At 39.9% G+C, this 288,358-nt stretch overlaps 1 protein-coding gene and 1 long non-coding RNA gene across 3 annotated transcripts; one reads left to right on the top strand and one right to left on the bottom strand.

Moving 5' to 3' along the window:
* Positions 1-51,898: 51,898 nt before the first annotated feature.
* On the bottom strand, positions 51,899-55,433 carry LOC130859095 (uncharacterized). The gene is made up of 3 exons (XR_009055167.1): positions 55,224-55,433; positions 55,003-55,077; positions 51,899-53,549 (listed from the first exon to the last, which is right to left on the bottom strand). It is a non-coding gene; the product is annotated as an uncharacterized LOC130859095 (long non-coding RNA).
* Positions 55,434-62,513: 7,080 nt separating this feature from the next.
* On the top strand, positions 62,514-186,659 carry ACVR1 (activin A receptor type 1). Of its 2 annotated transcripts, XM_057746048.1 has the most exons (11): positions 62,514-62,702; positions 113,650-113,832; positions 134,430-134,503; positions 152,404-152,667; positions 154,824-155,035; positions 157,974-158,073; positions 162,892-163,038; positions 169,593-169,868; positions 173,745-173,942; positions 184,590-184,720; positions 185,439-186,659. In XM_057746048.1, exons 3-11 carry the CDS (start codon positions 134,437-134,439, stop codon positions 185,571-185,573), a joined length of 1,530 nt encoding a protein of 509 aa, XP_057602031.1. In that variant the 5' UTR covers positions 62,514-62,702; positions 113,650-113,832; positions 134,430-134,436; the 3' UTR covers positions 185,574-186,659. The 2 variants fall into 2 exon arrangements, with proteins under 2 accessions (XP_057602031.1, XP_057602032.1); XM_057746049.1 differs by lacking the exons at positions 62,514-62,702; positions 113,650-113,832 and adding an exon at positions 136,821-136,919 and having other exon boundaries at positions 134,459-134,503.
* The last annotated feature ends 101,699 nt before the right edge of the window (positions 186,660-288,358 follow it).

Below are 288,358 nucleotides of genomic sequence, written 5' to 3'. Positions count from 1 at the left end.
CGAGAGAAGCCACCACAATGAGAAACCCACACACCGCAATGAAGAGTAGCCCTCCCACTCCCCACAACTAGAGAAAGCCAGCATGCAACAACGAAGACCCAGTGCAGCCAAAAATAAATAAATAAATAAATAATCTTTTTAAAAAATAAAATAAAAAACAAAGTTACAGGATTTGAAAGAGCATAGCATGTGGTTATGTTAAGCAGTAGTGATGAGAGCCTGCCTCGTAGATTGTACCCTAGTCATACCAGCTTCACTGAAGCTCTAGTAATACCTCTAGTGCAAAACAGTGCCCAAATGTACATAATGTAAGGCAGACTATTGCCATTATTTTTTTAATATTGTATGTTGGTATTGATACCGTCTAGCTCTATAAAGGACAACAGCAACAAAAAGATAAGAGATGTAAGATTTCAAAGAAGAAAAAAAATCAGTCATTTTTGTAGGTGATGTGATCATCTGCTTAATACACACATACACACACACACACACACACACACTCACAACAGAGAATCAACAAACTATCAGAACTAATAAGGAATTTTGATAAGGTTGACACATGACTGTACTAAAAATTGATTGTGTTTACTCTTAATACCAAATAAAAAATATTTTTAAAATAATGTTCTTTTTTTGCAAGAAAAGAATCCTAAAAGAAATTAAGATATTTTGTTAAAATTAGTCAGTTGACCAAGAATATATAAGACATCATGGAAGAAATTTTAAAATCTTAATAAAGGGCATAGGTATGACTTTAATACTTTATGAAAAGACTTCATGCTCTCAAACTTTATATTTTAAAGATACATTGTCTCCCCAAATTAATCAATAGATTTAATGCAGCTCATCAAAATTCTAGTTGAATTATGTGAGTAAATTTATACTCTAAAGTTTATATGGAAAAGTAATATCCTCAGATACCTATATTATCTTTTAAAAACAGAATAAAACTTCATAACATTAAAACATTTGAAACAATACTAATAAAGAACAGGATGATATTTACATGAATGAGGAATTGAAAAGAAATGCAGAACCTCTGGTAGTGGTATAAAACAATGATTTATCATAGCATTAGACTCCATGCAATTATGGGAGCTGGTTGAAGACTCTGTACAGCTGTTGCATCTGCATCTAGTATTGAGTCTGAAGTCTTTGTAGGTCAGACAGACCAGCAGTTGAAAAGGAAAGCTAGATGTGGATGAGAGCACAGACAAACTGGAACCAGTGAGGAAAAACTGAGACCCACAGGGCAAAGGAGAACCAACATCTGTCTCTCATCACCTTCAATCTCAGTGCTGTGAGTGATCAGCAAGAGAAGGCAGCACATTTGACCGTGGAGTTGCCCATGCACTTGGGGCAGAACTTGGAGAAGATGTGACAGGAGATGGAGGAGCTGAATGTCTGGGTTGATGTAACAAGATGAGCTAGCAGATGAGTGACAGCATGTGCAAGAGGTCACTGTACCATTGACCTTCAGAGCAGTAAAAAGAAACAAAGAAAAAAGAAAAGCTCCCCTTTCATTTTTTACTTTTCAAATATCACACAAAATGTCTCTCATGGCCAGCACTAACTCAGAACCATACAGAAAAGAGAATTATAGGAAAGGTGCTTCCAGCATAGCTAATGTGACTCAGTACAAAGCCACCACAGTAATGGTGGTTTGGTTCAAGAACAGAGACAAAAAGGAACAGAAGTGAGTGCCAGGGACATATTTATGCGGGAACTTAATAGACACTAAAGAACAACTGGTAGTAGGCACACAAATAAAACTGGATCTTTACATAACACAACATCGAGATGGAGTCTGGGTAGATTTAAGAATAAATATGAAAGATAGAACTATAAATTAATAGAGTAAAATGTAAGAGAGCATTTTTGTGGCTTACACGTGAGGACGGATTGCTTATATAAAATTTCAGAAGCACAAATCATAAAGCAAAAACAAAAAGGGAAATGAATTTGATTAAATTAATACCTACTATATTTAGTAGATAAAGATCAACTATAAATCAAAATGAAAATGCAGTAAGCTCAGGGGAAAACAGGACAATGCATATCATCATAGCGTGGGTTTCCCTCAAAATAGAGAGAGTCTGAGGCCAAGGTTTATGTGCTACTATGCTATTAAGGAGTTCGATCCCACAGAACAGGAATGAGGGAAGGCTAAGTAAAGAAAAAATAGAGCAAGAGAAAGAGAGACTCTTTATTTGCTTATTTATACATATGTAGAGTCGTCGTTTTCTGTTGTATTCAGTGGGTTAGAGTCCTTTGCACCCATTGATTGTTCTCCTGCTCAGATTTTTCCTAACTAAGCCAGTGAACACCCCTTCAGACTGGCTTTTGTGTCCCCCCCTCCCCTTTTAATTTTTGGTCTGCTCTTTTATTTTTTTATACAAGTTTGAAAGGTTACTTTCCATTTACAGTTATTCCAAAATATTGGCTGCACTCCCGTGTTGTTCAAGACATCCTTGAGCCTGTCTTACAACGAGTACTTTGTAGCCCCCACTCCTCCACCCCTACATTGCCTCTCCCCCCTCGTGACCACTAGTTCATTTTCTATATCTGTGTCTGCTTTTTTTGTTATATTCACTAATTTCTTGTATTTTTTAGATTCCACGTGTAAGTGATATCATACAACATGTCTTTCTGTCTGACTTATTTCACTTAGCATAATATATATAAAAAACATCTTCTTTATCCATTCATCTGCTGATGGACACTTAGGTTGTTTCCACATCTTGGCAGTTGTAAGTAATGCTACTATGAACATCGGTTTGCATGTATCTTTTCAAATTAGTGGGGGTTTTTTGGATATATATACCCAGGAGTGGAATTGCTAAGTCATATGGTAGTTCTATCGTTAGCGTATTGAGAAACCTCCTTTTGATATGTCTTTATCATTCTTTGAGCATAGTCGGAAGATAATCTTCCGTGGGTCTCTCATATTTCTGTACGTCTTGTGAGCAGAAAGTCCGACTGTGTTTTTGTTCTGGATCATCTTTTCAAGGATGTTCGTATAGCAAAAAGCTTGGAAGGTAGATAGAGTCACTTCCTCCAGAGCAGAGGTCAGCTTGCTTACCATCTATTGTTATCAAAATAATGTCTCCCTCCAGTACAAAGGTCAGGCAGGTTGCTTACTGCCCATTATAAAAGTTCAGTTTCCCTAAGCTCAGGGTTCGTCAGCTGTGACCCAGACTCACTGCCTGTGCAGTATCCCCCTCTGTGTCAGGCCCCACAGGGGTTGGAAGGTCAGGCGCACAGGCACAAGTGTGAAGCTGCTGCTGCTTGCCGTGCTGTAACTCATAAAGTTCTTTACCTAACCTAGGAGTTTCACGTCCTCTGTGAGCATTGGTGAAACCATGGCAGGCTTACTTGTTAGTTTGCAATTAGGGTCAACTCTCTGACCTATCACAATTCTTAACATACACATGCTTTCTAGAACAACAAGATGCTTTATGATCATCCTGTATTTTTCCTGCTCCAGCTCTGGAATCAGCCACTGCTTCATTGAACCCTAGTTATTTTTGAGTGGAAATGGTATTTAAAATCCATATCTGAGTGCTAAATGCACTCCTTACTGTTAGCATGCTACTGTTCCCAGTCCTTTTCAGTGGACACACAGAATTGCATCTATTTTTTATTTCTGTCTGTATCTAAATGTATTAAAAACCAAGAGTTCACACCAGTGCCTCCAGTAACCCAAGATCAAGAGTTTATTCTAATTTTCTCTTTTTCTGTGTTTATACTTGTCTTCTCCAACAGGGAAAAAACTGGCTTCCCCTATCTTTGAAATATTTACTTGTTTGATTAATTTTCCTGTATAGTAAGTATCTCAACACTGCTGTTATTCTCTCTTCCACATATATGGCTTCCTCACCCTGATAAGCTCTTATTCTCCGTTCCACACTGGATGGATACCCTCCGCACATCTTCAGAGTGGGAGGGTTAAGGGTAGTATTATAGATATTATAGTTTGAGTACTCCGGAAGCACCCTTTGAGATAGAGTTTAATGTGAATTAAACTCTAAGTTAATTAGCTATTAGAAATTAATTAGCCAATAATTAGTTACTTGAAATCAACATTCATGGAAAGAAGGGGAAAGAAGTATCACTGGTAGAGGGAGAAGTTGAACTACAATGTGATTCTGGCAAAATCTTAACCCCACTGGGAGCTTTGGAATATAGCCAATCAGAATTGTCCCACAGTACCCCCAAATGGCTAGGCCTCTATACCCCACGTGACAAATCACTGGCTATGGGCCACCCTGAACGTGATGTGTTCTTGGGCAAGGCCGTTGGCTGCAGCTGGGATTAACTCTGAAGCACCCGACAGGGCAGCAAGCCTTTCCTTGAAGAGGGATCATTGCAGCTCATGTCGATGTCCATCCTGTGTGCCCCTTAGACCCGTTTCTCCAGGTATAAACATGCAGATTTGGAGAGCTCTTCTTCCAGCATTCTTCTATACCTCTCTTCCCAAAAGCAACTTAGAAGGGAAAGGTCAGTGGGACAAGTTACAGCCCCTACCACGAGAGCTGGTCTCAGGACCGTAACTAACACGCATCGTCTTTCTCCTCCAGTACCCATTCTAGATTACTCCTGCCTCCGCACTGCTTCTGCTGGTTGTGGTGCCTGATCTGATAGAGTCACCCAGACCCTCATACCTGAGGGGTATGAGCCCCTGGACACCATGCTTTCTTGAGGTCAGGGTTGCTGACTTGTCCCTTTATCATCTCAGCTGAGCAAAGGGATAGAAAAAAGCACTCAAGTGTACTATCTGGATGTCATACATACTTATCCCTGCCCCCACTGTGTAAGAGCACCCCTTCTGCCTCCAGGTCCAGAGTCCTGGCAGGGTCCCTGCCGAGATGGTAACTCCTCTCCTTGTCTGCCAGTTCCTAGAACACAAGGACCTGAAGTACCTAGGTGGTGGTTGTAGTCTATATTTCAATGGGACACTTGCTGGGCCGCCCAGCGAAAGTGTGCCCCCTTTGGAAACCAGAAACTCTAACCCTATAGAGTCTAGAATTGGGACAGAAAGGACAAAGTCCCCAGTGGGTCACTGGGAGAGATGACAATTGGGATCATTCCTGCTTCTATTCCTTGATTCCTGGACCTATGTATTAATCTTACTTGGGGATACAGGGTTGTATAAATTTTTCGATTCAGTCTTCTGGAAGGTGAAGTGTGTGAAGTGTTGCCTCTAAGCTAGCATTTTAACTCTGTCCTCAGCAGGTCATTTCAATGCTCCATCAGACGGGTAGTTTCTGGGCAGTATGGTATGTGATACGCCCAGTGGATCCAGTCGTCATAGGCCCCCTCCCATACCTCTGCATTAAAGTTGGCTCCTCTCTCTGAAACAATGTTATGTAGGATTCTTCTGCAGAGAAAAAATATTCTAAAAGTTCTTGGATGGTTATGGTGGCTGAAGACTTGTAGGAAGGAAAAACAAACCCATTCCCAGACTATGTGTTTATTCTTGTTAGAGCAAGCTTCTGGCCTTTCCAGGATAGAAGAGACTCAATGTAGATAACTTGACACCAGTGGCCTTCTTGAGGAATAGCATTATATCAGGGACTCAGCATTGGTGTCTGCTGCTGGCATGGTGGGCATTTGATGGCAGCTGCAATTAAACCAGCCTTGCTAAGTAGGAGCCCATGCTATTGGACCCGCGTACCACGATCCTCTCTCCTATCATGACCGTGATATTCAGGTGTGCACTGAGCCAGCACTGAAGTAGCTGATGACAGGGCCTGGTGGAATAATCTTGTCTGCTTAGCTGTTTAGATTTTCCGCCATAGTTGATGCTCTCTGATGCTCTCTCATGGGCTTTAACATACAATACAAAGATTTTCACACTTTGTTCCCTCTCCCATATGTTCATCCACCTCCTTGTTCCATTCTTTCAGTCTTACTCTTTCATGGGCGCCTGCCCATGAATCTGAATATATTGTAACCTCAGGCCACCTCTTTCACATAAAGTGGATAAACAGGAGCATTACCCCAAACTCTGCCCATTAGGAGAATTTTCCCTCACTACTGTCTTTCAAAGCCACTTCAGGATGAGGCTGCGGTGCAGCTGCTCCCATTTTCGAGCACCCACATACTAAGCTGTTCTAGTTGTAAACCAGGCTTGGAGTTTTTGCTCTCCCATCAGCTGGTGATAAGAGACTCCTGATGTGATTGTAGTGAAGTGAGGGAGAGGTGCTGGTGCACAGTTGTGAAGGTCGTGGGAGTCTGGGCTACGTGCTTATGCAGCTTGTTTTTGCTCTCTCGTCCTTCTTATGCTTGGGGTTCACGCTCATGTTCCAACAAACTGCTACAGGGCTCAAGTCGTTTGACTTATGGACTCTTATGTGAACCTGGCTATGACTTGAGGGCTCTAGGTCAACCCAGCTCTTAATGGGCAGTTTTGGAGGCATAGCCATTCGGTTGTCTCCTGATCAGGCATCCCATCTGTCCTAACGGCTAATAGCATGCAAAAGTTGGGATTTTTTTGAAGTATATAATTCTCCTTGCACCAGAATCTCAGGAGTCTGCACTGTTATTTTTTTACTGGGGCTTGGCATAAGCCCTACTGCCACATTGCATCTTTTCCTGCCACTGTTATCTCTCATACTATAGGACCTGCAGGGTTTTGTGGCCCAAGCAGAAGGGCTGCTTGCACTACTGCTTGGATTTGCTGCAGAACTCTTTTTTGACTGGAACCTACTCAAAGCTGGCAGTGTTTCTTGTCACCTGGTATGTGGGCTGGAGAATTATTCTCTGGTGTGGAATATGCTCTCCCTAGAACTGAGATCAACCTATCAGGCATAGGAGTTCTTTCTTTGTATGGGAAGTGCAAGATACAATGATTTTTCTTTTACTTTGGAAGGTATGCCCTGGCACATCCCTGACTATAAAACTGCAAAATTTTACTCATGCGTCAGGGATACAATTCTTTATAGGGTTTATCTTACATAGAGCATGTATGTCTTACTAAGTCCTCTAGGACCCCGTCTTCTTCCTTAGCCCCACTTAGCTTAATATTGATGTAATGGATCAATGTGAAGTTCTATAGGGTGTCCAGATGGTCCAGATCTCTTTGGACTATATTCTTATAAGAAAGCAGAGAATTAACATAGCTTTGGGAATAAAGTGTAAATATGTATTATTATCCACTCTATGTAAATGCAAACTATTCCTGATGCTATTTTTTGATCACAGTGTAAAAGAATGCATTTACCAAGCCAATGGCCATGTATTTTGTACCCGAAACCGTGTTAATCTGCTCTAGTAAAAGATGTTAATCATATTTAGTACTGTGGCTGCAATTTGGGGGACAATTTGTTTAAATTTATAGTGAACTATCATTTTCCAAGACCCATCTGGTTTCTTCTGGGAGCCAGATTGGCAAATTGAATGGAGATATGATAGAGCCCACCCTGCACTTTTTTTTTTATATCCTTAAAGATAGCACTAATTTTTGCTGTCTCCCTACCCTGGGGTTTTGATATTGGTTTTGGTCCTTGGATGTGGTCGGGGGGATGATGGAGTATTTTCAGAGGCTTCTACTTGGACTTCCCTACTATGAGCGTCCTTATCCCCAAAAGGCCAAGAACGCAAAGCTGGAGATCTACCAACTACTATATAGGTCAATGCCAAATGTACATTTGGGGGTCATGAAAATGACTGCTGGGTGGATCAACAGATCCTGTAGATTCACTGTAAGCAGGACCTCGGTCAAGACTCTATAAGCCTCAATTCTAACAGGGAGACCGTGATGATACTTTGGGTCTCTGAATATTAATATCAGTTTAGTCCTTTGTTTCCCACAGTAGCCAAAATGATTGTGAAACCTAACTCTAAGTGATTACTCAGTCAATGGATTTTGTACCTAAAAAGTAACTCAAGTGCAGGAGCTGAGCAAGCTGAACATTTAATTGTCCTCAATCTAGTGGTCATCCTTCTTTGATTTCTTCTGCCAGTACAAGCTGAGTTGTACGCTTGTTGGGTACCCATCTATTTTGCCCCAAGGTATACTGTGTTCTCTTAACCATCTCCATTACTCTCTGCAGGTCAGCCCCCATTGGCTACCCTGTGACTCTGCCACTTATTAAGAAAATTACATCCACGTTGCTTCTGGCAGTTAAGTGCCACTACTTACTCTCTATTGTTTTAGAGTCCCATTGGTATCATTGAGCCTAATTCTGTAATGGTCTCTCCTGTTGTTAACCCTGTCATAAATGTTTGAGTGACGCTGGTACTCCTCTCACCAGTGTATTACCTATGGCCTTGGCAGGGATGAATCCGATAGCCCTGTCCATGGTACATACGTGGTGTCTCTTCCAGCCTTGCAGGGATATCCTCTTCAGCATGCCCGTTTCCTTTTGATCCCTTTCTCCACTGTCTACCATAGTAATTCTGGCACTTTAGTGTCATTTAGCATGAGCATCATTTTTTCTGTGCTTCTAAGATCTGTCTCAGTGGTGACTTTACACAGTCTCCTCAGAGTCTTGACAGGGCGCTAAATCTTATATTTTGAGAGAGTGTCCACGAATCAGTAAACTCTCCCCTCTCCAGTATAGTGTTCCAGCCTGCTTGGTGGAGCAGCCTTGGAATCCAGTCCCAGCTCCTCCAAATACATTCTAGGTAGGTCGTGCAACTCCTTTGGGTAGAGTCCCTTTCCTTCCTTAGCGGGCCCAGCGTGTCCCCAGCTGTGTTATATTGGAACTTAGCCCTAGTTATAGGCCTAATGGCCAGGAAGGGGAATGGGGGCAGATCATAAGGAAGGTGCATCATGTCTTGCAGGGAAAGATCTCAGCATGGTTTTCAAACAAGGAAGGAGTGCTAGCTCTTAATGGGAGGGAGGGTCACCTCTGCACGCCAAAAGGATTCAGAGAGGTCTGGGGTTCAAAATCTTAAATAACATCCCCAGCTCGAGTGCAGTTTCCTATTTTTCCTAACCATGGCCCTGATCTTAGCATAACAGAGTTGCTTTGATTCAGCATTTACCCTTTTCCCGTTATTGTCATCAATTTAAAACAAAAAGCCTCTGTGTCTATACATATATAAGGAGACACACAGGCATGCACATGCCAGTGGACTTCGTGAGCATTTAAAGAAATATCTGGAAGGAAATATCAAACTGTTCATCGTGGTTAAACGTATGGAAGGGAGTAAAATGGGGAGATATGGAGAGAGGAACTTGAACTATTTACTATGTATTCTTTCATGTTGTTTGAATTTTTTTACAGACATTTGTATTAGAAAAAGTTAAATGATCATTGCCTTAGGGAGAGAGAACTGAAAGAAGGAAGACTTTAGCAATGTTCTTGATTCCCCCCCCACCCCCGAAAGTTTTGACCTCACTTGACCCCATCCCAAGGGGAGGGAAGGGATGGGTGAAGGCCACTGCATAATGAACCAGTCTCCTGCTCCCGAAGAAGGTCGAAAGGAGGGGGAAAGGCTTATTATCTGCGATCAGCCGCACTCTTACAGTCCCCCTCCGGAAGGGGCCTGAGGGCTTTCAGATGGCAACTCAGATCCAGGGGCATGGAAACTGCATCAGAAGCAGATCAACCTGGGTGCCTGTTACAGAGGGGTGACTCATTGGGGGTGGGGGGGGGGGAATCTGTGTGATACCAAAGGAGCAGTTGAATCTGTGCATTAAAAACTCTTCTTGGCTTTTTGGCAAGTTAGCAGGATAGAAAGGGCCAAAAAAATAAAAAATAAATCTGTATAAACAGAATGAAGTTTCTGTTTCTTACAGCTTTTGGTTAGACAGATTTTCAATACATTTGACAAATGTATTTAGGGTGGTGTATTAGTTTCCTGCAGCTGCTGTAACAAATTACCACAAACTTGGTGGCTTCAAACAACAGAAATTTATTCTCTCACAGTTCTGCAGGCCAGACATCAAAAGGCAGTTTCACTAAGCGGAAATCAAGGCATTGGCAGGGCCATGCTCCCTCTGGAGGCTCTGGGGAGAATCCTTTCCTTGGCTTTTCTGGTTTCAGGTGGCTGTCAGTATTTCTCAGCTCGTGGCTGCATCACGCTGATCCTCCTCTGTCTTTACATTGCCATCTCCTCTGTGTGTGGGTGTAATTGCTCTCTGCTTTTCTCTTGTGAGGACACATGCGGCATTTGGGGCCCACCCAGGATAATCTCCTCATCTCAACATCTTTCACTTAATCACATCTGCAAAAGCCCGGTTTCCTTCCAAGGATTAGGATCTAACATCTGTGGGGGGTATTATTCAGCCTACTACAGATAGACTGACTTCAAATACATAATACATAAGAAATCAACTTTGGGGGCTCTGGCTTTTCAAAGAACAATCTGCTTCTAGAGCTCCAAATTGAGAAACAATGTGAGTTTCATGTATCTGCCAATCAGAAGGGATTAAGACATCGTGGATAGAGAAAATAATGAGTGGTTTCAAACTTGAGCTCTAGACACCCCCTCCCCACCCCTGACCTATTGAATCAGAATCCCCCCATCTGATTCTCACCCTCACGAAAAGCATAAGAGTAGACACTGGTGTACAGGCTCCAGTTCACAGTCAAACTGGGTCTCACACGGGCAGCTCCATTTAGCTGACTTCTGTATAATTAGCAGAGATTAATTTGTTTACCACGTAGGATTCACCAAATAAGGAGTCAAATTGAAGTAAAAAAAAAATGTAATTAACATTTATTGAGCATTTGTTATATCCCTAGTACCAAGCAAATTACCTCACATGTATCTTTCTTAATTCTCAAAGCTGACTTGAGAAGTAGATGGATTTTGCTAAGGCTCTTGGGTTGTATCCTACATAAACTAAGAAAACAGATTTATCGGAAGCACCCTGGACTGGCTCGCAGACCAGAAGAGCTGCACCGGCAGGGTGAGGAAAGACAGAAGTGACAACAGCTCTGAGGAACTCAGTCTCAGCTCTTAGTTCTTTCCTCAGTCTGTGGCGCTGTCATCAGATGACTGTCTAAACTGCCTTCCTCTTCTGTGGGTTTTCACTCGCAATTCAAATTCCAAATGAAGTTAATCTGACCTTGCTGGGACAAAGGCACTATCATTGGCCCCTGTCTGGGACAAAGCCCACCCTGGGCCAGGAAATCAGTTTCAGTTATGAAAAAAGAGCAAAGTGGAGGAATGGAGCAGACCAAAGTAATAATTTCTTCATAAATAATGTTACCTTCATTTTACAGATGGGAAAAAACCATGCCTCAGAGACTTTAAATTTAGCAGCAAGTAGTAAAGCTGTAATCTGAACCCAGTTCTGCCCAATCCAGAGTCTGGTTTCTTAACCACTATTCTCATCCCCAAACCACTGTAGCCCAGGAATCAAAACAGATAGATTCTGAAGCAGTTTTCATGTGAAGTTACTGGAAAGAGTTGTGGTATTTTAGTGAATGTTGAGACCCAGAAAAGTATTTGTACAGTGAGATCTCTCTCTGTTCATTCATTTGGTGAGTATTTTGTGAGCACACATTGATTGCTAAGCACTGGGGATGCAGTGTTGAACAAGGTGGGCACGTTTTATAGCCTAAGTCTGGTTGCAAAAAGTAAAAACTCAAACAAGATTAATCCAAACAGTATGTATTGACTCAAGGGAATGGGCTAAGAGAGGAACAGGCTTCAGCAAAGCTCGATGCAGTGCCATCGGGGCTTCTCTCTCGCTTTCCATCTTCAGGTTCTGTTCCCCTCTGTGCTGGCTTCGTTCCCTCATAGGCTCCCTGCATGGGCAAAGGCGCCCGTCAGCATCACAGGCCTGCCTCGTCCTAACAGTCAGCACCAGCAAGGAAAAGAAACCTCTTTTCTCCCAGCGTTTATGGCAGTTCTGAAAGAAAATCTAACTGGCCCTTCGTGGATCATGTGCTGAACAACAATTTAGATTCCAATCTCTGTGACCAGAGAAGTGGCGGACACTTTCTGACCTGCTCTTCTGACTCCTGTGTCCCTTCCTACAGTGGAATTTGTGAGACCACATGATTGACAGACCCACCAGGATCACGCATAGTGGGCTTAAAGCACTCCCCCAAAATAAAGGAGAGGTGCTGTTGTAGAAAAAGGGGGAAGGGATGGCAGGCACAAAAAAATATCACATTATATACAAACCATGGTTTCCTGCTCTCATGACCTAGAGATTCCATCTTCTCAAAGCATTTTTTGTCTACACCCGTCATAATCGTAGGCACTGGAAGTACAAGCTCATCTTCCCTCTGGAGGAGAAAGAGAAAAGTATATGGAATCCTTTCTGCAGATCAGCTAGTTAGAAAGGCTGAAAAGCAGATCTATACCAGCGCATTCAAAGTGGAATATACCAACCAGTGGCAACACCATCACCTGAGAGCTTGTTTGAACTGCAGATCCTTCATCCCCACCTCACCACGTCAATCAGAATATTTCCATATGCTTCTTACTCATGCTAATATCTGGTCTCCACTAGAGTCTGCAAAATGAAAGGAATTCCAGAAAGGACACTGAGGAAAAATAAGATCACGTGGGAGAGAGGTGAATCAAAACTAGGATGAAGCACACATAATAAAAGTATGAGTTAAAGGGGAGAAAGGGAGAGAAAGCAAAGGCATCCACAGTAGCAGAAGGAGCGTTTGGGTGGACAAGGCGTGTTCTGAGGAGTCAGACGTAGCTTTCAAGCTACTGAAAGCCTACGGGCAACTTCACCCTCAGGTATCAGGGTTTTGTGTAGCAGTGATGACTCAGCAGCATGAGGGTGGAAAGAGCACAGGCTTAGGAGGCAGAAAGGCTTGGGTGTGAATTCTCATTTTGCCACTGATCAGCCTTATGAATTTAGGCAGATTACTCATCCTCTCTGATATTCTTCTCTGTAAATTGGACATAATATCTCCCTCACAGTATCCTCCTGAAGCTTGATAGAGAAAAATGTATGCAAAATACCTAGCAAAATGGTTGTTTATTTTGTCATTTGCCTCCTATTTCTTTTAACCCTTTCTGCAGAACTAAGACTAAGAGGTAGAAAGAATTTGGAAAGAGATGGTTTGGGGCTTAATGTGAAAAAGATTTCATATGTTGAAACCCCAACACCCAATGTGACTGCATTTGCAGATATGGCCTTTGTGGAGGTAATTAAGGTGAAATGAGGTTATAAAGGTGGAACCCTGATCCAATAGGATTAGTGTCCTTATAAGAACAGATGCCAGAGAGCTTGTTCTCTCTCCACCATGTGAAGACGCAGCAAAGAGAGCTCTCACCAGGAACTGATTCTTGCTGGAACCGTGATCTTGGATGTTCCAGTTTCCACAGCTGAGAAAATAAATTGCTGTTGTTTAAGCCACTCAGCCTATGGTATCTTATTATTGCAACTGAAGCAAACTAAGATACTCCCTTCACTGGATTCATTAAACAGACTGACAGTCACTTCTCAGAGATAGAGAGGAACTTTCTGCAGGAGGACAGTGCATGAGAGCAAAGGATCCCTAAAAGCCTATCGCAGGGCTTCTCAGCCATTGCTGCACATTAGAATCACCTGGGGAACTTTCAAAACATACTGATGCCCAAGCTCTCCCTCCCAGGCCAATTAAATCAGGATTTCTGGGTGTGTGCATTTTTAAATAGTGTCCCAGGTGGTTTTACTATTCAGCCAAGGCAAGGTTGAGAATTACTCCCTTAAGATATCTGAGACCATTTCCAGCTCTGTTATTATTAATTTATGGAGATTTACATCTGGTGATACAAGAAAGGAATGTGTCATGAACTTCATTTTACAGGTATGGGAGAGGGAAGAGATAGAATTGTGAAGGTAAACCCCTCATGTCATAAGTGAGCTGATAGGAAGTTATAATATCATATCTTTCTGTCTGTGACCTTTGGAATCCTCTAATAAGATGCAAACTACCTTTAGCTGTATAGTAGAAGTCTATTGTTTTTGCTAGGCCAGCATCCCTACCCTTATTTTGGAAGAAGCTTGTCTTTTGTAGGGACTATAACTTCTCAATTCTATGGAATCTTCCTAGGACTGTTAATCACAGGGCCCCACCATGTAACCCAAACTAAGCCAATCAGACTCTTTCTTCATGGAGAATGACAGTGGGCATCTGGGTTGGTGGATTGGATTGTTCCCATGGCATGACCTAAAGAAACAGTATATACTCCTTACTAGAATCATGTTGCTTCCTGCTTTCCTTTCTTCCCAAGTCCTGGCTCTCAGCAGTTCCTTTAATTTTGTGAACTATAGAGTCTGCTTCCAATAAATTCCATTTTCCACATAGTGAGTCAAACCTTTCAGTTGCTTGCAGAACTGGCTCAGAAATTGGTACCTGAAAGTGGACACTTCAGGAACAGGCTTTTAGCTGTGGAAATAGCAGAAGTAGGTTAGGTGCAAGGTGGTATGAATTGCCCAGTTCAGTTGAGAAAGTTGAAGCCAGTATTTTTCTTGAAACTCCCAGTTTTCACATGCACCAATAAATTTGCTCAGTCTAATCCCGATTAATATAAACTACTTATTCAAGATGCAAGGATTTACTCTAGCAAGGTGTTCTTTGTGGTTATCTGGGGAATTGGCAGGCTGGGGCTGCCACTGGGTATGCCTGGTAGTACTTTTTTTTCTTTTAACTCATTAGGGTAGCCTCTATGCGCATCAAACCAAGCCCTGGCCCAAACCAAGCCTTTTGCTTTTACAGCCCTCAAACCAATAAATGAGAACTAGAAATGTAGGCACAGAGAGAAGTACCCAATCAAACTCCCCATCTTTCTAAGATGACTAGAAAGAGCCTATGGAAAGCAAAGAAGGCAGAGCCTATGGAAAGCCTACAGAAAGCAAAAGAGGTGAGCATTGTAATAATAATGATGGCCACCATTGGTTACGTCCTTCCCATGTGCTAGACACTGGCTGTTATGCCAGTTAATCCTAGAAGACCAATACTGTTGTGTTGTGTTGTGTTGTGTTGTGTTGTGTTTCTAAGGTTGAGCTGCAGATACCCAGAACTGAATTGATTCCAGCAGTCACTCTTCCATTACTGGCGTGCTATAATCATCTGTCTAGACATGGCCCCTCTTTCTTCTTATCTCCTTTATCCCTCATCCCTGAGTGTATCTAATGTGTGTCCTTCCAATCTATTTTCCATAGACTTACAGATCCACAAAAATATGTAGTATAGTGTCTGCTTTTAAAATGTATATAAATGGATCATACTGCACGTCTCACTCTCCAATTTGCTTTTTTTATACAGTGTTAAGTTTCTGAAACCCATCCGTGTTGATATATATAGATAGAGCTAGTTCATCCATTTAAACTGCTCCATTGTATACTATCGTGATGATATACTATACCTTATCTATGAATTTTGTTCCTGATGGCTATCTAGACTGTTAATTCCTGTTCCTTGAATGAATAATCTTGTACACATCTCTCAATGCATTGTGCAAAAGTCTCTCTAGGATTTACCTAGAAGTGGAATTGCTGTACCTTAGGCTTCAGGTATTTTCAATTTTAGTAAATCCTGCCAGATTACTTTACAAAATAGCTTTACTAATTTACACTCCCACCAACATTATATGAAAGTTCTTGGAATAAATACTATTATTATCTCCATTTTGCAGATGAGGAAACATACAAAATGTCCAAAGTTAATCACGGTATCTTTCTGAACCACGTCTATCTAGTTTCAGAACTACATTATACAATATACACTACTAAATAACGGTTGGAAACACAAGTGACAGAACCCCCTAACAGTGCTTTAAGAAATATGGGCATTTATTATCTCACTTAACAAAGACATTAGAGGGAAGTGTTTCTAGAGCAGCTCAGCAGCTCAGCTGTATCATTAGCAACATGGACACTTTTTAATTTCACCATCCTTAGCTGCTGAATTTTCACCCTTATTCTATCTCCTCTCAGCCCTAGGATGGCTGACATTGCTCTGACGTTACGGCTCAGTTCAGAGCAGGAAAAAAGAGGGAAAAAAATGGCACTATGAAGCTCTTCTCTTGTTCTTATCCTTTTTATAGGAAAGAAATATGCCTTCCTTGAATCCCCACTCACCCCAACCTACTTCCTTTTTTGTCTCATTGATAGAGAAGCTACTATTCTAGCCAATAGAAGCTATTGGACCAATCTTCAGGCAAAATGGAATGAGATTATTGTGTCTAGTTTAGATCAACCATGACTCAGCCACTGAGGCTACAGGGAGGGTTTACCTTCCTGGATTTCAAAGCATCTCCATGTCTAAAATCTGTTCTGTCATCAAGAAAGAAAGGCAGTGACTGATAGAGAGTAACTGGGTTTTTCTTCCATCTCTCTGGCCTTTATTTTTTTGTTATTATTATTTTTCAGATTTATTTGCAGGCTTCTCCTCATCATTCAGATGTTAAATACTTGCTTTGTCTTGGACGTTTTCTCTTCCCAGCATACTTACGAGAAGACCAACAGATGGCTGAAAGGCTAGATTTAAGTTTGTGATCCCTGCTGTATACTCCCTCCCTATGCTGACAGCATCCATTTTCCTGGCTTCAGTTACCACTTACGTATTGATAACTCCTAAATTTGTATCTTGAGCTTCCTCCTCATTCCTAAACTTCAGATCCATATGTACCATAGCCTACTTAGATATTCCTAAGACACATCAAACTCAACATGTCCAAACTGAGCTTGTCACCTCCCACCCAAAGTTGCTCTTTCCTCTGGTGCATCCTGTCTCTGTGAATACCACCCCCTCCCACCAAGTTGCCCAAGTCAGAGCCTTTTGAGACTTCCCACACGAGCACTCTCAAATTTGTCAGCTTTTCTTCATCTCCATTGCAAACACCTTGATCTAAAACTCTGTTACTAAAGTGTTTGTTGTGTGGACCAGAAGCATGGGCACCTGCATTGTGTATGCAGATCTCAAGCCCTATGCTAGACCTCCTGAATCAGAATCTGCTTTTTATCAAGATCCCCAGGGAATTCATTCAAATCCGAGAACTTCTCATCTTGACTTCTGACAAAACTTAATATCTGGTCTCCCTGTGAGGCAGGAGATAGATGGGCCCCCAGGGCAAATGGTTGGAGTTTTTCCCTGTAGACCTAGCAGGACAATTGAGAGAGGAGGCTAGGCCCTGCCCAAATCAAAGGTGAGACCACATATTTCTCATTCTCGAAGTCAGGAGACCTCCCCGACTACACAGGCACAGAAAGGCCCCTTCAAAAGGGGAGTGATGCTGAGTGATGCTAACTACCCGTAAGCCTCTTCGGGGGAAGACGTCTTGGCTAAGAGATGCACATGCATGTGAGAAGATCCTGAGATACTCCAAATGCGGACTTTGAACCAGTCAAGTCAAAATGATTGGCCAAAGGAAACCCGGAAGAAATGCCCCATATAAGTGATTTAAACTGCCACAAGGGTGCGACCCTCTCTCTGAACCTGCCTGTGTATCTGTCCACACGTACTGTATTTTTTTCTCCTAATAAATAGTTTACTTGTTTCACTGCTTTCTGTCTTTGTGGGAATTCTTTTTCTGCAAAACCGAGGAGCCAAGGCCTTGTCACTGACCACTGGTCTAGTAGCTAGGATTTGGTGCTCTCACCGCTGTGACCTGACCTCAGTCACTGGCTGGGAACTGAAACCCTGCTGCAAGCCGCTGCAGGCCAAAGCCACTCAAGATCACCTACATCAATCTCTTGCCCCCTAAAACTCTTTCTCTATACTACAAACTGCATCAGTCACTTCCCTCATTAAATTCCGTAACTAGCTCCCCATTGCTTTTGCAGACAGAAGGCAAAAGCCTACAGAATACAAAGCCCTGTGGAAGTTCCCCTCATGCCTAGTTCCCAGCCCCATTCAGGCTTGGCTTGCCCTCTGGGCTCCAGCCACATTTGTATTCTTCCAATTCCTGTGCCAGGCCATATCTTCCCCCAGTCAGGGACTTTTTGCCTGCTGCTTCCCTATACCAGCATGCTTTCAACTTCCCTAGTGCATAGTTAACTCCTACCCCTTCAGCTCCTCAAAGAAGCCCCCTCTCTTACAACCCCTGTGAGGTGAGCCGCTCTCTTGCTAAGCTCTCTTTGCACACTGCACACTTAAATAATGGAGTGTGTATGTGTGTTTCATTGTTTAACAGCAGTCTGCCCCCACTGAATTGAAGGGCTCAGGCGACTGTATTGTTACATCCTTGCAGCGCCTAGCACAGTGCTTGATACATGTTACACATCAATGAGTGGCTGTTGACTTGATGAATATGAATGAGTAATCATCCCCAGGGAGCTGTCCTGGCTCAGGGTGGCCCTGCTTTCTTAGTTCAATGGGAATCAAGAATCTGAAAATGACTGAGGAGGGCCAAGGAAGTATAATTTGGCCACCAGTAAGCAAATCAGGATGAAAATGTCCAATTCTGACAGATGTACCCCGTGCACGTGTTGAAAGGAAAACAGAAGCAGCCCGCCTCAGAGTGATGGTAAACATTTTGTTCCCTGGCCAGTGCCTTCCTCCTCAATACACTCCCAAGCTGACCTTTAGAAGGACTTTTGTATAGTGGGAGGTCTCTTTTAACCTCCAGTGAATAAGGGTGTGAAGTGGTGTTTGCTTTTTTCCCTTTGTTCTCTGGCTGAGAAAAGTCTGGAGGCGGTTGAGTGAGGCTTAGTAATACAATTGCCTTCCCTTTCAAATGCTAAAAAGGGTTTTTGCTCCTGGTTTAGTATAATCTGAGCCTTGTAGAGGTCTGGAAGGGATCCACTCCCCTTCCTTTTGGCATCTTATTTCCTGCAGGCTAGGGACAGCTTCACAATTAGTAGAAAAACCAAAGCTAAACTATAGTCACTGTTGCCCTTCAAGCATCTCTATGTGGTGAGCCAGCATAGGAGAGTTAATCACTAAATTGACAGGAAAGTCCCCCAGGAGAGATGCAGGATGTGTGCAGTCCCACTGTCCTGGATCTGGCCAGAGAGCCTGGCATCGTGGCATTCTCCTCTTCCAGAGAGAGCTGGAGTCAGTTTGACTTACTCAAGTTGGCTGTTATCACAGCCTTTTGACTCCCATGCTGGTGTGGATCCGGGACTTGGAGGAGCACTGTGTTTGTACAATTTGGAGGGCTGTCTTTAAGAAAGAGAACACAAATCTATGAGTATAGTCAGATTTGAGGTTTTGAAAAGAACAGCTGGGGGTCATCGTTGGCTTCATGATACTGTTACCCCAAAACAGGGTTGGCCTCTTGCTGGGTGTTGAGTCAAAAGACATAACCAAGCCAAAGATAGGAACAGGATTTATTTCTTGCAGCAAGTAAGGAGAACACGGGGGACCTTCCCCAAAGCAGTGTCTCCCTGAACTGCAAAATCAGGGAAGTTTTAAGCTAAGGGTATGTGCATATCCATGAAGGGGGCTTGGGTGGTATATGCATATTAATAAAGGGGCTTGAGCAGAGGGGAATTCAGCATAGAATTGGGGCAAAGGTCGACAGAGTCCAGGCTTTAGTTGATTGAAGACACAAGGGTCAGAAAAGGTCAGCATCGTCATATCTTAGGGTCTGACTAGTCTGGGGTCTCAGCATGTAGTTACCCTCCTCTACCTAGGTGGGAGCCTTGGTTCCTGCAGAACTCAAAAATATGTACCAGATTGTGATGTATATCACTTGAAAAGGAGCTAGGACTCTTTTTCATTGCTGAACTATTGTTTCTTGACTGCTTTTCCTTTGTTCCTGTATTCCCTCACTTTCCTTACAATCATTAATTGCTGAGACCTGTTCAAAGGCAAGCATTGCGGTCAGGCTTGGATCACAAAATGGCTTAGGCCAAAAATGGCTTCTCTTATGTCAAGAAGACTGCCTGGTTCTCTTTCTCCGGGGACTTTCTACGCTATCTGCTTGCAGTATCTCTGCCTCTGCCCCCTAGCAGAGTGTACTAAAAAACCTGAGGCTTGGAAGCTGTTGGACAAGTTATTTCCTCCCTAGAGCCTTAATTGGGTAATCTGTAGAATGGGACCCTCTATCTACAAAATTGATGTGTGGAAAAGAGAAAGAAAGTATGCCTAGTGTTTGATAGGAGGCACTTAATTACAATGCCATTTTGGAGACCTCGTCTCTGGAAAGTTACGGATCCATTCTGGGCTAGTTTCTCCTCTTCTGTGTCTCCTTTAGCTTTATTGAAGTTTTTTCAGGTATTATTGTAATCCATCTGGAATATATATTATTAGTTTGAGACTTAGCAGAAGTTCCCAAACGGGTAGCTGAAGTCAATACATTTTCTTGGAGATCGCAAGGATTTCTAACAAGTTTAATTTGTTTTACTTTTTAAAGAGCCAGTCTAAGGTAGTTGTTGCTGTTGTTTTCTTCTGGGGCTTAATTTGATGTGTTAATTTTTTTGCCACTGTGCAAAAGGTAATCCAAGGGTCAGTCTGGTGTGTGGTGGTGTGTGTGTGTGTGTGTGTGTGTGTGTGTGTGTGCGCGCGCGCGCGCGCGCGCGCGCGCACGTGCAGGCTGAGAATCATATTGTGTACCATCCCTAATGTCTGCCATCCCTCACCAGCTCCACGTTTACAATCCTGAAGGCATCTGAGTTTATCATAATTCAAAATCAGCTAGTAAACCTGCAGAGAAATGGAAAAGGAAGAAGGAAAATGAAAGGATGATGATGTGACATCATAGGTCACAAGTAGGTCAGTAGCGCTGGGGTTACTGGGGAAGTTCCTGGCCTTCTACTACCTTGTCCAACCCCAGCCTTGCCACTTGCCAGTTTTTAGCCTATAGCTGTGTTCACTTGGGATTTTAAAGTCTTGCTTTGCTCACCTATAGAACTGGGATATTTATAGGACTTTCCTTAGAGGGTCACTGTGAGGATTAAATGAGAAAATCCTCTGCGTGTGCAAAGAATAGTAGCTGAATAGAGTAAACCCTCAATAAACGGTAGTTATTAACAGCACGTCCTGCACAGCCTGCGTGTGCATCACATACGTCACCTCATGTTCTCAAGGTTAAATAACCTGCCCAGGATGGGCAAATGCAGTCTAGATAAGAATCTAGTTTTAATGAGTCTCCATTCACTGCTCTTCACCAAATCAAAGACCCATGGGTTTGTAAGATGAATGCCTATTTCCAAGTACTAAAATATAGGGGAAAATATGTTTCTCAGAAATGAAATATAGTAGTGCTTTTTCCACTACACTACATCTTGCATCTCTCCCCCAAATTTCTCTTCATCAGAACTGTTAAAAGGTAAACTGAGACCCATTAAAAATTTGAAGAGTTTATTTGAGCAAAAATTGATTTGGATCTGGAAGCATCCAAGCTAGCAGATAGAGAAGAGCTCTGAGGAACTCTTCCCAATGGAAAAGACTTTTATAGGCAGAAAGAGCGGGCCTTTTTATTAGGCAAAAAAAGTGGGTTGGTTGTTGCAAAGTTAACTTTCTTTAGAGGATGGCAAGGATCAATCAAGCAGATTACCTAACTAGTGATGATCAGGAGATTCCTGATTGACTGGTTTAAGATTCCATTTCTGGTACAGTGGAAGCTGTAATTAAGTCTCAGTTTGGTGACATGGGGCTTAGCCTAAGTGGCTCCATTTTGGGCCATTCGTCTTGTTCTTGTTTCTGATAGCACGTTGTTCAATCAGAGATGTGCCCATTTCCGGCATATTTATCAGCTGGATTACATACATAGACATCAGTGTTACGTATAGGGACATCAGTGTGGGGTCCTGTGGAGTTCTCATTGTCATCACTTTCAAGATGTGATCCAGATACATGGCAGATCAAGCTGGCAAGGCCACATTTTTCCCATCTCAAAAAAACTGCTAGGCAACTGTGTGGTGATGTTCAAAAGTGTATCCTAATCATAGCTGGAAACTGGTAAACTCTGTAGGACACTTTGGCTGAAGCTGGGGAGATTTGGATGTGGAAATCCCACTGTGGGAAACTCGCGATGTAGGAAATAAACATGTTGTTTGGGATGCAGGACCCAAACCCACTTGCAAATTCTTCAGCACAGTAGCTTTGAGATTTTAGATGAATGACTGTCTATAAAATGACACCAATAATCCCACCCTGCCTACTTCTGAACATCAGAGTGAGGATTCAGGGGATAATGCATGTGAAATATATTGTGTGTGGATGTTCTATACAGATGTAACCTTTACTAATGTAACTGTTCATTGCTATAGCTTGTTATTTTTAGGGGAAATGAGATGGTGGAGGTTAGACAAGTTACATTTAGAAAAGGTTAGTGTGTATATTCTGAAAAGCCTAGAAGGGTAAACGTCAAATTGTTTATTATGGTGGGGTTTTCTTTTCTTTTTCTTTCTTTCTTCTTCTTTTTTTATTTTGGCCATATAGCTTGTGGGATCTTAGTTACCCCACCCGGAACTGAAGTTGGGCCCTTGGCAGTGAAAGTACAGAGTCCTAACCCTTGGACTGCAAGGGAATTCCCCTGGTGGGTTTTCATATTTACTTCTATGTTTGTGGATTGTTTGAATTATTTTTACAACAAACATGTATTTTTATAATGTTTTTATTTCAATAAATTCCTCAAAAGCAACAAAGAACCCCTGTGCTAAACAAAAGTTCTTTCAAAAACTGTGATTTGGACAAATTCAATCCATTTTTAACACATTCTAGACTGCCACCTCACCCCCAATATGTTATCAGATCATGTGAAAACCAGCTACTCACCCATTTCTCTTTAAATTCTACAGCCTAATATTTGGTTGTTGTTGCTTTTAGTTAGACACGCTCATTTAAGATTGGAATACTAATTTTCATACCACTGAGTATCAAAATTTATAATCAAAAGGGATCCAGTCTGAGCAGAGAATCAGCAATTTCCTCAAATCAGAAGCACAACATCTCAGAAATTAAAAGGTTCCCATAGAGTTCCCTGGTGGTCTAGTGGTTGGGATTCGGCGCTTTCACTGCTGTGTTCTGGGTTCAGTCCCTGATCGGGAAACTAAGATCCCCACAAGCCGTTCGGCTCAGTCAAAAAAAAAAAAAAAAAAAGTTTCCCATAAAAGGTTACAGACAAAAAAAAATGTACCTTTTAGGAAAACTGAGATATGTAATTTCAGCTCAGTGGCCAGTCTTTGTCTGGCTCTTTTGCTAGTTGAACTTCTTCCTCTCATTTTAGGAATTGGTAACGTTTCTAGCTCTGTCTTCATACCAGCCTCCTCTCTAACAGACTTTTCTCTGGAGATCTCCATTCCTCAATTCCCCATGCATCTAGGACTATCTCTTTGTGTATAAATTCCAAATATTTTTCTCTAGCCTAACCACCCTTTTTATTTCTGTAAGACTTTTAAATTATCAGTTCAATTTGGGTTCATTGCTGGTATCTCAACCCAAACAAACTCAAAGCCAAATTAATCCTTTTTTTTTTTTTCCACATCATAATTCTCCCCAGTCAACCAGAGCTGGCCAAGATTGTCATTTTATTTTTAACTTCTCCCTTCTCTGTGCCCCTCTTCCCTCCCCCACCCCAATGCTTTGCTTAGATTTTTATGGCATCCTTTGCTTCTTGCCATGTCTACTCCCACCTCCGGGTTCAGGCTCTTGCTTTCACAAAAAGCAACTTGAGTGAAGAGAGACAAGCACTGGGAGGTCAGGAAGCCTTCACAATGGGACTAGCATGTGACTCAGAACTTGAAAGATATTTCTCCTTAAGTGGAAAAAGTTATTCCAGAATAATGGAACAGCATCAATAGAGGCACCCCAGGCATAGCAATGCCTGGCGTCATTAAAGAAAGGCAAGGAAGATGGTGGGGCTTTCAGGTTGGGTATGTATAGATATTCTCAGGGATCAGGCTGGCCAGGTATGTTCATTCCTGGAAGACTTTGAATTTCAACCTGTAAGTAGTGGAAAAATACAGACTTATGTGGCAAGAAAACCTGTTATAAAATTGTGTGATAGTTAAGGGAACAAATCATGCAAACATCGATTATGGCAATACAAACTGATACACAATATATTGAACTCTTAGAATCAAATGTTTGAATGACTAGTTGCTCATGGGAGCGGAAAGGCTGGGAGATGAAGGTGCCAGAGATGACTGAGTTTAGTAGCCTGGGTTTTTAAAAGCATGGCTTACCTTGAGGAGAAATGCAAATTAAGCTTTGTGCTTGTGAATGACAGTCGAGCTCAGTTTTAGGCATGTAGAGTGTGATGTGTCAGTGGGATATACAGGTGGAGGTGTCCAAAACACACTGTTACCTCTGTGAGCATGATCGCCTAGGAAATCTATTCCTAGCTCCCTGTTGGATATATGGCTTTTATTTTTATGTTCCACCAACACAAAGACAACCTGTCTAGCGCTGAACCCATCATGATTCCCTTGCCACAAGCCACTTTCACCTCCCCACTGCCCCATGTTGGTTAATGATATTTTCATTTCCCAGACTCCCTTGTCTACTACCTGTGGGTTGTTTTCAATTCCTCTCTCCTTTGATGCTCGTTTTTATTTAGGCACCAAATTGTATTGATTTTTCCTTTACAGTGTCTTTCATGTCCATATGTCTTCTGCCTCTTCTTATTCTTTAAATTGTCTAATTGCCTGGTCCTTATTTTTTATAGCGTAGTAACCACCTTTTGATGAGACCCTTGCCTCCAGAATGTCTCCTAACAACCCATTCTGTCTACCACAATAAAGTTACTCTTCCGAAAACCCTAAATTGATCTTGTCACTCCCTTTCTTACAAACTGTGATTGACTTTCTGTCATCAATAAGAGAAAGTTCAAATTCCTTAATATTATAAAATTCATAATATATCTACTCTAGCATTCTCTCCAGCCAAACTGATCTGTTTACCATCTGGGAACTTATTTTTCTCTCTCCCAGCCTTGCTTTATTGCTTGCAGTTTTATTGCAGTACAGAGAGAGTGAAAGATAAATTTATAGAAATACCTTGAAATGTAAGAAGAGAGGGGCTTGGTATTCTGGCAGAGTCTCAGATGGGACTCCATTGAATATACCCAGCTACCCTGGCATGCTGGTGGGCTCCAATCACAGACCTAAAGTCTAGGGAGGGGAAGGAAAAGGGAAAAGAAAAGGAAATGAGAAAAGAAGGGAAGGAAGAGGAGATACAGGAAAGAGGTGTAGGAGTTAGCCAGGAATGATGCAAATATCAGAGTACTAAATAACAATCTTCATAAACTTGAAAGTGCTTATCCTTTTGTCTCTGAGCTTCTCAAGGCAGAAACCAGGTCTGATTTTCTTTGTCTCCCAGCACCCAGCACAAAGACTTGACACATAATGGTGCTCCGTCAAGAATTCTTACAGGAATTGTCAGCAATCCTTGTCTCCTCCATTGAAAAGGTCTTAGTTCCTTCACTATCCCCTCAGGTTGTATTTTGCAATCATAAAGATTTCTTTTGCTTTCCACATACCTTTTCCGGGATGTCCAGAACAATATCGAGGGAAGAAAAAGACAGCATTTGAAAAAAGTTTTTAAAAATATGGCACATAATGGGAAAAATGATTTACCCCAACCTAGTCTTATTTTTGCATACATTTCCAGAATCATACTCGACTTTCTGTCTCCTTTCCAGCAGCTTGTGAGCAACTTTAACCATTAACTCTTTCCAGCAACAATCATTCGTTGTTAGTCGCTGCCCTTGTTATGCTGGTGTATGCCGTTTTCCCTCTTAATAAACATATTACTCTGTGCTAGTTGCTAATGAAGTTCATTCTCTCTGCCTCCACCTCTTCTCCATCTTGCCAGACCATTTGGAATTCTAATCCTGTCCTGGATGCCCGCCTTCCTAACTGACGATGGGTGTCATCTGCTAACAGCATGTATCATCTGTCAGCTCTAGGAGCTTATTTTCTCTTCTATCCGTGTAAATCATTGATGAAATATTAAAGAATCAGTCCCAGAACAGAGTCCTGTGGGACGTGACTTCTGGTTTCTCTTAGTTTGACACGAGTGCCATTGATAATGGACTTGTAAGACTACCTACCACAGAGCCACACTTCCCCCAACGTGTTGAGTGAATGCAGTCTTGAAGGAGATAATTAAGTCTTTCTGGGGCCAAAGAGCTATGGAGAAGTTTAGGGAGGAACTTACCATACTGACTGCCCACTTTTCTGCTAGGTACTTTACGTATATTAATTTAATCAATCCTTTCACAACTGTGTAAGGCAGTATAGGGTAGTGGTTAACACCATGGATTCTAAGGTTGAACTGCCTGATGTTGAATTTTCACTGCATCACTTTCTAGCTCTCTGACTTGGCAAGATATTGAAATGTTCTGTGCTTTGGTTTATCCTCTGAAAAATAAGAATAGAATTCACCTCAGAGGATTGTTTTGAGGATCCCATTGCACATCAAGCACTTAAACAGTGCCTGACACGTAGAGAATCCTCTACAAATCTTAGCTGTTATTATCCCAAATTAAAACTGAAGAAACGGAGTTGGTATGTAGCAGAGCCAAAATTTGAGGCTCTAGGGTGTCTGACTCCAATTCTTAAGCGTTTTCTCCTCTAATGTGCCGACTTTTAATTTATATCCCACATATTTCCAAAAGAGGGTTCAGATGAAAATGGTCACAGCAATCAGAAATGCATTAAGTTTTGTACCAAAACCTCATAATTAAAGCCGATATTTTTTGGTAGGGGGGTGTTTATATTTGATTAAAATCTTTTTAAAAGACAAGTTATTTTATAAGAAAAAAAAAACCTACGTTTAAAATTAAAATTATAAAATATTAGGTTTAAAAAACTATAGGGATCATCTGTTTCAAGCTACTAGCTAATAAGAGACTCTTTGGGAGTTTTTTTCTTTTTACTTTGTTCCCTAATAGCATAAGTGGTAAATGCTTGAGGCAGAAAACTTGGAAAACCCTGAGAAGCCTGGCGGAGGAAAATCACCCATGATTCAAACATTCATGGTAATCACTATTAATGTTTTCTTGTATGCACTCTGTAGAGTTATTTTTCTGTACATAAATTTTCTTTACAAAATGGTAACACAATATATACGCTATTTTAGTAGCCTTTTTTTCACTTAGTAATAGATTATAAGTATTTCTAGTATCATTATTTTATTGATCTGTAAAAAATAAATCATATGAGAGTACCATAAATAATCTAACTAATCCCCTATTGTTGGACATGTAGGTTGATCCTATTTTCTTTTCTACTATTATAAATAAAACTGTCATGAAGAATCTTGTATTATGTTGTTGCATAATGCTCTCATTATGCACAAATCCTTTTTATCCTTAACAGATGGTTAGCCAGCCTCTGTTTGATCACTTCCAGTAACAGGGAGCTCACTTCTTTGCCAGACAGCTCATTCCATTTATGGACAACTCTAATTGTTAGAAAGTTCTTTATTTTTAACCAAAATCTGTTCTCCTTAACTTACACTCATTGATTCTAGTTTTGTGGTCCGGAATTACCCAAAGCAATCTTTCCTTTTTGTACTTGGCAGCCCATCAAATACACGAAGAAGACCATAATGAAACTCCCTAAGTATTCTCTTCCTGAAGATAAATATCCATGCTTATGAGTCTTATGATAAAAAAGGATAAGGAATTGGTAGCAGTAGGGGGTTCCTCGTATAGGATATAAATTTGGTAACATCATATTTCCCTTTTTGCTGTGGCCTCCTGGAAGCTCAGAGCCTCACTGGTTGTCCCATCTTTGTAACAGTATAACTTTATCACTTCCATGTATATGCACTCTTTTCCCTTAGGTCTAATTATCCTATTTTGCCTGTATCTTTCCTGGCTATTATTTTTCCTTAATTTTTCTTTTTCTTTCTTTTTTTTTTTTTTTACTGAAGTATATCTCTGTAAGCTCTGCACCTCTATGGTACAAGGTGTATCATAATCAAATAAGTTTCTCTATTTCCTTTAGCCATTCTTTGTATGGAATTAGGTGATCATTTGTGTTCCCTCTCACCATTTTAGTATACATTCAAGTCTTTTACTCCCAAAAGCTACCAGGATAGTGGAATAATTTTAATTCCCTGCCCCTTTTCTCTGGTGGAGAAGCTTACTGGAATGGGAAGATAGAAAACATAATCTCAATCCTACTGAATCATTAATAGCTTCTATCAAATTGACAATATCACCTCTGTCATCCAGCAGCACCATTTTCTGCTCTTGAAAGAAATTAGAGTGCATATCTCACAGCCTTCAGATCAGTGATTAACATGCATGCTGCACAGCAGGGTTGACAAACCTTTCCATGCCCACGAGAGGCTGGATAATCCTCACCGCAGCACCTCTGAGAGGAGGTGGTATTGTGCCCATTTTCCCCTAAGGGGACAGAGGTTCCCAGAGGTGAGACTTGAACCCAGGTCCTCTAACTCTGAATCTGAGACCCCGTTCCCACCGCTGAAGCCCACTGAGCTCAGAGGAGCTCTGGCCTGGCCCAGGCCACAAGGATTCCACTACTGTTGGACGGCAGGCAGGCGACTCTGCGTGTTCCTCCTTTCTTTCGGAATCCAGCTCTGATTATCCTCTTCCCACAGAGAGAAGCGCGGTGGCTGCCAGTTGCATATGGCTTGACGAAGATAGGAGAGGACATAAAGGCAGCCCCCTCCTCCCTGTCTCCCGGATGAGAATCAAGCAGATTGTTTCCTATTTGGAGGAAGTGGATGTGAGAAACCTAAGGCAGCAGGCAAACCTCAAATGAGTGAGAATAAAAAAAAACTCCCTGACCCCCTTGCAAGGTTTTGCCTGGAGGAGCCAGGTATGAAGGCACCAGGGCTGTCTGAGGGCCAGAGAGCGAGAATGTTTCTGCCCCAGGAGCTTCCTTCCTGAATATCCCCTCCTGAAGAGAGGCTGTGATTGCCTTCGGCCTCCCTGGAAGACCTCCGCGCTGGCAGGCTGGCCTGGTGTAACAGCTCAGAGTTGAAACCCTCTTAAAAATAGCTGTTCCCTTCTGGGTTTAGCAACTCACACTTGAAAAGCTCTTTATTCTTTATAATGAATAGAGAGCAGGGACTCTTCATTGAAAAAGAAGAGCTATAGCACAAAATAAAGGCAGGCTGAGGGTAGTTATTCTTTTGAAGCGGTGGACAGAGAGGACCTTAGCACTCAGCTTTCACAGGTATCAACCCTTTCCTTGGATTATTCCTGGAATAGAGGCGTGGAGAGGCTTTTGAGCAGCTCTTGCTGTCAAAAGCGCATGTGTGGTGGGCAGTATTTCAGGTGACAGCACTAGCTAGAGACCAGCCAAGCAGCCTGAAGTTGAAATTTCGATCTAATTAATTGACTGAAGAAGCAAAAGACCTGAAAGAAAGGTTTAACTCTTTGCTATCCAAGCTTTTAAGGCTCGTGTCCATACCCTGGAAGGACTCAGAAGGGCTGAAAATAAAAGGATGGGAATGGGAGTTCAGGAAGCTGATGTCTACCTTGGTGGGAAGAATGACTGTTAGGTGTGTGATGGGGAATCTTGTCGGCCAGAGAGGCCAGATTCCTCAATTATGTCTTTTCCAGAAAGAAAAAGGAGTTCAGATGGAGCAATGAGGTAAAACCCTTAGTCTACAATGTCAAGCCTTGTTTCTAAGTAATGTATTTTCTTTAAGTCAAATGAAGTGCCGCTTTCAGGGTCCCATTGAGCCGGTGAGAAATTCAGTCTCAGCTATTATTTGTGTCTCCTCCTCTACTTCAGTTATAAGCATCTGGGAGGCATGTGTTGCATGAGAAAAAGAGGTAAGACATCTGAATCAGGCAGTGTAATTAAAACTGGTCATTAGGCAGACTTCAAATCACAGTGTCTTAAGATAAGAAGTTCATCTCTTACCCAGTCTAACGTGGCTGTTCCTCAGTCAGGAGGCCATCCTGGGCAGCTCTCCTTAGGCAGTAACTCAGGGATCTAGGCTCCTTCCATCATGGGCTCTTGCAGTCATTGTCTAGGCTTTGCAACCCTTCACTCTCTGCCACTCGGACCAGAAAGGCATTGGGGGTGGCAATGGAGATTTCATAAGGACATCTTTAAGGGCCAGGCCTAAAAGCAGTGTATGTTACTTCAGCCCACATTCCATCAGCTGGACTCAGTCACTTGGCTCCGATTAGATGCGAGGGGGCTGGCAGAGAAGTAGAGTTGACCCGTGTGCCTGGGAGGGAGAGGCGAAATAAATACTGATGAACCTTAGCAATCTCTACCAAAATGTCTAATTTTCAGGCCACATGGTTCTTTCTGTTGTTCTCTCTGTTTATCCCACATGGTCCGTAGAAGCCTGGTGTTCTCTGTTGCAGTAGGATTTTTTTTTTTTTTAATTTGCTACTTTTCCCATATAATTTTTTTAAGTTGATATGCTGTATTTTCATTTTTATTCAGTTCAAGAAATTTTGTTTTTTTTTTCTTTTTTGGCCACACAGCATACAGGATTTTAGTTCCCCGACCAGGGATCGAACCCACGCACCCTGCAGTGGAAGGATGGAGTCGTAACCACTGGAACACCAGGGAAGTCCCAGCAGTGGGATTTAGTGAGGCTGGAAGCCATACCTTTTGAGGTCTCGCCACTTCTCCTGGTAAGGGGCATCAGGGACCCATCAAATTCTAACCCTTCTCTCTCTAAGGAAAATCTTTCTCTTTCTCTCTGATCTTCCTATAGAACTTCTAGTACCACTTCTTCAACATGCTTAGCCTTTCACAGAAGATAAGAAGCAAAAGTATCCTGAAACAGCTTTAGGTTCAGCCAACCAAGAACCAGTAACCCAACCACCTTCTTGGAACCAAGGGAGGAGAAAAATACAGAGCGCACAACACAAATCTGTGTTTCTGTAAATCATCATGCCACAAAGTGCGTGAGCCCTTGGCATTCATGAGGCATCTGACAAGACCTTCACAACTTCCATGTTCAAGAATGTCATCTTTTTTTTTCTTTTAGCCTTTTTCACTTCGATCACACCAATAGATGATAGCTTCTTGTTCAGCATCATTTTCATAAAGATGGAGGAGTTATAATCATTGTGATGGGATAAAGAGTAAGAACACCGAACACACAGTTGAGGGGGATGTGGGGCAGTTAACGAGACTGTCACTAGCTAGGCACGCTGACGCCACTTACCATTATGAGAGTGGGCCAGAGCCAAGTGCCTCAGCAGAGTCACAGATTGTTCCCAACCGTGGATCTCTGACTCTCTCATCAAGAGTTGAAAATGTGGATTGATAATTGCCATAGTTTGTTTTAATTTTCCTAAGAGACAAGACTTGGTAGGAGGTCATCTGGCGATTTTTATGAGTTCAAGTCTCAGTCTCCTTGGGAATTCCATTCCATGGGACTGAAGGAAATTCAAGTGCTATTTCACAGCCACAGAAATCTCAGAGGAATTGTTGTGCTTCATGGGAGTGGCTTTAAAAGCCAAGGTCTGGGAAAAGTTTTCTGATTTTTCAGAAAGGGGAAAAAATGGGAATCATGGAAACTACAAATGTGTAACGTGGACGCTGATTTGTTTTAATACTCATTTATTTATTTATCTATTTTTAATATTGATTTACTTATTTATTATTTATTTTATTTTATGGCTGCTTTGGGTCTTTGTTGCTGCACATGGGCTTTCTCTAGTTGCGGAGAGCGGGGGCTACTCTTCGTTGTGGTGTGCAGGCTTCTCATTGTGGTGGCTTCTCTTGTTGTGGAGCACAGGCTCTAGGCGTATGGGCTTCAGTAGTTGCGGCACATGGTTTCAGTAGTTATGGCTCCTGGGCTCTAGAGCGCAGGCTCAGTAGTTGTGACCAGTGGTCTTAGTTGTTCCGTGGCACGTGGGATCTTCCCAGACCAGAGGTTGAACCCGTGTGCCATGCGTTAGCAGGCAGATTCTTAACCACTGTGCAGCCAGGGAAGTCACTTTAATACTCATTTAGATTTCACTAATCAACATATGATTTATAACTTTTTAGAAGAACGTATTAATTGCTATATACTGAATGTGTCCCCATGCCCCCAAATTCATATGTTGAAACCCTAATCTCCAGTGAGATAGTATTTGGAGATGGAACCTTTGGGTGGTAATTAGGTCATGCCAGTGCAGCCATCATGATGGGATTAATACCCTTGTAAGAAGAGACATCAGAGAGGTTCCTCTCTCTCTCTTCCCCACCGCCCCCAGTCCTACTCCCCCTTACCCCCACCACGTGAAGTCATAAAGAGGAGATAGCAAACCAGGAGGAGAGCTCTCACCAGAACCTGACCATGCTGTAATCTTAGACTTCCCAGCCTCTAGAACTGTGAGGAATAAATTTCTGTTGTTTAAGCCACCGAGTCTATGGTAATTTGTTATAGCAGTCCTAACTAGGAAAGTAATCATTTAAAATTATGATGAGTTTACTCAGAATAAGTCATACCACATTCATTCCCTTTCCCTTTTGATTTGGACTATTAAATTGTCAGATTAGGGGAATATCATAGACCTGCTTTAATCCTGATTAGGTTGAAGGCCTCAATAGCTATATATTTTGATGGATTTGAATCCATTGAGCAAGCACACATAGAGTGTTAAGATTGAGCTTTGGAAATAGTTTATTAATAATAAATTACTCTTACCTGTATAAATTCTGAAGCAACAGATAAATAAACAGAGATTTCAACCTGATAGAGAAAAAAAACCCTCAGCTTTGTTTTTGGTAAAACTGATGGGAGAATATGGTCATGTGCCCACAATCTGTCCCCTAATCATTCTTAATATTCCAGTGCTCCCACAGTTAGATTTCCCCGGTCCAGTCGTGGGCTTAGCTGGACCACTGCGGGCTTCCCCTAGGGGGCAGCTCAGGGCTTGGTGGAGGAGGAGATTTTATACGTCCTGAGCAGAGAGACTGAGAGACTTCAAAGAACTCAGAGAGGACTTGGGCAGGCATTTTCAGTGCCTTCTCCAAAATGCACCAAACATGGTTGGAGGTAGATGGCGTGGACTAGAAGTGGTAGACATTATGATCCTGACATTTCTGGAAGGGCAGAGATTCTTATTATACTAGCCAAGTTAGGAATGCAGGGAAAGAAATAGAGTGGTTACTTCTGGCAGACAGTGAGGAACCTCGAGTCGGTCCTCTCTTCTTGCTGCTGTTTCAGTCCACGTTTTGCTGTTTGATTCATATGAAGATGCAGAAGGAATGCATACCTCTTTTGAAGTTGTTACCAAAATAGGAAGAATAGCTGATACGACAAATGCTGGGACCCCCAATTAAAAATGATCTCAACTGAGTGCAACCCAGGCTGGACTCTCCTAGAAACATTTGATAGCAATAAATATCAAGGCTTTTATTTAGGTGAATAATTTTTCAAAAACAAAAAAACCAAAAAACAAAACTCCATATACAATGCAACTGCTCAGATACAAAATAGAGACAGACAGCTTTGACATAAATTTATATAAAAATGTTCTAGGGGTTTTATTGCATCTGAACTTAATATGACAACTATTATGTGTCTGCTAAAAATGTTAATGCTGTCTCCAGCTGCATATGTTCAGTAAATGATTGCTTAGAGTGTATTCTGTGGCAGGTACCATGCTGAGTCCTAGGAGCTGATGGTAGCACAGTGTCTGGAGTAATCTGTCCAGTGAAGGGCACATACTTTAAGAGCAGCATTAATGAATTAAAGTGGAGCATTTGTAGGTAGAGACTTAATTCTATTTCTTCAGGTTTTCATGAGGCAACTTCTAACCCATGGGAATAATATTTGAGTATTTTATTGTTAGGAAATATTTTACCTGGAAATGCCAGAAACACTGACATAATTAACTTAAACAATAAGGAAATTTAGTGTCTTTCACAATAATAATAATAAATTCAAATGTAGCACAAACATGTTATAATTGGAGCCAGGATTCTATATCTCTTCTCTCCTTTGAACTCTTCTAGCCTCTGGGTAAAGGATTTTTTTTCAGACTGTCTCCTCTTGTGGTTAGAAGATGGCTACCATCAGTCCTGGGACAAAATGCTTCCTCATTAGAAAATCTCTCTTCCAACCCGTGAATAAAAGTTCTCACCTTCAGTCTAATTAAGCTAGTTTGTATCATACACCCATCCCTGGTCCAATAGCAGGCTCTAGGATAATGCCTTGAACTGATTGGCTTAAGCTTGCATTCTGGAACCAATCACTTGCAGGGGGATTAGAGTTACTCTGACTGGCTTGAGTTGAGAATAGGATAAGCTTCCTGAGACATTTAGGCAACAGGAAAGAGAGGGGCTTTTGTAAATAACACTGGGGGCTTTTTGAAAGGAGGAAAATAGTGGAGATGAATGCTAAATAGCTGCTACATCTGATCAGAGGAGAAGGAAGGTCTTATTGGATGGGTGGGTTTGGGAGAAGAGAAGCTAGGTAGCTTTCCTTTCTTTCCGGAAAATCTGTCCTCTTCTAATAATGGTAGCTTTCTTTATCTGGTAATAGCTATAACTCTTACCCTTAAAGCCCTGCACAGTAGTGTAGAGTCTATCTTCCTGCTTCTCTGTATCTGGCTGTGTCAGATGAATTCAGTTAGGTGGGGCTTAGTAGGAAGGCTGATTATGGTCAAGGTCCAGGTTCTACTCTCCACTGTATATTTACTGGAAATAAAGCTGACCATTTGACCTTCATCTGTTGGATTCCTCTTGTCTGTTTGTAATTAATTCATGACCAGTGGGAGGTATGATAATCACCCCTAAAAACTTCAACAACTGTGCCCTCAGGAGCAAGCCAGACTCTAGAGGATTCTGAGATCTCTGTCACATAGAGGAAATGTAGAGTTCAATACTGAGACATTCAGCTGCCATCAGATATCTAGACATATCTAGATATATCGGATATTCAGAAAGTTCAAAGGGTGTGAATTTTCACAGGCATAGCTGTGGAGAAGGCTGTTCTGCTAGTAATGAGAACCCTGTCATTGGGAGTATTCACGCACAGGCTGGATGGCAATCTTTCAAGTGTGCTTTAAAATGGAATTGTGCACATTTGGGAAGTTGAGCACAGTTGTTTCTATAATAGAATCAAACTTTTAATTCTGTGTGATTCTCTATTGCGATATCTTAGACCTGTGCGTTTCAAAGTGTGGTCCCTGCAGCAGCAGCAGCATCACCTGGGAAGCTGTTAAAAATGCGTACGATCAGGTTTCACCCTAGACTCCCCGTTACGGGTTGAATTACGTCCCTCCAAAAAGATATGTTGAAGTCTTAACCCCCTAGTACATCAGAATGTAAAATAGGGTCGTTGCAGATGTAATTAGCTAAGTTAAGATGAGGTCATACTGGAGTAGGATGGGCTCTTAATGCAGTATGACTGGTGTCCTTAGAAGAAGAAACAGACACAGAGGAGAATGCCACATGATGATGGAGGTGGGGATTGGAGTTATGCAGCTTCAAGCCAAGAATCACCAAAGATGGCCAGCACACCACTGGAAGCTAGAAACAGGCAAGAAGGGATTCTATCCTATCCAAGGAAGGTTTCAGAGGAAGCATAGCCCTGCCAACACCGATTTCAAGCTTCTAGCCTCCAGAACTGAGAAAGAGAATACATTTCTCTTGTTTTAAACCATCTGATTTATAGTAATTTATTATGGCCGCTCTAGGAAACTAAGACACCAACTGAATCAGAAACTCTCATACTGATGTCCAGCAGTCTGTGTTTAATCAGCCCTCCAGGTGATTCTGATGCACACTAAAATGCGAGAACCCCTGATTTCTATTCTAGTTGTAGACCAATGCCTTGTACTCTAATATGCACGTAACTGAATTGGGGATTTTGTCTAAATGCAAATTCTGATGCAGTGAACCTAGGTTAAGGCCTGAGATTCTGCATTTCCAATAAGCTTCCAGGCAATACCATACTGCTGGTCAGAGGACCACACTGTGAGGAGCAAGGATCTTGATCAGTATTGTCTAGTAGAACTTTCTGTGATGATGGAAATGATCTATATCTGGCCTACCCAATAAGAAAGTCACTGGCCACAAATAGCTACTAGACCCTTGAAATGGGGCTATTCTGAGAACTGAATTTGCACGTTTGATTTAAATTTAACTTGAATTCCTATAGCCACATGTATTTAACAGGACAGGTCACCATCTCCTTGTTCCTAGACTTAACTGCCATGCTTTGCAGAGCTTACAGAGCTCCTGACTTTTGTTTATCTGCATCATCCCTAGTTTAGTATCAGGACTGGTGGTGGAGTGCACAGTGCAAGACTGTGTGTGCTCCGTAGTATATTAGGAGCCACTGGAGAACATAAAATAAAGAGATTACAGGGTCTTTGCCCTTAAGGAACTTCCTGTTTACGACTGACTCTCATTGTATGTCTACCAGTTTCTGCCAAGCCTGGAAGTGTTAGTTCAATGTTAAAGGGGGGTGGGGGTGGGGGTGGGGGTGGAATTAAGCAATAATTAGAAGAGATGATGCTTGGCAGGGGCTTTTTTATCTCAAGGCTACCAGATTTTGTTCATGGAATTTGAGAACATGAGTGATTTGCATATGTTGCATAAATTTGCATCTTGTATTCAAGCGACCTGACTCCAAGTCTATGAAGTACAATTTAATTAATTAGTGGAACCTACTAGTGTTGTATTCAGAACAGAATTCAGGACATAACACACATGAAATAGCTAGCTATTGACAACAATTCAGGAGATTCCAGACCAGGTCAGGAGACATAGAGAAGAAGCAGAAGTTGTTCACAAAGGAAGGGGAAAGAGAGGTACCAGGAGCTTTGTTATCGTCCCTGCACCCCTGCCTTCTCTGCACCTCAAGCGTTTGTGTCGTGAGTGATTTATTTTCCACGCACTGCACTAGGTCAAGTGAAGTTCCACAAATGAATGGAGTTAGGATTTTGTGCCGACCAGTGTCCATTTCCTTGCCTTTGGCATCTTCCACCACCCTTGCCTTGCTTCTTTGCCTTCAACTGAATTCTGCATGGGTGTTAGGAGACAGTTTTAAAGAGGAAAGATAGAGTAAAAGAGAGGATGCTAGGCCCTGGGGATAGAAAGTTAAATAACACAGCATCCTTGTCACAAAGGAGCTCAGCTCTACAGCGGGGATGCTGGACCTATGAGCAGTAAGTACCATGCTGTGTGAAAAGAAAAATGAAGGCACGTCTTAGGAGGAGCAGGGCCGGGGAGACAGAGAAACTCTGCTCATGGGGAGGGGTGGGAGGAAAGTTTTCACACAGGAGGAGCTTAAAGAAAGAGAAGGATTGTGGGTGGGGTAGTGGATTCCAGGCAGAGAGAACAGCATGCGCAGAAACAGCATGGTGTGTTTAGCAAACTGTAAGTATCACTAAATGGGAAGGAGAGAAGGGAGGTCAGGGTGAGGTGCAAAATCCAGATCAGCCTGTAAATGCTTTATTAACTTGCTTTCAAGAGCAAGGAGAATGGAACTAAAATAGGCACTTTAGTCCACCTCACCTAGGAATGAAAACATGCTAGAAATCCAAATAGAAATGCAAAGACATCTTCCCCAGTGACAGTCATCCCCTCCTAGCGCCTCCTGACCTATGTTTGCTGTAAATTTGCCCTTAACATTCCCTATACGTGCCTGTTGCGAGAAGAACCGGAGTTCTTTTATGACCCAAGATGTCTAAAAACAAGCACCTAAACAATATGAGCTCTGTTTGCTGCCAGTAACCAAATACTCCCCCCAGCCTGCTGGGTGGCCTGTAGCAGTTCGTTAGATAGAGCTAGAGCTAAAGGGTAATCCAGAAATGATCATACTAACCACCTGAAAGATTCCCCTCAGATCGTCCCACCTCTTTGTGGTGTTCTTTCTTTCTTTCTTTGGAAACCTCAGAATCAAATGTGGCACCTGCATGCAGCCCCAGAGATACTGCAGATTCATTTGGTCCACCCAGTCACCAAACCTGAGAGCCACAGATCTCTCCATCACTGCCAAGTGAGCAGGATGGCACAAGGATAGAGACTAAGTGTAGTGCCTCCCCCTGCCTTACCCATGTAACTGTACTATATGGGAGTACTGGCTTCCACATCTCATTGATTCACTAACTATTTCAGAAAAACCTAAAGTATAGAGTATAAAATTACTAACACTCACATACCTGCTCCAGAAATAAACATTCAAGATCAGTCGAAGCCTTTGTGTATCCCTCCCTAATCACATTTCCTGCCTCTCAAGAAGTATTCATTACCCTGGATGTTGTATTTATAGCACCAAATACTTGTCTTTATATGGTTACTATGGTATATGGGGTTTTAAATATTTATAAGAATGTTATCCAGTGGTATCTTGGTAAATATTTAATAGCCTTAACTAGGGAGGCTCTCCAAGGAAGAAAAAAAAAGACCTGATTTAAAGCATCTGCCAGTTTCCGTGGTGTAAACATTCCCACGATGGCCAACTTCAAGCTACTGCATGAGGAACTGGGAGGAGATGAGCTCACTAAGGGTGAGTTTCAGCACCCCACTGATTTGTTATCCTTCTCTATGTGTCCTTCGGTAACTTGACTTTTTTAAACGGGAGAAATCAAACACGTGTAATAACATGTATACATGGGAAGGACCCAGGAAAACTGAGTAAGTTGCCAAAATGGTTGAAGCCCTCACCTTAAATACCATCTTTCATTAACGACTGTAATATCTGGCAAGAGATTTTTCATTGGCCTCATTTCGATCACAGGCCACTCCCATGTTCCATCATTCCAGCTAGAAGGATGAGCTACTGTAGCAGCCAAGTCTGGGGCCTAAGCCCTCATCTGTAGCCAGAGATTTGCTCCAGAGGAGGTTTGCATTGTGTTATAATCACACAGTGGTATTGTGACTGGCAAACCCGCTAAAGCCACATGGAGGGTGGATGATCAAATCCACTTAAGAAGGGATCTTGATAAATACAGACAATAGAATCTCCCATGAAGCCACCTCTACTTCTCTAGCCCTCCTCACTCCTCTCCACTTTTGAACTGATAGTATACCTAGAGTATCTATCACTACTTCTCAAGTAGCTTATGTTTCTTGCTAAATTATATTCTTCTGAAAGTTAATGATTGTCTTCACTTTCTGTATATCCCCTGTTAGCCCCAACAAAGAACTGAGCTGATAGGAGGCATCTGATAAATACTGATTCTTAGAACCTGTGGCCTGCTGTTTCTAATGGGAGCAGATCTTTTCAATCCAGTCCTGTCGACTTCAACCATAGTTTTAACTCAGATTAGAACTTTGACATGATAATGAGATTCTGGAGACGATAACACTACCAAAAATGCGTATAGTGCATTGCAATTTAGGAAATACTCTCACATTCTTTGATCCTTACAGCTGGATAGAAGGCAGGTGCTATCCCCGCTTTATAGATGAAGAAACTGGGGCTCAGTGTGGTTAAACGTCTTGCCCGAAGTAGACTGGCTGTGAAGTGGCAGCAACAGATTAGCCGTATTCTAACTAGGCTTTGGGAGCAAAGTTTTCTATCACATTTCCTAGAGAGAGCTGCGTGTTGTGGGAGGTGTGATGAGGCACTCTTCTGGAAACAGCAGTCTTGGGGGGCTGCCCTGGAGGAGCTTCGATCGCTTCTCCATCACGTGATGGGTCCATGAATGGATCAGCCTCTGGAAACTCTACCTACATTTGGGCATTCGCCGCCTGGAACATGTGTTTGAAGCCTGGAACTAAAGCATCTTTGTGGCCCCGGACGTTACTGAGGAGAGATTCAGCCCACGTTTAAATGCCAGATGATAGAAGCAAGTGGCCAAGCCGTGCAGGCATTTTTGCCAAGTTGGAATGGGAGCAAGTGTGACTAAGCCAATGGGACTAGAGGTGGCAAACAATTCGTGTCTGGTTGGAACCAAGCACCGTGTTGGCGATAACACTTCCAGAACAAGCAAGGGTGACCATAAACCCGTGTTCCAAGGAGCCCTGTAATGGAATGAGCTGCACACCCTTCTGTTATTTAACAGAAATTCACCAGGGGGTCCATCTTTTAACCTCAGCAAGAACAGAGATGTCGGCAATGTCATCCTCAGGCCTTCCGTGCCTGCTGCGAGCCCGGCAGAAGCTTGTAAAGGCAGAACTTTGGGGCCCAGACGTCTTGTTTCTGTTGCTTTTGCCAGAGAGTTGCTCCAGAGGAGGTTTGCATTGTGTTATAATCACATGGTTTGCAAAATGATAGTTAAGAGTCTGTTAGCATTTCCACCCCAAACCTCATATTTTCAGCTGCTCACAGGGACTCAAATATAAGCATTCTCTTTAGGCTGAAATTTGGCACACAGGGTCTCAGGCCCAGCTGGGGAGCAATTTCAACCTTTTTTGGGACCGGATTTCAATAACATCCATTTGGCTGTTTTTGAATAACAGCAGAAGCACAACAGAAGAGAAGTTAGCATTTTTATAGCAAAATGTTGCCATTATATGACTCAAAAACTGGTATTGGGGGTAAGGGGGACCCCACCCCAGCAACTCTCAATACCCCCTGGCAGGTGATTAGCCTTTGAGGGGACGAGGCATGTATACTATTTTCTTAAACCTATATTAAAAAACCCAAAGACTAGTCTGCTGTTCAGAACAGAAGAAAGATTTTGTTTAATAACATATTGTGTTTTTGAAAAGCAAAGTTGACTCAGGAACAATGACACATACCAGTGGATATTGAATTTCTGCTACACCCACTCCTTGGTGCAACTGGGGCAGTGGCAAATTGTAGGATGCAACTGAATTCCCAAACATAAAGGGAAAAAAATTGCAAGGGAGCAGGGTACAGGGGAGAGGGAGGCAGCACCATGACTACAGAGCCATGAGGCACATCGCTGTTGATCTAAGATCAGGGACCCAAGATCTGGTCCTTTCTTCTGGCAGAAGAGAGATATCAGAACTCGAGTCCTCTTCTCCGCCACTCTGCTTACTAATGGCAACTCATCAAGTTACAAATGATAAATTCCAGACAAGCAACATAACACCAAACTGATGCTTGTTAATTAAATATTTCAGAAAAAAATAAAAGAAGGCATAGAGAATAATATAACACACACTCACGTCCCCACTACTCAGTATATGAGATAAAACATTGTAAATATGATTGAGTCTTCTCTGTGTATTTATCAGCTTTTGTGTTGACTTCCTTGTCTCTTAATACAAAGGTTCATTATTGTTCTTTATATAGGATGCTATCCCTCCAGTTTGTATTTCATAGAAGTAATTATCTATGATTCCTCTTCCTCCTACATTATTATTTTTTAAATTTCTCCCCCTCTTTGCACACATTTCTTTTTTTTTTTTTTTTATAAATTTACTTATTTATTTTTGGCTGCTTTGGGTCTTTGTTGCTGTGCGTGGGCTTTCTCTAGTTGCAGTGAGTGGGGGCTACTCTTCGTTGCACCGCTCGGGCTCCTCATTGCGATGGCTTCTCTTGGCTCTGGGCACGCGGGCTTCAGTAGTTGTGGCTTGTGGGCTCTGTAGTTGTGGCTTGCGGGTGTTAGAGCGCAGGCTCAGTAGTTGTGGTGCATGGGCTTAGCTGCTCCGTGGCGTGTGGGATCTTCCCAGGCCAGGTATCGAACCCGTGTCCCCTGCATTGGCAGGCGGATTCTTAACCACTGTGCCACCAGGGAAGTCCCCCTCCTATATTATTACAGTTTATCTAAATTCCATTAAAAAAATTCCGTTTAAATTTATGCTTTTTTTCCCCAGAAGTTCGTAGGTTCCACCCCTGAATAGTAGTCACCTAAATCAAGGTTGGGAACTTGAGATTGAAAAACACCTTTCTTGGTTAAAGACGAATGGAGACAATTTTCCTCAATCTTTGCCAAAATGATGCCCCAACATACTTTAAGAACTTTTTGACTGTTCCATCATAGGGACTTATACCCAGAGCCTCTAAATTCCAGCCTTTGTATGCTTCCTGCCGTATCAAACTTTTGTTTTTTTAGGAAAACTGCCTGTTGACATGGCCATCAGCCCCATCCCTTCTGTGTTGGGCAATGCTTTTGCAAATAGAAACCTTGACTTACAGGCACCTTGATTCTGTGTAAGCTACCCCAGATTCTCTCCTAATCTCCTAACCATGACCTCTAGGAGAGCGTATAACCAATAAATAATTGGATAATAATTAGAACATCAATTTTAAGACCTGGAGATACATTTGTCCCAAGAAATCGCAATGCAGCAGGCTGTAGAAGTCATGGTAGTTCCCTCTCTATAAGCATCCACCACCTGCTTCTGGTTCATAGAACCCTGATTTTATTTGGGTATCAGGCAACCATATGCATCAGGGAGGCTGGACCCCTCCAGCCCCAGGACAAGAAGCAGTACTACACACTGGCTAAGAATCTAGGCTCATGATTCCTCCATTGGCAATTGTGTGGCTCTAGGTAATGACTAAAAGTTGTGTGTCTCAGTTCTTTTCCTCTCGTCAGAGATTGTTGTAGCTGACATGCTGGGTATAGCAGAGTTTAAAAAAACCAAAAAAACAAAAACCCTGGTAACTTGTTAATGTTGAGTGCCTGAATTAACCAACCACAGGGATTTTTGTTTGCTGTATTCACTCAGACATCTCCAGTACATAAAGCAGTACTGGCACACAGTAGATGCTCAATAAATATTGGTCGAGTTGACTTGAATCTCAGACTCACCAAATTTCAGACAAGTCGTTTTATTATGTGAGATAATAAATTTTCTCTTACTTCTAGCTGAAAGCATCTTGATATACAGATATCATTTATCTAGACAATACCATCCTTTTCTAGGACTGTCCCTCATACCTAAACAAACATTGTTATGATGACAGCTAAGTTAATATAATGTGACTCCCTGGGCACAGTTAATTCATTCAGGGGTGGATACTTAACTCAAAATGGGCCAGTCATAGTTCTTCCGCAGTAGTTTGGAATTAGACTAAGAGATTCAAGCTCAGTCTTGCTGCTTTTTGAAATGAAGAGAAAGGTGAACTTGTGGCCTGTTGGTAATTGTATTTCCTGCATAAACTCGTGAGCACCATCAAGAGGTTAGCAGGCAGCAAGAGGATGGGGTGAAGCAGATCGAGAGAGAGGCAAAGACAAAAGATGGAGGATGCTCATGGCGTTTGTGTAGTTCCAGTTGTTTCTGAGATCCACCTACATTTCAGTTCTAGGGACCTGGGAAAAACATGAATTTTCTCTTAATTAAGTCTCCCTTTTCCTTGCGCTGTTGTGAGTCGGGTTCCTGCTAATTGCAGAGAAGAGACCCCTGAGAGTGTTTTGTTTAAGTATAGCCCTGAATTCTGAGGAAACAGCACCTTACTTCCTATAACTTATATGTACCCAAGAAAAGTAAAAATTTTACATAAAGTAGAAACACTGAAGGACAAACATAACCCAAAATATAACTGCAAACTTTGGGAAACTTACACCAAGAACAAACTGTATGAGGCTAATTGTTGCAATACTACCTTTAAGCCATCTTTTATAATGCTCTCATTCCAGCTCTCTGTCTTTGTCTATAGAGACATGGTGACCAGTCTGAGATTCTTCAAGGTTCACTTACAATGCTGGGATCCACTACCATGCCCTGTTTTTCCCACGTAGCACACACTGTAACTGGAACCCTTTCTTTTCTAGCTGTTCAGTACTTAACTCCTGCAGTTCTCCTTTTCTTGGGTTAGCTTGAAGTAACTTCATGGTTTTCCTTTTATTTTTCTTTGAGGATTCAGTGTACAATTTCAAGGCTACCTATCTCTATCAACCTGAACCTGTTGCTGGGTTCCATGTCGATAATTTTTCACTAGACCACAGGGACCATCTGGTCTAAGGCCATGACTCTGTTTGCCATTTGTGCAGCTGCCTGCACATCTGTATGTTCTGATGCATCCTTTTATTATTTTCTGCTTTCCATTGCATGTTGTCAAAGGCCTGGGGACTACATTTGGTTGAATTTTGTCTGTAGGGTCCTGAGCATTGAGCAGTGTGTGGCTTGGAAAACAGAAAACATTACCTTCAGCAAACTGGATTCATGGAGTCGTGATGAATGGAAATGATGAGAGAGATTTGAATCCAGTACTGGGACTGGATTCTATGTTCATCTCCTAGCTAAGAAAGATTATTTTATTTCTTCCTATTTTTTAATTAGTTAATCTTTTTGGCTGCATTGGGTCTTTGTTGCTGCGCATGTGGGCTTTCTCTAGTTGCAGTGAGCAGGGGCTGCTCTTCGTTGCGGTGCGCAGGCTTCTCTTTGCAGTGGTTTCTCTTGCTGTGGAGCACAGGCTCTAGACACGCGGGCTTCAGTAGTTGTGGCACGTGGGTTTCGTTGCTCTGCGGCATGTGGGATCTTCCCAGACTAGGGCTCAAACCCATGTCCCCTGCATTGGCAGGTGGATTCCTAACCACTGTGCCACCACGGAAGTCCCAAGATTATTTTAAATGTTCCCACATGGAACTGCCATTTCAATGCTTTGAGCTGAGACCTACTCACACAGTGGTTATTTCCTTGTAAGTACTTGTTATTTAGTTTAGTTGGCTGTTTAAATATTAAGAGTTTTATATTGGCTTTTTAGAATTGCTCATGATACATTCTTACTCTTTTACATGTATTCCCCTACTCTCTCTCTCTCTCCTTCACACACACACACACACACACACACACACACACACACACACACACAGGTGTTCATTTGAAAAATCAGGCCTTAAGGCTGGATCTATACTTGGCCAACATCTTCAAGGTCACTGATTTTACTTCTTGTCTCTGCAGTGCAGGAGCCAAAGAGAGTGAGTCATCAGGGTGAATAATGCCTCTGTAATACTACCAGATTGTGTTTGTCTCCACTTCAAAGCTCTTAGTTTTAACAGAATAGTATTTCTCCATCCCGCCCACCTAAACAGCAGTCTGGATGGCTGAGAGGCAACAGTTAGATGAACAGTAGCATCATTTCCATAGGATGGACTATGTCCTACCCCACCCACGCCCCCCAAAAAAATCTAGCAGCACCCCTTACAGGTTCTCAGGCCAAATTCTAGTCAGGTTTTGGCTGACTAGTGATTGTATCTCATCACTGCCTTTTCTCTTCTCTTTCTCTCTTCCTTCTCTTTCTCCCTTCCTTCCTTCCTTCCTTCCTTCCTTCCTTCCTTCCTTCCTTCCTTCTTTTCTTCCTTCCCCTCTTTCTTTCTTTTCTTCTTTCTCTCTTTCTCCCTAATTCACCCAGGATTATAAATATGCCTTTCTTGTTCAGTCTTCTGTCACTACTCATCCCTTTATCCCTTTACTTTCTTTCCATCTAAAAAAAAGTTTGTGACTTTGAATTTGTCCGAAAGAAAGGAAGGAAGTGAGGGAAGAAAGAAAACAAAAGAACGAAAGATGGAGGAAGAGAGGAAGTTTTCATATCCTAGAATCTATTCCCATTTCCACAGCACCCTCATGACTCCTCTTGCAAGGAAGGACTTGTTACTTTAAAAGTCATGTCTCTTTGGTGGAATTGCAGTGCGAATTGTCCATGATGGAAAGAATAGTGGCAGAACTACCATTATTGAGCACCTAATCATGGTGCCAGGTGCTTTATACACGTCTTTCATGAAATCCTCACAACTGAAGTAGCCTTATTATCTTCCATACACATGATTAAAGTGAAGTTCAGAGATATGGAATGATTTGCCCATGGTCACAGCCAGTAAGCAGAAAGGCAGATAATGTCTAACTCTATATGGTGCCAAGATCTGTTCTTTTTTGGCTCAGTTGCTTCAGTGAGAGGGGAGATATTAACCAGTCTAGAATCCTAGCTTTTCCAAACCTTTCTTTTCTTGATGCTAATTTATAGAATAACTTGAAAGAAAACAATTTTCTTTGATCATTCTTATGTCACTTCAGCCCAAAGCACCTCCTCATTTTTGCTGATGGTGTTTAGGTGTATCTTTCTTACTGGTGAATAACGTCTTAGATATTTTGCCAGTCCTCTCGTGTGTCCTACACGTGCTACGCAAAGTTCCTCTAGACCTAAGGTAATAATATAATGAATCGCTGAAACTGGGACACTTTTAAAAATGAAAAGAAGTGCTTTAGTAACTGTGCTGGGCACCCCGGGGCTGCCACAGGCAACCTGGGGTGTATGGCCACCCTCGTACAGCAAACTGTAACCAAGCGAGTGTCTCCTGTGGACACAGTATCCATGGTCCAGCCCTAACTCAACCCTGTGCCAAACAAGAGAATGGAGGTACAGGGAAGAGAAGCTAGAACGACCAGACCCAGAGCTCTGTCTCCCAAGCAGTTGCTGCATTTCTGGGCCTGGCTGTGTGTGGCAGGAGAGGGAGGGCAGCAGGAAATGACTCAACATTAGAGCGATCAGTGTCCCTGTTCCTTTAGGAAGTGGTCCTCCAGCTTCAGTGTGCTTAAGGATCACCATCATTTTTATGTACAGTTAGGATCCCTGAACTCCATAACTTAGAGATGTTGAAACGGTAATCTGAGGTGGGCCCAGGAAACTGCATTTTAACCCCCCTCCCCCCCCCCCCCCCCACACACACACATAGGGATCTTGATCTAGGTAATTTATGACCTACCCTGAGAAGGAAAACAGTGTTCTGTGAAATAAAGTCTTTGCATACTAACTCTACAAAGATGGGCACAGCGGCAGAGGAAGTCCCCGCAGGACTTAATGACAGGCAGTTACAACATGATGATTTGTTCACAGATAACATATGTTTTACCTGAATCACCATTTGAATCAAGTAATTTAAACTGTGTTAACCTTATAATTACTTTCAACATAGATTCTCAGGGATTCTTAGCCATATATATATATATCCATATATATATATTCTCACTATCTTTATATTGAATTCAAAGGAAAGAGAGAACATGTTCCATGCTCTCTGATAATTACTGTAATAACAGTTGCCATTTATTGAGCAACCCTCTCGTGCCAGGCATTTATATACATTACCTCGGATACAAACACCCTCAGAAATAAGTCATATTAGCTGTTTCATACATGATGGACCCCAGGCTCAGAGAAGGTGACTTGCCTGAGGTGTCACAGCTAGAACCTGGCAGACCTGCCAACTGAAACCAGATCAGCTGCCTCGCCCTTGAAATATTTAGTGAACTCATAAGCACCGTCTGAGCACTGAAAAATGCTTGTTGGAAGGCCACATCATGCATGTGAGCTAGCGTGGTCTTTCTGGAAGAAGAATTCCTAGACAGAGTGAAGACCTGAGTGGTGACTTTGAAAAATGCTGAGGCATCGCTTTGATATAAAAAGGCAGGATAAAGCCAATTCTCAGTTAACATTTGGGAAACTTGGGGGTACAGCTCACTGTTTTCCAGGCTGGCCTCTGGATTTATTTCTCCTTTGTTGGCTGTGCTGCTATGCTCTTTATTCATATTTTCAAGGAAACACAAGTAAAGCGACTGTTCTTTCATTGCGCTCCCTTCCTGTAGTCAGCCTGCTCCTCCGGGTACCACGGGCTGGTTCCATACGCAGCGTGTCGTGTGGAAGGGCTGGTGGCAGCTGCAAGTTGGTGTGTGACACATTGAGTAGTCATATTTCTCTTCTCTGTGGCCCTCCAAAGCCCTTTCCAACATAACTTTTCCCCATCTGTTCTCGTTTGCACTGCATAATAGGGGACAGGTTTTGGAACTTGGGATTCAAAAAACATTAAGAGAAAATAAAAATGAGATGGAATTTGAGTAGAAAGAAACTCACTGGCTCCTCCCTCCCCCTCCTCAGTTACTGGGATCATTACCAGAGTATTAAACTGATCAAGGTTTTCCTCTAGTTGATTCTCTTTATGTGGTAGTGGGGAAATGTGAGAGCATTTAAAAATCCCTTTAAACTGTCTGCATAGCAGTGGGATAGACAGCATGGCCGAGTCATTAGCAGCTACAGCATCGCCGGGAACCTGACTTAAAGTTTTCCCCCATTTGCTTAGAATCTCTAATAAGTTACGTTAATTGCCTCGTGCCTTGGGTTCCTGCCCTATAAAATGGAATGCATGATGTGAATTTTAGAATACTTAGAGACAGGGTTTTCTAAAGTGCCATAAGCCCACCTCTGTGCATGCAATAAATGATTTTGGAAATGATACAAACATCTTTAAATTTTAAAAGTAATAAATTTCTTCTAACATACACTAGGAAAAGAACTGCAAATGGCACAACATACCCATGATTTCACAGATAGTTTTGCACAGGATGAGGTTAGACTAGGCGTTTAAAAAGTGAACAAAGTTAAAGAAGAATATTCAGCAAATAATAAAAGTGAATATGGCAAAACAGAAGCAAAAGTACAAGCTTAGAGGCTTAGGAAGCAACTGTAGCAGAGCAGTGTTCTTTTATTCTTTATGTTTAATTTAGGAAAATCTTTATTGTGTGGGCCTCAGGTTCCCAGTGTTGGATGAATCACACTATCGTCATCAGTCTAGCAGGGGCTTCTAATCCTTTGAGATCAGTCCTCTTTGAGACTCTGATTAAAGTTATGGATTTCCCCTGAAAATGAATGTTACCATATACAGACACACGTCTGCATATAATTTCTGGGTTTTCAGAACCACTTGGAGTCCATCTGCGGACCCTTGGAGATTTGGGGCATATGAATTCAAGGTTGTGTCCACTGCTTTCTTCAGATCATAGTTCAGTTGAGCCTTTAAGCCACACCTTGTATATTTCTGCAAGGAACACCATTTTCCTTCACTGCCTGCCCACGGCAAAGCTACTTAGCCTGCTGCCTACAATCATGTAGGTAGTATGGAAAACAGCCTCTCTCTTTCTTCTCTCCCACTTTTAAAAGATCAAAAATAGTACAAAAAGCTTCATAGTGGAGACCTGTTGTTGTTTGCCCCAAGCCAGACCAATCATTGTCTTTCCATTTTCCATCAGAACCTGGAAAGAGAGGTGCATGATATGAAACTCAGGAACGGGTGCTTATTTGTTAATTCTGCAGAGAAGAGTGCCGGGCGCAGAGAGGTGATCTATAAATGCTTCTGATGATATTGATTCCTTCAGCACATTCCTTTGGCGCTGAAAATGCTCTGTTTTAGTAAATTACTTCCATAACCCATTTTCTGCCCTCTTCCCCAAATACCCAGTTATTTGTGAGAAAGCCAGTGGTACTATTACTGAGAAGAGTAATGGTGACCACCTGCACTTAATGAACGTCTCCCAGGCACTGTACCTGCTGCACTGCAGGTTATATGTTTCCCTCATTTACTATCCTCAGCTCCCTTGTGAGGCAGGTAGTAGCATCTTCTCCACTTCACAGATAAGGAAACTGAGATTATAGAGGCAGAAAGTGCTAGACCCAGTAATCAGAACCTGGACTGCCTCACTCCAGACCTAGCCATTTTTTCTTCTAAACTCTGAGCTTTTTCAAAGTAGGGAAACATCTTACCCTATCCTTGTCTTTCTGTTGTTTCCATCCTCCCCCATCCTGCCATGTCCAAGAATTTTTATCCAGTTATACTGGCCAATACAGATGTATATCCCCTCTTCTTTTTAAACTCAAATGGTAGCATATTATCCAATTTCCTGAACTTTGCTTTCTTTCCTCCCAATTACCACTGTATTGAGGAGCTCAGTTCATAGCAATACATTAAGAACTTCCGTATCATCTTTAAAGCGTCATAGTGGCTCATTCTAAGGATGTATCATAATTTAGGGATTCACTATCATATCGAAAGATATTTAGCTTGTTTTCAACCTTTCATTTTTACATATAGCACTGCATGAAAACCTTGCACATACATCACTTCACAGTTGGGTAAGGATATGTGTGAGACATAGTCCTAGAATGGAATTGCAGGGTCAGAGGGTGTGTGCATTTGTAATTTTGCAATATAATGTCAAATTGCCCTCCACAGACCTTGTAACAACTTACAGTTTGATCATAATGCATGAGGGTAACTAGTAGTGTTCTTGATAATTTCAAGTTCTTTTTTCTACTCCCACATTATGTAAGTTTCATCTTCTCTAAAATGTCTCAAATTGTTTGAGTATAAAGAAAAACATAAGGCTTACACTCAGTTTCTACTCCCTGGTTACATACACAGAATTTTTCCTGTTTTATGTTTTCACCTACTTTGCTTAGAGCTCCCGTAACTTCCACAGGAAGTTCAGAGGATAAACAGTTTAAGGACTGACTCTCAGCAAATTAGTCCTGATGGAACCACCCAACCAGCGGATGGTTGATCTCCAGGCCACTTACCACTAAGCCTTGGGTTCCCAGGAGTTTCCAGTAACATCTTCTTCCTCCCTATCCCCAACCATCCCTCCCCTCAGTCCGCTATCAGGCATGCCCACCACAAAGCCCCCTGACTCCAGCCTTCCTAATGGTTTGCACCAGTTCCATCCTTGCTGCCGTGCCACTCTATTTCTTCTTTACATTTCTTTGGGAGGTTAATGGCTTGTGGAAATCTAACAGCCCCTCTTCAGGAAGTGGTAAAAGTCTCTTGGAATAATAGAAACCAGTCTTGAAAGAGCTCTTGAATTCATCAGCATTTTCAATTAATTAAAAACCCCAAAGAAGTAATGATATGCATAAAAATTCAAGATGGTAGAATGAGTACTGACCAAAACCTGGTAAATTAATATGGATACTGTAACCTTTATGTATGCGCAATAAAAAAAATATCTAAAGGACAAACAGAAGCAGGCTCCTTCCATCTCTCTTCTTCACAAATTCACATCCCTTCTCCTCCTTTAAATTATTTTTAGGTATCAATTATGTAGCAAAGAAGAACCAGAAGCAGAAGAGCCAGAACTGCTCCTCTTCGTGGTAATAAGGCTTTGTCTTCACAGGAACTCAAGTTCAGTTGAGAAACTTTCCAGTGTAGTTTTAAAGGCTTTTGTGAGTCAACTGTTAGTGAACCACACAAAAGGGGCCTTTATTAATAAGCATATTCTGTTCATTATAAAGAAATGAAAGCCTCAGAATAATTCGCCAAATGTTTAAAGAGAAAACAAAAAACAATGTGGTAAACATATCAGGACTTGATGAGCTGTCTAGGTAATTGGTTGTTTCTGTGCACCTGGTTCCAAAGACAATATTTAATGTGTAATCTGTTTCATTTTGCTTGGGGAAGTACGTGTAACTCTACCCCCTGGATCACATCTGCATTAAAATTAGGGGAGGCAGTCTTGTTTCAGTGAGTGGAAATTTATGCACATGAGTTGTCTTTTACATGGAGACAGCAATTATACCCCTAGAAACGCAGTCTGTGGGAGAAAATGACATATTCAGTGCTGGGGAACAAAAGCCTAACGTGAAGGGGACATTAACAAGGTTGGGAACCCCTTCCCAACAATTAACATGATCATTTACAAAATCTGCAATCTATAAAATTATTTTAAAAACATGTTTTTCAAAACAATGTGTTTTTTTCTCTTTCCTTCTCAAAAAAAAAAAAAAAGAAAAAGAAAGAAAAACAGATTCAACAGCAACCATGCAAAATCTATTCCACTGTAACAAATATTTTTAAATCCCTTCAGATATATTTTAGGATTGAAATAAACAAACTCCAGAGAGTGGTAGGTGACCCCTGGTGTAACAGCCTCATAAGGACTGAGGGGAAAATGTGGCCAAGAATTTTTCGTTTTTATGTGAGGAAGTTGTGGGGTTTGAAAGTAACAATTTCTAATCAGAGTTCTTGAACGCAGGAAGATTGCATACAGCATATGCAAATAAAAGTCCTTATTAGCTAAAACTAGTTTTAAAAAAATGATTTGTTGGTTGCCTTGTTAAAAAGGACCAAGCTGGAGACGTTAAAATGGATTTACGTTTTTGTTTCTTCTCTCCATCTTCTCTGGAGACTGTAAGAAAGGGATGAGGGAAGATGTGTTTTTGGCCCTCATTTTCCCAGTGTCCTCTCTACCTTCATGCTTCCTGGGAACATATAAACTACTAATGATCACATTTTATTTCATGTACTAACTGTACCACCAGTAGAAAAATATAAGCCTTGCTTAACTAAAATAGTTTTCTGTAAATCAATTTGTTTTTTTCTAAGTTTTTAATGACATCTTAATTTTTGGTGCACTTTTGTTTGAATAGTTTTGTTTCAAATTCAAAGCACTAGTACTTTTTATTAATCTGCTACAAGTTTTTATTTTATTTTGATTTTTGAATACTTAAGTCTTTCAATTAGTTCTGGTGTATTTTCAGAAAGTAGCATTTATAGAGTAACTTCAAAGGGCCAGGCACTGGGGAAACACAAGCTGCAAATTCTAAATACTGACTAACTTTTGGAAAATAGTAGGAATTTTAAATATAAATAAACATAGAAGAAATAAAGTTTAAAATGTTATTTAAATTTTCTGAACCACTAGAACATTAAAATCATAAATATAGTAAAACAGCATGACAACATGATATATGCACGGGAAAGGGCATGATAGGATGGAGTTAGGAGCTCTGAATTCTACTCTGTATTGATTAACTACCTCTTTGGGGGAAATTCATTCAAGTTCTTAAAGCCTCTACTTCTTCTACAGTTAAAAAAGTAAAAGGACGTGGAGCCCAGTGACCCTGTTTCATCAACAAATCAATGCCATCAACATCACCACCACCACCACCAGCAATAACAAAAATGGGTGGGGGTGGGGTAGGGAGGGAGGACTAAATGATCTCAAAATTAAAAGAGACTTAATAAAAGGCCAAACAGTTAAATGATATAAGCAGGTATTGTCTGGATTGTGATTTGATGAAAGACCTTTCTGAGAAAATCTAGGCAATTAGAATCTGAACTCGGGATGTACCAGGTAATCATTCATTTTGTTAGGAATCATTAATTTTGTTAGGTATAATAGTGGCATTATGGTTGGGTAAGAAAATGTCCGTATGTTTTAGAGATGCTTGCTGAAATATGTAGGAATGGAATGATATGACGGCTGAAGTTTACTTCTAAATAATACCCCACCCCCTCCACCCCCTAAAAAGGAGATGTGAAAGGGGACATGGGAAATAGATGAATCAGCTCTGGCGTAATCTTGATCATTGTTCAACCTGGTGATAGGTATATGGGGTTCATTATTCTATTTTTTTCTCTTTTATGTTTATATTTGAAAGTTTTCATTAAAAAGAAACCATAACATCATGAAATCCTCAAAAAAAAAAAAAAAAAGGAAAAAGAACAAGAAAAGTGGAGGCTGTACTAAATTTTTCTAAATTCTTTTCAAAATAGAAAACCCCATCATTCTATTTCAAAGACTGAACAATGATCACTGTAGAAATATAAAGCAATTTTTGTTTTGATTTTCAAAATCAAATAGTATCTTTTAAGGCTGTGTCCTGATTATTAAATTTTACTGGTACCTAACATATAACTAACTGAAGATCAAGTAGAAGCAGCAATTCACAGTAGAAGAACTTCTGATGAACATTTGATTTGTCAACAAATCTTTGCTTGATTTGTCAACAGGGAACTCCGACCTTTAGCAGCAATAGAGTAAGCTTTTCTAAATTGAAGGCTCATCGCATCTCTTTGAGAGGTTGCATGGAAGGGCCTTTGCTGTGTGTTCACTCAGATCAATACATTGCCTTTTTCCTCTCTTTTCACCAAATGGGTTATGTGGCTGTTTTCTATCCAGGAATAATCGCTGTCATCAATACTTTTTCCTTGCTGCTTGTGTATTTCTTTTCCCTTCCAAGATCCTGAAGAGATTCAAATGTTTTCACATCTCACATGGGGAAGCTCCAGTTTCTTAGCTGTGATCAGTATAACATCTTTAGCTGCTAAAGAGTGATAGGGTTGCTTTCTTCTTTCCACATTGGATCCCTGTGGTAGAAACTGGAGGATTTGGTAACCTTCTGTACTCTGCGGTGAAGCACTAGGGGGAACTGAGTCATAGTTAAACTTCAGACTGTTAATTAACACAACATTGTGAATCAACTATACCTCAATAAAAAAAAGTTAATATCACACACACAAAATCAGACTGTTCATTGGCTTAAAAACTCATGTTTGTCAAAAAGAAAAATGGAGTGAGACTTGGGTGCATTTTATATACCCTAGTATATTTGACCCAGTGTTGACGTTACCTTTCACAGGAGTGGGTGAACCTGGCTGAACACAACTTACCTGGCTACTTAAGAAAATCAAAGCTTATCAGAACAGTTTTTATATTATTGGTAGTAAATACAGTATTATTTTTGGAATGAAATTGGTGAACTATTTTATCAAACTGCAAGGAACTTCACAGATGGCCCCTCATCCTTAGCAATTTCTTTACCAAAATAGAAATGAAAAGAGTCCCCTTAAAGAAAGGCAGCCAGTCCCACTGCAAAAATGTGGGAAATAATAAGTGGAAACCAAGTTAATCTTTAAATGTAGTTTATAGATTGGAATTTCTACCTGGTCAGTGCTCAGCAGGAAAGAAAAACAGAAAGCTCTTTATACTCTTATCAATAAAAATAACACTAACATTCCAATGGAATAATATGTAAAGAGCACTAACTGAAAAAAAATTAGAAAAATATAAACAGTTGATATGTTTATGAGCAAGGTACAAGCTCATTAGCAATCAAAAGGATGCAAATTAAAACGTAGAAGTTTTAAAATTTCCAAATTGGCAAGGGTAATAGAGGATGCGGTGACAAAGACAGACAGAGTGTGGTGAGATGGACAAGCTACTGGAAGCAGTTCAGATTACTTAGCAATTGGAAATATGATCTAGATTCCTACTTTGAAGAGCCTATTCTAAGGAAATAATGAGATGCTGTAAAAACTTGTGGTATATCCACAGGCTTAAATCAGTAAAACAAAAAATTCATACTCTCAGAGAATATCTAATGACCTGGGAAAATGCTCATAATATAACTAAAATGATTAAGAGAAAACTATGTTTATTTCCTTGTAATATATAAATATGCACAGAAAAGACCAAGAGAAAATTATCCAAAATATTATGTTTATATCAGAAATAGTAAAATTGATTTTATCTTCTTTGAAATACTTTTCTCTGTTTCCTCTGTATATTTTCGTAGTGATATTGCATTCTTTTAATTTCATTTCTAATATATTTTTATTTTTATTATAACTACCAATTACTGCAAAATTTTTAGGAAATACAACATAAGAATAAAAAGTGTAAAAATGGTGAGCTAATGTGCACAGGATATCTTTGGGAGGTAATGAAAATGCTTTAAAATTGTAGTGATGGCTGTAAAAACTCCATGAATATACTGAAAACCACTGAATTGTACACTCACATGGGTTAAATGGGTTAACTGTATGGTATGTGACATACCCCAATAAACTTGTTATAAAAACCAAAACAAGCATAAAGATCACCTGAATTGCCAAGATTACCACTGACGGCATCTTACTGCATAGCCTTCCAAACTCATTTCTGTGCATCAGACATATCTGTTTAAGGATTAAACATCAGATCATACTATGCATATCATTTAAAAAGCATTTTTAATTACAACATGTATAACTTTATAATCAGAAAGTATAAAGGGACCTAAAGGCGATTAGGACAACCGAGTTCTGTATCCAGCCTTACTTACCTTAAGGAGTTGTGAGACCTTGAGGAATCACATGACTTTTCAGCAATAAACTTTTTCCTTGTAAAAGGCAGAGCTGGGACTAGATGAGATTTTGGTCCCTTTCAGTCTTGGACTTCTGTGAGTCTATGCTTACTTGAAGAGGGGAACAATAATAGTAGTAAAACTTGTTGTAATTACTTCATTGTAATACCAAAGACTATGTATCAATAGGGACTGGTATTATTGGTATGGTGATAAAGAAAGCAAAGGACGGAAGAGTGCATAGCATGCTATGATCTGTGTTAAAGCAAAAGAGAACACCTATATAGTTTCACATGTCTGCAGCATGTCTACAACGTTTCTGTAAGGACAGGTAGAAGCTGGGCATTAAGGGGGTGGGTGGCTGGGAAACTGGTGATTCTGAAATTTACTTTTTCTTACACAATATATCCTTTTGTACTTGCATACTTTGTATCTTTTTTTAAAAAACAAAATAATTATTAAGGGAAAAATCTTGTTAACAAAGATATAACATCGTGTCATAGATGTCTTGGGTGTAATGATAAATGACAAATGACGTTACGCAAACTTGTCACTCACTCCCTTGCTTAAACCCCTTTAATCACTTCCCTGGCCTGGTTCTTATGAGACCTGCATGAGTGGGCTGGGCCATCTCAGTCCTCTAAGGTCACTTCACCCTGTGCATCTTTCACTCCAATCCCAGTGACCTTCTGTCAGTTCCTAGAGAACCTTAAGCTCTTCATCTCCCAAAATGTCAAACAGCATCAGCAACTTCAGATAATAAACTTTAGTAATTCTAACTCGAGTTGTGGAATTTTGAAACTGAGAGACCTCCAAAATGCAACTCACCCCTCACTTTACACCGGAGGAGAAGCTAGGCTGAAGCTAGGCTCTGCAATCTGCCATTACCTGCCTAAGGTCACACAGCTAGTCCTCTGCTGTATGTAATTAACCTTAGCAGCTGATCTCTGGAGTTTCATTAAACAAAAGTAGGTTAATAAAAAGGAAGCCTTTGGATTTTAGATATTGGTAGAGTGGGGCTATACTAGGACTTGGAAAATTAATTTGATTTCTTATCCATGAAAATGTCTTCATGATGGCAATGTTTGGAGGGACCAGTCAGGCAAAGGAATGTTCCTTAAAAACGAAGAGCCACTGTAATGCTGGATTCTACCAAGAACTACACACTTATATTCAAAATATATTTGTTTAATTTGAGGCAGAAATTAATTTGGTTGTCCTGAGGGCATTCATCCATGGGAGTAGCTTTTAAAAATCCACATCTCCACAATGTAGCTAAATTAACCGTAGTTAAGCGATTTAGAAACTCAAGTTGCTTCAGAATGTGAGCAAGACCCAGGACAGGACTGATGGGCATCTAGCCCTCAAGGTTGAAAGGAAATGAGTCACAAAGAGACTGAGATGCAAGCAAAGAATGAGATAAGGTGCTGAGGCCTCTGGGAAATATTCTTTAAAAAATGGACCTACCAGCAGAGCACAAAAATGCCTAATTTGAATTCTATTCTCTAATTCCTAACTCCCACTTCACACATATAAGTCCATATACATTCCTCACCAGTTAGGTTTGTTCCATGATTGTCAGACCCTTTAAAAATATATGCATTTCTGTTTATGGTTATTTCTCTTTATGAAAGTAATATAGAAAAGTTAGAACACACAGACATGCATAAAGAATAAGTCACTCCTGTCCATGATTCAGAGATAATTACTATGTATCTGAAGTAATTTTCTTCCTGTCTCTCATCTGTGTATATGTGAGTGTGAGAGATTCATGCATTTATAAGGGTCATGGAATTGGAATACTATCTTTGTATCCTAATTTTTTCAACTTATGCTTTACTGTTGGCGTTTCCAGAATTATTAGATAATGATCATTCTCATATAAATCTTTCTGTGATTGATGATTATTTTCATAGAATAAATTCCTGAAGTGGGATGAAAGTATTAGGGTATAAATATTGTAAGGTGTTTGATACATATCACTTATCTTCAAGAAACTGTTTTCCAGTTTACACTCTCCACAGCAACTGAATGTCCTTTATAAAGTCAATCTTACCAAGAGAATATGTTCAATTGCTAACAAATTGTGTAAAACATTTTATCTCAGTTTGGTTTGCATTACCATTTCAGTTTTTAAACTTTTCTCCTAATGTTCAGATGTAAAATTTTATTTTTCCTTGTCTATTATGACATCTACTCAGCTTTCTAGTAAAAGGTACATTTTGTTGATTTATAAGAGTTTTTTTTAATATATTAAAAATTTTAACCCTTTTGAGTATATGTTGTAAGTAGCTTCACTATTTGGCTTCCCCTTCCCTTTTTTTTTTTTTTTTTTTTTTTTAATTATATCTTTTATTTATTTACTTATTTGGCTGGGCTGGGTCTTAGTTGCGGCATGTGAACTCTTGGTTGCAGCATGTGGTATCTAGTTCCCTGACCAGGGATTGAACCCTGGGCCCCTGCACTCGGAGTGCAGAGTCTTAGCCACTGGACCACCAAAGTCGTGCCCCCTGCCCCCGCTGCCTTTTGTTTGGTTGTTCCCTAAGACATTCTAAGGAAAAAAAATTTACAGTCAAGCCAACCAATCTTTTTTATTTCTTTCATAGCTTTTATTTAGAAAGCCCTTTCTGGAAATTCGCTGGTGGTCCAGTGGTTAAGACTTGGCACTTTCACTGCTGTGGGCCTGGGTTCGATCCCTGGCTGGGGATCCTGCAAGACCTGTGGCATGGCCCCTCCCCCCCCCCAAAAAAAATAAAGGCCTTTCCCCATCCCAAGATATTTACCAATATTTGCTTTGAGTTAGTTTATAATTAAAAAATATGTTTAACTCTTTATTCCTTCTGGAAATATTTTAAGGAATGGTGTGAGAGGACACAATAACAGGATTTTGTCCAAGTGCCTCAACATTGTTTAATGAATAAGCTTTCCTTTCTGCAGTGGTTTTGTAATGCCTCTTTTATCACATGGTTGGCTCATAGCCACACACTGGTTTGCATGTAACCTGCTGTGCCAGGAGTGACTGGGTGAACTTTCCCAAGTGGGAAGTGTCTGTAGCTCCGACAGTTCTTTGAATATGGTGGACGGCCAATAAAGTCTTGTATGAAATGAACAATTAATGAGTCATTCATACACCTGGGAAAGTTTAACTGGAAGATAAACAAGTGTCTGTCCTGACTGGTTAAATGTTTACCTTTTGAGGAAAAGGGTGCCAATCATGATAGAATTTTTAGTGACTCTTTCAGACTATGATTTCCCTTCCACCCTTCATTATTCTGATCCAGTCATTTCAATCTTTGGAACATAATATTGGTTTCTTATAGACCTCAGTATCAGGACTAAATTCCAGATCTCAGGGTCTTTTAATCCATCATTCTCCAGGAATAGTTATGATGCAGCTCGGTTAGCATTTCTCACACTTGAGTCATGTATGGACACCTTTAACAGGAAAAAAATTCCACGGACCTTCAGTGATGCCTTAAATAATTTTTATAAAATTTCATTTAAATAAACTGCATGTTCTTATAGGTACATAGCAATAAAGGGTAGTGGAATCATGGCTGCATGTAGACATTCATGTGATCCAGAATATGCATCATATTACTTTAATATGATATTTTCTTTTAAAAGTATTGTAACTGAAGCAAAAGAACAAATTTCATAGAGAACTTGGAGATCCCCGAGGAGTACGTGTCCTAGTTCCAGTCTAATGAAATAGAAATGGGAGAATTGCTTTACCATAAACCACATCCATCCCTCAAACTTTGCCCTTTTTCTAAGCAGTCTGGATGCCTACTCAGCCTTCAACACTCAACTTACATGTGAACAACCACTAAACTAGACGTAAACTAACCTCCATATGCTTGTAACCATTACACAACTGGAAAACCAAAACTAAATATGAACAAAACTATAAAACCAATGCTTCAAGTAACTTTATTTAGTGAGACAGATGATACTGTCTTGCTGAACAAAAATGTCTGCTCACATTGTAAACACGGTACTATTGCCTGTTGGGAGCAGGGATTTTTTTTTCGTTCTACATGCCCAAACCAAATGAACAGACTTATCAGGATTTGTTTGTTCATTCCTTCAACCATTAATCTTTATTTTTCTTCCAGAAACCTCTAGAAATTGAATGCAGCACATCAATCATCATGATTCTCATCAACACCAGCTCTCAAACATTCCACCGATATTCTTCTAAAGAATTTGCTTCTGAAAGCTGATATATAACTAAGCTGATTTTTGCTCTATAGGTTTTAATAAGCCATGTTACTTTATATCATTATGAAAGGAAAACGCTCTCGAAGCCAAAAAGAAAAGGCTTCAAGATGAGAGAAAATCAGTCAATGTAGTTACTTAGATATTTTAAAAGAAATCATTTCTAAAAATTACAATTTATATTCTGTATCACAATCTGCAAAATTTTATGGAATAAATTCCCCCACTTTTGTAGGAAAATATTGTACAGGACTCTTAGGTTGCTCAAGACTCTGTTTCCTAATAGTTTTTGAAAGCTGTTGACTTTTAGAAATGAACATGTTGATCTGGGCGTAAAGGAGGAGGATATGCAGAAAACAGAAGAGTTGCCAATTCACAATGCGACAGGCAATTAATTAACAAGAGTCGTGCTCCTTGAAACATATGATGGAGGAGATCTGGGAATCTTAGAATAACAGAAGATGTATTTCCTCCAAGTTACTTTACTGGTATGATTTTCCACCAGCGTTAAATCAATGGATTAGATGTTGGGGTAAACCGTGGTTCTCAACGGGCAGTGATTTTGCCTCCACCTACCCTCCCTAGATATTTGGCAATGTCTGGAGACATTTTTGGTTGTCATGACTGTGGAGGGAGTCCTATTTACATCTAATGGATAGAGGTCAAGGATGCTGCAAAACCTCTTACCCTGTATAGGACAGCACCCCACAATACTTATCCAGCCAAAGATGTCTATAGCACCAAGGTTGAGGAACCCCTGTGGGTGGGGCTTGGGTAAGGCTGTATCCTTGTGTATCCTCCTGTTTTATACACACACACACACACACACACAATCAGTTTTTCTATATTACAGGGCCACAAGAACTACCCAGAATCCTCCCAGAGAGTCTCCAGGAATTTAATTTAGTTGACATGAGGGTTGAGTTAGAGGGTTCTGCATCGAGCCAGCCACACAATAAGATGACCATGAGGGAAGAGATAAAAGGAACAGTTAAAAGCGTAACAGAATTTATTCGTTCCTTTATTGACTTATTCAGCAAACCTGTATTGAGTACTCACATGTGCCACCCCACTAGGGATGATGATACATGGGTGGACACAACCAAACCTGGTCCCTGCCTTCACAGAGCTCACAGCCTAGAGGATGCTATAAAGAAGGTAACCAAGAAGAGGTCAGTAATGTGAGGACTCCGCAAATGGACCCGACTGAGAAATATTTACACAGCAGCTTGAGAAGCTCCCACATTTGTGTAATCTCATTTGAACTGCACAACAAACCTCAAGAGCCAGGCTATATTCTCTTCTTAAAGGGTAAAAATGTGCCCAAGGTCACACAGTTTGTAGGTGGCAGGGCTGACGCTTCAGCCAAGTGACACTGAGGTCCCTGCCACATTGTTCTACAGAGCAAGGATACATACAGGCACTCTTGCTTGATTGACTTGGAATCTCCTCTCCTGATTCCCACCAATCATAAGAGGTAAAAAGCCCTTGCCCTTATGGAAGAATGCCCCCAGCCTTCTGCAGCTTCTTGCTTATAATAACACCTGGGGATTCTTTTCTAGGGGTTTCATGTATATTTGCCTTGTGTTTCTAATTAGATTGTAAACTCCTGACCTGCTGGGACCAGATCTTCCATGTTCTTTGCAACCTTTCGCAGTACTGCAGTAAATGCCTGCTGCATGAATGAACCTGTAGAGATAAAAATACTTTACGGTATTCCCATTTATTGGTTTCACGGTTTTATTTGGCTTTGTGATAGGACTGTATATTCTAAACTTCTAGAAGGCAGAGAAAATGGCTTGGTGCTTTCCTTACACTCAGCAGGCACCATGCAAAATTTGATCCTCACATGCCTTTTTGATGCTTTGGATAATATTAGCACACTGGAGTGTTTTGTGTATCTAAGGACCGAGGTTGTCAGCCTCTCTGAGGCGAGGAATGTTCCTTCCTTTCCACTGTAAGCTCCCATGGCGCCTAGGTCAGGGCTAGATTACCGCAGAACAGCCCCCTCCTCCCCCCGCCCCAAATGCATATTTTTATTACTAAGGAGGCGGACTGCGAAAATGGCAAGCTCTTGCACAACCCCAGACCTTGCGAGGAAATGAGCAGAGTGGAAGGGGATCTGCAGGCAGGTCAGAAATGGCCTGGATGCGAAGGTCGAGGCAGCAGGACTCCAGCGGCGCGCCGCCCGCAGTCCCGGGCCCGGGAGGCAACCCGCCCGCCTGCCGGCCCGCCCGCCCAGCGCGCCCTCGGGAGCCGTCCCAGACGGCCCCGCCCGCGCCTACCTGGGCACTCACCCCGCCGCGGGGCCTCTCCGCCTCCCACCCCGGCCGCGGGAGCCCGGCTCCGGCCCGCCCCGCCGCCGCCGCCGCCGCCGCCGCCCCGCCTCCGAGGAACCCCGCGGGCGGCGCGCTCGCAGCCTCCGCCCGGCCCGCCAGACAGCGCGGGGCTCGCCGGGGGCGGCGCGGCGGGGCTCGGCGGGCTCGCCCCCGGCCGGGCGCCTGCAGGGGGCGCGGGGACGGCCCCGCCCCGCCGCCTTCCCTCTCCCTCCCGGCTCCCTGGATCCGCGCCGGGAGGAAATGATGTGTTGCTGCCTGGTTAATCACAGCTCCAGACACTCATTGGCCGAGCGCTCCGCAGCCACTTCCTCCTCCTCCCGCTCCTCCCGCTCCTCCCGCTCCGGCTCCGGCGCTCCGCAGCCGCCGCCGCCGCCGCAGCCTCCCCCCTCGGCTCTGGGGGAACTTTTCTACTCTCAGTGACCGCCCCCTCCCCCCGCCCCCGCCGGGCCCACCCCCGCCCGGCCCGCGCGCCCCGCCCGCGGCCGTCCTCCCAGCCCGTGCCGCGGCGCCTCGGGAAGTTTATTCCGCCCGCCCTCCTCCCCTTCCTTCTCCTCCGCCTCCTCTTCACCCCGCCTCCCCTCCCTCCCCCCGGCTCTTTCCCCGGGGTGGCTGCCGCCGCCGCCGCCGCCGCCGCTGCCAGGCTGCTCCTCGGCCAGCCGCGCCGGCCCCAGGGCTGGAAAGCCGCCGGCGCCCCGCACCGGCCCGCCGCCGCCGCCGCTCGCCGCCGCTCGGGGCCGGCCGCCGGTCCTCGGTCCCGCGGAGTTCCGGGCTCCCTCGCCGGCCGCGCCGCCCCGCCCCGCCCCGCGCCGCGCCGACCTGCAGCGCCCGGCAGGCTCGCACTCCGCCTCCCCCGGCTCAGCCTCCCGCCGCTGCCGCCGCCGCCGCCGCGGGACCGGAGGTGAGGACAGGTCGCCGGCCGCGCCTGCCGGAGCCGGGAGGACCGAGGGAGGAAGGCGCCTAGCGGCAGAAGGGGCAGGCATTGGGGGTGGCAGGGTGGGCGTCTGCGGTGCCTCCCCCTCGCTTTCATGCCTTTCTCCCCCAAGCCGATCCACTCTCGGAGGGGGAAGCAGCCGCGGAACAGAACTGTCCTGCCGTGGGCCTGAACTGCTGGTGGGATACGGGAGAGGGCAGAGGCGTGGAGTGGGGTGGTCTCTGGTTTGCAGTGTGTGTGTGTGTGTGTGTGTGTGTGCGCGCGTGTGTGCGCGCGTGCATGTAGTGAACTCCTTCAGGGTGTGCGCCTCTGACTTGTAAATCGATCTGGCCGCTTGGCCATGGGGCTCACCTTCCTAGCTGAGCTTGGTAGAGAGTGAAGGGATGGGCGACTCACCCCCACCCTCAAAATATCTGTCTCTTCCAAGAGGAATTTGCTGCTGGAAAGATAGCCAATAAACTCTGCTCAACGCCCTCCCTCCCTCCGTCCTTCCTAGCTGCAGTTTCAAAAAGCTTCAAAGCCAGGAATGTGGGATTCATCTTCCGATCCCCAGAAGGCAAATGTGGTTACAGATGTTGCACAGTGCTTTGCCAAGTTTAAAACCCTTCCTTCAACACTGTAACCAAAACCGTGAGGCTAGAACCTGGGGTGCGCTGGGGAGAGGTGTGGGGCCTCTGGGGCTGCTGGACTCACTACCTTCCGTTGGGTTCTAGACTGTCTCAGCTGTGTCCAGTTTGTGCCAGATAGGTCTCTCACTCTCCCCCGACTCCCATTCTTCCCCCCTGGAGTTTTGAACGCTCCTGCATGGGAGAGAAGCTATAGAAGAAGCTACTCAGGGAAGAAAACATTCCAACTTAGTAGCAGAAGAAGAGTCTTGGTTAAAAAGTTGTGCTTAATGTGGTTTTGGGAGAGAGGTAGCAAAGTACTACAGTGGGTTTGTTGATTTTATTGGGCTTTTTTTCTTTTTTGAAGTGTGGGTGATGGCAGTTAGGTGATGAGAAAAGGGGCTGATCTCACACGTATTTTGTATATTTTTGAAAAGAGGTTCTCGCATTTAGACACAGACTGACCCAGTGGTTTTTAAAGAATCCTGTCCCAGGGATGCAGACTGCTCTGACAGCCCAGGGAAAGGCGGTGGCAAAAAATAGACACCACCTCCCTTTCCCCCCAAAAAACTTCTTCCTGGAAAGGTGGTGGTAAGAAATTTCAAGAGATGGGCTGATCCAAGTGGCGGGCCTTAAATGGAAACACTATAGTATGTCCTGGCACTTGTCTCTGGAGGTGGGTGGCTGGCGACGGGCCCGGACTTGGGCAGCCAGCAGACACCAGACTTGTGCTGACCTCAGACACTGGCCTCGCCATCCAGTTTTACAGTATGCTTGAGTGTGAAATTCGGATCTTTCCCATTTCACTGATGGGGACACAGAGGTGGGGAGGTTATTGTAGGCCTAGACAGGATTTGGATCACCTGGCGTCTAAGACCAAATCACTTTTTTTGTGATTCACTTGTTTCTGTTTTCTGTCCTGGTATTAAAAAAAACAGAAGTCTTTTGAGGCTGAGATGTGTAGGCCTTAGATTGATGGAATTGTGTGTTGGATAATCGCATTGCTACCGTCACCTCTTGTGAAAATACTCAGAGGTGGTGAATGATGTTGCAGTAGATTCTGGATAGATGGCAAAAAAATCAAGGGCCGGGACAGGTTCGTTCCCTCCTTTTCTAGCAGTGTGGGTGAGTTTTACTTGAAATGGAGAGAGTGGCTTTAAATAAAACTTGACAAAGGTAGTAGTTTTACAACTTCTGTACCTTGGAAGAGAGTGATCATTTGAATCCGAATAAGTTTCTTGTTACCTCTAAGTAATTTAAAAGGAACTAAGGATGAAGAGTGAAGATGGAGGTGGATGCCACATTCAGGAATATGACAAATTAATTTCAGAAGTGAGGAACTTAATTCCATTAATAGTATTGTAATGGTTTTTTTTTCAGAGTGGTGATTTACCAAATTTTGTGCATCTGTCCACAGAACAGATAACAGTGATTGAACCAGTAAGTAGAGACTATGCCTCTATCTTACCCTAGATTGCACAGAACTAGTCCTGTGATGATTGCAATAGGCTTCTAGGTGAGGTTGGATCAAGTAGTCCAACCTTCTAGGGGAGGGAGGGACGGGGCAGAAATGGATTTGAAAAATGATCCTGCTGTTCAAGGTCATGAGGTGAAGATGGAATCAATGCGTGTGTACTGTACTTTAGGCAAACAGGAGCTGGGACTGGGAATTGTCCTCTATGCTTGTTCTGCTGTTGGATTGCTGCCCCTTGATTTATTTTCACGTGATAGAAATTAGGGCGAAGTAAACTATGGATGGTGGCAAAATCCTTCGATGTTTTGAGTGAATTTAATGACAGATTTGATGATTTGGGGAGGAGGGGGACTGGGTACGTGCTGGACACTGTGCTCAGCTCTTTACACACACTTTTTCATTATATTTTCACAGCAACCATATGTTTTATTATTATTTCATTCCTTTACAATAAGAAATTGAGGCTTGGCAAAATTGAGTTGCCCTAAGCTGTAGAGCTTGTCAATGGTGGAGTGGGGATTTGAACCAGGAGTTTGTGGGACACTGGAACCCATGTTCTAGGCCATTCTTGCCAGTGTGTGCCAAATTTCATTCATTTGTACACTGTCTTTGCGAGTTTACCATAGCTAAGTCTGTCTCACTTAGTCTATTAATTAGTTAATATTTGTCTTTAAAGCAATGATTCACCTTAAAAAAACAAAACACCTTAAAGACATCATCTTTTAAGAAGAAACAATATTCACTGCCATTCTTGGAAAGCCAACTCACCTGTTATGATTAGGAGATAATCCTAAAGATGTATTCATACTTAGAGTGAAACCCAAATTCAGAATAATGAATTCCTGGGTGGGTGGGTGGGTGGGTGTGTGTGTGAGTGAGTGTGTGTGTTGCAGGGACCTGGGGGTATGGGTGGAGTGGAGGAGGAGGTAGTTGATAATTGGTTGATATTCTGGTTTTTGGATTGAGTGATGGGTTCATGGGTGCCGATTTTATTTTTAGACTTTATAACCTACATACACGATGCATACTTTTTATAAAAAGATAAAGAAAATTAAACACATAACCATTAACATAATGATTACTTGGGGAATATTTCACTGCACTATATAGACTTAGCTTGGTGCCTGTGTGAAGTAGGCACGCAAGAACTGTTGGCTGATTGACAAGACCCCAGGTGATAATTTTAAAGCAAGCTGATTATTGTCATACCTGAATAAGACTGAAGTATGTCCCCCCTGCCTGCCTCCCGTTTTCTCCTGCTTCTCCTCTCATTTTCAATATTGTGACTAAAATAATAGCACGGACTGCTGTGTGGTTTCTCCTGACTGCGGTTATGGGAGACACGGGCTAGGCTGAAGCTGGCACTTCTCAGCATCACCTTGTCTTTTACATCTAGTGCTCAGGATGGGGCAAAGAATGCTGTCATGAAGTGTTAAAACTCTTTTTTACCCCGTGGTAAGTGTGACCGTTCAGACTGGGAAGCTGATATTTAAGTTAAAGAAAGCAGTGCCTGGCTAAAATGTTCACAACCTTAAACTGGTGAGCCTGGGAAATAAAGGCATCAGAGATTTTAATTGGAGTCCACACAGTCTCCTGTTTAATTTTCCCAAGCAACTATTGGGCACTGTGGCTTTATTCCTGGAAATGAGGATTTGAATTGGGTTTCCTGGTACAAAATGCCTTCTTTGATCTCTTGGAGTGAAAACTTTGTGTTTCTTTCTGTGGCCAACTCCAGCTCTTAGGAGAACCAAGTGGAAGATTTACCTCTTCTTTTTTCGTACTTGGCCATAGACTGCTCTTGCTTGCCATGCTAGCCTAAGAATCAGGAGCTGCAAACTAGGATTTGTCTGTTGGGCAGGGCCTTCAAATTAAAGACCCTTATGAAAGAGCTTCATCAGCTGTGGTTGGCACATCACGGCCTTTGGTTCAGATAGAAGGTAGTTTTACTTGAACCTGTGTTCCCAAAATTAACTAATAAGAGACCCAGCAGCTTCCTTTTTGAAGCTGAAACAAATAGATCCCCCTACCCCCAATATTCAGACCTGCTGCACAGTCGAATAATATTCTTGTGCTCTTATATGTATTTCTGGAAATCTGAGCTTGTTGACATGCCTGAAGACTCTTCTGTGATCCATGAGAGCTTTGTTTTCCACAGTCACTGCTACTCAGTTGTTTGATTTTTGGGTTTCAGTCTCTGACCAACATTCCACTTTGCCCATTGGAGTTGCTTCATTGTTTGCTCTGGGTATTTGACCTTTATTTCTGTGACTGGGAAAGTGACATTAAATTTTAGGCTTTCCAAATTTTGGGGCAATTCATGCAGCAGGTGAAGTTTGTTTTTGGTGGATGGGCTAGGTCAGAGAGTCCTATTTAGCACAGGTGTCCCAATGGGTTTGTAGGAGTTCAGCTGTCTCATCATAAGGCTAAGCCTTGGCTACTCTGCCGCTCTTTCCCCCATTTTTGGGGAGAGCCAAATCCTTCAGGGCCCAGAGTGGTCTTATCGGAAGCAGGAATTCTTCCTGGATTTTGCCTTTTGACATTCTTCTAGTGTTTTGTCTTCTTCACTACTCGTTCTGGGACCTGATTAATCTCTTTGAGGGCAAGGTCTTCAAATTATTCATTGCTCCATTTTTAAAATTGTGCACAATTACTTTGCCTTCATCAATTTAAAACTTTTCAAATTCTCTCACTGGGCTCCTTGAGGGCAAGGACGGTGTCTTATTCATCTTTTGGGTATCTCTTGCGCCTAATATAATACCTGGCCCAGACCACACAGTCAATAAGTCGTTCTTTAATTGCTGAGAGAATGAATGGATGGTTGCACGTGGGAAGAGCAAAGGAACCCAGTACTCCAGACAATCAGGGAGGTGGTATCAAGAGAAGATGATGACAGACACAGGTCCTTAAGTGTTGAGTTTGGGAACCAGGGACAAAAGACACTGTAGGTAGAAGGAACTGCTTTTGTTATCCCTTTATTATGCTTGGTATTTTAACACGTACTTAGTGAACTCAGCAAACACCTATTGTATTCTTTTCTGTATATGTTTCCATTTACGATTGTTTTTGGATTTCAGGATGACACCTTTTTTTGGGGGAAGATTATCTCAACTAATTTTTCCTATCCTGCAGAGCCAGGACTCCTGCTGTACCATGTGTATGGCTGGGACTCAAACTCTTGGTGAATTGACTCCTCGACATTGACTTTCTCCTGTTGCATATGTTCTCAAACAGTTGACAGCGAAAATAGTGTGGTAGACAGTGCTCATGTGAGAGGCAAAAGGTGGTTGACCTCTTGGGAAAATGGATGGAGTCCAAAGTAAACTCCTCTTTCGGTAGGTTTTTAAGGGCTGATTTGAGTGGGTATCCCACGTAGACCTTTTCCCCCTGAATGTTTGACGGCTGGGTGCCTTGCTCATCTGTGAAAGCCGGATGGGCCTTTGTGGCCACCATGCAGCATGGATGGCATTGAAAATAAGATTGCTCAAGGTTTTGTTTCTTTTTCTTTTTCAAGCAATTGTGGAAGAGTTTTGACTTAACTAAAAAATAACCTTGAGTTTGATGAGAAATGTGCAGAGGGGATCAAGGAAGGTATGGGTGATCTTGGACAAAGCTAGATGTTAGATGTGGGATGATACTTGGAGTTTGGAGAGCAGGTACTGAAAAAAATGTGCTGTAAAAAGAACCTGAGAAAAAGTATTTCTGCTTTAGAGGGGATAGGTTGAGCTATTTTAAACCGAGTTCTGAATCTTCATTATTGCAGTGATTGGTGAGTGGTATTACACTCTGGGTGAAAATCCAGTGTGCTTGTTCACTCTCCTTAGGTGATAGTTTAATGCTTATAAGCAAATACCACCAAGAGAGCCAGAGCTTTTGGACTTACAACTTGATGTCAGGGACTTACATGAGAGAGAAATATATGGAGGGATAACTGCTAGGAAGAAAAGTGTAGGTGGTTTTCTAGAGTGACCCTTACCTTCCTTTCTGGGAATAGGAAAATGGTAAGGGAAGAGTGTGCCAAATGATATATTTTTATATGCTTTTTTGAACTTGAAGAACTGAACTATTGTGCACAACAGGTGGCAAGAACAAACATTCTCTTATGAGTGTGACCTAGTGAAAAAAATGGAAAGTCTTAGTCCCCAGAGATTATATAAACACAAACGTTCTATTTCAGTGTTTTAAAAACATTTTTGACTCTTGGCAGTTCATTTTACATCATGACTGAGTACACACACACACACATACATGCATCTTAAAGATAAAGCCGAATTACACATTTTACCAAACGGTATTGCAGTACTTTCTAATTTCTATTCAGTTTTTGTTACCAAAAAATTCTGGCCTCTGTCTACTAAATTGATTTTGCGGCTTGCTGATGGGTTCTAACCAGCAGTTTAAAAAAAAACCTATTCTAGATATTGTGAAAATCAGCCTTAATTTGTTTATTGAATATGTGCTAACCTGGGTGAGAATTTTGTTTTTCTACTTGTATGAGTCTCAGTTATTCCACAGATGGCTCATACCCCACTCTGCACCCCTACCATCCACTCCCCCCGCCCTCCGTTGTTCTCTTCTCTATGTAGGGGGTCTTTGCTTGTTTCTCCAAATCAGATTGAAGTGACTAATATATGTTTTGGACCAGCTTCAAGAGTGCATCATCATCTTGATCCCAGTCAGCGTCGAAGGTGGGGCTCATTAATTTCAACTGGTGGCAGGAGCCACTCAGCTCCCTGTTTATTTACATTATATTTGAATGGGAGGGTGACTTTTCAGTAATACGGGGACAGCGGGAGTGCCTGTGCAGGTCATGTGCCCCAAAAGGACGAGAGAGAGGTGGGGACGATGACCCTGTACATTTATTGTTCAGAAATGCAACACGTGCTTAGTGGGGGACAGCTCTTTGCATTCAAAGATGTAAGAACATAATCCCGTGGCAGCCACCATCGCGGCTGTCATTGTCCTTCTCATTATCATGTCCCAGGTTTGCTGCTGCTGCTGCTTCATCTTTTCCCCTCTTCTTTGTCCTTCGTTTATAAGCATATATCACGTTCAGTAAAACCAGGTTGATCTTCAGGTGCACTTGAGTAAGGGTTTGGAGAATTGCACTTGTAACTATAAAGGACGGAACTCCGAGTATCTCGGTCACAAGATACAGAGGGATAAGGATCAGCTGACACCTTTGAGGAAGCAGCTGTTTGGCTGGCCTTGGAAGGAGGTACCGTTTTGATATTATCATTTGGAGAGGTATCTGTTTGTGTGTAGGTTGTGGACTAGGTCACATTCCAAAACCAGGGAATGGGACAGGTAAATATGAGGTAGTTGGCTTTTGTGTAAGAGCCAAGTTGTGAAAATCAGAGTTGTACGTACTTTTAATCACTAGAATCAGACTCAGTGCCTTGAGGTGTAGCTTCTTTCTTTCTCTTTGTTTTTTTTGCCAAGCATATGTGGTAACTCCTGGAAGTTAAAAAAGTTAAAAGCTCTTTGTGATGTGACTGGAATACCTTAAGGTGAGTGATTTAGAAGAAAACTTAGGGACATTTAGAGCCAAATTATGGTTTGCTTTGAATGCCAGGCTAGAGGTTTTAGACTTAGTTTTTAGATAGTAGCAATAAAATAATAATACCTGTGAAGGAGCCCCTGATCAGGCCCCTTACTTGCATTCTCTCATTTAAGGCTCACACCACTCCCTGAGGTACTTTGTCTTATCATCCCCATTCTACAGAAGGAGAAACTGAGACTCAGGTGGTGGAACATGTCTAAGGTCCCACATCTGAGCTTTAACACATGCTATACATCCCCAAGTCACCATGCTCTTATAGCAGAGGTTGAAAACTGATGGCCCCTGGGCTGAATATACCTCAGAGTTGTTTCCTGTTTGACATTGCATTCAAAATATTTTTTTTTAATGGTTGCCAACATTTAAATATGGGGAAATTTCCCACGGAAAGCCCAAATTTCCACCTACTCCTGCAAAATTAAAGTCGGGCAGTACTAGGCCCATATTGCTGCAGGAAACCTGTGATTGTGATTGTGTCTGTCTGAGGGCACGCTTGTACTGTGTGCACCACAGCCCTGGCTTATCCTGTTTTCGCCCAGGTACTGAGGCTCAGCATGAGTTGCTATGTATTCTTTAGACTCCTAGCCTGCCTCACTGCCAGATGCTAACTGCGTTGTCCATATAGGCTTATGAGTGTGAGACCCCTGCTATACAGCCTTCTGTTGGCCATTGATGATTAGTCTAGTGGTGAGGGTAGATGGCCAGCACCGAAGAGGAAGTGCGAGTAGGTAGGATTAGGGTTTTGCCTTGGGCTGGAGAAGCTGTAGAGTGAATAAATCATTTTTTTTTTTTTTTTTTTTTTTTTGTGAAGAGAGGGATGGATGGGTGGTGGGCAAACACATCTGACTTTTGGAACCTGGATGACGAGGAGAACGGTGTTGATCTTAAAAGAAAGCAGAAGGTTAGTAAGAGGAGCTGGTTTGAGATAGGGCATGGTATTGGCATTGAAGTTCTGGTGGGACACGGACATAAAAGAGGGCTTACTTGAGTCTAGCAAGGAGTTGGAAATATGGTACACGAACCCTGGCTTGAAGCTGTGGGAGAGGATGGAAATGCCTTTTGGAAGTGGGAAGAAGTGGGCTAAGGTCTGAATGATAAAGTGAACCAGCTACAAACAGTTCAAAGTCTCTTATTGACTTTCTTGGGTCAAGTGCCCTGTCTTGTAAATAAACCAAATGTTTATCCTAACAGAGGAGTACAATAACAATCTTCAACTTTTGAACATGGGAACTGGTGAACATCTGCTCATAGAATCTAAGACAGAGATGCTTTTTGATGAGTGACACCTGTAACTTATGTTTATGCCTCTTTTGCTAAGCCTTATTTAGGTGAAAAAGATTCAAGCAATAAATTTTGTGTGTGTGTGTGTCACAGGTGATGGAAAACAATGCTGTAGTCCTCAGATGGGGGGAAAAATGTCAGAGGAGAATGGTTAGTTTGGGATTTATTCTTGCCTTTATCCAGTTTAGGGTGGAATGTCCTTTTCAAATTCAGTTGCGGTTTTTTGTTTTTTTTTTTTTTTCCTTATCTTGGCGTGTTTAGGATTCCCTCCAACTCATTGTTGCTTAATCAGCTAGGTCCGCCTCAGCTACTCTCCTTCTCCCCTGGTTCCCTTTTGATCCCTGAAGGTATTATTGTTTTAGGACATTCTAAGCACAGGTGGAGTGAATCTTTTTCAGATGTGGATATTGAACGTGGAAATCTTCCAGGAGGCCATATCTTTTGTTCTTATAAAGACTTTGGTCTTGGACAATTCAGTCTCCTTTTTGGGCCATCCTACTCTTTAAAATTTTTTTTTCAAATTGGTGTTTTAATTTCTAATACACACGTAGCTTTATTTCATTACATGTACATGTTAATATGGGTTCTTATAATTTTTTCTTAAAAATCATATTTTTATTCATTACAGTGTTTTATGTTTTAGACACAAAATTTTTGTTATGTTACATGTGCTCAAGGCAAGCCTTGAAGTTTAGGAAGGGTATATAGTGAAAGGTAACTTTTGTCCTCCAGTCTTCTACTTTCCATTCCTGGAAAAAACCTAGAGTCTGTCATACAGAGTGAAGTAAATTAGAAAGAGAAAAACAAATACCATATGCTAACGCATATATATGGAATCTAGAAAAATGGTACTGATGAACCCAGTGGCAGGGTAGGAATAGAGATGCAGACGTAGAGAATGGACTTGAGGACATCGGTGTGGGCGGGGAGGGGAAGCTGGGATGTAGTGAAAGAGTAGCATTGACATATACACACTACCAAATGTACAGTAGATGGCTAGTGGGAAGCTACTGCAGAGCACAGGGAGATCAGCTTGATGCTTTGTGAAATCTAAAGGGATGGGATAGGGAGAGTGGGAGGGAGGCTTAAGAGGGAGGGGATATGGCGGTATATGTATACTTATAGCTGATTCACTGTGTGGTACAGCAGAAACTAACACAATACTGTAGAGCAATTATACTCCAATAAAGATTAAAAAGAAAAAAACTAATTGTGTTTCCTTCCAGTGATAGTCTTTACATTTACAAACATATTTAATGTGTTTTTCTTATGTCATATGTGTATGATATTATGCACATTTCAATTCTATACCTGACTTCTTTCATTTATCTTGGAAATGTTTTGCTGTCAGTATCACAGAGTTTCCTCATTCTTTCAGAAGGCATTTCATTGTGTGGATGTATCATAATGCATTCAGCCAGGCTTTCACTTGTTATTTTAGGCGACATGATAAGTTACAATGTTGCAGTGACTGTCTTTACATTTACTACTATATGTACATATCGATTTATATATAGATGTGTCTGTAGGTCCATCTCTCTTTCTGTCTCCTGTGTATCGGGGTGGGGGGGGTAAATATCTGGGATTGGAATTGCTGAATTAAAGGGTATTTACATTTGAAATTACAGTATAGGTTGTACCTTGAATTGGATTTTGGGTTGTGTCAGTGAAGCAAAACGGTAAGATGGAAATGAGAAAGTAACCCATAAGGCTCAAGCACGAGGCTGTTCTCTGGTGTAAACCAATTCTGTGGCCCAAGAAAGTCACTTTATCAGCCTTTTTCTTTGTGGTACTTTTCTTTTCTCATCTGTGAAGAAGGGCATAGCCTCAGCTATTTCTGAAGTTTGATAATTTGCTGCTTCTCTTGCAGTCTTCCTCCGTTTTGGTCCTTCCAGTCAGCAGGGCTTGATGATTCTGCGCCCCCCCACCCAGGATAAGTTTGAGTCTGTAAGGAACCCTGGGCTTTGGGAGCCTTACTCACCACAGCTTTACTTTGCTTGTTGTAAAGCACTGAGTCTGGTTTGTGCTTTATGTTAAGAGCAGAGCTTATGTGGTTGGTTGTCTTTCTTTCTCACTGTCTCTCTTTCTGTCTTTTTTTTTTTAAATACGGTGAATGGTAAGTAGGCATTTAGTGACCAAGAAACTCGTATAGTCAGCTTTCTGTTATTGATCAAGAATAGAGGCAATGGATTTTTAGACTTAGGGAAAAATGTTTTATTTTGGTAATAGCTTTTTTAAAAAAGCAGTGGGCCTATGATAGACAGTCTTTAAGAAACAGCAAAATTTTATTTATGACTTTGGAACAGACCAGAGCAGACTGCCTTGCTCTTTTGTATTTTACGAAAGAAGGTGAAATAGGGGATTATTTAAAATTTTGAGGTATTTAGCTGGTATAGTTTAATAAGATGGTTGGATTTCCTGGTGGTGCCCAAATTAGACATATTTAAGAATTCAAAACCAAGTAAATAAAATGTAATATAAAATTCATCTTTATTCTCTATACTGCATTTTTTTCTTTAGAATTGGCTCCCCTAAAATTAAGCAACATGTTTGGATTTTTTTCATTTGAAAGACTTGGAAATTTTGGGCTGCTAATATAAATGTAATTTTTCTGGAAAAGATTTTGAGCCCTTGGTTACTCATCAAAAAAAAAAATTACTTACTAAAGCTCTTTAAGTATACAAATTTATTCAAGTCTCTGTAGAATAGCAAAAAATAAAAAGAAAAGAAAGAAAAAATGGAAATAAATGTTCTACAATAATCTATAAAGGTTAGCTATATATACACAGACTGTATATATATGTGTGTGTGTATGTATGTATATATGTGTGTGTATATATATACACACATGTATATATAAATAATATGGCAATTTTGTAATCATGAAATACTCTTAAAAGCTACCTTCTGAAAGAGGCTTTTCTTGGCTGTTCCGTGTAGTTAGATCTTTCTTTTCTGTATCTTGCATATACTACCATACACACACACGTATACTATCAGTATATCTGTGGGATAGATACCAAGAACAGGGACTACGTCTGTCTGTTACTCCCTGTGTGTGTGTGTATCCTGTCCCTAGCGTACTGCCTCATCTGTTGTAGGCACAAATAAAATTTCGGAATGAATAGAATGACCATGGAGGTTATACAAAACAACACTAAGTAGAAAAAGGACACTGAAACAGTATAATTCCATACACATAAATTATGTACAATTCCATAAACATAAAAAGCATAGTATGATTCAGGTTTGTGGTTATATACTCTGTGGATATAGAGAAAAAAAAGACTAGTAGGAAATAAGCCGGAATGTGAACACTTATTATCTCTGGGCTGCGTGGGTCATGCATAATTTTGAAGAGAAACTCTTTAAATACAAACGGCTGAAGTAAATATTGGAAGATTCTGTCACTTCGATAATGTATTTTACTCTTTCAGCATTAAACGTGGTCACCTTACCTAAAATGATATATTACAATACTGTGGCCTTTTCTCCTCTTGAGTAAAATTTACTCTGTCTCAGTAGTGTGACAGGTTTTATGTCTACTTTAGAATTAAATTACGATCTGAGAGTTGCACTTTTAAGAAACTGGTTTTAATTTCACATCAGTTGAAGTTAAAGGGTCGTGAAAGTGTATTAGATCTGGTACAAGTGTCTAATTATAATTATTGACACATTTTCAAAGGCTCTCTTAAGTGTGATACATTGCCCGTGATTTTGACAGCTGTGACTACATTAAACCTGCTGGAGTACTCTTTTCACAAAGGTTTGTTTAAATCTAGAATTGTCAGAGGGATTCTCCGTAAAGTAGATGAACGCAGATTTAGAGGTCAGTGGTGCTTTATTTCCCACTGTGCCTGGTGATTTTAGTCTGTTAAATGTTAATCAGAAGATTATCTGGATTTCGTTTTCATTTCAAGAAAATTGGGAATTTTATTGTTTTGTGTCCTATAAAAAATAGGTGATGATAGTCCTTTGTGACTTGACTCTCTGCAATGATAGCATAAGTTCTGCTTGTTTCTCTTGCTGAAGATCTTCAACCACAAAACTCGAAGCCGAAAATTTGATTCTGCGTAGCAACCTCATTTTCTAAAAGTCTTCCCTGGACCAAGTTCGTGCATCTCTTTTGTGTAGCCACTCCTTCCTTCTGTATAGATTCGTTGACTAGCTAAGTGTGTGCCAGGCACTGGGCATATAAAGACAGAAAGGCTGTCAGAGAGCTCAGCTTGGGAGAGAGAAAAAAATAGTCAAGCCACAGCACAGTGAAGCCCCAGAATGGAGCTATAAACATAAAGTTGGAGTGTGTTCTATTTGAGAGGGCAACAAGGTCATCTTCTCAGGACAATGATCTTCTCAAGCATCTTGAAGCATGCGTAGGAAGGTGTCAGGTGGGAAAAGGGCCTTTCAAGGCACAGAGTCTCATAGGAAAGACAGCATCCTTTAGAATTGAGTGTGACGAGAGCCCTGACTTAACTGGTCCTTGGATCAGCACTAATGGCATCATTTGGGGGTTAGCATCACTAGAAATGCAGAGTCCCAGGCCCACCCCAGTACTACTGAATGAGTCAGCATTGCAACACTATCTCCAGGTGATGTGAATGCTTCCAAAAATTTGAAAAACATTAGAACACAGGAAGGAATAAAAGATTGGAGAGCTGGGAAAGTAGACCACTGCCAAGGAGTTTGGCCCTTTTTTTTCTTCTTCTTTTTTTTTTAAAAAAGCATGAGCTTGATAAGAAGTGACATTACTATATTTACTTTTTCTCAAAATTGCCTGGAAGTACAAGTAAGGCAACATTTAACAAAAAGTTTCTTGAAACCTCGATCATACTGTGCTCCACAAAAAAAGGTCCCCATGTGAGCCTGAGAAATACAGAATATGTCCTTCTCTCAGACACTGTAAACGACCAGAGTACATTGGAAGTGCCGAGAAGCTTTCATTGCGGAAAACCATTAATTTAATCGTCTATCCTGGGATATCCCTGGGGTCTTTTAAGTTTATTCCACAGTGGAACCCTTCATAGCCACACAGCTGTTCACACCCCAGGGAGAGTGGATGGTATTTAGCTGAACACATTTTGGGAAATGCTAGCACTCGTTCCCAAACTTCAGACAACTGTCTCATCTGAATATGGTGACCAACTGTCCTGATCTTGCCTGGGACGGAGAACTATCCCAGGATTTTCAGTGCTAGAGTCCTGGGCAAACCAGGGTGCCCTTGGGCACCCTTCCTATCTGTTTACCGTACCTTTGACTAATTACTTCTTCTTCTTTTTTTTTTTTAATGGGCTCAGCCTTTCCCCTTAAGTACCTGCTTCAGGCTCGTTCTAATGGAGTTGTCCCCAAATTCGTCTGCACTTTGGAAGCACCTGGGAATTTCCAAACCTGATGCCCATCCCTCTCCCCAGGGTTGAGAATTAATTGGTCTGGGATGTACCCAGAATTTTTAAAGGTCCCCAGGTTATTCTGATATGCTGAAAGTTTGTTCAAAGCAACTATACTTGTGGAAATGTGGTCTCGATGTGCACCTTAAGAATTTATTTTAATATGCAACAGGAAAAACATTAACCGTTGGAAAGAAAAAAAAGAACCACCGAGCATCACTTTGGGGGATCACAGGCAGAACGTGTCCCACACTTTGGGGAACACTCGTGTGCAGGCAGGGGGACAGCACTCTGGTCGAGAAACAGTGACACATGTGGCTGGAGAGGACGGTGGAGATTTCAGGGCTGTTTAGGGGGTTGAGCTGACTGATCTGATCCTTGTGGTGAGAAGGAGGAGAATCTCAGGTCAAATGGGGGGAGAGGGCGATCACAGAACAGAATAGGGAGGCGCGGGGAATGCGGTAAGGGGACAGGCTCAAGTTGACAAGTCCCGCTTGTGGGGCTCTGGGACATCCAGGGGGAGCTGTCAGAAGAAAAGCGGTGACAGCTCTGGAGAAAGGGCTGGGCTGGAAACCAAGGAGAGCCTCTCCAGGTTCGGGCAAGAAGTTCAAAGTGGGAATCAACCTACCTGAGGAGAAGGGCTGAGACGGTGATGTGCCCCAAGGGTCCATGGGGTGAGTTCCGGGAGAAGGACCCTGAGTCTGGGAATTGGGGGAGTGGGAGGGACACCAAGGAGGGTGTCTTCTTCACCCACCTGGAGGAAGGGAAGGCTCTCCCACATAGTCGTGTGACCCAAACAGATAAGGGTTCTACAGGGCAGTTTGTTTTGGTAATTTAGGATGGCATTAGTTGTGTTTGTGTAAGTTTAGCATGAGGGAGGAAATGAGATTAGAGTGGGTTGAAAGGGAGGAGACTTTCTAGGGCAAATGACTCCAGAAGTTCTAACTGCAGAAAAAACCTGGCATAGTATGGGGCCTTAGGGAATAAATCTGGGTTTGTTTGGGGAGTAGTCATCTTTGTGGTTAGTCATGGAAGTTATTTCGACAAGGAATAACGATTACAAAGAATATTCAGATATTCACAGAAAAATTGCTAGAGCTCTCTGGGGCCCCATAAAACCGCTTTACTTTCAAGTCATAGCCACACACCTCTTCTCCCCTTCTCTTATTATTCCCTGGATGCAGCAATGTCAAGTTCTGAATTTATATGTTTATAAATGTCATTAACTTTTTTTTATGGTGATGATAAGGCAGCATGTGATTAAGTATTCAACCTTTGTTCCTATGTAGCTCACTTTTGCGGAGGGCTTTGCAGTTTACCGAAACACCACTGCATCTTTGCACAGAAGGCAGGGCCGAAATTAGTTAGCATTATTCCATTTTACAGGGAAAAAAAAAAAAAACTTTGAAGTTTAAATATATTGAAGAGGATTTGCCCAAGATTAAAGACTTAGTGGTAGATCAGTCAGTGATGGTTGCAAGGGTGGAATCCTGGTCTCCTGGTGCAATATTTCTTGCATTGTATTTGGGGAGGGATACGAATGGAGAGTGTGTCCATTTTTTTTTTTTTTTTAATTAGTTTGTAAATTCCTTGAGGGCAGAGACCTTGAGTCTCTGTTGTTTACCGACTCCTCCACTCACTTTAGGAAGTGGTGGTGGACAGGTGCAACCGTTGGTCTAAGTGTCCACTCTCAAGGGCCTTCACATTGGTCTTGACATTACTTTTGAATGATAGAGCCCCAGAAATATACCAACAGGGTTAAAAGGAGGCATCCTGGATCATGTAACTTTGAACTCGTATTTCATGACTGGACCATGTAATTATCTTGAGACAAGCCCAGTAATATTGCCTGGCATGTTTTGTAAAAACATACACAATTTTGTCACTCTGTTTTGGCATTTCTTTATGTAATACCAGAAGTCATTACACTTTAAGAGGCCCAAACCTCTCTGGACTTCAGAGGGGCCCTCCTTTGTGTATAAGATACTCGGATGAGCTGAGTGGAGGGAGGTAGGGATGAATTAGCCCCTCTTGCAAAGCTTTACTGAAAACTGATCCTGTTTTATAGCTCCTACAGGGCACACAGTGGGCACTCAATAAATACTTGTTATTTTGAATCAAGGGAGATGTTATTTTGTGCTACGCATTCTCTATTTTGTCACAATGGACCACTGTCAATTTTTTTTTTTTAATGATCTTTCCCATGAGTCATTAAAGATCCGGTGTTAGGATCTGGGGAAGGGGAATGATGAAAGAGAGTAAAGAAATGGAATCAGCAAGTTTAGGACAAGAGAGGAGAGGTTTTGAGTGGTGAAAAGTTGAAAGCAGGAAGCTCTCAGGGGAAAGTGCAGAGTTGTGGAGGTACTTTTAAACAGGCGCACCGAGGGGAGATGAGGATGAGAAAGGAGAATCTGATGATGTCTTAGAGGGGAAAACCGAAGGCCTTTTTCTCAACCTTAATTATAGGCACAGGACAAAAGCATGTTAGAGCACTTTTTTTTCCTCCCTCTACTAAGGGCTAACAGTGGATAATCTCTTTTGTAGAGTCATGTCTAAAAATCTGCTTTTCAGATTACATCAAAATTATTTTTTAGGGTGTTGTGAGTTGAGGAAGAAGCATACAAATTTGACTCCTTTTCTTGTATTTATACTAAAATTTCAAGCTACTGGTTTATTATGAAGCGAGGAACTTTTTAGTCACTGAGGAGGTTTCAGCGGATGAGTTAATGTTTGGTCACCAGCAAATGTATCATTATAGCTTATTTCTCTTGAGAGGAGAAAAAGGAGAAATGTGAGTCAGACAGCATCAAGTCATTTCCCTCCACTGAATGCAGCCACCCTCCTGCTGAAGGACCATCACCCCACAAGGGTAATTCAGACGGTAACAACTGCTGCGCTGGCGTTTGTAGTGGACTTCACAGTTTATAAAGCCTTTTCCCCAAGACCACCCACAGTTTTGCTCTGACTCCTGTATATAAAGTAGGCATTTCTGTTGAGGGAGGCTCAGGTGAGTTGTTCTTCTAGGGAAGATGCTTTAATCAATGTATAACCTAAAAGTGCCATCTGTAAGTCTGAATGAGACATTTTGGTAAGGGGTCCACCAGTTGTTCATTGGCATTTATGAAAAATGTTAAAAGGTAGTAAACTAACCCATGCCATTGGGAGGGTGTGAAGTTTGTTTTACAGATAAACACTGCTGTGTGTCTTGTGTTTAACAGTTTTATTCATTCCCCTCCTCTCTCTTTGCTCTTGACCCTGTAGTGGTTTCTATGTTATGTTCCATTTTGCTGGTGACTGAGATAATCACCAAAACTTTGTGCAAATTTCTAAGTAACTAGAAATATGTCTGTGGGAGATGGGTTTGAAGTGTTGGGAATAAAAAAATGCTTTCATTTTCTTTTTTCAAACTCTTTTATGGTCTATTTGATTCATGCTTTTATCTGTTCAATTTTTTGTTTTTTTTTTTTTTTGGAATACCAACTGTGTGTGAGGCCTTGTGCTGATATGTGTTGGTGACACAGAAACCAAAGGTGCTATTCCCAGCCTCAGGAGAATTCACAGCTTAGTAACGGAGACACATGAATCAGCGGTTCAAGTACAGCTTGGCAAGTGCTGTCTGTCACAGAGTTGGGCAGAAGATGCAGCAGTGAGTCCAGGGGAGGAGCACCTAACCTGCTTCGAGGGGAAGGGTGTAGGGAAGGATCTGACTCAAAGAGGTTATGAAGTACACACTTTAAGTGGAACTAAGCCTGGCAGTGTAGGGGCAGAATATTCTAGTGTACGGAGCATTCAGTCTAAAGGTGGAAGGCATAAGGAGGGCATGGTGCATGCTGGGAGTGGCACGTAGTTTAGTTTATACCTCAGGGTACATGTGGGAGTTGATGTGACATAAAGCTGGAGAGGTCATTGAAGGCTGCATTGTGAGGACTCCTTATTCTGTGCTGAACGATTCAGATCTTACTCCCAAACTATGCTGGCTATTAGGGAGTTTCAGGTAGGAAAGGCTCTGATTAGATCTGGATTTTGGAGCAATCACTGGCAGTACTTTTGAGGATGATCTTTAAAAATGTTATCTTGTCTGTGCTATGGACTGAATTGTGTGTGTTTGCCCCAGATTCATATGTCAAAGCTCTAACTCTCAGTGTGATGGTTTCTGAAGATGGAGTCTTTGGGAGATAATTAGGGTTAGATCAGATTATGAGGGTGGGGCCTTCCTGATGGATTAGTGCCCTTATAAGAAGCCACACCAGAGAGCTTGCTGTCTCTTTGCCACATGAGGACACAGCAAGAAGGCAACCATCTGCAAGCCAGAAAGTCCTCCTCAGGAACTGAATTGGCGAGCAGCTTGCTCTTGGATTTCCCAGCCTCCAAATTGTGAGAAGTTAAGTTTCTGGTGTCTAAACCACCCAGCATATGGTATTTTGTTATGACATTCTGAGCAGACTAATACAATCTATTTTATGTACTTGGGTAATTGTGAAACTAGGAACAGGAAGGATATTATATTAATTCAAGTAAGTAACAATCATTCGGCTTAGTCTGTTTTGAAAAATATTTGAGCGTGAAACTATTCATGTTAACTTAAAAAATCTAGTTTTAAGTTATTGTTAAAACATTACTTCTGTGATAAGTCTTATGGGAGAACTTTCGCAAACCTCTCAACATGCTATCTTTTATTAAAGTAATCCACTCATGCCTTGAGTTTTTTAAAGTTTTCTTTTATTTTGCATATTGGTACAGCCCCAATTATCAGTACCCAATGCCTGAGGGTTACATCTGTTGGGCAGTGCTCCCCTGCTTCATCTCATTTGGATACTATGACATTTAGAATATTTTAAAGGAATCTTGATGTTTGTATGGTTTTAGGAATTCCACACAAGCGATATTTACTGGGAATTAATATCATGTAGAAGATCATGGAATTATGGCAGACTGTGATATTTGTTGTAAAATTGGTACCTATCTTGGGTGTGTTTGCATAACTATTTAAAAGAGAATAATTTTAAATACTTTTGTTTGTACATGTGAAGATGTGTCTTAAACATGTTATCCAGCACTTAACTCCGTGTCAGATATTTTCAGGTTGAGTCTAGTCTCCTTTCCCAAGGTCTTGCTCTTTATTTTTCTCTCTGCCCTTTTCCCCCAGACTCCTCCAATTTATCCTCTTTGTTGGCTTTTTCCCTTGAGCTTAGAAATAGGCTTGCGTCTTTCCTGTCATTAAACAAAATGTTTTGACCCTTATGACTTTCATAAGCCCTTTCCTGAGGAAGCATTTCAAAAAACGAGTCTACATTCATTGCTGCTGCTCTTTCTTCAGCCCCTGGACATCTTCTCCGAAACATAATGTTCTACCTGTCTCTCCCTGTATTCTTCTGAAGTTGCTCCCATTTGTTAAATGTCTCTGAAGTGATGTGAGTGTCTCAGGAGTGTTCATCACTTCCTCAGTGGCCTCTTCTTAGTGGTAGAGTCACAGGGTTGGGAGGAGTTATTTAGTCCAACCATCCAGGGTCCGCAGTGGTCTGCATTGTACTCTCTGAGTGAACCGCCAGGCTTCGCTGAAATTCTGCAGAGCTGAGGGATGCAGTTTCTACTCTGAGCTCACTCTACCTTTGGACAGTGCTGATTGCCAGAAGGTTGGGTTTTTTTTGTCTGTAATAAGTGCCGTGTCTGTTTATCCTTTGGTCATAGTTCTTCTTTTTTTAGCTATTAGGAATAGAGTACAATACTCTGTTTACATGATTAGACCTATCATATTCATTTTTATCTGAGCAGAATCTCTCCAGAGCTTTCCTGTGGTCACCGCCATCCTGCCCACCTTGTTGCTTATGCTTCTGTTTGATTGAAAGTCTTTAAAAATTGGTATTTAGACTGGTTGCAGTATTCTCGAGTGGATTTTCTCCCCTCTAATTTTTTTTGACTTCCATGATTGTACTCATGGAAGCTGCTGTATTTCAGAGAGCCACGTTGACCTACTTACCGAGTTGACTACTCACAGAAATCTCAGTTTCTCATATCTAACTCATATCGTAGATGCTGATGCCAGGGCCTGTTTTCCTCGAGTTCTCCTTGTCTTCTTGTGGCCTTGTCTTTTATTTCCTTTACTACATGTGGGACCTTAAATTTGCCTTGATTCATTTCCAGTTTGTCAGGTCTCGCCCACAGCACTAGCCTGTTGAGTATGTTGGATTCCATTTCTGTCACTTGGGGAAGAGATGAGTTCCCCCACTGCTGCCTCTGAATGCAGTAACTCATGGATGCATCGGCTTATCTTTTTGTCCATCTTGACCACAGATATTTCATCAGAGGCTTTGTTAGATGCCTTGCTAAAATTTGTGTTTCCTTGCACTTCTACTTTTGGAATCTTATTGGAAAAGGAAGTTAGGTTCAGCTTGTGTGACTTGCTCTTAGTATTGAGATCCCCAGGGATGATCTCTTGCTAAGTGTTGGAAATCCATTCTCACATTTGCCTGGGACTTTGGTCTGTGTCTTTGACATTTTCCCCTCATTTTTATTTTTCCCAAATATCTATTGATCACTTAATCCTTCCTGACTTGGTTTTTGCTGACTTCCTTTCCTTTCCCCCTCAAGTTTTGGAATTTTCTGAGATAGCTTGTTTCTCTCTTTTCCAATTTCAATCCTCTCAGATTCTTAATACTTGCATTGTCCAGGAAGCAGCCACTAGCCACAATCTACGCAGAGATTTTATTGGCTGTAAGGAAACTACTGACTTCACGTTTAAAGCCAGAGCAGGAAACGCTGACACATGGAGTAGAAGGTTAAGGCTGACTATTCTGGGACTCAAGAGAAGAGCACGACAGAGAGAAGTGGTCACGATTTAACCAGTTGAACTTGTGTCTTACTATTGCCAGGTTATACATGTATGGTATGTTTGTGGCCCGACTGCTGCAAACAGTGAGTCATTTTACAAATAAACATTAATAAACTTGTGCGTGTTTTAAAAATAAAACCCTATGTGTAGTGTGCCAAGAGATAATAAGTTTTGGAAACAAAATAAGTCCTTAAATTGGCTATTTTGACATGTGAGTCTGCGTAGTGCTGCGAACCTTGCTACGTTATTCAAATACTGTACAGTAATGTTTGCTGTCATTAGCCAGTGTCTGAATGTTTTCTGTATACTTCAGTTTTTGTAAATACTACTAAACATTCTTAATTATTAAACAATTTTTAAGAGATACCCACAATAGTAAAGAGTGAAGAATGTTGGTAATATTTTAAAAATGATTTGTGATTTCAAGAATTCTCAGGAATTCTATCTTTTCATTCCCACACCCCAAAGATTGATGTCTGCAGAGAATTTGGAAATACAAGCCCATAGTGCTTATCCCAAGAAGAATTTCTATCTGATCTGTTATATGATAGGGACAGAAATTGGGCTTATGTGTTTAGAAACTGTTAGCGCGCTTTGACATTGCCATGATTTAACGTGTGATCAGTGGACCCAACTCACTGGACAGGGTGTTTTACAGATTTATTCATTGATTATGGATGGTAAATTTAGTTGGATCATCACTGGTCTAGGTGAGAGATAGTGATGGCTTGGACCAGGCTTGGAATTATGAGAAGAAGTTGGTTGGAATCAGGATATATTTTGAAGATAGAGCCAATGGATTTTGCTACCGGATTAGATGTCAGATTATTCTAGATGATCTTCACCTCTCAAGCACTTCCTTTGTAAAATGGGGACCATTATGAAATCTACACTTAAGATTATTGTATTTATGTCAGTTGTTTCTCTGAGCTTGCTAGAATTCCACCCTGTGCGCTGCTGCTGATATAACTTCCTAATCCCTTGACCTTCAGCCCATCAGCTGCTCACGATGGTATACGGAAGAAATTTTAAACTGTTTAGATTGACTTTAAGATATGTGGCATCCTGCTTCAGACTCTTTACGGTGGTTATCTTCGACCAGATCCTCTTATACTCTTGACTGTGCTGTTCCAGTCTATCTATTGCAGCACGGTAAACCACCTCAGATGCAGTGGCATAAAACAAAAGCCATTTTACTCTGCTCACAGTTTAGTGAAGCAGGGATTTGGAAAGTGCACGGCAAGGACAGCTTGTCTCTGTTCCACAGTGTTTGGGGCCTCAGCTGGGACTGCTTGAAGGTTGGGGGCTGGAATCGTCTGGAGGCTCATTCAGTCACATGTCTGGCTTGTGCTGCTGGCTGTAGGCTGAAACACCTACATGTGGTCTCTATACGGGCTATTTTGAGCTTCCTTAGAGCATGGCGGCTGAGTTCCAAGAGCAAGTGTTGCAGGAGGCAGGAAATGGAAGCTGCTAGTTTCTTAAGGCTTGGTCCTGGAAGTTGGTGCGGTGCCACTTCTACTGTAGTCTGTTGGTCAAGCAGTCACAGAGCCCAAATTCAAGGGCAGGGTGAGGGAGAGACAGATCCCACCTCTTTTTTTTTTTTTTTTTTTTAATTGAAGTATAGTTGATTTACATTGTTGTTTTAGTGTCAGGTGTCCAGGAAAGTGATACAGTTGTGTACATACACATATATATGTATGTGTGTGTGTGTATGTATTTTCTCTTTCAGATTCTTTTCCATTATAGCTTATTACAAGGTATTGAAGATAGTTCCCTGTGCTATATAGTAGGTCCTTGTTGTTTATTTTATATATAGTAGTGTGTATCTGTTAATCCCAAACTTCTAATTTATCCTTCCTTCACTTTCCCCTTTGGTAATCATAAGTTTGTTTTCTATGTCTGTGCGTCTGTTTCTGTTTTGTAAATAAGCTGATTTGTAACATCTTTCAGATTCCACATATAAGTGATATCATACAATATTTGTTTTTCTCTGACTTACTTTACTTAGTATGATAATCTCTAGGTCCATCCACATTGCTACAAATGGCATTATTTCATTCTTTTTTTTATAGCTGAGTAATATTCCATTGTATACATACCACATCTTCTTTATCCATTTATCTGTCGATGGACATTTAGGTTGCTTCCATGTCTTGGCTATTCTAAATAATGCAGCTATGAACATTGGGGTGCGTGTATCTTTTTGAATTAGACTTTTCATCTTTTCTGGATATATGCCCAGGAGCAGGATTGCTGGATCATATGGTAACTATTTTGAGTTTTTTAAGGAACCTTCATACTGTTCTCCACAGTGGCTGTATCAGTTTGCATTCCTACCCACAGTGTAGGAGGGTTTCCTTTTCTCCATACCCTCTCCAGCATTTATTATTGTAGACTTTTTGATGATGGCCATTCTGACCCGTGTGAAGTGATGCCTCATTGTAGTTCTGATTTGCATTTCTCTAATGATTAGCATAAATTCCACCTCTTGATGGCAAGAGAGCCAGAGAATTTGAGGGCCATGTTTTGAATCTGCTGCAGCCAACATTTATTTGCCAGCTTCCTCTGTACACTTTTTGTGTATAAGTGCCTCTGTATGTCAGCTGCTTTCCTCCTCTACTCTCTACCACCTCCCCTCCCCAATTCAAATGCCATTCCTTTCTCCATACAGCCTTTGTCAGATCTCATCTGGCTAAAAGCAGTTTCTCCTTCCTCAGTGTTCCCACAACATTACTGTTTGTAATAGTTCTGTATTTTTCACTTTTTGCTTTATTGGTAGATTATAAACTCTCTGAAGGTAAGGATTACATCTTGTTTACCTTTCCATATCTCATAATATATAGGTTCCTTGAATTGAAAATTCAATATCGAATTGAGTCTCAAAATTGGGACCCTGATGGGCTGGGGCTTGGCAGTGATTAAGAAGAAAATTTTAATGAGAATGTTAAAAACTTTCCTTTTAATACAGATTGTTTTGTTTTTTAAAGCTGATCTCCCTTTTTCTTTACCTGGATCATCTCTATTTATTTGGCCACACTGCACAGCTCATGGGATCTCAGTTCCCTGATCAGGAATTGAACCTGGGTCACAGCAGTGAAAGCGCTGAATCCTAACCACTGGACCACCAGGGAACTCCCAGATTGTTTCCGTTTAATAAAAATTATTTAAAAGCTTTTTTTTTTTTAATTGGCTCTCTATTGTAAAGTAAAACTTTTAAACTTTCCTCCCCTGTAGCCATAAAATTAGAGGAGAGTTGCCTTTTGATATTATCATTTTCTTCCTGTCCAATTCAACCCCTGCTACGCAGGCCGTATTGTTTTTGCAAACTGGGTTGCAGTCTATTACTGGATCAATTTAGTGAGTCAGACTCAGCATTAGAAATAAAAGTTTTAAATAGAAACTTGTGCAATGGTAAGAAGTACTTCATGAAATTTTTGTTTCAGTTTTATATATGTATGCGTGCAGTAAGTTAAATTGTAATGTATTATTTATTACCGTTGAGGGTCAAAAATTTTTGGAAGGCACTCCTATGTAAATTCTTTCTAAATGTTTGGTATTTCTAGTTCATTTCTTTTGTTTCTATATTTTTAGTTTATTCCTTTTGATGTCCTTTCTAAGGGCTGATCTGTAGATCCCCTCTGGGGACCATATATACACATTCTTTTCTGCTCAACCCTTTCTTCACCCATCCAGCCTCTTTTTAAAATAAACCTCAGTGGTCCTGTGTGACAAATGTTGCTTTCCGTCTTCTAATTTGAGGACTTTAAGCTTCCTCTCCTGCCCTCAAGAGGAGAAGAAGTGGAATCAGCTCATTCTTTTTTTTTTTCCTCCTTTGTGTTGTTATTGAGGTATAGCACCCATACAGTAAAATACACAAATCCTAAACCCACAACTCAATGCATTTTTTCATCTGTATTCATCTATATCAGTATCACACTGATGAAGCTAGCATTTTCATCACCCCAGAAGGAACCAGCTTATTCTTAAATTCCTTCTGGAACAAGATGGGCAGGTTAGTAAATTACTGGATTCTCTCCTGCTCGCTTGTTGGGCATATATACTAGTAATAATGTGGACCTTTGAAGTACACAGAAGATGAAAGCAACTCAGGAAGTGTTAAAACAGAGGATGCCGAATGTGAACTTTGGAAGAATAAAATAGGACCAGCTTTGGGTGAGCCAAGGGGAGAAGCAAGAGAGAATAATTTTGGCAAGAGTTCAGGGGAAAAAAGTTTATCTGCATTTCAGAGGAGGAAACATGCAGCTTAGTTTGCTGTTGCCACTGTGGCAAGTCATGACGCACTTTTAATATCTTGAAATGACGTGAATTTATCCTCTTACAGTTCTGGAGGTGCTGAGAGGAGAGTCCATTTCCCTTGGCTTGTAGCTCCTTCCTCCAAATTCAAAGCACATCCCTTCAATCTGTTTCCCTTGTCACGCTGTCTTCTTTCTGCAGCAAAGCTCCCTTTGCCTTCTTCTTCAAAGGACCCTTGTGGTTACCCCCCCCCCCACCATGATCCGGGATAATCTCCCCATTTCAAGACCTTTAATGTAGTCACACCTGCGGAAGTTCCTTTGTCATGTAGCATTCATAGATTCTGAGGACTAGAATGCGGATACTTGGTTTCTGTTCTTCAGGAATTTTTCTTCCCAAGGGGAAAGTCTGCTGGATGTTTGTTTCTAGTTCACTCTCCTTTTTTAATGTTAGATTAATTTTCCTAAAACACCACATTGTACGTTTTATTCCCTTGCTTAGACGTCTTTGGTGACTCCCCTGTTAGCTAGTAAAATTAATATGACCTAGATAGGCATTCAAGTTGCTATTTCACCCAAGTACGTTTCAGGCTTCTCTCTCTCCCTCTCTCTGTCATCCTTTAATGCAGCAGCCTGCATTTCCTCACTATTTCTCCACCTCCAGCGTGTCTCTCTTTCCTGGTATGGTCTCTTCCTTCTGCCTACCTGCCTGTACGTACTTGCCCCCTGCCCTTGAAGGCCTTCCCAGCAGCCGCCTTCTCACCATCTGTATTAGATTCCTAGGGCTTCCATAACAAATTAACAGAAACTTGGTGGCTTAAACCCGTAGAGATGGATTCTGTCGTGGTTGTGAAGACCAGAGTCTGAAATCAAGATGTCGGGCCCGGCGGGGCCTTCTCAGAGCGCTCTGGGGGAGGACCCTGCCTCACCCTTTCCAGCTTCTGCTGGGTGCAGGCATTTCTTGGTTTGAGGCTGCATTACTTCAATTTCTGCCTCCATCTTTACATAGTCTTTCCTTCTTCTCTCTGTGATTCCTTCATGTGTCTCTTATAAGGACACTTGTCATATTTAGGGGCCACTCGGATAATCTAGGACAGTCTCATCTGGAGATCCGTAATTTAATTCTCTCTGCAAAGACCCTTTTCCCAAATAAAGTCACATTCGCAGGTTAAGATGTGGGTGTATCTCTTGGGAGGCGGGGAGGGGGCTGCCATTCAACCCACGGCAACACCTCAGCCGGCAATCATGGTTTATTTCTTTGACCTCTTGACATCACTGGCATAATTACATGATTTGGAACCTCTCATCTCTGTCCTGTTATTTTGCATGGCCAGACTAAAAGTTCTTGAGGGCAAGAAGGCCCTTTTGCTGTGCAACCCTTAGGTACTGTCAGGGTGCTTAAGAAACTGATACATTTTTTTCTTTTTTTCTTTTTTTAAATGAAACAAAAAGTGGCATGTGAAAATTTTAGCACAGTGATGATCAGGATGCTGTTTTGAAAGTGATTGTTCTTACCTCAAGTTTGTTTCTTAATTTCTGGTAATTTTTTGCGGGGAGCTTTTTATTTCTCGGGAACCTTAAGTGAGTAGCTGGGAGAGAGCAGAGCTGATAGTGGAATTGCAGAGCTGAAGCAGAACAGAAACATGCAAGGGCAAACCTAGCGGGGACAGTGGGTTTGGAGGTCGGCCAGGGAAAGCTTTGAGGCTGATTGGCAGATCTGTCTCTGTTGGTTGGGTCCGCCTGTTCTCTTGGAAGTGTTGATCTCCGCTGAAATCCTTTCCAGTGGATTTTATAAACCTAGAGACAGTTCTTGTAGGCACCTGAACTTGATCTCCCTCAGCACAATGGAGGGCCGTGCCAAGGGCAATCCCCAACCTCGCTTTCCCTGAGGAGGAGGTGGCTTCACAGGGTCATCTTCCCTACAGGCTTATTTCTCCTTGGCCTTGTCCTGTAAGCACAGCTGCTTTTTAAAGCTTAGCAGTGAGCACAGGTCTTGGGCTGTTTTTCCAATTATTTTCTTCATTTGGCTTAATTTCAGGGTTATCTGATAATGATCTTTTTTTCTTTAGTCTCAGTCTTACTTTGAATGGATGCTGACAGTCCAACCGTATTAAAGTTTAAGCGGCCCTCTGATGTTTTTTGTACTAAACATTTGAAGGTGACTGATTTTCAGCCTTTTTGGTATTTTCAAGCGGGTGATACCTTCATTTGGAGTTTTATTGTATCCTTGAATCCTAGTATAACTGCTTGAGTCTGTGAACTGCAACTATTGCTTACAGTGACAGCATTCTGCAGCAGGATTGCTCCATAAGGTGCGTGTTAATCCTCTCCCGTGGTATCCTGGCTAGAAAGGAAGGCGGAAACGCTCACGTAATGGGTAAGAATGGCTGATGGTGTCAGGAGAGCGTGGGTTTCAATTTCATTCTGCCACATTTCCAGCTTTGTGACGTTAGGGGAGTTAGTCAACCTCTCTGAGCTTCAGTTTTATCAACTGCAAGATGGAGATGGTGACTGCTGTTGTGCTGTCCTGCATGCCGGGAGGGTTGAGTGTGGCCTGCGTGTCTCTAGCTGAGCGGTCTCTGGTACCTGGGAGGGTTCAGAAAACTGTGGCTGTTGTTATTATCTACTTTGCAGGGAAAATCGGGACCCTAGTGGTACTGAGGAGTGTTCTCAGGTTACCCACATGCAGATTCTAACTCGCAGGATTTAGTGCAGTCCATGTGTGTGTGTGTGTGTGTGTGTGTGTGTGTGTGTGTGTGTGTGTGTGTGTGTGTGTGTGTGTGTGTGTGTGTGTGTGTGTGTGTGTGTGTGTGTGTGTGTGTGTGTGTGTGTGTGTGTGTGTGTGTGTGTGTGGCGGGGTAGTGCAGTGTTGAATATGTCCGTCACTGCAATCTGTATGGTATTTATTTGGCTGGTTTTGCAGAAAGAAAAATGACAGGGATAAGAACACACTTAGTAACTATGATCCTGAGCTGACCCTTTTGTCACGCTAGCTCTGGAAAGCCTCACTTCTCCTGAGTTCAAGGCCCCTACCTCTTAACTCAGTGGGAGGCTAGAGTTTGGAGTATGGTTTGATTAGTATTAAATTTGTATTTTTAGCAATAATTTTGTGACTGTTAAGGTCTGAGTGGTTTATTCTGTATCACTTGGCTTTTATCATAGAGATGTGATGAAATACATTGTTCTTTGTACCAGGAAACCTTGAATTCATCTGCTGCCTTGCCGGTTTCCAGACTGAAGAAAAGAAATCATAGTAGATGAGCCTTAGAACAGTTTCCTGTCCAGAGGCAATATTTTGGATTAAAATTCCTTTCTCTAAGCCCCTCTGTGTATCAGATAATTTCGAGGCTGGGGGAAAGATGGGGCACAGAGTGCTAGAAATTGAATAAATTGTGCCGTCATCTGACATTGAGTATTGCTTTTGTGACTGGATGTTGAAAACTTGCCAGAGTTAATTCGCTCATGAGTTAAAGTATTCCTTATGTAGGGGCATGTGTTCTTATAACGAAGGGAATCTTCTTGCATTTAGGGATTTATAGCAGAGACACGTGGTTAGCTGCGTGAAAAAAATTCCACGTGGAGTTTTCTGCCTGAAGGTAAACTGCACGAAGGTAGGAACTTGGTCACATTTGCTGTCATACCTCCAGTGCCTAAAAACATGCCTGGCTCTGTACATATTGGTCAAGTGCATGAGTAGCTACGGGGAGGAGAGGCAGTGAACTTGGTAGGGTTCAGAATATCCTCTGTACTCTGTGTAGTTTATTCCAGAATTGGCCTTTCCTAGGAGTCAAGAAGTTGTTTGGGGGTACTTCCATGGCGGTCCACTGGTTAGGACTCTGCGCTTCCAGTGCAGGGGGTGCAGGTTTGATCCCTGGTCGGGGAACTAGGATCCCAAGTGCCACTTGGCAAAAAAAAAAAAAGAAAAGAAAAAAAGTTGTTTGGAAGAGAGATCCCTCCATGCTGGGGGCAGTTACATTTTGGGACATCAGCTGTGTGTCAGTGCTGTGCCAGGAGCCGGGGAGGAAGTGATTCAAAAGACCTTCTCTGGGGTCTTCTTCAGTATTTGGGTCACTATGGTTTCTGTTTTTCAACAGTGGATGTAACAAGAGATATTTCCCTAGAACGACTCCTCCTAAAGCACTCGGGTGATATCTGGGTTCAGGAGATTGGATGGATCTTTAACCGTTAAGCCTAAGTCAGTCCTGAGAATTTTGGTCCTTTTTATTGTCCCTGAGAAGCAGCTGGGTAAATGTGGTCATTTATTTATTTATATGATTTCCTTGTCTTAGTGGCCTTCTTGTGCTTCTTTCTGCTCCTCCCCGCCCCAGGTGAGGACTCAGAGCAAGTTCACCCCTCACCCCTATCCTGCCCCCTTAGATCCTCAGATAAAAAAAATGAGTATAAGGGTCTGGAATTCCTTAATGAGTGCACGATGAAAGGGGTTGAGAGTAAGTTGGTCTTCTCATGCCCTTCCTCCTTCCATCACAATTTTAAACCTGTGTGTTCTGCCGTTTTTTCTAAGCACCAAACTGAGATCTTACATGATTTTCAACTTTAAAGTCTCCTTTATTTGATCTTGGGGGATCAGAAGCCAAGTATGGACAAGAGTGGGGTGAGAAACAAGGCTTAATAGGGTGTTGAGTAAGCTCCTAGGCACGTTTCATCATTTTTGCCGTACCTGGTTGGTTGTGCTGAATTTCTTGCGGGAAAAGACCTGCAGTTCTTTTACCAACAAGGGAGCAGGAATTGTGGTTGCTGTCTGGCGGGCAGCCAGGAGGATATTTATAGTCATAGTGAGTGGATGTGGGCCCACCATGGTTCTGGATATGCCTCCTGCCTTAAAGTTCCCAGTGTGCGTGAAGCGAACCCTGCCCTTGTTGGCCAGACAGTGGTTCATGATGAAACAGATGGCTGCAGGATGTGGCGCGCATGATGGCCTGGGCGGCTCACAGCCTGCAGGTGCTGGTGCTTTGGCCGACCGGAACCCTCAGCAGCAGAGCGGGTGACCCCTCCCCCTCCCGTTCAGGGCTGTGATGGTTTCCCAGCCTTTCCCTGAGTTGGCTTCATTGACATGATGCTGATGCGACCGCTCACCAACCAGAGTCCACTCTCTCTGTGCCGCTCGGGCCAGGTGGTGTGAAGATTTACGACACCAAAAGAAATTGTGGATCGTGATTTTAGCTTCCTCATCTGTCCTTGAATTCAGGTCAGATATTTAGACGTGCCTTGCAGAGGAGACCAAAGTCAGGTGGTGCTTTGCCTGTGTTTAGCTCACATTGGGGTATGAGAACTAGAAGGGAAACGTGAAAGAGTAAGTTCTCGTAGGAAAGGACCCCAAAATGCAAAAATTTTCCTTGTTTACGTGGTGAGGTATAGCATGAGCTTTTGTGTTCACCTGTGGGTGTTGTTAGGATGGAATGATGGTTCATCTGTTAGTTTGCATTTGCAAGTGGCAGAAAACACAACCCAGGTTAGCCTTAGTAAGATGAGACTCTCACAGTGACCATACCGGGGAGTCTAGGGTAGGGCAGGTTTTAGATCTGGGTTGACCCTGGACTCCAGCAGTATCCCTGGGACAGTGTTATTTTCCCCCTAATTCTTCTTCCTTTGTCAACTCCATTCTCAGGCAGGCTCTCCCTTCCTGGTAGCAAAGTGACTGTGGCATATTCTCCGAGGTTCAAGTATAATGGGAAAATCAAACTTTCTTTTCCAGCAGTTCCTGTAAAATCCCAGGAGTCACTCTGATTGGACCAGTGTAAGCCACATCCCACACCTCGGTAGAAGGCAGTGTGTTGATTGGTCTGGTCCCCTACCCTACCATCCTCTCAAAATAGGAGGAGCTATGTCCCCACTCCACAGTCAGGGGTTGTTGCTGGAAGGTGGGAGGTATGGACAGAAACTGGGGAGGCAAATGATGCCTACAAGATGGTTCTGTACATCACGTGTTGGGGACCTTTGTTATCACGGAAGAGTATTGTTTTCCCATCTCCTGATAGTGGCTTGATGGTTACTACCTTCTAAGTTCTGGGTGTGTTTTCTAGGTAGAAGTCTGCTATCTCCTAGAAGCACTGGGCCAGTGATTGCGCTGATGCCCCAGGGATGCTCGCTGCAGGGTATCAGATTACAGTAGGTCTTCACGGATGCCACATTAGGTAGCTCTGTGGTGTGACATGAACACAATTAGCTTTCACTGTATGCCATTACACCAAAGATTGTAGCTCGACAGCCAGTCTTGACATATGTTTTGTTTGTCCCTGAAAGCACGTGTCCTGTTTCTCTCCGGCCATTCAGATTCATTTTGGGTGCCGGTCATGTCAGCTGGGGGCTGGGGAGAAGAGAGGAGAGGCTGCGTTTTGGCAGGGCTTCCAGCCCGGAGCAGCATCCTGCAGCCAGCACCATAAGCTGGGTAATTTGTCCACAGAGGCCTATGCATTATAGAAATGAAAATTCCTTCTCTGACAGCACTCACTGCTTAGCACGCAGCAATTTGGCTGTCAGAAACAGCTGGCCCTGCAGGGTGGGACAATAGAAAGGCAAGACCAGAGAGAGGCCAGTGCTTACTCAAGTCTCCCACTGCGAGAGGATCAGGTTACTGAGACTGTCATTAACAGCAGACTGCGAGGGGCTCTAAGGCAAAGCTTCCAGGGAGCGGGAGCCTGTGGCTCAGACAGTGAGTGGTTTCCTCCTCTTTTTGCTGAATGGCACAAAAAGATAAATTAAAAATAAACTATTAACCTTTGCTGACACTCACATTTTGGTTTTCCTTAAATGTTCTATTCTGATGGTGTCTTCTCCTTGGTGATAAGCATGTCTGGGGAAGTAGATCCCTTCTAACCTAAGTATAGTTGTTCTTGGTGCATTCTAGAAAACTCAGAAAGGAGTAGGGGTGAGGCGCATGACGGGTTGCTAGGCATCTGCATATTTAGGTGTGTAACTTACAGGTTCTGCTTATGCAGAAGCAGTGCTGAAAGGACCAACATTGGAGATTCCACAAGGCATGTTCGAGTGTGAAGTAGAAAGCTTATGTGCATTTTTCCCAGATGCATGTGCCCGGGACAGAAAAGGGACAGAAGAGCTGTAGGGCTTGAAGCTGCTCAGCTGTGTGAATCTGCAGTGTGGCTGGCTCTGTGCATTTTCCTGTATCGATTCTATAACTCACGGAGCGTGATCTAAGCAAAAAGCGCACTTAAAGGACAGAGGAGACCACTGTCTGTTACAGAAGGACATGTTTTCTGGGTTTAATGGCGCCAGTTTTTTCCTGTTAATTTGTACACTAGAGATGTACTCACTAGTAATGTCTCATAAAGGGTCTTTTTTTTTCCTTTTTGAAAAAAAATTCATTCTTTAAAAAATTATCTTCTAAATATTCTTTTATTTCACAGGTGAACTTCCCATTTAGGAAAGCAGCAACAAAATTTTCTTTTTCCTTTTTTTTTTTTTTTTTCCCTTTCTTAAAGTTACATGTTGGGAATTCCCTGCCGGTCCAGTGGTTAGGACTCGGCGCTTTCATTGCCTTGGGCCGGGTTCAACCCCTGGTCAGGGACCTAAGATCCTGCAAACCGCGAGGTGCAGTCAAAAAAAAAATTTAAAAAGCTACATGTCAAAATGGGATTTTTTCCATATAGTGAAGGTCTAGAGAAGATTTAGAGCAGTGTGGTGGAAAGTCCCTCGCCTTTTGAAGTAAACAGTGTTTCATTGACACTAGGTGTCTCCAGATAAGTTTGGCTGTTGGAACTTGGTTGTTGTTCATTGTGGCTGGAACTGTATTTTCCCCCCTTTCCCTCTAAATCTGTTTCCCGTTTACATGATAGAGGCTGAAGTTCCCAGATGTTGTTTGGATTAAAGAGTGTGTGTGGGGAAGGGAAAAAAAAAAAAGCTTTCTTAATGATAATAACAGAGTCAGACTGGCTGGTTCTGTACTGACAGGAAAATGGAGAGATAAAAACTCCATTAATGGCGTGTGCACTGCCTAAGTAGCCAATAAAACAATGCTGTCCTCACTGGAAGCCGGTCCCAGACTGGCAGCGCTTCGTGCCAACTGTGGGAGACAACAGCTGCAGAGAGGGGCAGAAGTGTTCAGTCGAGAGTCTGCGTTACACGGCTGGCTTGGGGGACGGTTCTTTTGTTCTGTTCCTCCTCCTCCTCCTCCTCCTTTTTCTCCACCCCGCTTCCCCTCCTCCTCTTCTTCCCTCTGTTGCCCACTTTCCATGAGGAGCCCTTCTTAATGCTCGCTGTTCCAGAAGTTGAACCACATCTGATTAAAACTTAATAGTTACTCACAGAATGAAGTTGGCTGGAGGTTTCCAGGCCTGTTTGTCTGGGCTAGTCTGGGTTTGTGACAATAGAAACTTGTTCATTTCTATAAAATGCATCTAAGTGTTAGGATCCTTCAAGTTTGAGAGTTCTGCTTAAGAACCAGGAGAAGTCATTGGTCACAGATGTAATGCTCTAGCTTCCCCCCAAGCCTTTGAATTTCCATGCTCAAACATAGCAAAAAAATAAAATAAAAAAAATCTCATTTTGGAGAGTGGCAAAGGCTTGGTGTAGTTACATTCGTTCTCTGTATGCTTTCTGAGACCATTCTCTGAGTCAAGCCTTCAGCTTGGACCCCGGGCCAGGCAAGGCTGCGAGCAGGAGACCTGACATTGGGCACTTACTGTCCCACAGCCACGTAAGCCCTGGGGTCTCCAGAGAAGGGAAGGAAAGAAGTGCTGTTTGAGTGGTGTAGAAAGCAGCTCTGAAAATTCAGAACAGAGGTTCCACGATGGCCTAGTCTGTCTCTGTTTCCTGTAAGTTTGAAATCTGTTACTTTGACTTTTTTTTTTTTTTTTTTAATTGGCTGTGTTGGGTCTTTTTTTGCTGTGCGTGGGCTTTCTTTTTAGTTGAGGTGAGTGGGGGCTACTCTTTGTTGCGGTGCGCGGGCCCCTCATTGCCGTGGCTTCTCTTGTTGCGGAGCACGGGCTCTAGGCGCGTGGGCTTCAGTAGTTGCAGCACGTGGGCTCAGTATTTGTGGCTCATGGGCTCTAAAGCACAGGTTCAATAGTTGTGGCGCACGGGCTTAGTTGCTCTGCGGCATGTGGGATCTTCCTGGAGCAGGGATCGAACCCGTGTTCCCTGCATTGGCAGGCGGATTCTCAACCACTGCGACACCTAGGAAGCCCTATTTTGACTTTTTAATGTACAGTATATGATGAGGAGGGAACAGATATTTGGATATTTGCTTTTGTGCCAAGTCTTAGCTGCAGACTTCAAATATATTAGGAACTTGGTATCTCTAGCCTCATTTTGCAGGTGGAAGAAACATAAAGCTTGAGGAATTAACTTCCTGTAAGGCTGTTCCTATTCTTGTTGCAGCTGGAATGAAACAAATTGTAAAGAACCAACGATTTGGTATTTATTGTATATGGCAGTGGGCATCCAGAAGAGGAGGTGGGGTGTTCTTTATCTAGACCTGTCAGAATGGGGGAGGGGAGGGGTATACACAGCTTTTACATCCAGGAAAGCTCCATGGAGGAGGAGAGACAGTCAGTTATTTTTTTAGCACGCTTCCCTGACTGTGTGCCCTGTGTCCAGCACCATGCCAGGGCCTGGGGACTCAGAACTGAAGAAGACAGAGTCCTGCTGGCAGAGGGTGGTCACTTCCTGGTGGGCAGAGCCAGGGCAAGGCATGTGTGTGCAGGCACCCTGGGGGAAGTGAATCTTGACAAAAGTACCTGGCGATGGCTTGGCTGGGAGTGAAGTTTGCTCAGGTTACCTTCCTGAAATGGAGGGCTTTGACTTCAGAGTGAAGATGTTGGATAAAATGGGTAGGGGAGAGCAGTACGTCATGATTTTCGGTGCCACCTGTGTTCCCATTTTGGAAACTCCATGTGGGTTGTGAGGGGTCTCAAGGTTCCTGGCCATAGACCTCTCTCTCCCAAGCCACTTCCAGGCCACACCAAATGGCGGTGGCCATCGTATCTCACGTATGGTTTCTTCTCTTGTAACTAAGGATAGCAAAGTAGAATCCACGGGCAGACTATATTCTTTTAGGTAAGCCATCATGTTAGGCATTTTTTTAAAAAGTAATGTGGTCTTTCCTAGTATAGTTTTTACTTAGCTGGCAAACTAGAGAGACCATTCCGAGGAAACATGATTCCTCAGTGATCGATGCTAGATACTGAATGGGCTTTATTTAACATGTCGTGCTTGCACTACTGTGTCAGCTTGTCTTTTTCTACATGCTGGGGCGTCACTGTGTTAATTTTATATGTTTGAAGGACTTGGGGAGTTCCAGATGTGACGCTTTGGTTTTTTCATTTTTAGATTTTATAGTATCAATGGCTCCATAGTGTTCTTGGTAGATGCTCACATAAACATCCCTACTGATAAGGAGTAGTACGTGTATTAAATTAAAGATGTCAGTTGGCCGGTTGGTTGGTGGTGACTTGCTCTCAGTGTTCTCCTCACTAGATAACCTTTCGGGGATAGAATCCGCATACTTGCTATCAGTGTGAAGGTTTCCCTTTAGTCTGCCAGTAAACTGCTGGGTGAGGGATCCTTGGACTTACCTTTGGTTTTCAGTCCTGCCTTGCGGCAGAGCTAGATTGCAGTTCACTGTGAGTACTTCAGGTCGTTGCTTATAGGTTATTGAGGGCAAGAGATTCTGATGTCCCTTAGAGCCTCTTCAGCACCACCCTCTCCTCTGCGATCTATGCCGTCTTCCAGGGTGAGAGGAGAAGGGAATTCAAAGACAAGTCAGAGTAACTCTATTTTTTAGTCCTTAAAAGGTAAGAACTGTTAAGAAAAGCAGGAAAGTGAAACTCACAAAAGTCAAGATTCTGTTTCTAATAATAACAACAGCATCAATAACAGTAATGGCTTACCCCTTCATGGTGCTCATATATCAGGTTCTGCTCTGAGTGCTTTGCGTATATTCACTCATTTAGCCCTTATGATTATTACTCTGTGAGGCAGATCCAATTCTTTTTATCTTAATTTTGAGATGAAGGAAATGAGTTATGTGCCTAAGGCGCTAAACATAGCACATGGCAGGCCTGAATTCTAACTCAGGCAGGGCGGCCTTCCTTCTGGGTTTTAACCACAGTGCAGGAGAGGAAAAACGAAAATGTTGGAGGACACCTGGGGATGGTGTAGGGTGTGAAGTGCTGGTAATTTCTTTAAAAAAAAAAAAACAAAACAAAACGTAATTAGAGCCTTCACTAAAGGTTGTAGTTGCATTTTTATTATATATGGATTGACTGTATATTCATATAATATGTATTACATGTGGAGATATATACATATCTGTGAATTCCTAGTTATTTGAGAAATGACAGTAAATGTGTATGAGATGCTTGTGATACTTGATGTACAGTAAACCTCAGAGTTGGGAACCACTTATCTCTCTTTAGAGAAACAATATATTCACATACAGAAGCTATGGAAGCTTTTCCCAACCTGATATGCCCCCATTTCCATGGAATATTTATATTTATTTGCCTTTTTCCCCCTAAATTACCTTACATATTGGATCTTGTCTTTGCCAAAGGCACGAGGAGTTGATTGCAGCTCTGAAGTAGAAGTTAAAGCATTTTGTGTGTGTGTGTGTGTATGTGTGTGTAGGAAAGTTCACCGTACAAAGTTATGTTTGAAATACAGTAGCTTCTAGACATGTATCTGACCCACTCTTCATATGTCCAATGTGAAAAACCTTGGAAGGACACCTTCCAGTTGTGTTGAGCCAGTCTAAATTTGGCTATAAGTCTAGGAGACTCAGTTGAATTTATGCTAGAATGTGTTGTCTTAAAATAAACCTGACTGTGCAGCAGTGCTGGTAGAACCAACAAAAATGCACCTGAGACAACTAAGATGTTAAAAAAAAAAAAAGGTTATTATCTGAGATGTCCCTCCCCTAATACTTAACACTTTCAAAATTAGAACTAACAGAAGCTGGCCATTCCTTCCTGCCAATTTTAGAAACTAAGCCTTTCTGACACTTATAGAACATTATCATTTCCCTCTGGGATTTAAAAAGTAAAAAAGCAAAATCAGGAGACAAATATTTATGAAATGGACAAGGGTTTAGTGACCTGAAACTCAGTGGAATGTTTCTCAGAATTGTTGACAGTGTGAATGGTAAACAGAGACAATTGCTAATGCTTTTTTTTTTCATACTAATCTCCTGGCACTTTACAGTGCTGCTGAGGAAGACTAGTTTGTTAACCCGTTGGTCTCCTGAACAATTTGGAGTGAGAGAATTTAGTTGGCTGTGGTGTAGCCTCTACTTGCGGGGAGGATGAGACAACTTGCTCTATTGTTTTACCTCTTCTGTGATTGCTTCTCGAAGGTGGAAATGTGTGGCATAAAGTTTATATGTTTTAAAAACTTTATATATAGATATATGATTTATTTTTTTTTCTTTTAATTGTTGCTTGGCAAATAGTGCACATTTTAGATGAGAATGATGTCATTAAAACCACTATAAAGACTTTCCCATTAGAAATTCTGGCCCAGTTGGGAATTTGGGTTATTGATGGTAAATATAGATTGTTTGTATTAATTGTCAGGTAAGTTGCTTCTTAAGAGTTGCAATATCACAAATGATGGAAGAGCTGAAGTTTCAGCTTGTGCTGATGTAAATTAATCACAGGTGTGGAATCTTGAGGCTTGTGATGAAAAGACTGTTAATACAGTCAACTTCAGGCATATTTTATTGTATAGCTTTGATGTATAAAAAATGAATCCTGGTGCAAAACTGTGTGTTTTAATTAATAGCAACCTGAATCAAGAGGCTGTAATTCCATTAGTGTACTGAATACTTAATGGCATTTGAGGAGATTAAAAGTATAGAAAATGTCTCTGGTTTGTGGTTACTTGTATAAAATTACTTGAGTAAGAATCCAGAGATTTAAGTATCCTTAGATAAAGTAGTCTTGATAATAGCGCTTGCTCTGGGAACAGCCCTATCCCTACCCTCCCACTTCACATCACCACCACCCCAAAGCATCATGGAACCAAAAAGGATTCCAGAGGGGTTCGTCCTAATTCTAGGCGGGCTGGCTTTAGTCCTGACTCTGCATTTGCCACATCTTTCCTGCTTTTGAGTCTACCCTTTTGTCTCCTCTCCGCTGACATTCCATTTTAGTTTTCTGCGGGTTACCATCAGTCTGAGCTTGGTGGTGATTTGCAGATTCACAGTCTCCTCATCTGATAGGTAGGTAGTGTCTGCTTGTTTTATAGTTGGGGACTGGGGCTCAGACAGTACTGTGCTCAAGATCCAGGAGCCTGGAAAGTGATAGACCTAGGTTCAGTTCCCAAACTGTGTGATTCCAATGTTTTGGCTCTTTCTGCAGAATGAATCGGGAGACAGTATGCCCACGCAGTTAGCAGGCACAGCACAGCATACACTCAAGTTCTAAGTTATATAGGAAAAGGCGTAAGAGCTTTAAGACTAATTTTTAAAAATAACAGTTTTATTGACTTAGTTCATATTACCAAAACATTCACTCTTTTGTGGTGTACAATTTAGTGGCTTTTAGTAAATCCACAGAGTTGTGCAACTGTCAACACCGTCTAATATTAGAACATACTCATCATCCGCAAGAGAAACCATCAGCATGTGAGATTGATTCTGAAGCTAAGATCATTGAAGTAGAAGTTGACGTTAGGGTTCCCAATCATCCTGTGAACTAAGTGAGAGTAGAAGCCAAGTTCCTGGACCAGCTGCCCGGTTGACACCTGTTTTTGTTGACAGAAGCCTCCAGAACAGTAAATTCTCAATCTTTTCTTTTTTAAACCTATGCTCAATTTTGATAAACTGAGAAATCTCACATTCTTCTGCCCATTTGTAATGAGAAAGCAATAGGATTTAAAAAATTTTTCTTTTTTTAAATTCAATTTTTTAAATTGAACTGTAGTTGATTTACTGTGTTGTGCCAATCTCTGCTATAGAGCAAAGTGACTCAATTATACACATGTATACATTCTTTTTTATATTCTTTTCCGTTATGGTTTAGCACAGGGTATTGAATATAATTCCCTGTGCTATACATTAAGACCTTGTTGTTTATCCATCCTGATTGTAATAGTTTGCATCTACCAGCCCCAAATTCCCAGTCCATCCTTCTCCCTCCCCCACTGCCTTGGCAACCACAAGTCTGTTCTCTATGTCTGTGAGTCTGTTTCTGTTTTGTAGATAGGTTCATTTGTGCCATATTTCAGATTCCACATAGAAGTGATATCACATGGTATTTGTCTTTCTCTGACTTACTTCACTTAGTATGATCATCTCTAGCTGCATCCATGTGGTTGCAAATGGCATTATTTCATTCTTTTCTATGTAAAAATTTTCTGAACATTTATTTATGGTTTTGATTTTTCAAGATATGTCTGCCACCCCCCCTTATGTGGATTGGAGAATCATCTGCATCTCAAGACTTCTAGGTCTCCTTCATCTCAGTTTTGCTTGAACACATTAAATGAATCAATACAGTCATAATTTGAAATGACTCATGCATTAAGCAATTTTGTGTGTAAACTTAAAGTGATCCCAGGCAGCCAGTGCTGGTAACAACAGGCAAGCTTATTCCTTGGATCTTCCTTCTCTTTTCCTTAACTTTCAACTTTGGCCGTGGTCTCCTTCCTCTTACCTTCTTTGTGCTTATTAAGTTCAGTTACATTACAAAGCACTTTATGTGTTTATTCTTTTCTTCCCACTATGTGGTATAAAAAGGTTTAGGTTGGGAAAATGGGTTGGGTGGGGGAACCATTAAGAAGGTAGCATTGTCATGGTAAGAAGGACTCATCTTTTCTCCCACTCTGGTCCCCAGCACCTTGACTGAAGACATCTGGAGGGAAGCCAGTGAGTGAGAGCACAGCCTTGGGAATTGTGTGGAGGCCTGGCTCCTTATGATGAGCTCAGAATAATTTTCTCGAAAAAAAAATAGCATTATTCTTATAAGATGAAGCGTTTCCCTTCTTCTGTTTCATTGACATCTTAATCTCCAGTAATATTACAGCGTTAGCATGGTAGCTGAGTGTTGCTCTCAAGCTATTTTTCTGTATATATGCAATTTAGAAAAAGATTGTGTTCTAGAGTAGGGAATGCTTCTTTGTTTTCATATGTAAGTCAGTAGGAAGCTATGGTTTAGTGTATACGTTTAGTTTACATACTGTTTTTAATATGAAATAAACACTTTAGTTTTCTCTTAGTCTCTTTAACCTAGGACCTGGGGGAGTTTTTTTGCTTTGAATGAAAAGCCATGACAACCCTAAACATGTATTCTGATGGGCCTACCTCCTTTTTTCCATTAGCAAAATTATTTCTCAATTTTTACCATTCATAGTTCCCTTAGAGGGTTCCTCTTCTGCTTTGAATCCGTTATCAGGGTTACCCATTAATCCATCAACATTTTTTAAGGACCTGTTGTTTATGAGACTATCCCTGATGTTTCAGAAATGAAAAATACTACTTTGAGAAATTCACAGACTCAGTAGGCAATGAAATAAAAAAAAAATTGAAATGCCCTACCTAAAAGATGCCGTGATAACAACAAATGAGGGTGCATGTATCTTAGACAGGGTGTGGGCATGGGGGCTTCAGGGAAGATTTCCATCAGGAGATGATTCTTGAGCTGATCCTGAAGCTTAGGCATTGACAGATGGAAGAAACCTTTCAGGCGGACAAGTACAAAGGCAGAAGGCAAACAAGATGGAGGTGCCCTCAGGGAGCTGTAAGGTGCAGTTAGGGTCAGAGTGCCTGGGGGGTGATAACTGGATGAGGTTGGAGAGGTCCTGGGCCAGGTCCTAGGAATTAGGAATCTTCACATCCTCAGGAGAGCCATTGTAGGCGCTGTTGGCAGGTGCTGATACTTAGAGGAAATCGCGGAGGAAGAGTTGGAGTGCTGCTGGTGGGAGACAGTAAGGGCTGGGTGGTTCTGTTGCATGAGATAGGACATGAAGGAAGATGCGCGGTGTGGGGTGGTGAGTAAGGTGGACATGCTGAGTTCAGTTTTGTTAATCCAGATTCCTTGTCTTGGGAACTGGACACATTTTCACTCCCCTTGAGAGACTGGTCGTGATAGGCAAACTCCTGCCCCCAGCTGTTATTCTACTCTCTTTCATGCATTTTCTTATTCAATTATCCTTCAGTTGGCAAACAAATTATTGGTAGGCAAATTAAATTAAAAGCAAACCTCTGTGAGTTAAGAACTAAATTGCTAAATTAAATGAAAAATGTTATTATTTTTTAATGAGTAGGTTGGTTGGCATTTCAGTACAGTTGATTGGAAAACCATCTTTAATTAAAGAGGTAGTCTTTCCTGTTAGCATAATTCTTGAGGAATCCTGCTAGCAATTGTAAAAGAAATATCTACACAGAAAATCTTTGAGATAGGAGGAAACTCAGCAACTTGGGCGACCACTCTCAATTTCTAGATAAGAAAACTGGATGCCAGAGAGCACAGGTGACTTCCCAGTGTTACACAGCTATGGTGCAGGGCTGTGTCTGGCTCATTCGTGCAGCGTTTTCTCCACTGTGCCTGATGACCCCCTGCAATACTATCGAGATGATAGAGCAGGGTTTGAAGAAACCTAATGTTCAAGGCTGCTCAGTCAGTGGTAGACCCAGAATCCCCTGGATTCTTGACTTTCATCTTATTTTTAAATTAATCTCATTGTTCATCAGTCAGCAAGTATTCGTTGACTATCTAGTATGGAAGGGATGGTACCCAATTATAAAGCTAAACAATAAATAAGAAGCTGTTTTGCTCTTCAAGAAGCTTGCCCATTTGTTTTTCAGATAACTCATTACAGGTCTGGCGACTGCTTGTAAAATGCATAGCTTGTGTGACATAATTATGGACATGTAGTACACACGCAGCACACAACAGGGAAGCACAGCCATACATGATATTGTTCACTCTTAATTCTTTCTAACTTTACTGGATCTTTTTTTGTTTGTTACCTTGTTCTGTGTGCACAGGGGGCAAGCAGCTTCCTGCCCTGCCTATGGGTAAATAGAAATTAAACCAAACAATTAGAAAAAGAATGTTGATTGCCTTTTATTCAGTTTATTCTCATTGAACCTTAATTAGGGAGAATGATCTGGTGAAAATTTTATTTAGGTTGGTAACTGATGTAAATATTTGCAAGAGGGCATTGGAAGAATGATTTTTAAAACCATTTGTTCTCTGTTCATTTATTTTGGTATCCCTCTTCTGTAATAGCCCCCTTCAGTGTTTCTGGAAATTGCTGTAGGTACGGTTCTGAAAAACTTAACCTTAATGTGGTGTAGTTGTTTGGTGAATAAATGTGCTAGGAAAACTTAGTGCCATTCTAAAATGAAGACTGCTTTTATGAAATGGTAATTTTTCTATAATTCTTTATATGCTTCATTATGTTTCTTATGTTAACTTATTCCTATTAAATAGGAGTTTGGTATATTTTGTGTTGCTTTGAATTTAGGTCCAGGGTAGAAACTTAGCCATTTAGTGATTGAGACATTTTATTTACCAAGTTTATGAGCTTGAAATTGTGAATACTTCTTGCTTTTCTGTAATTTTAAGCTTTGTTCATTCCACAAATATTTAAGTCTGGTGTGATGCTGAACCTGGCATTGGAGATAGAGCAGGACATTGGATATACAGAATGCCTACTTTCAAGGAGCTCCCTGTTGAAGCTTTGCTAATGTCTGTCTAGTAAACTTGCATAGACCCAGGAACCCCAGAGTGAAGCTTTGGAAAAACAAATACCCCATTAGAAAACTAGAAAATCTGGTTCTGGCCCAAGTGGGCGGCATCCTGCAAACTCTTGTAAGAAGTGCTTTGAGATCATCCACTGATGAAAGCCTGCGTGGTATTACATGTGAGGGTAATCATCAAGGATTCCCACATCACTGCCAGACAGCAGGTAAAACACACATGGAAGTAGGAAGTGCGGACGTTCTGCAAAAATGGGATTTATATACATGAAAGTGGGACCCAGCAGAGAAAGATGATCTGATTACCAGTGAAGTCTGATTCTCTTTAGAGAGTAGTGCATTGGAGGGATGGAAGAAATAACAAGTTCCTTCTTTCTTACCTCTGCCCATTCTTAATCCTTGTCTACTCAAGGTGCTCTGATTCCTCGCTCAGAACCTTTTGGAGACTTAGATACAGCTGGAATAGAGCTACCTAGGATTGGGCTAGTTGGGTGTCTTGAAACTCAGATTTCATCCAGGAATTGACATGATTCTGTGAAATAACCACAGACACATTAATTGAGTGAAGACTAACAAGATTTGAAAAAGCTAATAACTATGGTATGAAGAAAAGATAGAAAAATAGGGGGAAAATGTGATGTATCCCTTGGACTTCTTTATTGAGCTACCAGCTGCTCTGCAAGGCCTGCAGGAAGGCTTGACATGCAGCTGGTAACATCAGCTGACCAGCTGCGTTTCCTTCGCAAAATGGTTAACAGAAGTCACCTTGGGGCCTTGTGTGGGAAAAGAAAGAAGGCAAGAAAAGGAGAGGGCACGAATGGAGAAGGAAGAGAGAACGAGTGAGTCACGTGGGCTATGTGTGAGTGAGGGTGTGTGTGTTTCTGTCTTTCTGTCTGTCTCTGCTGAATCTTCTCTTCCCTGAAGTCACACATCCAATCTGGTGAGGAGTTGATGAAGGTGTTTTCTATTTTAGTCTGTAGCCTTCCCATCTGGTGTCTGGATTTCTTCTAAGCTGCCACCGCTGGGGGAATGAGTGTGGGGTATTAGTTCTTCCATGTTCTCTCCATTCAGGCTTCTTTTATAATATTTATTTTAAAATTACTAGTTTTATGAGTCAAAGTGGTCAAATTTTGGCAGTTTCATATGATTCAACCTATTAATTCTAGCCTTGTGATTCTGTGTCTTCCTCACTGTTTCATCTTCTTACACCTGCTCCTTAAATATTAAATTTTTAATAATAGCTATCATCTACTACCACCCACCGGATGCTGTGTACCTCACATATGGCTACTCTGCAAGGGTGTCCTGATGCCCATTTTGCCTGGAAGAGACTGCAGCTCAGACAGTTGGCCCAAGACGACCTGTGTAGTGATTGGCGGGGCTGGGATTCAACCCAGGACTCTTTGGTTCAGGTCTGGAACCTGCTTGCTGCTACTATATTCCACTGCTCTTGTTTCCTTGAGTTTTATCATGGTCCTCATGCTGTATATTTCTGGCACAAATAAATGAGCCTTTACAAGACTGGTTAGAGAAATGGGATTTTGATAGGCCACCAAACCACTTCAGAGGAGGATGTTTGAAGTTATAAGTTGCAAGCAGGTTATCTCAGGAATCTAGTCTGGTACTTAATTGCACTCACTCCTGTCATGGTCCCCAGTAGATGCCTCTAATCTCAGCCAAATTATAGTTTAAATTCTGGAGGAGAAAGGTTCTCTGATGTTTGGACCTTAAATCCATCCCAGGGGCCAAGCATTAGGAATTCTTGCCTTCTTCCTGTCTCCACTTTGGTTGGTCTTCTTGCTAGGCTTTGAGACAGACTTTAATCTTTTCCTTAAAACATCCTGGAGACGTAGTTCATCCTCATGCCTGCCTCCTCTCCCCAACCCTTTTTCTAGTGAGTTGGGTTTCTACTCACTATCTAAATATACACCTGAAGACGATAGTGCTTTCATAGTAGAATTCCTTCCCAGGATTTCTTGGGAAATTTATATTTTTACAAATCCCCAGAAAAATCAGTTAAGAAAAAAGGTAAATGGGAAAAAGTGTTGAAATTCTCCTGTGAGAATTAAAACAGTTGACATAGAGACGTAACTACATCAAAGGAGTCCACTGATGTCAAGTTGAAAGCTAACCTACGGAATTGAAGCATGATTGACATTTCCCAGCACCAGGTTGGGATGGGAGTGCAGAGGAGAGAGTTGGTCACGATTGCTTGTAGCTGGTGCTGTGTTATAAACGTGTGTTCGTGGCCCTGTCTGCTGCTACTGGTGAGTCATCCTTGCAAATAAAATAAATATAAATTTATATGCATAGCATGTTGTATACAAATCCTGTGAGTGGTGTTCCAAGAAAGACGTTTCCAAGGCAAAATAAGCCTTTAAGATGGCAGTTTCAACACGTGATTCTGCGTAGTGCTGTTACCCTTCCTCATAGATCCACATCCAGGTTATTTCAGGGATCAACAAACCTTTTCTCTAAAGGGCCAAATAGTAAATATTTTAGGCTTTGCAAGCCATATGGACTCTGTCACAACTCTCAACTCTGCTGTTTTGTGTGAAAGCAGCCACAGACTATACGTAAAATGAACAAGTGGGGCTGCGTTCCAATAAAACTTTTATTTACCGAAACAGACTGTGGGCTGGGTTTGGCTTGCTATTGGACTGCTCCCCGATAATGCTCACTGACATTCTCCAGCATCTGAACATTTGTCGTAGGCTACAGTTCTTTGTAAGTACTAATAAGTTTATTTCTTATTTACTATTTCTTTTAGATATCCATAATAATGAGTAAGGGGGTGTTTGGAAGGGTCTTTTTTTTTTTTTTTAAGTAAATTATTTATTTTTGGCTGTGTTGGGTCTTTGTTGCTGCTCATGGGCTTCCTCTGGTTCCCTCTAGTGGGGGCTACTCTTTGTTGTGGTGCTTGGGCTTCTCATTGTGGTGGTTTCTCTTGTTACGGAGCGCAGGCTCTAAGTGTGCAGGCTTCAGTACTTGTGGCACGTGGGCTCATTAGTTGTGGCTCACGGGCTCTAGAGCGCAGGCTCAGTAGTTGTGACCAATGGGCTTAGTTGCTCCGTGGCATGTGGGATCTTCCCGGGCCAGGGGCTGAACCCGTGTCCCCTGCAGTGGCAGGTGGATTCTTAACCAGAGAGCCACCAGGGAAGTCCCTGGAAGTGTTTTTTGAATAACTTATAATTTGGGGAATTCTGGGGAACTTTCTGGAAATTCTCATTTGGAAATTCCTGGAGAAGGGGATTTGTTGTATCCTTTGGCTCCTCTATACTTCCTGATTCAGTCAACATTTCTCTTTCTTCAATTTAATGTGGCTTTCCTTGTTCTTTGGGCTCTGTGGTGTCCCCCAAGCTTGTCAGGTGTCTAGGGCGTGTGACCTATTTTTTTTCCCACTGGGAGACTGGGCATCTTGGAAACTGGTTGATATCTCTGTTGCCTTTCTTCAGAATTGCTAGTAGATAATACCTGTCTTGCCCATGTATTCAAGTGTCTGGAGTAGATTATTCCTCAAGGATCCTTGACATTTATGTGCCTGGTTGTAGCAATGTTATTTTAGAGCCAGAACATGAGGACATTTGTAGTATCATGTGGGTGATTTGTGCTATTGTTTGGGATTGGTATACTTTATGCTTTTCTGCCATGCTGCTTTAGCCCTTCTATTATTTTAAGAGGTAGAAAACAGGAGAGGGAACTAAGAATATCTACTAAAGAGTTCACTTCAATTCTTACAAATAGTCAAGATACAGATTAACTTATTGGTAATTAAGAACACAGATATTGGACTCAGCAAAACTTGAGTTAATTTGTTTTGCCACATATTTCAAAAGTGTGGTCTTTTACTTAATCTCTCTTACCTCTTCCATTGTTTTCTTATCTTTCAAATGAGAATACTAGTATCTTCCACTTCATTTCTGTGTTGTTAGGATTAAATCAGATAACGCAAGTGTGTGGTTAGCACAGTTCTGGAACTAAATGATAGCTGGAATTATTACTGACTCTTAAAGATGGGAGCTATTAAATTAACCCTGTTTTGTGCCAGAGGAAACTGAAACAAACGGGTTAAATGATTTGTGTAAGATCACATTTAGCAGGTTGGAAAACTGGATTTGGCTCTTTCCTAAGTCCGTGTTCTTGCTACCATATGCTGCTTAAAGTAATTTCAGTTAACAGTATTTCTGTAGCAGGATACACCATGGTTTATTTGGGTTATGAGGCTAGGTGGATAGATGGGGAAGGTATGGGATGATGTCTTCTGTCTTATTTTTTTAAACTGAAGTATAATTGACATATAACCTTATATTAGTTTCAGGTATACATTACAGTGTTTCCCTACTTGTGTATATCGCAAATTGATCACCACAATAAGTCTAATTAACATCCGTCACCATACAAGAGATGGTGTCTTGAAAGGGCAAGGATTTGTAGTATTTGAAAGCCACAGTTTCTAGAAGCCAAGGATATAGTTATAATTTAAAAGTTGAGAAAACTTGCCCTGATTTCTTTTCCCTGTTGCTTAGCTGCTGTATTGACTGCCAAGAACATGTTAGATTTTAAATACCTTTTATGCTTGCCTGTTACTCAGTCCCATCATATTACAACGACTTTTAAGAAACTACGCATGTTCTCTTAAATTGGATTAAAGAAAAATGTACTAGTATGTTGTCTGCAATTGGAGTTAGAATTTTTTTGTATCTTTCCTTTCCCCCTTCCTCACACTCACCCTCCACCACTTCACAGGATCGTGCCTCTAACCTTTATGGGTCAGATTTCCACGTGGCGTGATTAGTTGCCAATAATTAATCTCCATAGCTAAACAAATAAATTGGCCAAGGTTTTGGAAAAAACTCAGCTCTATGAAAGTTTGTGACGAGTTGCTGCAGTTTGCTAGATGCACATGGTCTCTGACTTACAATGGTTTGACTTAACGATTTTTCGGTGTTAAGATGGTGTGAAAGTGATATGCATTCAGTGGAAAGTATACTTTGAATTGTGAATTTTGACTTTTTTTCCCCCGAGCCAATGACATGCGGTACGATCCTCTCTCATGAGGCTGGGGAGCGGCAGCTCCTAGTCAGCCATGTGATCGTGAGGGTAAATAACTGATACACTTAGAGGCGCCGTGTTCTTCATTTTCTGTACTGTGTCCAATAAAGTACATGAGATATTAACACTTTATTATAAAATAGGCTTTGTGTTAGGTGAATTTTTCCAACTGTAGGCTGATGTAGGTGTTCTGAGTAGATTTAAGGTAGGCTGGGCTCAGCTATGATGTTTGGTAGGTAAGAAACAATGAATGCAGTTTCAGCTTAGGACATATTCAACTGAGGACATTTTCAACTTATGATGGGTTTATTGGGATGAAACCGCATCGTAAGTCAAAGGATATCTGTATAGATACTTATTTTATCTCACTGATTTTAATTGGTGCATATGCCTCTTTTTGTTTTTCATTTTTTAAATCTCTCTTGGGGTTTTGAACAAAACTACTTTCAACTACCTTTTAGGATCTATCACTCTTGCCTATTGGCATGGAGTGTATTTGTGCAGAGATGGGTCCTGAGTAGAACATTTGAAGAGTTAGGTATTTGGAATTTGCTTTCCACCTTTGCTCGCATTTTACTGACTTATTCTTCCTTGTAGTACACCACAGTTTTGACTTCAATCCATGGGTTGAGAGACTGATAATTTTAAGACAAATATTAAACTATGCTTAATCTGAAGACTTGATTTTTACCCAGTAACTCTTGAGCACCAACTCTATGCTAGTTGAAGAAGAATAATATGTGATCCTCATCTAGTTTTGTTTTCTGAGACAAACCCAGTTCAAGGCAGAGGATTAAGTGCCAGGTCATATGGAATTGAGTCCTATAGAATATTAATACCAGAGGAATTAGGGTGGAAAGATCTGGAAAATGTGGGAATCATTAGGGAAGGCTGAACAAGGCAGGAGAACCTAAGCACAGTTTTGAAGGAATTCCTTGTAGGAAGGTGATAGGGCTGGGAAGTTGGTAGGGAAATTAGAAGTACCTCTGTAATTAAAAAAAAAAAAAAAAGATTTCTGATTTTTTAAAAAGAATCAGAAAAATATGCACCAGTATTTCCTTATTTTCTTGCTTATCCAAAGCTCCTCCCCAAATAGTACCTATAACTTGAAGACATGGCTGGTCCTAAGCAGGGCAGTTGCACTGGCCCCTTCGCACTGGCCTCCTTCTAAAATGCGGTTAGTCTTTGGCAGACAGGAAAGCAACTTCGGTGTGAATCTGCCAAATTTCCCTGGCCCCAGCATCTCGGAAAATACCAGGATTTTAACAGTTTGTTCTGAAACTCAAGGTTTGTGGATGCTGCTTAGCCGAAGAGTTTGTTTTTAAGGATGTCCACTCCAGAAATGGATTTTTACTTTTATTTATTTTTTAAAAAAGATTTATTATTTAGTTTTAAACTTTGGCTGCGTTGCGTCTTCGTTGCTGCACACGGGCTTTCTCCAGTTGTGGCGAGTGGGGGGCTACTCTTTGTTGTGGTGCGTGGGCTTCTCATTGTGGTTTCTCTTCTTGCGGAACGTGGGCTCTAGGCGTGTGGGCTTCAGTAGTTGCAGCATGTCGGCTCAGTAGTTGTGGCTCACGGGCTTAGTTGTTCCGCGGCATGTACGATCTTCCTGGCCCAGGGATTGAACCCATGTACCCTGCACTGGCAGGCGGATTCTTAACCACTGTGCCACTAGGGAAGCCCCTGGGTTTTTACTCTTTAACTTCACTAAGTGATTGCGGAAAATGTCAGGTTTCTGGTTGACCTTTCTATGGGCGGATATTTTTGTGTGTCTTATTTTTAGTGTCTTATTTTTTGTGTCTTATTTTTACATTCTCGATTCTCTTTTCACACTGATTGTGAGCCTCAATTTCAACTGAAGCGAGACATGTTGATATTATTTGTACAGCATTTCCCTTGAATTTCAGGGTTGATGTGATTTTTTTTTTAATCATGTGATTTTACTTCCAGATAATTATTGAGGAATGCTGTATTTTGGATTTGCTTTGTGCTTAGATTTATTTACATGAAAGTTTTCTTGGCAAAGTGTGCCTTGAGGTTAAAAAAAAAAAAAGGTGCTGTTTTCGGAAAGGAGTAAGTTTTTCGATGTTTTGTGTTACTCAGCTATTTGAATGGGAAAGTTTGGTTCTAATAAAAATTTCCTCTTCCTTTGGCAAATGTTGATGTTTTTAAAGTCCTCCTAAAGGAAAAGGGAGCTTGGGGAGCTTTTTGTTTTTTGATAGTTATCTAAACCCCCTTTCCTTCTGCTGTATGCTCCTAACCCTGCCATTGTTTTATGAGTCTTTGAACTAGATCTCTCTACAGCTGAGAATGGTGGTTGAAAATGGACCCCAACCAGGTTATTTCTGGGTGGATACGTGAGAAACTGGTTACTGTGGTGCACGGGGTGTCTTTAGGAGCAGCCGGCAGTCGGGGGAGAGACTTTCATCCCGTACTTGTGGATGGCTTGAATTTTGTTTTTCCTGGTACATATTATAATTCATATATGCAAAGCCATTGTTTTTTTTGTTTGTTTTTGTAAGTGGCTAGAGTACGTGGTCTATGGACTTCTCAGGAACTTGATTTTGAAGTTTACCAACTGCAGATCCCACTGGGTTTTGTGTCATTTAGAAAAATATTTAAAATTGGTGCGGACCTATGACCTCAACCCTTTCCATCCTTGTTGCAGTTGTAAATCGGCCTTGGTTTTGTGGTCCCAGTTGAAAGGCTTGTCAAGCGTGCACTTCCTTTGGCCCTCACATGCACAGCCGCAGGTTTTCCTTCTGCTTAGCTGGTTTTCTTTCTTCTTCCCCTCCGCAGCCCTGAGCCGCTGTGAGCGTCACACTGCCAGCACGAGAGCGACTGGAGAATTCTCATTATTCCCGGAGACTCCGGGAGCACCTCTCCCACCTCCAAGGCTCCAGGAGTGAGTGACAGGCGCTCTGGGGAAGAGCCCACTGCTGGAAGGACTGCGGGAGGAGATGCCCGGGAGCCAGCTCTAAGGTAGCCCAAGCCAGCTTCTGTCCAGGAGCTCTCAGTGGCCTCGCCAGGGCCGGCAGTAGAGCCATTTCAACAAATCACCTCTTTTAATGCTCTTTGGCAGAGATCCGATTGGCACGGTAAATTCTTAGCCACGATGATCATTTTGTTGGATTGTATGAATCCAACATAAGAAGGTTAGGACCAAGCCCAGTGGTTCTTTATTCTTGCATTACCTTGAAGGTGGGCTTTTTTTTGTGGAGCTACTCAGTTATCTTTTAACTCTGGCCAAGTTGTTCACATACCACCACCATTTCCCTACGTATAAAATGTTTCTGCCATTCTTTTCACCTTACGGGACCGCTATTTTTCTTTTTTCCCTTCTAAATAGACTATGTGTTAGAGCAGTTTTAGGTTCATTGCAAAATTGAGCAGAAAGTACAGAGCGTTCTCATAGATGCCCTTGTCCCCCCCACACACGCCTGACCTCTCCCAGACTCTCAGTCACGCCAGCAGAGTGATCCGTTTATTATAATAGTGGACCGTCCACGGACACACCATCATCACCCAAAGCCCATAGTTTACATTGGGATTTGCTCTTGTTGTACATTCTGTGGGTTTGGACACATATAATAACATGGATCCCCCATTATAGCAGCCTGCAGAAGTTTCACTGCCCTAAAAATCCTCTGTGCTCCGCCTATTAATCCCTGCCCCCACCCACTCCCTGGCAACCACTGATCTTTTTATTGTCTCCATACTTTTACCTTTCCCAGAACTACATTTTCTTATTATGCTTCCGTGGAGTACTTTGAAATCTATGTAAAGAAGTCTCTCTCTCAGGATGAAGTGCTATCAAGGCTGGGCTAAGCTACAGGGGTAACACAAATACCAACTTTTGACTAGAGTCTGTACGATGTTTCCGTGAGGGGAGGCCTGAAGTGCTAAATGTAGGTGGGTGTGTCTCCGAGTTAAAAGTCGGGATTGCCCGGATATGGTTTGAAACTTGTACATAGAGACAGAAGCACGAGGTCTCTGTAGCCTCCTTAGGTTCAAAACTCTGGCAGAAGTTCTCTAGTAGCTGTCAAGCGCTTTCTTTTTTAAAGGAAAGTTTAATTTGTTATTTTCAAAAACTTTATTCTTTTACGTGAAAGTTTATTTTTGATTATTTAATTTCAAGTAGTACCAAACAGTATAAAGTTTTCCTCCCTTCCTTTTTTCTTTTACCTATAGCTAATAATTTGGAACACACAGTTTTTCACATACAAACATTTCATAGACACACAGATTATGTGTAGTAATTATGTTTAAAAATTGATGGAACGTGGCTACACATTTGGTTTTACAACTTGCTTTTTCCTTTCACTTGATGTGCTGCGTACATTTTTCCTTTTAAGCAGCATTTTCCCTTTTAAGCAGCATCTCAATGAAGTAATGACTTCTTAGTGTTCCTTATATGGCTGTAACATAATAACAACCAGTCCTCAAGTGAGGGCTTAGCCTATAATTTAAAGGGGGCTGAGGAGGGGAGACCTTTCACATTAGGGAAAAAACAAAAGCTGTGACTGTTGACATTGGACTCTTAGTCACTAAGGATGTGAGTTTTCATTTTCCAAGGCAGATGATGCACAGCTCTGGGCTGTTGCCGAGGTGTCAGTTACATTAAATTTTCATCTTCTGGGTGCCTGGAAGGAACTTCGTTGGCACTAAGCTGTGTTAATATATTAGCATAGTTAGTTCTGGCTACCATCCTTGGAGCATTTTGAAATATTTTCGTGCCCATTTAAGGTGGCATGGGGTTGAATGAGTTTTAAGAGGAAGTAATGAACAACAGGGATGGAACTAAGAGACTGACTTTATTTTGCATATGTATTTATTTGGGAGAGGAGGAGGAGATGATGGTGTTAGTTAATTGCTAATCCCGTGATTCTTAATTGTGAGACAGGGTTAAAATTGTTCAGCTCAATAGCTTCCTAGAGTGGTTGACAGCGAGAATCACCAGACACGTTTTTAGATATCTGGGGCCAGGAATGGATATTTGTATTGTTATTATTTTATAAAATATTTATTTTTAGGAAAGTAATAATATAATCAATGTTTATAAGGTTTAAAAGGTACAAGAGTGAAAAATAAGTCTCCCTCCTCCCTCTGTCTCCCAGTTACCCTTCCTAGAAGAGACAACCATTGTTAACTAATTTCTTACGTTTCTTTCAGAGATTTCAGGCATATATAATATACCAGCAGTAATCTAAAGATTATTGCAGTCTCTTTTTTTTCCCCAAGTGGTGACAACATATAGTGTTCTGTACTTTTTTCATTGAAATAATATCTCTTGGAAGTTCTTCATATTAATATGGCATTCTTTTCTAATGGGTGCCTCTCATTCCAGTGAGAGATGGACTGTAATTTGTTTAACCAGTACTGTATTGATGACCGTATAGATCATTTCCAGTTTTACTATCATGAACAAAGCTGTGGGAATAATCTTGTACATATATCATTTTAAACATTTGTAAATGTAGTGGAATTGCTGGGTCAAAGGATATGCACATTTTAATTTTGGTAGAAATATTGCCAAATTGCTCTGTTCATAGAGCTTGCAAAGTTTTCGATTCCACGAGCAGTGGATGAGAACCCTGCTTCCTCATACCCCTGCCAATCGCAGTATGATTGTCGAACTGGTAATTTCTTCTTTGCCAGATCAATAGGTGAAAAATGACAGTTTAATGGCGCTTTAATTTGCATTTTTTCTTATTTTGATTGACATGGAGCATCTTTTCACAAGCTTAAAGTCCATTTGTATTTCCTGTTCTGCTCCTTCTCTGTTAGTGTCCTTTGTCTATTTTGCTATTGGGATATTGATCTTTTTATTATCAGTTCACAGGCGCGCCCATGCATTAACAAATTAGCACCCCATCTTCTCTCCTTGTGAGATGTGATATTTATATTTGGTCATTTGGGTAAAAATAATTATTTTGCTGTGTACATTATTTAAAATTTTGTGTACTTAAATTTACCAGGTCATTCAACAAATATTTATTGAATGCTTCTTATGCATTAAGCACTTGTTCTAGGCAGTAGGTTATACAATAGTGAAGAAAATAGATCCTAATTCTTGCCCCATGGAGCTTACAGCCTAGTGGAAGAGACAGTCTATAAAAGATGTTTAAAAATGTTATTGATAGAGGGAATTCACTGGTGGTCCAGTGATTAGAATTCGGTGCTTTCACTGCTGGGGCCCGGGTTCTATCCCTGGTCAGGGAACTAAGATCCTGCAAACCACCTGGCATGGCACCCCCCCCCGCCCCCCAAAATGTTTATAGAGATAAATGTATAATCAACCTTTTTGTGGCTTCAGGATTTTGTATTACAGTTAAAAGACCTTTTACATTCTTAGTGTTAAAAACTTATCTTGGACACGAATCAAGATGGCAGAGTAGGAAGACGTTAACTCACTCCCTCTTGCAAGAGCACCGGAATTACAACTAACTGCTGAACAATTATTGACAGAAAGACATTGGAACTCACCAAAAAAGACACCCCACATCCGGAGACAAAGGAGAAGTTTCAGTGAGATGGTAGGAGGGGCGCAGTCGTGTTAAAATCAAATCCCATAAATGCTGAGTGGATCACTCACAAACTGGAGAACAGTTATACCGCAGAAGTCCACCCACTAAAGTGAGGGTTCTGAGCCCCACGTCAGGCTTCCCAACCTGGGGGTCCAGCAACGGGTATTCCCAGAGAATCAGACTTTGAAAGCCAGCGGGATTTGATTGCAGGACCTCCACAGGACTGGGGGAAACAGAGACTCCACTCTTGGAGGGCACACAAAAAAGGGTGCTCACCAGGACCCATGGGGAAGGAGCAGTGACCCCATAGGAGACTGAACCAGACCTACCTGCTGGTGTTGGAGGGTTGTGTGCAGAGGTGGGGGTAGCTGTGGCTCACCGAGGAGACGGTCACTGGCGGCAGGGGTTCTGGGAAGTGCTCATTGGCTTGAGCCTTCCCAGAGTCTGCCATTAGCCCCACCAAAGAGCCTGTAAGCTCCAGTGCTAGGTAGCCTCAGGCCAAACAACCAGCAAGATGGGAACACAGCCCCACCCATTGGCAGACAAGCAGATTAAAGTCTTACTGAGCTCCATCCACTCAGCCCAACCCACCATCAGTCCCTCCCATCAGGAAGCACCCAGGAGCCTCCTAGATAGCTTCCTCCTCCAGAGGGCAGACAGCAGTATCAAGCAGTATCAGCAGTATTTCTTTTTGTGGAACTGAAAACCACAGCCACGGAAAGATAGAGAAAATGAAAAAGCAGTGGACTTTGTACCAGATGAAGGGACAAGCTAAAACCCCAGAAAAACAACTAAATGAAGAGGAGATAGGCACCCTTCCAGAAAAAGAATTCAGAATAATGATGGTGAAGATGATCCAGGACTTTGAAAAAAGACTGGATGCAAAGATCGAAAAGTTGCAAGAAAAGTTTACCAAAGACCTAGAAGAATTAAAGAACAAACAAACAGAGATATGCAACACAATAACTGAAGTGAAAAATACACTAGAAGGAACCAATAGCAGATTAACTGAGGCAGAAGGGTGAATAAGTGACCTGGAAGACAGAATGGCAATAATCACTGATGTGGAAAAAAATAGAGGAAAAAGAATGAAAAGAACTGAAGACAGCCTAAGAGACCTCTGGGACAATGTTAAACACACCAACATTCGCATTATGGGGTCCCAGAAGGAGAAGAGAGAGAGAAAGGACCCGAGAAAATATTGGAAGAGATTATAGTTGAAAACTTCCCTAACATGGGAAAGGAAATAGCTACGCAAGTCCAGGAAGCGCAGAGAATCCCAGGCAGGATAAACCCAAGGAGAAACATGCCAGGACATATAGTAGTCAAATTGGCAAAAATGAAAGACAGAGAAAAGTTATTAAAAGCAACAAGGGAAAAACGACAAATAACATACAAGGGAACTCCCATAAGGTTAACAGCTGATTTCTCAGCAGAAACTCTACAAGCCAGAAGGGAGTGGCATGATATATTTCAAGTGATGAAAGGAAAGAACCCACAACCAAGAATACTCTACCCAGCAAGGATCTCATTCAGATTCGCCGGAGAAATCAAAAGCTTTACAGACAAGCAACAGCTAAGAGAAATATAGAAAAATGGTACAAATCAACCAGTTTGCAAGGCAGAAATAGAGACACAGATGTAGAGAACAAACATATGGACACCAAGTGGGGAAAGCAGGGAGGGTTGAGGGGGAATGAATTGGGAGATTGGGATACCAAACTGTACACTCTAAATTTATGCAGTTTATTGTATGTTAACTGTATCTCAATAAAAGTTCTTAAAAAAAAAAAACTTATCTCAAGGTTCCTTATAGTGTCATGTGGTTCTTTTTTCAGACTTAAATCTTTGATCCATCTGGAATGTTAGGTATTAATCCAACTTAATTTTTCTCTAGGTGCTCTATTAATTAGGGTAAGGCTGAGTTGCTGTAACTAAGGAATTGAAATATGCTGTGGTTCAAAGAGTAGAGAAGTTGATTTTTTCCCTCACTTAACAGTTCCAGTGTGAGCAAAGCAAGTCAGCGGAACCGCCCTTATCCACTGGTTATTGAGAGTCAGGTTCCTTCTGTCCTGTGGCTCCAGGAATTGTCACTGTAGTTATATCTGCATGGTCATGGCTGGGTTCCCTCCACGTGAAGGATAAAGAGGAAAGTTCAGGGCAAGTGATCACATGTCACTTCCTACTTCCGTTGGTGAGAACGTAGTCCTGTGGGCACATCTAGCTGAGAGGAAGAGGGGTGAATGCAGTCCATGCTGGTCAGCATGTGCTCAAGAAGAAGCGAGGAAGGAATTTTAGTGGAAAATAAGCAGTCTCCGTCGCATTGGCTAGTCATTCCAATTTTACTGAATAGTCCCAAATTTTCTCTTTTGATTTCTTTTGTATTATAAATTCCCATATACATTGTAGTCTATTTCTGGGGTATCCATTTAGTTTCATTGATCTCTCTGCCTATGAGTGTAGCAGGATCACACTGTTTTTCTTAAACTCTTGGAGCTTAATATGTTTTTTTCTCTTTTGCAGGGGTAGTTCCATTTTACAGAACTTTCAAGTTTTATTTTATAGCATTTTCATATTTATTTTTGTGTGTATGGTTCTTAAAAAGTATATGAACTTTAAGATAACCATATCTAGTCACCAGTCCTTCTCCCCTAAGAAGAAACCTGTTAGTATGATTATTGGGATTGTGTTAAATGTCTAGGTAAGTTTTGTGAGGGAGGATTCGCATCTTTCTGGTGTTCATTTTTCTTATTTGGTGATAATGGTGCACAGTGTTTGGGAATCATTGATCTGGACTCTACATTCTTTCTATATCCTTGACCCAAGAAACTTATGTAATTAAAGTAGAAGAGAGGAAAGACCAATTTATCATAAGATGTTGTGTTACTTTTATTTTTATTACTTGATTTCTGATGATGACTAGGTAAGTGAAGCCTATTTCTCTATTAAAAATGAATAAACTTGGAACTTGAAAAAACAGTTTTCCTGTCTGAAGGTAAAAAATAGTTGACATTTCGGAAGGTTATTATATAAACTTATTTGTAATACAAACCTGGGCAAATGTTTTGTATATACATGAGATATGCAGTGCTATTACTTCCTCTCAGTGTGTGTGTGTGTTAGTCTGCACCTTTTTTGAACAACACGCATTCCTCTTTTGTCTTCTCCTCTTTACCTATTTATTATAAAGTAAAATAAAGTATACATAGCTTCGTTAATTTTTATAAGGTAAGTATTTTTTGTGACCACCGCGTAGGTCAGGAGAACATCAGTGGCCTCCCTAGAGCCCCTTGGTGTCCCGTGCCTGTCACGGTCCCTCTGTTTCTCCAGAGGTAACTACTTTACTGACTTCTGTAATAATTGCTTCATTGCCTTTCTTTATGGTCTTACCACCTGCCTGTGCTTATCTAACCACTGTCGTTTAGTCTTGCGCATCTTTGAAGTCGCCTAAAGCTCAGGTTCCCTTTCCAGCCCTTTCCTTTCCTACAGTTTACTTGTTGAAGAACCCAGCCATTCAACCTCTAATTTCCCACTGGCTGGATTTGGTGATTGCGTCCTCAGGGTTCAATTCAACTTATTCTTTTTCGTTTAGTGGGAAATGGTAGTTTAACTCCGCAGTCTGGGCATCTGGAATGCTCACTGCTACTGGGTTGGTCATTGTTTCTAGGCTTTTTTAGTGGACAGAGGAGGGGGGCGGATATACATATATATATCACTCGAGTTCATACTGATGCCTCCAATTCAAGTTCAGTTTATATGGCTTTTAGTTAACCTCTTCTGAATTACATCTGTAACTCCTCTACTCCACACAGAAAATTTAGCTTCTCCGGAACAGCAGGGAACTGGCCATAGTTATGCATTTGCTGTCTGCCACGTGATACGCACAGTATTCCCAACACTGCGGCAATCCGAACACCGCACCACTAGCACTGATAACTGACAGACAGTAAAAACAATTCCTTTTTGGTGTGCTATCCCCATTTTCCTCGACATTTTCAGGGGGAAGAGCGGGGATGTTTATAATTGTTGAAAACTGGGTACATTTAAACACTGATTAGATTTTAGGTTTTAGATAATATTTGGAGGAGGAATACTTTTTAAAAAACATTAATTTTTTATTTATTGGCTGTGTTGTGTCTTCGTTGCCGTGTGCAGGCTTTCTGTAGTTGTGGAGCGTGGGGGCTACTCTTCATTGTGGTGTGCGGGCTTCTTATTGGGGTAGCTTCTCTTGTGGCGGAGCATGGGCACTAGGTGCGTAGGCTTCAGTAGTTGCAGCACGTGGGCACCATAGTTGTGGCGCACGGGCTTAGTAGCTCCGCGGCATGTAGGATCTTCGTGGACCAGGGCTCAAACCCATGTCCCCTGCATTGGCAGGCGGATTCTCAACCACTGAGCTATCAGGGAAGCCCTGAGGAGGAATACTTTTAATTTTGTTAAATGAGATGTTGGTTTTATAGTTGTGTTTAGAAAAAGTCCTTATCTGTTAGAGAATTTGTGGGTGAAATGATGTGAGTTCTGGGATTCTCATGAAAATATATCAGGAAGAAAATGGGCAGAATAGAGGAAATAAGATTGTTTATTTTTGGAACTGGGTGGTAGGATGTGGCTTATTTTTGAAACTGGGAGGTCAGAAATAGAGTTTATTATCCTTTTTCTCTATGTAACTTGAAATGCCTGTTATAAAAAATTTTTTTAAATTAATTTTATAAACAGTGAAAAGACAAGGACATATGATAGGGAAAGAAGGTGATAAGGAAGGAATAGTCAGGGAAGGGGAAAAATGAGTAAAGAACCCTGACCTAGTAGTTTGGTTTGGTTTAATGGCCTTGAAGCTGGGCAACATCTTGAATGAGGAGAAGGGAGGGTTGAGATGTGGGGCCTCAAGGGAAACCAGTGTTTAAGAGATGAGTGGCAGAAGAGGAAAATCCCATGAAGGAAAGTGAGCAGATCCAAACCATAAAAGTAAAGATAGCGGAGAGATGGAGCCTCTGAATCCCAGCCAGGGAAGAACCTCGGGGAATGGAGCAGTTGATGCCACCGTCAGCATTCTCAGCCTCACCCAAATCACTGGAGGCCTGGCGGCTCCCTAGGCCTCATCTCAGGTCAATCAAATACAAATCTTGGTGGGTGAGGCTTCAGAGTCTGAGTTTTGAGGAAGCTCCCCTATGAATCTGAAAGATAAGGTAAGGTATACAAAGAGTTCGAACCTTATCCCAGAGGCATTTTGGTGATGGACTGGATGCAGGAGAGGGAGGCTGTGGAAGGAGCTTTGTAGGGTGCTCTTTCTAGAAGGTTTTCTGCGAGGGGATGAAGAGGGCAGATATGGGAGGACTTGGGGCCGAGGGAGGTGGTAGCTGCTGAAATAGTTGTTGCTTATAACAATGTAAGAGAGGTTTGCCTGTAGATGTGGAAGATGTGAATGGTTCCTTATGCAGGATGATGACTGAGTTTTGCTGGTTTTGGAAAAGCTTGGAGATGATCATCGTGAATTAGATATTCTTTCTTGTTAATTAATATTTTGAATTACACATTAAAAGAGGAGAGGTATTCAAGTCTTTGCAGAGGTACTTCTGCTTCTCAAATTCTGACTGGGCCTTTGGGCCCATCCCTGAGGAAGAAGGAAGGAGTGGGGTTTTTATGGCTGATGTTGGCGCTTTTTTCTTATTCAGCATTCCTCCTGTTCTTCACGCTCTGTTTTCTCTTCTTTGCTTTCCTTTTCTTTGTGTTCATATGACACTCTCATATGTGTAGAACCTCTGAGAGGGGTTGCCTGGTACAGGGTGGTGTTTTCCAGTTATTTGCTTTGGGGCCGATTATTGGAGGAATTCCTACGTTTTCTGGATTTCCTAACGTCTGTCCTTGAAGGCTGTGGGGAGAGGACTGAGGCGAGTACCCTGTTCCTCCTGATTTTCTCTGCCTCAGGGTCTTTGTTCTTTATAATAGGTTGGCTTTCTCATTTCTCCCTCTGTGTACTTGGGACCATCCTCTGTTTCCTAGATTTCGTTTCTTTCTCCCCACTTAGTAGAACGCATTTATTTTTACTTTTAACTTGCCATTTCTAATTTAGGTCAATTGAGCGTTTTGGGTTGGGTGGGTGGGTGTTTGGTTATGCCAGTTTTCTGGCCTCTTTCTATGTTGTATCAGAGCCTCTCCCTGTCTCCTTTTCCCTCCTCCTTGTTTTCTGTTGTGGTTACTTCGATGCTAACTTGTTCAACTTGTACACTGACCCTGTGTACACGGCTCATTTTCTTTCTCATGATCGTATTTATACTTTTGATGGATATATTTAAATGAACAGCTGTGCGTTTGTTGAGTCATACCACAATTATCTGATTCTGCTTTAGCTGCTCGACTGGCAAAAGCATATTTCAGGCTAAGTTGTGAGAGAATTCCATTAATCACATTCTGGCTGGGGGCGGGGAGAGGAGAAAGACCACTAAGAAAAGTCTTTTTAAAGATTCATGTTAATTAGTTGTTCCATTATTTTAGGATGGATTGATTTGGTTGCTATTTAAGGTGTCACCTGAAGAAACTTTATAACGATGTAAATAACTATAAAGGTTTAATGATAGCAGCCAGGCTAAATTCTCTGGAATTGTTGATGTGGGGATAAAGTTAGTAGCTGGTTTATTTAAATAGATAAGGAGTCTTTAAAAGAGTTTTCTTTCTGGAAAGACTGGTGTTCTTGACTCAGCATTCCTTGAATTCATTGGCTAAATATTTTGTTTTAAGCCTCCTGAACAGATAACATATGATACAGAAGATGTTACAAGTTTCTTTTTTCTTCAGATGTATTAATTGCTAATTGTAACCTCTGATTGAGTCTTTGGCTTCCATCAGGCAGATCTGTTTTTCTCTTGACACTTCCTCAGGGTTCTTTCTGAAGGTTATTAATAGGCATGGAAGCATGGCTTTCCAAATAGCGTCAATAACTGTTAGAAGACTGGCGGGGGCAGAGCGGGGAGGGGAGATAATATGTCAATTTCTGACTTGTAGGAGATGTATTTTCAAGCTACAGAGCTGTCTCAGAGGTCACTGGGGATGGCTCTGGGCAGATCAGCTGGTGTCTGCAAACTAGAGATCCAAGCAGCCCTGTCCAAATGGGATATTGTCCACCAGGGAGTTGTCTGATATACCCAGAGTCTGCCAGCCGTCTTTTTGTTTGGCTGCTTCTCTTGGATGACACTGTCGAAAACTGAAATCCAGGTTACAAATGATATCTTTTCATTTATCTCCAATACCTGGTTGCAGCTATGTTACCTTGTGGGTGAGAAGCAGCCCCTCCCCCAGTCGTTTCCTTGTCAGCCTGTAAAAAATTCCCAAAACCTCACTTTCCTCTCCCCACCCAAACCAAACTGTCACAGAGACTAAGATGTTAGAATTAATGTGTTTTAATTTATATTGAGTGCCTAGTATGTGCCAGGCATAGGATGTAGCCATGAGCCAGACAGAGTTCTTACTGTCCTGCTGCTTAAATTTTGGTGTGTGGAGTAAGAAGGGATGGGAGAGGCAGAGTCAAAATAAGAACCAATAAACTAATACATAAATGACAAATATCACACAGCGGTAAGTGCTGTGAAGAAGGTGGCAGGGCACTGTAGGGGTGAGGGTGGGGAGGTCTGAGGCAGGAACAGACTTGAGTGTGTGTGTGGGGTGGGTCGTGTGGATGAGAAGGGTTCTGGTCAGGCTGGTGTGTAAAGGGTGGTTTTTCTCACCTACACGGAAATATGCTCTAGTGCCTCCCATTTTGAAAAAAAGAGAGAGAGGGATTTCCCCGGTGGTCCAGTGGTAAAGAATCCACCTTCCAATGCAGGGGACGCAGGTTCGATCCCTGATCGGGGAACTAAGATCCCACATGCTGTGGGGCAACTAAGCCCATGCACCACAACTCCTGAGCCTGCGTGCCTCAACTAGAGAGCCTGCATGCTGCAAGCTACAGATCCTGCATGCCACAGTTAAGACCTGACACAGCCCAAAAAAGAAAAAAAAAAAAAAAAAACCAGAAATATACCTTCCTTGTGCTGATGTCTTGGTTATTTAACTCCCCCCCCCCCGCCCTTTCAAATTATTACAGGTTAGTCATATTAGCCTTAGACTTGGGACAGCTGTGTCAGATGGCAGTGCCTGAGACACCATTTGTGTGGTAGCTAGAGGGATAGGAAGGTCTGCACTCTGAGGCTGAAGTGGAAACTGTAGGCAGTTAGAAATGCGGCAGAGGGCTGAGAAGACATCTAACTGAGGGCTTTGGGAGGAGGTAGGATTTTAGATGGACTTCACAGTTAACTCATCTAAGAGTTTCCCTGGTGGAGTTGGGGGTGAGGGTGGGGGGAATAACAGGATCTTTTCTAGAAGGTAAAAATAAAAGAACAAAAAAAAAAGTCCCAGTTTGTAGACTGGAGGGAGAGGAGCCCTGAGCTGCCTAAGGGAATAGAACAAAATAGTGGGAGATGATGGGTCCTATCAGTTGAAACAAAGCAGGAGAGCGGTGGCTATTTGATACAGAGGGAATGAAGTGGAAAACGAGGGACAGTTTCCATGTAGTCAAGCGCGTGTCGAAATAAAACTGAGTCTTGAGATACCAGTAAGGCATGCGGTGGGTGATCAAAACATTGGAATCTCAGAAGTTTAGCTTACTTATTATCTGTATATCCGGTAGGGGTGTAGCAAAGTCAGTTTCGTCCTGTGTACAATTAAAATAGATCTACTGGGGATTCTTTGGTTCTTACGTGGTGGGTTAACTTAAACCTTTTACTTATTTTCATTCAATCAAGCCTCACTTCCCTGCCCCTCACCTTTATTTTGTTTTATTTTTTAACAGATTATCTTCTTTTCCCGTCCTTTCCAAACCATATCTTGGGTCCATCTGTCACAGCTGGAATGTTTGTAGTGTAACTCTCAGTCAAAACCCTTTCTTTCCTGAAATAATCTGTAATTATTTCCTCTAACCACAGGATGAACTGATCCAGGGGCTGGGTTTCAGTTCTATAGGACTTGTCCAAGAAACTATTTGTATTCATCTATCTTGAAAGATCAAACTACATGCTAATATTCTGAAAGTAATACCCCGCTAGAAACCCTCCCGCAGCAGTGAAGTCTATATAAAAACCAAGCCCTGGCAACTTGCACATTGCCAGTTCAGACAGAATGTGGTGTTAAAAATATTTCACAGGTCATTTGTGAACTGGAGAAAAGACCCTGACTTAACTTATATGGTATGATGGCTTTGGTTTAGCCTTTCTTTGCAGCTATAACTGACAGCTCATGTCTCTCTCCACCCTTTCCAAAAGCCCAGGTAGTTTGGAGCAAGCTGCCCTTGGGTTCTCTCTGCTTGTTGAGCATAGAAGAGACATAACTGTTATCGCATAATGACTGATTTTTGTGCCACTTGGAGGTGGTTGTTGTAAGTATACCTTCCCTTGAAGTTATATGTTGAGAATCTGTCTTGCTGGATCTAACTTTGCCCCCAAATATGTCTGACAACACTAATTCCTGTTTTTATTTTGAGGTGTGTCACAAGAGAACTGAAGAATGGGGATGGGAGGTGGGAGGTAGAAACCACTTGTGTACTAGCAAGGTGGCTTATTTTTCCTTTCACATCAAGATCCTTTTTTTTTCAGGGGTGGAGGAGGTAATCTGAGGTTACCGGGTATATGAAATTAATTCTCAGATTAGAGAAATGGAAAGAGGGCATGATTGAAAGGTGGCCCAAATAACCATGAGTAAAGATGTTTTCTGAGAGGAACATCATGATGGTTAAAGTGCACAGCGTGTTGAAGCTTGGGTAAAATGTTAAGGAAGACAGATTGCTAAACTATGGCTGGCTGGTTTAATGAAGGTTGTAAGCGTTGGTTGAATAGGACCTGAACTCTGGTCATATGGCTTTGGGTTTGACTTTGTGTCCTTGAGCATGTTACTTCTACCTACCCATTTTCTTATGTGTAAAATAGGATTAATGTGAGTATTTATTTTAGAGTGTTTTGGGGAGAGGTTGAACGAGATATAATACAGGAATGTGTCAAAGATTATCCGCACTCTGGCTGTAGAACTGATGGTTTTAATATAACCATGTGAGGGTGATTTTTGACTCACCCTCTTGCATATGATCCCTAAGCACAGTGCCTGGCTGCTTAGTTAGTGGCACTGCTGTTTCTGTAATCATGATCTGATGTTGAAAAGCAGAATCACTCCTAATTCTTTTCTGCTTTGCCTCTACCTTTTATATTGAAGAGAATGATTTTTTTTTTTCTTATAGAAGGCATAGCGTAGGCCATATAAAAGAGGTATAAAGAAAAAGACTGTCACGGGACAATTGTGATAGCCCTCACCAGTGGTGAGTGAGTAACTTCATGTGGATGGTGAAAGTCACTCAAGATAGGGATGGGTGGATGTACAACCTATCTTTCAAGGTTCTTTCTAACTTGGAGATTGTTAGAAGTTGAATTGAGAAGAGTATCAAGAAAGTCCCTATTAAGTGAGTAGGTGCTCAGTAAATTATGTGTTGAACAAATGGACAAAGCAAATGAGTCTAGGCCACCAGGCCAGACAAATGAACATTTTGTAGAATTTTCTGGTGGGAAAGAGTCTCAGGGTTCATCTTACAGCTTCCCTTTCATCCTCGACATACAGATGACAAGTTGTATGTTGTTCGTACATGTTTTATTGAGAAATATGTTTTATTCTTATAGTAGATTATCAACTAGATTGCTTAATATGAATTCTGAAGGTTGAATATAGAAGTGTATTATACTCTTGGTTATTCTGTGATTGACATCAAAATGCTTTGTGATTTTGGGGGAATATATTGCAGTAGATCTGTGGCTTTATCCAGCTGTAAAGTTGTGATGCGCAAAAGAAGTGCCAAACTTGGTCTCAAGCCCACACATGTTAAAAATTGAGCTAAATGCTAGCTCCTTAACTGGATATCAGTCTGATCTATAAATGGAGTTTGAAAAGTACCATGGGATTTGGAAAGCAGCTCCATTTTGCCCTGGTGGTATGCCTGTTTTTAGTAGAATATCGTGGGACTGTTCAGTCTCCCAAGGGAGTAGTCCTGAGACATGGTAAGAGGTGGTACTGATTTAAAGAGGGTAACGGTTGAGAAAGGAGGCCCCTAACTTTTTTCTGAATAGCTCTTTGCCTTGTGTCTGAAATATTAAGATCAGTTGCCAGGGATAGAGGGCCATATCCAAGAACAGAAAGGAGGTGGTATGTACTGGAGGCAAAAATTTGTGCTCTGAACCCTTCAGATAATATTTTGTAATCCCCAGTAGCCTATGAGTTTTTTCAATTAGGGATTTTGGCCTTAGAATTGCAAAAGGATTTGGTTGTACCTAAAGGAGATGGACACTGGACTACCTACCTTCTGATCACAGTTTTATGTCTCATTTAAAAAATACTTAGTTGTGTACATAAAATATTATTCCTACATGAAGCAGATATCTGATCCCTTTTCCCTTGACCGCTAGACTTATTGTTGACTTCCTTGACATTAAAGAGATTTCTAAACTTGTGCAACAATAACATTTTTGTCAGGTGGCAAGCACATTCTCAGCTTAAAATATCTGGTACTACCTGGTTGCCTGGTATAGTAGAAGGACTGTTTGTGTATGAGTAAGGCCGGGATTCTCACAGCATGGTCCAGGGTCCTCTGGAGTTTCCAGGACTTTCTCAGGGGTTCCACAAGTTCCTCCTCCTTCCGTTCACATATACGTCTTCATGTGTGAAGCTGGACTCTCTATACCTCAGTCGCTGCAACGTCATAACAGATTGAATGCAGAGTCATATATGAGAATCCAGTTGCTATCTACTAAGCCAAACATTATAGAGATTTGTAAAAATGCAAAATAATGGCACTTTCCTCACTACACTTTTTTTGCGGGGACGGGCGTGGGGGGGATACAGTTCTTTTTTTAATTTAGAAGAAAATAGGGTAATATGTTTATTGTTATTTTAAAACAAATGCAGTATTTAAAACATTCTCCATTTTAATTTCTAATAGAGTAAATATTGATAGAAATAGCTCACATAGACAAGTTCCTTAGAGTCCTCAGTAATTTTCATGAGTACAAAGAGATTCTTGAGACAAAATTTTTAAAAACCACTGGAATAAAACATCTCTGAACTATTGAATTATTGCCACTCTCTTTTCCCACTACCAGTTCCTCTTTTGGGCCAGCCCACGTCTGAAACTCCTTAGCCAAAAATACTTGAGTGCAAGGGAGTTGAAGATTACTTTTAAAAACAATGTTTTCTTTTTAGTATATTTTAAAATTAGAAATAGATCTTTGGGGCTTCAAGTTGGGACTTTAGCACATTGATTTTTTTCATGAGTAAAATGTGATCAGGGAATTTATTCCAGAACATTCTCTTTTCTACATTTCTTTTCCCTTTCCTTTTGAAAGTACCGTTTTTAATAGCTGAGTTAACTGGTCATCAGAGACACTTCAGACACTGAACAAAATGGCAACCAGTAAATGATGCTGACATTTTTCCCCAAAGATTTTTGGCAGATTTTGAGCTGTCTATAAACAGCAGATTAGTTTGAAAGCCTGCATTTATAACTCCTTTTCTTCCCCTGGTTTCTATTTAGGAACCTAAATTATTGTTTTAATTTTGCTTGCACAATAATAATCAGTTAAAAGGTGTTTAGGGGCATGGGCTTCTGTTGGTTTTGTGACAGGAAAAATCGCCAATGGTGATTGTCTTCTAGAATTATTTTTTAAATAGTGAAAGAATTCTTGGTTTTGAAGCTTGAAACTTGTTAACTGCTGACTTTTATTATTGCTTGAACTAAATTCTAGAGCTTAAAGTTAACAAAGTTGATAAATGTTTTGATCGTGCTATTCCTTTGCAGGTGTATATGTGCTTGTGTGTTGGGGTGGGGGAGAGGGGGGATTGCTGATTCTTTGGAAATTAAAATTAAATTGAGCTGGGCTTCCTCGGTGGTGCAGTGGTTGAGAATCCGCCTGCCAGTGCAGGGGTCACGGGTTTGATCCCTGCTCCAGGAAGATCCCACATGCTGTGGAGCAACTAAGCCCGTGCCCCACAACTGTTGGGCCTGTGCTTTAGAGCCCATGAGCCACAACTATTGAGCCCACATGCTGCAACTACTGAAGCCCACGCGCCTAGAGCCCGTGCTCCACAACAAGAGAAGCCACGGCAATGAGGAGCCCGCGCATCACAACGAAGGGTAGCCTCCACTCACTGCAACTAAAAAGAAAGCCCGCGCACAGCAAAAAAGACCCAACACAGCCAATAAAATAAATAAATAAATTTATTAAAAAAATATTGAGCTGATTAGTTCAGGGAACATTTGAATTCAACAAGTGTTAAATGTGCACCTACTTGGCTCCAGTAGCGATGAACAAAAATAGACTATAGATTTTGCTACCATGAAGTTTACAGTCTAATGAGGAAGACAAGACAGATGTTCAAAAGCACAGACACAAATATGAGTATATAATTATTAATTACGATAAGTGCTGTGAAAGAAAATTAACAAAGTGCTGTATGAGAGTGTAATGAGGGCATAATGAAGGTTTAGGCAAGTTTCTAGAAGGAAGTGACATTTAAGTTGAGACCTGAAGGATGAGTAGGAATGTGTCAGGTTGGGTCCTGAAGGAAGGGCTCCATCACTGGGAGCAGAGGTCCAGAGACAGGCAGGAAGCTGGCTGGTTGGCGTGCCTGGGAGAATGGGATGGAGGGGGGCCGTGACAGCAGTGAACGCAGGGAGGTGAGTAGGGGGCTTACTAGGGCTTGCCATGTTTTACCCAGGTTCTGGAAGGGGGCTACCTCTCCAGTCTTCTTGGGTTTTCTCTCCTTATAACTCTTCTCTCTAGGCTCTCTGTGTCCTAGCCTGGTGTTTTTTTCACATGTGAAATATGTCTTAAGTCGTCAGGATATACTATGCTTCCCCTGGCCACAGGGCCTGTGTAGAAGCTGAGAAGCTGTGCCTTTTTCCTTCAGTGCCCTCCTGTCTCTACCACAGAGGGCTCCCCACCCCAATTCAAACACGCTCACATACACGCACACGCGTGCACACACACACTAGCTCACGTCTCTTATCCTTTTTGTAGTACCTCCTACTCATTTTTCTGGTTCCTGTTTAGATATAATCTACCCAGGGAAGCTCCTCCACCCTCCAGAAGAACTCAGGTTGCGTTGTTAGCAGTCTTATTTAACCGTGTTTCTTCCTAACAATTCGGTTTGTAATTGTGCAGTCTTTTGGATGATCATTTGATTACCACCACAGAGAGATTGTGTAATTTCCATAATAGTAAGAACCATGTTTGTATATCTTTATCATTTGAAGTTTCTAATTTCTAGTACATAGCAGGCTCTCAATAGTTGTGGAAGAAAGAGGGGAAGGAAGGGGAGAAGGAAAGATGGACTGGGAATTCAGAGATAAGACTGAAATAGTTCAGTAGTTTCCAAAGGCTTTTAATGATATATGCCATCAGTTAAAAAGTTTTTTGAGTGTGCACCATTAATATGTATGTTGCTTATAAGTTTTATGTAAAGTAAAACTCATATAACATACATAAAGTAAAACCTTTAAAAAGATTTAAGATGAAATATTTAAGGTATTGCTAATGGTAATGACATTGTATTATTGACAAAAATCTCAAGTCACTCGGGATAATGTTTATTGTTTATGATACTGGATGCAAATCAGTTTTTAATGTATTTTTTAATTTTGAATTTGCGGAGCCTGCTTCATGTCACATTGAGCTGAATGTTAATTGCTTTCCTCTAGTAAACTGGTTAACAAAGAACCGCTAGGAAGAGCCACATCAGCTCCACCGTTTTCTTACACTTCTCTGGTACGTTCATTAACAACATATTCAGTCTGTGGTATCTTTAGAACCACTTGCAATTTGGAGAAGACTCACTTTATTATATCTAGCCATTATAACCTGTAATTCTGCTTAAATAAACCCTCAAGAGTATAGCACGTGGCTGTGTTCTATAAGCTAACAATGTCCACTCTTTCACATTGTGTAACTCCCGCTTCTTCTGCAAGTTACCTTTTGTAGACTGTCATAAGGAACTGAGAGAGAGACCAAATAAAGGATCAAGTTATTTATCACTCTGTTAGATGTGAGATATAAGTTTTAGTATTTCCATCCCATAATTTAATGCATTGTCTTGTGCGGCCCTTGGATGCTCGTACCCCTTTTGGGGGCAAGTAGGCTAGTGCTGAAGATTGACACAGACAAACGATTGCTTCTCCGTGGTGGTAGACCAGTGCTGGGGGGTTGAAATCACTGCTGATGGAGAGATGTTGCACCAAGCACTTGCCTTTTGAGCTGGATCATGAATAATAGGAGCAGGGAGTTGGGTAGGAGAGAGGCGAAGCGGGAGGCTCAGGGCATCTGGGGTGGAGGGAACCAACAGTGTGTTTCTGTTCAAAGGCACAGACATGAGATGGTGATGGAGGGGTCAATATCTGCTTATAAGAGTCCCAGGGTGAAGCGAGGCATTTGTATGTATGTATGTATGTATGTATTTCCTGTGGATTTTTTAAGGACTTTTATTGAGATATAATTGACATACAATAAACTGGATATATTTAAAGTGTACAATTTGATAGCTTTAGTCTTATTAGTAATGTACATATGGCAATCCCAGTCTCCCAGCTCATCCCCCCTCAACCCCAGAGGCATTTGTATTTATATCAAATAAGGGCTTGCTCTAGAAAAGATCTATAGGAACATAGTAATAGTAACAGCAACAGTAGAATGGGGGTCACTCAAGTTCCATGTGCTTTTTAAAATACAATAAGAAGGTCCATTAAACTCTCTACCCTCATCCCTCACCTTGCTGTTAGAGAAGGGTTAGTCTGAAATATAATCGTGGACAAGTTGAAGTGAGGGATGGTAAGATAGAATAGAGGTGCGGGGAATGAACAATCAGACTACTAACCCAAAAATTTGATTTTAAGAAGATGAGTCAGAAGGTGTCCATTCCAAACAGCTTAGGTAGCAACGGGCTTTTGCTCTTTGCTCTAAAGCCATGAGAGTAAGATAGCACACGAAGAACTTTACCCATTTTCTTTTTATTTTACCATCCAGAAAATTGCAACTAGGTCAAGGTTTAATTTTTGAAAATTATTCTTTGTAATAGAGTTAGTATAACCAAACTCATCATATTTCCAGAATTTTACAGGAGTTATTCAAATGGAAAACTTTTTTGTTGTAGTCCTTTGACTCAGAACATTGAGCTTCTGCCAGTGTAGTTTTAGGGCAATATCAACTTAAAATGTATATCAGGTATCCTATTTTCTCTCCGTTATAGTTTCATATATTAAAATGTATATGATTTTTTACGGGGATATGTGTATAAAAACAGATGATTGAACCTGGTGTACCCCCCCAAAAAAAAATAAAATAAAATGTATATGATTTCTTCCTGTCTTGATTGTGTCTATGCTTTGTTAAATTTGAGGTTAATGTAAGAATATGTTGCTTTGCCATAGATGAGGGGTATGTTATAGTTTTGTGTTTTGTTTTATTATTATTTTTTTTTTCTTTTTTGGGGCTATATGATGATGTAGGTTGCTTCACCTCTAATCCTTTTTAAAGAAAAAGTAGGTTCAAACATAGTAATTTGGCTTGGATTATTCAGTCACATAATCTTTAGCATCACGTTGGAGCAGTCTATTCATGCTTCTCAGAGTTTTTAACTTGGTGCCAAATTTTGTGTTCAATGGGATAAAATAAAATTCAAACCTAAATAAAGCCCTTCAGGAATGCTTGGCCTTATAACTGAGAATTCTTCATGTCCTTTTTGAGTTCTTCGTAAGAGGGTAGCCTCAGAGAAAGTTGCCTCAGAGTGGCCACCAGTAGGAGGTAAATCTGATTAACTCTTTAAGATGATTTGTTTAGATCCGTGTAAAGGGTATGTGTTTAAATGTGCTAAGAGATAAGGCAGCATATGTGAGAGGGATTTGTAAGAAGGGCCTTGAATGGCAGTGCGAAGATGGTAAGCTTAATTTGTCACCCTGCAGTTACTTTTTTGTGTTTTATTGATATGTCTTTTTTCCCTCCACAGTTGTACAATGGCAGATGGAGTGATGATTCTTCCTGTGCTAATGATGATTGCTTTCCCTTCCCCTAGTATGGAAGGTAAGTGGCTCACAGTTGGGGTCGGATAAGTATGCTGTGTCTTGTTTGGTTTACTGTAAACTAGTTTGTTCTTAATCCTATAGGATTTAGCAATCCTCTCCTCCCCCCATTTTTAAGACTTCGTTTTTTTAAAGCTGTTCTTTTAGGTTCACAGCAAAATTGAGAGGAAGGTACAGAGATTTCTCATATACCCCCTGTACCCACACATGTATGGCCTCCCCCATTACTAGCATCCCCCCAACCAAAGCGGTACATTTGTTATAATTGATGAACCTACGTTGACACAGCATAATCACCCCAGTCCATAGTTCATATTAGGGTTCATTCTTGGTTGTATGTTCTGTGGGTTTGGACGAATGTACTATAATGACATATAGCCATCATTATAGTATCATACAGAGTATTTCACTGCCCTAAAAATCCTCTGAGCTCCACCTATTCATCCCTCTCCACCTTTGCAACCCCTGCCAACCACTGATTCTTTTACTGCCTCCATAGTTTTGCTTCTTCCAGAATGTCATGTAGTTGGATTCATACAGCATATAGCCTTTTCATATTGGCTTCTTTCACTTAGTATTATTTAAGGTTCCTCCATGTATCTTCATGGCTTAATACTTCATTTCTTTTTAGTGCTGAGTAATGTTTCATTGTCTGGATGGACCACAGTTTATCTATCCGTTCACCTACAGAAGGCCATCTTGATTGCTTCCAAGTTTTGGCCGTTATGAATAAAGCTGCTATAAACATCCATGTGCAGGTTTTTGGGGGGATATAAGTTTTCAGCTCCTTTGGGTAAACACCAAGGATGTTTTGCACTCCCACCAGCAGTATATGAGAGTTCCCATAGTTCCACATCCTCACCAGCTTGTGGTGTTATCAGTGTTCTGGATTTTGGCCATTCTTATAAGGTGTGTGGTGGCACCTCTTTGTTTTAATTTGCATTTTCATGATGACATATGATGTGAAGCATCTTTTTGTGTGCTTCTTTGTTATCTGTATGTCTTTATTGAAGTGTCTTTAAGGTCTTTGGCCCATTTTTTTATTTGGGTTGTTTTTTTTCTTGTTGTTGAGTTTTCAGAGTTCTTTGTATATTTTGGATAACAGTCCTTTATCACATGTGTCTTTTGCATATATTTTCTCCCAGTCTGTGGTTTGTCTTGTCATTCTTTTGACATTATCTCTCACAGAGCAGAAGTTTTTAATTTTAATGGAGTCCAGCTGATTAATTAATTCTTTCATGGATCATGCCTCTAAAATGTTACTGCCACACTCAGTGAGATCATCTAGGGTTTCTCCTGTGTTATCTGATAGGAGTTTTGTAGTGTTGTGTTTTGCATTTAGGTCTGTGATCTATTAATTAAATAATTTTTATGAAGGGTATGTCTTTGTCTAGGTTTCTTTTCTTTTTTTCATGTGAGCATCTTTTTATAGTATATAATTGATCATGTCCCTTGATTTTCTTGAAGTGTTATTCTTATGCACACCAGACTTTTCTTATAAACATAAAATTTAAAAATTCAATATAATTCCCTATCTGAAATAGAGAAAATTCTCTTAAAATAATATGTAATTGAATATGTCATATAATTAAAATGGTATGTATAGACAAGTGTAATATAATCTAGTGTCGTTTGGACATGAGTACACTAGAAGATGTAATGAAGTAACACATGTATGTATAAAAATATATGCGTATGTAATAGTCTTTGATGTCTTGGAAACCAGAAAGCGTATTAATGCTAGTGTATTGTATCGGTGACTTAATTATCACAAATGATCCTGCCTGCAGTGATTGAATTTTCTGAATTGGTGAACAAATTTGGGTAGAATCCCAACAAAACAGAGAACTATTTGTCCCTGATTTACACAATAATACACAATAGTTATATTTTGAGAAAATTTCATATACATTAAGACAGTGTAAGACATACTTTATAGGTATTAGGTTCAATTACTTATGAAAGGCTTTTCATATAAATGAATGCTTAGTGGGCAGGGCAGTGAGAGCCTGAAGGGGTACCGGGTAACTCTTAGCCGTGTGGGATCACACACAGGCATTTCAGGGCCTTTGGCATCTCTGGTTCTTACTCATTCTCACTATCCTCCCTTCTCCCAATTTGCAAAAAGCTACTTAGGGTTGGTACTGCCCTTGTGGAGTCCACAAAAGAGATAATCAAGAGAAAAAGAAAATAAAAGTTGCCTATAATTCCCTGCACTTAGATGTAATTGCTTTTAGCATGTTGGTATAAATCTTTCTAGATATATAAACAAACTCTATTTTATTGTGCATTGAGCAGTTCTCACTTTATTTTATAAGGGTTGCTCCGTGAAGAGTGGTGCTTATGGAATGAATCTCAGCCTTGTTGTGATCAGATGGGCCAGTAAGACGAATGCCCCTCTTACAGGCTCCTGGCGGGTATGGTGATCAGCTTTATACACTTGATAAGTTTCCAAGGAGGCATATAATGTGACAAGTTAGTGTAGCCAACACTGTGAAAAAGTCAGTGCTTGGGTGTACTAGAAATCTATTTTGTTATGTGTTAGGTTTATCATGTTTGATCTGTTCCTTCTTCCTTCCCATGTTCATTGACACGTATTATAGGTCTGCATCGTCCCCTCTGGGAGCCATTAAGTCACATGTAGCTATTGAGCACTCAAAGTGCAGCTAATACAGGTTGAGATATGCTATACGTGTAAAGTACACACTGGGTTTTGAAGACAATAAAAAAATGTGAATTTTATCTGTTCCTTTTTACTACTCTGAAAATCTACAGTTACATAAAGCAGCTCACATTAAGTTTCTGTTGGAAAGTGCTATCATCAACCAATATAGGTATCGATAGTTTGTTGTTTGATACAGTCCAATAATATTGCAGTGATTTTAATTAGTGCCAAAAGATATGAAACAAGGATCTCAAGTGACAAGTTTAAAGGAGTGGGAGGGGTTTTAACCAGAAGAGGGGTTTAGGTCCTAGGGTGAAGGAATTAATAAGAAGAAATGGGCTGGGAAGGTTTGATGGGTTAACAGTAGTCTAAGCTGAGGGGTTAATTTTATCCCCCAAGGGACACTTGACAGTGTCTGGAGATATAATAGGCAAGTTGCTAGGATTTTTCCTCTTTTTAATTGCTACACAATATCATCATTATAAAAAAGAAATCTAAAGACCATTGTGAAATGAAATCCCTCCAAATTCCAAATGTGCTTCCCTATTTACAGTAGCAGTTCTGAATGGTAGGACAGTCCTTCAGGTTTCATGTGCTCTCCTGGTGGACTCATAGAAAATAGAAAAAAAAGAGAGTGGAAGAGAAATTGAGGTGGAAATGTAGTATGAATAGAGAAGGGGAAGTGGAGAGAGGATGGGAAAGGAGGAGGTGAAAAGGGCATTTATGGAACAACATTAGCAACCCAGCCATTGGTTGTTTTTTCCTGCTTTAAGCTCTTAAGCTGCCCAGAGAATCCAGCAAATGACCTCTTAATGCCACAGTGAAGATCTGTAATGAAACGAGTCAGTCTGGCTGAAATGGAAATGGATGCCACTAAGGTTTTGCTGTTGAGTGTAACACCACCACTAGGATGTTTACAAGTATGGAAAAGAACACATCATCTTTTAGTCGCAATAGTTTTTTGTTTTGTTTTATTTTGTTTAAACAGAATATCCAGCTACAAACTAGAGTGTTTTAATCATAATAGTAGTGGCCTTAGTCTTGTCTTCCCTCAATGACTCAACTCCTAGTTAACTATCTGTAGCATGTTCTGTGAAAAGACTTTTTTTTGCATCCTTAATAGAAATTAAAAAAAAATCACGGAGAACCCTTAATTGTAATGCACTAATATACTCAAAATTAGTCATAAAGCAAATGTTAAGTATAAAATGTTAACCAAAAGAGGTAAATAATAGGGCAGAGAACTAAAAGCTTTATATTAGCCTCATAGATTGTCTAGCACAGGGTCTTAGATGACCAGGTTTAAAAGGAAACAGACCCATGTTTGATGTTTGTAGAGCAGCTACGGCACCTTATTAATTGGGCTTCAATGGAGCTAGATGGCATTCTTGGTGCATAAATAAGAAAATCGTAGAGATTTTGTTCTAATATATTTTGCAGGGTATTGTACTCCTCTTAGTCTATTAAAAACAAACAAACAAACAAAAAAACAAAGCTTCTTTCCCTTTGTCTCCCAAATTGCTCCCAAATGTCTCTTAAATATTGATGAGATATAATGCTAACACTTCAAATAATAGGTCCCAAACAGTGATTTTGGCAGAGTTTGACTAGTGTGAGTGTACTTTAGAACATTTCTCAATTTCTATGGAATCCTATACGCTCTGGGGCCAAAAAAGACCTGATAAGTTTGGAAAATACTGCTTACTGTAACTACATCTTTGATGATTTATAGGTAATATTTATTGAGTGGTTAATATGTGCCAAATGTTGGGCTGTTTTATATTCATTGTTTCCCATAATCCTCATCATTACCCTAATGAGATAGGGTAGTGGGCATATGCTTTTTAATTGGTTAAAGCTCTTGCTTAAGGTTATACAGCCAACAAAAGGTGGGATATACTTTGGGGAATGGTGTTAGAGTTTCAGTCATTAGCAGTGTTGTTCAGAATTTTGCATTTTTTGGTGCCCTAAATTAGCTACATCCACATTCATATTGCATCTGGTACATGCTAGAATCCAGCTCAATCTAGTCTATTTGACAGGCTGTGGTGAGAGCTTATAATAGTAAATGATGAGTCCCTTTTCCTTGGGTTTGTGTTTTTTATTTCTCTGTCTCTCATACCAGTATTCATTTTTCATGTTCATTATATATACAACTCTAGCTGCAGGAAGAGTTTTATTTGCTCTCACAGAGAAGAGCACTTGAGCCCTAATTACCCGTATATCCTTCCTTTTCCTTCCCATTAATAAGACTAATCATGCTCTAATACTGCTATTATGCCACCCGGGAGAAGTCCATTTTTGTTCCAGAACCTCCTTGTTTGGTTTTACTTATGTCCCTGTGAGCATTTGCAGGGACAGCCATGACACAAATTACTTAAAGTGGAATATTGCTTCTTCAAAAATATTGCAAAGCTAAGATGACCCACATTTTATTAAATTTGCAAGCCATAGTTAGATTTCATTGCAGCAAGGAAGGCTGGACTTTTGTAGCGTTTTGTTGCAAGAGATTTTGGCCTGTCCTAGAGAAGATTGCTAAGTACTAAATTATTTTCTGGGTTGACTTGATTTTAGTATTTCCAAAGTCATCACTACTCAGACTTTCCAGCTCCATTACCCAGTGAGGGTAGGAAGGAGATCACTTCAATAGACTTTTTGTTAGGGTCCACAACGGTGCCCCTCTTTGCCACTGGGGGTGAAGAACAGAATAAGCCTTTCTTTGAATTTCTCATTATTGAGAATTCAGGAAGTTCCTGAAGGGGTGAATGAATCTAAGAGAAATGTCCCAGTATTAAATTTGTTGCTCTCATTTCTCAGTACTATAATTTATCCCTTTTGTTCAGACTAAAATCTTTTTCATTGACACATCATCATATGAGAGATTTGTTGGGGAGAGAGATGAGATGTACTGAGCTGTTGGCCACTATGAGGACATTTTCTCACCTAACAGAATGAGTATATTATTGATGCAAGGTGAGCTGTGACAAAGCTTCCTTTCAGCTTTTCCTTCCTGGGAAATGTTTGTTTCAGCTGTGGGTAGTTAAACTAAAGCCACATCCAATTTTTTTTCCCAGTGAACATTATAAAATGTTCATATTCAGTGCATTTATATGAGAGGAGTTTAGTGGTAGGGTGTGAAGAGGACTCTAAAAATTCAATCAGAGTCAAATATTGAACAAATGGGAAAACAAATCCAAGGCCCTAGCTCATTAAATGGTTTCCTTGTGGTCCACAGTGAGTGGGCAGTGCAATAGCTTCTAAGCCTTTCTTTTATAAAGGTCGGTCTCAAGGGGGAGAGGATGGATGCCATCTCCTCTTCATGGAAAAGCTGGTGAAGCACGAGATTTGTAGGGATGGCACGCGTGCTACTTTTGCTCTTGAAAAGTAAACACCAAGGAAAACAAAACATTTAAAAATCAGTTTGTAAAAAAAAAAAAATCAGTTTGTAGACTCAACACATAGAAAACAAACATGGTTACCAGAGGGGAAAGGGGGTGAGGGAGGGATGAATTAGCAGTTTGGGATTAACGGATACAAATTACTATGTATAAAATAGATAAACCACAAGGTCCTGCTGTATAGCACAGGGAAATATATTCGATATCCTGTAATAAACAATAATACAAAAGGATATGAAAAAGAATATGTATGTATGTATAACTGAATCACTTTGCTGGATACCAGAAACTAACACAATGTTGTAAATCAACTATACTTTAATAAAAAATAAAAAAATAAAAAAATTAATTTTTGACTTCCAAACATTACCAGCTGTGCTCTGAACGTCCCTCTGCAGCCCAGCGTGACCTCAGGCAGGCTTCCATAGATAATGGTTATATGAAGTAGTCATAATTACTCAGAACTCATGTCAATTCCAAGATAGTGTAAGACACAGGGCGGGGCAGCCTTCAGAGTTTTCACTGTGACTCACAGTAAGAAACATTTTAGAGTTGGACCCAGAGCATCCACACTTAGAAACATCTTGGAGTATGACCCGCAAGCATCTAAAAAGACAAGTTCGTGAAAGAGTGATTACTCTTACTATGTTCAATATACTCCTGTTTCTTCTCTTTTTTTATTCTATTCAGTTTTATTTCATTTAGAAAGAAAGAAAGAAACCTTGTCTTGAACCACTAAATCGATGTCACTGCTCACAAATAGGTCATAACCCACAGTTTAAGAAAGACACCTCCCGTCTGCTCCCAAGAGCTCACAGCCCAGAAGTCCTTGCTGCCCTCAGGTGAAGGCTCTGACAGCTAACCCAGATAGTCTCCAACAAAGCTGGCCCACACCTTTCATTTTATTTTTTTTACAACTTCACGTAGCCTGACCATCCTCTCTCTGCAAGCCATTGATTTGACAGGAAGAGGGAAGTTTACATTTGTGCCTTCTCAGCCGTGGTCATAACACTGAAACAGCTGCTGCCTGATTCTAATCAGCTGAATCTGAGCTCTGCAGAGCTGGGTGTTTCCTAGATCCACGGTAATGTGCATCTAATTCTTTGTTATGGGTTAGAGTGGAGCATGGACTTTCTGAGGATAGGTATATTGGGGGATGTGGGAAGGAGAGAAGGAGTAGGAGACAGAACGAGAAATTTTTTTGGAAAGGGCTGGTGAAATTCACCTTAAAGCAAAAACAAAAACCTCTGCCTATATTTTTTATCCAAACGGCGATTTGAAGCCCAAGTAGCCTCTTTTATTTATTATTTGCTGCATTTGTTTACCTTCTGAATTCTGGTACTTACACCAAGCCAGTCTGAACAACAACAACAAAATAAGACCCATTCAGGAAAGTTGTACAGAATAGATAGGAAAAAAAAAAACAAAAAACCCAACAGTCCAGTTTACACTTTGACTCCTGTGATGTATATAATGCTGCAGAATACTGTGTGGAGTTAGACAGTCATGTCCTAGTTCATATGCTTCATGCTGTCAGTTTTGCCAAGGGTTAGGGTAATTTTTGATAATTAAATAGTGTTGCTAGTCAGAGTGTCTTCGGAAAGGAAGGGTCTTGGCCGTGCATAGGAATCAAGCCTTTCTTAGGAGAGAGACAGAGTCAAACATGTCGTGAGCCATCTTCTTCCTTTTGACTGTGTTTCTGTATGTGGGTTACCTCACCTCTCAAGAGCCATTACTCCAGCTGGACCGTAACAGGGTGGTGGTGAGGAGTCACCCACGCAAAGTGAGAGAGGTCAGGACTTGGTGGCGGTCTTTGTTTTCTCTCTAGTGGCTAAGACAGTGCCTGGCATGTAGTTGGTGCCCAATGTATTTTTAACAAATGAATGAATAAATAATTATCGTGATACAAAAAAGATAGAGACCGAGGACCTGATCTGGGCTGGGGACAGGGTAAGAAAGCACATCCTTTCAAAGAATTTATTCCAAGTTTGGGAAAAGAAAATCAGTGATAGGGCAATCTTACATCTTTTCAGTTGATAAATTAGCATGAGCACACCGGTAGGCACTGGTGATGTCAGCCTGCCCAGAAGGGGATTTTGCTGTCAAAGAGTCACTGTCTAGTTGGAGGAGGCAAAGGTTACAGCAAGGCACTGGGGATGTCGGCAGGAAGGGCCTTCGTGGCGCACCGTGCTGGCGTTGGGAATAGTGGTCCAGGGAGGCTGAGTTTGGAAGGATGAACAGGCATTGACTAGTAAAGGAAGGACTGAGAAGGACCTTCTAGGCAAGGGAAGGACCAAGCTCAGAGAAGTGAGGGAATGGAGGGCATTGCCTGCGTGGTGCAGCCTGGGCAGAGCAGCCTCCAGAAGGCATTCGGGTTGAGATTTGAGGCCCTACTAGCCTGGCAGGGCCTTGTGCGTGAGGTGTTTGTCTTGGGTCCTGAGGGCAGTGAGAACTATTGAAAGATTAATTAGACGCAATTTGTGCGCTTTGAGAGAATTGTGTGGTAGAAGTGGATCACAGGCTACAGCAAGATTAGAGGTGCAGGGACAGGAAAAACTAGTCCTCTTGCAGGGTCGGGGCAGACAGGCCCACATGCTGCCTTTTCAAAGGCATCCCAAAACTATAGCAACTTGATGGTGGCCAACAAAACAAAAATAAAACAAAAACAAAACCCTTAGTTCCAAGAGAAGACCTTTGTTGCAGGTAGTTCACAAATAATAACAGCAGCAAACAACAGTAATCTAATAATAATTCCTTTTATTATGAAAACAGAAGGCTGGGCTGACTTTCCTAGCAACTTTTGCAAGACCTTTAAATCCCTCTAGCTGGTCCTTTGTTCCTGTGTTGCCATGGAGTGTCAATAAGCGCAGCTCAGAATAACCCGGGCAGTGACATGAGAGGTGCAGCTTGCTTGCTGGCATGGTGGCTGGCCAGGTTACACTGTTTTCATTGCTCCCGTCTTGGGAGGAGGACTGGCCAGCTGGTTGCCCTGGCAGCTGTGAAAGGTGTATGTCTCTTGGCTGCCCAGAGTTTGAAAGGCGACCAAGACTTGCCTGCCTCCTGAGTATGTGCAGCTCGCGACTGAGCTGACAGCAACTGAAAATAGCCCACTGCGCACCTGCCCCTTCCTTACACACCAGCCCCTGGCGGACCGCCATTTAGAACAGTGTGGGCTCCCTTGGTGGATAGGTGAGGGGCTGAGCGGATCTCGGGGGTTTTTAGGAAGATCTTGGGAACCGTGGCCCTGGCTTGAAAGGAAACAAAAAAGCAGTAGGCTCTTCTGAGCAGTTCAGCTGGGCACTTTTGTGGTTAGTGGGTGGCCACAGGGGCTGCATATGTACAGTATGTGCCGAAGACACCATATAGTTCTCCTCGCTCAGCCAAACTGGGGTCCAACAAACAGACTGAGAGGTATGTGTTTTCTCTTGGACGGAAAGGCTAGCCTAAAAAACAACTGGGTGGTAGCCATCACGGTGTACTCTGCCTCCGTTTTAGAAAGGGGAGGCATTGAGTTAAACTACTTTGTTTGGCTTTCTACCTGTTCTTTAATCCCCAGTGATTGTCAGTAGACCACTTCTACAAGGTGTCTCTTTGCTAGATTATTCTTTCTCAGCAGCCCAAATGTGGGCACGGAATAGAACCAGCGTGTTAGGAGCTGTCTGTTTCCCTTTGGGACTCTTTCCATTTCCTTCTGGGCTTTCATCTCTGCTGCGGGCTTGCCATCATTGGGCAGGCTTGGCACACTGATGTGGATGGAAGCAGGCTCTGGAAGGAAATACTTCTGAAATGACTGGTGGTGCGAAAGCTACTATTTAAAAGTGACCCTTCTTAGAGTCTTGGGTTATCTTTAGGCCGTCAGTGCTCTGCAGCCACAGGAGTCAAAGGGAGTCTGCGGAAACTCTGGCCTGTTGCTCTCGCCTTGGTTTGTGTTTAGATATTCTTGCTCCCCAGCCAGTGGCCTCGTGACACATCTCAGATTTAGCTGCCTTTCTTCTGCCAAGGTCCAAGATCACTGTGGAAGCCGGCCATGGTGTGCAGTGCCACAGAGATGGGGGCGCGTGGGGGAGGGGGAGGGAGTGTGTGTTTGAAAAGCCAGTTCTGGTTCATCGTACTTTGAAGACGGCTTTCTGTTTCTACCTTGAGTGTAGGCACCTGGAACTCAGGGGTAAATGAGAATAAGTTCAAAATGACCCATGCTCAACTGTCTCATGGTGACTGTAGAGGCTTTAGTCTATTATGAGGAAGCCAGTCTTCTTAAGTGCATTGAATTTGGGAGTTAATGAATTCTGGTGGCCCATGTTAATTAGACTGATGGGGTAAAGACGTAGGCAAAGCAAAGATCAAGTTATAAAGACTGGAATACAGATGCCCAAAGCATGTATTCATGGGACTGAAGACATGGGACTCCTACTTTCTTTGACCTTTCATGGAGTTTTGGACCTGGTAGGGCCTTGGGATATGATTGGGAAGTTGGGAGGGAAGGAAGCAGAAATTTCAGAGGCTTGGGCCCTGCCCTAGTTTTTCACCCCTGGATATCTTGATCTCTTTGGCTTCATTTGGGCTGGAGAGAAAAGTCTGGGAATGGCCTTGTTCCCTCTGTGCTTTCGTCTGGGATGGGGTGGGGTGGGGAGCTAGAGAGAAGGAATTTAGCTGAATTTGACTAATTCTAGACGTTTTCGCCTTTAGCTCTGGGTGCCATGATGTCTAGAGGCTGGTATTGTAAGACTGCTGTTAACAAATTGGAGCCCTGCCCATCTTTTGAAGGGTTTACCTCTGTGGTTTGAAAGCTTCCGGAAAGGGTGTGGGGGTGTGGTGGCAGCTGGCTGATGGTAAGCAGAGCAAAGATTGGCAACCTTGGAGGCTCTGTCCCCAATTCCCAGGGAAAAAGGTTGAGGGGGGCAGTGGAGGGGAAATGGAAGTGGCAGCTGGGCGCGCCTGCTCTGCTGTCCCGTCCCGTGTGCAGCCCTGTTTAAGGTTTCCCGTAAAACCAGAATTTTCAACATAGAGCCTGGGTAGGAAACCCTCACTGGAGCGGCCAGGCACTCCCCAGATACCCTAGGGAGAAGGCGGAGACAACCCAAAAGAGCCAGGAACACCTCTTCCCACACTGTGACCAGAGCTTCTAGCCTGAGACATGCTATACCGCGTCACTGGCTGTCCTGATCTGAACAAGGAGTGACTTCTCTGAAATGTGTATAATTCCCCGGCTTCTTCCCCCTCCTTGCATCTGTGGTCGTCTCTGTTACTCTCCCAACAAGTGGGGCTTCGCTCAGACGCAAGAATTGTCAGTAGTCTGTGGGGCTGGGGTGGGGTGGGGCCGTATTGTGGTCTCTGGAAGAATTCCTTAATTAGGTACTTTTCATCAGGCCTCGTAATCATTTGTTTCTCTGAAGCGATGATTCAAAAAGTTTGAAGACAGAATGAAGAGAGGGGTCATTATTTCCTCCCACATGAAGGAGCTGCTTCACAGACATGGCCCATGTGTTGACGCTAAGTCTTTGCTACGTTCAGGGAATCATAAAAAGCATGGAAGAGACAGACCAGTATTGTCTTAGGTCAGTACCCCACGATGCTCTTTAACTTGTTAGTCACTTCAGCACAGACCGAGTTTTCGGGCTTTGAAATAGAAGGTGTGGCTGCTGCAATAGGCTTAATTTACAGGGATTATTTCAGAGACAGGGAGTCAGCCCAGACACAGAATAAACATACGGAACTCCCCCCCCACCGCCAGCTTCGCAGTTCAAATGCAGGGTGACTTAGGAATCCTTATCACCTTCAGCAAAGCAAGAAGAGGAAAATGATGTAATTCACTCTTCCTCACTCCCTGCTGAAAATGCCATTATTTTCACTGATAAGAGAAACCCGGCAGCAGAGACCAGGGGCGTCTTTTCCCCTGCTGAGCGGGCGAGTCCCGCGTGAGCTCCCTGAACGGGCTGGGGCCGCGGAGCTCGCTGTGTGCTGACCACCCGGATCCCACCCTGATCACCGTAGCATCACAGCAGCTGGAAGTCCTCCAGTCAGTCATCCGGGGAAGGACCTCCCATAAACGCCCTGCAGTTTTCTTGATGTATTAAATAACTCTTTGTCTTCAGAACTCTTACATTTTACCTCTTTCTTGCAACACACAAACAAGTAAACACAAAACCTACCACCCCACAAAAAGTACTCATTTTCCACACCCGTAAGCCCAGGTAGCTGAGCAGGTGTGACGCTGTGGTGCGCTCCTGTAGGGAGAAGGGGTGTGCACAGACATGTTGGCCCAGTGACTAAGCCCTGCCTGACGAGCTCTCATTTAAAGACTTTATAGGCTCAGTCTGCTTTGAAAACCAGCATCATGTCTCTTCCCACCTCTAAATCCTGTCTGCGAGGAGAAAATTCATTCTGAAGCAGCGTTCATCAGGCTTGCCCTCCTGCCACGTGGTGAGGCCGTGGCAGAGGGTATCGCGGTGGGCAGAGCAGGCTCCGCGCCTCCCCTCACGGGGCTCACAGTCTGCAGGGAAGACGTGACGGTCCGCAGACCTGCAGACCCACGTGTGTGAGTGCAGACCGGTGGCTCCTGCTTTACACTTGGGTTTGTGAACGAAGGCTTCTCTGAGGAGATAACAGCTGAGGTGAGATCTGAAGGCGGGTGGGGGTGTCGGCAGGGAGGCAGCTGAGCAGAGGCAGAAAGCAGGTGAACCAGGACTCTTGTAGGCCAGGATGACCATTGTGGTCCCCCCCCCTTTTTGGGGGGGGGGTGCGGGGAGGGAAGCTTGTGGGATCGTAGTTCCCTGACCAGGGATCGAACCTGGGCCACGGCCGTGAAAGCACCTAGTCCTAACCACAGGACCGCCAGGGAATTCCCTGTGTATCTCCCTTTTTAGGGTCATGGAATCAGGCTTTGTAGATCTGAATGGCGGCGCCATTAGCTCAGTGAGGGAACACTGGAGGAAGAACACATTCCGAGTGGAGGCATCATTAGCTCACAGTCGTGGAAACCCTACAGTCATTTTTGTTCCTGTTATTCTCCTTTATATGTGATCCCATTCAAATGCCTTTATGCTCTTTCTTAACTCCTGGAACATATTTTCTTCTTGGCTTTTACAACTTTACCAAGTATCAATTTCTCTGATCGGGAAAAAAAATGATTTAGTTTCCCTAAGTGAATGTTTTATAATGAGAGCATTTAGGCACTTGGATGTCTTTTATTTCTGAGCAAAGAGCCTGCCTTCTTGCCAGACCATCAGATGCCCTTCACTAGGCATTCCGGACAGACCTTCGTGTTTCTGTCTTAGGAGCAGGCTTGCTGGCAGTGATACCTGGCGTTGCAAAATCCTTCCGTAAGCCTTTGTTTAATGCCAGAGATCTCAGATGCTTTCAGATTCTGGAGAGGTGCCACACTGCACTCTCGGATTAGGAGCTGATGGAAGGACTCCCATATCCATGAGCCTAATATAAGCTGTCATTTCAAATGAATGAATCGTTTATACTGTTGGAAAGAGTCCAGGGATGTTTGGGGTTCCTTTTTTAGCCTATATAGTTCTGAGCTATTGGACTTTTATGACAGTAGTCTAATAACTGCATTGTTATTTGTGCTGCTTCGAGGTGAGCCTATGAGAAATTCAGCCTGTTCCTTTTGTTGACTCCTGGGATCGTAGCTACAGGCTGGTCGACTTGGAGCATTTTCTCATTTGTCTTTTGTGTCAGGGACTTTAGTGGGAAATGTGGGGTTTTGTGCACCATGTAGAATGATAATCCGTTGAAATGCTGTAGAGCATCCTGGAGTGCATGGCTGGGCAGGTGGGTGGCAGAACGTGGAGACCCACTTGCAGTTGTGCCCAGATTGCTCAAGTCCCACTTTAGACTTAAATGTGGGCACTCTCACTACGAGGCACGCGATCATCCCACACCGTGGACGGTCTTAAAGAGTCCTCGATGCTCTTTGCTGTGCCTCTGCCCCTGCTAGTCTAGGATTAGGCTGTGAGAGGAGGTGTGACCAGATGGTGAGCCTGAGTATTGACCAGAACAAGAAAAACCAAAAGATCTGGCCGCAGTGAACCCCTGGGATTCCAAGCCTGTGCCTGGCCTTTCAGAGCCAGCCCCGGATCCTTCCAGGTGGTGCCGAGGACTCCCTGCTGCTCCCAGCCAGACGTGGGCTGCAAGTGTGTTCACACGGGCCTGGTTCTGGGGCTGCAGAGGGCACAGGGTGCCAGCCACAACACTGAGTAATGCCGGGAGGTGCCTTTAGAACAAACAATGTGGGTGAGCTCCACACAGAGGGAATACCTCCAGCTTGATGTTTCAATTACTGAATTATTTAAATGAGTGTCAATTAGGTGGAGTAGACTGGCTGCCTTCTGCCAGGGTACTTCCTAGTTATTTGCACAGGCAAGTGTAAAATGCTTCATATCAGATGTGGTGCTTCCTGGCTGGACTGTTGAAAATCAGTCACAGAGGGTGATTACCCTTCCGTGGTGTTCCCTGATGTGTAGTGTATTTATATCCTGGTCTGAGAGATTAGAGGTCCGCAGACCCTTACTTGTGGCCCTAAAAAAGGCTTTGTGATAATTCTTACACCTCCCTGTCCCGCCAGCCTACCCCAAATAAGATATCACAGGCCCACACATGTTATGGTTATTCCTAAATTTTAACAGGACGGAAACAGTGAATCATAAGCATTTGGGGGCCTGCTGTGTTCCTTAGAATTGTGGATATGAAGATCTGAAAATGCTCCTACCTTGATTCTAACCTGCTTTGTTGAATTAGGAATCCTAGCTCAGAAACTCCTTTTGGCATCTCTTCGACTAATCCACTCTGTTGGATGAAATTGCCAAAGTGGCGTTTAAGTAATGTGTGTGCGTACGTGCAGACGTGTGCGTGGCTACATAGGGTCATCCTTATATTCTTGTGAATTTAGGGTCTTGGTTTTTATTTGGCTGTATATAAAAAAATTGATTCACAAAGGGCTCTGTTAGTTATATGGGAATGTGCAAATTAAATTAAGAAGGTTAAATGTTGCTGAGAAGCAAAATAGGAAGCAAAGTTGGTGAAGGTTTTGTACTTTCCCATTTGCTGAATGCTGAACTGAGCTCATGGTCCCTTCATATCAGAGATTGAGTTAATTATTACATATAATTAAGAGCTGTCTTCTTCTTTTTTGCTTTTTCCTGATTGTGGTGGGGAAGATATGAAAACCCTGGTTTTTTAGTTTGTGACCCCATAGGATAAGATCTGATTAAGCCTCCTTACGCCTGGATGCGCTGCAGAGTTGGGTGCAGTGCGTTGAATCTTACTAAAGATGGTATTTACTTGAGGCTGCTCAATTCTGGCAAAGTTCTCTAGGTTATAGTTTAAACATCTGTCAGACCATCCCCACATCCTTTCAGAAGCTAGAGACTTTGGAAAAGCAGTAGGCATCTTGTACCTGTGCATCTAGACGTTAGTTTGGGCTGGAACTTTAAGAGCAGAGTTCACTCTGAGGGCATATTAGAGAAATTATTATTGTTGTTGTTATCATTTTTTTAATTGACAATTTTTTATTGGAACCGCAGAGTGTCATTAGTTCTTTGATACCCTGGACCATCCATTTCCATAGGATCCGTGATGCGTGAGCCATCTATGGTGTAGAGTTGTGGTTTGCTCCTGTTCCTGGGGGACCGTAGGTGCAGTGCGCGAGTGATTCCTCAGTTCATTGTCAGTCCATGAGCAACTCCTCTCCTATATTACTTTCATTTTACCCCTTCATCCCAACACTGACCCCTCCTCCCCAACCCAGCATCAACAGATACAGCCTCTTTAATGTGTAAGTATGTATTTTTGGATATCAGTGACCTTTAAAAATTATTTAGTGTTCTAAAATACATGTCTGTGTTTCATATTTACATAAATTGCAGTATTGCACAGTTTTTAAACAGTCTTTTTAATTCTCTGCTGTGATCACAAATCAATACGACATCACTAACTCTGCCCCTCACCCCACCCATCCATTTTCCTCCAAAGAATCATCACCTGTTGGGCAGCAGAGTTGGCAGCCGTCAGTCCAGCTTTGTGCCATCTGAGAGTGGCAAGCGTGTCTAGACTCCCTAGAAATATTATCTTTCAACTTGCTTTTGGCAAGTATAAACTTTTTGCTGGATTATGTCAACAGATATATACATTTCTCGTCCTCATAGACTGGTGCTGGAATTTCTCTTGGATTTCTCTAGGCAGGGAAAAATAAAGACCATCCCCTGGCTCATTAAAGTTATTGCTCATTAAAAATGTCTGCGGGCTCTTGGTCCTCGGGGGTGAGTCTAGTGACATACATACACTGTCAGCGGCTATTTTGGATTTTCTGCTTTCAGGCATGTCTTTGCTCTTGGATGAGCCCCTTGTGGTTTTCAAAAGACCTAGCAAGTCAATTATAAATAGAAGGCTTGTGTCTGTGTGTCTGCATGCCCTTACTCTGTGGGACGAGGCACCCACATTACAGTGGGCAGTGAACTATTTTTCACTCATTTGAAGAGGGAAGAAGAAAGACGAAGGGTGCTTTTTCTCTTTTTGAGATAACCCACACCTCTACACACACCCACACAAATCTGTGTAAATGAACTTGACATTTTCAAAGACCTTACCTTAAGGTCTCCTCTCGAAAGCACAGCCATCCGACCTGTTATTTTAAGAAAGAAGCAGTTGTCTCACAGAGCTGTTACAGAGGGTTCAGGAATTAGAAGGCAGCCTCTCTGTGCTGTAGACCTTCGGAGGGAGTTTTAAAAGCTGATTCTCCTTATATGAACAGTGCTTTTGTGAAAGTGGCCTCATCAAACTAATCAGTGGCCTCCAGGACTTGGCTGTTTACATTCTGTCATCACTTTCCTTCCCCACTAGTGGAAATTGTTGGGAGCAGCAAGTCTGAACTAATTATTCTAACGAAGGAGGGGAAAAGAAAGAGTGATTTGAAAGATGAAACTGCAAATGAGTGTTTTCAGAAAGAGACAATTAGGAGGTCTGGTTAGGTGTGCTTCACTGATGATTCATTGTGCATCTTGGACCCACCTGTGTGGGCTCTTCCTTTGGTCCCGCTTGCTACCTTACTGTCCAAACATTGTTCTATTCCCTTGTCTTTTTGTACCCTCATCCTCAATAGTTGGTGCCAATTTTTTTTTTTTTTGCCTGTTGAAAATGTTTAAGCCGTGATGAATTCTTGCAGTAATTAATTTAAAAACTTCCGTGTCCTACTACTGAAAAATTAATCAAGATATTTAGCTGAAAATATTGAGAATATGGATTTGTAGTTATAGATTGTACATCCTTGTGAACTCTTACTATACTGGCGCATTTCTGAAGCAGACAGGTGATGGCAGGAACGTCAGCAGTCTTTGTGTTAGTAGTTGATGGAGATTCGTAGGGTGCCAGCAGGAGCTAGTATTAACAGATGCCATATATTTAGGGGCGTTTTTTCAATGACATAAAGTAAAGGTGATGAGTATTATGTTGTGGTAAAATATTTTATTTTGATTTAAGAATCGGGTTATGAGAGCCCATCAGACCAAAGATACCCTGAAAACCACAGTGGGAGAAGTTCATTTTCAGAAAGAAGCCTGTGGACAGATGATCACCATTCTTTGGCCTAGTATAGGACCTAAAAGAGTACCCCGCTCATATAAACACATTGATGTCTTAAGAGGCGATTATCAGGTCAGGTGAGAGATCCAAGAGAACAGAATATGGACATCATGGCCCGTGGTGTTGCTTCACCTGACTTTCTGTTCGGTTAATGTGTTTGTGGTCTTGGAGAGACTCTATCACACCCCCAATGGGGTTAAAACCCATGCAGTGATTTTTGTTGTTGTTGTTTTCCTCCCTCTCTCCCCTTTGCAGATGAGAAGCCCAAGGCAAACCCCAAACTTTACATGTGTGTCTGTGAAGGCCTCTCCTGTGGAAATGAGGACCACTGTGAAGGCCAGCAGTGCTTTTCCTCGCTGAGCATAAACGATGGCTTTCATGTCTACCAGAAAGGCTGCTTCCAGGTCTATGAGCAGGGGAAGATGACCTGTAAGACCCCGCCGTCACCTGGCCAAGCTGTGGAGTGCTGCCAAGGGGACTGGTGTAACAGGAACATCACGGCCCAGCTGCCCACTAAAGGTTCCCATGGACTTTTCTATTTCTAGATCAAGGGTTTTTGTTAGTATTGTCCTGATTCTGTGTGGGTTAAAGATGTAAGTAGCCACAAGGCTTTCCTCCTTACTCTTTGAACAGTGGGTGGCGAGGAGGAGAGAGGCACGGCCTTTTGGAATCTACAAGGAGGATGGATGTTTTCAGGAAAGTAAGCAAGGCGATGTCTACCTTGGGGACAGCTTGGCTGACCAGATCTCTCTTGGCGGTCATGAGCAGATGAACAGCTCCTGACATCCTTTTTCTGAAAGGAGCTATGATGTCATAATTTCTAAAACAGTTCTGCTTAGTAAATACTCATCTCTATGTTGAGGGTGTAGGGAGGAAAATGGAACATAAGACTCTGGCGTCTGAGTGGAATACCTTTCCTTCTTTATGAGGAAGGAGACGAGCTGTATCTGATGCCCAGCGATCTGTCACTGAAACTTGAAGCTGAGTAAGATTTCACATCAACCTTGTAGCTTATGTGGAATCTTCTCCGTATTATAGTCAACATGGATTTCAGTCCTCCCTTGAAACTGTTTCCCCATAAAATGAGCCCTGAATTGCTATCTCAGAGTCCCTACAAATATTAATGTACCTTGGTCTTTGTAGACTCAGTCCAAGCCAAGTTCATTCACTTAATATATAGTACATTTTTAATAGACATACTTAATCAATTTTGCACTCAGAAAAGAAGAAACAAACTGTCAGAGAGGCTACTAAGAGCATCCATGGCCAGAAATGTCAGCCAGCAAGGGAGGAGACAGAAAAATGGGGGGGAAAAATGGATACAAGATCATATTACATAATTCATAATTTTTGAAGTTATGGTCAGGACCTTAAGGCGTACAGAAAAGGTTAAAGTCTGATAAGCAAATAGCGTTGAATAATAAAAGAGATTTTTAAGAGCAAGATCTGGTATTTAATGGTTAAAACTAAAAGGGTACTTGGTGGAATAAACTTTTAAACCTTGTGAGTTAAATTGTTATTAATAGAGTGAATGGACCATGAAGAAATGTCTGCATTCAGGTAAAATCATATCTGCAGTGTGAGAAGTTTCTACCCTACAGAATGATCTGCCAGATTAGAGTTGTAATACAAAATTTATTTTCTTTACTTAAGGAGTTTCTAATTTAATTAGGGAGGCACAATATTTATAATTTAATGTTGTACATACTTAGTTTTACACTTTATCATACAAGTGACATGTACCGTGGAGTATTAAGTGCCAAGTAGATTAATTTGGATTTGGAAAGTTAAAAGAAATTTATAAAGGAAGTTTGGCTTGAGATTGGATGTCTGAAGGGGCCAGGGGCATGGAAAAAGTAAGACATACAAGGGGAAGAACAGGTCTTGGTGACATAATGTCAGGAAAGGGTCGGAAATTCAGAGGTGATTATTGCTTTGGGGTCTTTTAATTATGGGCCTTCACTATCCAACTGAGAAACTTTGATTTAACTCACTGGGCAAAGTGAATATTTGCTCGAGTGACATGTGAGTGTTCGAGTGAATGCACAAATGTTTGAATGGGTAATAATGTCTGAGCCAGAGAGTGAAATGAGTGATTAGGTGAATGGGTGAATCAATGATAGAATGTTTTGAGTGAGTGAATGCATGTTGAATAAGTGAGTTAACGAACACATACATGAATAGGTTCCTAGGCAGAGATCATGATGTACAAATAGCAATGAGAATTCAGCGACACACATCCAAGATACATTGAAGAGAGAGACCACAGATTGGGTAATTTGGTCTGAACTGAGATAGCACTTTCTCATAGGAATATTACAGCATGGTGCCTTGTCTGTAAGGGCTTGATGATAAAACATCCTTACAGATCAAACCCAAGTTAATAAGGATAGTATCAGAGATTTGTGTAGTACTTTATATTTTAAAAACACTTTGCACATAGATGCATTAATAAGTTGGTTCTCAGTGGAATTTTTTCAAACTCCTATTGTCTAAATGAATAACGGTTAAATGACTGGGCCGCTGGCCAGGTGTATTAGGAAGTCTTTTAGTTTTAACACTGTGGCTCGTGAGACTGCGTGATCAGGATCAGGAGCTGCTTGTTGGTTATGCTGTTAAATGACAAGTAAGCAATGATCCTTACAGCCGCTTACCATTCTCTCTCCCATCTCCAGGGAAATCCTTTCCTGGAACACAGAATTTCCACTTGGAGGTTGGCCTCATCATTCTGTCTGTAGTGTTCGCCGTATGCCTTCTAGCCTGCCTGCTGGGAGTTGCTTTTCGAAAATTTAAAAGGCGCAACCAAGAACGCCTCAATCCCAGAGATGTGGAGTACGGCACCATCGAGGGCCTCATCACCACCAATGTTGGAGACAGCACATTAGCAGTGAGTTTGTGGCCCCAGGGGACCCCACGTGTAACAAAGATGGCTGAAGATGCTTTCCTATGTCAGGACTGACATGCTAACCGGTAGCTAGTGACTGGACAGTGCACTCATGCTGCTGGTCACTTATGTCCTAAGCAAGTATATGCTGGCGCCCCCTATGTGACTTTAGTCTCCCCTATGTGAGAACATTTGTTTTAGACAGACATTGACAGTAAATGAGGGAGTGGATTTATTGGAGTCGATTCCTGGTATTTTTCTTCGGGGAGTAAGGGGACAGGGATAGACAGTGGTTGCCTATAATGTTGATGGTGGAGGGGCTTGGAGTTTATGGTACTCCCTCAATTTGTAGCAATAATAGTGCTTTCAACAAAAGCACCTTTTGCTTAATATTAAAAATCACTTTCCCTCCTAGATGACTTCAACACTCTAATTTAAGACGTTTAAAACCTGACATCCAAAAAAGCAGCTATTAAATTTTTCTGCTCCTGTGCTGCCCCCTTGTGGAGTGCACGCATTTGGTTAAACCAGTGCTGTCCAATGGAAATATGTGTGGCACGTATGTAATTTAAAATTTCTATAGCCATCTTTAAAAAAAAAAAAAAAACCTACAGGTGATATTAATTTGGGGAATATATTTAACCTAACATATAATTATTGTCATTTCAACATATAATCAAAGAATTATTATTTTTATTATTTTTTACCACCTAAAGAATTATTAGTGAGATCTTTTGCATCCTTTTTTTTAAAACTAAATTTTCAAAATCTGTTGTGTATTTTACATGTACAGCACGTATCGGTTCGGATCAGCCGTATTGCACTGTTTCAGTGTTCAAATATTTGATGGTAGCTGACACGGGCTGGGACATATCCCATCCTGCTGCCTTCCCCATCACTGGACCACAGTCAAGTGTACTTTTTTGTATGGAGAAAAAGGGAAGGAACCTTGTTTAGCTTCCTTTTACCCACCTATTTAATTGTGCGACAGTGAAGCTGGGAAAAGAGGAGATAAGGACATTTGATTCAAAAAGTTGAGAAATAAGTTTTTCTTTAGAAGTGTGCTTAGAAGTTTATTTCCAGTTTTAAGGCAAATTGAGTTCATTAAGGAAGATACAAGGCTGAATCTTGACAAAACTTTAGCAAAGCAAGATTCTGAGATAGAATAGTCAGAACTTTCTTCCTCAGAACATAATCACATTAGTGATTAGTTAACGTAACTAATCACATGGGGCACTGATAGGAATTGCTAGTATCAATTATTATTTAAATGGCTTCTATAATTTTGGAAGCAGAATGCTTTCAAATATGCTAAATTAGTCTTCTCAACTCAACCACTTTAGATGACAGTATATCATGATATAATGACACAGTAAACAACACTGTTTAAAACAAGTTGTCATTCTTGGTCTATATACTTGCTTATTTAAGTGATATCCTCATGTATATGACTCAGCAGTGCCTCTCTTACCAAACAGCTCCGCTACACTGAAGAAGAAGCCTTGGGATCCAAGAGTTGAAGTAGATGTTTGTTAGTCTTTGATTGATTTTTTTTCCCCCCCGCCCTGAAGTCTGTGAACTAGGTTTAGAACCAGGATTGTACGTTATGAAAAAGCAACACATTAGTTTTATTTTCAGTATTATTCTCTCAAAGAATTGAATGAATAAAGAGAAAAATGAACAGCAAAAGAGATAGCTAGGGAGATGCGAAACTCTACTTCTTACATTCAATTTCTTGTTGATTATCCATTTTGCAGCTCTTAAGGATTCTAAATTTCTTCCTTTAGATGTTCAGATTTTGGTAATTTTGCTGATCAACAGTACTTCACAGTGGTGCTCAGAGTAGTAAAAGACGGTGAAACTCAAACAGAGCACTGTATTACTTTAACAGGCCAGCTAAAATGTTTGGGAAAGGATGAGCTTTGGGGAGTGATAGCTCAACATTACTGCAACCTTCCCACAGTCACCATGGGCAAAGTATTGTTTCTTATAGATAATCCGTTCCTGATTCAAAAAGGCTTCTGCTTCTTAGCTTGTACTGAGAATAAGAAGGGAAGATTTATGAATGAATTAATTGGGAACCTTTTTTGTAGTGTGTTCATTTTTAGAAGTAGATTTGGGGCATGGTTTTCTGTTTTAATGAAAGTTATATTTTTTCTCCCCTCTGCTTTGTGGATAACTGACATCAAGAATGACATAGAGTATATGAAATCATGTGTGAGAAACTTCTGGAAATTGTAAAGCACTGTAGAATTTAAAGAATCTTTCATTCAATAAAAAAATTTTTTTTTAAAAAAGTGGACAGCTATTAACAAAAAGAAAGAAAGAAAGAAAGAAAGAAATGACATAGAGGTATTAATTTTGTGACTTGGTCCTCACCTACCTAAAAGGTAACCTCCATCCAGGTAGCCCTCTCTGCTTGAGTGTACCAGTTTGAGGACCCAGATGGCCACTGGAGTCTTTACAAGACAAACAACATTTGAGTCATTTGTTCATTATTCCTAATTCGTTTGTTCCTTATTAGAGTTCCTTAGTTGGTATGTCAACCAAAGCATCCTTTAATAGATATTCTGAGCAAGGCAGACTATGGTCAGTTTTGTTCAGCTCTTGCACTTGAAGGCCTTTGATTTTTTTTCTCCACTTGCTCTGCTATCTACTGCCTGCCCTTGGGCTCAGTTCTGCATCTTGGACTTTTTATTTACATCTTTGACTTTGTCCACTCAGCTTCTTTCCTTATATATTTTATTCTAAAACTCTGGATACGAGAAAGAACTACTCATCCCTCAGGAAAACCTGTCCCATATTAGGGAGAGTGCTAGCTTCTGGATTTCCTACGAAATAAAAGCAATCCTTCCTCTAGTGGGGCTTTCCATGCACGCTCATACTCAAACCTGGGAGCAGTTCCTCAATACTTTCTCTTTCTCCTTGTTTTGAACCACAGGACCTATTGGATCATTCTTGTACGTCGGGAAGTGGCTCTGGTCTTCCTTTTCTGGTACAAAGAACGGTGGCCCGTCAGATCACACTGCTGGAGTGTGTCGGTAATTCTTTTTTTCCCTTCCTTGGCGGGTTGTGTGCAATGATCGCTGTGGTTCTAGAAGTAGAGTGGACCTTGGAAAATCTGCTTTGTTTTGCCTCTTACTTGTTAAACATCAGGAGATGTGAGGTAGCCGTGTGGTATAGGTATGCCTCTAATCTGTGACTTGTGTTGGAGCACGTGAACTTGGTAAAGTTCTGTCAAAGGAGTCTGCCACTAGGTAGGATACAGAATGCCCAGCCAGAAGCTTTTAGTTTTAAGTAGACCCTTCAGGATGATGGGGATGCTTGAAAATGAACTAATATGGTTGCTTCTGACCATAAGCATTGGAGAATCTGATGTAAGTTGGCCTTTGGACAATAAACTTGATTGTTGCAATTTTCTACTTCCTCACTCTTCCCCTGCCTTAAAAAAAAAAATGAAATAAATGTATCAAAGCTACCCTTTATAACTGCTTTATTTAAACAAGAGCTATGCACCTTTCTCTGCGGCCTCTAACATTTTTTCCCATATTGGAATGTATTGAGATATAATCACAGTGTGTATATAATTTGTGGACCTGTTTTCGGTTTTAAGCTCACACACATTGTCATGTACACATCACAGGTATTTTAAAGATTGTGTAATTGCCTATTGAGTGATAACTGTAACAATACTACTTGAAAAATGTCTTGCACACATTGCTTCTTTTGAATGCACAGAACAAAATTCCAGAAATTGGGGTTCCTGGGTCAAAATCTGTGACTTTTTATGTCTTATGTATTGCTGGATTGCCCTCCAGGAAGATGGTGCAAAATGCCTGTTTTTTTTTTTTTAATAGAAGCCCTGATTTTTATTCGTTTTAGTTTTATGAGGTAGGCATTTGCAAATCACATGACAGTTTTCATTAATTTCTCCTTTAGATGGCGTGCAGGGGTGGCCACAGTAGCAGTAATGCGTTGGAAATGTCTCCACACTCTCCTCCTAGTTCTTCCCGTTTTGGGGGGGCTGGCTTTGCAGGTCTTGCCATCCATTGTTTTGCTTTTGGGAGGTGACAGGCCATCACAGGCTGCCTTTACCACTTGGCTGCTATCCTGTGACTTTTATTCCTGTTCTCATGGAAACCAGAACACCCCCAAATGCGGTAGTGGAAGCGGGGTGGGCAGAGGTAGGAAAAGCAGCAGCTGCCACCTGCAGGCACACAGGCGGCTGGGCAGGAGCCTCTTGCCTTTCCTCTAGGTCTGTAGCTACTGAGACTGCTTCTGAACTCCCACTTCATGCTTCTCCTCCACAGTGGACTGTGAGTAGAGAAAATAAAAATGGAAACGCTCCCAGTGTGCTCACTGCTTACAACCAGAGGTGTCCTCTTAGCAGCTAATATCCCATTTGATTATGAACAAGGGTAACTGGGTGGGGGAAGAAGGCAGTGAAGGGGGACTCCCGTCCCATGGCCACTCACCATTCACAGAGCAGCAGTGCTCAGAGATGGACCCCAGAGTCCAAGGTGCAAAATAATACTGCACCTTTAAAAATGCATAGTTTCTGGTTGTTATAGATTTTCTTGAGCATTTTTTGAAATAGTTTAAGTTCAGTTTTAGCATTTTATTGGTTCAGTGCTAAAGAGCCATGCCTTTCAGTAGCTTCTAGTTAGTGTTCATGTAGTACACCCTTGAATAAAAATGTATGTAATGGACTATTTGGATAGTATGTTATCATTTTTGGTTCAAAAACATGGGAAGTTGGACTAGATCAGTTGTTACAGATGGTGATCAGTGAACCTCCAGATTTCACCTGCTTTAGGGACTCCCTTTTGGGTCTCCAAGGCTGGGAACTTTTGGGCAGTTCTGCTTCTGTTTTCAGGGACTTCTGCATAAGGTTGTATTTGCAAAAAGCTTTTGACAACTTAAAAGCCTTTGAAAACCATTGAAGTAGGTTTCTGTTTCAATTCTGTCTGTTTACGCTGGCATTAATCTCTGTTTCCTTTAAAAAAAAAGGATTTAAGGCAACTGTACAGTAATGTCCACAATGCTCTGGGATATTTTTCTCTCCTTCCTAATGAGAATATAAGGACAAAGGGCAAATAAAGATACAGAATGCAACCAAAGGCAGGAAAGATCAGAGTTCCATTTTGTAGCTGCGGATTTTGTAGATCTTAGTACTAGCCTTCCTCTTAAACTATAGATGCCAGGCAATTGCTGTGACTTTATTCAGATTAATCGTGTGCTAAATAATATTTTTGTGGCTTGACAATGGCCCACAAAGACCACTCACTGGCTTCATTTAATGCTCTTTTGAATTAGTCATTGGTATTGGGCTGGCCAAAAAGTGCCTTCGGTTTTTAAGTAAAAATAAAAGACATTTTTCATTTTCACCAGGAACGTTATTGAACAGCGTATTCACCCTTTTGTTCCACTACCTTCTGCCGTTTTTCAGGCAACTTTGTAATTCCATCTTCCCAAAACTTTTTATCTTTTTGAGCAAAGAATTGTTCCAGCTACTTTTTACAGTCTTCCAGGGCATTGAAATTTTTTCCATTAAGAGAATTCTGTAAAGACCAAAATAAATGGAAATCTGAAGGTAACAATGTCTGGTGAATACGGCCGATGAATCAGAACTTCCCAGCCAAGCTATAACAGTTTTTACCTGGTCATCAAAGAAACATGAGGTCTTGCGTTATCCTGATGGAAGATTATGCGTTTTCTGTTGACTAATTCGGATGCTTTTTGTCGAGTGGTGCTTTCAGTTGGTCTAATTGGGAGCAGTTACTTGTTGGAATTAATCATTTGATTTTCTGGAAGGAGCTCATAGTAGAGGACTCCCTTCCAATCCCACCGTATACACAACATCACCTTCACCTTCTTTGGATGAAGAACCAGCTGGGTGCTGGTTCATTTCGTTTGCCCCACGATCTCTTCCATTTCACATTATTGAACAGTATCCACTTTTCATCGCCTGTCATAATTTGTTTTAAAAACGGAACGTTTCCATTACGTTTAAGTGGAGAATCACATATGGAAATATGGTCAAGAAGGTTTTTTTTGCTTAACTTATGTGGAACCCAAACATCAAAGCAATTAACATAACCAAACTGGTGCAAATGATTTTCAGTGTTTGATTTGGATATTTGGATATTTTGAGTATGTTGACTATTTCCCACATGGTATAATGTTGATTGTTCTCAGTGAATGTCTCAATTTGATTGCTATCAACTTCAGCTGGTCTACCTGACTGTGGAGCATCGTCCAGAGAAAAATCTCCAGCATGAAACCTCACAAACCACTTTTGACATGTTCGATCAGTCACAGAACCTTCTCCATACACTGCACAAATCTTTGTGTACATTTCAGTTACGTTTTGAAATAATAAATCATAATATGCTGAAAATGTTCATTTTTTTCATCTTCAGTATTAAAATAGCTACACAAAAGTTCACCAATTTTGATGTCTTTTTTTAAATGCACACTGATATGACAGCTGTCATATACAATCTAACAGAATTGTTTTGAATGAAGTTAAACACAACTAAATGCTACTAGAGCCATCTTAAAGAAAAAGAGAACGAATGAACCTTTCGGCCAACCCAGTATTTAGTAGGGACATTGCTTCCTGTAAGGGAATCTAGATTGAGCAGTTTTGGTTATGTTTCAGGACATAATCTGGACAGACATGCTTTCTCCCTCCATGTTTGGGTTCTCACCGGCTTAGTTTTCCAGCAGAGCGCTGTATTCCTGTATATGCAGGTGGTGCTGCAGCTGCTTATTACCAGCCGAGGTCCCCGGCAGCCACTTGCCTTGGTGGAAAGCCCCGCTGCCCTGCAACTCATATCTCCTGCCGCATCATTTTCTAGGTGCCGCATCTGTCTCTACCCTTGATTACACCCTGTGTTGATCGCCATAGTCTCGTGGTAATTCCCGCCTCCTCCCAACCTCCCCGATCACCTGCCTGTCATTAAGGAGACGAGTGGAAGCAGGAGCATGTCGTTGACAAGCTGACAGTTGTGCCGGGGCTGCAGGAGGGGGCACGCACTCGGTGGATCAGATCACAACTAGTCACCGTGTTTTGAAAATGTCTTCTCCAAGTGGCCTTTTCAGTGTCACCCATTTGTGGCATCACAGGGACGATCTCACAAGCAAACACCCATGACTAATGTCAGAAATCGGGACTGTTCTGGGATTATGTGTTTAAGACTTTGCAAATCCTCTTTTGAAATACATCCTCTGCCAAGAAATCCTTTACGGATGGCAGTAGCTGCCTGTCGATCTCCTGCACAGCATTGTGTGTGTGTGTGTGTGTGTGTGTGCGTGCGCGCGCGTGTGTATGTTAATCCTTCAGAACACATACCTCAAACTTAATAGTCTCCTTTGTGAAAAATATAAGTGCATATGTAAATTCACAAATTTGGACTCCTGGGAAATGTCTATGTTGATCCTTTATGAAGGGAAGGAATCAAGTAAGCTATTCAGTTTAGCCACATACACACTTTTTGGCTTTCATCAACATCAAAATCTAATAATCTGTACCATTTTCTAAGTGTTACTAACTTTCATGTGCTTTTACAAACCATACGTGTTTCATACCTTTTAACAGAGGAATGTAAATGTAAACTTTGTAATTATCAGCTCATTGTAGAAATGCAGACTCGGAGAGTGTTTCATTTGATACTACAACGAGGTGGCTGGGAGAGCCACCTTATTTTTGGATGTCTTTACAAGCAAAAGGTTGTGGTATTTGTGTCCCTAAGTTGTGTTTTTCCATGGGAGGGGTTAAGAGTTCCTGGCACAAAGTTTATTGTCTACCTGTCCTGTCCTGCTGTCCAATGTCACCTCTGTGTTACTTTCCACAGGGAAAGGCAGGTATGGTGAGGTATGGAGGGGCAGTTGGCAAGGGGAGAATGTCGCTGTGAAGATCTTCTCCTCCCGGGATGAGAAGTCATGGTTCAGGGAAACAGAATTGTACAACACTGTGATGCTGAGGCATGAAAATATTTTAGGTAAGTACAAAAATAATCCCCTCATTAATTTTTTAATGCCATTGCCCTCTCTGATTTTGTGTGTGTGAATTCTCAAGTCTTTTCTGAACGGTGACACAGGGACCATTAGCATTTATACAGTGTTTAATTTTCTTTTCACATGAATTTCTTGTTTAGATCTGCAGAGAAGCTAAGTTTGAAGATTCTCTGGATGATGAAAAGGAAATTGTTACTGCTAAGTCTTCCTCTGCAGGTTGTTATTTAAATAACAAAAATTTGCCCCATATTGTTCACTTCAAGGCTTCCTCCGTAGTTCTGCCTGCCCCACCCTTTTTGAAAATTTATTACTTGAATCAAAGTAAGAAAGATCTTTGGATGATTTCCTAGAGATTCATAGCTCCCAGGGACATCATAATTAAATGCACATTCCTTCAAACAAGGCATCGTTTTTTTTTAAAGCCCAAATTTAGAGAGGGATTTAGCATACATTTTAATTTGGAAACTAAATCTTGGAAACATTTGTGAAATATGTGAAGAGCCCATTGAAATACTGCTGTAGGAGTATAAAGGGTTAGGATATTCTTTTAGCTTGTTGACTTCTTTGTTTTTGAAAAGCTTCTCTAAATGAGTTTATACTAATACATATATAATAAATGCTGCCTGGAGTGCTGCTTTAACAGTGGATATAAAGTTTCGGTAGAATTGGAGTCTTCATAGACACTTCAGTGTGATCGTGTTGGCCACGTCATGGTATTGGATTAGGTTTGGCGTACAGGAAGGCCATTGCCAGAATTTATTTCTATCCCAGTACTGCCAGTTTAGTATTAAGCCTAAATAAGTGAATTTGTCTGCAAATCATGGTTTGACAGTTGTTCAAAGCTTTGCTTTGACAGTTCGGTGGTATGTTCCATCTCTGACTTGTCTCAGTTTCTGTTGTCATTTTCTCCCCTTCCCTTCCCCCTTGGGCCCTCAGCATCACCTAGTCCTCCTCAATTATATCATTGCTCTCGGTCTTCCCTTTCTGGTCCATTTTGCTACACTGAGTTATCTTCCACTGGGGAGCTGAGACGCTTCTGCTCAGAGTATCTTTGATGATTCCCACATTGCTTGCAACATTTGTGACTTCTGGGCCTGGCACTCCAGACTCCCTGTTTTGGGGTCCCCAGGGGTCTCTGCTACTTCCTCTACAAATATGCCCACGTGCAGCCACTTCCGTAACTGGTCATCCCTCGGGATTGCCGTGAACCGTCAGCTGTCTGTGCCTTTGTCCGTGTTGCCCTTGATCACCCACTGTCCCCACCCCACCCTCCAGCCACCCCTTCCTCCATCAGAACTTCTCAGTTCCCTTCCAGACTCTGAAAAGGGATTTACTTGTGCTTTTCTGCACTCCTGCACTTTGTACCTCTGCTGTGTAACTCTTACCACGCACTGCCGTGTGCTGCAGTTAGATGCGTGTGTGTAACAGCAATAATGACCAGTTACTATGCAGTGAGCACCGCTTTGTGTCATGTGCATTTTCTCATTTAATCTTCTCCGTGACCATAAGAGGGTAGATACTCTTATTTTCCCTGTTGTCACGGATAAGGTAACCAAGGTACAGAGAGGTTAGCGTCACCCAGCAGGTTAAACAATGGAGCTGAGTATCACACCAGATGGTCTAACTCTTAACCACGTGGTAGTTAGCTCATGGAATTGCTTCTTAAAGATTCTAGAGTCAGAGTGTGAGGTGAAAATTCATCTACAGTCAAAATTACCTTTAAATGTCCCAATTTTTCCTCCGACATTGGCACAGACTGAGGTTGGGTAACAGGTAAAGCCCTGGTTGTGCTAAAACCCGTAATGTACAAGAAATACTTATCTTTAAACAGGAGAGTTACTCTTAATGGGCAGGTGCATGTCCTCTGAGAAGCACGTGGGGTCTGAGACTCACTGAAGGAAGGGCATGTCCAGACATCCCCTCTTCTTGGGCTCACAGGCTCGTTGAGCAAATGCTCTGGATGTCGCCGTGCTATGCAAACAGTCACTTTATCCATGCTCTTGAGTTACATGACCTGTAATACCACTCCGAATTATTTCCATTGTTTTTGCTTTCACACCCAGTCCTGAGGACAGTTCCCTGCACGTGGTAGGGGCTCGGTAAATATTGATTAAATTGGATTTAATCATGCAGGAATTTTGAAAGTCACCTTTGCAATATGTTTCATGTGAGAGAAATTAGAAGTTCCCTTAGTGTGATCACAGTCCACTTATTACCTAATGATCCATGGAAATTCTGAATTCATGAGATCTTGTTACCCTCACCATAATTATAGCTGTAGGGATTAATTTTACTGTGTAGTCAGTCCTTTTAGTTGAGAAGGCTCGTAGAAATGTACCACCTTTTTTGGTTAAACTTCTTTCCCTGCTTTAGCAGTTTTTTGGATGTAGAGACTTTAAGGTTTTCTGTGATCATTTTCTTTTCTATCAAAAGAGGATATTACTTTGAATATCAGATCGTGATTTCCCCCACCCTTGAGTATCGCTAACTCTGTCCCCCTCGCGATACATTATTAAGTTACACACACACACATATAAAACTCTGGGCCCTCATTGTTCATCCCCCTAAAATTATATCTTTCCAATGACTAGTTTGGATTTCAGCTCTTCCTTCTGCTGTGTCTGGTGTAGAAGTCAACAGATAAGTAAATGATGGGAGGCTCTGTTTGGTGGTTGGAACAGTGTCTGGGAGTTTTGAAGCCTGTTTCTACTCTCAGCTCAATTAGAGGTGCACTGTGTGACTTTGGGCCAAAGTTCTATGTTTCTGAGCATCCTTTTCCTCATCACTAAAACCAGGGAAGTTCAGTTAATGTGAGTTTCACTCCAAAGTCTTGTCTTACACTCTTTAAAAAAATTATGGTACATATGATATCACTTCTATGTGGAATCTAAAATATGACACAAATGACCTTATCTACAAAACAGAAACAGACTCACAGACATAGAGAACAGACTTGCGGTTGCCAAGGGGGAGAGGGGTAGGGAAGGGAAGGTTGGGGAGTTTGGGATTAGCAGAGGCAAACTAGTATATATAGGATGAATAAACCACAAGGTCCTGCTGTATAGCATAGGGAAATATATTCAATATTCTGTGATAAACCATAATGGAAAAGAATATGAAAAAGAATGTATATATATGTATAACCGAATCACGGTGCTGTACGGTGGAAATTAACAGAACATTGTAAATCAGCTATACTTCAATAAAATAAAATTTAAAAAAAGATTATAAAAATTGATACAATATCCATTAATTTTACCATTTTAATCATATAAACGAGATTTAAGTCCATTCACATTGTGCAACCATTCCCACCCTCTATCTCCAGAACTGTCATCCTCTTAAAAGGTACTGCTTGACCATTTAGTCAGTCAGAATTTCAGACCAATTGGAATGGAAAGAAACTACCTGAAAAGATATGAAATCACAAAATTTGGGGTTGTAATTGAACCCTGAGCGATTTTGAACTATAATGGTAACCAGCTACTCTTGAACACTTACTGTGTGTCAAGCACCATATGAAGCATTTTACCTATAATAACTCTTTATTCTCACAGTAACCCTCCGAGGTACAGGAGTGTGCTACCTGCGTCTTACGAATAGGAAACCAGGGTGGTGATTTTGTGTGACACATGTGGGTTCACCCAACTCAGGATGCTGGAGCTGTGTGGGCGCTTGGTAACCTGGCTCCGGGGCCCAACACTCGCAACCCCTGTGCTCCCCGGTGTGGTGACCTCACTCCTCAGCTGTCAGAACTCCCCAGTGCCTGGTTCCCGTGAGAGCCACCAGTGAGAGGCTCACAAGGGCACTGCTTACCATACCTCATGTAAGATTTTGGGCCTTGTTTTAGTTCTTGAGGAGCCTGGGAGGATGACTTTGGCTGTTAGGTAAGAGGCTTTTGCCCTAATCATTTTCTCTCTGTATTATGAATACATTCAATGGCTGGGCCAGACTTCCAACATATGGGCACCTGTTCTGTCTCCACTAACAGTAGAGTGTTTTGACTCAAAATGGAAAAGTCCCATAAAAATGCTCAAGCATGTTGAAACAAATGTAGTTATATAGTTCACACTTGAATGGTAAACAGTTTTTTAAAAATCCTGCTTACTTAAAAGTCAGTTTTCTTGAAGGTATAGAGCATAGTTAATGGAACAGACAAAATCCTCTAAGAACTTGAGGACTTAAAAAAGATGAGAGAATAAACCATATTTATTTATTTAATCACTCAATCAGACACTGCTCTCCCTTGGCCAGAGGAAATCTGTAATGGCTACACAAATATATAGCAGTAATTTAATTTCTTTTGAGTGCTGTTTCTATAGTTTTGGATGTTCATTTTTGAGAACGTCATGAAAGTGGTTTAAAATGATAAAGTGGAAGCTTTTTAAATTTAAATGTAGTTCATTTACAATGTTGTGTTAATTTCTGCTGTATAGCAAAGTCAGTTATACACACACGTACTACACACACACATTCTTCTTTATAGTCTTTTCCATTATGGTTTATCTCAGGATGTTGAATATAGTTCCCTGTGCTATACAGTAGGACCTAGTTGTAGCAGAAACATTTTCTTTAGCAAGAATAACTAATGTCTGAGTCAGCACATTTTGATTGATGTTATGGCCAGCTAAGGGTTCTGAGAGAATCAGCTATGGGGAGACAAAGACAAGCTGGAGAACAGGGAAGAGTGAGAGACTAAGGCTGACTGTGGGGACCAGCTTAGAGGAAGGAGATCGAGACGGGGATCGAGGTGTGGAAGTGTTATTTGATTCACTTTACAGATGTCCCATGGGTACAAATGTCAGATTGTGTCTTCCTCTGGTAAAGGCCAGCTTATTTGGGGACAGGATGATGTGGTGGGTAAGAGTATGGGTCTGGAGCCAGACTGCTGAGGACCATTACTGACCTTAATGTCAGTGATGTAACCTACCCCCTTCCTGTGGTTGCTGGAGGACTGCGTGTCGGGTATTTAGAATTGTGCCTAGCACACTGCTAGTTCTCACTAATTATTAGCTGCTTCTGTTGGTGATGATGAAGTAGGGAACTTGTTTGATCACATTTGAATAAACGAAATCGTTTGTTCCCAGAGCTTTCCTATGCAAGGTATGGTGCATCAGAGCAGCTAGCACCAGATTTGGAGTTGGTAGCAGCTTAATAGCTGTGTGATCCTTGACACCTCCCAGCAGCAACATCATTATTTGTAAAATGAGTATAATGATATTTATCATTCTGGTCTGTTGAGAAAAATTCCGTGAGGAAATATTTGTGAAAGTGATACAAATTTTATATAAAGTACTTTATGTAAAGTAAGGCCTTTGTATGTATTTTCCTTTTCCTTTACAGGTTCACAAGTCATTTAATTCTTCAAGCTGTATTTGTCTTTAAAAAACAAGTCCTCATGTATTTCTGAGTCCCAAATTTCACTGTCCATATGGGTGTCCATAAGGTATAGATCTGTAATGCTAGGAAAGCACCTCTGTAGCAGAAAAGACAGGCACACACATCACCACTTACTTCATAGGTTAGGAATTGCCTCTGACTGCAAGTTCCTTCAGTGTGCTGAAAAGTCCCCTCAGAATGTCTAGAAAAATTTCTTCCTTCCTCTTTATCTACATCTTTCAATACCTTACTGTTTTAAAAAAAAAATCTTATTGAAGTATAGTTGATTTACAACGTTGTGTTAATTTCTGCTGTGCAGCAGAGTGACTCAGTTAATACATATATATTCTTTTTCATAGTCTCACTTCTTCAAGACCACTTCAGTTGTCACTTCTTGATGGAAGCCTGTTGTAACATCTGGCCTAAATTATTAGGATTCCCTGCTCTGGGCTCTTGTTATCCTTTGCACATATATATTACAGGACTTTTCACATTATATCATAATTCTTCCTTTTTAAATCAGTCTTCTTTTCTAGCCAGCAAACACCATCATCTTGGGTTTCCTGTGTGACTGACAAAGCGCATCCTAGGTGCTTGTTATATTTGATAGGTTCCTTTTTTAATCTGATGAATCAGTCAGTTATTTAATTTAAACTCGCCGCTTGATTTTACAGCAGAGACAATCCAGAGAGCCCAAAGGAGTTGCCCAGTATTACCCAGCAGATCACAGGCAGGTCAAGACTAGGACACAGGTGTCTAGGTTCTAGGTTTTGTGTTCTTTCTGGGTGGTTGATGCTTGGAATGTCAACAAGGGTGATCTGTGCTTGGAATGTCAACATGATGACGGGTCTGACACTATCGTTATGGGTAAGCACAGAGATGTTATTCCTATCTGAATCTTAATGCAATGTAAAAAATTTTTTAAAGGATTATTTACAATGGAAATGAATATGAAAATTTCCTATTAGCAGTGCCTTTTCAAGGTATAAATACATTATTTTTCTCTGTTGATGCCTCTGTATACCTCCTTTCATGGTAGTTGGTGAGGTCAATTCTTTTGGTTATAGGTGATCTCTACTGTATAGGTCAATATTTCTGTATATTAAAAGCTATAATGTGGATTTCTCACGTCTGTTAATTTTATTCTTGCTGTCTCCAGGTTTCATTGCTTCAGACATGACATCAAGACACTCCAGTACACAGCTGTGGTTGATCACACATTATCATGAAATGGGATCGCTGTATGACTACCTTCAGCTTACTACTCTGGATACAGTGAGCTGCCTGCGAATAGTGCTGTCCATAGCTAGCGGTCTTGCACATTTGCACATAGAGATCTTTGGGACTCAAGGGAAACCAGCCATTGCTCACCGAGATTTAAAAAGCAAAAACATCCTGGTTAAGAAGAATGGACAGTGTTGCATAGCAGATTTGGGTAAGTTTTAAAAAATATTTTTAAATTACTGTTTTAACTTTTGTTATGTTCCCTTGTTTAGCCAGGTTGCATCTTTTTACCTCCTAACACTCTGTTATGAAAAATTTGAAGCATGCAAATTGCAAGGGTTTCATGGTGAACACCTGTATATTTACCACCTAGATTCTCCCATGAGCATTTTAGTGTTATCACGTATCTGGCCTCCATTTATCAATGCATCTTAATCTTTGATACATTTCAAAGTGAATTGCAGACAGAAGAGCCCTTCCCTCCAATGGCTTCAGCATATACCCACTGTATCATTCACTGGAGTTCTTTGTTTACTTTTTTATTTTTCTTTTCAGGTAAAATTTACATTTCACATGAAATGCACAGATCTTAAGTATACACTCTCAGAGTTTTGACAAATGCTGTAAAATCCAAATCCCTGTCAAGATACAGACATTCCCATTACTCTAGAAAGTCACCTCCTGCTGGTTCAGTCTGTTCCTGCCCCAGCCCACCCTGAAAGGCAACCAGTACTGTTGCATTCTGATTTCACAAGCCTTTACACAAAGTAGGTACACAATTAAATAACCTAGAGAATGAGTTCGTCTTAGAAATGGTTTTTAAAGTAGTTCTTCTGTAACCAAGGCAAAATTATCCATCAAAGAAAGAGGAAAAAAAAAACCCCTCAAACCAATTTACCATTTGCCCTGCTGGGATATCTCATTCTTATGGTGTTAGAATGATGCTTAATGTAGCTTTAATTGCATTATAAATAAGATTATTTTCATTTATAGTGGCATTCTCTGTAAAACCTATTCATCTTAGACCCCTAGAATACTGGCTGAATAATTACGCTAATGAGAACTGAATTGTAATATTGGTTATTCATTTCAGTGGACTGTTGAGGATGCTCACTCTACTTGAATAAAAAATGGTTTATCTTATTTTCATATCATTGTAGTTACTGTTACACTGATAAAGGTTTAGGTGGTATTAGCTCTAATTACATAAATGATAAAATTGTTTTTAAACACAATGGACTTGACAATACCAGGAAAATTTATTTCTTTTGAATCCCTTTAAAGTCCTGTGTCCATGTTGAGAAATTATTTTACAGTGTTTTCCGAGTATGAGAAGGCCGTGGCCCTAATGTTTTTGTTGTGGTGAGTTGTGGTGTAGAAGACTTTTATGGCTGTGCCATGGCTTATGGAGCTAAGGTGATGTGAGTTTCCCAATTACTGACCCAGTATTTTTGTGCAGGTCTTTTCATCTATCTATCTACCTGCCCTAAGTGCTGACCTGCTTACACTCATGGCAAGGGTGGGGGCTTAGCAAGGGGGACTTCAGTGTTTCACACTGTGCCTTGTACTTCTCTACTGTTTGACGCTTTTATGATAGTGTGCTTACATGTTACTCATGTTACTAAAAGTCATGTATGTCCACCTCACACGATTCTTGTAAGATTCAAAAATTTTATAAATGCTTGGCAAATAATCATTCAAATGGTAGCTGTTGTTAGAGGCCAGGGGAAGATGGACAGACTGAGGCAGCTGTTGGTTTTGGTTTATGGAACTTGGGGGGAGTTTGCAGCAAATCCAACTAATTAATTATTTAATTACATTTATTTCAGCCTACAGTCTTCCAGTTGGATTCATGGTTTCATACAGAAATCTGTGTTAAGGGGTCATTATTCAGGGAAATAGATTGGTAGTACAGGAGACAGCTCCTGTAAGACCACACTTTATATTAATTTTTTACTTTACACCTAGAAATTAAGGATCACTTGTTAGAAATTGTTTTATTATTAATACTGCAAAACCACCAGTATTTAAGCAAAAATGCCAGTATTGTATTTTCCTAACTTTTTATTATATTGTAGAAAAATTCAAACATAAGATTGAAAAAATAGTATGATGATCATTCATATCCACAACAGCTAGATTCAACAGTTACTCAAATTTTGCTAACTTTGCCAATTTGCCAATTTTGCTTTACCTACATGCAGGTGAGTGTATATATTTGCAAGTTCACTTGAAAATAAGTTGCAGACGTCACAACTCTTTACTCCTCAATACTTCAAAATGCATCCCCTAAAAATATTTCTCTTGCATAATCAGTTTATCACACCTAAAAGTTATTGATTATTCTTTAATATCATTTAATATCCCTTTTTGAAATTTTCCAGTTTTTCCGAACAAGAGTTGAGGCACATTGCATTTGTTTGGTTTGTCTCTTTCGTTAGTGTGATAATTATCGATTATTGGGAAACAAATTACCTCTGAAACTCAGCAGCTTAGAATAACACAGATTTATTATCTCACACAGTCGGTCAGCAGTCTGGGAGCAGCTCAGGTCTATGGTTCTGACTCGGGTACCAGTCAGGCTGTCAGTCGGGGCTGCAGGCATCCGAAGGCCTGGTCCGGGCTGGAGGAACTTCCAGGTTGGCTCTCTCACGTGGCTGTTGACAGGAAGTTCCTTGCCATGTGCTTCTGTCCACCGGGCTGCTTGAGTGGCCCCGTAACACTGTGAATGAAACCAGAGAGAGCAGATAGGAAGCCATATGCCTTTCATGTCCTAGTCTTGAAGATACACACACTTTTCCAACCACAATCTGTTTGATAGTCCAGCGCACGCTCAAGGCATGGGGAATGGAGTTTCCCCCTCGTGAAGGAAGAAGTTTCAAAACCTTTGTGGACATATTTTTAAACCACCACAGCTATTATCTCTATGCTTTATTTAAACTGCACCTTTTTTTATATTCTGTTATCTCGACGCTGTGGTTCTGGAAATGGTGGAGGGGCATATATGATTTGGGAAATGTTGACAGTGGCCATAGAATCTTAGAGTTGATGATAAAAATAAGGGAAAGAGGAACCAGTCTGATTTAGTCAAATGCAGTTGCCAGTATCTTTGGCAATTCTCAAGGCTGAGACAACATGCGTGCTATCTCCCTGGCTCTATATGGAGCCATCATCCCACCCACCCGAAGCCACGGGGTGGGAGGAGGGCAGTCCCCATAGATGACTTGAGGGATCCCCGTTGGGTTACAAAGGTTTCCCGTGGCCTGCTTGCTCCACTTTGGCAGTTTTCATTATTTTGAGTGTTACAGGAACCATTTTCAGTGGGTCAGCATGTGCATCAAAAAGCAATTCCGTTCTCAAATAAACCATGCATGTATCTATTCCCCTTGGTCTGTGAGACATGCTGGGTCTCTCTAATTGGCTGAGGAATTCTGAAATGAGTCATGGTTAAGATAGTGCCTCAAAACCACTTAATGTGAGAGTTGTGCTTTGAATTGAGGGCCAGCTTAATGTTTTCTGTACACGGGACTGTAGAGAAAGGCCTGTAGGTTTGGTCCACGTTACTGTTCAGAGGAGCCAGACGCGTGGCCCTTTGTAGAGACGGAGCAGGGCCGGGAGCAGTCGGCCCTTTGGGTAGTGGTAAATTATACCTCAAAGTCCCTGCCTCACGTGGTTTGAAATTTGTGTTTGCAGACTAATGGGAGCTGTGCTGGAGCTTGAGAGCCTAATTTACTCCTTGTTAAGCCACTTCGAGGCTCCCATTTAAGAAGTGAGTCTGTTTTCCTGTGAATTTCGAACACCGGCCTCATGTTGGTTTGGTGTATTAGTTTATTACTTACCCAAAACTTTTTGTCTCTGAGGGTTCGTATAGTAACCTAAGAGACTCAGCGTGTTTCTGGCATCAGCCCTCGTTCCTGCTGTCACAAAAGTCATCGCAAGGGCACCCCAGAGAGGACTCTGGGTGTAATGCGGCAGTCACCATGGCCGCCACAAGAGGGCGCTGTTGGTTGGGGTTGGTTTAAAATTCTTCTGCAGCCTCTTGAGAGAGGAAGGGAGCGGATTGACGGTGCCGTCTTCTTCCCTTTAGGCCTGGCAGTCATGCATTCCCAGAGCACTAATCAGCTCGATGTGGGGAACAACCCCCGCGTGGGCACCAAGCGCTACATGGCCCCCGAAGTTCTCGATGAAACCATCCAGGTGGATTGTTTTGATTCTTACAAGAGAGTCGACATTTGGGCCTTCGGACTTGTCTTGTGGGAAGTGGCCAGGCGGATGGTGAGCAATGGTAGGTACCTCATCTCATATAATATTGTTCTTGTCTGAGTCCTCTTGGTTCTGCTACCTTTTAAAAGGGCACAGGGAATGTTTAAGTCCACATTGTCCCATGAGTCATACTTGGGAAGCTGTCGGCATTTATCGTTGATTTATGGCTGGTAGGTGGAAGGTGCGTACTGGCAGTCTGTTTCAGCTGCATGAAAGAAAACCGTGGTGGAAAAAGAATATTTCTGCAAAAGACTAGTTATTCCTTGTTTTTTTCTTTGTTTTTTTGTTTGTGTTTCCAGTCTACCTTTTATTCTTCCTTCCTCCATCCTCCCTGTTCTGGCTTTCTTCCCATTGTTCATCCTCCTTTGCTCTTTTCCCAAATGAGGTTTACCATGAGGAGACGGCTCAAGGAAATCTAAGGGCGGATTTTGCTATTGTAGATATTTTTACTTCTTAAGTTTGGATTATTGAGAAAAGATTCAGGTTGCACACTCAGCATTCACTCCTTTGTAAGAAGCAGGCTGTACCTGCTTAGTAAGTGAAGTTTACCTGAATAGGAAGCTCATGCTGGTCCTCTTACAAGTACGTTTTATGAAATGGTGTTGCCTTAGCAGCTAGGGAAACATATGTCTATCGATAAGTTTTATTCTCTACAATGAACCTTCACCTCCGTCTTCCAAATCAGCCACAAATACATTGTTGAACTTTAAGCTCACTGTATTCTGAAAGCACTACATATCCTCATTCAAAGAGCACATGCCCCAGCTACCCACAAAGTGATTACGGCAGAATCTCTCGAATCGACTAAATCGACCTCTTCATACCTTCACAACTGGCAGTCTTATTTCACAGAGATGTCTGAAATTGTTCCAAGAAAATGGAAGCAAATGCTATATATTTAAATTACTGTTCGTTTTCAGGAGATACTTTACCCTCATGAGACTCATTGGAATCCTAGATTTGAAGTATTAAAGAAATAATGCATGCAGTTGCTAGCATGTGTGCTCCATCCCACCTTCCACTGATATTTTCTTGTAAGGACTGAAATTCTTAGGGCAACCATAATTTTCAAGAATAACACAACCAGAGGATAGGAGGTTCTGTGAGGGAAGTGGAATTGGGGTAACATAACAGGTTTAGTGTGCAGTCATTTAAATTGGCAGGCCTTTGTGGTAGCTTTCTTTCCTCCCTAACAGCAAAGTGTGTTTGCTTTTAATAATTCTCTAAGGGTATCAAAGCCCATGTTTCAGATGAAACATAAACATATATGCATTGTATCCTGACAGTTCTTTTAAAGTTTTTTTTTTTTTTTTGGATGGAGTCAGGAACATTTTCTTGGTAATTGTTTCTCAATTGTTGGGAGCTACTGACTTGCATTTTTGTGCCATTCAAGCGTCTTGAGAATTGTTTGCGACAGAGCGATTGTTTTGCTGATTTATAAAGTTCTGAACTTTGCCTGAAATTGCACAGTGACTTCATTTCCCCAATCCCCCTCCCTAATAATTCTGCAGCGCCTTAGAATTGAAAATCAAATTCTAATTAGTTTACCTAAAACACTTTAGAGAAGGATTGGTGTCATAGTAAACCTTGTGATGGAGAACTTGCCCCAGATGAAGAGGAAGTTAATATTCCGAGGCCAGGATGGTAGCAATCCAGCTGTGGGTGTTGGAGCCGCGCCAGGCAAGCCTGCATGATGAAAGGCGAACTTGGCAGAAACTTGGGATTTGGGCTTTGTAAGAACTCATGTTGCAGATTCCTTCCCTGTGTCACAGGCTTAAACCCAAATGGCTTTTAAAGATCAGCTGTGATTAATAGGAGTCAGTTGGAAATTAAAGTCATCAGTTTAAAATGTAGCTCAACAAATAGTAGTTTTCTTGATCTATCCTGTGTTTAACATTATTTTTGAAAAAAAATCGTGAAGGGCAGAGAGAGAGAGACTATTTTGGTTGCTTTCTGATCTACTGATCTCCGCCTTACGTCTTGGTTTATACTGTTCTCTGCTTCTAAGAATTTTGTGGGTTGAGCTTCTGTTCTGTGGTATGGTTTGATTTTAGGGGGCAGTAAGGGTATGTCATGTCTCATTTAAAATCAGCTACTGTCCCTTGGCAATGACTAATTTGGTATTTTCCCTTCTCTTTCTCTAGTCCCCTTCTCCCATGAATATTCACATGCACACAGACACACACACAGAAATCAGTTTATCCAAACTCAAACTTGAAAGTGTTCAGTGCTGCTTGCAGAACTGTTAATATTTTAGTTATTACTACCCCTAAACAGAAAAGTGAGTAGAAAGAAAAAGAATTTGCCTTTACCTTCCAACATTCATGTTTCTTTATCCTTCTCTCTGCAGCCATGTTTATATTTGTTTACTTAGTTGTAATCATGGATATAATTCTGTATCATCTTTTTCATTTGTTTTAATGCTGTTAGTCTCTTTTTAGTTTAGATGGTCACATGATATTTCATTAATTTAAACATTTCCATATTGTTAGACATCCTGTCTCCTCCGTGTGGGGCCAATAGCAGACTTCTTTGTTCATATAACTTTTTCATTTGGGGATTTAGTCTTAAATGTGAAAAAAAGTAGACCTAGTAGGTCAAAGAATGTGGATGTTTTTATGACTTGACACATATTGCCAAATTGCTTTCCGTGAGTTGTTCTAATTTACAATATCCTGCTCACCCCAGGGTGTGATGTACCTATTTCACTTTCTTACTAGCTTTATGAACTGACATTAAAGGATATGTATTTTTGAAATGACTGCATATTAAATGCACCTCATTTAAATATATGAATATCTTAAGGTCATTATAATTATGCATCCTTTGAGTTTCTGAGTCCATTATAAAAAATGATGACCAGATAGTTCTCCTGGAACAAATACGATCCTCAAGTGAACCATGAGTATAAAAATATGTTGCATTTTATATTTTCATGGGAGTTTTACATTTCTTTGCTACTAATAATAAACTTCATGCTGTGTCTGTACAGGAAATGAGAGTCAAGTCCATTTTCACATCTGAAAATTTCTCAGTAGTGTCTTTTGGAATTTACTGTTTGTGTTTAGTTTGACACTGATTTTGCAATTGGTTGGGAGGAAAACTATTTTCTCACCATTTCTGGGTGAATCGTCTATATGAATCTAAGGCAGGGTTTTGCTTAGGTCGCTAGTTCGTAAGCTGGAGAGTGGGCAGTGGAATCACCTAGAAACACAGAGTACTGAACCCACCCCCAGAGTTTCTGATTTAGTAGGTCTAGGGTTGGACCCAGGATCTCCCTTTCTAACAGGGCTCCAGGTGATGCTGTGCTGCTGGGTCATCGACCGTACTCTTGAGATCTCAGGTTAAAATGGAGTATGTCAGGGACTTCCCTGTGGTGCAGTGGTTAAGAATCCACCTGCCAATGCAGGGGACACGGGTTCGATCCCTGGTCCAGGAAGATCGCACGTGTCACGGAGCAACTAAGCCCATGAGCCACAACTACTAGAAGGTTGTGTGCTCTAGGGCCCGTGCTCTGCAACAAGGGAAGCCACCGCAATGAGAAGCCCGCACACCGCAACAAAGGGTAGCCCCCGCTTGTCACAGCTAGAGAAAGCCCGCACACAGCAACAAAGATCCAACACGGTCAAAAATTTTTTAAAAATTTAAAAAAGGAATATGTGAGTCTCACCCTGGCCGGGAAATAAAGACTGTTCCTGGGATGCTGACAGAGCCCTTTTAAGCAGGATTTCCTGATTTTTGTGTTCTGATGCTTCAGGTGAAACTTGCTCTCTTCCAGGCTGAAGAGGAGTCCCCTTCTCCTTTAAGAGTCTTGTAGCTAGGTCTTGGCCTTTCTTTCTAGATTTTTGCTGCTTCTCTGGCAGTAGTCTTCCTTTCTTCCTCTTTTAGTTGTGCAGACACACTGGTTTCTGGTTACCTGGGTTCAGTGTGGTGTGAAGACAGAACTTGATATGTGGACTCCACAGATAAATGGGTGCATCACAGCTTTTCACTTGTGCCATTTAGCTTTGAGCCGATCAGAAACCTCTGACAGCCCCATCCAAGCCTCCTGCAGCAGTTCCCTCTTGAGATTAGAAGTCCTTTCTCTGGAGCCTCAGCTTTTGGTGTTAGCCCTTGTTTGGATCCCTGTGTGCAGAAACACCAGAGTTGTGTTGTTCTAATACTGTGGTCATCTGCTTATGGATTTAAAAACTAACTGAAATGGTCTTCACTGCCCTTCCTCTAGCACGTCTCTGACTGTGGCATCATCCAGCATCATCCAATCAGCGTGAGCCTCTGTTATACTCTTCATGGGTTTCCTCTCTGCTTCCCACAGGAGGGCTCTGTGGACACGCTCTTGTTTCACTGTAACTGGCTTTGATCATTTTGTGATGGAATCCAGTGCTGAAATGTGTCAAAAAGCATTAGCATCTCATTGAAAAAATCCTGCTGGCCAAGCTGCATCTCTTAATGGGGTGGGAACTACGAAATACTTGTTCGAATATGCTTACGTTTGGCACACATACTTTGGGAAACCTCTTCTAATGAGTCCTCAGGCTTGCCAAGGAACAGCGTGTGCTTCTAGGTGCTGAGCACAGTGGGCTTGTGTACGGAAACATGACGACTCTGATTTTCTTCAGCAACTTAGTATCCAGCGTGTTTCACGATTTTATTTCACTACTGTAATGACCATATTAGGGAGATTTTTTAATATTCATTCAAGTAATTTTTTTCAGCCTTATTTCGTTTAAGCCTTTAGGTGAGTGGTTGGGGGCAGGAATATGGAGGTGCAGTAGGAAGGAACCCACTGATTCCTGGAATTTCGTGTCCCTGATTTAAAGATCTTGACCAAAGGAGGACAGTTAGCTGACCTCACAACCAAATAACCAGAGGCCAGCAGAACTCTAATGGGTTTTGTTCACTGCTCACTAGTCTCTTTTCCTTGACACACCTTTAAGAGCAGCCCGCCACCAAAACAGGTGTCTGTGATGTCAACCTTATAACAGCCCCAGCATCAGTGAATGATACATTCTCCTTTTTTTTTTCTTCAAATTCTTTTTTTTAATTTTTGGCTGCATTGGGTCTTCATTGCTGTATGTGAGCTTTCTTTAGTTGCGGCAAGCGGGGGCTACTCTACGTTGTGGTGCAGGGGCTCCTCATTGCGGTGGCTTCTGCTGTTACAAAGCATGGGTTCTAGGCATGCAGGCTTCCGTAGTTGTGGCTTGTGGGCTCTAGAGCACAGGCTCAGTAGCTGTGGCACACGGGCTTAGTTGCTCTGTGGCATGTGGGAAATCTTCCGGGATCAGGAATCAAACCCATGTCCCCTGCACTGGCAGGTGGATTCTCAACCACCAGAGAAGTCCCAATACATTCTTCTTTTCATGGGACCTCCACAGCCAGCAAATGCTTGGAACTCTTGTGGAGCTTCTCTCTCTAGATTTGGGGGTGTGTGAGATGTGAGGCATCTTGTCATGGCTTAGCTCAGAGCATGGCTCTGCATCTCTCCTAGGCCCTTTGACCTCTCCTCTGACTACTGTAACATTAATAAATACTTCTAGTAGGGCCTGACTACGCAGCAATTTATGAATCATTTACGTTGGCTATGCCACATGGCTGAGAATCCCGTAACAGAGATTACTTGGAGCAGATTTCAGGTAATGCATTTTGTCTTGACTTTGAGTGATGTGCATGGTTCCACATGCCCCTGAATTGCAGTGGGGATGGCGGGATGAGGTCATCACTGCCACACAGGTACTTTACGTAGCAGGGAACAGAGCTGTCCTGCCAACTCTGTTGCTGTTTTGGAAAGGAGTACCTACCTGCCTTGGGGAGAGGCAGGGCTTCCCAGCACGTGCGCTCTGTGGGTTACAGGAATGCCTGAGGTACTGATTCTCTGCAATCTCTGGCAGCCAGACAGGGCCAGAGGGGACCGGAACCCCCTGCACTGTCGTCACCTCTGCTGTGAGCAGCTTCATCCATTTATCTATTAGTCATCTTTGATGTGGGCCGTGGCATGAAAACTGTGTTTGAAATCCTCCTGTGAGGAGTGTTTAGCAAAGTAACACAAATAATAGATATACCTTTCTGAATCTTGTTCCTACCAGAAAAAATATGCCTCTCTGAAAAGTGTTTCCCGAGATTCTTTCATACACATACTACCTTTATGATTTTTTTCCTATCCAAATGCCACTTGTACCATTATTTTCTTAATAATTGCATTTAAGTTGGCTTTTTCAAACATTTCTTTTTAAAAGGAAATTAACGTCCCTCCTGGAAATGGGAAAACCGGTATCCCATGGCAGTAAATGGAAGCTAACGTGAATGATACATGCACAGTTCTTTAATAAGATGAAAAAGTTTTGTCCGTGAACCATGTCTAATTTTCTCACAGGCCACCCCTGAAGGAAACACTGTATTCACTTAGAGTTCTCTCAGAAGCCAAACATGAACCACTAATTCTCTGTAAAATGGCTTTAGTTGTAATGTTCTACTCTCTGAAGAGTTTCGTAATCCCTGAAGGAGCTTACTGTTAACGGTGGCTCTCTGTACGGACGCGGATGCTGGGAATGCTGTTCCCCTCACCTGTTACTTGGATGTGTCCGCCCAGGTTGCAGTGCTATGAAGAGAGACAGTGTAACAAGAAGCGAGCAGGCCATTGTGACGAGATTAATGTGTTATCCCATTTTGGGCTTGTTGGGAAGAATTCTAGAATAAAACAGGGAACTGGATTCTGGTTAATCTTTGTCATTAGTTAGCTGTGAACTTGGACAAGTAAGTTTTCCCTGGGTGGCCCTCAGTTTCTTCTTCTGAAGGAAAGGAAGGCTGTGATCTGCATGATTCTAACATCCCATAGATGTATCTTTACCTTCAGATTAGTCACATGAGAGCCAAGTCCACAATCCCTTATCTGCGGCTGAAAAATCCCCAAAGCTTTGAAAGCCAAAAACTTTTGGTTCCAGTAGGGAGGATCACGAAGACGGCCTTGATTCTGGAAACCTGCATTTTTAGGAAGCATTTCTAAATGCATTTCATGCAGTTTGAAAGTTGTTTCTAGGTTGTTCTTGTTGCTCTGCACATTCACTTTGTGCAGGTGTTGGTCTTCACTAAGGCCTGGCGATTAAGGGGTTGACTCAGAACCACGTAGCAAATTAAAGATCGGGGATATTGTTGGTAAATTTATATTTGCCCCATAGAAGAGAAAAACTTTCAGTTAGACACATCTCCAGGAAAAAAAAAATTGTATAAATCAGATACACATGCCCAAAGCTGTGGGGGAGGAGGTGATGAATAATTTCTCTGATTTTTTTCCGTGGCCCTTTGAATCCCACCCAAGGTGGACGTGCCAGGCCTGGCACGTTCGTCCTCCTTGACCACTGTGTGAGAGCTCCTCTTCCACGGCGTTCCTGGATCCTTTGTTGCTTGTGCCACTCCTCTGGCACTCCAAGTACTTTGTGTTTTTAGCCCCTTTTTCTGAATTCACGCTGTTCCCTTCACCAGCTCACGATTTGGCAGTTGCTCATGGGTGCTGTTGTAAGAGGACTGAGAGTCCACTTTTTTTCTGGCAGAGTGAGGAACAGTTGTAAGTAACTTCCTACCTTGACAACAAAAGTAATTTCACAGTCTAACCTTGACCTCTCACCCTCCCCACCGCCATGTGCACTGATTTCAGCTACAGGGAGCTTCCCTCTGCCTCTCCAACGTGGAAGGACCATTTGTAACCCCTGTCTTTATCCCATATCCCCCCCCCCACACACACACCTGGATTGCTCCCTCTCCTTGGTGTATTCTTGTCCCAGCCTCTCCTCTTTTTTGAAAACCCATCTTCCTATGCTCAGCCTAGCCCTAGCTCCTGGAAAGCTTCCTTGCGCTCCCATGGCAGCCGGTTTATATCTGGTACTTAAACCACGTAGGGGTTTAGTTCCCTGAAACCCCCTGAGCACCATGCGCCCCCTCCACCCTCTTCTCCCTGCTCCTACTTTGTAATTTGTTTTCATGTACTTCCTTTCCCATTATTCTCATCCCCAACATCACATCTTTATTTTTATATCCCTAGTGCCAAGGACAACCTCTGGCTCACACAGTTTAAGGGATCAAAATGGTTGCTGAGCCAATTTAGGAACTAGCAAGTAAAACTTAGAATTTCTAATCTGTCGTTGCTTTTCAAGATATAGAGTATATAAAGGAGTGAAAAACATTTTTGTGGTTTTTTTTTTGTTTTGTTTTTTAAACAAGATTTCTATTATCTAAGGAAAAAAAGAGGGGCTTGTCCTCATCTTCCACTAGACTTTTGAGTTCCTTGAAAACTGAGAGCATGTCTTATACTTTTATCATCCTCAACATTTAGAATGGTGTTTCACACATGGTTGGTATGTAATGTACTTTATAGTGATTGAAATAATTGCTTTCCTTGACCAGAGAGCTTTCTGTATGACTGCTGGAGTTTAATCTCAGGTTTATTTTATGCTGGAAGCATGGCCAACCTCAGATGGAAATAGTTAACAACTTGACCAATGGTTGACAAAAGAAGGCATGACTAAGTTCCAGGCATAATCAGTTAAATGGTCTTTTTAAACTTGATTCGTTTTATTAAAACACGGCAGTATTTAATAAGATTAAAATATGGGAAATATAAACCCAAGGGAAAACTTCATCTTTGTATAGTGAATTTTATTGTTGAACATCCTCAGATCCTGTGTTTTAAAAATCCAGCCATGTTTTTTTTTTTTTTTTTTTGCATTTATAGAAAAATTCAACTTCATAGTCCCATAACCCTTCCCAAGTTAGCCAGGCAAATTACTCCAAACAGCTAGCTATTATGCTAGATTTTTAAGAATGAAACCGGGCTATTAAATATATTCTCCTTCAGAAAAGTTGAGAGGTGGGGCTGGGCTGAACCCTGTTTCTTATAAATTCCTGTGGCCCTTATAAAGGTATATACAGCATCCTGGTCTGTGTCCAGCTCTATTTTATGTGATGTCTCCTAGTAATACATATACTGAAAAGAATTAAAATATTGTTGAATGCTTCCTGGGGTCCTTACAAGAGGCATAGATAAGGTCTCTGAGATGAGGTGTCTCAAGTCTCCTGAAAGCAGTGGTTTATGCCCAGTTTGACTGTTTATGATTTGCCTGGAAAGGTTTAAATCCATTGATTAATATACATTACAAACACAATCAAGCAGTGTGGCTAAGTTAGACTTAATATCAACTAGGATTTTTAAATTTAGACTGCATTCCATTTTTAAAATAAACTCTTGAATCTATGAAGTTTAACAGAACGTAGTAGTTAACAGATGTTCCTTATCATGACTAATCTTTTCCATAAATGGTTTGTGTTTATATGGGATTTGTGAGAACAGCTTCTCACTGTTAATTTCTTTGATAAATGAAAAGGAGACTGAAGCTTTTCAGATGGCTCATAGGAACTAGAAAAATTTAAAGCAATTATTAAAACAGCCTCCTCCCATCTGCACCAACAGTCAGTCTGGTAGGTATTTAGGAACAGAAGAAAGTTACATGGAGGAAGGAAAGAGGGCAGTAAACCAAGTAATCCACTGTTGTCATTGTTGAGGCCTTTGATGATGGAAGAAAAATAATGGTTTTCCTGGGTTTCATCTCTATAAAGGAAAGAATCCATTTCCTAATTCCAAATTATTGCTTTAAATTTTCCTGTTTGTGGAACTATTTTTCTTTGTGAAAAGTAAGGAACTGATGTAATTTTGCTGGGAAAAAAAGGGTTTCTAAGGCATTTGAAACCATCCAGGGGCAGAAGCTGGTTAGCCACTTTCGTATTTGCTTGGGAGTAAGGGAAGAGCTCATTCTTTTCAGCCAGTCTTCTACCTTTCCCGACGATTGTCCTCTGCATTTTATTTTGTGCCTTTGATCTGAGAGGAAGTAATGGAGCCATCAGACAGAGCTGTGAATGACAGCGGGTACTCAGAACATACAGAATGAATGAATGAGGAAATAGTATTTCATATTACAGTATTTGCATCCTCCCAATGAGGGATTGTTTATAATAATGACTTGTTTCCCCTAATCATAACAAAAAGGGATATTTTGATGATGGTCTTGGATTATTTGTTTGCCTCTAGCTCTAGTTCATGGACTTATCATTTCAGTTTATGGTTTGAAACCACTAGTTTCATGTACCTTCTTTAGGTGTCTTGTCCTTTTTTAATCACCAGAGAGATTCTTGTTCTGTCTCCTATGCTCTGTTGGGCACTGCAGAGTTGTTTATATGCACTCTTGGAGCATTTTATTATAATTACATGAGAAGTAGTCATTTTCTTCTAACAATTGTTCCTCCAGTTCTTTGCAGGGCGTCTGTTTATTGCTTTGTTTTCCACTTATTTTAAGACCATACCTAGGTTATTAATTTTGTGAGTATTGAGCTGTTTAAAAGTTCTTTATCATTTTAATGTCCATAAGTTCTATAGAGATGACCCCTCGTTCATTTTTGAGTGAAAAAAGAAATTTATTTTAAAAATATTTATCCCAGTATTTGAGTGTGCTCCAAGAATAGATGTTTCAACAATGTAAAAAAAAAAAAAAAGACCTACCTGTAGCATTCAGAATCACCTTGAAGTCTGAGAAAGGTGATCAGTGCTTTTTCTGCGACACCCATCAGTACAACTCTGGGAACCTCTGCTCTCTTGCTAACCCAGCACCATTCTTGTCCGTGCGTGCAGGTATTGTGGAAGACTACAAACCACCATTCTATGATGTGGTTCCCAATGACCCAAGTTTTGAAGATATGAGGAAGGTGGTCTGTGTGGATCAACAGAGGCCCAACATACCCAACAGGTGGTTCTCAGACCCGGTAAGAACCATACTTTTAGTTTCAGAGCTGTACTTAGCTGTTTGCACACTCTTGATTTTTCCGCTGGTAGAGTTCTTGAGTGATCTGTCCTGTTTCTTTCTCTCCTGATTTTATGTAGAAGGGCTTATAGACCTAGTTGAGCAGGTTCACAAAATGGTCTCATTCTTGAAAGAGCCATGTCTGCTAGAGCTTGCTAATGAATGACGACATTCACAAGGTTTTCTACCCTTGACTAGCTCCATGAATTGGGAGACTCATGCAGTTTCACCTGTAAACCAAGAGACCTGAGTGATGCGTTTAACCTCTTTTCTGTCTCTGCATCTCTTCCAAGCATAGGCTGTTTAATGCTGACAATCCTTATTGCTGCTGCTAAGTAGTAAGTAGCAAATCTAAGGCATTGAGAAGTGACCCTATTTGCATATTTCAGTATTAACTCTGGGTTAGTACTGTGGCTTTTAGCACCCATAAAACCACCAAGGGGTCCAGACTGGTAATTGGTTTGATAAAGTCAGTTGGTAGCATTAGGAGTCCAAAGGTCAGCATTGAAGAAACTCAGGAGTGGTTTCTTTATCAGTGGCCAAGGCCTTGATTATTTGTGTAAGGAAGATGGTAATAACACCACTTGAATGTCACAGGACCTGCAGAGCCCTGCAAAACGGTTGACATAACATCTGCCCAGCTACTTTTTCACCATGGTATTGGTTCTTTCTCTCCTCAGACATTAACCTCCCTGGCCAAGCTGATGAAAGAATGCTGGTATCAAAATCCATCCGCCAGACTCACAGCCCTGCGTATCAAAAAGACTTTGACCAAAATTGATAATTCCCTAGACAAATTGAAAACTGACTGTTGACATTTTCATGGTATCAAGAAGGAAGATCTGACATTGTCGTCGTTGTCCAGCTGGGACCTAATGCTGGCCGACTGGTTGTCGGAACAGAATCCATCTGTCTCCCTCCCCAAGTGGCTGCTTTGACAAGGCAGACATCTTACCCAGCCATGTGCTGGGGAGACACCAAAACCACCCTAACCTCGCTCAATGACTGTGAACTGGGCATTTCACAAACTGTTCACACCGCAGAGACTAATGTTGGACAGACACTGTTGCAAAGGTAGGGAACTGGAGGAACACAGAGAAATCCTAAAAGAGATCTGGGCATTAAGACAATGGCTTTGCATATCTTCACAGGTCTCCTAGACACTCCCCACGGGAAACTCAAGGAGGTGGTGAATTTTTAATCAGCAATATTGCCTGTGCTTCTCTTCTTTATTGCACTAGGAATTCTTTGCATTCCTTACTTGCACTGTTACTCTTAATTTTAAAGACCCAACTTGCCAGAACGTTGGCTGCGTACTCCACTGGTCTGTCTTTGGATAATAGGAATTCAATTTGGCAAAACAAAATGTAATGTCAGACTTTGCTGCATTTTACACATGTGCTGATGTTTACAATGACGCTGAACATTAGGAACTGTTTATACACAACTTTGCAAATTATTTATTACTTGTGCATGTAGCAGTTTTTACAAAACTGCTTCATGCATATGTGAAAGCTTATTTTTATGTGGTCTTATGATTTTATTACCGAAATGTTTTTAACACTATACTCTGAAATGGACATTTTCTTTTCTTATCCGTTAAATTCACATTTTAAGTGCTTCACATTTATACGTGTGTAGACTGTAACTTTTTTTCAATTCATATGCCGAACGTATTTAGCCATCACCCATCTGACATCACCGAATATATTACTGATTTAGAAGCAAAGATTTCAGTAGAATTTTAGTCCTGAACGCTGTGGGGAAAATGCATTTTCTTCGGAATTATCCATTATGTGCATTTAAACTCTGCCAGAAAAAAAAATAACTATTTTGTTTTAATCTACTTTTTGTATTTAGTAGTTATTTGTATAAATTAAATAAAATGTTTTCAAGTCAAAGTGAATTTTTTTCAACATATGAAAAAGATCTACATATTATAAAGGCATTCTCGTATGGGACCAATAGAAGCACAAAATTAATTTGCAAGTCAAATTTGCTTTTTAAGTCTATTAACAAACTTGAAGGTTCTAGGAGGATGCCTTCCAGCTTGAATTTGGTATCAGAAAATTTAAGTTTTGGGTTCTTTTGGGGGGCTGTGATTTTTTTTTTTCTTGGTCAGTTTCCCCATTTTTGAAGTGAGGGCAACAGACCTGTCTCCTTCACAAGGGATTTGTGAGTGTATGTGGAAAGAAGGAGGTCAGAGCATTTTGTTTGTTTAGGATAAGGTCCTGTGTGAGGGGAAAACGAACTTCTGCACCTCACTTCGCTGCTTGGGGAGAGTCCATTGTTGGCTTTTTTCACTTCTCGTGTTCAATGGGATTGAAAATGTAGGGTTTAGAGTAGCTCAATAAAAGCAGAGGTGTTAAAATTCTGAAATTTTCACCTGAGGTAGGTTAATAACTTCATTAGTATACATTTACCTGGGGGGTATATATTAATGTCACATTTAACTTTTAAAAAATTGTGGTAAAATACACATAAGTTTTACGATCTTACCCAGTTTTAGGTAGACAGTTCAGTGGTATTAAGTACATTCACATTGTTATGTTGCCATGGCAACCATCCATCCACAGAACTCTTCATCTTGCAAAACTGAAACTCTATCAGCCAATAGCTCTTCATTTCTCACTCTTTTCAGTCCCTGGCAATCATCATTCTATTCTTTTAGTTTGTCTACTCTAAGTACCTCATATGAATGGACTCTTACAATATTTGTCCTTTTGTGAGAGTGCCTTATTTCACTTAGCATAATGTACTCAAGGTTCATCTGTTATATATCAGAAGTTCCTTCCTTTTTATAGTTTATAATATTGTACTGTAGGTATACACAATATTCTGTTTATCCATTGATCTGTTGGTGGACACTTGGACTGCTTCCCCCTTTTGGCTATTGTGAGTAATGCTGCCTTGAACTTGGGTGTATAAATATCTCTGAGTCCTTCCTTTCAATTATTTTGGCTATATACCCACCAAAAGTGGAGTAGAGTTGCATTTAATGGCTGTTGAAGTATTAGACACACATATAAAATTGTACAGCTTGATGCATTTTTATAAATTTTTATACATTGGTTGCATCATGGAAACAGCACCTAGATCAAGAAGCAGAACACTGACTTCTTTAGAGTGATATCAAGATCATGGCAGCATGAGTTGTTCCTTTTTTCTCTCCTCTGGTGTATAATTACCCATCCATAACTGAACAAAAGTGCCTCTGCACATTATACCAGGACAGCAGGGGATTACTGCACACCCCTGCATCTAAAAGTAGGATCTCTGGGGGTATCCCACTTGTAGATCTCCCTGTCAGGTCATGGGCATCCTCAAAGCCCCAGGTGCTAAGCCTACACTTCCAGCTCTTTTCGTGCACTCCTGAGTGCAGCCTTGAGAACTAACCCTGGTAGGAAAAACCAAAAACTTGAGCTATAGTGTCATCTTCTGGAACACAAAAGATGGTTTTTAAGTGCCAGCCTGTTGATCTGTAACAGCCAAAGTAAACAAATCCTTCACTAAGTGTCTGCTATGGCAAAAGCAAAAGCAGAGGTGCATAACCTCAAACACTGAAAAATCAAGCAAATATGGTACACAGAAAGAAAATGGTAATTCTCCAGTAACTGAACTCAAAGGCATGGAATATTGTGATCTGATAAAGAATGCAAAATAGCTATTATGAAGAAATTCAACAAGCTATTTAAGAAAACTCAAAGGAAATTCACTGAACTCAGGAATAAATTTAATGATCACAAGTTCTTTATCAAAGAGACAAATTTTAAAAAAGAACCAAATTCTGGAGGAGAAGAATTCAATGAATGAGATGAAGAATGCATTAGCAAGCATAAGTAACAAATCTGATGGAAGAAGGAACAAGTGACTTGAAGGACAGGAGTTTAGAAATGATTCAGTTAAAAGAACTATGATTTTAAAAAGTGAAGAGAAAAGGGAACTCTCCTGCACTGTTGGTGGGAATGTAAGTTGGTAGAGCCACTATGGAAAACAGTTTGGAGATTCCTTAAAAAACTAAAAATAGAACTACCATATGATCCAGTAATCCCACTCCTGGGCATATACCCAAAGAAAACCATAATCCGAAAAGAAACGTATTTTTTTGCAGCACTATTTACAATAGCCAGGACATGGAAGCAACCTAAATGCCCATCAACAAATGAATAGATAAAGAAGATGTGGCATATATATACAATGGAATATTACTCAGCTATAAAAAGGAATGAGATGGAGCTATATGTAATGAGGTGGATAGACCTAGCGTCTGTCATACAGAGTGAAGTAAGTCAGAAAGAGAAAGACGAATATTGTATGCTAACTCATATATACGGAATCTAAAAATGGTACTGATGAACTCAGTGACAGAACAAGAACAAGGATACATGCAGAGAACGGACTGGAGAACTCGAAGTTTGGGGGGGCAGGGGTGAAGGGGAAGCTGAGACAAAGTGAGAGAGTAGCACAGACATATATAATACTACCAACTGTAAAATAGATAGCCAGTGGGAAGTTGCAGTATAACCAGGGGAGTTCAACTCGATGATGGATGATGCCTTAGAGGACTGGGATGGGGAGTTTTGGGGGGAGTCGAGGGAGGGAGGGAATACGGGAATATGTGTATAAATACAGATGATTGAACTTGGTGTACCTCAAAAAATAAATAAATAAATAAATTTAAAACAAGTGAAGAAACTCTGAAAGCTATCAGATTCTATCAGAAAAGTAAACATAAGATTAATTGTGCCAGCAGAAGAAGAGAGAGGAGGGGGGCAGAGAGTTTATTTAAAGAAATAATAGCTGAGAATTTCCCAAACCTGGGGAAAGAATTGGATATACAGACCCACAAAGCTAATAGAACAGAGCAATTATAAGTACTGAAATTGAATCTGTGATTTAAAAACTCCCAACAAAAAAAAGTGCAGGACCAGACGGTTTCACAGGCAAGTTCTACCAAACATTTAGAGAAGAGGTGACACCTATTCTTCTGAAACTATTCCAAAAAATTACAGAGGAAGGAATGCTTTTGAACTCATTCTATTAGGCCAGCATCACACTGATACTAAAACCAAACAAAAATAACACACAAAAAAGAAAATTACAGCCAATATCACTGATGAACATAGATGCAAAAATCCTCATTAAATACTAGCAAATCAAACCCAACTATACATTAAAAGAATCATACACTATGATCAAGTAGGATTTATCCCAGGGATGCAAGGATTTTTCAATATCCACAAATCAATCAGTGTGATACACCATATCAACAAATTGAAGAATAAAAACCATATGATCATCTCAATAGATGCAGAAAAAGCTTTTGATAAAATTGAACATCCATTTATAATAAAAACTCAAAAGTGAGCATAGAGGGAACATAATATAATAAAGGCCATATATGACAAACCCATAGCTACCATCATACTCAACAGTGGAAAGCTGAAAGCATTTCCTCTAAGATCAGGAATAAGACAAGGATGTCCACTCACACAACTTTTATTCAACATAGTTAGCAATCAGAGAAGAAAAATAAAATGAATCCAAACTGGAAGGGAAGAAATAAAACTGTCACTGTTTGCAGATGTCATTATACTATACTAGAAAATCCTAAAGATGCCACCAGAAAACTACCAGATCTCATCAATGAATTCAGTAAAGTTTCGGGATACAAAATTAATACACAGAAATTTGTTGCATTTCTATACACTAACAACAAAAGATCAATCAGAAAGGGAAATTAAGGAAATCATCCCATTTACCATTCCATCAAAAAGAATAAAATACTAAGGGATAAACCTACCAAGGAGACCAATGACCTGTACTCCAAAAACTATAAGACACTGATGTAAGAAATCAAAGATGATACAAAGAGATGGAAAGATATACCATGATCTGGAATTTGAAGAATCAATATTGTTAAAATGACTATACTACCTAAGACAGTCTACAGGTTCAATGCAATCCCTATCAAATTACTGATGGCATTTCTCACAGAACTAGAAAAAAAAATTTTTAATTTGTATGGAACCTCAAAAGACCCCAAATAGCCAAAGCAATCTTGAGGGGAAAAAAAATGGAGCTGGGGTAATCAGGCTCTCTGAGTTCATACTATACTACAAAGCTACAGTCATCAAAAGAGTATGGTACTGGCACAGAAACAAATATAGATCAATGGAACAGGACAGAGAGCACAGTAATAAACTTATGCACCTATGGTCAATTAATCTACGGCAAAGGCAGCAAGAATATACAGCAGAGGAAAGACAGTCTCTTCAATAAGTGAGGATGGAAAACTAGACAGGTACATGTAAAAGAATGAAATTAGAACATTCTCTAACACCACACACAAAGACAAACTCAAAATGGATTAAAGAGCTATATGTAATTCTGGATAACATAGAACTCAAGGAAAACAGGACACACTTTGACATAAATTGCAGCAATATCTTTTTGGATCTGTCTCCTAGAGTAATGGAAATAAAAACAAAAATAAATGGGGCCTAATTAAACTTAAAATCTTTTGTACAGCAAAAGAAATCATAAACAAAATGAAAAGACAACCTATGGTGTGGGAGGAAATATTTGCAAATGATGCAACCAGCAATGGATTAATCTCCAAAGTATACAAACAGCACATACAGCTCAATTTCAAAAAACAAAACAACCCAGTCAACAAATGGGCAGAAGATCTAAATAGACATTTCTCAAAAGAAGGCATACAGATGGCCAAAAGGCACGTGAAAAGATGCTCATCATCACTAATTATTAGAGAAATGCAAATAAAAACTACAATATGGTATCACCTCACACCAGGCAAAATGGCCATCATCAAATAAATCTACAAGTAATAAATGCTGGAGAGCATGTGGAGAAAAGAGAACCCTCCTCCACTGTTGGTGGGAATGTAAATTGGTACAGCCACTATGGAGAACAGTATTGAGGTTCCTTTAAAAACTAAAAATAGAGTTACCATATGATCCTGCCATCCCACACCTGTGCATATATCTGGAGAAAACCAAACTTGAAAAGATACATGCACCCCAATGTTCACTGCATCACTTTCACAATAGCCAAGACATGGAAGCAACCTAAATATATATATATGTATTTTATACATGTATTTATATAAAATATAAATATTTATACATATGTATATGTATAAATATGTTATATATTATATATAAATTATATATAATACACGTTTTTTATTTATATATAAAAATGTTATATATATATGTGAATCATTTTTCTGTACACCTGAAACTAACACAGCATTGTAAATCGACTATACCTCAAAAATTTTTATTTAAATTAAAAAAAAACACCGAAATATATTAAGCAAATACTAACAGATCTAAGGGGATAAAGAGATAACAATATAATAACAGAGGATTTCAGTAACCCCCACTGTTAGCAAAGGATAGGCCATCCTGACAGAAAACAAAGAAACTTTTGAATTGAACCATACTTTAGAACAAAAAGACTTAAAAGGTATTTATAGAACATTCCATCCAACAGCCACAGAATACATGTTCTTCACAAATGCACACAAAACAATCTCCAGAATAGATCATATAACAGAACACAAAAAAATTTTAGCGAATTTAAGAAGACTGAAATCAAACCAACTATCGTTTCTGACCATGACAGTATAAAACTAGAAAACAGGGGAAAGGTGGAAAATATATGTATATGTGAACTAAACAACACACTCTGAACAACCAATGGGTCAAGAAGAAATCAAAGGGAAGATAAATTATCTCAGAACAAATGAAAATGTAAATACAACATATCAAAACTCATGGGATGCAGTGAAAGTGGTTCTGAAAAAGTTTACAGTGAAAAAAATGCATGTATTTTAAAATGAGAAAGATCTGAAATAAATAATCAAAATTTACACCACAAGGGAGTAGAAAAGCAGAACAAATTAAGCTCAGATTTAGCAGAAGGAAGGAAATAAGGATCAGAACAGAAATAAATGAAATAGAAACCAGAAAATCAATAGAAAATATAAGCAAAATTAAGAGCTGATTCTTCAAAAAGATAAACAAAATAGACACGCTTTTAGCCAGACTAAGGAAAAAAGAGAGAAATTAAAACTGATACTACAAAAATAAATAGGGCCATAAAAGAATTATGAATAATTATGTGCTAACAAATTAGATAAACTAGAAAAAAATGGATAAGTTTCTAGAAATACACAACCTACCAAGACTGAATCAGGAAGAGCTAGAACATCTGAACAAAGCAATAACAAGTAGGGATTGAGTAAAAAAAACCTTCCAACATGGAAAGCCCCAGGACCATATGGCTTCACTAGTGAATTCTATCAAACATTTAAAAAGAATAAAGACCCATTCTCCTCAAACTTCCAAAAAAGTAACAAAGAGGGAACACTTCCAAATGTATTCTACAAGGCCAGCACTACCCTGATACAAAAGTCAGATAAGGACACCATGAGAAAACGATAAAGTAATATTCCTGATAAATATAAATGCAAAATTCTCAACAAAATATTAGCTAACTGAATTGAAGAACACATTGAAAAGTTTTATATACAATGACCAAGTAAGATTTATCCCTGGGATACAAGGATGGTTTGCCATACACAAATCAATAAACATAATACATCACATTAACATAATGAAAGATAAAAATCACATGATCATCTCAGTATACACAGTAAAAGCATTTCACAAAACACAGCAGCCTTCCATGATAAAAACCCACACACAAAAAAAATAGGCATATAGAAGGAATATACCTCAACATAATAAAGGCCATATTCAACAAACCCATAGCTAAATCATATGCGATAGTAAAACGTTGAAAGTTTTCCCCTCTAAGATCAGGAACAGCAGAAAGATGTCCACTCTCACCACTTTTATTCAATTTAGTATTGGAAGTCCTAGCTAGAGCAATTAGGTAAGACAAATAAATGACATACAGATGCTATTTGATCTTGTACATAAAAAAATGCCAAAGATGCAACCAAAAAACTGTTGGAACTAATCAAAAATTGTATTAAAGTTGCAGGATACAAAATCAACACACAGAAATCAATTTCTTTTCTATACAGTAATGATGAAATATCTGAAAAATAAAGAAAATGATCTTGTTCACACTGGCAGCAAAATCAACACTTAGAAATAAATTTAATTAAGGAAGTGAAAGATCTATATAATAAAATTACAAAACTTTGCTGAAAGAAATCAAAGAGGACACAAACAGATGGTAAGACATCCTATGTTCATTGATGGGAAGAATGATTTTTATAATGTCCATGCTACCCAAAGCCATTTATAGATTTAAGGCAAAGCCAATCAAAATACCAATGGCATTTTTCACAGAAATAGAAAAAGCAATTTTAAAATTTGCATGAAACTACAAAAGACTTTATATACCCAAAGCAATACTGAAGATAAAGAACAAAAGCAGAGGTATACGTCCTAATGTCAAACTGTACTACAAAGCTATAGTAATAAAAACAGTATGGTATTGGCACAAAAATTGACGTGAACCAACTGAACAGAACAGAGAGCCCAGAATTAAACCCCTGGATATATGGTCAATTAAAACTTGACAAAGACACCAAGAAACCCAATGGGGAAAGGATAATCTCTTTAACAAATGATGTTGGGAAAACTGGATTAACACATGCAGAACAATGAAAGTGGACCCCTCTCTTACATTACTCACAAAAATTAACTTGAAATGGTTCAATGACTTAAATCTAAGGCCCGATAGTATAAAACTCCTAGAAAAAATGTAGGAAGAATCTCCTTGACACTGGTCTTAGCAATGATTTTTTTGGCTATGACACCAAAAAGCACAAATGACAAAAGCAAAAATCAACAAATAGGATTTCATCAAACTTAAAAGCTTCTGTACAGCAAAAGAAACAGTTAACAAAATGAAAAGGCAATCTAGAGGATGGGAGAAAATTTTTGCAAACCATACGTTAGACAAAGGGCTAATATCTAAAACATATGAAGAATTCATAAAACTCAATAACAAAATAAAATCCAATTAAAAATGTGAACTAAATAGACAGTTTTCCAAAGAAGACATCCAAATGGCCAATGGGTACATGAAAAATGCTCAATATCACTAATCAGGGAAATGAAAATCAAAACCACAATGAGCTATCACCTCACACCTGTTACAATGGTTATCACTAAGAACACAAGAAATAGGTGTTAGTGATGATGTGGAAGGAGAGGGAACCCTTGCACACTGTTGGTGAGAATGTAAATTTGTTCAATCACCATAGAAAACAAGATAGAGATTCCTCAAAAAAATTAATAGATTTACTAAGGGAAAATAATGAGGGGGATATCAAGATGGCAGAGTAGGAGGATGTGGAACTCCCCTCCCCCACAAACACATGAAAATTACATCTATGTGTGGAGCAATTCTCACATGACACTAATTGGATAGTGGCAGAAGAACTCCTATACAACCAAAGCTGCAAGAAAAGTCTCCATAAACTGGGAAGAATGGGGGGAAAATGGCATTGGCTTGGGACCTGCGCCCTTTGGAAGGATCTGTAAGAAAAAGAAGGTCCACACAGGTGGACCCTCACTTTGAGGAGTGAGCAGGGTGTGTTACAATCTGGGCATCCTAGTCCTGGGGTCCTGCATAGAGGCGATAAGCCCCCTTGTCTGCTGGTAAATCCACTGAGACAGATAGAAGGGCTGGAGAAGGCTAGACTCTACTCGTGAGTAGTGCGCACTTGCTGGCTTGCTAAAAGTCAAGGCAGAGAAGAGCCTTGCACTAGCAACTGCAATCTCACTGCACATCCCAATCTGAAGGGGGTGAACACCCCAAACCTGCTCATTCCACACCACACTCTGGCACAAGATCTGGGCAAAGATTTAGTCCAGCTATGCAAAGGCAGATGAAGTGCCTGGGGTGTGATCTGTGTGGAGGTGCAGAGCCCACTGTCAGCACACACACCATGCAGTGGTTGGGGCTGCAGTGAACACTGACAACACACACAGTAAGTAGCTCCCCCAAAGCATGTAAAAACTGAGTGCTGAGTCTTGGGTAGAAAGGCCCTGGGCAGGAGCACACAGCAGTTTATTTCCTGTGAGAATGCCCAGCTCTGCCCACACCACAGCTGAGCACTGGATCTGGGACAGACAGATTCTGGGAGAAGTCTGCCATAGAGGCAGCCTAGATCTCAGGCAGCAGCACCACCTCAACAATTCCTGAAGCCACAATGCCCCAACTCCAAACCACAGCCTATTCCACACCACAGTCTTGCACTAGATTTGGGACAAATACAGCACAGAAAGAGATGAAACCCTGGGTTGCTTCTGAGTGAAACTGTGCACACCTACACAGGTGGTGCATAAGTCCTTTGTGACCAAATATGCCTTCCTTTCTTTAGCAATCACCTCCTGATTGAGGAGCCTGTTGAGCCCAAGCCTCAGGGCTTCTACTCCAACAACTATGGAGAAAACCCTGCCCCTGACAGGGTGGTGACAGCCACAGAGCAAAGAGGAAGCCTCACCTCACATCCTTCACAGGCTGTAGACACTACAACACCAATCACACCCCCTGTCAAGAAGATAATGGCCAGCACACTCTCATATGGCTGGCATCCACACCCAAACCAGTCCTTGTACCAAAAATATTGGACATATTCAGTCTAAACAGGGACATTCCCACATAAAAACACCCATTCAAGACCACAGTAGATAACCTTCTCCTGAATTCATAGAGACAGAGAAGGTTAAGTAAAATGAAAAAGCAGAGGAAATATTTCCAACTAAAAGAACAAGAGAAATCTCCCAAAAGAATAATGAAAACAGACCTTACCAATCTACTAGACCCTGAGTTAAAAAGGAGGTAATAAAAATGCTACAGGAATTAAGAAAGATTATTGATAAAAATGCAAGTCACTGTAACAAGGAAGTAGAGACTATGAAGAGGAACCAATTGAAATTAGATAACTCCATTGCTATGATAAAAAACCAATTTAGAAGCAATGAATAGCAGACTAAATGACACAGAAGAACAAATAAGTGATCTGGAAGATAGAATAATGGAAATAACCCAATCAGAAAAGTTGAGAGACAAATGAAAAAAACAAAACCAACATATCTATAAGATAACATAAAACACATCACTTTATGCATAATAGAGGTTCCAGAAGGAGAAGAGAGAGTATGAAGGGAATCAAAAATGTATTTGAAGAAATTATGGCTGAAAACTTCTCAAACCTAAAGAAGGAAATACATATCCAGGTACAGGATGCCCAAAGGGTCCCAAACAAGATGAATCCAAACAGATTCACACCAAGACATACCATAATTAAAATGACAAAAGTTAAAGAGAAGATTCTAAAGACAGCAAGAGAGAAACAAAGATTCAGTTACAAGGGAACCCCCATCAAGCTACCAGTTGATTTCTCTACAGAAATCTTGCAGGCCAGAAGGGAGAGGCATAATATATTCCAAGTAGTGAAGGGGAAAAAAATCTACAACCTAGGATACTCTACCCAGCAAGATTATCATTTAGAATAGAAGGGAAAATAAATAATTTTTCAGGCAAATTAACTAAAAGAATTCAGCACCTCCAAACTGACCCTAAAAGAAATATTGAAGGGTCTCTAAATAGAAAAGAAGCAAGAATCCATAGAAAAGGGGAAAATCACAATATGAAAAGTAAATATATAAAGGGATTGAAGATCACTTAAATAAGCTAGCACACAGATGAAAAGCAATCCAAAAATTATAAAGTGGTTTTAACTAAAGTATACAGTAAAAGGATAAGGGTAAAGATGTAAAATAGGACATCAAAACTCATAAAATGTGGGAGAGGAGAGTATAAAAATGTAGATCTAGAATGTGTTTGAATTGGAATGACTCACTTTTAAGCAAGTAGATGTAGTCACGGGTCAATGTACTTGATCTCCATGGCAACCATAAATCAAAAACAAACAACTGATTCACAAAAACCGAAAAGAAAGGAATTCAAGCATCATATGAAAGAAAGTCATCAAACTACAAAAGGAAAAACAAAAAGAAAATGAAACAAGAGCTACAAAAACAACTGGAAAACAAAGTTTAAAATGGCAATACATACTTATCAATAATTACTTTAAATGTCAATGGACTAAATGCTCTGATCAAAAGATGTAGAGTGGTAGATTGGATAAAAATACAAGAATCTACTATATGCTGCCTACAAGAGACTCCACCTCAGGGCCAAAGACACACAGAGACTGAAATGAGGTGATGGAAAAAAAAAAATACTTCATGCAAAATATACTTTAAAACAAAGGCTATAAAGGAAGACAAAGAAGGGCATTATATAATAATAAAGGGATCAATACAAGAAAAGGATACTACACTCATTAACATATATGCATCCAATACAAGAGAACATAAATATATAAAACAAATACTACCAGGCATAAAGAGAGAAACTGACAATAATACAATGATAGAAGATTTTAACACTCCATTGACATCAATGGACAATCATCCAGATAGAAAGTCAATAAGGCAACAGAGGTCCTAAATGACACAACAAACCAGTTGGACTTAATTGATATCTAAAGGACACTACATCCAAACAAACAAAACAAACAAACAAACAAACAAAACAAAAACAAAAACCCCAAAAAACAAAACAGAAACCAAAAACAAACAAACCCAAACCCAAAACCAGAACACACATTCTTTCCAAGAGCACATGGAATGTTCTCTAGGATAGACCACACACTAGGTCACAAAACAAGCCTCAACTAATTTAAGAGGATAGAAATTATTTCAAGCATCTTTTCTGATCACAACTGTATAAAACTAGAAATCAATAATGAAAAGAAAAATGGGAAAAGAACAAACACATGGAGACTAAACAACATGCTGCTAAAAAACCAAAGGGTCAATGGTGAAGTCAAAGAAGAAATTAGAAAATACCTTGAGATGAATAAAAATGAAAACACAACCTTACAAAATCTATGTGATGCAGCAAAAGTAATTCTAAGAGGGAACTTCTTAAGTGATACAGGCCTTCCTCAAGAAATGAGAAAAATCTCAAGTTAATATGCCACCTAAAATATTTCAAAAGAGAAGAACCAAAAAACAAACAAAAAACCCCCCCAAAACTCCAAAGTCAACAGAAGGAATGAAATAATAACAATCAGAGATGAAATAAAATAGATAAAATAAAATAGAAAAGATCAATAAAACTAAGAGTTGGCTTTTTCAAAAGATATACAAAATTGACATACCTCTAGGCAGACTCACCAAGAAGAAAAGAGAGAGGACTCAAATAATATAAGACAGAGGAGAAATAACAACTGATACCACAGAAATACAAAAAATCATAAGAAAGTACTATGAACGGTTATATGTGAACAAATTGGACAACCTAGAAGAAATAGACAAGTTTCTAGAAACATATAGCCTGCCAAGACTGAGTCAAGAAGAAACAGATAATTTGAACAGACTGATCACTGGAAGATAAATAGAATTTGTAATAATAAAGCTCCCTGCAAACAGTCCAGAACTTATGGCTTCACTGGGGAACTTTAACAAACATAAACGAAGAACTTATACCTAATCTTCTCAAACTATTCCAAAAGATTGGAGAGGAGGGAACACTCCCAAAGTCATTCTATGAAGCATTCATCACCCTGATAACAAAACCAGGCAAAGTGACTACAAAAAAAAAAAAAAAAAAAAATTACAGGTCAATATCTCTGATGAATATAGATGCAAAAATCTTCAATGAAATATTAGCAAACTGGATCCAACAATACATAGAAAGAATCATACATCAGGATCAAGTCAAATTCATTCCAGGGTTGCAAGAATGGTTCAACATAATCAATGTGATACACCACATTAACAAAAGGAAACACAAAAGCCACATGATCATCTCAATAGACCCAGAAAAAGTATTTGACAAAATTCAGCATTCACTCATGATAAAAACTCTCACCAAAGTGGGTCTAGAGGGAACAAATCTCAACATAATAAAAGCCATTTATAACAAACCCACAGACAACATAATACTCAACAGTGAAAATCTGAAAATCTTCCTGTTAAATTCAAGAACAACCCAAGGATGCTCACTCTCACCACTTCTATTCAACATAGAATTGGAAGTCCTAGCTATAGCAATCAGGCAAGAAAAATAAAAAAAAATTGAAATTGGGAGGGAAGATGTAAACATGTCACTATTTGCAGGTGGCATGGTGCTCTGTATAGAGAATCCTAAAGTCTCCACACAAAACCTATTAGGTGTAATGAATGAATTCAGCATGTTAGCAGCATACAAGATTAATATACAGAAATCTGTTGCATTTCTTCACACTAATAATGAAATATCAGAAAGAGAAGGTACAAAAAAAACCCCAGTTTAAAATTGCATCAAAAAATAAAATAGCTAGGAATAAAAACCAAGGAGGTGAAGGACCTATATACTGAAAACTATAAAACATTAATAAAGAAAACTGAGGATGATTCAAAGAATGGGAAAATATCCCATGCTCTTGGATTGGAAGAATATTGTTAAAATGGCCATACTACACAAAGCATTCTACAGATTTAATGCAATCCCTATGAAAATACCCAGGACATTTTATTTTTTACAGAACTAGAACAAATAATCTGAAAATTTATATAGAACCACAAAAGGCCCAGAACTGCCAAAGTAATCCTGAGGAAAAAGAACAAATGTTGAGACATAATGCTTTCAGACTTCAGACTATACTACAAAGCTACAGTAATCAAAATAAGGTATTAGCACAAAAACTGACATGTGGATCAATGGAACAGGATAGAGAGCCCACAAATAAACACATGCACCTATGGTCAGTTAATCTACAACAAAGTAGGCAAGAATATATAATGAAGAAAAGACAATTACTTTAACAAGTGGTGTTGCAAAGGCTGAGCAGCCACATTTAAATCAATGAAATTAGAACACTTACACTATATGCAAAGATAAACTAAGATGATTTAAAGACATAAGTGTAAGATATGACATCATAAAACCCCTAGAAGAGAATACTGGCAAAACATTCTTGGACATAAATCATAGCAGTATTTTCTTAGATCAATCTCCCAAGGTAAAAAATAAAAGCAAAAATAAACAAATGGGACCTAATCAAACTTAAAACCTTTTCCACAGCAAAGGAAACTATCAACAAAACAAAAAGACAAGCTACCTAATGGGAGAAAATATTTGCAAATGATGCAACTGACAAGGGTTTAATATCCAAAATATAGAAAGAACTCATACAACTCAATGTCAAAAAAACCAACAATCCAATTAAAAAATGGGAGAAGAGCTCAATAACATTTTCCAAAGAAGACATACAGATGGCTAAAGGTACACGAAAAGATGCTCAACATCACTAATTTTAGAAAAATGCAAATCAAAACCACAATGAATCACCACACATTGGTCAGACTTGCTATCATCAAAAGTCTAAAAATAAATGCAGGAGAGGGCATAGAGAAAAGGGAACCCTCATACACTGTTGCTGGAAATGTAAATTTGTGCAGCCACTAGGGAAAATAGTATGGAGGTTCCTTAAAAAAATAAAAATAGAGTTACCATATGATCCAGCAATCCCACTCCTGGGCATATATCCAGAAAAGATGAAAACTCTAATTCGAAAAGACATGTGGACCCAAATATTCATAGCAGCACTATTTACAATAGCCAAGACATGGAAACAACCTAATGTCCATTGACAGATGAATGGATAAAGAAGGTGTGGTATACATAAACAATTGAATATTACTCAGCCATGAAAAATAATGTAATATTGTCATTTGCAGTAACATGAATGGACCTGGAGAATATTATACTTTGTGAAGTATGTCAGACAAAGGCAAATGCTATATGATAACACTTATAAGTGGAATCTAAAAATAATACATATAAGTCTATATATTAAACAGAAACAGACTCTCAGACATAGAGAACAAATTTATGGTTACCAAAGGGGAGAAGTGGGGAGGGAAAAATTAGGAGTATGGAATTAATAGATAGAAACTACTATACATAAAATAGATAAGCAACAGGAATTATTGTATAGCACAGGGAAATATATTCAATATTTTATAATACCTATATTGGAATATAATCTGAAAAAAACCCATAACTGAATCAGTTTGCTGTACCCCTGAAACTAACACAATATTATAAATCAACTATACTTCAATACAAAAGAGAAGAAAAATAAGAGAATTGTTGATTTTAAACTTAAAAATAAATCCAGCAGTTCCACTTCTGGGTATATACTCAAAGAAAATGAAAAAGGATTTCACAGAGTTATACGTACTTCGTGTTTGTTGCAGCATTATTCACAATAGCCAAGATTAGAAACAACTTAAGTGCCAATCAACAGATGAATGGATAAAGAAGCAGTGTGTATATATATATGCAATGGAAAAGGAGGATATCTTGTCATTTGAGACAACACGGACAGATCTTGACCACATTATACTAAGTATAACATCACAATGTGAAATCTAAAAAAGTCAAACTAGTAAAAATAGAGAGTAAAATGGTGGTTACTAGGGGATGGAGGGGGTGGATAGGACAGATGTTTAAGGGTACAAACTTACTAGTAATAAATAAGTCCTAGAGCTCTAATGCACAGAATAGTGGATACAGACAATGATATTGTTTTATAATAAACAAAATTCCTAAGAGATTAGAACTTAATTCCAATCACTAAAACAGAGAACAATTATGTAGTGTGAGGACTTCCCCGATGACACAGTGGTTAAGAATCCACCTGCCAATGCAGGGGACCCAGGTTCGATCCTTGGTCCGGGAAGATCCTACGTGCCAAAGAGCAACTAAGCCCGTGTGCCACAACTACTGAGCCTACGCTCTAGAGCCCGCAAGCCACAACTACTGACCTTATGCTTCACAATTCCTGAAGCCCGTGTGCCCTAGAGCCCGTGCTCTGCAGCAAGAGAAGCCACCGCACTGAGAAGACACCGCACTGAGAAGACACCGCACTGAGAAGCCCTTGCTTGCCGCAACTAGAGAGAAAGCCCGTGTGCAGCCAAAAGAAAAAAAAAATTATGTAGTGTGATGGTGGTGCTAATTATCACAACAAAGGCAATCATTATATGTAAATTAACAAATTAACATGTTGTACACATTGAACTTATGCAATATTAGACATCAAATGCATTTCAATGAAAAAAATAAAGCAGAACATTACTAGTACTCTAGAATCCTTCTCTTCTCTCACTCCCAACCCCAAGAGTAAACTACTATCCTAACAGCACAGATCGTATTCACTTATTATTGAACATTGTATAAAACCACACAGTGTGGATGGTGGTAGGTATGTATGCAGGAGTGGAATCACTGGATTATAAGGTTTGGTTTATGTTCCCATTTTCCAAGAGGGGTTGTTCAATTTATATTCCTGCCATGTATGAGAGTTCTGGTTGTTCTTTATCTTCAACAATACTTAGAATTTCTTCTTCATTGTAGTCATCCTGGTAGGTGTTGTATCCATCGTTCAGCAAAACAAAGAAACAGAAGGGATAGAGTGAGTAAATGATACTGTTTAAATATCTCTTGCCATTCTCCTTAGTGACTACAGAACTTACATGAGAGTAAGTTCTAAGATGTAAATATATAGATTTCAGTTCCCATGTGCTGGCTGAGTGTGGGCCTAGCATTTAGTGTACACATTTTTACACAACACAGCCCTTCAGCAATGTAATGATTTCATCAGGTACTCACCCACTGAAAGCGTTGTTCCAACTCTGGAGGATCATCTGACTGTGCAGACGGATAGGTTCTATGTGGGCCTCAAAATGGCATATTTCTAAGCAATTTTGACCACAGCTGACCTCTCCTTTATTTGCTGACTTTGGAACCCAATCTCACTTAAGATACATGTATTTGAAGAGGCCAGAGAATGGGTGAGCTAAGAAGACAAAAGAAGACAACAAAACACACTGGCCCCTCTAAAAAGCCAGGTTTACATAGAATCATACTATCTTGGTGTCCAGTAAGGAAAGTGAGGCCCAGAGAGGTTTGCTGGTGGGTCAGGACTAGACCTTTTGACTCTAAGGCCAGTATAAACTTTTCTAGGCCACACATCAGTCCTCAAAGTTAACCTTTTCTCCTTTCATTGCATTGGATCACATCCTCTGAGCTGCACAGTCATGACTGAAAACTCTGGGGTGAACGAGGGCCCATCCGGTTTGCTCATTTCCTTAAAGCAACCCCTGTTGTTTTCTAATGTAATGGAGACATCCTATTTCAAAACACCTGTAAGAAAAGACGGACAGGCTCTCATAATCTCTCATGGGTGTTGTACCAGACATTGTCTTCCAGCTGAAAACCCTCCCTTGTATATGCTACTTTGTTTGCTTGGGCTATGAGAGCACACCAGCTTGGTTCTGCCATAGTTGGAGGGGGTGCATTAGAGGGAGACTGGACTGCAAGGGGAGAAAGAAGAGGAGATGTCTCCCTGCAGCCTCCTTCCTACGCTATCCCTCCAGCTCCCTCCTTAACTCCAGCACTGGCAGTGCCTTCCAGTAGCAGCAGGTGGATCCAGGTTGCAGTTATTCTAGTATTTTCAGAAGTAGCTTCCTTGTGCCCCCTCCTCCAGACACCAGGACCAGCTGGCAAGCATTCACTCCTCAAAGGGCAGAGCCCAGCTGTGCGGGGCCCCAGCTCTAACCTCAGAGCCATCAGCATGAGCCCCTCAGGACCCCTCTCTTCCAAGATGTGTGTGTCAGCTCTGGGGTCCTCTTCTTTAAACCTCTAAGTTCTAATAATTCCACCCTCTTCTCTGTATTGCTTAACCCTTAGGCATATAGCTGTTTCTGGTAATTTCTTCCTCCACCATACCTTAATGTGTTGTTTGGCCTTTTCAGTCACCCTATTACTCATTTATTATACCTACTTAACTATTCTCTCTACTAAAAAACCCCCAAATCTGGTGTGGCCTCTGTCTCCTGACTGAACTCTGACGGATAGAAGAATTATCCCATTAGAAGAATTATCCCATTACCTCTTTTCTGATACTTTTCAAGGTAGAACAGATGTTACGCCCCCAATTTACAGATCAGAAAACCAAGGCAGTAGTAAAGTGAGACTATTCGCCTAATTAGCAGCAGAACTAAATTTGGATTCTCAAGTTTTTACGCCAAAGCTCTTTCAGGTACCTTGAACTCCTCCTAGCCTATCCCCCTCCCCACCCTTGCCCCCACCCAGTTTATGTATCACCCTAAGAGAAGAGCTAAGAAAAGGAAGGTCATTTGGTCCGTTGTTTGTTGTTTTAGTTCTTACTGTGTTTGATCAAGTGACACATATCCTGGGCTAATCTTTTTTTTCTAGGATATTAGCTTCTGCACAGAAGAGCTGTTCTTCCAGTCTCCCCTCACCCTACCCCTAAATAAATTACAATTTCTCCACTTAAATGGGAATGCCTTGAAGGAGTCTCTCAATTACTAAAGGTCTGTATTATCTCTGAGCACTTTGTTCCCAAGCTTTCTTTCCAAAGCTTCCTTCGTTGCATTCTCTTTCTGTCAGGGACCCAATGCACAGTTTTTCAAGACCTAATTAATTCACATATTTCAGAAGGTGTCCTGCCATGCAACACCTATATTCTGAGTTCACTGCTGTATTCTAATTCTGACAGTTTCCACAAGCTGAATCACCCTAAATAGCTGTTACCCTCCCCAAATAATCTTTTCTTAATCCCCAAATCTGATGCCACCAAAATCATGCCCAAACTCCTCACTTTTGCTGTTAAAGCACACCCACAATTCATTTATTTAACAAATAAATATCGAAGGTCTGCTAAACCTCTCCAGAGAGGAGAGACTTCCCTCCTGTCCTCTTTCTTGCCCTGATGACACTTTGTGTTTGCTTTGATTACAGCCCTTTCTTCATCCTGCCTGATAGTATATATTTTGGTGGTATAAATTTTACTCACTACATGCTTACTAATTATAATTTCAATAATAATGTTTACTGAATGTTCACTACACACTGGGCACTATATTCCCTGTTTTACAGGTATTCCTCATAGCAAGAGTAGCAAGTAGGCACTATTATTATTTTTATTTGACAGAAACTGAGGCTCAAGGTGATTTTGACAGTGTCCAATCTACAGCCAAAAAGCAGTAGAGCTGGGATCTGAACCCAGGCACACTGATTCCAGCAACTGTGCTCTTAATATACTATGTACTGCTGCTTGTCAAAAGAATTATTCATTTTTCTGCTTTTTTGCATAAAAATGATGTCATTGACTTCCTTTTTATATTCCTTTTAGAATATGTATGCTAAATTGCTGTACTATGAGTATGAGAAGTTGGCTTCTTTTTTCCCCCCAACAAATCTTACATAATTTCAACATTTTTAGATACGAATATAGGACACGAATGTACTTGCCAGATATGAACTCAGTTGTTGAAAAAATGCCTAGAAAAACTCACATTATACTAAAATATTTAACTATTATCTTTGAATGGTGCTACTCCAGGTTATTTCTTTATATTTGCTCCATTTTCCATCTTTCTATAATGAAAAATGTATTATAGAATGTTGGAATGGCAATTTTCTGCTGGTTTGGGAAGTCAGGTTGGTCTGCTAATTACCAAGAGATTTAGTGGGTGACTAAATTCTTTTAGTGAATTTGTAATTTCATTTTTTTCCAAATTATACATATCATTGTTTAAAAAGATTAATATAATAGTTCTACAAGGTTTATAGTAAAAAAGTAGCAGTCCAGAGAATATCACCAAGATGGTAACACAAAACATTCCTGACTATACTCCCCTCCCCAACCAAGAACAATAACTAACAATTCTTCATGAACAAAACACCACTGAGAAAATCCTAGGACATGGGGTGAAGCTTACATGCCCCTGCAACATAGAGACTATGAAAGACTGCATTAGCAGGGTAAGAGGAGTGGCTTATCCTGCTTGCATTACCTATCCCCCAGGCTGGCGCAGCATCACACAGAGAGGTCTCCCCTGAGCCTACAGTTCCAGCAGGTGACTGTTCCATAAAGCCCAAGATGGATATCCAGTTCCCCCAGTGTTGTGGGTTGCTTTCTGGGAGCCCCCACTATGGTCTCACCCCATGGGAACAGCAGGAGAATCTCCAGGGCTTGACCCCTGCGAATCTGATTAGGATGGAGAAGGAGAAGGAGCTTGCAACAACCAGCAACTGGACTTTGGCTGACTGAATTCCTACCTGAAGCATCCAAGTAGTAATCCCAAACAGAGGCTTTGCTCCTCTTCAGAACCAAGTCAGTGGCACAGTGAGACTAGGGTACATGAGAGGGTGCAAGTCTGTCAGATTTGGGTCCTTAGACAAAGACTTGCTGGCCCTCAAGCCTGGTCTGCCTGCACTCAGGCAAGGGAACTGAGTCATAGCCTGGTCCACTGCTGAATATTGCTCCTGAAACTGTATGGACCAGAAAGGCTGCCGAGGGCACCTGGAAGCTATGTACTTAGCAATGTTTGACCAGAGAGTACAGTAAATAGAACTGATAGGCTGCAGAGCCAAGGCAGTGACCCTATTTGGCCAGGGAGCTTGAGGCATGGGTCAGCTTGAGTCAAGGCCACAAAGATCCCTACCAGCCCTGGAGCTGGTTCTCCCACTGTGCCCAGGCAGGTAAATGATTCTCAGTCCTGTCCATTGTTGAATGCATCCTTCAGCCTGCCCAACCAGAAAACCTAACCAGGTCACACAGAAAGCTGCATAGCTCATCTAACAGCCTTGCTTATAGTGGTACTTGTGCAGAGGGCAAAGCCTGTAGCTTGTCCCATCCTCGAAGAAAACCAGTAGCCCCATGTGGCCAGTGCATAGTCTTGCCTGATCTAGGTTCTCCAAACAAGCTGTGCAGGCCCTAGGACACATCCTGATGCTCTGTCAAGGCAGGGGAGTTAATCCATAGCCCCAATTACTGCTGAGGATAGTCTAGGAAGCCTGATCAATAAACCCAGGTAATGATGGAGCCCATCATCAAGTCTTTTCTTGGGCAGGGGACAAAGCCAGCAATTCTATCCAACTGTTCTTAGCCAGTGGCACCTCCATCCCGCTCCTACCAACCTCAGAGCCTAAGCAGTGGCCTCGCACAAAACAAACCCGTGATAGTGAGCCCTAGGACATTACCAGCAGTCACCCAGAAACCCATATTGACTGTAGTGAATAAACACCTCTGCCAAAGTGAACCTGTAAAGTCTGGAAGCAGAAATTGCTTACTGAAACACACAAATACCAACATAAGGAATCAAGGATCATGGAAAATCAGGTAAACATGGCACCCAAACTAATAAAACTCTAATAACTAACCCTAAAGAAATGGAGATTTATGAACTGTCAGACAAGAAGTTCAGAATAATCATTTTAAAGTAGTGAAGTACAAAAACACACAGATGACTAAACAAAATTAGGAACACAATGCATTAGCAAAACAAGAAGTTTCAAGAATAGAAACCATCAAAACAAACAAACAAATGTTAGAGCTGAAAAATGCAACAACTGAAGAACTCAATAGAGAGCTTCAAGAGCAGACTCAACCATGCAGAAGAAAGAACTAGTGACCTAGAACATAGGACATTTGAGATTATATTGTAAGAGAAGAAAAAAGAATGAAAAAGAGTAAAGAAATCTACAGGACTTATAGGACACAATAAAAAAAAAAAGTCCACATTATGAAAGTTCCAGAAAGAGAAAAGAGAAAGGGATGGAAAGTGTATTTAAAGCAATAATGGCTGAAAATTCCCCAAGCCTGGGGCGAGAAATAGACATCCAGATCCATAAATCCCAAAGACTCCCAAACAGGTTAAACCTGAAGAGCCCACCAAGACACATTAAAATTAAATTGTCAAAAGTCAAAGGTAAAAAAATTTAGGAGCAGCAAGAGAAAAAAGAGAAATTATACAAGAGCCCCCATAAGACTGTCAGCAGGCTTTCTCAACAGAAACTTTTTCAGTCCATCAGAGAATGTTATCATTTACTTAAAAATATTGAAAGAATGAAAAAAGTCAACCACCAATCACGAGGATTAAAATCCAATCACTAACACTTAAAAACTGCTAACAAACAAAAGTCCAGGGCCAGATGGCTTTATAGGTGAATCCTACTGAACCTTTAGCAAAGAGTTAACACCTAGCCTTCTCAAAACATTATAAAAAAATTTCAGAGGAAGGAATGCTTTTGAACTCATTCTATGAGCCCAGCATCACATCACTCTCATACCAAACCCAAAGATATCACACAAAAAATTACAGGCTAATATCACCAATGAACATAGATGCAAAAATCCTCAATAAGATATTAGCAAATCAAATCCAACAATATTTCAAAAGGATTATAAACCATGATCATGTGGCCTTTATCTCAGGGATGCAAAGATTTTTTTTTATATTTGCAGATCAGTCAATGTGATATGCCACATTAAAAATTGAAGAATAAAAATTGTATGATCATCTCAGTAGATGCAGAAAAATCTTTTGACAAAATTCAGCATCCATTTGTGATAAAAATTCTCCAGAAAATGGGGAAAGAGGGAATATACCTCAACATAATGAAGGTCATGTATTACAAAACCACAGCCAGCATCATACTCAATGATGAAATAAAAAGAATCTAAACTGGAAGAGAAAAAGTAAAACTGTCACTGTTTGCAGATAAGATACTATACGTTGAAAATTCTAAAGATACCACCAGAAAACTGTTAGAGTTCATCTATGAATTCGGTAAGATTTCAGGATACAAAATTAATACACAGAAATCTGTTTCATTCCTATACACTAACAACAAAAGTTCAGAAAGAGAAATTAAGAAATAATCCCATTTACCACTACATTAAAAAGAATAAAATACTCAGGAATAAACCTACCTAAGGAGGCAAAAGACCTGTACTCCAAAAATTATAAGACACTGATGAAAGAAATTCAAGACATCACAGGTAGATGGAAAGATATAATCTGTTCTTGGATTGGGAGAATATTGTTTATATGACCATACCACCTAATGCAACCTACAGATTCAATGCAATCCCTACCAAAATACCAATGGCCTTTTTCACAGAACTAGACCAAATAATCTTAAAATTTTTTATGGAAACACAAAAGAGACCAAAGAGCTAAAATTTTGAATTTGAAGAACAAAGAATGATGCTCCCTGACTTCAGACTATACTACAAAGCAACAGTAATCAAAACAGTATGGTACTGGGACAAAAACAGTCACATAGATCAATGGAACAGGATAGAGAGCCCAGAAATAAACCCATGCCCTTATTGTCAATTAATCTACAACAAAGGATGCAAGAATATACAATGGAGAAAAGAGTCTCTTCAACAAGTGATGCTGGGAAAACTGGATAACTACATGTAAAAGAATGAAATTATGACTTTCTATAATATGATTTACAGAAACATACTCAAAATGGATTAAAGACTTAAATGTAAGAGGAGATACTATAAAACTCCTAGAAAAAAACATAGACAGAACACTCTTTGATATAAATCACAGCAATATTTTTTTGGATCCATCTCCTAAAGTAAAGAAGATAAAAGCAAAAATAAACAAATGGGACCTAATTAAAATTAAAACTTTTCACAGCAAAGAAAGCCTCCAACAAGATGAAAAGACAACCTACTGAATGGGAGAATATACTCGTAAATGGTTTGATTTATAAGGAATACCCAACATACATAAACAGCTCATATAATTCAACATAATAAAGAACCCAATCAAAAAATGGGCAGATGATATGAATATATATTTTCCCCAAAATGACATATTATACAAATGGCCAACAGACACAAGAAAAAATGTTCATCATCGTTAATCACTAGGGAAATGCAAATCAAAACTGCAATGAAATATCACCTCATACCTGTCAGAATGGCTATCATCAAAAAGTACACAACAAATGCTGGCAAGGATGTGGAGAAAAGGGAAACTTTCTACACTGTTGGCTGGAATGTAAATTGGTGTGGCCACTGTGGAAACCAGTATGAAGATTCCTCAGAAAACTAGACATAGGGCTACCATATGATCCAACAATTCCACTCCTGGGTATTTCAAAAAACAAGAAAACACTAATTTGAAAAGATACGTGTACCTCAGTGTTCATAACAGCATTATTTACAATTGCCAAGATGTAGAAGCAGCTTAAATGTCCTTCAACAGGTGAAAGGATAAAGATGTGGTGTGTATATATATATATGCAATGGGATACTACTTAACCATAAAAAAGAATGAATTCAGCCATTTGTAACAACATGCATGGGCTTGGAGGGTTTTATGTAAGTGAAATAAGTCATAAAAAGCCAAAATATAGTATGATATCATTTATATGTGGAATCTAAGAAATACAACAAACTAGTGAATGTAACAAAAAAGAAACAGACACAGATATGGAGAACAAATTAGTGGTTACCAGTGGGGAAAGGGAAGTGGGGAGAGGCAAGATAGGGGGAAGGGATTAAGAGGCACAAACTACCATGTATAAAATAAACAAGGACTTATTGTACAGCACAGAGTATATAGCCAATATTTTATAGTAACTGTAGGTGGAATATAACCTTTAAAAATTGTGAACCACTATGCTGTATACCCAAAACTAACATAATGTTGTACATCAACTACACCTCAATTAAAAACATGTAAAAAAAAATCAAGTTGGCTGCCTATCATCCCCCAACCAAAAGAACAGGAAAAGTGTGATCTTTGCCCTTTTTTTGTTCAGTTTTGCTTAGTATTACATTTTACATGAAAGTTTCTTGTATGAATCCTAAGTCAATTGTTATTTTGTAACCATTAATTTGGATAGAAGTAGATACATAATTAATAAATCCACTTAACTGAATAAACCTTAAGAACAGGTTGTTTCAATACACTGAAAGCCAATAGATGCTTGAGGGGAGGGATGCTCTGTCAGCCCTCTACATTGGGGATCCTCCACGCTTCTCTGTATTATTTGTAACACAAGTAATGCTGTCAGTGCCTGCCCCTGTGTTAGTATTAGTAATGCTTAAAATCTTTTTCTAGGTGTAAAATAAATACATATACATAGAAATTTCTTCCTACATTTCATGCATCTACATCTTATGCATCTCTGCAATATATGGACCCCATAGTCTGCTCTTTTGAAAATTCCTTTTCTCACCATCACTAGGCCAACTAACTCAGATCCCAAGCAGCAGGAGGCAGTAATCAGAAATCTAGCTGCATATCAGGCTTCTTGGGTGCTAAAAGTTAAAAGTACGGAGCCTCTGATTATAACACCACATATGTCATCCTGGCTGGACCCCAGGAGTTTGCATTGTTAACATCACCTTAGTGATTCAAAGACAGTTGTTCTCATTCTCATTCACTATGGAACCACCAGTAGGGGAGAAACACTAGACAGGGAATCTGTAGTTTCAAGTTTCAGTATCTTCCTGCCAGGCTACTTATTTGGGGAAGGCACTTGAGTTTTCCCCATATCTATTCAGTAAAACTGAAAGATTGGATGAGAGATGACCTTCTCTTCCTCAGTGCTAACATTCTAATGTTAATCACCTCCATGACAGAAATTGCGTTTTCTTTTTCCCTCAATGGGTGGGTTGAAAATTCTTTCAGAATTAACATTAACATTTCCATCACCCAAGATTTTTTTAGCAGCAGGTTATCTCTATTCTTATAGAAACTTAAAAATTGAGGTCCAGGGAAAATAATCCTTAAGAATTAACCATTGTATCAATCCATAGTCAGAAATTGAAAATAAATTGAATTAAGTGATATCAAACTTTTGTCACCCCGTGGTAGATTTTTTAAAAATTTTCCAACAGACATTTTATTGACTTTTGAACAGGGCCCTAAACGAGCCACCTACACAGCAGAACCCAGAAAGGGAAAAGAACAACTAGAGACTCAGAGGCTCCTTAGAGTAACAGAAATGAGGGTGGTGGCTACGGTGAGTTCGAAATGCATATGAGGAGTTAGGAAGAGCCCAGTCAGCAATGGCAGGTAGTTTATGCCTAATGACTACAAAAAAGCTACAGAACTTTGGGGAAGAATCCTATGCCCAATTGGGTATTGATATAGTTTTTCTGAAGTTCAGATCTGGACCTATTCTGCAGAAGCGGCCATGTTGAGACTTCATGTGTAGGAAGGGGTCTGTAAAATATAGAAATCTAACACACAATCCTTGAGTCTAAAGAATTCTTAGCTACCATGCTTCCTGATGGTAGATTTTTATTTTTTTATTTTTTTTATTTTATTTTATTTTTTTTTTATACATTCCCTTTATTGCTTAAGCCAGTTTGAATTGGGTTTCTGTCACTTGTATCCAAATCTGATTAACATTTCTTAGGACTCTGGTGACTCTTACACATCTTCTAAGAATTCTCTCCTATGAATTCTGAGCCAAGCAAGAGAAAAGGCAGTGTGGAAGGGAAGAGCTAGAGCCAGAGTGAGAACAAGGAAAAGAAGCTGGAAGTTTGCCAGGGAGAAATAAGAATGACTCCGATTTGGACAATGTTTCCAAATAATAAGTTACTAGGAATGGACTCTGGGGGAGCCATAACTGGACTCTAGGAGGATAAAAACTTAAATAACCATGGTTTAAAGATCACTTGACTGAAGGAGAGTCAAAAGCATGGGTGGGCCCAGGGGACCAATGCTGATACACCTCCAGTAGAGGTATCCTAGGTTGTGTCACCAAAGTATTCACAGATTTTATTTCTATCTCAAAAACCTTCTTACTTTTACTCTGTCCCCCATATCTTTGGTTTATGCTACGTTATTTCCATGGTTGATCTCACTCAGCTTTTTGTCTGACATTTACAATACTTGTCCACTCTGAGGAGCTGGGACAGTATGAATCCCTCCATCAGCACATTGAGCACAATGTTTGGTCCCTCCAATGTCACTATGGGGTGGGGGACATGTGTCATGTTTACACCCCCAGGAGTTTTAAACTCATAACAAAAAATACTGAAAGATCAAAAGGTTTTCAGGACTAAGAGAATAACCCTGGTGGTATAATTCCAGAGCATTTTTGTCATACTTCCCTGCTCCCATAGGTACCTCCTACTTGGAGAAATGATGCTCTGGAATTATACCTCCTGATGGTAGATTTTTAAACCAAACAGTCATGCAGCCAGATATAATATCTTTGTAACTAATCTACTTGGTGACAATTCTGGTGGGCAAAGAACTTCTAAAGAGAAGAATTGTACTCTGAAGACCTTCATGACTCACAAAATCCTGTCCACTTTCTACTTTGTATCCTGTATTTTTTTTATAGGGTGGCAATTTTATGAAATTTTGGTTTGGTTCTTAGAAGAACAATGATTGCCCTTAGAGCTAGGACTCAGTATTACTTGCTTGGGTCATCAGGGTCAGAAACATTCTGAAGCTGTCTGAAGTCAGCTGCCTTCAGGAAACTGGACTTCTTCTTGGGGTTTGGTGATGATTTTGACCATCTTTTTAATTCTTCTCAGGCTTTGACTTCCAGTTGTTGCATCCACAGGGGATGAATATCTACTTAATAGGAAAGGAGAGGTTCCATTTCAAGATGGCAATGTAGGAAGATCCTAAATTCATCTCCTCCCACAAAACAACAAATATACAGCTACAGATGGAACAAGTTCCTCTGAAGAAAATAAAACCTAAAAACTGGCCAAGCAACACCTTCACATCAGGCAAGGTGAGAAATATGACTCTGAAGCAGGCAGGAAAAGCTGAAACACAATCTCTCCATAAAGTCCACCTCTTGCACAGTAATCCACAATTGGGAGGAAACTCAAAACCCAGAGCTTCTCACTGAGGCATGAATGTTTTGTAAGCCACATTGGGCACCCCAACTTTTAAGACCTTCACCTGAGAGATGAGCCCCCAAAACATCTGGCTTTGAAGATGAAGTAGGCTCCCACTCATGAGATGCATGGGGCTATAGCAAACTGAGAAATGGCTCTAAAATAGCTCACAGGCAGTCTCACCTACCCCAGGGCCCAGAACAGAAGCAGGTCTTTGAAAAGTGCCCAGATTTTGTGAAAAAGATCCACTCACTAATTTTAAAGTGTTGGTTCGAGGGGCCAGAACCTGTTGGGATACTCTCTGGGGACAGAGGCTGGTGGGTGTGATCTTCCTGCTCTCCCTTTGCCTTGCTAAAGCTGGCAGGTGCCATCTTTTCCCCCCTCTTTTTGACTGGTGCCATCTTTATGCTCCAGCTGGAGGGCACTAACTTCTGTGCCCTTCTCTGCCTTTTAAAGCTGGTAGGTTCCATCCTTTTATTCCCTCTCTCTTATTTCTCTTTTAAAATGTCTTCCTGTTTTTTCCTTTTCTCCTATTCCATTTTTCTTTTTCACTGGATGCCATCTTTACACGTACCCTCTGCCTTGCTCCAGAGCACTGATATCTCCTAAGGGAGCCCCCTCTGGTGCCCTGGTTTTTATGTCTAAGGACCCTGTCTTTAAGGCTGCCACCCAAGGGATCCCCCTTGTTGCCTGGTTCTGGAGGTCAGGGGGGCTTTCATTCCTGTGTCTCAAGGAACTGCAATAGTTGGAGAGACAGTTTTTGGCAGACTATTCCCCTCAGGCATTGCACAGGTAGTAGACATAAACGTACCTCTAGTGTTTCTGAGAAGGAGGCCTATTTGCTTGTCCAGGAGTTTTGGGGTGAGGGGCAGGCTTCTGGTTTGACTCACTTATAAAGGCCTACAGAGATGCTCTCAGGGAATAAAGGTTGTTACAAATTTTGCCTTCTACTTCTGCCTTGCTTGAGATCACTGATATATTCAAGAAAGGAGCTTATACCTTGTCTGGTGCCATGATTTTTGCAGCTGCTTCTAAGATGCGCCTCTACATTGCTTGGCTCTGGTGGCCAGTGAAGTGAGGCTCATGCTTACGAGCCTCACAGGACTGTAACCAATGGAGAAATTGTAATTTTTTTTATTGAAGTATAGTTGATTTATAATATTATATTAATTCTAGGTCTACAGGATAGTGATTAAGTATTTTTGCAGATTATACTCTATTATAGGTTATTACAAAATACTGGGTGTAATTCCTTGTGCCATACAGTATATCCCTGTTCCTCATTTTATATGTAGATATATATGCCTGTTAGCCAACTGCATATCTTCTTTGGAAAAATGTATGTTCAGGCCTTGTGCTCATTTTTTTGATTGGGTTGTTTGTTTTTTTGATATTAAGTTGTATGAGCTGTTTGAATATTTTGGATATTAACACCTTGTCAGCTGCATCCTTTGCAAATATTGTCTCCCATTCACTAGGCTGTCTTTTCATTTTGTTGTTTCCTTTGCTGTGTAAAATGTTTTAAGTTTAGTTAGGTCCCATTTGCTTATTTTTGCTTTTTTTCTTTTGCATTAGAGACTGATCTAAGAAAATATTGTTGCAATTTGTGTTAGAGTGTTTGGTTTACATTCTCTTCTAGGTGTTTTATGGTTTCAGGTCTTACATTTAGGTCTTTAAACCATTTTGAGTGTATTTTTGTATATGATGTGAAGGAATGTTCTAATCTCATTCTTTTACATGTAGCTGTTCCATTTATCTCAGCACCACTTGTTGAGGAGACTGTCTTTTCTCCATTGTATATTCTTGCTTCCTTTGTTATAGATTGACTGTAGGTGCATGGGTTTATTTCTGGGCTCTATTATATTTCACTGATCTATGTGTCTGTTTTTGTGCCAAAGCCTCACTGTTTTGATTACTGTAGTTTTGTAGTAGAGTTTGAAGTCTGAGAGGCTTATACTTTCAGCTTTGTTCTTTTTTCTCAAGATTGCTTTGGCAATTCAGGGTCTTTTGTGATTCCATGTGAATTTTAGGATTATTTATTCTGGTTCTGTGAAAAATGGCATGGGCATTTTGATAGGGATTGCATTAAATCTGTAGATTGCTTTGAGCAGTTTGGCCACTTTGTTAATTCTTACAGACCAAAATCACAGGGTATATTTCCATTTCTTTGAATCAATTTCCTTTACTGATGTTTTATAGTTTTCAGCATATAGGTCTTTCACCTCCTTGGTTAAATGTATTCCTAGGCATTTTCTTTTTAATTTTCTCATTCTGTTATTTTATTAGTGTATAAAAATGCAACAAATTTTTGTGTATTAATCTTGTATTCTGTAATCTTGCTGAATTCATTTGTTAGTTTTAATAGTTTTGGGGTGGTAACTTTAGGGTTTGCTATATAAAGTGTCATGTCATCTGAAAACAGTAATAATTTTACCTATTCCTTTCCAATTTGAATACATTTTATTTATTCTTTTCTTCTCTGACTTCTGTGGCTAGGACTGCCAATACTATGTCAAATAGAAGTGGCAAAAGTGAGCCTCCTTGGGTTGTTCCTGAATCTAGCAGGAAGGCTTTCAGCTTTTCACCACTGAGTATTATGTTGGCTGTAGATTTGTCATAAGTGGCTTATGTTATGGTGAGATATGTTCCCTGTATACCTGCTTTGGTGACAGTTTTTTTTTTTTTTTAAATCATGAATGGACATTGAATTTTGTCAAATTTTTTTTCTATGTCTATTGAGATAATTGTGTGTTTTTTTTCATTGTTTTTATGGTGGATTACTTTGCTTGATTTGCAAATATTGAACCATCCTTGTGACCCTGGAATGAATCCAAATAGATCATGGTGTATGATCCTTTTTATACACTGTTGGCTTCACTTGCTAATATTTTGTTGAAGATTTTTACATCTATATTCAAAGATATTGGCCTGTGATTTTCTTTTTTCTTTTTTTTGTAGTGTCTTTGTCTAGCTTTGGTATCAGGCTGATGGCCTCATTGAATCAATTGGGAATGTTCCCTCCTCTTCAATTTGTGGAATAGTTTGAAAAGGATAGGTATTATTTCTTCTTTATATGTTTAGTAGAAATCCCCTGTGAAGCTGTCTGGTTTTGGCCTTTTGTTTGCTAGGCATTTATTTTATTATAAATTCAGTTTCACTTCTTTTTAAAAAAAATTTATTTGTTTATTGGCTGTGTTGGGTCTTCATTGCTGCACACAGGCTTTGTCTAGATGCAGCAAGCCGGGGCTGCTCTTTGTTGTGGTGTGTGGGCTCCTCATTGCCATGGTTTCTCTTGCTGTGGAGCACAGGTTGTAGGTGCATGGGCTTCAGTAGTTGTGGCACATCGGCTCAATAGTTGTGGCTCACAGGCTCTAAAGTGCAGGCTCAATAGTTGTGGTGCACGGGCTTATCTGCTCCACGACATGTGGGGTCTTCCTGGAGCAGGGATCAAACCTGTGTTCCCTACATGGGCAGGTGGATTCTTAACCACTGTGCAACCTAGAAAGTCTAAATTCAGTTTCACTTCTAGTGATCATTCTGTTCAAATTGCCTATGTCCTCATCTTGACTCAGTCTTGGCAGGCTGTATGTTTCTAAAAATTTGTCCAATTTCTTCTAGGTTGTTGAATTTGTTGGCATGTAACTGTTTATAGTATTCTCTTATAAATTTTTTTGTATTTCTATTGTATCAGTTTTTCTTCCTCTTCTTTCATTTCTTATTTTTTTTATTTGGGTCTTCTGTCTTTAATTCTTGGTGAGCCTGGTTAAATGTTTACCAATTTTTTTTTATCTTTTCAAAAAACCAACTCTTGCCTTCACTGATCTTTTCTATTGTTTTTTAAATCTCTCTTTCATTTATCTCCTTTCTGATCTTTATTATTTCATTCCTCCATACTTTGAGCTTTTTCTTTTTCTTGTTTCTTGAGGAATGCCTGTATCACTATGAACTTCTACTCTTAGAACAGCTTTTGTTGAATCCCATAGATTTTGGAAAGTTGTGTTTTCATTTTCATTTGTCTTGAGATATTTTCTGATTTCCTCTTTAATTTCATTGTTGACCTGTTGGTTTTTTTTTTTTTTTTTTAATAGCATGTCATTTAGTCTCCTCCATGTGTTTTGATCTTTTCCTATTTTTCTTTCTGTGGTTGATTTCCAGTTCCTTATCATTGTGGGCAGAGAAAATGCTCGATATAATTTCTATCCTCTTAAAATTGTTGAGGCTTGATTTGTGCTCTAGTATGTTCTCTAGGATGGAGAACATCCATGTGCACTTGAAATGAATGTGTATTCTGCTGTTTTGGGGATATAATGTCCTGTAGATATCAGTTAAACCCACTGGTCTATTGTGTCATTTAAGACCACAGTTGCCTTATTTTCTACCTGGATGATCTGTCCATTGATGTCAGTGGGATATTAAAGTCTCCTACTATTCATGTATATTGTCAGTTTCTCCATTTATGTCTGTTAGTATTTGCTTTCTATGTTTAGGTGCTCCTGTATTGGACGTGTATATGTTAAGGAGTGTAATATCTTCTTCTTGTATTGATCCCTTTACCATTACATAATGCCCTCGCCTTTTGTTATAGCCTTTGTTTTAAAAACAAATTTGGTCTGATATTAATATTGCTATCCCTGCTTTCTTGTTGTTTCCATTTATATGAAATATCTTTTTCCATTTTCTCACTTTCTGTGTGTATTTTAGCCCTGAAGAGCATCTCTTGTAGGCAGCATTTTGAAGGGTCTTGTTTTTCAATCCAATCAACCACTCTATATCTTTTCATTGGAGCATTTAGTCCACTGACATTTAAAATAATTGATAGGTATGTACTTATTGGCATTTTATGACTTGTGTTCTGGATGTTTTTGAAGTTCTCTGTTCATCTTTTTATTTTTCTCATTGTGATTTGATGATTTTCTTTTGTAGTTTCTTGGGTTTGTTTTTTATTTTTGTGTATCTTTTGTAGGTTTTTGATTTGTGGTTACCATGGGGTTCATACATTGACACATAATTATATCTACTTGATTGAAATTGGTATTCAAGTTCTAAAAGATATACATTCTTACTCTCTTCCCCCACATTGTGTTTTTGATGTTATATTTTACATCTTATCTCTTTACTGTTTATTGTAGTTATAGTTGCTTTTACAAATTTTTGTCTTTTAATCTATATAGTCATTTATTTAAGTGATCTTCAGTCCTTACTATATGTTTGCCTTTCCAACTGGGATTCACTTTCCTACAGATTCTTACCTTTTTTCCATTTAGAGACGACTTCAACATTTCTTTTAGGGTAAGTTTAGTGTTGCTAAATTCTTTTATTTTTTTGCTTGTCTGAGAAGTTCTTCACCTCTCCTATTCTAAATGATAATGTTGTTGGGAAGAATTTTCTAGGTTGCAAGTTCTTCCCTTTCAGCACTTTGAATAAATCATGCCACTCCCTTCTGGCCTACAAAGTTTCTTCAGGGAAGTCAACTTATGGCCTTATGGGGTTCCCTTGTGTATGACTTTTTTCTCTTCCTGCCACTAGAATTTTCTATTTAACTTTCATTTTTGCCATTTTAATAATGGTATGTCTTGGTGTGAGTCTTTTTGGACTCACACTGACATATTAAACAGGTACTACCCCCCAGGACACAGCAAGAAGCTACAGACCCAGGAGTTCAGTCACTCTGTAAAAAGGCCTATTAACTAGTAATCATAACTGCAGCCTGAGAGGTAGGCTTCTAATTAAAACAGACATATAAGGGTTGACTGTAAACCTTTCCTGAGACCTCAGAGGGCAGGAACTGTCTTTGCACTCACCCTGTCATGATTTAGAATGCCAAATCTCCTGGAGGGGACTTTCCTATATGGGGCCGGTGATGCAGTTTTTACATCTGATGCCCTGTTTTTTTGCAGCTGCCACTCAGGGATACCCCTTAATTTTCTGGCTCTGGTGGCCAGGGTGGCTTTGCATTCCAGAGTCCCACGGGACTGCAGCAATCAGAGAAACAGTTCTTGGAAGGCTACCAACATCAGGGTACTGCACACACAGCAGACTGAAATACACTACCAGGTTTTCTGTGAAAGAGGACTACTAGCTTGTCCTGGAGTTTCAGCTTTGTGTACCAAACTGAAGGCTGCCCCTAACTAGAGGCTATGGAAGTTCTCTTAGGGAATGTAGGCCAGGAAACACCATCTTTGCATTCTCCTTCTACCTTGCTACAGCTCACCAGAATCTCCCAGAAAGGAGCTTGTACACTCACATGGACCCCAATTTTTCTGACAGCTACTCAGGAGACATCTCCAGATCACATGGCTCTGGTGGCCAGTGGGGCTTACACTTGTGGTTCCACAAGACTGTATATATTTGCACACTTTATAAATCTCTGCCTAAGGGCCTGGGTTCTAATCAGCCTGAATCTAGTTTCTCCTTTGAGACACTGACTGTTCTAAGTGTACCCACAAATACTGGAAGCTATTAGATGTAAAATAGGCGCTTAGAGAATCACAAAGATTTGAGAGACAATCATGAGCTAGGTCAGGGTTGAACAATAAGGTTTATGTCATACACAAGACCAACCCTTTCAGACTGTGAGCAGGGGCCATTTCATCTAATGCATAGGAACTGACACAGAGTCAAGCAAAACGGAGAAACTGAGTACTATATTCCAAACAAAAGAACAAAACAAAACCTCAGAAAAAACACTTCAATGAAATGGAGATAAGTAAACTTACTTGATAAAGAGTTCTAAGTAATGGTCATAAAGATGCTAACTGAACTTGGGAGGAAAATGGAGAAAATGAGAACTTCAGCAAAGAGATAAAAAATATAAGAAAGTACCAAATAGAAGTCACAGAGTTGAAGAATCATAACTGAACTAAAAGATACACAAGAGGGATTCAATAGCACACTAGATAAGTAGAAGCAAGGATGAGTGAACTTGAAGTCAGGGCAGAGGAACTCATCCAGTCAGAGTAGCAAAATAATACAAAATAAAAAAACAAAAAGATAAATGTTAGCTAAAATGGATAAAATAGATAGATAAAATAAATAAAATAAATAAAAGTAAAGATAGCTTAAAAGACTTATAGGACAACATTAAGGGGACTAATATTTGCATTATAGAAGTTCCAGAAGGAAAAGAGAAAGGGGCATAAAAAGTATTTGAAGAAGTAATGGGTGAAAACTTTCCTAACCTGGGAAAGGAAACAGACATCCAGATCCAGGAATGCCAGAGATTTCCAAATAAGATGACCCTAAAGAAATCCACACCAAGACATATTACAATTAAAATGTCAAAAGTTAAAGAATTAAATCCTAAAAGTGGCAAGAGAAAACAACATGTTACATCCAAGGGAGCCCCCATAAGACTATCAGCTGGTTTTTCAGCAGAAACATTGCATGGCAGAATGGAGTGGTATGATATATTCAAAATGCTAAAATAAAAAAAACCCCAACCAATAATTCTATACCCAGCAAAGTTATCATTCAGAAGTAAAGGAGAAATAAAGAGATAAAGAGTTTTCTAGACAAGCAAAAGCTAAAGGGGTTCATTACCATTAAACTGGTCTTTTAAGAAATGTTAAATGGACATCTTTAAGTTGAAAAAAAGGATGCTAATTAGTAACAAAAAATGAAAGCATACATCTCACTGATAAAGTAAATATATACAGTAAATTAATAGATTAATTGCTTTCAAAGCTAGTATGAAGGCTAAAAGACAAAGGTAAAATAAACTACAGTAAATAGTTAAGTAATACCCAAGATAAAAAGATATAAAATGTGACATCAAAAACATGAATGTGGGTGGAAAGAGTTAAAATGTAGAGCTTTAGAATTCTTTCAAACTTAAGTTGTTATCAACTTAAATAGACTGTTATATGTATAAGTTGTTATATGTAAGCCTCATGGTAACCACAAAGCAAAAACCTACAGGAGATATATTCCTTTCTAATTATCTTTTGTCTAAGTATGTCTCTAAAGAAATTAAAAAAAAAAAAGAAGAGAAAAAGAAAGAACAGAGGTACTATAAAACAGCCAGAAATTGGCACTAAGTACATACCTATCAATAATTACTGTAATGTAAATGGATTAAGTTCTCAATCAAAAGACAGTGGCTGAATAGATTAAAAACAAAAAAGGCCCATCTATATGCTGCCTACAAGAGACTCACTTCAGATATAAGGACACATACAGGCTGAAAATGAAGTGATGGAAAAAGATATTCTATGCAAATGGAAACCAAAAGTAAACTGCGGTAGCTATACTGTGGTCACACAAAATACACTTTAAAACAAAGACTGGGGCTTCCTAGGCGGCGCAGTGGTTAAGAATCTGCTTGCCAATGCAGGGGACACAGGTTCAATCCCTGCTCCAGGAAGATCCCACATGCCATGGAGCAACTAAGCCCATGCACCAAAAAAAAAACAAAAAACAAAAAACAAAACAAAACAAAACAAAAAAAAAACAAAGACTGTAAAAGGAGACAAGGAAGCACATTACATAATGAAAAGGGAGTCAATTCATCCAGAGGATATAACATTTGAAAATATTTTACACACCCAACATAGGTGCTCCTCAATATATAAAGAAACTCAACAGAATAAAGGGAGAAATAGACAGCAATTCAATAATAGCAAGGACTTTAACACCCCGCTTAACATCAATGGATAGATCATACAGTCAGAAAATCAATAAGGAAATATCAGCCTTAAAAGACATGTTAAACGAAATGGACTTAACAGATATGGACAGAATATTTCTTCCAAAAGCAACAAAATACACATTTTTCTCAAGTGCACATAGAACAATTTCCAGGATACATCACATATTAAGCCACAAAACAAGTCTTAACAAATTTAAGGCTAAAATTATATCAAGCATCTTTTCTGATCACAATGTTACAAAATTAGAAAAATTGAAAATTCAAATATGTGAGGAATAAACATACCACTAAACAGCCAATGGATCAAAGAAACCAAAAAGAAATTTTAAAAAACACCTTGAGACAAATGAAAATGGAAATACAACATATCAAAACTTATGGGATGCAGAAAAATGATATTAAGAGGGAAGTTTTTAGCCTTAAACGCTTACCTCAAGAAACAAGTAAAGGGGACTTCCCTGGTGGCGCAGTGGTTAAGAATCTACCTGCCAATGCAGGGGACACGGGTTTGATCCCTGGTGCAGGAAGATCCCACATGCCACAGAACAACTCAGCCTGTGAGCCACAACTATTTAAGCCCACATGCCTAGAGCTCATGCTCCACAACAAGAGAAGCCACCGCACTGAGAAGCCCACACACCACAACGAAGAGTATCCCCCACTCATCACAATTAGAGAAAAGCCCACACACAGCAACAAACACCCAATGCAGCCAAAAAGTAATAATAATAATAAAAATAAACAAGAAAAGTATCAAATGAACTATCTAAAATTACACCTCAAAGAACTAGAAAAAGAACAAATAAAGCCCAGAGCAAAAGAAAGGGGAAAAAAGAAAGATCAGAGCAGAAACAAATTAAATAGAGAGTAAAAAGACAATAGAAAAGATCATTGAAACAAAGAGGTGGTTATTTGAAAAGATAAAATTGACAAACCTTTAGCTAGACTAAGAAAAACCGAGAACTCAAATTAGTAAGTCATAAATGAAAGAGGAGACATTACAACTGATACCAGAGAAATACAAAGGATCATAAGCGACTACTAAAAACAATTGTATGCAAACAAATTGGACAAACTAGAAGTAATGGACAAATTCCCAGAAACATACACCCTTCTAAGACTGGATCATGAAGAAATAAAAAATCTGAACAGACAAATTACATGTAAGGAGATTGAATCAGTAATCAAAAGCTTCCTAACAAAATAAAGTCCAGGACCAGACGGCTTCACTAATGAATTCTACCAAACATACAAAGAAGTAATACCAATCCTTCTCAAACTCTTCCAAGAAATATAAGGGAGGGAACACTTCCAAACTCATTTTAGGATGCCAGCATTATCCTGATACTAAAATCAGATAAACATTCCAAGAAAAGAAAATTACAGACCAATATACCTGATGAACATAGATGCAAAAATCCTCTCAAAATATTGGCAAAACAAATGCAACAATACATTAAAGAGATCAAACACCATGACCTAGTGGGATTTATTCCAGGGACACAAAGATGATTCAACATCCTCTCCTCTCACAAGCACATCAAAATCACAACTAGTTGCAGAACAACCACCAATGAAAAAGACTGGAACCATTCAGGAAACATATTCTATAACTAAAAATATAAAGGAACGACAATGAGACAGGCAGGAGGGGCAGACTCACGATTATTCAAGTCCCCTACCCTGGGATAGGTGACCCACAAACCAGAGAATTATTATATTACAGAGCTTCTCCCAAGGAGTGAGTTCTGAGCTCTGTGTTTGTCTCCCCAGCCTGGGGGTCTTGCACTGGGAAGATGAGCCCCAGAGCATCTGGCTTTGAAGGCCAGCAGGCCTTACTTTTAGAAGTCCAAGAGGGATGGGGGAAATAGAGATTTCAATCTTAAAGGGCAGACTCAAAATCTCACACATTCTAGGACCCAGGGCAAAAGAAGTAATTTGATAGGAGCCTGGGCCAAACCTACCTGCTGGTCTTGGAGAGTCTTGGGGAAACATGGCAGTTATGGCTTACCCTGGGGATGTGGATGCTGGCAGCAGCTATGTTTGGGTCTCCTTCTACTGTGTGGATGCTGGTGCTGGTGGGTGCCATGTGGAGGCCTCCTTTTAGCTCCTTAGTGCCAAGACCTGGCCCCACCCAACAGCCTGTAAATACCAGTGCTGAGACACCTCAGGCCAAGGTATTAATACTAACTGGACAGGAACATAGCCCCACCCATAAGTAGACAGGGTGCCTAAAGACCTCCTGAGCCCACAGCCACCTCTAGAAATGGCCCTGCCTACCAAAGGACTCAACTCTACCCACCAGTGTGTAGGTGCCAGCCCCCAAATCCCCTGGGCCTCTGCTCTGTGCTATAGGAAGGCTGCTGTAGCCCCTGGACCATCTTCACCCACCAGGGGGCAGACCAGATGGAAGAAAACCACAATCTCACAGCCTGCAGACCCAGCCTGCCAACAGTAGACCAATCCCTGCCCTTGGACCAGCTAGGCCCCAGCCCTGCCCACTAACAGGCCAACATAAGCTTCAGGACATCCCAAACTCCACACCCAACTGTGTTAGGGACCACCCACCCAACCAGTGATTGGATACCAGCTCTGGGATCCATGGGCCCTGCAACCAGATTCCAGGAGTGGGCTCTTCCTGCCAGTAGCCCAGCACTAACCCCAGGATCTGGCTTCTCCTAACAATGGGCAGGCAGCAACCTTGGAGTCTTCTGGACCCTGACTCCACCCACCAGTGACCAGCAGTAGCCCTGGAGCCCCCTAGCATTCTGCAGTCAGCTGCCTTGTGAGCCAGTCCCACCAAACACTGGCTGGCAGACTTTGCACAAGGCAGGACCTAGCAACTAACCAAACTGGGGGCCAACCGAGCCTACCAGATTACCCATGTAGTTAGTCCACAACAATAGATGGACCCATACAGCCTTCATAGGGGGAATCCCTGGAGCACATAGCTTGGGTGATGAGAGGGGAGTACACTGCTGGTATGCATAGGACATCTTCTACAAAAGGCAACTTATGCCAGGTTGGGAGACATAATTAATATACCAGATACATGAAGATACAAACAGCAACTTAGGCAAAATGAGGCAATAGAAGAACATGTTCCAGATGAAGGAAAAAGGTAGAACCCCAAAAGAACAACTAAGTGAAGTGGAGATAGGCACTCTCTCTGAGAAAGAGTTCATTTAGTGTAATGATCATAAAGCTGATCAAAGTACTTGGGAGAAAAATGGATGCACAGAATGAAAAGTTCAAAGTTTTTAACAAAGAGTTAAAAATATAAAGAACAACCAGGTATGAAGAATACAATAACTGAAATGAAAAATACAAAAGAAGGAATCAACAGTAGACTAAGTGATACAGAGGAATGGATCAGTGAACTGGAAGACAGTAATGTAAATCACTAATGCTGAACAGAAAAAAGAAAAAAGAATGAAAAGAAATGAGAACAGTTTAAGGGACCTTTGGGACAACATCAAGCACACTGATATTTGCATTATAGGGGTCCCAGAAGGAGAAGAGAGAGAAAGGGGCTGAGAATGTGTTTGAGGACATAATAACTGAAAAATTCCTTAACCTGGTAAAGGAAACAATCATTCAAGCCCAGAAAGTGCAGGGAGTCCCATACAATATTAACCCAAAGAGGAACACACCAAGACAGATTGTAATTAATATGGCAAAATTAAAGATAAAGAGAGAATATTAGAAGCAGCAAGGGAAACACAGCAAATAACATACAAGGGCACTCCCACAAGGCTATCACCTACTTTTCAGCAGAAAATCTGCAGGCTGGATGAGAGTGGCATGATGTATTTAAAGTAATAAAAGGGAAAAACCTATAAACAAGGATACTTTACCCAGCAAGGCTCTTTATTAGATTTGATGGGAAGATCAAAAGCTTTACAGACAGGCAAATGCTAAAGAGTTTAACACCAGTAAACCATCTTAACAAGAAATGTTAAAGGATCTTTTCTAAGTGAAAAAGAAAACTCCACAACAGGTAACATGAACATTACAAAATGAAAACTCTCATTGGTAAAGACAAACATATAGTAAAGGTAGGAAATCATCTGTACACAAAGCTATTATGGAGGTTAAAAGACAAATAGTAAAATCATCTATAAGTAGTTAAGGGATATGTAAAACAATTAGATGTAAAATATAACATCAAAAACAGTAATCATGAGGGGACAAGAGTACAAATACAGGGCTGTTAAAATGCATTTGAAATTAAAAGATTAGCAACTTAGAACAATCATGTATATATATAGATTGCTATATAAAAATCTCATTGTAACCACAAACCAAAAATCTATAATAGATATACACACAAAAAGAGAAAAGGGAATCCAAACATATCACTTAAGATGGTCAACAAATCACAAGAGGACAAAGAATGGAAAAAAAAAAAACAAAAAACCAGACCTACAAAACAACTGCAAAACAATAAACAAAATGGCTATAAAAACATACTATCAATAATTACCTTAAATGTAAATGGACTAAATGTCCCAGTGAAAAGACAGAGTGGCTTAATGGATACAAAAACAAGACCCATATATGGGCTGCCTACAAGAGACTCACTTCAGATCTAAAGACACACATAGACTGAAAGCGAGGAAATGGAGAAAGGTATTCCATGCAAAAGGAAATCAAAAGAAATCCAGCATACAAACACTTGTTAGGTAAAAGACTTTAAAATAAATACTGTTACAGGAAACAAAAAAGGATACTACATAATGATCAAGGGATCAATCCAAGAAAAAATTTCAATTGTAAGTATATATGCACCCACCATAGGAGAATCTCAATACATAAAGCAAATATTAATGGACATAAAGGGAGAAACAGACAGTAACATAACAGTATAGGGCTATAACATCCCACTTACATCAATGGACAGACCATCCAGACAGAAAGTCAACAAGGAAACACTGGCCTGAAATGACAAATTAGACCAGATGGACTTAATTGATGTATATATAACATTCCATCAAAAAACAGAAGAATACACATTCTCTTCAAGTGCATGTGGAACATTCTCCAAGATAGATCACATGTTAGGCCACAAAACAAGCCTTGGTAAATATAAGAAAACTGAAATCATATCAAGCATCTATTCTGACCACAATGAGACTAGAAATAAAGTCCTGGAAAAAACTGCAAAATATCACAAACACCTGGAGGCTAAACAATATGCTACTCATCACTGAAGAAATCAAAGAAGATATTAAAAAAAACCAAGAGGTACATGAAAATGAAAACAACAATCCAAAATCTATGGGATGCAGCAAAAGTAGTTCTAAGAGGGAAGTTTATAATGATATAAGCTTACCTCAGGAAATAAGGAAAATCTCAAATAAGCAATCCAACCTTATATCTAAAGGACCTAGGAAAAAAGCAAACCCCAAAGAGAGTAGAAGGAAAGAAAACAGAAAGATCAAAGCTGAAATAAATGAAATAGAGACAAGAAAGAAAGAAAGAAAGAAAGAAAGAAAGAAAAGATCAATACAACTAAAAGGTGGTTCTTTGAAAAATTAAATAAATAAACCTTTAGCCAGACTCATCAAGAGAAAAAAGAGAAATAAAAGGAATCCAAATTCAAAGAGAAGTAAAACTGTCAACTGTTTGCAGATGACATGATACTATACATTGAAAATCCTAAAGATGCTACCGGAAGACTACTAGAGCTCATCAATGAATTTGTTAAAGTTGCAGGATACAAAATTAATATACAGAAATTGGTTTCGTTTCTATACTCTAACAATAGAATATGAAAAAGAGAAATTAAAGAAACAATCCCACTTACTATTGCATCAAAAAGAATAATATGCCTAAGAATAAGTCTACCTAAGGTGGTAAATGAACTGTACTTGGAAAACTATAAGATGAAAGAAACCAAAGATGACAAAAACAGATGGAAAAGTATACTGTTTTCTTTGACTGGAAAAATTAATACTGTTAATATTACCATGCTACCCAAGACAAATCAACAGGATTGGTGCAATCCCTGTCAAAATACCAATGGCTTTTTTTTTTTTTTAAAGAACTAGATAAAAATAGTTTTAAAATTTGTAAGGAAACAAAAAAGACCCCAAATAGCAAAAACAATCTTGAGAAAGAAGAATAGAGCTGGAGAAATCATGATCCCTGACTTCAGACTAGACTACAAAGCTACAGTAATCAAAACAGTATGGCACTGGCACAAAATAGACACACAGATCAATGGAACAGAATAGAGAGCCCAGAAATAAACTTACACATTATGGTCAACTAATATATGACAAAGGAGGCAAGAATATACAATGGAGAAAAGACAGTTTCTTCAATAAGTGGTGCTGGGAAAACTGGATAGCTACATGTAAAAAAATGAAATTAGAACATTCTGTAACACCTTTTATAGAAATAAACTAAACATTTATTAGAGACCTAAATGTAAGACCAGAAACCATTAAATTCCCAGAGGAAAATGTAGATAACACTCTTTGATATAAATCATAGCAATACTTTTCTGGATCTGTCTCCTAAAGCAAAGAAAATAAAAGCAAAAATAAACAAACGTGACAATCAAATTTAAAAGCTTTTGCACAGCAAAGGAAACCACTGATAAAATGAAAAAATAACCTACTTAATGGGAGAAAATGTTCTCAAGTGATATGGCCAATAAGGGATTAATATCCAAAATGTATAAACAGCTCATATACCTCAACAATAAAAAAAAACAAACAACTTGATGGAAAAAATGGGCAGAAGATCTGAACAGACATTTTCCCAAAGAGAACATGCAGATGGCTAATAGGCACATGAATAGATGCTCATCACTAATCAGAGAAATGAAAATTAAAGCCACAATGATATATCATCTCACACCTGTCAGAATGGATATCATCAAAAAGAACACAAATAACAAAAATTATTAAGGATGTGGAGAAACTGTTACCCTTGTACACTGTTGGTGGGGATGTAAATTGGTGCAGTCACTGTGGAAAACTGTATGGAGGTTTCTCAAAAAACTGAAAATAGAACTACCATAGGATGCAGCAATCCAACTCTTGGATATATGTCCAAAACCACAAAAACACTAATTTGAAAAAACACACGTGCTGCAATGTTCATAGCAGCATTACTTACATTAGCCAAGATATGGATGTAACCTAAGTGCCCATCAACAGATGAATGGATAAAGAAGATGTGATATGTACACACACACACACACACCCTCATGGAATACTACTCAGCCATAGAAAAGAATGAAATATTGCCATTTGCAACAACGGGATGAACTTGGAAGGTATTATGCTAAGTGAAATAAGTCAGAGAAAGACAAATATTGTATGAGATCACTTATATGTGGAATCTAAAAAATACAACAAGCTAGTGGATATGACAATAAAGTAATAGACCAAAAGATACAGGGAACAAACTAGTGGTTACCTGTGGAGGAAGGGAAGAGGTGAGGGGCAATATAGGTTATGGGGTAAAGAAATATAAACTACCAAGTATAAAATAAGCTAAAAGGATATACTGTACAACCCAGGGAATAAAGCCAATATTTTATAACTGTAAATGGAATATAACTTTTAAAAATTGTGAATCACTATATTGTACACCTCTAACATATAATGCTGTACATCAACTATATTTCAATTTTAAAAAGGCATTTGAATTGGAGAGGAAGAAACAAAATTGTCACTACTTGCAGATTAACATGTTATTTTATATAGAAAACTCTAAGAACCACCAAAATACTGAATTCATTTGCATTTATATATACTAACAAACGATCAGAAGGAAAAATTTTTTAAATATCCCATTTACAATAAAAAAGAATTATATACGTAGGAATAAATCTAACAAGGAAGTGAATGACCTGTACTGAAAACTATAATTCATTGATGCAAAATATTGAAGACACAAATAATGGAAAGGTATCTTATGTTCATGGATTGAAAGACTTTAATGTTTTTAAAAATGTCCGTACTACCAAAAGCAATCTACAGATTCAATCCATGCCATCCATGTCAAAATTCCAAAGGCATTTTTCACATAAATATACAATCCCAAAATTTGTATGAAATCACAAAGACCCTGAATAACCAAAGAAATCTTGGAAAAGAACAAAGGCATCATGCTTGTCAATTTCAAAGTATATCACAAAGCTTTAGTAATCAAAACATCATGGTATTGGCATAAACACAGATATACAGATCAATGGGACAGAACAGAGAGCCCGGAGATAAACCCATGCATTTATGGGGAGTTAATTTACGACAAAGGAGCCAAGAATATACAATGGGGACAGAATATACAAAAAAGTACAGTCTTTTCAACAAATGCAGCTGGGAAAACTGGACAGCTACATTCATGAAAATGTGTCTAGACCCCTGTCTTACATTATGCACAAAAATTAACTCAAAATGGATTAAAGCTGTAAATGTAAGGCCAGAAACTGTAAACTCTAGAAGAAAACAGAGGCAGTAAGCTCCCTGACATAGGTCTTGGTAATGATTTTTTGTATCTGACTCCAAAAGCAAAGGGCAATAAAAGCAAAAATAAACACGTGGGACTGTATCAACCTAAAGAGCTTCTGCACAGTAAAGGAAACCACTAACAGACTGAAAAGGCAACTGACTGAACGGGAGAAAAAATTTACAAACCATATACCTGATAAGAGGTTGAAATCCAAAATGTGTAAAGGACTCCTACAGCTCAATAGGGAAAAAGCAGTTTGAGTGAAAAATGGGTAGAAAACCTGAATACACATTTTTCCAAAAAAGTCATACAGATGACAAACAGGCACATGAAAAGATGCTCAATATCACTAATCATTAGGGAAATGAGGTAAAACCACAATGAAATCACCTCACACTTTTCAGAATGGCTATTATCAAAAAGACAAGAGATAACAAGTGTTGGTGAGGAGATGGAGAAAATGAACCTTTGTTGACTGTTGGTGGTAATGTAAATTGGTATAGCCACTATGGAGAAGAGTATGAAGGTTCCTCAAAAAATGAAAAATAGAACTATCATATGATTCAGCAATTCCATTTCTGGGTATTTATCTGAAGAAAATGAAAATTCTAATTTGAAAAGGTATCTGCAACCCACATTCATTGCAGCATTATTTATAATATGCTAATATAATTATAATTCATCCACTGACCAAAGAATGTATAAAGAAGATGTGATTTCACACACACACACACACACACACACCCCACAGAAGAATTCTATTCAGCCACAAAAAAGAATGAAATCTTGCCATTTGTGACAACATGAATGGACCTTGAAGGCACTATGCTGGGTGAAATAAGTCAGAGAAAGACAAATACCACATGATCTCACTTACATGTGGAATCTAAAAAACAGAAGAAAAAGCTCTTACATGTGTGTACACAGAAAAGACTGATGGTTGCCAGAGGCAGTGGGTGGGCAAAATAAGTGAGAGTGATCAAACGGTACAAACTTCCAGTTATAAGATAAACAAGTCCTGGGGAATGTAGGTACAACATGGTGACTATAGTTAATAATATTGTGTTAGTATATTTGAAAGTTGCTAAGCAAGTAGATCTTAAAAGATTTCATCTCAAGAAAAAGATCATAAATATGTACAGTGATAGATGTTGACTAGACTTACTGTGGTGATAATTTCCCAGTTATATAGACATGGGATCATTTTGTTGTATAACAAATTAATATTTTATATCAATTATATCTCAATAAAAATATAAAAGCCAGTTGGCTTCATGTTCCATATGAGTCTTCCCCAGCCTCTTTCTCTCCTTTATTTTCTTCTGGGTTGGTATGAGAAACTGAGGAAAAAGAACTCATCTAGATAATTCCTGGCTACTCAAACCTAGCTGGTAAGTTATAATTTTTAAATAATAATTGAAAACTATTATGTATTTACCTGTGTAGGTACCATTTCCAGTGCTTTTCTTTCCATCATGTAGAGCCAAACTTTCATCGGGTATTACTTTCCTCTGTCTTTAACATTTTTTTCTTTAACAGTCTTTTAGTGTGGACCTGCTGGTGATGAATTCGCTTAGCTTTTCTATGTCTGAAAATTTATTTTATTTTCAATTTTGAAAAAAGGTTTCACCAAGTATAGAATTCTCAGTTGACATTTTTCTTGTTCCACTATCTTGTCTGCATTTTTCCTATGAGAAATGTGATGCCATCTTTATCTTTGTTCTGTCTAGAATAATGTGAGTTTTTTTTACCATTCTGATTGGTTTTAAGATTGTGTTTCTGTCACTGCTTTTGAACATTTGATTGTGATGCACCTTTGTGTATTTTGTTGTTGTTGTTCTTGGGGTTTGTTGAGGTTCTTGAATCTATGAATATATTATTTTCATCAAATTTGGATATTTTTCATTATTTCTTCAATTTATTTTTGTTCCTCATGCTTTTCTCCTTTCCTTTGGAGACTTCAATTACACATATATTATGCCACCTGAAGTTCCAGAGTTCACTGATGCTCTGTGTATTTTTTTATAATTTTCTTTTCATTGTATATTTTTGAGGGTTTCTATTGTTTCATGTTCACTAATCTTTTCTTCTACAATGTCCAATCTGCCATTAACCCCATCTAATGTATTTTTCATCTCACATGTAGTTTTTTTACCTCTAGAATTTTAGTTCAAAATGAGTATTTTTTTTTAATAAAAATCTTCCAAGTCTCAAAGTTTTGTTTATATGGAATACAGTGAAAACAACGGCCTTAATGTCCCTGCTAATTCAAATATATGTGTCAATCCTGGGATAGTTTCAATTCACTGATTTTTCTTCTCATTATAGGTCATATTTTCTTGCTTCTTTATAATTCTGGTAATTTTTTTTAAATTCTGGTAATTTTTTATTGGATGCCACACACTGAATTTTACCTTACTGAATGACAGATATTTTTGTATTCTTTAAAATGTTTCTAAACTTTGTTCTAGGTTGCAGCAGTTACTTGAAAAACTTTAGTCCTTTTGGTTCTTGCTAAAATTTGTTAGGTGGGCCTGGAGCTATGTTCTGCCTGGGGATTATTACTCCCCAATACTGAGGCAAGACTCTTCTATATACTTTACCCAATGCCCCATGAAGTATCAGCTTTCAACCTTAGAGACAGGCAGTATTTCTGGCCCTGTGTGAAGACCAAGAGCAGCTGCCTCTCATCCTTTCAGGTTGTTCTTTCTCCAGCTTTGGGTAGTTTCCTCACATACATGCACTGATCAGTATGCAGCTGAATACTCTTCATATAATATAGGTCTTTGCTGCCAGAAGATCTCATTTGAAATCTCTATACTCTTTCACACAGCATGCATCTTATCTAGTGCTTAGTGACTAACTTTTTAGATTGAGTTTATGCCTTAGGGTAGTGGTTCTCAACATGTGGTCCCTAGATCAATGATATCAGCATCACCCGGTAACTTATTAAAAATGAAAATTATTAGGTTGCATCTCAGACATTGGAATTGGAAACTCTGGATGGAGAGGTATTTTGTGGAGCCAGCAATATGGGATTTAACAAGCCCTCCATACAATTCTGATGGGTGCTAAATTTGAGGACCAATGCCTTACAAGCCAGAGTTTGAGTAAGGAGGGAAGGAGTCTTCGGTAGCATTTCAAGTGCCATTGAATCCTCATAATTGTGCAGCTGCCAATCTCACTTGCAAAGAAATTGGCCTTAATCATGTAAAGAACTGAAGATGACAGGGGTTACTCAAGATAAAGAGCATATAATAAGCAGAAAAGTTTTTCTTCTTGGAAAGTTTCTTGGTTAAAACAGTTCTTTCCAAATTTCCTCTTACAGCCTAGGGAGCTTGGGAGATGAGAGGGTTGTAAACATTTGGGCACTGCAGTAACTAATCTTATTATGTACACAAGGCTTTCAAGGGAAATGAGCTAAGAGACTGTGCTCAGGGACCACGTCCCCAGCTTTTGGGATTTCTCAGTCCCTAATCCTATGTCTGGTAAACAGGCTATTGGCTCCAGAGGGGAAGTTGGCAGCAGCAAAAAACGGGAGAGGAGTTCATGCCATAGGGCAGTATACAGTGGACAAGAGTTGCAACAATGTTGAAAAAAAGTACTTATCTTGAAAAAACTGGCCTTTCAACAGCAGTGGGGCAGTTTTCCAGGCAGGCAAGATTTATTTGTCCAAAAGGCTGTCCTCTGTCTCTCTTGACCACATGATGGCCCTGCCTCTCCTCTCTGCCAGTCAAAAATGGGACAAGAAGGACAGAGAAGAGACAGAAGTTGTTGCTCTATTTATTTCTTTAGTGGTTTGCTTCTTCCTTGCCAAACAGTAAATTTATCCATATTTAAATAATCGTATTATAAAAAATAAAAATAATAAATAATCAGGTTCTTCCTGAATAGACCCTAAATTGAAAAGAAAAGATTGGCAGCCTGGGGAACATCTCAGATAGTATGAAAGACATGTTTGACTTTGCTAACTGCTGGACAGTATACATAGGTGATACAAGTGCCCCAAAGTTGTGAGTACCCAGGAATTATATCACATATTCTTTGCCCATAGAACTGTAAAGTCACTCAGCTGGGGCCCTTTACCCTCATCTCTATGCTCAGCCCTGACATTCGCAAAATTCTGATACTAATCTAGTTCAAGATTCCTCAACTTGTTCATATACTTTTCTCAATAATCACTTATTTAGTGATTTACTAAAAGCCAAGCTTGTAGCAGGTACTAGGAAACATCAAAAAAGAAGTGCCATCCTGCTTTTAAAGAACACAGCCATGCAAAAATTCTAAGGTTATTCTCAGGATAATGGGTGTCCTGGGCCAGGAGCTCTTTATTGTTGCAAGGTCTATATAGTCTCTTTAGCCTGGATACAGTCACTGAGCTCTGTACATGTTCCCTGTAACCAAGTGTAGGTCTCCTATCCCCACATTCCCTTACTTCACCCCTGCCACCATAATCAAGTTCCTACCTTAGAGCCCTTACAATAACTAGTATTTATAAGCCATTTAATACATGCAATCATTCTCTAAGGGCTTAACATTACTTAACACATCACCTCATTTTATTTTTACAGCAACTTAATGAAAGGCTATTAGGCTATTACCCCCATCTACAGATGAAAAAAATTGAGATATGAAGAATTGAGGTTATAATCCTCATTCCTGCTTTGCAATGACAACCTCATCTAGTTTTTGGAGCTCTGTCTTGAATGCAGATTCCCATGCCTGAGTTTATATCTGCTTCTGGAATCACTCTGCTAGTGCCTGCCTAGAAGAATGCTGGTTGCACACAAGAACCTGGGTCTAACTGTGCATCTTATTGTAGTTTGGGCTGTTTGTTTCCTTGGCTATCTTTCCTTCTAGACTGTGAGCTATTTGATAGCAGGGATCACTTGGCACATACTTGATATCTAACACATATTTTTTTCCTCCCTTTGCAGTAGATGCTGAATATATGTATCTTAAATGCTTCTGGACCTTCCTGTAGCACCTGCCTTACTTGGCAGCTTTACCTAATCTAGGGCTCTTATGTTTAAATAAGTTGGGTAGGCTGAGGATAGTGTGAGAGGGAGTAGTAGGGAATGAGGCATACTGAAGTGTCCAATCTAAGGAGCCAGATTACTCATTTCCAGCTGATTGCTGCCCTACAAAAATGATGATCCCCATCCTGCCAAAATTTCAAGATTAGTCAAAACTATGGATTATTACATAAAATTTGCCAAACTTACAAACACTGCCAAACCAAGAAAATCCAAAATCCAAATTTTCTATATGCATTCTACACATTTTACTTTTTAAAAAGAGCTAAGAGTTTTTTTTTAGATGATTTGTTTAGCACGTAGAGACATAGACACACATATGAGCACTCAAAAAAAAAAAATAGCAGTTTATGATAATATCCACTAACAGAGCCAGACCAAATGAATCAACCATGAGGCTAGGAGACAGAAGTAAAGATTTCAAAAAGAGAGAGAATGAAGTTGGGGAAAGATAGAGACCAATGAGCACAGTTCTGGGATAAAGGGGAAAGTAAAGAAAATCGAACTGCTAGCTCAAATGGGGCATTTATTAAATCTCTTCTCTCACTAACGTGACAGTTCATAGGATATAGCTAAGAAGTTGTAATGCCTGGCAATTTGGTGTCAAAGTGACAGAGAGCCAACTTTATCTGTTTTGGAGTTTGGGGGGCATGTTTTACTGGGTTGCTTACTTGGGAACCCCCTGCTTTGTGTAAGTATTATCTAGAAACACCTTTTGCCTGCAATCATATCCACATCTTTATTAATATTTCCTAAGATCAAGGCCCACAACAGACACAAGTTTTGAAAGGTTAATTTTTTCACAAAATGATGATTTTGAAATACCATAGGTTTATATGGAATGTGTTGAGAATTTCTTGAAATATGGTACCATCTTCAGGAAATGGAGAAGCATTTGCTAATTTTTATGAATGTTTCTTCAACACTTATTATGCACCATGTGTAGTTATAAGCAACTTTCACTGAGCAGTTGTGGGTAACAAGAAATACAAGCTGTGATGTCCATCTTTTCAGAAATGTACAATTGGTTGGGAAGAAAATGGAGCCAGCTGTAGGGAAGTATGTTCAAAGCAGTTGCAAAATAAGAATGAGGAAATGAGAGAAATCAGAGAAGAAAATATGCATTCTGACTTTTTGACTGAGAGCCTCTTTGCCAATTTCTCCTTACACATGAAGGCTTATTCTTTGCACACTCTTGCAATCTGTAATATTGCAAAACAAAGTTAGATTTTTTTCCCTCTTATTTTAATACTCAATAACGCCTAGGTCAAATTAGCTTTTGTCACTTGCTACAAAAAATATGGCCTCTAAATAACATCATTCTCAAGCATGTTCTAACTTTGATTATTGTATGCAAGATCAGATTATATGTTGACATACATGATAAATGAGAATAACAACTAAATAAAAACCAGATGACATAATCAAGATGGCAATATAGGTCATTCCTGACCTCACTCCCCCTCACAAGAAGAACTAATAACTATTCATGGATAAGACACCACTGAGAGAACCCTAGAACATGAGGGTGAGCTTGAAGCACCTCCTGCACCACAGAGACCAAGACCCACCACATTAGAAGGGTAAGAAGAATATTACACACTGCATTCCTCTTACCCAGGCCAGCACAGCACAACAATGAAAGGTTTCCCCTCAGCCTTCAGCTTCTCCAGTGAGAAAAGAGAGCCTGGAGTGGACATCCAACTTCCCTATTATTTGGGGTCATTTTTGGGGAATCCTCACTCCAGTCTCACTCCACAGAAACTGTAGGGAAATCTACCTGTGGACTTGACCACTGTGAATGTGACTGTGATGGAGAAGGGAGTAGGGGCTTGCAGCAATCAGCACTTGGATCTTGGCAGACTATTTTCCTACCCACTGTGCCAAAGTAGTAATTCCCATCAGCAGCTTCGTTCATTGGCAGGATGAAGTCAGTGGTGCAGTTTGACCAGGAAACGTGGTGGGGTGCAGGTCTGCCTGATTTGAGTCTTTAATGAAAAGTCATGGCAGCCCTAGATACTGGTTTGCCCCTTCCCAGGAAGGGAAGCTGAATCATAGCCTGGCCCATTGCTGAGTATAGCTACTGGCCACATTTGACCAGAAAGGCTGGCCAGAACACCTGGAAAGTGTGTAGTCCAGCAATACTAGAGCAGAGAGTAGGGCAAGTAGAGCTGATTGTCCACAGAACAAAGCCATTTGCCAGGGAACTTGGGGAGTAGCTTGGCTTGAGTCAAGACCACAAACAAGAGCCTTGCCAAACTTGGAGTTGGTTCCCCTACTCCACCCAGGCAGGGGAGCTAATTCATAACCCTTTTTACTGCTAAGTATAACTCTTGGTCCCTTTTTACTGCTAAGTATAACTCTTGGTCCCTCCCAACTAAAAAGACCTGATCAAGGTCACCTGGGAAGCTGCTTAAAGTTGGCCCTCCTATTCCACCTAGGCAGGGAGCTAATTTCTAGGCGCCACCCACTGCTAAGTATAGCTACCAGAACTGCTGAACCATAAAAACTGATAGAGTCCAGCAGGCAGACATGATTATCTGCAGAGTAAGGCCAGCAGCCCTGTTCAGCCAGGAAACCTGGGGCATGGGTCAGCTTGAGTTAAGACCACAAGCAAAGAGCCTTACTGACCTTGGAGCTGGTTCTCCTGCTTTACCTGGGCAAGGAAACTAATTCAGAGCCTCACCCATTGCTGAATACAGACTTTAGTCTATCCCACCCGGGGAATCTAACCAGAGTACAAGGGAAGCTGCATAGTTCATTCACAGCCCTGCTTACAACAGCACTTGAATAGACATCATAGCCCATGACTTTCCCTATCTATAAAAAAACTCCAAAAAACAAAAAACAAAAACCAAAAAAACCAAACAAACCAAGGACCCCACATGACCAGAAAATTCAGTGCATAGTTTGCCTTATTTGGATCCCCAAAGAACAAGCCATGTGGGCCCTGGGGTCAGTTCTGCTGCTCTGCCAGGGCAAAGATGCTAATTCTTAGCTCTGCCTACTCTGAGTATAGTATTTTCCCTACCACCTAGGAAGATAGACCAAGGAACCCTGGCAACTGTGGAACCCATGCTACACAGAGATCGAGCAAGCAGTACTGTTTACCTTTTCTCAGCCAGCGGCAGCTTCTCCAAAATCGGAGCTTGGTCAGTGGCCACACCCAATAATAGACAATGATAGCAAGCCCCATCTGCCCAGATGTTATCAGCTGACCCTCCAGAAACACAAATTGAGCTGACTGGTGAAGAACTGTCTCTGCCAAAACAAACCCATAAAGTTTGGAAGAAGATATTACTTACTCAAATGCACAGATACCAATGTAAAAAATAAAAAATCATGAAAGATCATATAAACATGACACCATAGGAAATTAAAGTTTCAATAACTGTCCCTAAAGAAATGGAGACCCATGAAATGTCAAGAAAGGAATTCAGAGAATTCTCTTAAATGTAATGAACCACAAGGACACACAGAAAGACAAAATGAATTAGGAAACAATGCATGAACAAAATGAGAGGTTAAACAAAGAAATAAAAGCCATTAAAAATCCCAGAAAGTCTAGGGCTTAAAAATACAAGTGAACTGAAGAATTCAATAGAGAGTTTCAAAAGGAAACTTGACCACAGAGAAAACATTCAGTGATCTAGATGACAGGGAATTTGAAATTATCCAGTCAGAAGAGCAAAAATAAAAGAATGAAGAGTGAAGAAAGGCTACAGGACTTATGGGTTATAGCTGTAAAACTAATATCCACACTGTAGAAATTCAAGAAGGGGAAGAGAAAGAGAAAGGGACCAAAAGTATATTTAAAGAAATAATGGTTGAAAATTTCCCAAACCTGGCAGAGAAATGGACATCCAGATTTATGAGGCCTCAAAAACCCCAAATGAGTTGAAACTGAATAGACCAACACTGAGATACATTATAATCAAGTTGTCAAAAGTCAAAGGCAAAGAATTTTAAGAGCCACAAGAGAAAAGACAGAAGTTACATATAAGTAAACTCTCATAAAACGATCAGTGAATTTCTTAATAGAAACATTTCAAGCAAGGATAGAATTGTATGATATACCCAAATTATTGAAAGAAAAAAACTCAATCAAGAATTCTATACATGGCAAAACTATCCTTCAGAAATGAAGGGGATAGACTTTCCCAAACAAACAAAAGCTCAGGGAGTTTATCACCATTGGACCTGTCTCACAAAATATGCTAAAGTCCTTTGAGTGGAAGTAAAAGGACACTAATTATCATCATAAAAACATAAGAAGGTAGCATAAAACTCACTGATAATGGTAAATATATAGCAAAATTTCAAATCTGTAAAATGATAATGATTGTGTGTAACTCACTTAAACCCTAGTTTAAAAGTTAAAACACAGTCTTGGTAAAAATAACCATAACTACAAATAATCTGTTGTTGATATACAAAATAAAAATATATAAAGAGTAATATGATAATTAAAATGTGAGGGAAGAAGTAAAGTGTAAGAGTTAAGAATTCTATTCAAATTAAGTTATTATCAGTTTCAAATAGCAGTTATCAATTTTAAGGTATTTTATTTCCCTTTCCCACAAGGGAAAAATAATCCTGCAGTTATTACACTAAAGAACATGATAAAAAAAAGTTGAAGCATACTGATACAAAAAATAAATAAAAAAATAAAAAACAATAACAACAAAAAAACACCCCATCAAAACAACAAAAGACAGCAGGTTAAGAAAGAAGGAGCAATGGACCTACAACACAGTCAGAAAACAGTTAACAAGATGGCAATAGTAAGTCCTCATCTATCAATAATTAAACATAAATGGATTACTTTAAACACAAGTTCTCTAGTCAAGAGACATAGAATGACTGGATAAAACAAACAAACAACAACAAAAAACCCAAGACACAACAAAATGCTGCCTGCAAGAGACTCACTTTAGCCCTAGTGACACATGAAGAATGAAACAATGGAAAAAGATACTTTAAGCAAATGGTAACAGTCCTCTTTCTGTGCCTGCCACCCCCCCACCAAAAAAAGAAAGCAGAGTTAGGTATACTTAGACAAAACAAACTTTAAAATAAAAATGGTAAAAAGGAGAAAAAGTTCATTATATAATGATAAAGGAGTCAATTGATCAAGAAGATAACATTGATAAATATTTATGCACCCAAAAATGGAGCACCCATATACAAAAGAGCAAAAACTAACAGAGATAAGAGGAGAAATAAACAGCAATGCAATGATACTTGGAGACCTTAATACCATATTCTTGACAATGGGTAGCTCATACAGTTAGAGAGCAAATGAAGTAACAGCAGATTTTAACTACATTATAGCTCAAATGAATCTAACAGACATATACAGAACATTCTGTCTGACAACATTCTTCTCAAGCATGCAAGAACATTTTCTAGGATAGGCTACAGGATAGGCCACAAAACAAGTCTTAGCAAATTCAAGAAGATTGAAATCATACAAAGTATTGTCTCTGGCTGCAGCAGTTTGAAACTAAAAATAACAGGAGAAAAACTGGAGAACTCAAAAGCATGGATATTAAACAACACTACTTAACAATCAAAGGATTAAAGAAGAAATTAAAGGGAAAACAAAAAAGTATTTTGAGACAAACAAAAATGGAAAATACCAAAACTTATGGGATGAAGTAAAGTACTCTAAGATGGAAGTTCATAGCAATACATGCCTACAGTAGGAAACAAAATCTCAAATAACCATGCCTCAAGGACCCAAAAAAAGAACAAACAGCCCAAAATTAGCAGAAGGAAGGAAGTAAAGATTATAGCAGATACAAATGAAATACAGAATAGGAAAATAGAAAAGATTAATAAAACTAAGGATTGCTTCTATGAAAAGATAAAATTGGCAAACTATACTAATGAAGGAATAAAGAGAAGGATAAAAGCCAACAAATTATAAATCAATTGGGGATACTACAACAGCACAGAAATACAAAGTATTATAGGAAGTTAGAGTCTATAAAGATGACCTTTTTAAAAAATTAATTCATTTATTTTGGCTTTATTGGGTCTTTGTTGCTACACAGGGGTTTTCTCTAGTTGTGGTGAGCAGGGGCTACTCTTCATTGCAGTGCACCAGTTTCTCATTATGGTGGCTTCTCTTGTTGTGGAGCATGGGCTCTAGGTGTGTGGGCTTCAGTAGTTGCAGTGTATGGGCTTAGTAATTGTGGCTTGCAGGCTCTAGAGCACAGGCTCAGTAGTTGTGTCACAAGGGCTTAGTTGCTCCATGGCATGTGGGATCTTCCCAGACCAGGAATCGAACCTGTGTCCCTTATATCAGCAGGCAGATTCTTAACCACTGTACTACCAGGGAAGCCCAAGATGACCTTTTTGAAAATATATTTCAATTTCTGAGAAAAAAAAAATCATTCTAGAAGCAATGAATAGCCAATTAAATGACACAGAAGAAAGCATAAGTGATCTGGAAGATAGAAAAATGGAAGTAACCTAATCAGAATAGCAGACAGAAAAAAAAAAAAAAAAAAACAAAACCAAAAAGGATATGAGATCTACGGGATAATATAAAACATGCCAACCTACATGTAATGGGGCTCCAGAAGAAGAAAAAAGAGAAGGGAACTGAAAATGTATTTCAAGGACTAGTGGCTAAAAACTTCCAAAACCTTAAAAAAGGAAGCAGATATACAGGTACAGGAAGCAGAAAGGGTCCCAAACAAGATGAATCTAAGCAGACCCACACCAAAATATATCATAATTAAAATGGCAAAAGTGAAAGATAAAGAGAGGATTCAAAAGGCAGCAAGATAAAAAGAGTCAGTTACAACAGGATGCTTATAAGGCTATCAGCTAGTTTCTCTGCAGATACTCTGCAGGCTAGAAGGGAGTGGCACAATATATTCAAAGTCCTGAAAGGGAAACCCCTGCAATCTATGATATTCTACCCAGGAAGATTATCATTTAAAATAGAGGGGAAAATAAACTATTTCTCAGAAATAAAAACTAAAAGAATTCTGCAATACTAAACCTACCCTAAAAGAAAATTTTGAAGATCTCTGAAGAGAAAAGCAGCAAGAATCTATAGGAAACAGAGAATCCCAATAGGAAAGGTAAGTACATGGTAAGGATTGAAGATAACATGCATACTGGCTTAAGTTAAAAAACAAAAATGCAAAAGCAACTGTAACTACAATAAACAGTAAAGGGATAAACATGAAGATGTAAAATATGACATAAAAACACAAAATGTGGGGGAGGGAAGTGAAAATATAGATCTTTAAAATGTCTTTGAACTTAAATGATTATCAGTTTAAAGTAGTTACAGTTATGGGTCAACAGACTTGATCTCTATGGTAACCACAACTCAAAAACCTATGATATAGAAAAACCAGAAAGAAAAGAACTTGAGGTGTGGGATTGGCAAAATGGCAGAATAGAAAGACCCTGAGCTCACCTCTGCTCATGAGCATACCAAAATCACAACTATCTGCAGAATAACCATCTATGAAAAGGACTGGAAACTACCAGAAAAGATCTTCTACAATTAGACATAAAGAAGGAATCACAACAACATAGAAGGACAGGCATATTCATGATATAATCAAATCCCATACCCCCAGGTGGGTGACCCATAAACTGAAGAAAAATGATAGTGCAGAGGTTCTTCCATAGGAGTGAGTTCTGAGCCCCACATTGGGCTCCCTGGCCTGGGGGTCCTAAACCAGGAAGATGAGCCACCAGAGCATTTGGCTTTGAAGGCCAGGAGGGCTTACTTTCAGGAGTCCCAAAGGACTGGGGGAAATAGAGACTTCACTCTTAGGGCACATGGCAAATTTCATGTGGACCAGGACCCAGGGCAAAAGCAGCAATTTGATAGTAGCCTGGGCTAGCCCTACCTACTGGTCTTGGAGAGTCTCACATAGAGGCAAAGACAGCTGCAGCACACCGCAAGAACATAGACACTGGTGGTAGCCATATTTGGGAGCATTCTACAATATGGACACTGCAGCTGGAGGCTGCTCTCTTGGGATCCTCCCCCTAGCTGATTAGGGCCAAGACCCATCCCCATCCAACAGTCTGTAAGCACAAGTGCTGGGACACATCAAGCCAAGCAACTAATTGGCAGGGATATGGTCCCACACATCAGCACACAGATTGCCTAAAGGCTTCCTGAGCTCATAGCTGCTACTAGACATGTCCCTAGACACAGCACTGCCCACCAGAGGGCCAAGAGCCAGCTCCACTCACCAGTATGAAGTCACTGGTCCTGCCCTCCAGGAAGCCTGCACTAGCTTCTGGACCAGACTCAACGACCAGGGGGCAGATATGAGACACAAGAAAATCGCATTCCCTCAGCCTATAGATCCAACCCACCCACAGTAGGTCAGATCTTACCCAGGAACCACCAGGCCCCAGCTCTGCCCACTAGCAAGCCAACACAAATTTTGGGGCACCCAAGAACCCATACCAAACTGTGTCAGAAGTGCCTCCCCCCACCAGTGATCTGACAGTAGTTCTGGGATCCCAAGTTTCTGCAGCCAGACTCCAGGATCCAGCTCTTCAGGACCTGGCTTCACACACGTGTGTGTGTGTGTGTGTGTGTGTGTGTGTGTGTGTGTGTGTGTGCGCGCGTGCGTGTGCATGGTGAGGGGATCAACACCCCTAGAGTCTCCTGCTCCCTGACTCTTCCCATTAGTGAGCCAGCACTAGCTCCAGGGCCTCCTGGGGTTCTACAGTCAGCTGCCTGATGACCAGGTCCTGCTAACCAGAAGCCAGCAGCATCTGCACAAGGCAGATCTTGGCAACCAACTGGGTAAAGGGCCTACCAAGCCTACCAGACTGCCCACAAAGTCAGCCCACCACAACAGGAGGACCCACACAGGGAACCCCTAGTGCATACACCTTGAGTGATAAGAGAGGAGTACACTGCTGTTACATATAGGATGTCTTCTACAAAAGACCACTTCTCCAAGATTGAAAAGTGTAACTAATCTATTACCTATATAAAAATACAAATAACAACTTAAACAAAATGAGGTGGCAGAGGAACATGCTCCAGTTCAAGGAACAAGATAAAAGTCCAAAAGGAGAAGCAAGTGAAGTGGATATAGGCAATCTACCTGAGAAACAGTTCAGAGTAATGGTATGAAAGATGATGAAAGAATTCAGGAGAATAATGGATGTACAGTGTAAGAAGTTAGAAGATTTTTAACAAAGAGTTAGAAAATATTTTTAAAAATAGATGAAGAATACAAAAACTGAAATGAAAAATACACTAGAAGGAATCACAAGTAGACTAAATGATACAGAGGAATGGATCAGTGAGCTGGAAGATAGTAGTGGAAATTACTGCCATTGAACAGAAAAAAAAAAAAAAAAGAAAGAAATAGAGCAGTTTGAGGGACCACTGGGGCAATATCAAGTGTACTAATATTCATATTACAGGTGTCTCAAAAGGAGAAGAGAGAGAGAAAGGGGCTGAGAACATTGAAAACATAATAGCTAAAAAATTCCCTAACCTGGGAAAGGAAAGTCACCCAAGTCCAGGAAACACAGAGAGTCCCATATAGGATGAATCCAAAGAGGAACACACCAAGACACACTGTAATTAAAGTGAAAAAAAAAATTAAAGATAAAGAGAGAATATTAAAAACAGCCAGAAAAAAGCAACAAATAGCACACAAGGGCACACCCATAAGACAGCTGCATAAGGCTATCACCTGACTATTCAGCAGAAACTCCACAGGCCAAAAGGGAGTGGCATGATATATTTAAAGTGACAAAAGGGAGAAACTGCAACCAAGGATACTCTACACAGCAAGGCCCCTGATTAGATTTGATGGAGAGATCAAAAGCTTTACCAACAGGCAAAAGCTAGAAGAGTTTAGCACCACCAAACAAGTTTTACAACAAATGTTAAAGAAAATTCTTTAAGTGAAAAAGAAAAGGACAATAATAAAAACAAGAAAATTACAAAATGAAAAAGCTCACTGGTAAAGGCACACATACAGTAGAGGTAGGAAATTATCCATATGCAAAGCTAGCAGGGAGGTGAAAACCCAAAAGTAGTAAAATCATCTATATCCACATAAGCAGTTAAGGGATACATGAAACAATTAGATGTAAAATATGATATCAAAAACAGTAATTGTGAGGGGAGGAGAATACACATGCAGTGTTTTTAAAATGCATTAGATATTAAGATATCAGCAATTTAAAACAATCAATTAAAAGCTAGCTATACAGAAAGCTCATGGCAACCACAAACCAAAAATCTCTAATAATTACACACAAAAATGAAAAAGGAATAAAAACATAACACTAAAGATAGTCATCAAATCACAACAAAAGTAGAAGGGGAAAACAAAGGACCTACAAAACAACCTCCAAATTAACAAAATGGCAGTAAGAACATACATATTGATAATTACCTTAAGTGTAAACTAACTAAATGCTCCAACCAAAAGACACAGAGTGGTTGAAAGGATTAAAAAAACAATACCCATATACATACTGCACACAAGAGACTCAGTTTAGATCTAGAGATACACATGGACTGAAAGTGAGGGGATGCACAAAGGTATGCAAATTAATTCAAAAGAAAGTGGGGGGAGCAATACTTCTATCAGACAAAATAGACTTTAAAGACTGTTATAAGAGACAAAGAGGATACTACATAATGATCAAGGGATCAATCCAAGAAAAAAATATAACAATTGTAAACATATATGTACCCAACATAGGAGCACCTAAAAATAAGGCAAATATTAACAGACATAAAAGGAGAAATCAGCAACAAAATAATAGCAGGAGCATTTAACACCCATTTACATCAATGAACAGATATCCAGACAGAAAATTAATAAGGAAATGATGGCCTCAAACAAAACATTAGACCAGATGGACTTGACCTAAATAGAACATTCCATTAGAAAGCAACAGAACACTTTCTTTTCCAGTGGAGGTGGAATACTCTCCAGGATAGACCACATGCTATACCACAAAACAAGCCTTGGTAAATTTAAGAAAATTGAAATTATATAAAGCAACTTTTCTGACCACAATGTTTTGAGACTAGAAATCAATGACAAGAAAAAAAAAAAAACTGCAAAACCCCACAAACATATAGAAGATAAACAATATATTTCTAAACAACCAATGGAACCTTGAAGAAATCAAAGAGAAAAATAAAATATACTGAGAGGTAAATGAAACAACAACAAACCCCCCAAAGATCCAAAATCTATGGGACACAGCAAAAGCAATTCTAACAGGAAAATTTATGATACAAGCTTACCTCAGGAAGCAAGAAAAATTTCAAACCACCTAAACTTACACTAAAGGAACTAGAGAAAGAAGAAACAAAACCCAACTTTAGCAGAAGGAAAGAAATCATAAAGATCAGAACAGTAATAAATGAAATAGAGAAGAAACAACAGAAAAGATCAATGAAACTAAAAGCTGGTTCTTTGAAAAGATAAATAAAATTAATAAACCTTTATCTAGACTCATCAAGAAAAAAAGAGAGAATGCCCAAATCAATAAGATCTGAAACTGGAAATGGGAGCTTCCATCTGACACCAGAGAAATACAAAAAATCATAATAGACTACTACAGAAAACTATACGGCAATAAAATGGACAACCTAGAAGGAATGCACAAATTCTCAGAGAGGTACAATATCAAGACTGAACCAGAAAGCAATATGAACACCCCAATTACTAGTAATGAAACTGAATCAGTAATAAAAACTCCAAACAAACAGAAGTCCAGGACCAGATGGCTTCACAGGTGAATGCTACAAAATATTTAGAGAAGAGTTAACACCTACACTTCTCAAGCTGTTCCAAAAAAATGCAGAGGAAGGAACATTTCTGAGCACATTCTGTGAGGCCAGCATCACCCTGTTACCAAAACCAGAGAAAGATACTACATATAAAAAAGAAAATTACAGGCCAGTATCACTGATAAACATGGACACAAAAATCCTCAACAAAATATTAGTAAATAAAATCCAAAAATACATTAAAAGGATCATACACCATGATCAACTGGGATTTATTCCAGGGATGCAAGATTTTTTCAATATCTGCAAATCAGTGATACATCACATTAACAAATTGAAAAATAATAAATAAATACTATCTGATCATCTCAATACATGCAGAAAAAGCTTTTGACAAAACTCAACATCCATTTGTGATTAAAAAAAAAACTCTCCAGAAAGTCAGCACAGAGGGAACGTACCTCAATATAATAAAGGCCATGTATAACAAACCCACAGGTAACATCATACTCAACAGTCAATAGCTGAAATCATTTCCTCTAATATCAGCAACAAGACAAGAATGCCCACTCTCACCAACTTTTATTCAACATAGATTTAAAAGTCCTAGCCACAACAATTAGGCAAGAAAAAGAAATAAAAGGAATCCAAATTGGAAAGGAAGAAGTAAAATTAGTTTGCAGATGCCATGATATTATACACAGAAAATCCTAAAGATGCCACAAGAAAACTACTATACTCATCAGTGAATTTGGTAAAGTTGAAGGATATAAAGTTAATATACAGAAAACTGTTGCATTTCTATATACTAACAATAAACTATCAGCAAGGCCATTTACCATTGCATCAAAAAGAATAAAGTCCTAGGAATAAACCTACCTAAGGAGGCAAATGACCTGTACTTGGAAAACTATAAGACACTGATGAAAGAAATTGAAGATGACACAAGCAGATGGAAAGATATACTGTGTTCTTGGATTGGAAAAGTTCATATTGTTAATGTTAATGAAATTAGAACACTCCCTCAAGCCATATACAAAAATAAAATCAAAACAGTTTAAAGAACTAAATGTAAAGCATGAAATTATAAAACTCCTAAAAGAGAACATAGGCAAAACACTCTTTGACATAATTCATAGCAATATTTTTTCAGACCTATCTCCCAAAACAAAGGAAATGAAAGCAACTATGAACAAATGGGACCTAAGTAAATGTAAAAGTTTTTGCACAGCAAAGGAAACCATTGACAAAAAACTAACCTACTGAATGTGAGAGAACATTTGCAAATGATGTGGATAGCAAGGGGTTAATATCTAAAATATACAAACAGGACCCAGAATCAAGATGGTGGAGTAGGAGGACGTGTGCTCACTCCCTCGTGCAAGAGCACTGGAATTACAACTAACTGCTGAACAATCATCGACAGAAAGACAGTGGAACTCACCAGAAAAAACACCCCACATCCAGAGACAAAGGAGAAGCTGCAATGAGACAGTAGGAGGGGCACAATCGCATTACAATCAAATCCCATAAATGCTGGCTGGGTGACTCACAAGCTGGAGAACAGTTATACCACAGAAGTCCTGAGGGTTCTGATCCCCACGTGATTTGATTTCAGGACCTCCACAGGACTGGGGGAAACGGAGACTCCACTCTTGGAGGGAACACAGAAAAGTGTGCTCACCAGGACCCAGGGGGAAGGGGCCGTGAGCCCATAGGAGACTGAACCAGACCTACCTGCTGGTGTTGGAGGGTTCCGTGCAGAGGTGGGGGGCAGCTGTGGCTCACTGAGGGGACAGGGGCACTGGCAGCAGGGGTTCTAAGAAGTGCTCATTGATGTGAGCCCTCCCAGAGTCCACCATTAGCCCCACCAAAGAGCCTGTAAGCTCCAGTGCTGGGTCACCTCAGGCCAAAGGACCACCAGGGTGGGAACACAGCCCCACCCATTGGCAGACAAGCAGATTAAAGTGTCACTGAGCTCTACCCACCAAATTGGATTAAAGTTTTACAGAGCTCCACCCACCTAGCCCAACCCAACATCAGTCCCTCCCATCAGGAAGCACCCATGAGCCTCCTAGAAAGCTTCCTCCGTAAGAGGGCAGAGAGCAGAAACAAGCAGTATCAGCAATATTTCATCTTGTGGAACTAAAAATCACAGCCACAGAAAGACAGAGAAAATGAAAAGGCAAAAGACTTTGTACCAGATGAAGGGATAAGATAAAACACCAGAAAAACAACTAAATGAAGAGGAGATAGGCACGCTTATAGAAAAAGAATTCAGAATAATGATGGTGAAGATGATCCAGGACTTTCAAAAAAGACTGGATGCAAAGATCAAAAAGTTGCAAGAAAAGTTTATCAAAGGCCTAGAAAAATTAAAGAGCAAACAAACAGAGATATGCAACACAATAACTGAAATGAAGAATACACTAGAAGGAACCAATAGCAGATTAACTGAGGCAGAAGGGCAAATAAGTGAGCTGGAAGACAGAATGGTGATCATCACTGATGCAGAAAAGAATAAAGAAAAAAGAATGAAAAGAACTGAAGACAGCCTAAGAGACTTCTGGGACAACGTTAAATGCACAAACATTTGCATTATAGGGGTCCCAGAAGAAGAAGAGAGAGAGAAAGGACCTGAGAAAATATTGGAAGAGATTAGAGTTGAAAACTGCCCTAACATGGGAAAGGAAATAGCTACCCAAGTCCAGGAAGCGCAGAGAATCCCAGGTAGGATAAACACAAGGAGAAACATGCCAAGACACATAGTAGTCAAATTGACAAAAATTAAAGACAGAGAAAAGTTATTAAAAGCAACAAGGGAAAAATGACAAATAACATACAAGGGAACTCCCATAAGGCTAACAGCTGAATTCTCAGCAGAAACTCTGCAAGCCAGAAGGGAGTGGCATGATATATTTCAAGTGATGACAGGGAAGAACCTACAACCAAGAATACTCTACCCAGCAAGGATCTCATTCAGATTCGATGGAGAAATCAAAAGCTTTCCAGACAAGCAACAGCTAGGAGAATTCAGCACCACCAAACCAGCCCTACAACAAATGCTAAAGGAACTTCTCTAAGCAGGAAACATAGGAGAAGAAAAGGACCTACAGAAACAAACAAACAAACAAAAAAAAACAATTAAGAAAATGGTAATAGGAACATACATATCAACAATTACCTTGAATGTAAATGGACTAAATGCACCAACCAAAAGACACAGACTGGCTGAAAGGATACAAAAACAAGACCCATATATATGCTGTCTACAAGAGACCCACTTCAGACCTAGGGACACATACAGACGGAAAGTGAGGGGATGGAAAAAGATATTCCATGCAAATGGAAATCAAAAGAAAGCTGGAGTAGCCATACTCATATCAGATAAAATACACTTTAAAATAAAAACTGTTACAAGAGACAAGAAAGGACACTACATAAAGATCAAGGGATCAATCCAAGAAGAAGAGATAACAATTATAAATGTACATGCACCCAATATAGGAGCACCTCAATACATAAGGCAAATGCTGACAACTATGAAAGAGGAAATCAACAGTAACACAATCATAGTGGGGGACTTTAACACCACACTTACAGCAACGGACAGATCATCCACACAGAAAATTAATAAGGAAACACAAGCTTTAAATGACACAATAAATCAGCTGGATTTAATAGATATCTATAGGACATTACACTCAAAAACAGCAGATTACACATTCTTCTCAAGTGCACATGGAACATTCTCTAGGATAGATCACATTTTGGGTCATAAATCAAGCCTTGGTAAATTCAGAAAATTGAAAGCATATCAAGCATCTTTTCTGACCACAGTGCTGTGAAATTAGAAATCAATTACAGGAAAAAAACTGTAAAAAACACAAACACATGGAGGCTAAATAACACACTGCTAAATAACTAACAGATCACTGAAGAAATCAAAGAGGAAATCCAAAAATACCTAGAGACAAATGACAGTGAAAACACAATGATCCAAAACCTATGGGATGCAGCAAAAGCAGTTCTAAGAGGGAAGTTTATAGCAACACAATCCTACCTCAAGAAACAAGAAAAATCCCAAATAGACAATCTAACCTTACACCTAAAGAAACTAGAGAAAGAAGAGCAAACAAAACCCACAGTTAGTAGATGGAGAGAAATCATAAAGATCAGAGCAGAAATAAATGAAATAGAAACAAAGAAAACAATAGCAAAAATCAATAAAACTAAAAGCTGGTTCTTTGAGAAGATAAATAAAATCAATAAACCTCTAGCAAGACTCATCAAGAAAAAGAGGGAGAGGACTCAAATCAATAAAATTAGAAATGAAACAGGAGAAGTTACAATGGACACCGCAGAAATAAAAAGCACCATAAGAGATTACTACAAGCAACTCTATGCCAATAAAATGGACAACCTGGATGAAATGGACAGATTCTTAGAAAGGTATAAGCTTCTAAGACTGAATCAGGAAGACAGAGAAAATATGAACAGACCAATCACAAGTAATGAAATTGAAACTGATTAAAAATCTCCCAACAAACAGAAGTCCAGTACCAGACAGATTCACAGGTGAATTTTATCAAACATTTAGAGAAGAGCTAACACCCATCCTTCTCAAACTCTTCCAAAACATTGCAGAGCAAGGAACAATCCCAAGCTCATTTTATGAAACCAGCATCACCTTGATACCAAAAGCAAAGATACTACAAAAAAAGAAAATTACAGACCAATATCACTGATGAATTTAGATGCAAAAATCCTCAACAAAATACTAGCCAACAGAATCCAACAACACATTAAAAGGATCATACACCATGATCAAGTGGGGTTTATCCCTGGAATGCAAGGATTCTTCAATATATGTAAATCAATCAATGTGATACATCATATTAACCAACTGAAGGATAAAAACCACATGATCATCTCAATACATGCAGAAAAAGCTTTTGAGAATATTCAACATCCATTTATGATAAAAACTCTCCAGAAGGTGGGCATAGAGGGAAGCTACCTCAACATAATAAAGGCCATATATGACAAACCCACAGCAAACATCATTCTCAATGGTGAAAAACTGGAAGCATTCCCTCTAAGATCAGGAACAAGACAAGGATGTCCACTCTCGCCACTACTATTCAACATAGTTTTGGAAGTCCTTGCCACAGCAGAGAAGGAAAAGAAATAAAAGGAATCCAAATTGGAAAAGAAAAAGTCAAACTGTCACTGTTCACAGATGACATGATACTATACATAGAAAATCCTAAAGATGCCACCAGAAAACTACTTGAGCTAATCCATGAATTTGGTAAAGTTGCAGGTTACAAAATTAACACACAGAAATCTCTTGCATTTCTATACACTTGCAATGAAAGATCAGAAAGAGAAATTAAGGAAACAATCCCATTTACCAATGCAACAAAAAGAATAAAATACCTAGGAATAAACCTAACCAAGGAGGTAAAAGATGTGTACTCAGAAAACTATAAGACACTCATGAAAGAAATCAAAGATGGCACAAACAGATGGAGGGACATACCATGTTCTTGCATAGGAAGAATCAACATTGTGAAAATGACTATATTACTGAAAGCTATTTACAGATTCAATGCAATCCCGATCAAATTACCAATGGCATTTTTTTCAGAAGTAGAACAAGAAATCTTATGATTTGTATGGAAATGCAAAAGACCCCAAATAGCCAAAGCAATCTTGAGAAAGAAAGACGGAGTTGGTGGAATCAGGCTTCCTGACTTCAGGCTATACTACAAGGCTACAGTGATCAAGGCAGTATGGTACTGGCACAAAAACAGAAATATAGATCAATGGAACAGGATAGAAAGCCCAGAGATAAACTATGGTCAACTAAGCTATGACAAAGGAGGCAAGGATATATAATGGAGAAAAGGCAGCCTCTTCAATAAGTGGTGCTGGGAAAACTGGACAGCTACATGTAAAAGAATAAAATTAGAACACTTCCTAACACCATACACAAAAATAAACTCAAAATGGATTAAAGACCTAAATGTAAGGCCAGACACTATCAAACTCCTAGAGGAAAACATAGGAAGAACACCCTATTACGTAAATAACAGCAAGATCTTTTTTGATCTACCCCCTAGAGTAATGGAAATAAAAACAAAAATAAATGTGGGACCTAATGAAACTTCAAAACTTCTGCACAGCAAAGGAAACTATAAGGAAGACGAAAAGACAACCCTCAGAATGGGAGAAAATATTTGCAAACAAATCAACAGACAAAGGATTAATCTCCAAAATATATAAACAATTTATCCAGCTCAATATCCAAAAAACAAACAACCCAATCAAAAAATGGGCAGAAGACCTAAATAGGCATTTCTGCAAAGAAGACATACAGATGGCCAAGAGGCTCATGAAAAGCTGCTCCACATCACTAATTATTAGAGGAATGCAAATCAATACTACAATGAGGTATCACCTCACACCAGTCAGAATGTCCATCATCAGAAAATGTGCAAACAGTAAATACTGGAGAGGGTGTGGAGAAAAGGGCAACCTCTTGCCCTGTTGGTGGGAATGTAAATTGATACAGCCACTATGGAGAACAGTATGGAGGTTCCTTGCAAAACTAAAAATAGAACTACCACATGACCCAGCAATCCCACTGCTGGGCATATACCCAGAGAACACCATCATTCAAAAAGACACATGCGGGGGAACCAGGACGACAGCCCTGAGAGTCACCTGAACCCTTTAGGTGGCCTGAGCGATACAGGAAATCCTGCCTCACAAGCCATCCCAGCACTTCCCCCCACCCTTCCCCAGAGGGAACCACTCTCTGTAGGGAGAAAAAGATGGCGGCGAAGTAGAGAGACGTGGAGTGCATCCCTCTCCACAGATGCATTGGGAATGCATGGAAGGACGCAGTCATTTCCACAGAGAACCAGCTGAACACCAGCAGACGGCCTCGGACACCAGAAAGGGCTGCGGGGAGCCTGACATAGCCGGTAGGGAGGCATCTACGAGGGCTCAAAGAGGGGGAAGCGGCGGAGCTGTGGCAGACGGGAGGGAGGGAGAAACACTCGGAGGGTCCGCAGCGCAGCTCAGCGTTCCCGGACCGAGACAACGATCCGCGGCTGAACGGAGGGTCCAGGAGTGGGAGCGTGGGAACCGGAGAGCTGGTTCAGGGTGAGAAACATTGTTGCCGGTAGGGTGACGGACCGAGAGGACAGGAGGGAGGAGGTCCGCGGCGAGGAGTGCCGGTCCCTGAGAGCTGCCCGGCCATGATGGCGGCTGGAGGCTGCAGGCTCCCGGGCGGGGGGGAGGAGCCGCGCGCATAGCCTCTCCCTCTCTTTCGGTGCCTCTGCAACAGGCAGCGGAGAGACGCCCTGCAGGCCACCTAAGGCGCTCAGGGATAACAACCACCCTCAGGCGCTCGGGCGGGGCTCGATTAAAACTCCTTGCAACGCCAGCAGCAGGGAGGCTGCCGAGAGAAAAAAAAAAAAAAAAAAACCAGCATCAAAAAGAAAAAACCCCGAAAGAGGCCCAACTCTAAGACTTTTTGTGAACGCCTGAGCCACCAGCACCCTCTGCAACAGGCACCTCCAAGCCTGACTGAAGCAACAGTGCGCCACTGCTCACTCACTCCCAGGAGAAGGAGCCACTATTGCACCCTCTCCCTCCCCACACACCGAGGCTTACAGACGAACAATAAAGAAACCTCTGCTGGTCACAGAATAACGCAAAAAAAAAAAACCCAAGGCAAGGAGAAGGACACTTACAGCTGAGATGCTAAGGAAACAGAAATAGTAGTATCAATACCTATTGAACTGGTCCATTCGGGGATCAGTTCTGGATTTTTTTTTCTTTCTCTCTCTTTCTTTTTTTTTTTTTGATTTATTAAATACGATCTTAGCCCTAAGGGATCTACAAGTTTTACAACATAATTTTTTAATGATTCTTTTATTCTTTTTTTTTTTTTTTTTTTTTTTGCCTTTTTATATACTTCTATATCTAGCTAAGTTTTTGGTAGTACGGACAAAATATCTTTCATACTTTCCTTTCATCCCTTTCTTTTATACACTTCTATTCCTTTCTTTTTCTTTGCATATTTCCAACCACATTACGCTCTTCTGTTCCCCTTTCTTCCAGCCATTTTAAGTGTATTTTATCTCAACATACTTATAAGCAACACTATCGGTCTGCTCAGACTCCTTGCTCTATTCTCCAGATGATGCACTGCCTTGGTATTAATATTAGGCTTTTGTCTTTATCTTAGTTCTTAGTACAGTTGTCTAATTACATTCTGAGAATCTCCATTCTCTCTGGTGGTACTCCAGCTCATTTCTATATTTGATCCTAGCTTACAAAATCTCCCTGGATTGATGTTTGTATGTGTAGGGTGTTATTTGTTGTTTGTTTGCTTTTGCTTTTGTCTCTGATTTGTTCTGTTTCAGTTGTCAATTTCTGCTGGGTTTCTCTCTGAATATCTGATAGCACACTGGGGTTCTGTCAGGTCTTTCTAGAGCCTTATGTCCTAACGGATTCAATAATTGTGTGTCTTATACATGTATGTGTTTCCTAGACTGAATATTCATCTAATCCAATACTTGGACATTAGTCTGAGGCTTGGACAGTCTTCTATAAACACCTCTATCACCAGGACAAGCAACCCCAAAAGCTTGGACAACCATGAGGAAACAAAGAAACACCATGCAGGCAAAGGAGCAGGAAAAAAACCCACAAGACCAAATAAATGAGGAGGAAATAGGAAAAATGCCTGAAAAAGAATTTAGAGTCATGATAGTAAAAATGATACAAAATCTCGATAACAAAATAGAGAAAGTACAAGAAACAGTTCATAAGAACTCAGAAAAACAAACAGCAATGGATAACAAAATAACTGAAATTAAAAATACTCTAGATGCTCTAACCAGCAGAATGACTGAGGCAGAAGAACGAATAAGTGAGTTGGAAGATAGAATGGGAGAAATAAACGCCACAGAGCAGGAAAAAGATAAAAAAATAAAAAGACTAGAAGACAGCCTCAGAGACCTCAGTGATAACCTTAAACGTACCAACATTCGAATTATAGGCATCCCAGAAGAAGAAGAAAACAAGAAAGGGTCTGAGAAAATATTGGAAGAGGTTCTAGTGGAAAACTTCCCCAACATGGGAAAGGAAATAATGAACCAAGTCCAAGAAGCACAGAGAGTCCCATACAGAATAAACCCAAGGAGAAATACACCAAGACACATATTAATCAAACTAACGACAATTCAACACAAAGAAAAAATATTAAAAGCAGCAAGAGAAAAGCAACAAACAACATATAAGGGAAAACCCATCAGGATAACAGCTGACCTTTCTACAGAAACTCTGCAGGCCAGAAGGGAATGGCAGGATATACTGAAAGTCCTGAAAGAGAGAAACCTACAGCCAAGAATACTCTACCCAGCAAGAATCTCATTCAGATTTGAGGGAGAAATCAAAAGCTTTCCAGACAAGCAAAAGTTAAGAGAATTCAGCACCACCAAACCAGCCTTACAACAAGTGCTAAAGGAACTTCTCTAAGTAGGAAACACAAGAAAAGGAAAACACCTACAAATACAAACCCAAAACAATTAAGAAAATGGTCATTGGAACACACATGTCAATAATCACTTTAAATGTAAATGGACTAAATGCTCCAACCAAAAGACACAGACTGGCTGAATGGATCCAAAAACAAGACCCTTCTATATGCTGCCTACAAGAAACCCACTTCAGACCAAGGGATACATATAGACTGAAAGTGAAGGGATGGAAAAAGATATTCCATGCAAATGGAAGTCAAAAGAAAGCTGGAGTAGCAATACTCATATCAGACAAATTAGACTTGAAAGTAAAGACTATTAAAAGAGACAAGGAAGGGCACTACATAATGATCAAGGGATCCATCCAAGAAGAACATATCACAATGGTAAATATCTATGCCCCCAATATAGGAGCACCTCAATACATAAGGCAAATGCTAACAGCTATAAAAGGGGACATCGACAGTAACACAATTATAGTGGGAGACTTGAACACCCCACTTACATCAATGGACAGATCATCCAAACAGAAAATAAATAAAGACACACAAGCTTTAAATGACACATTAGACCATCTCGACTTAATTGATATTTATAGGACATTCCATCCAAAAACGACAGACTACACTTTCTTCTCAAGTGCACACGGAACATTTTCCAAGATAGATCACATCTTGGGTCACAAATCAAACCTCAGCAAATTCAAGAAAATTGAAATCATATCAAGCATCTTCTCAGACCACAACGCCATGAGACTAGATATCAATTACAGCAAAAAAACTGCAAAAAAAAAAAAAATACAAACACATGGAGGCTAAACAATTCACTCTTAAACAACCAAGGAATCACTACAGAAATCAAAGAGGAAATCAAAAAATATCTAGAAACAAATGACAACGAAAACACAAAAACCCAAAACCTATGGGATGCAGCAAAAGCAGTTCTAAGAGGGAAGTTTATAGCAATACAGTCCTACCTTAAGAAACAAGAAAATGATCGAATAAACAACCTAACCTTACACCTCAAACAACTAGAGAAAGAAGAACAAAGAAACCCCAAAGCGAGCAGAAGGAAAGAAATCATAAAGATCAGAGCAGAAATAAATGAAAAAGAAAGGAAAGAAACCATAAGAAAAATAAATAAAACTAAAAGCTGGTTCTTTGAGAAGATTAACAAAATTGATAAACCATTAGCCAGACTCATCAAGAAAAAAAGGGAGAAGATGCAAATCAACAGAATTAGCAATGAAAAAGGAGAAGTCACAACGGACACCTCAGAAATACAAAACATCATGAGAGACTACTACAAGCAACTATATGCCAATCAATTGGATAACCTGGAAGAAATGGATACATTCTTAGAAAAATACAATCTTCCAAGACTGAACCAGGAAGAAATAGAAACCATGAACAGAGCAATCACAAGTACAGAAATTGAGGCAGTGATTAAAAATCTCCCAACACACAAAAGCCCAGGACCAGATGGATTCACAGGCGAATTCTATCAAACATTTCGAGAAGAGTTAACACCTATCCTTCTCAAACTCTTCCAAAATATTGCAGAAGGTGGAGCACTCCCAAACTCATTCTATGAGGCTACCATCACCCTGATACCAAAACCAGGCAAAGATGTCACAAAAAAAGAAAACTACAGACCAATATCACTGATGAATATAGGTGCAAAAATCCTCAACAAAATACTAGCTAACAGACTGCAACAGCACATTAAAAAAATCATCCACCACGATCAAGTGGGGTTTATCCCTGGGATGCAAGGATTCTTCAATATACGCAAATCAATCAACGTGATACATCATATCAACAAATTGAAGGATAAAAACCATATGATCATTTCAATAGATGCAGAAAAAGCTTTTGACAAAGTTCAACATCCATTTATGATAAAAGCTCTCCAGAAAATGGGCATAGAAGGAAATTACCTCAACATCATAAAAGCCATATATGACAAACCAAAAGCCAACATTGTTCTCAATGGAGAAAAACTGGAAGAATTCCCTCTAAGAACAGGAACAAGACAAGGGTGTCCACTCTCACCACTGTTATTCAACATAGTTTTGGAAGTGTTAGCCACAGCAATCAGAGAAGAAAAAGAAATTAAAGGAATCCAAATTGGAAAAGAAGAAGTAAAATTATCACTCTTTGCAGATGACATGATACTATATATAGAAAACCCTAAAGACTCTACCAGAAAACTGCTAGCACTCATTGTTGAGTTTAGTAAAGTAGCAGGATACAAAATTAATGCACAGAAATCTCTTGCATTCCTATACACTAACAACGGAAGAGCAGAAAGAGAAATTAAGGAAACTCTCCCATTCACCATTGCAACAAAAAGAATCAAATACCTAGGAATAAACCTGCCTAAGGAGGCAAAAGATCTGTATGCAGAAAACTTTAAGACATTGATGAAAGAAGTCAAAGATGACACAAACAGATGGAGGGACATACCATGTTCCTGGATTGGAAGAATCAACATCGTGAAAATGACTGTACTACCCAAAGCAATTTACAGATTCAATGCAATCCCGATCAGATTACCAAGGGCATTTTTCACAGAACTAGAGCAAGAAATCTTACGATTTGTATGGAAACGCAAAAGACCCCGAATAGCCAAAGCAATCTTGAGAAGGAAAAATGGAGTAGGTGGAATCAGGCTTCCTGACTTCAAACTATACTACAAGGCCATAGTGATCAAGACAGTATGGTACTGGCACAAAAATAGAAAGGAAGATCAATGGAATAGAATAGAGAACTCAGAAGTAAGCCCACACACATATGGGCACCTTATCTTTGACAAAGGAGGCACGAGTATACAATGGAAAAAAGACAGCCTCTTCAATAAGTGGTGCTGGAAAAATTGGACAGCAACATGTAAAAGAATGAAAGTAGAACACTTGCTAACACCATACACAAAAATAAACTCAAAATGGATTAAAGACCTACATGGAAGGCCAGACACTATAAAACTCCTAGAGGAAAACATAGGCAGAACACTCTTTGACATACATCAAAGCAAGATCCTTTTTGACCCACCTCCTAGAATCATGGAAATAAAATCAAGAATAAATGAATGGGACCTCATGAAACTTAAAAGCTTTTGCACAGCAAAAGAAACCATAAACAAGACTAAAAGGCAACCCTCAGAATGGGAAAAAATAATTGCGTATGAAACAACGGACAAAGGATTAACCTCCAAAATATACAAGCAGCTCATGCAGCTTCATACCAAAAAAGCAAATAACCCAATCCACAAATGGGCAGAAGACCTAAATAGACATTTCTCCAAAGAAGACATACAGATGGCCAACAAACACATGAAAAGATGCTCAACATCACTCATCATCAGAGAAATGCAAGTCAAAGCCACAATGAGGTATCACCTCACACCAATCAGAATGGCCATCATCACAAAGTCTGGAAACAACAAATGTTGGAGAGGGTGTGGAGAAAAGGGAACTCTCCTGCACTGTTGGTGGGAATGTAAGTTGGTACAGCCACTATGGAAAACAATTTGGAGGTTCCTTAAAAAACTAAAAATAGAACTACCATATGATCCAGTCATCCCACTCCTGGGCATATACCCAAAGAAAACCATAATCCAAAAAGAAACTTGTACCATAATGTTTATTGCAGCACTCTTTACAATAGCCAGGACATGGAAGCAACCTAAATGCCCATCAACAAATGAATGGATACAGAAGATGTGGCATATATATACAATGGAATATTACTCAGCTATAAAATGGGATGAGATGGAGCTATATGTAATGAGGTGGATAGAACTACAATCTGTCATACAGAGTGAAGTAAGTCAGAAAGAGAAGGACAAATATTGTATGCTAACTCACATATACGGAATCTAAAAATGGTACTGATGAACTCAGTGACAAGAACAAGGATGCAGATACAGAGAATGGACTGGAGAACTCGAGGTATGGGAGGGGGCGGGGGGTGAAGGGGAAACTGAGAAGAAGCGAGAGAGTAGCACAGACATATATATACTACCAACTGTAAAATAGTCAGTGGGAAGTTGTTGTATAACAAAGGGAGTCCAACTCGAGGATGGAAGATGCCTTAGAGGACTGGGGCAGGGAGGGTGGGGGGGACTCGAGGGGGGGGCATCAAGGAAGGGAGGGAATATGGGGATATGTGTATAAAAACAGTTGATTGAACCTGGTGTACCCCCAAAAAAATAAAATAAAATAATAAAATAAAAATAAAAATAAAAAAAAAAAAAAAAAAAAAAAGACACATGCACTCCAATGTTCACTGCAGCCCTATTTACAATAGCCAGGACATGGAAGCCACCTAAATGTCCATCAACAGATGAATGGATAAAGAAGATGTGGTACATATATACAATGGAATATTACTCAGCTGTAAAAAGCAATGAAACTGGGACATTTTCAGAGACATGGATGGACCTAGAGACTGTCATACAGAGTGAAGTGAGTCAGAAAAACAAATATCGTATATTAACACATATATGTGAACTATAGAAAAATGGTACAAATCAACGGGTTTGCAAGGCAGAAATAGAGACCCAGATGTAGAGAACAAACATATGGACACCAAGTGGGGAAAGCGGGGAGGGTTGGGGGGGAAAGAATTGGGAGATTGGGATACCAAATTGTACACTCTAAATATATGCAGTTTATTGTAAAAAATAAAAAATAAAAAATTGAAGAAAAAAAAAAACCAAAAAAACCCCCAAAGTATACAAACAGCTTATACAACTCACTATCAAAAAGAAAAAAAAAAGCAACCCAATCAAAAAATGGGCAGAAGACTTGAATAGATATTTTTTCAAAGATGACCCACTGATGGCCAACAGGCACGTGAAAAGATACTCAACATCACTAATTATTAGAGAAATGAAAATCAAAACCACAATGAAGCATTACCTCACACCTGTCAGAATGGCTATCATTAAAATGTTTACAAATAACGAATGCTGGAGAGAGCATGGAGAAAAGAGATCCCTCATTCACCACTGGTGGGAATGTAAATTGGTGCAGCCACTATGGAAAACAGTATGGAGTTTCCTTAAACTAAAAATAGAGCTATCATAAATAGTGCTGCAATAAACATTATGGTACAAGTTTCTTTTGGGATTATGGTTTTCTTTGGGTATATGCCCAGGAGTGGGATGACTGGATCATATGGTAGTTCTATTTTTAGTTTTTTAAGGAACCTCCAAATTGTTTTCCATAGTGGCTGTACCAACTTACATTCCCACCAACAGTGCAGGAGAGTTCCCTTTTCTCCACACCCTCTCCAACATTTGTTGTTTCCAGATTTTGTGATGATGGCCATTCTGATCGGTGTGAGGTGATACCTCACTGTGGCTTTGACTTGCATTTCTCTGATGATGAGTGATGTTGAGCATCTTTTCATGTGTTTGTTGGCCATCTGTATGTCTTCTTTGGAGAAATGTCTATTTAGGTCTTCTGCCCATTTGTGGATTGAGTTATTTGCTTTTTTGGTATGAAGCTTCATGAGCTGCTTGTATATTTTGGAGGTTAATCCTTTGTCCGTTGTTTCATAGCCAGGACATGGAAGCAACCGAAATGCCCATCAACAAATGAATGGATACAGAAGATGTGGCATATATATATACAATGGAATATTACTCAGCTCTAAAAAGGGATGAGATGGAGCTATATGTAATGAGGTGGATAGAACTACAATCTGTCATACAGAGTGAAGTAAGTCAGAAAGAGAAGGGCAAATATTGTATGCTAACTCACATATACAGAATCTAAAAATGGTACTGATGAACTCAGTGACAAGAACAAGGATGTAGATACAGAGAATGGACTGGAGAACTCGAGGTATGGGAGGGGGCGGGGGTGAAGGGGAAACTGAGACGAAGCGAGAGAGTAGCACAGACATATATATACTACCAACTGTAAAATAGTCAGTGGGAAGTTGTTGTATAACAAAGGGAGTCCAACTCGAGGATGGAAGATGCCTTAGAGGACTGGGGCAGGGAGGGTGTGGGGGACTCGAGGTGGGGGGAGTCAAGGAAGGGAGGGAATACGGGGATATGAGTATAAAAACAGATGATTGAACTTGGTGTACCCCCCCCCCCAAAAAAAATAGAGCTATCACATTATCGAGCCATTCTATTTCTGGGTATATATCTGAAAATAATGAATACACTAATTTGTAAAGTTACATGTACCTCAGTGTTCACAGCAGCACTATTTATGATAGCCAAGACATGGAAGCAACCTAAGTATCCATCAACAGATGATTGGCTTAAGAAGGTTTAGTATATATACACAATGGAATATTACTCAATTTTTTCATAAAAAATGAAATACTGACATTTTTAGCAATGTGGATAGACCTAGAGAATATTATGCTTATTGAAATAAGACAGAGAATGACAAACTACACAAATACTATATAATATCACTTATATGTAGAATCTAAGAAATAATAGTAATGGATGTATATGCCAAACAGAAACAGATTCACAGACATAGAAAACAAACTTGTGGTTACCAAAATGTAGAAGAAAGTAGGGAGGGACAAATTAGGGGTATGGTGTTAACAGGTACCAACTATTATGTATAAAATAGATTTAAAAAGGGACTTATTGTATAGTACAGAGAACTTTACTCATTATGCTATAATAAGCCATAATGGAATATAATCTGCAAAAATACTGAATCACTATTCTGTACACATGAAACACAATAGTGTAAAGCTAGAATACTTCAAATAATTAATTCTAATGACCACACCAAAAAACTGTTAGAGCTATTTGAAGAATTCAGCAAAGATGCAGGATACGAAATTAACATAAAAATCAGCAGTGTTTCTATACACAACAATTAATAATCTCAAGTTTTAAAAAATCTCATTTCCAATAGTATCAAAAGAATAAAATAAATAGAATTAAATTTAAGGAAAGAAAAGAATTATCTTTACAGAGAAAACAAAACATTTATGAAAGTAATTGAAGACAAATTAATGGGAAAGTATCCTGTGTTGATTGATTGGACATTTAACAATGTTAATTCTTCTATAGTACCAAAAGTCATCTATAGATTCAATGAAACCTCTGTTGAGATTCCAATGTCAGTTTTTATATAAATAGAAAAAATAATACTAAAACTTATATGAAAGTACAAAGATTTTGAATAGCCAAAGTAATCCTGAGAAAGAAGAAAGCAGGAGACACTACATTTCTTGATTTCAAGCTATATTATAAAGCTATAGTAATCAAACAATAAGGTATAAAAAAAAAAAACAAAACTAGATACACGGACCAACGTAACAGAATTGAGACCCAGAAATAAACCCATGCATATGTTATCAACTAATATTTGACAGGGTAGCCAAGAATACTCAATGGAAACAAGACAGTTTTTTCAATACATGATGCTGGGAAATTTGTATATTTACATGCAAAAGAATGAAACAAGACCCTTATTTTACACCATTCACAAAAATTAACTCAAAATGAATTAACAACTTGAATGTAAGACTTGAAATCACAAAACTCCTATAAGAAAACGTAGGTGGTAAGCTTTCCGATACTGGTCTTGCTTTGGTCAGACTTTTGGATCTGACTTCAAAAGCAAAGGCAACAAAAGCAAAAATAAACAAACAGGACTATATCAAACTAAAAAGGTTTTGCACACAAAAAAATAAAAAGGCAAACTACTGAATGGAAGGAAATATTTGCAAGTAATTTATCTGCTAAGTGGTTAATATCCAAAATTCATAAAGAACTTGTATAGCTCAATAGCAAACAAAAACCCCCAACACTCTTGAGTAAAAAATGGGCAGAGGATCTGAATAGATATTTTTCCAAAGAGGACATACAAATGGCCAATAGGCATATGAAAAGAAGCTCAACGTCACTAATTATCAGAAAAAATGCATATCAAAACCACAATGAGATATCATCTCACACCTGCCAGAATGGCTATATCAAAAAAAAAAAAAATAAGACGTGTTGGCGAGCATTTGGAGAAAAGGGGATCCTTGTGTGCTGTTGGTAGGAATGTAAATTAGTACAACTATTGTGGAAAAGAGGATAAAGTTTCCTCAAAAAATTGAAAATAGAACTAGCATAGAATCCAGCAGTTCTACTTCTGTGCATTTATCTGAAAGAAATGAAAATACTAAATTAAAAAGATATTTTCACCTGCATTTTCATTGCAGCATTATTTATAATAGCCAAAATATGGGAACAATGTAAGTGTCCACTGAACAATGAATGAATAAAAAAGATGTGATACACACACACTGAATTACTATTCAGCCATAAAGTGAAAGAAACATCGACATTTGTGACATGAATGGACCTTGAAGGCATTATGCTAAGTGAAATTAGCTAGACAGAGAAAGGCAAATACAGTAATGATCTCACTTTGATGTGGAATCTAAAAAACATCATCACCACCGCCGCCACTATCCATGAAAAGGAGATCAGATTTATGGTTATCAGAGGCAGAGGGTGCAGGGAGGGGGAATTAAATGAAGGTGGTCAAATAGTAGAAACTTCCAGTTATAAGATACAAGAAGTAATGTACAACACTAATGATTATAGTTAATACTGCTATAGGCATATTAGAAAGGGTAAGAGAGTAGATCCCAAGAGTTCTCCTCACAAGGAAAACAACTTTTTCTTTTTCTTTTTTTGTATCTATATGAGATGATGGATGTTCACTAAACTTATTGTCACAATCCTTTCACAATATATGTAAGTCAAATCATTATGCTGTACACCTTAAACATACACAATGCTGTATGTCAATTATATATCAATAAAAAAGAAAACAAACACAGAAATAGATCCCATCCTTAGGAAGAGAAACTGTGCTTTGATATAAGCACATGGCTTTATCTTTTTTTATTTCTTTTATTTTTTATTTTTTTAAGCTCTTTATTGGAATATAATTCCTTTACACTCTTGTACCAGTTTTTGAGGTACACCAAAGTCAATCAGCTGTATTTATACACATATCCCCATATTCCCTCCCTCCCGTGACTCCCCCCCACTCTCCCCGTTCCAGTCCTCTAAGGCATCACCCATCATCGAGTTGATCTCCCTTTGTTGTACAGCAACTTCTCACTAGCTATCTATTTTACAGTTGGTAGTGTAAATATGTCTATGCTACTTTCTCACTTCTTCCCAGCTTCCCCTTCACCCCCTGCCCCCTCCAACCTTGTGTCCTCCAGTCCATTCTCCGCATCTGCATCCTTATTCTTGACTTGTCACTGGGTTCATCAGTACCATTTTTTTTTTTTAGATTCCATATATATGAGTTAGCATACGGTATTTGTTTTTCTCTTTCTGGCTTACTTTGCTTTGTATGACAGACTCTAGGTCTATCCACCTCATTACATATAGCTCCATTTTATTCCTTTTTATAGCTAAGTAGTATTCCATTGTATATATGTGCCACATCTTCTATATCCATTCATCTGTTGATGGGCATTTAGGGTGCTTCCATGTCCTGGCTATTGTAAATAGTGCTGCAATAAACATTACAGCACATGTTTCTTTTTGGATTATGGTTTTCTCTGGGTATATGCCCAGGAGTGGGATTACTGGATCATATGGTAGTTCTATTTTTAGTTTTTTAAGGAGCCTCCAAACTGTTTTCCATAGTGACTGTATCAACTTATGTTCCCACCAACAGTGCAGGAGAGTTCTTTTTCTCCATACCCTCTCCAAAATTTGTTGTTTCTAGATTTTGTGATGATGGCCATTCTGATTGGTGTGAAGTGATACCTCATTGTGGTTTTGACTTGCATTTCTCTGATGATTAGTGAGCACATGGCTTTATATAAGATTTGCAAGTGCTATACATGAGGTGTACTATAGTGACACTATATCTACATCTACTTATATATTTAATATAGTGTGAATATAAGAAAAATAATAGTAATTATAGAAATCTATAAATCAAAATTTTAAGTTTGTTTTCACATCTATACTCTGGTTCACAAAAATAGAAATGGAAATTAATGCTTTTTAAAGTCTATTGTCAATGGTATTTTTAAGACTGTAAACAGTAGGATTTTAAAGTTGCATCAGAAGTTACTCTATTTGATTTGTCTTAAGCCAAATCTATTGTCAAAAGTGGAAGATGTTACTGTAGATTGTTTATTTGTCCTTTGAGGTAAGCTGACAAATAGCCCACTAACTATGTCCTCATCCTAGTCTCCGGAGCTGTGAATATGTTAGGTTACCTGGCAAAGGGGAATAAAGGGTACATATGGAATTAAGGTTACTATTCAGCTAAATTTAAAATAGGAGCATTATCCTGGATTATTTGGGTAAGCCGAATGTAATCACACAGGTTCTTAAATATGGAAGAGGAATACAGAAGAGGATAGTCAGTGGGAGAGATGACTAAGGAAGAAAGGCATAACAGATGCAATGTTGCTGGCTTTGAGGTTGAAGCCAGCAGCTGAAAAAGCTCAGGAAACAAATCTTCCTTTAGAGCTTCCAGGAAGGAATGCAACCCTACCAACAGCTATTTTTGCCCCGTAAGACATGTGTGGAATTCTGACCTACAGAACTGTAAGATAACAAATTGTTGTTTTAAGCCAGTATGTTTATGGTAATTTGTTATGGCAGTAAGTAGGAAACTAATACATCTTAAAATAATTTTATAAAATTAAGCTTGTTTCCAAATGTTAAAAGGTTCACTTAAAACACAATACAGACTTCCACTTCTAACTATAACAGGGTAACAAAATACAGAATTACCCTCCTACCATAAGTAATTAGAAAATGGAACAAAATACATGAATCAAGTTTTCTAGTATCAGACAATAGCCAGCACAGGACTGTGCCTATAATCACACCAGCTTTCTGCTGTAGAGAGCAGAAAGCCAAATGAAGTCTTACAAATGAGAAAAACCCATATACTTTTGATTTTTATAATGTAGAGCTGGAGAACCAAAACAAAACAAATCCTTGCAATACTGCCAAATTTAGCAATAGACTGGAGAAACTAAGGCAGCTGGAATTTGTGGAACAGAGTAGTTGAGGAGGAATTATTCAGAATAAGAACATAAAAAATGTTTATAGTGGTATGTTTGAATCTCTGGTTTTATAACTACTTGCACATGTTTAGGGTAAAACCTCATGAGGCTAGACAGTAAAAATTTCTAAGAAATACATAATCACAGAGGATCTATAAGCTAAATAATTCCCCAAGCTCACAAAGGGATACAAATTGTTCATAATAGCTAGAGTGAAGAATCCTTATTGAATACATGAAATATTCCATAGAGACTTCAGAAGGGCTATGCCTTAGTAGTGGGACTAAATTAAACTTAGAATAAAAAATTTTCATTGGCCTACCCTAAAAAAAATATTATCCTAATTTTGAAGTGATTCACAAATAAATACTTTCCAGATCAAGGTACAAAACTCTTTAAAGGAATGTAACAAAATCCCAAACTCAACAATGTAAAATTAACAATGTCTAGTATATAACAAAAATTATTACACACACAAAAAAGCAGGAAAATGTAATCCATAACCAAGAGAAGAAAAGAGACAATATATGTATAGACCCAAAAATGGCAGTGATGATGAAATGAGGCAAGGATGCTAAAAAACCATTCTAAATATGATTAATATTTTCATAGACTTAAAGTATGAACATAAGGAGAGAAAAGAACCAAATGGAACATCTAGAGATGAAAATGACAATATAAAATTAAAATTTTACTAGGAGGATAGCAGATTAGACATAAAAGATCAAAAGTCCAGTAGACTTGAATACACAGCAATAAAAATTACCCAAAATGAAGCCCAGAAAGGGAAAAAAGCTGAAAACAATGATGAGTGCTTCAGTGATTTTGGGGCAACATCAACTGGTCTAACACATGTGTAACAGAAGACACAAAAAGAGAGGAAGAAAATATTTGGAGGAATGATGTCTGAAGATTTTCCAAATATGATAAATATCATACAAATACAGATTCAAGAAACTTAGTGAAAATCCACAAAATATAAGAAACCAAATAAACACAAAGAAAATCCAATAAACTAAGAAAACCACAGCAAGCTGTACCATAAGAAAATTGCTAAAAATCAGTATTAACATGTTAAAGATAGAGGAAAAAATAATGTTAGGTACAGAGGAGCAAAGAGTAATGCAAACTTTTCATTAGAGACTATTCAAGTCAGAATTTACTAAAATGACATTTTCAAAGTGCTAAGAAAAAACTATGATAAGCTAGAATTATATACCCAGTGAAAATGTCCTTTAAAAATGAAGTTGAAATAAAACCTTAAGAAAAACAAAAGCTGAATGTTTTTATCAGCAGCTCACACTACCAAAAAAAATGTTAAAGGAAGTTCTTCTGGTCAAAGGAAATGACATTTGATGGAAACTTGGAATTATACAAAGGAATGACGATCACTGGAAAAGGTAAATATATTGATAAATTTAAAAAGACTTTCTCATTAAAAAAAATTTAAAGACAATTGGTGGCGGGAGGAAGTGGCCAAGATGGCAGAGTAACAAAACACTGAGCTCACCTCCTCCCATGGGCACACCATAATTACAACTATTTATACAGCAACTATTGATGAGAAAAACTGGAATACTAGCAGAAAAGATCTTCTACAACTAAAGATATAAAGAAGGAACCACAACCAGACAGGTAGGAAGGGAAGAGACATGGTAGTATCAGGACTTACACCCCTGGATGGGTAACCCACAAATAGAAGGATAATTAAAGTTACAGAGATTCTCCACAAGGAGTGGTCTGAGCCCCACATCAGGATCCCCAGCCTAGGGGTCCTGTACCAGGAAGATGAGCTCCATAACATTTGGCTTTGAAGGCCAGTGGGGCTTAATTTTGGGAGAGCCAGAGGGCTGCAGGAAGTAGAGACTCCAATCTTAAAGGGTGCACACAAAATTTCACATGCTCCAGAGCAGAAGTAGTAATTTGAAAGGAGCCTAGGTCAGACCCACCTGCTATTCTTGGAGAGCCTCCTACAGGTCAACTGTTGCTCATCCTGGGGACATGGATGCTGGCTACAGTCATTTTTGGAAGCTCCATCTACCATGTGGACACTGGTGCTGGCAAGTGCCATATGGAATCCTCCCTCTAGCTCATTAGCCCCAGAACCTGACCCTGCCCACCAGCCTGTCAGCACTAGTACTGGGACACCTTACATCAGCAACTAGCTGAGAAAAGACACAGCCCCACTCACCAGCAGGTTTGCTGCCTTAAGATCCCCTGAGCTCACATGCCCCAGGACATGGCCCTATCCACCAGAGGGCCCAGAACTGGGCCCCACACACCAGCACTAGGCTCAGAACACCCAGGACTCTGTAGCCAGAGAACCAGGGACGTGGCTCTGCCCACCACTTGGTTGGCAGCACTAGGCCCTAGACCCATCCACCAGCAGGCCCAAACACCAGCTCCAGGACTTTTGGGCTCAGCATCCAGAGATCCCAGGACACAGTTCTGCCCACCAGTGAGCCAGCACTAGCACCAAGACCTGGTCTCATCCACCAGTGGGCAGACACTGCCCCATGATCCCCTCGGCCCTAGCCCCGACCACCAGTAAATGCACATGATCCCCAGAACAACTGCAGCCCCACATCCTGCTATATCAGGACCCAGCCTATTCACCAGCAGGCCAGAATGAGGCCTGGGACCCCTAGACCCTGGCCCTGACAACCAGCAGGGCTTATACCAGCTCCTGATATGGATGGCTGTGGGATCTGTGATGGACCTGTGACCCATAAACAGGCCCTACCCATCAGAATGCCAACACTAGATTTAAGACTTCCAGCCTCACAACCACCCACTCCAGAACCAAACTCCACCAACCAGTGGGCCAGTACTAGCCCTAGGACCAGCAGTCTTGTGACCTGGCCCCTCCCACCAGCAGCTGGCAGCTTCTGCACAAGGCAGGGACTAGCAACCAACTGGAACGTGGGCCAAACACACTTACAGACCACTTAAAGTAGTCAGCCCACCACAACAGAAGGGCCCATGCAGCCCACAAAGGGAGCACCCCTAGAGCTTATAGCCTGACCAGAGGGGAGTACACTATTAGGAGACACAGGCATTTCCTACAAAAGTTCACTTCTCCAAGGTCAGGAAATGTAACCAGCCTATAAAATACATAGAAATAAAAACAGCAAATTAGGCAAAATGAGGTGACAGAGAATGATGTTCCAAAGAAAGGAACAAGATAAAATCCCAGAAGAACTAAGTAAAGTGGAGACAAGCAATCTACCTGATAAAGAGTTCAAGGTAATGATCATAAAGATGTTCAAAGAACTCTGGATGAATGGAGTGAGAAGCTAAAAGTTTTTAACAAAGTGTTAGAAAATATAAAGATGAATCGGAGATGAAGAGAAGAACTGAAATAAAACATACTCTGGAAGGAATCAACAGGATTTTGAATGATACAGAGAAACAGGTCAATGAGAAGGAAGACAACAGTAGAAAAGTAGTGGAAGTCACTGAAGCTGAATAGAAAAAAAAAAGAATAAAAAGAAATGAGGACAGTTTAAGAGATATCTGGGAAAACATCAAGCATCCTAACATCTGCATTATAGGGGTACCAGAAGGAGAAGAGAGAGAGAAAGGAAAAGAGAACATATTGAAATTGCTGAAAACATCTCTAGCCAGGGAAATAAAACAGACATCCAAGTCCAGGAAGCACAGAGAGTCCCAAAAAGTATCAACTCAAAGAAGACCACAACAATACATATCATAATTAAAATGGCAAAATATTAAAGATAGAGAATATTAAGAAGCAGCAAGGGAATAGCAAGTTACACGTGAGGTAAGTCCCATAAGGCTATCAGCTGACTTTTCAGCAGAAAATGCAGGCCAGAAGGGGGGGGGGCACTATACAATTAAAGTGATTAGATGGAAAGACCTAAAACAAAGAATATTCTACCTGACAAGGTTTTCATTTATGTTTGATGGAGAGATCAAAAGTTTTACAGACAAGCAAAAGCTAAGAGTTCAGCACCACCAAACCAGCTTTACAAGAAATGTTAAAGAGACTTCTCCAAGCAGAAACACCACAACTAGAGACATGAAAATTAAGAAAGTAAAAAGCTCATTGGTAAAGGTAAATGTACAGTAGAATTAGTAAATCAACCAAGAGTAAACGTAGTAGGAAGGTTAAAAGTTGCAAGTAGTAAAAATCATCTATACTTACAATAAATATCTAAGAAATATACATGACAAAAAGCTGTAAAATGGCCAAAACAGTTAACATGGAGGAAGGAGTAAAACACAAGGTTTTTAGAATGCATTCAAACTTAAGAAGTCATCAGCTTAAAATAATCACATATATGTTCCTATATATAGACCTGGTGGTAAGCTCAAACCAAAAGTCCGTAATAGATACAAAAGAGAAAGGAATCAAACATAACATTAAAGATAGTCATCAAATCACAAGGGAAGAGAGCAAAAGAAGGGAAAAAATTTATGAAAACAACCCCCAAAACATTTAACAAAATGGTAATAAGTAATTCTTATTAGTAATTACTTTAAATGTAAATGGATTAAATGTTCCAATCAAAAGACCAAGTGGCTGAATGGGTACAAAAGCAAGACCTATATATATATGCTGCTTAGGGGAGACTCATTTCAGGTCTAAAAACACACACAGACTGAAAATGAGGGGATGGAAAAATTTATTCCATGCAAATGGAAATAAAAAGAAAGCTGGGGTAGCGATATTTATATCAAACAAAATAGACTTTAAGTCAAAGACTGTAATAAGAGACAAAGAATGATATTACATGATGATTAAGGGGTAAAAGAAGCTGATGTAATTGTAAATTTATATGCACCCAACATAGGAGCACTTAAATAAAGCAAATATTAACAGACATAAAGGGAGAAATTGTCATTAACAATAATATTAGGGGACATTAACAACCCACTTACATCAGTAGACAGATCATCCAGACAGAAAATCAATAAGGAAACATTGGCCTTAAATGAAACATTATACCATGTGGACCATGTAACATTACCATATATCACATACCATTACACCATATATGTAGAACATTTCATCCCAAAGCAACAAAATACACATTATTTGCAAGTTAACATGAAGTATTTTCTAGAATAGATCACACACTGAGTCACAGAACAAGGCTCAGTAAATTTAAGAAAAAATGAAATCACATCAACTATATTTTCTGACCCCAATGCTATGAGACAAGAAATCAATTATAAAGAAAAAAAAATGAAAAAACACAAATAAGGGGAGGCTAAACACTATGCTACTAAGCAACCAATGGATACTGAAAAAAAATCAAAGTAGAAATTAAAAAAGCCCCAAAAAACCTGGAGACAAATGAAAATGGAAACAATGACCCAAAATCTGCAGGATGCAGGAAAAGCAGTTCTAAGAGAGACGTTAAATACCATGTAAGCCTACCTCAGGAAACAAGAAAAATTTCAAACAACCTAACCTTACACTAAAAGAATCTAAATACAAAGGAACAAACTCCAAAATTAGTAGAAGAAAGAAATGTTGAAGATCAGATCAGAAATAAATGAAATAGGGACTTAATAAATAGAAAGATTAATGAAACTAAGAGTTGGTTCTCTGAAAGAAAAACAAAATGAATAAACCTTTATTCAGATTCATCAAGATAAAAAGAGAAAGCCCTAAACAATAAAATCGGAAATGAAAAAGTTCCAACTGACAGCACAGAAATACAAACGATCATAAGAGATTACTATGAACAATTATACACCAATAAAATAACCAATCAAAAGATATGGACAAGTTCCTAGAAATGCACACCTAAGACTACACTAGGAAGAAATAGAAAATATGAAGAGGCCAATTACTACTAATAAAATTGAAAAGTAATAAAACAACTCCCAAAGAACAAAATCTAGGACTAGATAGCTTCTCAGGTGAAGTCTACTAAACATTTAGAGAAGAGTTAACACCTATTGTTCTCAAACTATTATTCTCAAACTATTCCAAAAAATTTCAAAGGAAGAAACACTTCCAAACTTACTCTATGAGGCCAGCATCACCCTGATACCAAAACCAGAGAAAGATGTCACATACAAATATTACAGACCAATATCACTAATAAACACAGACACAAAAATCCTCAACAAAATACTAGTAAACCAAATTCAACACTACATTAAAATGATCATACACCATGGTCTAGTGAGACTTATCCCAGGGATGCAAGCCTTTTTCAATATCTGCAAATCACTACATTAGCAAATGGAAGAATAAAAATCATAAGATCATCACAAAGGATGCAAAAAAAGTTTTTGCCAAAATTCAACACTTATGATAAAAACTCTCAACAAAGTGGGTACAGAAGGAACATACCTCAATATAATAAAAACCATACATAAGCCCACAGATACTGTCACACTCAACAGTGAAAAGCAGAAAGCATGTCCTCTAGATCAAGGATGCCCACTCTCATCACTTTTTTCAACATAGAAGTCCTAGCCCCAGCAATCAAACAAGAAATAAAAGAAATCCAAACTGGAAAAGAAAAAGTAAAATTGTCATGGTTTGCAGATGACATGATACTACACACAGAAAATACTCAAGAGGCCACCAAAAAAGCCACTAGCACTCAATAAATTTGGTAAAGTTGCAGGATACAAAAGTCAACATACAAAAATCTGCTGCATTTCTATACACTAGAAACAAACTATCAGAAAGAGAAATTAAGGAAATAATTCCATTTATAATCACATCAAAAACAATAAAAAATCTAGGAATAAATCTAGCTAAGGAGGTAAAAGACCTATATTTGGAAAACTACAAGACATTGATGAAAAATTGGAGATGACACAAACAAATGGAAAGATATTCAACGTTCATGGATTGAAAGAATATTGTTAAAATGACCGTACTACCCAAGGCAATCTACAGATTCAATGCAATCCCTATCAAAGTACCAATGGCATTTTTCACAGAATTAGAACAAGTAATTTTTAAAATTTGTATGAAAACACAAAAGACCCTGAATATCCAAAACAATGCTGAGGAAGAAGAATAAAGTTGGAGGTTTCATTCTCCCTGATTTCAAACTATACCTCAAAGCTACAGTCATCAATTTGGTACAGTACAATTTGGTGCAGGCACAGAAACAGACACATAGACCAATGTAATAGGAAGGGGAGCCCAGAAATGAACCCCCTCATAAATGGTCAATCTGAGGCAAAGGATGAGAGAATATACAATGGGGAAAAGAGAGCCTCTTCAATAAATGGAGAGTGACAAGTACTGTATGATTTCACTAATATTTCAATCTAAAAAACCAATTGAACAAACACAACAAAAGAGAGTTAAAGATACAGGTTGGTGGTTGTCAGAAGGGAGGGTGTTGGAGAGAGGAAAAAATAGGTGAGGGAGATTAAGAGGTATAAACTTCCAGTTGCAAAATAAATGATTCACAGATATGCGATGTATACTCTGGTGAATGTAGTCAATAAGTAATATCTTTGTATGATGACATCATAACTTAGACTTATCACGCTGATCATTTTGAAATATATATAAATACCAAATCACTTTGTTGTGTAATAGAAACTTACATAGTGTTGTAGGCTAATTATACTTCAAAACCAAAAACATTAGAAAAAAGATCAAATTTGCGGTTACCAGAGGTGGATTTTAAGGTATGGGTAATTGAATGAAGGCAGTCAGAAGGCACAAACTTCCAATCACATAATAAGTGCTAGGGATTTAATGTATAACATGATAAGCATAACCTGTCTGAATGGTATACATCAAAGTTGTTGAGAGTTAATCCTCTGAGTTATCACAAGAAAAATTTTTTCTATTTAACTTTTGTTAATGTTCACTAAAGTTGTGATAATCATTTCATGATGTAAGTCAAATCATTATGCTATACAATTCAAATTTATATGGTGTTATATGCCAATCATATCTCAAACTGAAGAAAAATATTTTTAAAAATTGCATTTAATCCCAATTTCAATGCCCATAAAGTCTTTTTAAAATTTTTATTTTATAGTGGAGTATAGTTGATTAACAATGTTGTGTTAGTTTCAGGTCCATAAAGTTTTATAGAAGCACACATACAAAAGGCAATTGACTATTTAGAACAACATATAGCTTAATATATAACATGTAGAGATAAAATCTATGGCACAAACACCAGGAGGGGAGAAGTAAAAGTAAACTTTTACAAGTGTTCTTACTATACATGAAGAGATTAGTAGTATTTGAAGGTTTGCCTCTAAACTCTAGAGCAACAACTGAATACATACACACACACACACAGAGTTTATAAGCCAATAGTAGAGCTAACATGAAGTTAAAAAATGTTATTCCCTCCAAAAAGTATCAGCCAAAAAAGGAGAAAGGAATAGAGGGGAAAAATAGGAAATAGTAATATAGTAGATTTAAATCAAATCATATCAATAGTTACATTAAAACAAATGACCTAAACATCCCAATTAAATAGCAAACCAAATTAAGCTGCCTAAAAGAAACTTTTTTCTAGTTTTATTGAGAGATATGATTGACATACAGCACTATATATATGTAAGGTGTACAGCATAATGACTTGACTTACATACATCATGGTATGATTACCTCAGTAAGTTTAGCAAACATTCATCATGTATAGACACAAATTTTTTCTTGTGATGAGAACTCTAAGGATTTACTCTCAACACTTTTCACATATACAAAACAGAGAAGTGTTAATTATATTTATCATGTGTACATTATATCCCTAGTACTTATTTTACAGTCAAAAGTTTGTACCTTTTGACTACCTTCATACAATTCCCTCTGGCCCCCATCCTCAGATCTGGCAATCATAAAACTGATCTATGAATTTGTGTGCTTTTTAGATTCCACACTAAGTCATAAGGTATTTGTATTTCTCTGTCAGACTTATTTCACTTAGGATAATACCATGTTGTTGCCCATGGCGAGATTTCATTATTTTTTAAGGCTGAATAATATTCCATTGTGTGTGTGTGTATAAATGTGTGTGTGTGCCAATACCATATCTTTTTTATTCAGTCTTTTATCAATGGACAGGTTGCTTCTATGTAATAGCTATTGTAAATAATGCTGCAATGAACATAGGGGCACAGATATCTTTTCTAATTAGCATTTTTGTTTACCTCATAAAAATACCCAGAAATGGAATTGCCGGATTGTATGTTAGTTTTTAAATTTTTTTTTTTTATGAACTTCTATAGCAGTTTCCATAGTGGCTACACCAATTTACATTTCTACCAGCAGTGTGCAAGTGTTCCTTATTCAACACATCCTTGCCTACACTTGTTATTTGCTATCTTTTTGATAAAGCCATTCAACAGATGTGAGGTAATATCTCATTGTGGTTTTGATTCACATTTCCTTGATAATTAGTGAGGTTGTGCATCTTTTCATGTGCCTGTTGGCTATCTGCATGTCTTCTTCAGACAAATGTCTATTCAGATCCTCTGCTCATTTTTAAATCTGGTTTTTTCTGACATTGAGTTGTATGAGTTCTTTGTATATTTTGAGTATTGACCCCTAATCAGGTATATCATTAGGAAATATCTTCTTCCATTCAGCAGGCAGCCTTCTACAGTAAGTCCCCTATACATGAACCTTCAAGCTGCAAACTTTCAAAGATGCAAATGTGCATTTGCATGTCCAATCACACAAGTTAGTTTATGTGTCTGGAGTATATTGTCATGTGTGTGCCTCCCCTACAAGTGGTTGTACTTTTGTGTACTTTACAGTACTGTATAGACTGCAGTAGTACAGTATCTTTATTTCAAGCCCAGGATGTCTGGAAGCAAGGGTAAAAGCAGTGGTGATATAGTTGGTACAGTACTACCCAGACATCACTGGATCATTTTTTCAAGAGGGTAGATAAATTGAATTCAGCAAGGAACAGGAACCTGTGCCATCAACATCAGGTGTGAGTGAAACTGCAGCTTTCCCTCCATCTTCTATTGCTGACAATGTTTCAGCTCTACCGTCTCCCATCTCGTCTCCCTCCTCCAGTCAGTAACTCTTCTTGTTCACTTGATACCAGCCCCTGTATGCCAGCTGTTGTACTGTACTACTGTACTTTTCAAGGTACTGTATGGTAAGATTAAAAATGTTTTTTGTTTTTATGTATTATTTGTGTGAAAAGTATTATAAACATATTATGGTAGAGTACTGTATATTCAGTCATGTTAGTTGGATACCTAGGCTAACTTTGTTGGATTTATGAACAAATTGGACTTATAAACTCACTCTCAGAACAGTGCTCGTTTATATGTACGGTACTTACTGTAGTTTTGTTGATAGTTTCCTTTACTAGGCAAAAGATTTATCTTGATGGTCACCCATTTGTTTTTGTTTTTGTTTCCCTTCACAGAGGAGACATATCCAAAAAATATTTCAAAGGCAAATGTCAAAGAGCATACTGCCTATATTTTCTTATAGTGGTTTCAAGGTTTCAATTTTACATTTAAGTCTTTAATTCATTTTGACTTTATTTTTGTGTATGGTAGAGAAAGTATTCTAGTTTGATTCTTTTGCATGTAGCTGTCCAGTTTTCCCAACACCATTTATTGAAGAGGCTGTCTTTTCCCCATTGTATATTTTTTCATCCCTTGTTTCAGATTGACTATTTATGAGTGGGTTCATTTCTGGGCTCTCTTGTTCTATTCATCTATGTGCCCTTTTCTATGCGTGCACCACACTGAATTGGTGACTGTAGCTTTGCAGTATAGGTTGAAGTCAGGGAGCATGATACCTCCAACTTTGTTCTTCAAGATTGTTTTGGATATTCAGGGTCTTTTTTTATGTTTCCACACAAATTTTAGAATTATTTGTTCTAGTCCTGTGAAAAATGCCATTGGTATTTTGATAGGGATTGCATTGAATCTATAGATTGCCATGGGTAGTATGGTCATTTAAACATTAATTCTTCTAATCCATGAATACAATCTTTACATCACCTTTAATTTTTTTTTCATCAGTGTCTTATGGTTTTCTAAGTTCAGGTCTTTAACTCTTCAGATATTTCTAGTTGCTTTATTTTTTATTTTATTTTTAAAAATAAATTTAGTTATTTATTTTAGACTGTGTTGGGTCTTCGTTGCTGCACATGGGCTTTCTCTAGTTGTGGAGAGTGGGGGTGGGGGGCTACTTTGCCTCAGGATGTGCAGGCTTCTCGTTGCTGTGGCATCTCTTGTTGTGGAGCACAGGCTCTAGAGTGCAGGCTCAGTAGTTGTGGCACATGGGCTTAGTTGCTGCATGGCATATGGGATCTTCCTGGACCAGGGGTTGAACCCATGTCCCCTGCATTAACAGGCAGATTTTTTTTTTAATGAGTTTAATGGCTGCTCTTTCAGAGCGAGGCTTTCATTTATTTTTTAAAGAACTTTTATTGGGATACACTAAACATACAATAAACTGCATATATTTAGAGTATACAATTTGGTATCCCAATTCATTCCCCCCCCAACCCTTCCCGCTTTCCCCACTTGGTGTCCATATGTTTGCTCTCTACATCTGTGTAGCAGGCGGATTCTTAAGCACTGCACCACCAGGGAAGTCCCGTGTAGTCCCGTGTTCTATTTTTTGATGCAGTTATACATGGGACTGTTTTCTTAATTTCTCTTTTGGACACTCGTTATTTATGTACAGAAATGCAGACTTCTATACATAGATTTTATATCCTGCAACTTAATTCATTAGATCTAATAGTTTTTGGTGATGTCTTTAGAATTTTCTGTAATAGCATCTTATCTGCAAACACAGATGGTTTTACTTCTTCCTTTTCAATATGGATTCCTTTTATTTCTTTTTCTCGTCTGATTGATGTGGCTAGGGCTTCCAATACTATGTTGAGTAAAAGTGGCAGCAGTTTGAATCCTTGTCTTTTTCCTGATCTTAGAGGAAATATTCAAATTTTCACCATTGAGTATTATGTTGGCTGTAGGTTTGTTATATATGGTCTTTATCATGTTGAGGTACATTTCTTCTATACCCATTTTGTTGAGTTTTTATCATAAATGGATGCTGAATTTTGTCAAAAGATTTCTGTGCATCTACTGATATTACCATGATTTTTATTCTTCAATTTACAGGGTGCATCGCTGATTGAGTTGCAGATATTGAGCTGTTCTTGCATCCCCAGGATAATCCTTCTTGATCATGGTGTCTGATCCTTTTTGTGTACTGTTGAATTTGGTTTGCTATTATTTTGTTATGGATTTCAGCATCTATAGTCAGTGATTTAGGTCTGTAATTTTCTTCTTTGTGCTGTCTTCTGGTTTTGATATCATGCCTTGCTGAATGAGTTCATAAGTTTTCATTTATTCTTCTTCAATTTTATGGAATAGATTAAGAATAGGCATTACCTCTTCTTTACATGTTGCTAGAATTCACCTATAAAAGCAACTGCTCTTGGATATTTGAGAATTTTTAAATTATTGATTCAATTTCATTACTGGCAATTGGTCAATTCATATTTTATATTTCTTCCTCCTGAAGCCTTGGGTGATTATACATTTCTGGAAATTTGAGTGTTTTTTCTAGGTTGTCAGTTTTATTGGTATATAATTGTTTGTTGTCATGTCTTATGATCATTTGTATTTACATGGTTACTGTGGTAACTTCTTTTTAATTTCTGATTTTATTGATTTGGGTCTTCTCTTTCTTGGTGAGTCTGGCTATAGATTTATCTATTTTGTTTATATTTAGTTTAATTGATCTTGTCTATTTTTAAAATTCTGTTTCATTTGTTTCTGCTCTGATTTTATCTTTTATTTCCTTCTACTAATTTTGGATTTTGTTTGACCTTTTCTAGTTCCTTTTTGGTGTAAGATTAGGTTTTTTGAGATTTTTCTTATTTCTTGCAGTAGGCTTACAAGGTTATAAACTTTCCTCTTAGAAGTGCTTTTTCTGTGTCCCTTAAATTTTGAATTGTTGTGTTTCCATTTTCTTTTCTCTCCATGTATTTTTTGATATATTTAAAAAGTTCCCTTAGTGTCCCATTGGTTATTTAGTAGCATAATTTTAAGCATCCCCTCATTTGTATTTTTTGCATTTTTTCTCTTATTGATTTCTAGTCTCATAGGAAGGTGTCAGAAATCATGCTTGGTGTGATTTCAATCTTTTTAAATGTAATGAGATTTTTCTTGTGGCCTATCCTGGAGAATGTTCTATGCACTTTTGAAAAGAATGTGTTTTGCTTCTTTTGGATGGATTGTTCTATAAACATCAAGTTCACTTGGTCTAATTGGTGAAAGAAATTGAAGATGACACAAACAGATGAAAAGATATACCGTGTTCTTGGATTGGAAGAATCAATATTGTCAAAATGACTGTACTACACATGGTAATCTATAGATTCATTGCAATCCCTATCAACTTACCAATGGCATTCTTTGCAGATCTAGAACAAAAAAAAATCTTAAAATTTGTATGGAAACACAAAAGATCCCAGATAGCCAAAGCAATCTTGAGAAAGAAAAACAGAGCTGGAGGAGAGGAAAACAGGGCTGGAGGAATCTTGCAGGAACCTCGACTTCAGACTACATTATAATGCCACCGTAATCAAAACAGTATGGTACAAAGACAGACTTGCAGATGAATGGAACAGGATAGAAAGCCCAGAAATAAACCCATGCTCCTGTGGTCAATTAATCTACAGCAAAGGAGGGAAGAATATACAATTGAGGAAAGACAGTCTCATTAATAAGTGGTGCTAGGAAAACTGGACATGTAAAAGAATGAAATTAGAACATTCTTTAATGCCATACACAAAATAAACTCAAAATGGATTGAAGATCTAAATGTAAGACTGGGTACTATAAAACTCTTAGAGGAAAACATAAGCAAAACACTCTTTGACATAAATTGCAGCAATGTTTTTTTTGGATCCACCTCCTAGAGTAATGAAAATAAAAACAAAAATAAACAAATGAAACCTAATTAAAAGCTTTTGCACAGCACAGGAAACCACAAACAAAACAAAAAGACAACTCACAAAATGGGAGAAAATATTTACAAATGATGCAAGGATTAATCTCTAAAATATACAAACAGCTTGTGCAGTTCAAGGACATGGGATTAATCTCCAAAATATACAAACAGCTCTTGCAGCTCAATATAAAAAAAATAAAATAAAAAAATGAGCAGAAGATCTAAATAGACATTTCTCCAAAGAAGACATACAGATAGCCAAAAAATACATGAAAAGCTGCTCAACATCACTAATTATTAGAGAAATGCAAATCAAAACTACAATAAGGTATCACCTCACACTGGTCAGATGCCATCATCAAAAAGTCTATAAACAATAAATTCTGGAGAGGGTGTGGAGAAAAGGGAATCCTCCTACACTGTTAGTGGGAATGTAAATTGGTACAGCCACTATGGAGAACAGTACGGATGTTCCTTAAAAAACTAAAAATAGAGCTACCACATGATCCAGCACCCCTCCTCCTGGGCATATATCTGGAGAAAACCATGGTTTGAAAGCATACATGCACCCCAATGTTCATCACAGCACTATTTACAATAACCAAGACATGGAAGCAATTAAATGTCCATAGACGAATGAATAAAGATGTACATATACACAATGGATTATTACTCAGCCATAAAAAAGAATGAATACCATTTGCAGCAACACGATGGACCTAGAGATTATCATAAGTGAAGTCAAAGACAAATATGATATTACTTATATATAGAATCTAAAAAAAATGATACAAATGAACTTATTTACAAAACAGAAACACACTCAGACTTAGAAAACAAACTTATGCATAAGTTACCAAAGGGGAAAGGTGATGGGGGGAGGGATAAATTTGGAGGTTGAGATTAACATATACATACTACTATGTATAAAATAGATAATCAACAAGGACCTACTGTATAGCACAGGGATCTCTACTCAATACTCTGTAGTAACATATGGGAAAAGAATCTAAAAATAGATATAAGTATATGCATAACTAAATCATTTTGCTGTACACCTAAAACTAACATAACATTGTAAATCAAATATGCTCCAATATAAAGTAAAATTTCCTGTGGTCTAATATGTGATTTAAAGCCAGTGTTTTGTGACTAATCTTCTGTTTGGATGATCTGTCCATTGATGTAAGTGGAGTGTTAAAGTCCCCTAGTATTAAAATGTACTGTCAATTTCTCCCCTTATGCTTGTTATTTTATGTATTTAGTTTCTCCTATGTTGGGAACATTTATAATTGTTATTTCATTTTGGATTAATCCCTTTATCATTATGTAATGACCTTTATCTCTTTTTGAGTTCTTGTTTTAGATTCTATGTTGTCTGAAAATATTACTTCTCCAGGTTTCTTTTCATTTCCAGTTACATGGAGTATCCTTTTCCATCCCCTCAAGTGCAGTTTGTGTGTGTTTTTAGATTTGAAGTGTATCTGTTTGTTGTAGGCAGCATATAGAGTCTTGTTTTCGTATTCAGTCAGCCACCGTCTTTCGATTGGAGCCTTTAGTCTGATTACATTTAGATAGTTATTAATAGGTAGGTACTTACTGCCATTTTGTTAAATGTTTTGGTTTTTTTTTTTTTAGTTTTTTAAAAATAGTTTCCCCCCCTTTCTTCTTTTGCTCTTTTCCCTTATTTGATGACAATCTTTAGTGTTATATTTGATTCCTTTCCCTTTTTTGTTTATTTATTATGGACTTTTGGTTTGAGTTTACCAGGTTTATATATAGCAACATATATACAATTACTTTAAGCTGATAATCTCAAGTTCAAATGCATTCTGAAAATCTTGTGTTTTACTTCTTCCCTCTACATTTACTGTTTTTTAATATAATATTTTATATCTTTTTGTTTTGTGTATCCATTAACTATTCCTTGTTGATACAGATGATTTTTACTGCTTTTGTCTTTTAACTTCCCACTAGCATTAGAAGTGGTTGCTCTACTGACTTTTATGTATATTTGCCTTTACCAATGAAATTTTCCTTTATAATTTTCATATTTCTACTTGTGATCTGTTCTTTTCTACTTAGTTCTTTTTAACATTCCTTGTAGAGCCAGTTTAATGCTGCTTAACTTAGCTTTTGCCTTCTGGTCTGCAGTTTCTGCTGAAAAGTTAGCTTATAGTCTTATGGGCATTCCCGTATATGTAATTAGTTGCTTTTCCCTTGCTGCTTTCAAGATTCTCTTTAATTTTTGTCATGTTAATTATAATGTATCTTATTGTGGACCTCTTTGAGTTGATCTTGTTTGGGACTCTCTGTGCTTCCTGGATCTGGATGTCTGTTTCCTCTCCTAAGTTTGGAAAGTTTTCAGCATTATTGCTTCAAGTAAGTTAACTGCCCTTTTCTCTCTACCTTCTCCTTCCTGGATCCATATAATGTGAATGTTAATATGTTTGATGTTTTCCCAGAGGTCTCAAACTATCCTCATTATTTTTTCTGTTCAGCTTCAGTGATTTCCACTACTCTGGTGTTCCAGTTAACTGATTCACTCCTTTGCATCATTTGTTCTACTGCTGCTTCCTTGTAGTGTATTATTTCAGTTGTCATATTTTTCAGCTCTATTTGGTGTTTATATTTTCTAACTCTTTGTTAAACTTCTGTGTTCATTCTTCTTGACTTCTTTGAAAAGGTCAATAAAATGTATAAAACAACTTGTCAAGAAAAAAGGGGAAAGGCACAAATTCTCAGTATAAAAACTGTAAAAAGAACTATCATAAGTTACCCTACACACATTCAAAGGCTAATAAGAAAATATTATAGATGAAGTTATGCTAATAAATTTGGTGACCAAGAAGAAATATAAAACCTAAATAATCACATCAATTAAATAAGTTGAAAGTACACTTATACAAAACTTTCTGTGGAGAAAATCCTGATATAGATGTTATCACTGGCAAATTTTATAAAGTATTTAAGGAAGAAATACCATGCCTACACAAACTGTTTCAAAATGAAGGAAGACTGTCCATCTATTTTATGATGCCAACATTACCCTATTACTATAACCAAAGACATTACAAATAAACTATAAGCCAAAATTTCTCATGGGCATAGATAAAAACACTTGTGATAATAGAAATGAGTTTGAATAACATATTTTGAATCAAGCTATATATAAAAAGTGGGGTACATTCCAAGAATGCAAGTTTGGTTTATCATTGGCATCCAAACTGGAAAAAAAATTACATCTTTATTTGCAGATGATACATATGGAAAATCCTAAAGACTCCAAAAAGAAACTGTTATAGCTAATCAATGAATTCACTAAAGTTGCAGTATTCAAAAAAGATATACAAATGTTAGTTGCTTTTATGTATTCTAACAATAAGATAAAAGACACTGAAATAATCCCATTTACTATCAAAAGGAATAAAATACCTGGGAATAAATTTAACCAAGGACATAAAAGACCTGTACACTAATAACTATAAGACATTCATGAATGAAATCAAAGAAATATTTATTCTGTGCTTATAGGTTTTAACAGTAATAATTCTTCTAATGTGCATACTACCTGAAACTATTTACAGATTTAATCAGTCACTATCAAAATTCCAATGGTATTTCTCACAGAAATAGACCACAGTTTTAAGATTTGTATGGAACCATCAGAGATCCTGAATAGACAAAGCAGTATTTATAAAGAAGAACAAGCTGGAAGCATCACAATTCCTAATTTCAAAGTATATTACCAAGCTACAGTAATCAAAGTAGTATAGTATTGGTGCAAAAACAGACACAGCAATGGAAAAGAGAGCTCAAAAACAAACCCATGCATGTATGGTCAATTAACGTACAACAAAGGAGCCAAGAATTAACAATGGGGAAAGGATAGTCTTTTCAATAAATGATTCTTAGAAAACTGGACAGCTACATGCAAAAAATAAATCTGGACCCTAATTTTACATTATACACAAAAAATCATCAAACGAATTAAAGACTTGAATGTAACACATAAAACCATAAAACTCCTAGAAGATAACATAGGGGTCAGCTATTTGACAGTCTTGGTGATGATCTGATTTGATACCCAAAATCATGGCAACAAAAGCGAGTGAGTGGGACTACATCAAACAAAAGTCTTCTGCACAGCAAAAGAAACCATCAACAAAATGAAAATACAACCTATGAAATGGGAGAAAATATTTTCAAATCTCAAAAGGGGTTAATATCCCAAATAGAAAAAAAATAGGCAGAGGATCTGAATAGACATTTTTTCCAAAGATGATATATGTATGGCTAACTGGTACATGAAAAGGTGCTCAACATCACTAATCAGAGAAATGCAAATCAAAACAACAAGAAATCTCACTTATTAGGATGGGTATTATCAAAAAGACAAGAAACAGCAAGTGTTGGTGAGGATGTGAAAAGGGAACATGTGTACTGTTTGTGGAAATGTAAATTGGGGCAGCCACTATAAAATTCCATACAGAGCTTCTCAAAAAAGTAAAAATAGAACTACCATATGATACAGAAATTCCATTTCTGAGTAAACATATGAAGGAAACAAAATCACTGTTCCAAAGAGATATCTGCCTCCTCATGTTCATTGCAGCATTACTTACAATAGCCAAGATATAGCAACAATGTAAGTACCTATCAACAGATGAAAGGATAAAGAAAATGTGCCATGTATATACAATGGAGTACTACTCAGCCACAAAAAGAGACTCCTGCCATTTTCAACATGAATAGTTCTCAACGGCATTGTGAGAAATGAAATGTCAGACAAAGGAAGACAAATATAGTATGATCTGATAAATGGAATCTAAAGAAACCAACGTCATAGAAACAGGTATCAGATTTGTGGTTGCTAGAAGTGGGGGACATGGATGAAGGTTGTCAAAAAGTATAAACCTCCAGTTATAAGATAAATAAGTTCTGGGGATGTGAGGCTGATAATCAAGATGGCAGAGCAGGAGGACAAGGAGTTTGTCTTCCCCCCAAAACACATCAAAAATACATCTACATATGGAACAGTTCTCATGGTAAATTGGAAATTGGCAGAAGAGAGCCTATACAACCAAATCTGCAAGAAAGTTCTCCATGTAAGCAGGTAGGAAGAAAAAAAAAAAAAGGGCATCAGGTCGGAATCTATACCCCAGGGAGTGATCTGCAGTTGGAGAAGCTCCTCACAGGTAAACCCTTTCCCTGGGAAGTGAGTGGATTGTGGCTCAATCTGGGCATCTCAGTCCTGGGGTCCAAGCCACCTTGCCTGCCAGGAAACACACTGAGACAGACAGAAGGGCAGGAAAAACCTGGACTCTACTTACAAGGAGTGTG

The sequence above is a fragment of the Hippopotamus amphibius genome, chromosome 8 (assembly GCF_030028045.1).
Source record: "Hippopotamus amphibius kiboko isolate mHipAmp2 chromosome 8, mHipAmp2.hap2, whole genome shotgun sequence".
Taxonomy (NCBI): Eukaryota; Metazoa; Chordata; class Mammalia; order Artiodactyla; family Hippopotamidae; genus Hippopotamus; species Hippopotamus amphibius.
The sequence above is the reverse complement of the archived record's forward strand: the minus strand, read 5'-3'. Positions and strand labels throughout refer to the sequence as shown.

Coding starts and splice junctions, on each gene's coding strand:
- ACVR1 (XM_057746048.1), top strand. CDS start 134,437: ATGGCAGATGGAGTGATGATTCTTCCTGTGCTAATGATGATTGCTTTC. Junction 158,074..162,891: donor CACACTGCTGGAGTGTGTCG/GTAATTCTTTTT, acceptor TACTTTCCACAG/GGAAAGGCAGGTATGGTGAG. Junction 173,943..184,589: donor CAGGCGGATGGTGAGCAATG/GTAGGTACCTCA, acceptor CCGTGCGTGCAG/GTATTGTGGAAGACTACAAA.